The following is a 237,315-nucleotide window of genomic DNA, read 5'->3' on the forward strand; positions in this document are numbered from 1 at the left end:
AGTATCGCTCTATCGAGAGACATTTGAGCAATGCAGGGGTTTATTCATCGACGGCGGCAAAGGGATATTATTTTGTGACCTTTCAATGAACTTTGTGAATGGGTATTTATGTACAATTTTCATGGAGACCGACAGTCCACCAAACCGGTCAGAATGAGTCCATGATTTACAGTAATCATAATAGTAGTATGCTGTTAAAATATTAAGTTATGCTATGCTCACAGAATTCTAGATTCAGGTGTGAAATGCTATGGATAAAGTATCACCAAGGGACATATTCAACCATATCACCGAAGTTTCGCAGAAGATCGGCATTATAACTCCATTGAAATTTAAAGTGCAACTGCACTTCCTGATTTGACCTCGTTTTGATGATTACTCATTAAGAAATGCTAGCGGTGATGACTGAAGCCAAGAGTTGTCTTGGGGGTGTGGTTTGATGTCAATGTGTGTTATGTTCACATATCGAACCCTGGCAGGTACTGTTGTTTGTCCCTTCTGAGTCGCCATTGCAACAACATAGCCACTTCCTTAAAATAGTGAGAATTGATCTAAGATAAATCAAGAAATGTGTAATTAATTTTGACGTTTTTGCAGAGGTCTTAGTCGTGTTATTTAACATTTAGCTAAGGTGTTTGATGCAGTAATTCTCAAGTAAACAAAAATGCATGAAAACTAGTCAGTGTATTCAATAACATGTCTACAACTTCCTCATCTGCAAGCTTTCAAACGATCATAAAGCACAAGCTACAAGCTGTTTATCAGTGCCCAACATCACTTGTTAGCTAGCTCTATTCAATCCGCATCGCGGAAGTTCAGCTTTACAGCATGATTGAAATTTAAAAGGCAATGTTCCGGCTTTAGCAGAGACTGCATTCACTGTAAATGCTGCATATGTCGGTTCAATGGGAAATTACCTTTACATTTATATAGCGGAATCTGTAACACTTCAGCTTTACAGATTGAAAAGAGCCCTTTGTTCCAACTCTTTTTGCCAATGAAGCTAGCAAGTAGTCACAGGCACATAAACTCAGCAAAAAAAGAAACGTCCTCTCACTGTCAACTGCGTTTATGTGTAAATACAGTGGGGCAAAAAAGTATTTAGTCAGCCACCAATTGTGCAAGTTCTCCCACTTAAAAAGATGAGGGATGCCTGTAATTTTCATCATAGGTACACTTCAACTATGACAGACAAAATGAGAAAAAAATATCCAGAAAATCACATTGTAGGATTTTTAATGAATTTATTTGCAAATTATGGTGGAAAATAAGTATTTGGTCAATAACAAAAGTTTATCTCAATACTTTGTTATATACCCTTTGTTGGCAATGACAGAGGTCAAACGTTTTCTGTAAGTCTTCACAAGGTTTTCACACACTGTTGCTGGTATTTTGGTGCCAGCAACAGTTACCCCACTCTTCCACCAAAGCACCTGCAAGTTCCCGGACATTTCTGGGGGGAATGGCCCTAGCCCTCACCCTCCGATCCAACAGGTCCCAGACGTGCTCAATGGGATTGAGATCCGGGCTCTTCGCTGGCCATGGCAGAACACTGACATTCCTGTCTTGCAGGAAATCACTCACAGAACGAGCAGTATGGCTGGTGGCATTGTCATGTCAGAATGAGCCTGCAGGAAGGGTACCACATGAGTGAGGAGGATGTCTTACCTGTAACGCACAGCGTTGAGAATGCCTGCAATGACAACAAGCTCAGTCCGATGATGATGTGACACACCACCCCAGACCATGACGGACCCTCCAAATCGATCCCGCTCCAGAGTACAGGCCTCGGTGTAACGCTCATTCCTTCGACGATGAACGTGAATCCGACCATCACCCCTGGTGAGACAAAACCGCGACTCGTCAGTGAAGAGCACTTTTTGCCAGTCCTATCTGGTCCAGCAACAGTGGGTTTGTGCCCATAGGCGACAATGTTGCCAGTGATGTCTGGTAAGGACCTGCCTTACAACAGCCCTACAAGCCCTCAGTCCAGCCTCTCTCATCCTATTGCGGACAGTCTGAGCACTGATGGAGGGATTGTGCGTTCCTGGTGTAACTCGGGCAGTTGTTGCCATCCTGTACCTGTCCCGCAGGTGTGATGTTCGGATGTACCGATCCTGTGCAGGTGTTGTTACACGTGGTCTGCCACTGCGAGAACGATGTCCGCGAGAACGATGTCCAGCTGTCCGTCCTGTCTCCCTGTAGCGCTGTCTTAGGCGTCTCGCAGTACGGACATTGCAATTTATGTGGCCACATGCCCTGGCCACATCTGCAGTTCTCATGCCTCCTTGCAGCATGCCTAAGGCACAATCATGCAGATGAGCAGGGACCCTGGGCATCTTTCTTTTGGTGTTTTTCAGAGTCAGTAGAAAGGCCTCTTTAGTGTCCTAAGTTTTCATAACTGTGACCTTAATTGCCTACCGTCTGTAAGCTGTTAGTCTCTTAACGACCGTTCCACAGGTGCATGTTCATTAATCGTTTATGGTTTATTGAACAAGTATTGGAAACAGTGTTTAAACCCTTTACAATGAAGATCTGTGAAGTTATTTGGATTTTTACGAATTATCTTTGAAAGACAGGGTCCTGAAAAAGGGACGTTTCTTTTTTTGCTGAGTTTAGAACAGCCAGGCTACAATAAGCTTAAGTGCCGTTTAGTTAGGCTTCCGGGTTAAGTGAGCAGTGTGTCAAGAAGCAGTGCGACTTGGCAGAGTCGTGTTTCGGGGAGAACAAATGGCTCTCAACCGTCGCCTCTCCCTAGTCCGTACGGGAGTTGCAGCGATGGGACAAGACTGTAACTACCAACTGGATATCACGAAATTGGGGAGAAAAAAGGAGCTCTTGGCGGGGAAGTTGGCATTTGAAGAGTGGAGACACTGGCTGGAGAGCGCATTTCTCATCCTCACCAACCTTCGGAACCTGGAGTAAATACAGACAGCGAGGCGGCTGATCCCACAGCAAGCAAGGTGGGCCCTTTTCTTCACAAGATTCGACTTCATCTTGTCATATCGCCCAGGTTCAAAGAACATCAAAGCCGATGCCCTGTCCCGTCTCTACGATTCAGGAGAGGTTCCTGTCTTGAGTGCACCCATCATTCCGTCCTCCCGAGTCGTTGCCCCTGTGCCTTGGGACGTAGATGGGGACCTTCGCCAGGATCTGGAGAGGGAACCCGCGCCTGCTACCTGTCCTCCAGAGCACACCTACGTTCCCACGGTGATAAGGGATCGGCTGTTGAGCTGGGCACACACATCTCTCATCGCTGGACACCCAGGTATCACCCGCACTATTCAATGCATCTCCGGAAAGTACTGCTGGCCCCACCTTGGCGCAGGACGTTGCTCGCTATGTCAACTCCTGCTCGCTATGTGCCCAAACTAAATCTCCTCAGCACACTCCTTCCCCTTCCCGTGTCTCAGCGGCCTTGGTTTCATCTGTTCATTGATTTCATAACTGATATCCCATCTTCTGAGAGTTTCACTACTATTAAGGTTGTTGTTGCCAGATTCTCTAATTTCTTATTTTTTATCCCTATCTCCCATTTCTCCATACCGCTCTCCAGGTCGCTGAGGCACTGTTCCAGTAGGTCTTCCGGCACTATGGCCTTCCAGAGGAAGGACATCGTCTAAAATCATGGCGTCCTATTCACATCATGGGTATGGGTATTCATGGATATTCATGGAGAAGCAGGGGGTCACAGTCAGCCTCACTTCCGTGTCCCAGCCTCAGTCCAACGAGTAGGTGGAGAGGATGAACCAGGAGCTGGGGAGGTTCCTTAGGAGTCACTGCCAGGACCGGCAGGGGGAGCCTGGTTCCTTCCCTGGGTGGAGTGTGCCCAGAATTCACTGCGTCCCTCTTCCACCAGGCTAACCCCCTTCCAGTGTGTCCTGGGGTATTAGCCAGCCCTGGCTCCGTGGACCCCGAGCCAGACCGAAGCTCCTACGGTGGATGAGTGGTTCAGGTGTGCAGAGGAGGTTTGGAACGATTCCTGGCTCTCCACCAGGAACCTTCTGCTTCGCCTGCCCTGTAGGAAGCTGAGCCCCAAGTTTGTGCGACCCTTCAAGGTCCTCCGGAGGGTCAACAAGGTTTCCCTCCTCAGGCCAGTGGTTCCTGGTCCCCTGGCTAGTGCCGTCCCTAGCAACACTCCTCCACCTCCCCAAGACATCGATGGGAGCCCCGCCTATGCCGTCACGTCCCTCCTGGACTCCAAATGTCGTGGGGGTCGGCTCCAGTACCTGGTGGACTGGGAGGGGTATAGTCCAGAGGAGCGCTGTTGAGTCCCGGTGGACGAAATCCTGTTTCCCAACATCATCCGGGATTTCCAACTCCGTCACCAGGACTGGCCCGCTCCTCGCCCTCGGGGCCATCCCCTTACCCGGCGTCATCCTGCGGCTGGAGCTGTGCGCCAGGAGGTGGGTGCTGTCACGCCAACTCCCACTCTCCCACTCTGGCGCTCAACATCGCCGGTCTACTAACCACCAGTCCTGACAACCCACATTACGCACACCTGGCAACCATCATTGCGCACACCTGCTCCCCATCGTTATCACTCTGGCTACCAGTCCCCAGGAACCCCCTCCAGCTCCTCTCTGTGGAGAAAAAGTTTCAGCTGAATGCACGCCAAGATGACTGATACAGTGTTTTAATGTCGATATATACTGCTCATAGCATTTGAATAGTACTAATTTGGACAGAATAATATTAGAATGTGATCCAATAGGGGTGAAAATGCCTTCAAACCATAAACTCAAATAGTTTCTCTTCAGCCCCCCTGCACTACTAGGCCTACCTCTGGTATGGTGTGTAGGGGACCGTCTGGCCGTATCTCCGCTCCCCAGAACCACATTGATTATGCCCAGGTTGGTGTTCCATTTATTCCAGTTGACTTCCTCCACTCTGAGACGACAGGACCAAGTCCAGAGGACACATGCACCAATTACTGTCCCTGAGTGTATGACATCCATCAGCTGTCACAGAAAGCAGATCAATGATGCAGCACACTGTGTACCAGCTGCTGCTGTGCACGACAGCAGTGCAGTCAGTCATTCAATTCTAGACACACACACACAGCTAAAGTTGAATGTGGGGCTTTATATTTTATTTCCCTGATGTGATGGGTTCTTGTTGAAATGGGTTTGTGTTGGGATGATTGTCCTGTTATTGATATTGGATGCAATCAAACTATGCAGTTCATTATTTATTTTGTATGTTATCCAATAGGAGTGTACAGGTACAGTACTAGTCAAAAATTTGGACACACCTACTCATTCCAGGGTTTTTCTTTATTCTTGCTATTTTCTACATTGCAGAATAATAGTGGAGACATCAAAACTATGAAATAACACATATGGAATCATGTAGTAACCAAAAAAGTGTTAAACAAATCAAAATATATTTTATATTTGAGATTCTTCAAAGTAGCCACCCCTTGCGTTGATGACAGCTTTGCACACTCTTGGCATTCTCTCAACTAGCTTCATTAATGGATTTCAACTAACAGGTGTTTCTTGTTGAAAGTTAATTTGTGGATTATTTTCCTTTGAGCCAATCAGTTGTGTTGTGACAAGGTAGGGGTAGTATACAGAAGATAGCCCTATATGGTAAAAGACCAAGTCCATATTATGGCAAGAACATCTCAAATAAGCAAAAAGAAACAACAGGCCATAATTACTTTAATTCAGTCAATCCGGAAAATTTCAAGAACTTTTAAGATTTCTTCAAGTGCAGTCGCAAAAACCATCAAGTGCTATGATGAAACTGGCTCTCATGAGGACTGCCACTGGAAAGGAAGACCCCGATTTACATCTGCTGCAGAGGATAAGTTCATTAGAGTAACCAGCCTCAGAAATTTCAGCCCAAATAAAGGGGCAGAGAAGTGAAAGCCTGTCATTACTATTAATGTTTGAGAAGGTTTTACCTAATAAATTACAGATGGACCTTCTGGCTTTCACTGTTAGAGAGTTTGTTCCAACTCCATTAAGGTGTGTTAAATGCCAAAGAATGGGACATGTAGCGGCTCTGTGCAAAGGAAAGAAAAGATGTGTGAAGGGGAACATGATTATGGTGAATGTGGGAACAATGTCAAGGTTAACTGTTGTAATTGTGGTGGGGAACACAGTGCAGCATTGGTGGATGCCAAGTGCAGAAATAGGCTGCAGAGGCCGAAATATATAAAATCACTCATAATGTCTCTTATGCAGAGGCTGCAAGGCAGACTGGTGCAACAAGCAGAGTGATGGAGATAATAGGGTTACTCCTGGAATAAGTGTACCTACTGTAGGAAATGCTGCTTATTTTGTGGCGGGCCGGCCACCTGCAGGCTGACTTCTGTCTTCAGTTGAAGGGTGTTTCTTCTGACACATTGGTGCAGCTGGCTTCCGGGTTAAGCGGGCGGGTGTTAAGGAGCACGGTTTGGCGGGTCATGTTTTGGAGGACGCATGCTGTCGTAGCAATTTCCTGTATTACCAAATGAGGAGAGTTACAAACCACACACCAGTCAAGAGTTATACTTAAATTTCATCTTTAATAATATTATGAGCTTTACAATAGCCCTTTGACTCTCAGATCAATTCAGTGTCTATAATGAATTCTGAGAGTCCCTACAGTCGAATACAAAGATCTTTTATAGCCAAGATACACCCCTCTCAACTTACATGACGAACCACAGAACTCTTCACAAAGGGTCTTTTACTTGAGAAAGGAGTATCCCATAGCCAGATAGCATTATCTATAAATTATCGTTCAGTTTGGTCTCTAAGACGAGGTTCTAATCTCGTTCCTGGTACTTCATAGTACAAAAACATTACCTCACTATCTAGAATGCTCTTTAGGCTTTATTGGCCAAAGACATCGTAAATCTCCTCTGTCAGTGCTATCTCATAGAGGCCCATCCTCAGTGGAACACACACACACAATAGTTGACAGATTCTATTCTGTCGAATAAAACAACCATTCTAATGCAATACAAAGATTATAATATAATCTTACAAGCACTATAACATAATCTCGCAATTTTCCACGACAATGCCTCGACCTTCGCCTTTCCCGAGCCTGTTGGGGAGTTGCAGAAATTAGACAAGATCGTAATTGAAATTGGCAGAAAATGGGAGTAAAATACACCAAAATATATATATATATATAATAATAATAATTGTTTTCACAAATGTGCCGTGTGAAAGGACACCTTAATAGTTAATCAGATTTACTTTATATCCTTCATTGGAAGGGTTATCAACCTGACTGTGTTTGTGGAAAGAAGAACTGCCAAGTTAAAGATCATTGTGGAAGCAGCAACCGAGTTTTCAGGAGTAACAGATGTTACTGTCGCCATGATTGTTGACATGTTGACTCCTAATAATACTAATGATGTAAAGTCTCAGTATGATGATAATTAGAGTTATGGTTTTTGTTTTTCCTTCAGTGGAATGCCAGAAGCCTTGTTACTAACGGTCAGGAGTTTAAGATGCAGTTGAAGTCGAAAGTTTACATACACGTTTAGTTTACTAAAGTTTACTTACATAGGTTGGAGTCCTTAAAACTCGTTTTTCAACCACTCCACAAATTTATTATATACAAACTATAGTTTTGGCAAGACGGTTAGGACATGTACTTTGTGCATGACACAAGTCATTTTTCCAATAATTGTTTACAGACAGATTATTTCACTTATAATTCACTTTATCACAATTCCAGTGGGTGAGAAGTTTACACACACTAAGTTGACTGTGCCTTTAAACAGCTTGGAAAATTCCAGAAAATTATGTCATGGCTTTAGAAGCTTCTTATAGGCTAATTGACATAATTTGGGTCAATTGGAGGTGGACATGTGGATGTATTTCAAGGCCTACCTTCAAACACAGTGCCTCTTTGCTTGACATTATGGGAAAATCAGAAGAAATCAGCCAAGACCTCAGAAAAAACATTGTAGACCTCCACAAGTCTGGTTCATCCTTGGGAGCAATTTCCAAACACCTGAAGGTACCACATTCATCTGTACAAACAATAGTACTCAAGTATAAACACCATGGGACCACGTAGCCGTTATACCGCTCAGGAAGGAGACGCATTCTGTCTCCTTTAGATGAACGTACTTTGGAGAAAACAGGTACAAAGGTATCTATATCCACAGTAAAACGAGTCCTATATCGACATAACCTGAAAGGCCGCTCAGCAAGGAAGAAGCCACTGCTCCAAATCCGCCATAAAAAAGCCAGACTACGGTTTGCAACTGCACATGGGGACAAAGATCGTACTTTTTGGAGAAATGTCCTGTGGTCTGATGAAACAAAAATAGAACTGTTTGGCCATAATGACCATCGTTATGTTTGGAGGAAAAAGGGGATGGCTTGCAAGCTGAAGAAAACCATCTCAACCGTGAAGCACGGGGGTGGCAGCATCATGTTGTGGGGGTGCTTTGCTGCAAGAATGACTGGTGCACTTCACAAAATAGATGGCATCACGAGGAAGGAAAATTATATGGATATATTGAAGCAACATCTCAAAACATCAGTCAGGAAGTTAAAGCTTGGTCGCAAATGGGTCTTCCAAATGGACAATGACCCCAAGCATACTTCCAAAGCTGTGGCAAAATGGCTTAAGGACAACAAAGGTATTGGAGTGGCCATCACAAAGCCCTGACCTCAATCCTATAGAACATTTGTGGGCAGAACTGAAAAAGCATGTGCGAGCAAGGAGGCCTACAAACCTGACTTAGTTACACCAGCACTGTCAGGAGGAATGGGCCAAAATTCACCCAACTTATTGTGGGAAGCTTGTGGAAGGCTACCCAAAACGTTTGACCCAAGTTAAACAATTTGAAGGCAATGCTACCAAATACTAATTGAGTGTATGTAATATTCTGACCCACTGGGAATGTGATGAAAGAAATAAAAGCTGAAATAAATAATTCTCTCCACTATTATTCTGACATTTCACATTCTTAAAATAAAGTGGTGATCCTAACTGACCTAAGACAGGGAATTTTTACTATGATTAAATGTCAGGAATTGTGAGAAACTGAGTTTTAATGTATTTGGCTAAGGTGTATGTAAACTTCCGACTTCAACTGTATATGAAATTGATTTAGAGATCAAACATGATGTTATATGTGTTCAAGAAACATGACTTGGACCACATCTTGTTTCATTTTTCTGATAGATCAATTGTACAGTGTGGTGGTTGTTTTTAATATACCTGTCCCATCTGAATATGAATGTGTGATGGTGGAAATCTACAGTGCATGTAGTAATATTAAGTTATAAAATTTGTACAACCCTTGTCGTCAACTATCTGTAGAGATGTTTGATGAAATATCAGGAGAATTGAGCTCTAGAGAGATATGGTGCGGCGACTTTAATGCACATAGTAGTTTATGGGGAAGTAGACATACAGATACTAATGGTACTATTGTGGAAGAAATGATGGAAACAAGAGCATTAGCATGTCTTAACGATGGATGTGGTACAAGAGTTGATGTTGTTAGAGGGGTTACATCCTGCCTGGACCTCACAATGGCTTCTAACTCTATTGCATCTATGTGTGAATGTAATGTAATGACACATTCTACTGTTGGAAGTGATCATTTCCTGATTTCGTGTACCATGAACTTTGATGTTGCTATTCCAGACAGGGTACCAATCAGAAGATGGGGCTTTCATAAAGCAGACTGGGAAAAGTCTGGTGATCATTGCTTAAAGTCTGTTGGAGAGTTGTCTTTAGAAAGGCTGGTTGATGTACAGTGGGGAGAACAAGTATTTGATACACTGCCGATTTTGAAGGTTTTCCTACTTACAAAGCATGTAGAGGTCTGTAATTTTTATCATAGGTACACTTCAACTGTGAGAGACGGAATCTAAAACAAAAATCCAGAAAATCACATTGTATGATTTTTAAGTAATTAATTTGCATTTTATTGCATGACATAAGTATTTGATACATCAGAAAAGCAGAACTTAATATTTGGTACAGAAACCTTTGTTTGCAATTACAAAGATCATACGTTTCCTGTAGTTATTGACCAGGTTTGCACACACTGCAGCAGGGATTTTGGCCCACTCCTCCATACATACCATCTCCAGATCCTTCAGGTTTCGGGGCTGTCGCTGGGCAATACGGACGTTCAGCTCCCTCCAAAGATTTTCTATTGGGTTCAGGTCTGGAGACTGGCTAGGCCACTCCAGGACCTTGAGATGCTTCTTACGGAGCCACTCCTTAGTTGCCCTGGCTGTGTGTTTCGGGTCGTTGTCATGCTGGAAGATCCAGCCACGACCCATCTTCAATGCTCTTACTGAGGGAAGGAGGTTTTTGGCCAAGATCTCGCGATACATGGCCCCATCCATCCTCCCCTCAATACGGTGCAGTCGTCCTGTCCCCTTTGCAGAAAAGCATCCCCAAAGAATGATGTTTCCACCTCCATGCTTCACGGTTGGGATGGTGTTCTTGGGGTTGTACTCAACCTTCTTCTTCCTCCAAACACGGCGAGTGGAGTTTAGACCAAAAAGCTCTATTTTTGTCTCATCAGACCACATGACCTTCTCCCATTCCTCCTCTGGATCATCCAGATGGTCATTGGCAAACTTCAGACGGGCCTGGACATGCACTGGCTTGAGCAGGGGGACCTTGCGTGCGCTGCAGGATTTCAATCCATGACAGCGTAGTGTGTTACTAATGGTTTTCTTTGAGACTGTGGTCCCAGCTCTCTTCAGGTCATTGACCAGGTCCTGCCGTGTAGTTCTGGGCTGATCCCTCACCTTCCTTATGATCATTGATGCCCCACGAGGTGAGATCTTGCATGGAGCCCCAGACCGAGGGTGATTGACCGTCATCTTGAACTTCTTCCATTTTCTAATAATTGCGCCAACAGTTGTTGCCTTCTCACCAAGCTGCTTGCCTATTGTCCTGTAGCCCATCCCAGCCTTGTGCAGGTCTACAATTTTATCCCTGATGTCCTTACACAGCTCTCTGGTCTTGGCCATTGTGGAGAGGTTGGAGTCTGTTTGATTGAGTGGGTGGACAGGTGTCTTTTATACAGGTAACGAGTTCAAACAGGTGCAGTTAATACAGGTAATGAGTGGAGAACAGGAGGGCTTCTTAAAGAAAAACTAACAGGTCTGTGAGAGCCGGAATTCTTACTGGTTGGTAGGTGATCAAATACTTATGTCATGCAATAAAATGCAAATTAATTATTTAAAAATCATACAATATGATTTTCTGGATTTTTGTTTTAGATTCCGTCTCTCACAGTTGAAGTGTACCTATGATAAAAATTACAGACCTCTACATGCTTTGTAAGTAGGAAAACCTGCAAAATCGGCAGTGTATCAAATACTTGTTCTCCCCACTGTATGTGCTGCCTCTGTGACCTCTCTGATTTTGAGTGCTGCGAATTTATATGTACCAGTGAGTGAAGTCGGTGAGAAAAGGAAGGTGGTTCCATGGTGGACTGAAGAGTGCACTACGGCTATTCAAGAAAGAAATAGGGCTTACAGAGTGTTGCATAGGAATATGACTACTGAGAATCTAGTTGATTTCCAAAGGAAAGAGCTTTAGTTTGCAGGGTCTTTAAGTCTGTCATAGAGAAATGATGGATACAGTTCTGCTTTACAATAGGCATGGGGTACTGAGCTGGGGGATGTATGGTCTATATTGAAGAAGATGACTGGAAAAAGCAAGTCCACTCGAATTCCAGTTTTGGTTGTGGGTCAAAAATGGCCGTAATTGATCAAGTAAAAGCTGACTTGTTGGGGAAGATATTTGCTAAGGTACATATTGGGGTTACTTTGGATGAAGTATAGTGCATTCGGAAAGGATTCAGACCCCTTTACTTTTTCCAAATTTTCTTACGTTACAGCCCTATTTTAAATAGTTTTTTCCCCTCATAAATCCACACACATAACCCCATAATGACAAAGCAAAAAAAGTTATTTTGACATTTTTGCAAGTTTATCAAAAAAATAATAAATGGAAACATCACATTTAAATAAGTATTCAGACCCTTTACTCAGTACTTTGTTGAAGCACCGTTGGCAGCGATTAGAGCCTTGTGTCTTCCTGGGTATGACGCTACAAGCTTGGCACACCTGTATTTTGGGAGTTTCTCCCATTGTTCTTTGAAGATTCTCTCAAGCTCTGTCAGGTTGGATGGGGAGCGTCACTGCACAGCTATTTCCAGGTCTCTGCAGAGAAGTTCAATTGTGTTCAAGTCCAGGCTCTGGCTGGGCCACTCAATGACATTCAGAGACTTGTCCCGAGGCCAATCCTCCATTGTATTAGCTGTATGCTTAGGGTTGTTGTCCTGTTGGAAGGTGAACATTCGCCCCAGTCTGAGGTCCTGAGCGCTCTGGAGTAGGTTTTCATTAAGGATCTCTCTGTACTTTGCTCCGTTCATCTTTCCCTCGATCCTGACTAGTCTCCCAGTCCCTGCCTCTGAAAACACCTCTACAGCATGATGCTGCCACCACCATGCTTCACCGTAGGGATGGTGCCAAGTTTCCTCCAGACGTGACGCTTGGCATTTAGGCCAAAGAGTTCAATCTTGGTTTCATCAAACCAGAGAATCTTGTTCCTTATGGTCTGAGAGTCCTTTACGTGCCCTTTGTCAAACTCCAAGCGGGCTGTCATGTGCCTTTTACTGAGGAGGGTTTCCGTCTGGCCACTCTACCATAAAGGCCTGATTGGTGGAGTGCTGCAGGGATTGTTGTCCTTCTGGAATGTTCTCCACAGAGGAACTCTGGAGCTCTGTCAGATTGACCACCGGGTTCTTGGTCATCTCCCTGAGTTCTTTCATTTAAGAATGATGGAGGCCACTGTGTTCTTGGTGACCTTCAATGTTGCAGAAATGTTTTAGTACCCTTCCACAGATCTGTGCCTCGACACAATCCTGTCTCAAAGCTCTATGGACATTTCCTTCAACCTCATGGCTTGGTTTTTGCAAAGACATGAACTGTCAACTGTGGGTCCTTATATAGACAGGTGTGTGCCGTTCCAAATCATGTCCAATCAATTGAATTTACCTCAGGTGGACTCCAATCAAGTTGTAGAAACATCTCATGGATGATCAATGGAAACAGGATGCATCTTTTTTATTTTTTATACATTTGCAGAGATGTCTCTGAAGACTGTGGGGGTATGAGTGGCAAGAGACTGACGAGTGAGGATGACATGAGAACAGAAGAGGAAGATGTGGATGAATCATCAGTGTGGTCCGGAACTATCTGCCAGGATTCTGATCAGTCATCTGATGATACAAGTGTCGAGTCTGTCACTGAGAGAGTGATGTCTTCTGAGGTGTCTTCCTGTTGTGGTTCCTAACCTGAGGTTAGACCTCTGAGCACAGTGCCTAGTATTCCTGCCAAGTTTTTAGGTGAGGGTGTTCATACTAGACTGGGTAGGCTTATTAAGCCAGTGAATAGGCTTATTCAAACTACACTACATGAAAAAAAGTATGTGGACGCCTGCTCGTCGAACATCTCATTCCAAAATCATGGGCATTAATATGGAGTTTGTCCCCCTTTTGCTGCTACAACAGCCTCCACTCTTCTGGGAAGTCTTTCCACTAGATGTTGGAACATTGCTGGGTGAACTTCCATTTAGCCATGAGCATTAGTGAGGTCGGGCACTGCTGTTGGGTGATTAGGCCTGGCTTGCAGTTTGCATTCCAATTCCTCCCAAAGGTGCTTGATGGGGTTGAGGTCAGGGCTCTGTGCAGGCCAGTAAAGTTCTCTCGACAAACCATTTCTGTATGGACCTTGCTTTGTGCAAGGGGGCATTATCATGCTGAAACAGGAAAGGGCCTTCCCCGAACTGTTGCGACAAAGTCGGAACCACAGAATTGTCTAGAATGCCATTGCATGCTGTAGCATTAAGATTTCCCTTCACTGGAACTATCCAGGCTGTATCGCATCCGGCCGTGACTGGGATTCCCATAGGGTGGCGCACAATTGGCCCAGCGTTGTCCGGGTTTGGCCGGGATAGGCCGTCATTGTAAATAAGAATTTGTTCTTAACTGACTTGCCTACTTAAATAAAGGTTAAATAAATAAAAAACTAAAGGGCCTAGCCCGAACTATGAAAAACAACCCCATTATTCCTCCTTCACCAAATTTTACAGATGGCACTATGTATTCGGGCAGGTACAGTGCCTTGCAAAAGTATTCATCCCCCTTGGCGTTTTTCCTATTTTGTGACATTACAACCTGTAATTTAAATGGATTTTTATTTGGATTTCATATAATGGACATACACAAAATAGTCAAAATTGGTGAAGTGAAATAAAAATAATTACATTTAAATGTAAAACTGTAAAGTATTCAATCCCTATGCTATGAAGCCCCTAAATAAAATCTAGTGCAACCAATTACCTTCAGAAGTCACAGAATTAGTTAAATAAAGTCCACCTGTGCGCAATCTAAGTGTCACATGATCTATACACCTGTTCTGAAAGGCCCCAGAGTCTGCAACACCACTAAGCAAGGGGCACCACCAAGCAAGCGGCACCATGAAGACCAAGGAGCTCTCCAAACAGGTCAAGGACAAAGTTGTGGAGGAGTACAGATCAGGGTTGGGTTCTAAAAAAATACCTGAAACTTTGAACATCCCACGGAGCACCATTAAATCCATTATTAAAAAATGGAAAGAATATGGCACCACAACAAACCTGCTAAGAGAAAACCAAAACTCAAGGACCAGGCAAGGAGGGCATTAACCAGAGAGGAAACAAGAGACCAAAGATAACCCTGAAGGAGCTGCAAAGCTCCACAGCGGAGATTGGAGTATCTGTCCATAGGACCACTTTATGCCGTACACTCCACCGAGCTGGGCTTTATGGAAGAGTGGCCAGAAAAAAGCCATTGCTTAAAGAAAAAAATAAGCAAACACGTTTGGTGTTCGCCAAAAGGGATGTGGGAGACTCCCCAAATACATGGATTAAGGTACTCTGGTCAGATGAGACTAAAATTAAGCTTTTTTGGTCATCAAGGAAAATGCTATGTCTGGCACAAACCCAACACCTCTCATCACTCCGAGAACACCATTCCCACAGTGAAGCATGGTGGTAGCAGCATCATGCTGTGGGGATGTTTTCATCGACAGGGACTGGGAAACTGGTCAGAATTGAAGGAATGATGGATGGCGCTAAATACAGGGAAATTCTTGAGGGAAACCTGTTTCAGTCTTCCAGAGATTTGAGACTGGGATGGAGGTTCACCTTCCAGCAGGACAATGACCCTAAGCATACTGCTAAAGCAACACTTGAGTGGTTTAAGGGGAAACATTTAAATGTCTTGGAATGTCCTAGTCAAAGCCCAGACCTCAATCCAATTGAGAATCTGAGGTATGGGGGCCTCCCGGGTGGCGCAGTGGTCTAAGGATTCTGGGTTCGAGCCCAGGCTCTGCCGCATCCGGCCGCGATCTGGAGGCCCATGGGGCGGCGCACAATTGGCCCAGCGTCACCCGGGTTAGGGAAGGCAGGGATATCCTTGTCTCATCGCGCAGTAGTGACTCCTGTGGTGGGCCGGGTGCAGTGCACGCTGACCAGGTCGCTAGGTGTATGGTGTTTCCTCCGACACATTGGTGCGGCTGGATTCCGGGTTGGATGTGCGTTGTGTCAAGAAGCAGTGCGTCTTGGTTGGGTTGTGTTTTGGAGGACGCATGGCTCTCGACCTTCGCCTCTCCCGAGTCCGTACGGGAGTTGCAGCGATGAGACAAGACAGTAACTACTACCAATTGGGGAGAAAAAGGGGTTAAAATAATAAAAAATCTAAAAAATAAAAGAGAATCTGTGGTATGACATAAAGATTGCTTTACACCAGTGGAACCCATCCAACTTGAAGGAACTGGAGCAGTTTTGCCTAGAAGAATTGCAAAAATCCCAGTGGCTAGATTTGCCAAGCTAATAGAGTCATACCCCAAAAGACTTGCAGCTGTAATTGCCGCAAAAGTTGGCTCTACAAAGTATTGACTTTGGGGGGGTGAATAGTTATGCACGCTCAAGTTTTCAGTTTTTTTTGTCTTATTTCTTGTTTGTTTCACAATAAAAAATATTTTGCATCTTCAAAGTGGTAGGCATGTTGTGTAAATCAAATGATACAAACCCTCAAAAAAAATCTATTTTAATTCCAGGTTGTAAGGCAACAAAATAGGAAAAATGCCAAGGGGGTGAATACTTTCGCAAGCCACTGTAGCATTCTCCTGGCATCCGCCAATCACAGATTCGTCCGTCAGAATGCCAGATGGTGAAGCGGGACTGTTGCCTTGAGTGAGTGTATAATTGTTTTTCTTTCTTTGCTTTGTTACCTTCAAGGTAATGGTTTTGTTGGTGTCCATAATCTATCGTAAAAAAACAGTGGGGGTGAATGTAGCAGAGTGATGTTGTTACCCTAGATTATGCACAGGCATTTTATTTTGAAGGAGTTGTACAAGGGACTCTTATTTTGATATAGCAGAGAGGACTGGGTCAATGGGTCACCTCGAGGTGATGCATTTATTTTTGTATTAATTTACATTCATTGTATGTGTATTATTTTATCACAGTTTGGTTGCTGTCCTTTTATTTGATGTAAAAGCACTGAACTATTATCATGTTTTAAAAAGTGTGTCATGTCAGGTTTAATAGTTACATTGTTAGGTTGGTTTGGACACGTGTGCGTGAGCTGACATTGCAACTTGTTTTTGTTGATTCTCTGCAGGTATGTTGTAATATAACTGTTGTTTGTGTGTTTTATTTTGTACTGTGGTGTGTGTTGTGCTAGTTGCACGGCATTTGTGCACCACAATATATTTTTGTGACCTCTCTCATTTGCCTATTCTTGGGAGCAGTGGTGACCCATCATCAAATGTGATCCCCACATTTTTAGCAACATTTTTTTGAGGGCATGCCTGTTTTGTATGTTATTTTGGCATTAATGCGTGTCACATATCAGTTTGCAAACAACGTAAAAAAAAAAATATATCATTGAGTTAATAAAGCCACATACAAACATGGTTTCTTTTTTGTTTTCTTGAGTAAGGCAGCGCCAAAATGCAGGTGTTTCAGTCTACCTCAGTGCTTTCTGTGGTGGTGGGGCAAGCCAGCAGAAAATACGGAGCGTTGCCCCTTGATTGGCTCAGTGTTCTGTCACTCATGGGGAAACTACGTCACGCCAAGTCTAAGGGTAGAGCTCTAAAATTCTAGCCCCTTGGGTGCTGCCATAGATTTACCTTAGAAGTGCCCATCTAAGAAGGCTCAAGGTCATTGGCCACAGATAAAATCACGTCAAATCACGTTATATCTACCGTAGCTTTGATTGGACTGAAGCATGATTTGCGCCGCACTCAAAACAAGTGAGTGAGTTGAAGACAACTGGGAACTCGTTTGAACTTTCATCCCAACTCGGAATTATATTATATCCAACTCGGAATTGGGAACATGGGCCTCTTTCTAGAGCTACGATCTGAAGATCACTGACGTCATCATAATTTAAAAAAAATATATATTTGAGTTCCCAGTTCTCATCGGCCATTGGACATAAACATTACACAACAAGTTTGAAATCGCTAATTCAACAATGAGTGGTTAGGAAGGAATCAATGGCTAACTGCAAGTGTTGCAAAGCAATCACTAGCCTGATACTCAGTGGAGAGGGTGTGTGGTCCAAGTCTGGGGTCTCTTTTCCAAACTTAAAAGGATAAACATTCACATGCAACACCATGGGCCAGAAAATGTTGAATACATTGGCTATGCTGTCAATCCAGCATGACTTTTGCCATGCTCAAAACAACTGGAAACTCGGAAATGGGAAATCTCAGACTTCAGTGAGTTCAAGACAACTGGGAACTCGAGAAAAAAAATTAGCTCCTACTGGGAAAATACATTTTGAACGGTAATCCAACTCGGAGTTCCAACTCGGGAACTCTGGCCTCTTTCTATAGATCACTGACGTCATGATTCAAACTTTGATGACAAAGTTTGATGACAAAATTTACACACGAAGGACCGCTGCGCCACCTTCCTGTTCAAGTGAGCACAGCACAACAAGGTGAGTCAAACATGTATTGTATGCTGCTGCATAAGTTATGTAATATGCCAGGGAGATAGTATTACTTTCTTAGCTACAGTATACATTAGTGTATGTTGTGTAGTAAGCTTTTAGTAGCCCATGTGCCTCACCCTAATAATTTGGTCTATTTTCACCACTGTTCTGACTTGGTGGTGCACATGTAGCCTATAATTTGTTTTTGAGAAATGTAATCATTGAATATTGTAAGAGCTTTCATTGTCTGCTTATATGCCCCCTTTATTTATCCTATGGTTCTGACCTGGTGTACAGGGAGAACACTTAGTACGGCCCATGTTCTGAATTCTGTCTCTGTACATTTCAAAAGTGCTTCACAAATAGTTATATTGACTGCGTCCTTCCTAGCTCACTCATTAATGTTTTAATGGAAATTACAGATTGCCTCTTATCCGCTTGTTGTCCCCTTATGTCATAGTTTGTACATCTCAATTGTCAGTAGGTAACACATTTGTTTAAGCAAGTCAGCCATATCAGCTGTTTATGTAAAGGCAGTAAATGAGGCTGAAAGAACTGTTTCGCTGCCAGACAAGGTTCCGCTGATAGCCAGGTGTAGCAGTGGTATAGTGCAATTAATGTATTGTTTAGTGTTGTGCAGTGGCTTTGCTGGCATACATCCCACTTTCTTTTTTTTTACCCCACCAAGATGTACATGCTAAAATTGCCACTGCTTGGGAGAAGGTGCGCAAGAGCTGACACTGCAACCAGTTTGTCAACTCTCTGCAAGTGGCAAATAAATCCCCACAAATGCAGAATTAAGCACGCTACAGAGGCAAACAAAATGAAAAACCTACACCAAACTTAAAGACAGGACACAAACCTAAAGGTGGAGCAAAATGAAAACAGGAGAAATCAGATAAAGGATCGTTTTTCTAGATTGGGTTTCAAATTGGGAGAGCCAACTAAAGGTGTTAACCCTCCACATCTCTTAAGACAAGTGGAGCACTGGGCCAGCCACTCTTAAATATCACATGGGCCAGCACAGGTGAAACACCTTCTGATTAATGAGGTGACACCACATCCAACCTCAAAATATAAATGGAAAAACCAAAGTCTGTAACACCACTGCTGTGGAGGGACCGTTGTTTTTTTAATATAAACCATATTGTTTGTTTATACTGTCTCATTTGTTTTCAGTGTTATAGAAGTGTCATTGTACGAGGGAACTGTCATCTACAATTTTGATAGGTCCTTTGATGGTGTTGGAAGAATAAACGGATTAATTTTTAATTCATGAGTCACTGACGGGCTGTATTTCTGTGTCCCTGCATGCAAAAGTGACAGAAGAGAAATGAAATACCTGCTGAAAACCCAAAGCAGAAGACAACGTAGACAAAGAGAAAGTGCAAGATATCACTTAGGATCATCTGCAAAGGAAAAAAAAGACATAGTAAAAAAGAGAGTATCAAAGGAACTGTGGATTATAACTACAGCTGGGTCACGACACCAATGTTGTGCCAATCATACATTTATTGTAAATACCCTGTGGCAATGAATCCTATAGCTTCTCTATAGGAGTGTGACCAGGACCTGTCCCCCAGAGACTCAGTATAGCACTGCTGATCTAGGATCAGGTCCCCCCTGTCCATATCATTTTATTCAATATGATCTAAAAGGCAAGTGATCCTATATCAGCACTCTTACTCGGAGAGTCTTTGTGAAAACAGGCCCTGGTATCCATTATACCTTCTGTATCATAACACTGTAGATGCCTATGTGTCCGTATCCCCTGGAGAAGTAGAACAGGTTGACCCAGCTGAGAGCCAGACACAGCACAAAGAACCCCAGGTACTCCACCCTCCCACAGCAGTACAGCACCGAGGAGGACAGGAAGATCGTCTGCAGAAAACTACATACAAAGTCAACTTGAACTCAAGTTTTATCACTCACTCCGAAAAATAACCTCTGACACTTACAGTATGAAACACTAATTTCCTACCCACACATGCATAGAGCTGCCAATAAACGTACATGAGCAACATGGCATGGCTTAGGATGGCTTTCACACATACAGTATGTAAAATCACACATGCACACACCTCTCCTGTGAATAAATGACAGGCTTCTACTGCTGTAAAAAGCTGATCCGCTAGACTCAGGAATTACTGTCTGGTATGCTCCAGAGTAAAAGGTGGCTGGATATCAGAGAGTGAGAGAAATTGAGCTGAAGTGAAAATTGTTTCTATGGACAGCACTTTGGCAACACTGATTTGATCTCCTGCATGATGTTTGCCTGGATCCAAACTGAGTTGCTCAGTTTCAGCTAGACTAATGCTAGAATAATGTATCTTATTGTGATCATGCAGAAAGACCTCACCGTTCCCTTCTTCCTCTTGTAGGCGGTTAAGAAAAACATCTGAGCAGCGAACTTGTCCCACTCCTCCAGTTCAGAGGCTCAATCTGGAGCATCGCATGGCGATTCTAAAATAAAATGCTACTACTACCCACTGGGCACACATTGGTTGTTTCCGCGTCATTTCAATTCAATTAAGTTGAACCAATGTGGAATAGATGTTGAATTGACGTCTGTGCCCAGTGGGTAGAATCACACTTTGATGCAAGTAGATCTTACTTTTGGTCTCTCTTTCTCTTGAAATGCATTTCCTTACAGTACACGTACCCCCGAGACACACCGACAGAGAGGTTGGAGCACAGGGTCAACCACCGCGCAGCACCCCTGGAGCAGATAAGGGTTGAGTGCCTTTCTCAAGGGCACAACGACAGGAGATGGCATTTAGAGCCCCATTTAAACCTGGTGCTAACATAAGTCCTTAATCTTGTCCACATTCTGATTCTGCCCACTTTTCTAGACAGGTTTAGACGATTATAAGATGCATTGTGATCTGATCTTCCTGACCACCCCCGAAGGTGTAGACAGAGCTGAACAGTGAAACCATTTAAATAATCATTATCCAGCCCTCTTAAATCATTGACAGGAGGCACCATTGCCTCAGGCCATCAATATGTGTCTTTAAATAAATACATATTATTTTGAAAGAATATTTCTGAAATAATTTGCATACAGGGAGGGATCAGGAAATCTGGTCAAAATGCAGACACAGTGTAGATGCATGTGAACAAGATCAGGACAACGGATGCATTATAGCACCAACTGGGGCTTATGATTTGATCTTATTATATTAACGCTGTAGACAATCTCCAGGACAGAGTTCTTCTCCTAGGAGTCACAGTGAGGCCAAATCGTCCAGGGAGGAATGGACAGGTCTGTACACCCACTCAGTGAATTTACGGGACAGGTGTCTGGTCTCCCTCTTATGGAACTCACGATGCATCATGTTCTCAAACAGCTAGAGGAAGAATACAACAATTGGCCAACACGTAATGGAAGGATGTAGCACATTATCATAAACACAATGTATTTTCTTCTGATGTCTAACATGAACAAAATATTACATTAAAGATCAGATGGCTTCATTTTTAAACAACAAACTGTTGATCTGTTCTCCAGTAGGTCTACATTAAGTAGTGGGCCGAACAACCATACAGCATTACTCCATATCAGACTCCTTCCTTACCCCGATCTTGCCAAACTTGGCAGACAGTTTTATAGGCATCAGGCCCTGGTTGTTGTCCAAGTCCTCCAGCCTCCACCTGGGGTGCAGGCGAGCAGCCGTGGTGAGGATGTAATCGTACATGGAGTTGATGAAGTCCGTGTTCTCTGGTGTGTTATCAGTTGACACCACCACCAGGGCATGCAGCACCATGTTACCCAGGGAGTCCCTCTCTCTCACATCTACCCAATGGTAGGAGTTCTCCAGCAGGAAGTCATCTACCTCAGGCTGGTTGGTGCAAACAGCCAGGGGCAGAGTCAGCTCACCTGGAAACACATTTTCCCTCACTTTAATGTATTTTCCATCACTCTACCCACCACAACAGTGACAATTGTATTTTCTGGATATGCAAACACACTTTCTGTAAGGTTCCACAAAACACTTTCATACAATTCCCTAAGTCATAAACAAGGGAATTATTATTCTCTCAGAGGAATGACTAGAGGTCTGACAAGCAGGAAATGTTGTTGCAAACCTACCAGAGGAGGGCACTGTTCAAGGCTCAGTGATACTGACACACTCACAAAACTACAGTAGAAGCTGAGTAGATCATGAGGCTGGAAGAATTTCCCACAGGCTTCGGCATGGACTTCTGCTCCTTTCTTGATCAATAGCTGAACAGAATAGGTGCTCCTTCTCTCAATGGCAATATGAAGGGCTGTTTGCCCTGAATGATACAGAGATAGAAAGGATAGACTGTCAGAAAATGCATGGCTTTACATATACACTAACATGACTGTATTTTTATATTACATTGGTTGAGGGCTGTGTACATAAAACTGAGTTGTCAGAAGCATGGTGTAGAATAGATGAACAACATCAAGTAATTATAATTCTGGCTATATGAAAGTTCACCTTTGTAATAGCTGGCGGTGTATGCTACATTTATAAATTATTTGATGTCCCCATCTTCTCTGAGATGTCAAGGAGAAATTTAATTGCGCTATTTCTGCCGTCTCTCAGATTCAGTAGAGCCTTCAGTGTTTTTACCATACAATTGATTTAGGAGAGCAGGAGGTGAAAGAATGGAGTATAAAAGAATACACAGACAAAAAATATTATCCATTTACGTTAATTTTCTTTGTCATTTAGCAGACGCTGTTATCCAGAGCGATTAGGGTTAAGTGCCTTACTCAGGGGCACTCCGGCAGATTGTTCACATAGTCGGTTCAGGGAACTTTCAGTTACTGGCCCAACACTCTTAACCACTAGGCTACCTACGTTACATTACAGGGCCCTTATAACTGTGTAATCACAGTGTAACAAATATTGTAATAACTCATTGTTACATTGTACTTACACTGTACTTGGGTTAGGGATAGGGCTAAGGCTAAGGTTACAGCTATAAATACAATTTATAACCACTCTAGGGTTAGGGTTGAGGTTAGGGTTGAACTGGGATGTGGACATGAAGATAGGGTTAGGGTAATGGCTAGGGTTAAGGCTATAGTGTAGCCGGGGTGTGGACATGAAGCTGTAAAGTACTAATATACAATGTAACCCTAAAATGCAAAAATTATACAATACTACAGAATATAATACACAGTCTGCCTAACACTCAGTGTTGGAGAGCTTCTTCATGGACTGATGCAGGTACTGAACCAGACCCTCAAGCTTCATGACATTCCCAGTGGACACGGCCTCAAACAGCTGCCCCCTCCTCTTTGTTCTCCTCCAAACCTTTTATTTTCCAACAAAGAAACATGTTAGACTTTAGTATTGGGAAAGCATTTATTTTTCAATTGGAAAACAAAATACACATGGTCTTGCCCAAAATGGCTTTAAAACAAAAGGCCTTCTTCTAATGATATTGTAAATGAGCTTCTGATGAACAAATCCTTCCCCCTGAGGAAGACAGTTGTGTCCTCTCAAACAGTGTTAAAACTGTTATTAGTGTTACTACAATAAGGCTATAAACACCAATTGTCCCCATACAGCACAGTATGTGTTATTATGTTCAGTGAACGTGCCGTCTCACTTGTCAAAGTTGAGATTGAATCTGATCTTGGGTATGGCCTTCTCCAGTTCCTCCTGGTAGTCTGAGTCCATGGCGGTCAGGCTTCTTCACCTGTCTGCTCTGTGCCCTCTCATCATTCTTCCTGTCAACTGTCTCCAGAGAGAAGGTAGGGTACTCTAGATCCATTGCCTTGCTCATAATGACTCGTCAAACCGATGGTCTGGGAGAGACAATACAATGATAACACTTCACATTCATGTAAAAACAGTATGTTCAGTATGTTATAAACCCCCTGAGAGGATTTACCAAATCTAATTGAATTACATTGTAATGCAGTGAGGGACTGCATTCATGGTTCTCTTCCTAAGTTTTGACCTGGTCAAATATTGTTTGGTCATACACATTTTAATAACTTGACATTGAATTTACATATGACCAAAAATCATTTCTTACATTTATCTAAAAGGTGCCGTAAAATGTTCATAGATCCTCTGAAACATGGTAGGAGAGTTGACCTCTGAATACACCAGCTTTAAGATATGTGATGTTTCACCCCCAGATGGCTAACAAAGCTGGTTATTTATTAGTACTTCCACATTACAACTGTAATAGAAAACTTTAACCAGGCCTTAAACCCATTCTTTACACAAATGACAGAAAAAATATTCCCAGTTCAGTTGAAAATTAGGACAGCCATTATTGAGAAATATGGTTAATAATCTCGTACATCTCCAAATGAAACTGATCAGAATGAATAATTACTTTGGGGTTTTAAATTATTTCTCCCAGGGAGGATGGTGTGAAAAACGACTTGTTTTGTTATTATTTCCCTCAACATGCCTTAGAAAAGAGGAAGGGGTAGACAATGACAAAGTTCTTCTCTGCCCACCATGTGGGGAACATCACATGTGGAAGAACAGAAAGAAGTCAGGGCCATAATTCAACCACGTGTCCATCCCCATTTATAACACAGCACATCTAGATCCATCTCATTCTCATCAAATATTTCAGGTTGATACCCTTGATTAAACCACATAATTGAGACAAATCTACATAACTGTGTTTTAGGGGCTACAGCATTCTGAAAACAAATCATATAATGCACAACATTAGTCACATTAGTTTTTTGAGCAACATATTGCTATTCTGCTGATACATTATTGTAAAACGAATGTGTCCCTTGTGTCCATTTGCATGGCACCACACTCGCTCAGCGTAAAACAGTGTGCACATGAACAAAGACTCTTATCCACTCTATGAGATCATGTCTGTATGCATAATTGATGTGGCCGTTTTGCTGTCACTTGATCTACTTTTCGGATCCTCATCTACTTGTCTCATAATGCTGCTGGACCCATTGGGGCTCAAGATGGCTTCCTCTCAGACCAAAATAAATATGATTACCAACCCCTGCCTACTAATAAAAAGATACACAAAAACAAAACTACAGCTTCTACCAACTGCAGCTTGTCAACAATGAGATCTCCCTCACCACAATGTATATTATGTTTCTCACTTGAAAACATTATTGTTTTTCTCAATCTAATAGACATCACATTAACCGCAGTATAGCTGAAACTCAGGCTAAGTAATCTAGTTGTTGTGCTTGTTTTAATCTGCTCTGATACAGTCTGTCTGTAACTGTGTACATTTGAATTGTCCTCCTGTGCAGGCCTTGTTTAAAAACGACTAGACTTGTAGACAATGACATCATGTATCGTCATGGAAACAATACATTTTAGAATTGCCGTTCCAGACATGTGTAATTAATAACGAGCATGCAATGCCAAACAGTGAGAAATTGTGATTTGGTTATTTTCATGGTGTCTACACAGTAGTTTCTCTCAGTGATCTCATGCACAACATGTTGACCGGAGTGAATGTTTACAGTTTTAAAAACTCTCCTACAATTCAGTTAAAGCAATAGAAGAACTGAAAGCTTCTCACATAAACAAAGCAAATGCAAGCCATCATCAACACCTACTTATGATCCAATCATTCAAACAAGGACATGAAATCTAACTGGGATCTATAACATACTGTGTACTTATACAGAAATTAATTAATTCCTTCCGTGCCAGTATAAAGAGCATTTCACTGAGTGGTCTGTTGGATCATATTTTCTCTTATGTCTCTGTCCATCATATCATCTTTATATTAAATAAAGGTCTTAAATCCACAACTACAAGACAATTCAACCTATACAAGCAGAGGGTGTATGAATCTTACTCACTACAACTGTGAGTAGTAGTGAGATTCATACACACACGCAGAGAGTATCAGAGAGTATAAGAGTACATTACCACCAGAGAGAGCTCTGCTCTGAAAGCTTAAAAGGCTACATGGCTGACCCTTGGTGTTATTGACCCGGCCTCTGTAGCACAGCTGTGACAGCAATGATAGTGACCAGGAGAGGCACAAAGAATCTTAGCTAATTGTTATGAAAGTTGACAAATAACAGATGTATTGTAAAGGTATGTTGTTAACATTATATTCAAAAGTAAATGGACATCAGCTTAGCCATTGGCTCTTGTTTATGCATAAGCACCATATGTATACATACTGTATCCCTATTGATAAAAACATAGAACACCACATCCATAGTTGATAAGGTGTTGGACCAACATCGTTAGTAAATCCTCAAAGTTGGATGGCAAGGTAAAATTAGCAAATTCAGCATTTCACAATCTCTGCTTCAAAAGTTAATTTCAGTGTCCTGATTTGCCCCTTGTTGTACAACATTATGTTGCAAATGCTTAGCCAAAATATCATCCCCTTCTCATTACTTCACACATTTAGTAGCCTTGAACATTTTGCACAACTGACCAGAGGTTTTCTAATGTCCCTATAAGACCTAATGGTACTGTCTAGTTAGTTAGAGGCACAGGCATCTATCTTCTTAAATACTTTGTATACGTCAAAACAATGTAATAACACAAAAGTCGATGATTAATCTACACTGAACCAAAAAATATAAACGCAACATAAAAGTAAAAATGTTTCATGAACTGAAATAAAAAATCCCAGAAATGTTCCATTCGCACAAAAAGCTTATTTCTCTGTTTACATCCGTCAGTGAGCATTTCTTCTTTGAAAAAAGAATCCATCCACCTGACAGGTGTTGCATATCAAGAAGCTTATTAAACAGTATGATCATTGCACAGATGCACCTTGTGCTGGGGACAATAAAAGGCCACTCTAAAATGTGCCACAAGTTTTGAGGGAGCGTGCAATTGACATGCTGACTGCAGGAATGTCCACCAGAACTGTTGCCAGAGAATTTAATGTTCATTTCTCTACCATAAGCCGGCTCCTACGTCGTTTTAGAGAATTTGGCAGTACGTCCAACTGGTCTCACAACCGCAGACCACATGTAACCACACCAACCCAGGACCTCCACATCCGGCTTCTTCACCTGCGCGATCGTCTGAGACCAAAAACCGAAGAATTTCTGCACAAACTGTCAGAAACTGTCTCAGGGAAGCTCGTCTGTATGCTCGCTCTCCTCACCAGGGTCTTGACCTGACTGCAGTTCGGTATAGACTTCAGTGGGAAAACGCTCACCTTCAATGGCCACTGGCATGCTGGAGAAGTGTGCTCTTCACGGATGAATCCTCATTTCAACTGTACTGGACAGATGGCAGACAGCATCTATGGTGTCGTGTGGACGAGAGGTTTTCTGATGAGAACCTCATGATGGTGGTGGGGTTAGGGTATGGGCAGGCATAAGCTACGGACAACGAACACAATTTCATTTTATTGATGGCAATTGTAATGCACAAAGACACCATGATGATAATGATTACAACTGGATCCTGAGATCCATTGTCATGCCATTCATCCACCGCCATCATATCATATTTCAGCAAGATAATGCACAGTCCCGTGTCGCAAGGATCTGTACACAATTCCTGTAAGCTTAAAATGTCCCAGTTCTTCCATGGCCTGCATACTGTACGCACCAGACATGTCAACCATTGAGGATGCTCTGGATCAACGTGTACGACAGTGTGTTCCAGTTCCCGCTAATATCCACCAACATGTTGGTAAATGTTGGTCACACCAGATACAGACTGGTTTTCTGATCCACGGCCCTACCTTTTTTTAAGGTATCTGTGACCAACAGCTGCATATCTGTATTCCCAGTCATGTGAAATCCATAGATTAGGGCCTAATAAATGTATTTCCATTGACTGATTTTCTTATATGAACTGTACCTCGGGGGAAGAAAAAAAAATTGTTGCATGTTGCATTTATATTTTTGTTCAGTGTAATTATACATAATTACATATTATCAGATGATTCATTACTTACTTATTGTTTTGATCACAGGGGGTCTCATCACAGGGGGTTTACTTCTCCTTTCATATGACATATAACATTCAGTTCTTCTTTCTTTCAGAACCACTTTGCAGAGCTTCCCGAGAGTCTGCCTTTTCTCAGATCTACCAACATGCTTTGTTGTTGGTGAGTCTCTGTTCCTGTGACTAATATTGTGGTCAGAACACTTCTGCTGATGAGAATAGACTGATATATAGTTAGAGGCATCAACAAGATTTAGGATTTATTTTACATGCCATTATAACATAACAATTGAATCATTAAGTTAAAACAGTTGTAATCATTATCAATACTAAAATCCTACCTAGTAATTATTACTAATAACAATGATATGTAAGCTAGCAGTAGCAGAACAATGTTTTAGTTGAAATTTCAAGTGCACTAATGCAAACATTAATAAAGTACATTTTTTTTACTGTAGTTAACTATACATTACCAATTACCACTTACTATAGGCCTAATTGAACTTTTAGTTCATACTATAAATGTGAGACATCATCTTGATTGGAGATTGCACAATGAATTTCCAATAGTATTCATTAAAAAACATGTCTGAGGATATCACTGGAATGTAAAATAAGCATGATGTTTATTGTAATAGTCTCTGTTAGTAATTCAGAAAAAATACAATTCAAGTATTCAAATATGCAAGTAAACAAATAGTCCCTCTGTGTGTATCATAATTCACATTCTGTCATGTAAGACTATCGCCACACCCACAGCTGAGTCCACATCCTGTCCGTATTCCACAGGCAGAGGAAACGCCCTTTCTGCTTCCTGTCTGAGTACTGCGTTACGGGATAAGGCACTCCCACTGCCCTTGATCCTTTGCACTCCGGCCTCCAGCAGGAAGACCGGGTGCATCATGGAGGTGATATTGTCCAGAACACCACGGCACACCGCTCTGGTCATGTGGCCCAGGGAGAGGTTGGAAGGGTGTATGTTGGACACCTGGCCCAGGCTGAGCGGGTCATGTCTTTCCCCCAGGATGGTAGGACTAACCCTCAGGTCACTACTGTCCACTCCAAGGGCACATCTGATCAGCTTCTCATACAAGCAGGAGTCGCTCACTTCCAGCTCTATTAGGTAAAAATATTAAATAAGTGTAATGACTAAGTAGCTCTCATGGACTTAACATGCCTTCTGCAAGTGACACAAACGTACAGGGTTTGTGACTAAGTCAATGACAGTAGATGAAAGTTTATGGATTAATTTACCTAGCTCGTTCATCCAGCCACTCAGCATGCCTACAAGAGTGGCCATCACGTTCCCTCCGTTGAGTGATGCTGCCACCGCCAAGTAGGAGCCATCGAAGTAAGGGAAGTAGGAGATGGAAGAGGTGGGATCAGGGATATTTGGCGGAGTGAAGTCAAGTGGCATGGCATAGGTCAGCTGGGCTGAGGTGCTTATATTGAGAACTGCAAAGAGGCACAGAAACGGTTACCTTATTATAATCAATGATAAAGTTTAATTTCAAAAGCAAATGCTTAATCAATCCCTAGTTCCTATCATTAGCATTTAGGCACTCCAGTAGATCTGAAAGATGGATAGGTGTAAGCACAGAATTCTGAATTTCCCACCTAGCCTATCGGAAAGTTTAAGGTGGAGCTGTTACCATATATAGCTTACACCTTATTCAATCCTCATTCAGCAATACTATTGACATTCAAAGGTCAAATTGCCCCTCTTCACCTGCATCCGTCCTGTCAATCATGCTGGAGTAGACAGAACACTGGAAGTCTCCCAGGGCTGCCCCTACAGGTGTGCTGGCAGGGACGCCATGCCACTCACAGCACGTCTGACCAGCCATGCAGCCAGACGGCACACACTCAGGGAGCAGGTGCACAGGAAAGCCAGCATCCTTCAGACTAGAGCATGCACACACACACACACACACACACACACACACACACACACACACACACACACACACACACACACACACACACACACACACACACACACACACACACACACACACACACACACACACACACACACACACACACACACACACACACACACACACACACACAGATACAGGTAACTGACAAAATAACGGAAACACTTGAGTAAATGAGGGATACAAAGTATATTGAAGGCAGGTGCTTCCACACAGATGTGGTTCCTGAGTTAATTATAGTCCCTATGCAGACGTTTTTATCTCAATATCAAATAATTTCTTGGTAACAATAAATCATTTCATGTGATTGTTTTCGATCAAAATGGTCAAAAAGAAACAAAAAATTGCTTCTTAGCAAGAGCAAATTCTCAAGCAAGAATTTTGCTTGGACTGTCTGGGAGTGGTCTGAGTGGGAAGGGGAAACTGAAAACTAGCTGCTATTGGCAGAGAGGTTTAGAACGGTCTTTCTTTTTGTTCTATTGACTAATTTACTGCATGGTGATGTCACCAGGCAGGCCAAAACTCCATCCCACCACAGGCTGTCTTTTCAAACAGCTCTTACACTAAAAGGGCATTATCATAATTTTCACAATTTCACAGTATTCTTCCAACATCATAGTGTGGAAGTATATACAAAACACAGAAAAATCTAGTTTTTGATTGCACTGGGTCTTTAAGCAATTAACATCCCATCATGCTTAAGGTCATGTGACCCCGCGCCTCCCGAGTGACGCAGCGGTCTAAGGCACTGCATCTCAGTGCTCGAGGCGTCACTACAGACCCTGGTTCGATTCCAGGCTGTATCACAACCGGATGTGATTGGGAGTCCCATAGGGCGGCGCACAATTGGCCCAGCATCGTCCGGGTTTGGCGGTCATTGTAAATAAGAATTTGTTCTTAACTGACTTGCCTAGTTAAATAAAATGCTGGGCAGGCCATTATTTTGGCTACCATGGCTATGACCCCATACAATGACAAAGCCCCCATCCACAGGGCATGAGTGGTCACTGAATTGTTTGATGAACATGAAAACGATGTAAACCCAATTGAACACTTATGGGAGATTCTGGAGCGGCACCTAAGACAAGGTTTTCCACCACCATCAACAAAACAGCAAATTATGGATTTGTCGTAGAAGAATGGTGTCCTCTCCAATAGAGTTCCAGACACTTAGAATCTATGCCAAGGTGCATTGAAGCTGTTCTGGGTCGTGATGGCCCAACGCCCTATTAAGACACTTTATGCTTGTGTTTCCTCTATTTTGGCAGTTACCTGTACATGTTAGCTAACACACAACACAACACATGCATTCATATTATGTTCAGTATGTAGTATGTTAGTAATAACATATTTTGTACTAAAAAGCAAACAATTGGTGCTAGAAGCGGAAGAAGGCCAGGATATTGTGTTCACATGTCTATGTTCCACTGGTTAGTGGCAGTGTTGAAGTAGCCCCAGCTGGCTGCATTCTGGCCAGTCATGACACAGCTCTCCAAGCCACACAGCATGGACACCACATAGTCATGGATGGTTCCTGCCACCATGAAGTCAGACAGGAACCCCGGCCTGCATTCAAACACACAGTGAAAAGAATAATGACAAGCTTTCTGAATCTATTAGTCTATAGAGTAAACTCCTGATAAGTGCACATAGGATAATGGTAAACTGGGTGTAATAGACATACACTTATCCTACATGTGTACTTATCAGGAGTCAACTGGCCTTATATGAAGTAAACCTATTCCTCAAAATCAGCCAAGTCGTGTAGGCATGATATTATAGGCCTATGTACCTGTGTTTCATGTACCAGAAGATAGTGGCACAACCAAAGCCTGTGGCTATGCTGAGATGTGAGTCTGGGTTTGGAAGAGTAGACAGGAAATCACTGTTGCAGCGCCCATCCTGCCAGGTGATTAGATGACTGGTGTCTCTAGGGCTGAAGAGGTGACGGCTGCCTCCACCTGACCAATCACAGCCTGAGGGTAGACAGTGATGGTACAGGACTTGTTTGAATAAAGAGTGTTGTGATTTCTACATAAAAAATGTATACCACATAATAGTGGATGACACACTTTATGGTTTTACCTGTTTGTGCTTTCCAGAATACAACCCCATGCATTTGTCCAGACACCCCAATTCTACTGACATTCTGGAGCTTGTCTATGGGCAGAGAGGCAATGCACTCATTCAGAGTCGTTATGATTTGTACAGAGTCCTGCTCTTTGGCCTGCAAAGGAAAACCAATCATATAATATATAGTTAAGAAGAGGTCTATAAATCAACAGGATTATGACCAATTTGAGATAAAATGCACACCAGCTTGAAAGGCTTAAAAGGCTGTACAATTGAAAGAGTGAAAGCTCATTATGTACGGTGATTCAGAGAGGTGCCTGTCACCTGTCACATACATGCGTTTCGTCGCTGACGATATATGCCTTGGTTGGCAGAGAGAAGCTATCCGTTACTGTTTTTGAGTTAATATCAAGTAACACGACCTTGATTGAAGTAGTTCCTATGTCTATGCCGAGTACATATTTCGCCATGGTTGCTCCCCGGATAGCATTAGACTCCTTAGCCAATTAATAACTGTACATTTTATCCAGAGCGCAGTGTTTATAAACAGTGCTCTACTATTTTGATCTCAGGCAGACACCGTAGAGACCAAAGTTCATTACAAAGGTCATAGGTCACAACAAATACATCTTTAAAATATCACAAAATATGAAAGTAATTTAATTAAATCAAATATTTGAGTGATTAAAATAAGATAACTGAACACATTCATCCACTGACTTCATAAAAAGCGAGCAGTTAATACAAAAACAAATGTCCCAGAATGCATTTAACAAGAAAATGGCCGATTCAGAATGACGGGTCGCGTCTGCTGTGCTAGCTAGCTTGAATTTGCTTTATTTCTGTAATTACATTCCAGCAGCTAGTAAATACATTGTGTAGGAATATTACGTGACACACGATGTCCATTTGATGTGTTTGTGAAGTAAACGAAGCACTGTATATTCTTTTTTCATTCGGTGAGTTACCAGCTAGCTGCAGTCCAGATGTCAATTTAGCTAGCACTTTCGTTAGTAATAAAATAGGCTAGATTGACAAATGATTCACAATTTGTTCAAGATCATGAATGTATTATGTAAAACATGTAATCAATCATGCATTTTTTTTGCAGCAGCTTTTATCGTTGGAAATCAAATCAAGTGCAGACATGTCCTCAATCATCGTAGCAAAACGAGAGGGACCACAGTTCATCAGCGAGGTCGCTGTGAGGGGCAACGCTGCCATGCTGGACTACTGTCGGACGTCTGTGTCGGCTCTGTCCGGGGCAACAGCGGGCATCCTTGGACTCACAGGACTGTACGGATTTATATTCTATTTCCTCGCCTCGTTTCTCCTCTCCCTTCTTCTAATCCTCAAGGCCAGTCGCAGGTGGAACAAGTGCTTCAAGTCTCGGAGGATGCTCTTCACAGGAGGGCTCGTTGGAGGTCTTTTTACCTACGTCCTGTTCTGGACCTTCCTCTACGGAATGGTGCATGTGTACTAATATAGTTGACCAGAATGATTTTGGTTTTAACCCTAATGTCAGAGAAATTAATATTGTTTAACTGCCCACACACTGTTTGTAGATATAGGTGATTGATGAAAGATGTTAGATTAACTGTTTATACAGCTATGTGAAGTACACTATATATGCAAAAGTATGTGGACACCCCTTCAAATTAGTGGATTTGGCAATTTCAGCCACACCCGTTGCTGACAGATGTATACAACTGAGCACACCGCCATGGAATCTCCATAGACAAACATTGGCAGTAGAATAGCCTTACTGAAGAGCTCAGTGACTTTAAATGTGGCACCGTCATAGGATGCCTCCTTTCCAACAAGTCAGTTCGTCAAATTTCTGCCCTGCTAGAGCTGCCCCGGTCAACTGTAAGTGCTGTTATTTTGAAGTGGAAACGTCTAGGAGCAACAACCGCTCAGCTGTGAGTGGTAGGCCACACAAGCTCACAGAACGGGACTGTCGAGTGCTGTAGCATGTAGAAATCGTCTGCCCTCAGTTGCAACACTCACTACAGAGTTCCAGACTGCCTCCGGAAGCAACATCAGCACAAACTGTTCGTCGGGAGCTTCATGAAATGGGTTTCCATGGCCGAGCAGCTGCACACAAGCATATTGCCAACTGTAAAGTTTGGTGGAGGAGTAATAATAGTTTGGGGTTCGGGCTAGGCCCTAGTTCCAGTGGAGGGGAATCTTAACGATTCTGTTCTTTGAACTTTGTGGCAACAGTTTGGGGAAAGACCCTTTCCTGTTTCAGCTTTACAATGCCCCTGTGCACGGTCCAAACAGAAATTGTTTGTTGAGATTGGTGTGGATTGAATTTGACTGCCCTGCACAGAGCCCTGACCTCAACCAAATCGAACACCTTTGGGATGAATTGGAATGCCGACTGCGAGTCAAATCTAATCATCCGACATCGGTGCCTGACCTTACTAATGCTCTTGTGGCTGAATGGAAGCAGGTCCCCGCAGCAATGTTCCAACGTCTAGTGGAAAGCCTTCCCAGGAGAGTGGAGGCTGTTATAGAAGCAAAGGGGGGACCAACTCCATATTAATGCCCATGATTTTGGAATGAGATGTTGGCCGAGCAGCTGTCCACATAAGTTTGGTCATGTAGTGTATGTCTAAGTCAGCAACTCTATTTGTATACTAATAAAATATTTCTCTCATGCACTAAACTGACTGCTGCAGTATGTTATTGTTTCTCTGCTCTATTACATCTATAGGATAACTGAATTTTCCAAGTTCTCATCTAGCAGTTGACACGTTTTATAATAAGCATAGATAAACAGAGTGATAAGTAGTAGGCTACAGGGTGATGTGCCTGATACTAAATATTTGTATGGCTATTACCCATAAAAATGCATTACCAATACAAAAATGTTTTGAATATCAAGCCAATACATTACAAACCACTCCTTTAGTCACAGGACATTTATATTAACAGGGAAGACATAATGAGATCTAGGTCTCTTTTTCAAATGCACTCTGTATAGTACAACATTGATATGCACTAATATATATATCTTTTTTTTTATACAAAAACACAGTCATGGGAAGCACACAAAAAAATCACTCAGAAAAACAGTTACATTCCTTCACAAATAAGTCCCCAGTCAATACATGATGGACATTACAAGTAATCACATTAAATGCAAAGTATTTATGATAGACAACCTCACACCCAGTGTATTTTCCAATGACGTGAGAAAGCAATTGTAGGCCTAATCTCACGATATGTGGAATTCCATAATATGACTCACAAGGATTTAATTATACTACAAAAGCTGTCTCTTTAGGTGTGAAGAAACACCACAGCCAGCATAACCTAGTTCAGTCCTCTACCATGGTTTGATTGCATGGCCTATTTGACACCAGATGCATTATGCTTCCATCTTAAACAAATAAATATGATACCACAGAAATGCAATGGTGCTTTTTCTCTTTGATAAATATCTCGCTTCGTAGAGCGTCTGCATTGTCATTGCACCAGTAAAGTGTAAGGAGATGAGAGCATTGCCATTTCTCTTTGCTAGCCTATCAGTCACCATCATTCCAATCAGCACACACATCACTCTTGAGACATTGGAAAACCAGAGCCAAGTGTCAGCATCAGCAACCTCCGCTGGTAGAGAAGGAGGGTGGGCATCAGGATCACCACCTCACCCACCCTCGTTTCCCTTTCCACCTGCTAGAGGACCCAGTCTAGCCGTCTTGACGATAGCAGCACCTCTTTGTCTCACGTCTTTCTTGAGAAACAAGTCTTCTGACCTCAATCGGCCAACCTGTGTTAATAAAGGGTAAATAAAAATGTGTTTCACTCTGAATTAATTGGTTAGTGTCGTGGTCGTGGAGGGTGAGTATTATACCGTTGCCCCACAGTTCGCGGAGAGAGAATATGAACCTCATTTTTCTCCCCAGTTTTAAGGTCCTGTTTCTCCGCGTCCTGAGTGGTGGGCTCTGGTTTCTCCTCTTTTTTCGTAGAGAGTGTGGTGAGCTCATGTTGTTCCCCAGCATGTGTCCTGTGTTTTCTTGTGTCTCGGTTCACCACTGTCTTCGCACTCTCTTTGTGCTTCTTAATCCGTTCTTTCCTGTTAAAGGGATGTTTTACAGAGCAAGCAATCCCAGACTTCAAATACATACTTTAATTGATTAAACTACAAAGTGTAAAATCTGTATTTAGTAGTAATACCATGTCATAGTGTCTTACTTGAGAATCTCAAATTTCCTGTCTCGGAAGTAGGAACTCGTGCTCATCATGTAGATGAATATCATATCGCACGCAAATTTTCCCTGAAACGAAAAACAAACACAAAGCCCAGGTTTAGGTCTAGACATACAATAGATCACAGTATTCAGTATGATATAAATAAAACCAAAAACCCCAATAAAGCTTGAGGTAACTTCTTAGGCCATAGCAAAAACAAAAAACACTAAGTGTCCTGTGAATGTAAACAGCAGACTTCAAAGAGCTGTCTTCTCTGATAAATAATATGACTAAAATAGGGCACTAAAATCTTATACAAGGGGGCAGAGGGTTGCTGAATCCCAAATTAACCCCTATACACCCAAGGTACTCCAGTAGATCTGACAGAATTAGATAGGCAAAATAAAATGTAGTCATCTTGCCAGTGTTGGAGAAGCTACTCTGAAAGTATATTTTAACAACATAATAAACTACCAATTACTTCACACTGGATGAAGTTAAGATACAATAAAGCTACCCTTAAGAAAAATATAGTTTACTTAACTAAGATCATTTTTAAAAGTAGTTCACTTCATCCAAACTACTTGGTGAAAAATGTTCATATAAATCTTACATTTCATAGACCACAAATTGCAAGAACAGATCACTTTGTTAACATGTGTTATTTAGCCTATTAAACAAAAAAACATGTTTCAAGTGAGAATTAGACAGGACTAATGCCAAAAACAAGAGGATATTATTCCCTACTTCACCCATTTTTTGGTTTGTAGTTCCAATAACAAAAGTAAATAACTACTGAAAACACTACTTAGATTTGACTTTAGTCAGAGAGGAAAAGGCAAAGCGAGAGGTTTTATATATCGGAGTTGTGCCTGTTATGGAAATAGAGGACTCATCATGGATATAACCCATTTTAGCATGGACATTGCCATTGAGGCCTTCCATTTTAAAGTAGACAACTGGGTGGGGATTCTTATGAGTTGGGAGCGAGCAGCCAATGAAGAAGAAAATTGACTACTTTAAAACGGAGCTTCAATGGCGCTGCCCATGCTGTCACGCTATAATGGCACAGATACAAAGATGAGTCCTCTATCTAGCTCTATGGCCTGTTGTTCACACATATCTGCCCTATAATTGGCTAGAAAGGTCCCACCTGATCTCTCATCCTCCCGCATAACTTCCATCTTTGAGGAGTATTTCCATTGTTAGAGCGGTCACCGAATATCTTGTCAATATAATAGGCAATCTTTGATTTAGTTCAACGACCACCAAGGTACTGCAAAATGTAGTTAAATTACTAGTTGATTTACATGTAGTTCATTACTCCCCAACACTGCATATTGCTTAGACCTACCCAATTGTTTCAGATCTACAGGAGTGCCTAAGCAAGGGGATAGGAGCTAGGGATCGATTTGGAATTAAGAAGATTACTCTTTCATTGAACAATGATAGGGGAGTGCTCTCTTGTGGTGATATATCAAAATAGTTTGATAACATCCAATCTGGCCATGCTACATGACATAGAATCACAGAGGAATATATTTTGGGGGACCAGTATGTCTATTGGAAACAAATGAATACACAAATCTATTAAATTACTTACCATGCCCATAATAGCGAGCCCAGACCCAATAGCTATTACTGTGGGAATGATGTTGAATTTTCCAGCCTGAAAAACACAATAAAGAACATTTGATCTGACAGACTGTAATATGAATACTATCAACACATTCAAGTAGGTGTAGCAAGAATCACTGTCATACCCGTCCATTCACCATGATATCAAAGCGAATCCCATAGACTTTATATAAAGTCCGGAAGCTCTCTCCAGCTTCGTCTTTGTAATACCGGGCATATCTGGGGAAAAAACGAATCAGCTGTTTGGAACAGAAATGTCAACAACTGCCTGGTAGAGATAGATCTGAGATTAAATGCAGTAGTTGGAGAGAGCTCAAGCCTTATTAGTTGAAGCTAATACCTTTTCAGAATGAGGGCATGGATTATTATATCTGCTTGAAGTACAATCTGCTTATTAATGCATGTCAAGATGTACCTGAAGTTGTAGCCTGACGTGACAGTGCTGTTTAAGTTGATATCCAAACGAGTAAAGCTGTACTTTGGGTTACACTGTGAGTAGTCCTTATCCAAATCACAGTTCCACTCAATCAGAATTCCAACTGACCCACCCTGAGAGAAAGAGAGAGGGTTAGAGATAGAGAGAGAGAGTTAGAGATAGAGAGAGAGACAGAGAGAGATTAGCGTTGCTCTAAATATGGAGGATGACTCTATTGCAGTGCTATTCAAGATGTACTTTCTTAACCTTGACTATGAACTGTGGTCGCATTTACATCAACTCCTCATTAAACATTAACAACTAGGAACATAATTATACTGTACTTTAAAATGTTAAAACCTCAAGTACAAACTGGCAACTCTAACAATAACACAGTAGCAAACACATTGCTGATCATCTTTGCCATAATTCCATCCTCCTGATTCCTGCTTACAAGCAAAACAAAAACTATTACGGACTACAAAGGGAAACCCAGATGCAAGCTGCCCAGTGGCACGAGCCTACCAGACGAGCTAAATGCCTTTTATGCTCGCTTGGAGGCAAGCAACACTGAAGCATACACGAGAGCACCTGCTGTTCTGGTTGTGTGATAACGCTCTCGGTAGCCGATTTGAGCAAGACCTTTAAACAGGTCAATTTTCACAAAACCGCAGGGCCAGATGGATTACCAGAACGTGTATTCAAAGCATGCACGGACCAACTGGCAAGTGTCTTCACTGACATTTTCAACCTCTCCCTTACTGAGTCTGTAATACCTACATGTTTCAAGCAGACCACCATAGTCCCTGTGCCCAAGGAAGCGAAGGTAACCTGCCTAAATGATTAGTGCCTACGTCGGTAGCCGTGATGTGCTTTGAAAGGCTGGTCATGGCTCACATGCAGACGTGGTTTGTCGTCCTCTCGTTTACTTTATGTATTTTTCATATTTTTTTGTATATATTTCAATGTATTTTTCAATCTCTTTTCCATTTTTAAATTAAATATACCTTCCGGTAACCTGCCTCACTCAATGTGACACGGATCCGCAATTATTTTAAGACCTTATAGCCAGAACCTCCATCAGAAGCTAGCCATCAGAAGCTAACCAGCAAATAACCTCAGGCAACAGACGTTTTTTTAGCCTGGATAATACCTGTCAGCCTTGGACTGTTTTTCTCCACTACAATGCCCGATTCCTGCCGTAAACCCTGGACCATTACTCCTGATCATCACAGCTAGCTAGCTGCCACCAAGTGACCCAGCCCCTAAGCTAGCTCTGAGCCAGGCCCACCTCCCGGGCCTACTCTATGATCACCCAGCTACTCAGCCGTTGCCTCCCGGACTCTACACCCAACACGGCTTGAATCCACTACTCCACCGGATACTTGCCGTAAGCTCTGGACCTTTGCATCGGATCATCGCTGCTAGCTAGCTGCTACCGAGTGGCTATAGTGGCTAACGCTCCTGCCCCGAAGCTAGCACCAGTTAGCCGCGAGCCAGGCGCATCTCCCGGCTAGCTACGAAATTACTACAACTACAATACCTCTTTCGCCATCTGGCCCGGATCCTTTGTCGACACGGCGCCCCGCCGTTATCTGTCGGCCCTAGCCCCGAACTCAGGCCCTATGTGTAGTTAACCTTCCCTCTCTGCCCATTCATCGCCATTTTACCTGTTGTTGTTGTCTTAGCTGATTAGCTGTTGTTGTCTTACCCGTTGATGTCTTAGCTAGCTCTCCCAATCAACACCTGTGATTGCTTTATGTCTCTCTCAAATGTCAATATGCCTTGAATACTGTTGTTTAGGATAGTTATCATGTTTTAGTTTACTGCGGAGCCCCTAGTCCCACTCTACATGCCTCAGATACCTCCTTTGTCCCATCTCCCACACATGCGGTGACCTCACCCAGTATAACCAGCATGTCCAGAGATGCAACCTCTCTTATCATTACTCAGTGCCTGGGCTTACCTCCACTGTACCCGCACCCCAACATACCCCTGTTTGCACATTATGCCCTGAATCTATTCTACCACGCCCAGAAATCTGCTCCTTTTATTCTCTGTCACCAACGCACTAGACGGCCAGTTTTGATAGCCTTTAGCCGTACCCTCATCATACTCCTCCACTGTTCCTCGGGTGATGTGGGGGTTAACCCAGGCCCTGCGTTTCCCCAGGCACTCTCATTTGTTGACTTCTGTAATCGAAAAAGCCTTGGTTTCATGCATGTTAACATCAGAAGCCTCCTCCCTAAGTTTGTTTTACTCACTGCTTTAGCACACTCCGCCAACTCTGATGTCCTTGCCGTGTCTGAATCCTGGCTAAGGAAGGCCACCAAAAATTCTGAGATTTCCATACCCAACTACAACATTTTCCGTCAAGATAGAACTGCCAAAGGGGGAGGAGTTGCAATCTACTGCAGAGATAGCTTCCAAAGTTCTGTCATACTTTCTAGGTCTATGCCCAAACAGTTCGAGCTTCTAATTTAAAAAATGAATCTCACCAGAAATAAGTCCCTCACTCTTGCCGCCTGTTATAGACCCCCCTCAGCTCCCAGCTGCGCCCTGGACACCATATGTGAATTGATTGCCCCTCATCTATCTTCAGAGTTCGTTCTGTTAGGTGACCTAAACTAGATGCCCTCAATCTCATACAAATTATCAAGTACAACCCTAAATCCGTAAACATGGGCACCCTCATAGATATCATCCTGACCAACTCGCCCTCCAAATACACCTCTGCTGTTTTCAACCAGGATCTTAGCGATCACTGACTCTTTGACTGCATCCGCTATAGGTCCGCGGTCAAACAACCACCCCTCAAAACTGTCAAACGCTCCCTAAAACACTTCTGCGAGCAGGCCTTTCTAATCTACTTGGCCTTGGTATCCGGGAAGGATATTGACCTCATCCCGTCAGTCGAGGATGCGTCGTTCTTTAAGAGTAATTTCCTCACCATCTTAAATAAGCATGCTCCTTTCAAAAAATGTAGAACTAAGAACAGATATAGCCCTTGGTTCACTCCAGACCTGACTGCCCTTGACCAGCACAAAAACATCCTGCGGCGGACTGCAATAACATCAAATAGTCCCCGTGATATGCAACTGTTCAGGGAAGTCAGGAACCAATACACGCAGTCAGTCAGGAAAACAAAGGCTAGCTTTTTCAAAACAGAAATGTGAATGTCCGATAAATCCATGATAATCGAAGATTTCAATAAGCATTTCTCTACGGCTGGCCATGGTTTACTCCTGGCTACCCCAACCCCGGCCAACAGCGCTTGTTGCAACCCCTATTGCAACCCCTATTACCAGTCTGTTCAACCTCTCTTTCGTATTGTCCGAGATCCCTAAAGATTGGAAAGCTGCTGCGGTCAGCCCCCTCTTCAAAGGGGGTGACACTCTAGACCCAAATTGTTATAGACCTATATCCATCCTGCCCTGCCTTTCTAAAGTCTTCGAAAGCCAAGTTAATACATTTACATTTACATTTAAGTCATTTAGCGACTTACAAGTTGGTGCATTCACCTTATGATATCCAGTGGAACAACCACTTTACAATAGTGCATCTAACTCTTTTCAGGGGGGGGGGGGTTAGAAGGATTACTTTATCCTATCCTAGGTATTCCTTAAAGAGGTGGGGTTTCAGGTGTTTCCGGAAGGTGGTGATTGACTCCGCTGACCTGGCGTCGTGGGGGAGTTTGTTCCACCATTGGGGTGCCAGAGCAGCGAACAGTTTTGACTGGGCTGAGCGGGAGCTGTACTTCCTCAGAGGTAGGGAGGCGAGCAGGCCAGAGGTGGATGAACGCAGTGCCCTTGTTTGGGTGTAGGGCCTGATCAGAGCCTGAAGGTACGGAGGTACCGTTCCCCTCACAGCTCCGTAGGCAAGCACCATGGTCTTGTAGCGGATGCGAGCTTCAACTGGAAGCCAGTGGAGAGAGCGGAGGAGCGGGGTGACGTGAGATAACTTGGGAAGGTTGAACACCAGACGGGCTGCGGCGTTCTGGATGAGTTGTAGGGGTTTAATGGCACAGGCAGGGAGCCCAGCCAACAGCGAGTTGCAGTAATCCAGACGGGAGATGACAAGTGCCTGGATTAGGACCTGCGCCGCTTCCTGTGTGAGGCAGGGTCGTACTCTGCGAATGTTGTAGAGCATGAACCTACAGGAACGGGTCACCGCCTTGATGTTAGTTAATAAACAGATCACTGACCATTTCGAATCCCACCGTACCTTCTCCGCTGTGCAATCCGGTTTCCGAGCTGGTCACCGGTGCACCTCAGCCACGCTCAAGGTACTAAACGATATCATAACCGCCATCGATAAAAGACAGTACTGTGCAGCCGTCTTCATCAACCTGGCCAAGGCTTTCGACTCTGTCAATCACCGTATTTTTATCGGCAGACTCAATAGCCTTGGTTTCTCAGATGACTGCCCCGCCTGGTTCACCAACTACTTCACAGATAGAGTTCAGAGTGTCAAAACAGATGGCCTGTTGTCCGGACCTCTGGCAGTTTCTATGGGAGTGCCACAGGGTTCAATTCTCGGGCCGACTCTCTTCTCTGTATATATCAACGATGTCGCTCTTGCTGCGGGTGATTCTCTGATCCACCTCTACGCAGACGACACCATTCTGTATACTTCTGGCACTTCTTTGGACACTGTGTTAACTAACCTCCAAACGAGCTTCAATGCTATGCAACATTTACCCTAGTAAAACTGACTCTCCTTCCGATCCTCGACTTCGGCGATATCATCTACAAAATAGCTTCCAATACTCTACTCAGCAAACTGGATGCAGTCTATCACAGTGCCATCCCTTTTGTTACCTAAGCCCCTTATACCACCCACCACTGCGAACTGTATGCTCTAGTCGGCTGGCCCTCGCTACATATTCGTTGCCAGACCCACTGGCTCCAGGTCATCTATAAGTATATGCTAGGTAAAGCTCCGCCTTATCTCAGCTCACTGGTCACGATAACAACACCCACCCGTAGCACGCACTCCAACAGGTATATCTCACGTGTCATCCCCAAAGCCAACACCTACTTTGGCCGCCTTTCCTTCCAGTTCTCTGCTGCCAGTGACTGGAACGAATTGCAAAAATCGCTGATGCTGGAGACTTATATTTCCCTCACTAACTTTAAACATCAGCTATCTGAGCAGCTAACTGATCGTTGCAGCTGTACATAGTCCATCTGTAAATAGCCCACCCAACCTAACTACCTCATCCCCATATTGTTTTTATTTACTTTTCTGCACACCAGTAACTCTACTTGCCCATCATCATCTGCTCATCCATCACTCCAGTGTTAATCTGCTAAATTGTAATTACTTCGTTACTATGGCCTATTTATTGCCTTACCTCCTCACGCCATTTGCACACCCTGTATATAGACTTTATTTTTTTTCTATTGTGTTATTGACTGTACCCTTGTTTATTCCATGTGTAACACTGTGTTGTTGTTTGTGTCGCATTGCTTTGCTTTATCTTGGCCAAAGAAAATAAACATCAACTGCATCCTTCCGGATACCCTAGACCCACTCCAATTCGCATACCGCCCCAACAAATCCACAGATGACGCAATCTCAATCGCACTCCACACTTCCCTTTCCCACCTGGACAGAAGGAACACCTATGTGAGAATGCTGTTCATTGACTACAGCTCAGCATTCAACACCATACTGCCCACTAAGCTCATCACTAAGCTAAGGAACCTAGGACTAAACACCTCCCTCTGCAACTGAATCCTGGACCCCCTGACGGGCCACCCCCAGGTGTAAAGGGTAGGCAACAACACGTATGCCATGCTGATCCTCAACTCTGGGGCACCTCAGGGGTTTGTACTTAGTACACTCTTGTACTCCCTGTTCACCCACGACTGCGTGGCCAAACACGACTCCAACACTATCGTTAAGTTTTCTGATGACACAACGATGAGACAGCCTATAGGGAGGAGGTCATAGAACTGGCAGTGTGGTGCTAGGACAACAAGCTCTCCCTCAATGTGAGCAAGACAAAGGAGCTGATCGTGGACCACAGGAAAAGGCGGGCCGAACAGGCCCCCATTATAACATCAAAGGGGCTGTAGTGGAGCGGGTCGAGAGTTTCAAGTTTCAACGAACTATCATGGTCCAAACACACCAAGACAGTCGTTAAGAGGGCACAACAAAACCTTTTCCTTTTCAGGAGACTGAAAAGATTTGGCATGGGTCCCCAGATCCTCAAAAAGTTCTACAACTGCACCATTGAGAGCATCCTGACCGGTTGCATCACCGCCTGGTATGGCAACTGCTCGGCATCTGACCGTAAGGCGCTACAGAGGGTCGTGCGTACGGCCCAGTACATCACTAGGGCCAAGCTTCCTGCCATCCAGGACCTATATAATAGGCGGTGTCAGAGGAAAGCCCATAAAATTGTCAGAGACTCCAGTCACCCAACTCATAGACTGTTTTCTCTGCTACCGTACAGCAAGCGGTACCGGAGTGCCAAGTCTCGGACCAAAAGGCTCCTTAACAGCTTCCACCCCCAAGCCATAAGACTGTTGACAATTAATCAAATGGCCACCGGACTATTACATTGATCCCCCCCCCAATTTGTTTTGTACACTGCTGCTACTCGCTGTTTATTATCTATGCATAGTGTCACGGCTGTCGTTGAAGAAAGACCAAGGTGCAGCGTGGTGAGTGTACATATTCCTTTTATTTAGAAATGACGCCGACAAAAACAATAAACAATACAAAACAACCGTGAATTAAGGGCTATGTGCCACAAACAAAGTTAACTTCCCACAAAGAAAGGAGGGAAAGGGCTACCTAAGTATGGTTCCCAATCAGAGACAACGATAGACAGCTGTCCCTGATTGAGAACCATACCCGGCCAAAACATAGAAATACAAAATCATAGAAAAACAAAACATAGAATGCCCACCCCAAATCACACCCTCGTCGCCGACCCCGGACTGGGGACCCTCGTTGTGGGCTCCGGACTGGGCACCCTCACTGCGGGCCCCGGACTGGGCACCCTCGTTGCGCGCTCCGGACTGGGGACCCTCGCTGGAGGCTCCGGACTGGAAAACGTCGCTGGAGGCTCCGGACTGGGGACCGTCGCTGGAGGCTCCGGACTGGGGACCGTCGCTGGAGGCTCCGGACTGGGGACCGTCGCTGGAGGCTCCGGACTGGGGACCGTCGCTGGAGGCTCCGGACTGGGGACCGTCGCTGGAGGCTCCGGACTGGAGACCTTCGCTGGAGGCTCCGGACTAGAGGCCGTCGTTGGAGGCTTCGTGCCATGACTCCTCACTGGAGGCTTCGTGCCATGGATCATCACTGGAGGCTTCTTGCCATGGATCATCACTGGAGGCTTCGTGCCATGGATCATCACTGGAGGCTTCATGCCATGGATCATCACTGGAGGCTTCTTGCCATGGATCATCACTGGAGGCTTCTTGCCATGGATCATCCCTGGAGGCTTCGTGCCATGGATCATCACTGGAGGCTTCTTGCCATGGATCATCACTGGAGTGAGGAGACGTATGGGCAGTCTGGTACGTGGAGCTGCCACAGGGCTCACCAGGCTGGGGAGACATACAGGAGGCTTAGTTCTGGGTGCAGGCACAGGACTCACCAGGATGGAGAGACATACAGGAGGCTTTGTCCTTGGCAGAGGCACCGGATACACTGGGCCGTGGAGGCGCACTGGAGGTCTCGAGCCTAGAGCCTGCACAACCCGTCCTGGCTGGATGGTTATCTTCGCCCTGCACATGCGGGGCGCTGGCACAGGACGCACTGGGCTGTGCAGACGCAACGGAGACACTGTGCGTAGAGCCGGCGCAGGATATACTGGGCCGAGGAGGCGCACTGGAGGTCTGGAGAGCAAGGCTGGCACAACCTGTCCTGGCTGGATGCTCACCCTAGCCTGGCAGATGCGGGGAGCTGGGATGTAGTGCACCGGGCTGTGAACGCGCACTGGAGACACCGTGCGCTCCACCGCATAACACGGTGCCTGACCAGTACGACGCTCGCCACAGGTCTCCAACCTGACTCAGCCAATCTCCTCGTGTGCCCCCCCCCAAAACATTTTTTGGGGGGGCTGCCTCTCGGGCTTCCTCGCTAACCGTGTACGTCTCGCCGACTCCATTCACCGGTATCCCTCTTCGCACTGCTCAATTGAATCCCAGGCGGGCTCTGGCACTCTCCCTGGGTCGACCGACCACCTCTCTACCTCCTCCCAGGTTTTCTCATACTCCTGGCCACGCTGCTTGGTCCATTGGTGGAGGGTAGTTCTGTCACGGCCGTCGTTGAAGGAAGACCAAGGTGCAGCGTTGTAAGCGTACATATTCCTTTTATTTAGAAATGACGCCGACAAAAACAATAAACAATACAAAACAACCGTGAAGCTTAAGGGCTATGTGCCACAAACAAAGTTAACTTCCCACAAAGAAAGGATGGAAAAGGGCTACCTAAGTATGGTTCCCAATCAGAGACAACGATAGACAGCTGTCCCTGATTGAGAACCATACCCGGCCAAAACATAGAAATACAAAATCATAGAAAAACAAAACATAGAATGCTCACCCCAAATCACACCCTGACCAAACCAAATAGAGACATAAAAAGGCTCACAAAGGTCAGGGCGTGACACATAGTCATTTCACCCCTACCTACATGTAAAAATTACCTCAACTAAACTGTACCCCACGCACACTGACTCGGTACTGGTACCCCCTGTATATAGCCTCGTTATTGTTATGTTATTGTGTTACTTTTTATTATTTTTGTATTTTATTTTTTACTTCAGTTTATTTGGTAAATATTTTCTTTAACTCTTCTTGAACTACACTGTTGGTTAAGGGCTTGTAACTAAGCATTTCACGGTAAGGTCTACACTTGTTGTATTCGGCGCATGTGGCAAATTGATTTAATTTGACATATGGTAAGAATGGCTCTGGTTAACTATTGTTTTCTTCTATGCTGGGTGTCCTGCTACACTAACAACCAGAGGTAGTGTTTACTTGTAAATGTCTAACCTGACCTTGCTGGGAAGTTGAGGTGAGGGCACGTTATACAGGGCTCTGTGTCAAGCCACTTAATAGAGATCTAACAACTGTTATGTTTCATAATGTTGTTATTATGCAACATTAGTTGTTATTCATTTCAATTTCATGCCTAATGACCGCAGCCGACATGGCAAAAGGCAAATTAAATGTCATCAAAATAATGGTAATTACCTAACTGCCTGAAAGCAAGCATCATTATGAAATGGACTGGAGGAAGAGAGACCTACATCCCTCCCACACTGCTTGGATAGCATGACGAAGGCCTGAAAAGCATAATTCGGACTCACTGTTAAACTAGAAACCCAACCCTGATTACTGACTGTTTAATGCACTGTATTGAGTGTCTTTCCTGGGTAGCAACGTACTGTATGCTGATAAACCTTCGTTTTTATACAACATTGCTGCCCCTCTATGCCAGGTCTTCCTCTGCCAGGGAAAAAGTTCACCTAACCTCAATGGGACTACTTGATTAAATAAAGTGTACATTTCAAAACAAAAAGATTGTAAAAATGTACCACTACAGCCATGTCCTGAAAGTCGTGTCCAGTCCTGCTGACCAGGTCTCCCAGACGAAAGATGGGGCAGTAGGGTTGGAGGACGTTGTCATAGGAACATCTCTTTAGATAGGAGTCATTACCGGTGTCCAGAACATTTGACCTGAGGGGAAAGAAGATAGAACAGGACATGTAGCTTTTAGCTATGTGCTTAGTAGTTCAGTATCATACTTTTCCTTGTCTAAATCCCAAAAAGGTCATAGACCTAAAACATAAAAAACTGAGCAGTGAAGTTATCTTATCAACTTCAAATAACAAGCTTTCTCTTTGACCCTTACTTAGATAAGGAATAGCACAGAGCTACATATCATATCAAGTAACTTTATAGATCAATTACTTCATAGTTTAGACATGTTCCATTCAATACACACATCGTAATCAAAAGATCTACAACTGAAATGATCAATTGGCAGAGGTCTGACGTCTCTGTAATTTCCAGGTTAGGCTTGGAAAGACAATACCAATGTTCTAGCTGATTAAACCTTCTACAACAGCCTTATTGGCATGAGAGCCCAGTGAGCCAATCAGATCTGTTCTAACACCTGTCCAGGGCTGGGCCTGCTTTGCTGTCAAGGACGTCTCAGATGACCTCACCACACACACACACACACACACACACACACACACACACACACACACACACACACACACACACACACACACACACACACACACACACACACACACACACACACACACACACACACACACACACACACACACACACACACACACACACACACACACACACACACACACACACGGCCCTGGGCTATATGGCTTTGGGGGTATATAAATAGAAGGGACTGTGCACCCTCATAGCTATTCAAAGCAGTGCTAGGACATGTATTCCCCACTGCCCAACTCACACATACTTACTGATCTATGTCACTGACACTGACTGTGTCTGTAGAGACAGACAGTCTCTCGGGACTACTTTGAGGTCTGTATGAACAAGCACCACTTAGCACCACTCATAACCACTTACTTGGAGAATTCAAACTTCGGAAACCTGACAAAGTTCTTGATGTAAATTGTGAAGTTTTCTGCCTTGCTTAATAAAGCCTCCCTGGAAATGAAGGGGAAAAGTGTTAATCCAGAGTGACTGCTACATAATGGTAATCAGGACAAGGTACTTCATGCTGAAGTACATAATGTACAGATGTAGGATCTTAATCTTTTGTTGCTGAGAATTTTTCTCCAAAGCAGGAAATGCAAACTTGTAGTGTATTTGAGTTTTAAAAAGGCTTCTAAAATTTGTCATTTCTACTTTGAAATGTCAGACTTGATTTGCCCTAACATAAAAATGTATCAACCCCTACAAAAATGTCCATTAGTTATAATCCACATAATAATTCACATGTCCTGTTGCTGCAGGATTATATTCCTGCTGTAGCAAATTGGCTCAAATTAAGATCCTCAATCTGTAGTGGAGTGTCAATGCAAAAGTGAGTTTTTCATTATTTTCCCAGCAAAAGAGGATGAATTCTCACGAGGGTTTCCGGCCCGTCTCGACGGGACACCAGCCATGTATCTCACAGGTCCCTGTAGAGTTTAAACACAGTCCAGTCTTTACCCCTGCAGGGAAAAGCAAAGATCCCTGTCAACATCCTGGAAAGACATAATACTCTGGGTGGAAATTAGGGGGAATGGTAACACGTAGAAGATCCCAGAGTTGAATAATTTTAACATGCAAAATATATATTTTTTAATGTCAATATCAAGGAATTTTTTAAGAGAGACATTTGTCCAATTCCAACCCTGGTGATTCTCATACACTTCCAAAAATGAGTGGTGTACATGTGCATTTAAAAGAAATGTGACCATAACCAGTGTTAATCTGTAAATAAATGTTATCTTGGAAATTGAAATTGAAATGAGATAGACTGCCCCAGTTGATCACATTAGTCCTTACCATTGCCAGCTATTACCACCTCACCCTCGGCACAATCCTCATTGTTTACACATTGGCCATCTGGCACCTTAGGGCTCTGGAGAAAAAAGGACACGTTGCTGTAGTTAAAAATGCAAACCTGTATTCAAAGCTGTGTATTGAAGAGCCTAGAGACGACGGCAACATACAATAGCGTGGTGAACACAATAGGGAGTATCATTTGAATGCTAAAGCAATTTAGGAATAGACAATGTTATTGGACCAGTGAACAGTGACACATTGCCCCCTTCATACTATGAACATTTTTATCATTATTAAATATAATTTATATATTTTTCATAACTTTTCTGAAAATCATCATAACGGCACCGAAAGCCTACTACAATATCAAATAAGCAAGTATTGGAAGACAATGTCAAGGTCAAGCCATCTCTCTCTGGGGAAAAAACTGTTGGGCCTACTAAGGCATCATAATTACCTGCTATAGGCAGTTTGGATTCTGACATCCGCCCCAAATTACCAGTCGATTTTCTGTTTACTTTGCCATATATGGTTAGAATACTTGCATCATCAATGCGGAGTTTAATTTCCTTGTTTGATTGGATCATTAAAGTATTTCTATCTCAGCTGCACAGTCATCCAATCTCTATCTCAGAATTGGGGGATCTTTCAAAATAGAGTCAATTAACAAGATTTTTGTCTCGATTACGGTAGTACAACATTGCTTTTCACTCACCTCAGCACAGAACCCAAGCCTCTGATTTGGGGTCTCGAGGTAGTTTGTAACAATGAAGAAGACTTGTTCACCCTGAAAATCAACAACAAGCTAAAATGTTGGACACTGTACTTTCATCGGTCAGGTTAGTTAGGGAACTGTGTATTAATTGTACAAAATCAAAGCCCTAAATACATATTCATTTATCAAAGCTTATAATGCTGCAAGCTTAAATGTAAATAGCACAGCTTCTCACTCCATATTAATATAGCCTTACAAAATGAAGGAGATCCAGTGGTGGCTGACTGGGCTCACCATGTGGACAAGAGCAGACCTTTCTATTTAATCTGTTTATCATTGAGTCGCTAAAGGTTAAGAGAATTATAGCGATTAGACTTGGGGAACAACCCTCTCTCTTTTATTTAACAGGACAGATGTAATGGTTTGTCCCTTGAGGAGAAAAATGACTCAGTCGTTTATAGCTAAATGTATATAGCGAAAGGTGTGATTGTCCTATTGCTCTATAGCCTGTAAAGTATAATGTCCAATGAACCCAAACATTGCCTTTTCCATGACCTTACAAAATAAACATTATTTAAAGACATCAGACATGTTCTTAAAAAGAATTGAAGAGCACACTAAATGCATGTCAACTTTTCATATTCTAAAATAGATGTTCAAAATAGCTGACAAACATGCTTATGCCAGTGTTTCTAAAAGTGCACTATTCTCATGCCATGGCCAGATATACTGTCTCTATCGATGTGATATAAATCTGCATGTGGTGTCATGTTATTTTAAAAACTATTTGGGTGTGATTGAAAACTGATGAAAGTGAGTTAATGGTGAGACCCCATAAAAATGTGACTCATTGTACTTGAAATATACAATCAATGACTTGCTGTATCACTGATGAGCTTCAGCTTCAACTCAAATAGACTTGAATTAATCATCTAGCAGTAAAGCTATGTACTGTGCCAGCTTTACCTGTGTACATAAAACCTCCCCCAAAGTTCCCGGATCTCACCGTTGGAGGTATGACATAATCCTCAGCCCCCCATAGGTAAAGTCCAAATTCTGTGTTGTTGGTCATGACCACTCCTTTCAGCTTGGTGATGACAGAGCTCTGGACGGTCTCTTCCCTCGATTGGTACCCCTTCTTATACACTAAGACCCACCTGAGAATTTAAATGCACCGGTTATTGATTGATTGATTGATTGGTTGATTGGTTGATTTCTTACATTTAGTCTAAGCCTCAACTTTAAAAATATATATTTTTAAATCATTCTAACTCGGTCACATTTGAAAATGTTGAGCCGTTGTCAGTCACATATAGAAATTACATTGATGGTAATTTGAACAAACTTTGAACAAATTACAGTATGGGCCTAGTGCCCTGGAAATATTAAAGCTTTCATTCATGTGCTGAGTCATAAGACATAGAAATGTCAAGCGCACTCTATAACACTGTCTATATTGTATGATTAAAAATATATATATAAATATATAATTTTATACTAATACAATTGCTCAGAGAAAGGGAATTTGTTTAACAAATAATATAAAAGAAGTCTCACAAAGATAGTATCCCCTGTTTTAAATACTCCAGCAGGGCCCTTGCGATTTCAGTACTTCAGCATACCGTTTTCTGTAAGTTTCCTCATGGTTCTATTTAAAGAAATTTTCTCAGAATATTCAGAGAACGTTAAGAAACAATGTGGGAATTTCAGCACTTCGGCATACCTGCTGGGAACACACTCATTCAACCAAAGTTACATCCACGTAATTTCAATGAAATTACATTGTACCAACGTGAAATAGACGATGAATTGACATCTGTGCCCAGTAGGTAATGTTTTCCGCAGGTTTCCTCATGGTTCTATTTAAAGTCACGTTCCCAGAACATTCAGAGAACATTAAGAAACAACATTCTTCTGTGGGAATTTCAGTACTTCCGCATAACCTTTTCTGCAGGTTTCCTTATGGTTCTATTTAAAGTCATGTTCTCAGAACATTATGAAAATGTTCCATAAAAACCACAATAAAACATTAGTAACGTTCAAAGAACATCCTAAGAATGTTATTTAAAAACATAAACATTCTGTTCTAGCCTAGTGGCTAGAGCATTGGGCCAGTAACCGGAAGGATGCTGGATTGAATCCCCGAGCTGACAAGGTCAAAATCTGTTGTTCTGCCCCTGGGCAAGGCAGTTAACCCACTGTTCCCCAGGCGCTGAAGATGTGAATGTTGATTAAGGCAGCCCCCCGCACCTCTCTGATTCAGAGGGGTTGGGTTAAATGTGGAAAACACATTTCAGTTGAATACATTCAGTTGGACAACTGACTAAGTATCCCCCTTTCTCAGCGTTATAAGAATCTTTTAAAGATAAATACACAACGCAGAGACAGAGTACGAGAGGTCAAGAGGATGAGAAGTCAATAGAATTAACGATCAATGGAAATAGTGGTTTTTCTGCAATATGGAATTATTTATTAATGGGTCAGAGACATAGGAGGAATTTGTCTACACATTGAGCCTGAAATAGGATACTTGTTATTTGGCCATTGGCCCAGTCGTACTGCAAGGACTTCTAATTGGTCAACCACAGGCTAGGGCCGGGTTATAAAACTAGATCCTGTCCCTTTGTTCTGTGGAGATAATCACAGGAAAGAACAACAGGAGAGAATGGCTAGAAAGAAGCTTTTTCATGCCACTTTTCTCTCTGTAATTGATTATGGTGACTTGTTGTATATGCATGCAGCCTCCTCCGTCTTCCAGAGACTGGACTCTGTTTATCATGCATCCTTGTGCTTTATTACAAATGCCAAGTCACTCACCCACCATTGCACATTGTACTAAATGGTAGGTTGGACCTCAATTTATATGCGCAGAAAGATACATTTGTATGTATGTACTGGTGTCCCCCAGGGCTCTGTTCTAGGCCCTCTCCTATTCTCGCTATACACCAAGTCACTTGGCTCTGTCATATCCTCACATGGTCTCTCCTATCATTGCTATGCAGACGACACACAATTAATCTTCTCCTTTCCCCCCTCTGATAACCAGGTGGTGAATCGCATCTCTGCATGTCTGGCAGACATATCAGTGTGGATGACGGATCACCACCTCAAGCTGAACCTCGGCAAGACGGAGCTGCTCTTCCTCCCGGGGAAGGACTGCCCGTTCCATGATCTCGCCATCACGGTTGACAACTCCATTGTGTCCTCCTCCCAGAGTGCTAAGAACCTTGGCGTGATCCTGGACAACACCCTGTCGTTCTCAACTAACATCAAGGCGGTGACCCGTTCCTGTAGGTTCATGCTCTACAACATTCGCAGAGTACGACCCTGCCTCACGCAGGAAGCGGCGCAGGTCCTAATCCAGGCACTTGTCATCTCCCGTCTGGATTACTGCAACTCGCTGTTGGCTGGGCTCCCTGCCTGTGCCATTAAACCCCTACAACTCATCCAGAACGCCGCAGCCCGTCTGGTGTTCAACTTTCCCAAGTTCTCTCACGTCACCCCGCTCCTCCGCTCTCTCCACTGGCTTCCAGTTGAAGCTCGCATCCGCTACAAGACCATGGTGCTTGCCTACGGAGCTGTGAGGGGAACGGCACCTCCGTACCTTCAGGCTCTGATCAGGCCCTACACCCAAACAAGGGCACTGCGTTCATCCACCTCTGGCCTGCTCGCCTCCCTACCTCTGAGGAAGTACAGTTCCCGCTCAGCCCAGTCAAAACTGTTCGCTGCTCTGGCACCCCAATGGTGGAACAAACTCCCTCACGACGCCAGGTCAGCGGAGTCAATCACCACCTTCCGGAGACACCTGAAACCCCACCTCTTTAAGGAATACCTAGGATAGGATAAAGTAATCCTTCTAACCCCCCCCCCTTAAAAGAGTTAGATGCACTATTGTAAAGTGGTTGTTCCACTGGATATCATAAGGTGAATGCACCAATTTGTAAGTCGCTCTGGATAAGAGCGTCTGCTAAATGACTTAAATGTAAAATGTAATGTAAATGTATGTGTTCATCTACAAAGCCCTTTTGGGAAAACTCCCTCTTTACCTCTGTAGTCTGGTCTCCTTCACCACCAGCAGTTACCATACCTGGTCTGCTAGGTGGTTGCTACTTAAAGTCCCCAGGACATTTACAGTATTAGACAAGACTGCCTTCTCTTCTTGTGCACCAGACGCATGGAATAATCTACAATCCATGCTTCATCTAGATATGTTAGTGCCACTGAATGAATTTAAAATATTGATGGGAGACTGTTACAGAGGAGTGTAAATGTTTTATTTAGGCTGGATCATGTTGTTGTATTGTATTGTTGTATGTTTTAATTCTGTAATGTATTGATTGTTGCTGCCTTCTTGGCCAGGTCTCCCTTGAAAAAGAGACTCTGGGTCTCAATGGGCTTTTCCTGGTTAAATAAAGGTTAAATAAAAAAATGTAAAAGGATCACTGGAGAGCATCACTGAGGACAGGGGAGAACGACCATCTACTTCCAATCATGATTTGTCCTATTTGAATAAACCTATTTTCCTCCCCCTGATTTGCTTTGGGGTCTGTGTTATTAAAGAATAACATCAACTGCTAACAGCGTCAACAAAACTCTATCTCAGGGGTTCCCAAACTTTTTCACTCAGCCCCCCCCCCCCCCATTCAGAATTGGGAATCATCAGATTTAAAGTTTATTTCCTGCAATTCTACACATTTTGTTATGGGGGCAGAGACAATTTTGCAGTTTCAAAGCAAATTTTCTTGCATTTGCAATTCTATACATTTGCCATGTCTAACGTGTATTCATGGGATATTTGAGTGACTCAAACACTACAAAAAAATCTATTGGCTAAAAAAAACATTTAAAAAATGTTAGCTGACATGGACTAGCTGATCTGGTATGCAATGACTGACATTACATGAGGAAAACTGATGATGCACTACCCAATTTCGAAATTGCACCTTGTGCAATCTACTATTACAACTTTCAAGAGTCAGTTGAAAGCCGGACTGAGTTCCTTAAAAATTCATAAAAATAAAAAAACACTAATTGGCCACACTTGATCTTAATGAGGGATTGTTTCCTTTGAAGTTTCCATTTGAATAGACTAAAATGAACAGCTTTGTATGAGTTAAAAAAAGATGTCATGCTTGCGCCATCCTGTTGGTGCAGTGGACTAATGCCATGGATAGAAAACAGAAGATCATAGGTTCAAATCTCACTGATGCTGTGCCACAATAAAAAAGAAACATATTTGCATAATTGGTGCCTAAGCAAATGAATTTGTGTCATATCTGTTCAAAACAGTTAACCTAAGCATCCCAGGAAAACTTTCAGGGAATCATAGTAAAACATTCTCAGAACCTCCCTGCTACCTAAAGATGTACATTCCCAGAAGAGGTGTATTTTTCACTTCCATTTAAAAAAAGGTTGAGCTTTACCGGTTTTTTCCAGAACCAATGGGAAACCAAAAATGGACCTTCTGACAACTTCCAAGGAACCAAATGTGCTAGCTGGGGAGACTGAGATGGCCATTTCAAAATGTTGATTTTGTGGTCAATTAACCATTTTTTTGTGGATTTTTGGTGTGTGCAAAAACCCACCACTTGTAAACGTGGTCAAAGATCTCTATTTTCGTGTCATATGACCATAGCACCGGTTCCAACCAAAGTGCCAATGCAGTGGCGGCCTGTCATTTAGGGAGTTTTGAGCCCCACCTGTTTAGCAAAAGAAAACAAATCTGTTTGCAAACAATGTAATAAAAAACTAATTTGAGTCAATAAAGCTGCATTCAAACATGGTCTCTTTTTGCTTTCTTAAGTAAGGCAGCTCCAAAATGCAGGTGTTTCAGCCTAGCTCAGTGCTTTCTGTAGTGGTGGGGCAGCCAGCAGAAAATACAGAGCATAGGGGTTGATAATGTTCTCTAGTTGGGCCGTGATTGGCTCAGTGTTCTGTCACTCATGGGGACACTTCGTCACGGCAAAATCTAGGGGTAGAGCTCGAAAATTCAAGCCCCTTGGGTGCTGCCATAGATTTACATTATAAGTGCCCATCCAAGAAGGCTCAAGGTCATTGGCCACAGATAAAATTATGTCAAATCACGTTATATCTACCGTATCTTTGATTGGACATGTCAACATCATACTTTCAAAATCTTAGCTAGCAAGCTAGACAAGCAGTCATCGTCATGAATCAAGTCGATAATCTACTGGCAAATCCTTTTCAAACCTTGCCATATGAAGAGATATTATAGATAAAACATATCGGTACTCATCGGCCATTGGACATAAACATTACACAACAAGTTTGAAATCGCTAATTCAACAATGAGTAGTTAGGAAGGAATCAGTGGCTAACTGCAAGTGTTGCAAAGCAATCACTAGCCTGCTATTCAGTGGAGAGGGTGTGTGGTCCAAGTCTGGGGTCTCTTTTCCAAGCTAAAAAGGATAAACATTCACATGCAACACCATTGGCCAGAAAATGTTGAATACATTGGCTATGCTGTCAATCCAGCATGACTTCTGCCGTGCCCAAAACAACTGAAACTCAGAAATGGGAAATCTCAGACCAGTGAGTTCAAGACAACTGGGAACTCAAAAAAAGAAACGAGCTCCAAAAGGGAAAATACGTTTTGAACAGTAATCCAAGTCGGGAATTCTGGCCTCTTTCTAGAGATCACTGACGTCATGATTCAACCTTGTTTTTTTCGAGTTCCCAGTTGTCTTAAAAGCACCATAAATCCAAAGAATGACAGACTTTGATGACAAAGTTTGATGACAAAATTTGCCCACAGAAAAACCGCCGCGCCACCTTCCTGTTCAAGTGAGCACAGCACAACAAGGAGATTTCAAAAACATCTTGTACGCTGCTGCATAAATGATGTAATATGCCAGGGAGATATGTATACTGTAGCTAAGAAAGTAATACTAAGTGTATGTTGTATAGTAAGTTGCCCATGTGCCTCACCCTAATAACTTGGTCCCTTTCCCCCTCATAACTTAGCCTACTGTTCTGACTTGGTGGTGCACATGTAGCCTATAGCCTGTTTTAGAGAAATGACATCATCGAATATTGTAAGAGACTGTAAGAACAGCCCAAAGTTCTGAATTCTGTCGCTGTACATTTGAAAAGTGCTGAACAAATAGTTATATTGACTGCGTCCATCTTAGCTTGCTCATTAATGTCTTAATCGAAATTACGGATTGCCTCTTACCTGCTCATCATTCCCTTATGCCATAGTTTGTACATCTAAATTGTCAGTATAAACCACATTGGTTAAAGCAAGTGACCCATATCAGCTATGTTTTTTAAAAAGGCAGTAAAAATAAAAAATACATGTATTTATTTCACCTTTATTTAACCAGGTAGGCTAGTTGAGAACAAAATCTCATTTACAACTGCGACCTGGCCAAGATAAAGCAAAGCAGTGCGACACAAACAGCAACACAGAGTTACACATGGAATAAACAAACATACAGTCAATAATACAATAGAAAAATAAATAAAAATTATAATAATAATAATAAATAAATACATTTAAAAAAGTCTATATACAGTGTGTGCAAATGAGATAAGGGAGCTAAGGCAATAAATAGGCCATAGTGTCAAAATAATGACAATATAGCAATTAAACTCTGGAGTGATAGATGTGCAGAAGATGAATGTGCAAGTAGAGATACTGGGGTGCAAAGGAGCAAAATAAATAAATAACAGTATGGGGATGAGGTAGTTGGATGGGCTATTTACAGATGGGCTATGTACAGGTGCAGTGATCTGTGAGCTGCTCTGACAGCTGGTGCTTAAAGTTAGTGAGGGAGATATGAGTCTCCAGCTTCAGTGATTTTTGCAGTTCATTCCAGTTATTGGCAGCAGAGAACTGTAAGGAAAGGCAGCCAAAGGAGGAATTGGCTTTGGGGGTGACCAGTGAAATATACCTGCTGGAGCGCGTGCTACGGGTGGGTGCTGCTATGGTGACCAGTGAGCTAAGATAAGGCGGGGCTTTACCTAGCAAAGACTTATAGATGACCTGGAGCCAGTGGGTTTGGCGACGAATATGAAGCGAGGGCCAGCCAACGAGAGCATACAGGTCGCAGTGGTGGGTGGTATATGGGGCTTTGGTGACACAACGGATGGCACTGTGACAGACTGCATCCAATTTGCTGAGTAGAGTGTTGGAGGCTATTTTGAAAATGACATCGCCGAAGTCAAGGATCGGTAGCATAGTCAGTTTTACGAGGGTATGTTTGGCAGCATGAGTGAAGGATGCTTTGTTGCGAAATAGGAAGCAGATTCTAGATTTAATTTTGGATTGGAGATGCTTAATGTGAGTCTGGAAGGAGAGTTTACAGTCTAACCAGACACCTAGGTATTTGTAATTGTCCACATATTCTAAGTCAGAACCGTCCAGAGTAGTGATGCTGGACGGGCGGGCAGGTGCGGGCAGCGATCGGTTGAAGAGCATGCATTTAGCTTTACTTGCATTTAAGAGCAGTTGGAGGCCATGGAAGGAGAGTTGTATGGCATTGAAGCTCGTCTGGAGGTTAGTTAACACAGTGTCCAAAGAAGGGCCAGCAGTATACAGAATGGTGTCGTCTGCGTAGAGGTGGATCAGAGAATCACCAGCAGCAAGAGCGACATCATTGATGTATACAGAGAAGAGAGTCGGCCAGAGAATTGAACCCTGTGGCACCTACGGTGAAGCATGGTGGTGGCAGCATCATGCTGTGGGGATGTTTTTCAGCAGCAGGGACTGAGAGACTAGTCAGGATCAAGGGAAAGATGAATGGAGCAAAGTACAGAGAGATCTTTGATGAAAACCTGCTCCAGAGCGCTCAGGACCTGACTGGGGCGATGGTTCACCTTCCAACAGGACAACGACCCTAAGCACACAGCCAAGATAACACAGGAGTGGCTTCAAGACAAGTCTCTGAATGTCCTTGAGTGGCCCAGCCAGAGCCCAGACTTGAACTCAATCGAACATCTCTAGAGAGACCTGAAAATAACTGTGTAGCAACACTCCCCATCCATCTTGACAGAGCTTGAGAGCGTCTGCAGAGAGGAATAGGAGAAACTCCCCAAATACAGGTGTGACATGAGCTTGTAGCATTCAATCTTCAATAGCTCTTACACACTTTGTGTAAGACTTTGAAAATGATATATTCTGAATCGGGGAGGATGGACAAAAATCTACGCCTTTTATTTTTTTAGATTTATTTATGCTTTCAATTTTCAATAGCTCTTACACACTTTGTGTAAGACTATGAAAATGATATATTCTGAATTGGGGGAGGATCGACAAAAACCCACTGCTTTTTTTGTTGAATGTTGTTTTCCTTTTTTTGTTTTTGTATATCGATCTTCAATAGCTCTTACAGAACTCGTGCCATGACTATGAAAATTACAGATTCAGAATCGTCAGTCAGTGGCGCAGCGGTCTAAGCCACTACATCTCAGTGCTAGTCGTCACTACAGACACCCTGGTTCGAATCCAGGCTGTACCACAACCGGCCGTGATTGGGAGTCCCATAGGGCGGCGCACAATCGGCCCAGCGTTGTTCGGCTTTGGACGGTGTAGACTATCATTGTAAATTAGAGTTTGTTCTTAACTGACTTGCCTAGGTAAATAAAATAAAAAAATACTCCTTAGCCCTATGTTCCACGATGACAGTTTGAACGACCTCAAAGACACCCAAAATGTACAATTAAATCTACTGTAGTTGCGACATTGTATGTAAATAATGATTGACACTTTTAATATACGATTTAGTACATTATTTTTACGTCGCGAGCTTGCAATACAATAATATAAAACATGCACCTCACCCGATCACGTATAGCAGCACACAGATCTGAAAAACTCTAAATGAGATTCCCAATTTTCTGTTTTCGGCGATGACATATTTTTCTGTTTTAAAATTAAGGAAACCGAGGAAAAAGATTCTCCAAGTCAATTCGCCCATATTCCTGTCACCAGACTTCGACAGCCGGGTGACTGCGCTTGTGAGACTGACAGCACTGAAGTCAGTGGCAATTGCATGGGCTATCATTAGTCAATTTATAAGAGGCTACTGCCATTCCAATGACCTAGCCCTAGGATAACCTACCATGAAAGCTGTTTAAGTTTCTGCTTTTTCTGCAATAATAATTTATAATTATAATTCCTAGGTCTGATCTCAGATCAGCTAATCATTTAACAGGTTATTCTAGGAATTAATATATTTCATGACTGCCTATCTCAAACATGACCCTCACCCTCTACTATCTCTAGACTTCATCACTAAAACAGTGCTGTTTTAATGCACTTTATTTCTGTCAATAAGCATGTAGAATATCTCTAGGTATAGACTAAAACAACATTAATTCGTACAAGCTATAAAATATTAGCAAGAGCAGCACTCTGCTGGTCTGGGCTGGTAAAATAAAATTGTTAAATGGAGTAGCTAATAAGAGCGAAAGTAAAAATAGATCCTGGGTAGGTTACCCGACACTGGTTAGAGTGGAGTGGGGTTGTGAGAGTTATTTCCTCACAACCTTGGATTGAAATGTGGGCCAGGACAGGGCTGGCTCAGTCTGGGTAATAACCTAAATTATGTACATTCTAACAAGCAATATGGTGTTAGGTCTAATTAATACAAAAACATTGTGCTCATTAGGCCTAGCCCCTGTGTGTGTGTGTGTGTGTGTGTGTGTGTGTGTGTGTGTGTGTGTGTGTGTGTGTGTGTGTGTGTGTGTGTGTGTGTGTGTGTGTGTGTGTGTGTGTGTGTGTGTGTGTGTAATATGATATTGCAGACTGCTGGACTGGGTCACCTGAATTGCAATACTGTCCCATCTCAATCAGTCACATTTTATTTATAGGCAATAATCCTTTTCACAACAATATTTCTCACACAAAATACTATTGTAAATCTCCCAGAAAGTCCCAGACTAATTTCAGAATCAACTACTTCCACAGACTGGGTTGAAAGATACTGTAGACCGTTAGAGATGTTAGGGGTCACAGGCTGCTCTTCTCACGCTCTGTGGGCGACAGTTCTGAGGTCAGGTTCAGTTCATGAGTGTACTACAGACATTTAGGGAGTTCAATTCTCATTCTGTAGTATGTATGGACTATGTGGGCTCCTCCTCAGGTTGCCAACACTGTATTGATTACTTTAGCTGGAAAGGTCACTGCATATGTTGAAAAGCTTTTATACAGGCTGCTTGTGTCAGCTCATTTCTGTGTGGTAGTAATCCTGTTTCATGAGGGGAATGGAAGTTTAGGCAATCCTATTTCAGATTCAAGTGTAAGATAATACAGTCCTACACTACATGGCCAAAATTATGTGGACACCTCTTCAAATTAGTGGATTTGGCTATTTCAGCCACGCCCAAGGCTGACAGGTGTAAAAAATTGAACACACAACCATGCAATCTCCATAGACAAACATTGGCAGTATTATGGCCCGTACTGAAGAGCTCAGTGACTTTAAATGTGGCACCGTCATGGGATGCCACCTTCCCGACAAGTCAGTTAATCAAATGTCTTCCCAGTCAACTGTAACTGCTGTTATTGTGAAGTGGAAACGTCTAGGAGCAACAACGGCTCAGCTGCGAAGTGGTAGGCCACACAAGCTCACAGAACAGGACCACCGAGTGCTTAAGCACATAACGCATAAAATCGTATGTCCTCGCGTGCAACACTCACTACCGAGTTCCAAACTGCCTCTGGAAGCAACATCAGCACAATAACTGTTTGTAGGGAGCTTCATGAAGTGGGTTTCCATTTCAGAGCAGCCGCACACAAGCCTAAGATCACCATGCACAATGCCAAGCGTCGGCTGGAGTGGTATAAAGCTTGCGGAGTAATGGTCTGGGTATCAGGTTTAAGGTAAGACCCAGATGCAGACTGTTTTGAATAAACAATAATTTAATGATCCAATAGGGACAAGGCAAGACAGGTCAAGGCAGGCAGGGATCAGTAACCAGAGGTGAGGCAACGGTACCGGACAGCAGTCAGGCTCAGGTTAAGCAGAGGTCAAAAATCCAGCGGGGGGGCAAAGGTACAGGTCTGTAGGCAGGCTCAGGGACAGGCAGAGTGGTCAGGCAGGCGGGCTCGGAGTCAGGACAGGCAAGGGTCAAAACCAGGAGGGCAAGAAAAGAGAGACTGGGAAAAAACAGGAGCTGAGAAACTAAAGTTGGTTGACTTGACAAACAAGACAAATTGGCAAAGGACAAGCAGAGAATTCAGGAATATATACACAGGGGATAATGGGGAAGATGGGCGACACCTGGAGGGGGGTGGAGACAATCACAAGGACAGGTGAAAAAGATCAGGGTGTGATGCTGGGGCTGTTTTTCATGGTAGGCCCTTACCTGTTTCAGCATGACAATGCCCCCGTGCACAAAGTGAGGTCCATACAGACATGGTTTGTCGAGATAGGTGTGGAAGAACTTGACTGGCCTGCACAGAGCCCTGACCTCAACCGCATGGAACACTTTTGGGATGAATTGGAACACCGACTGCGAGACAGGCCTAATCACCCAACATTAGTGCCCGACCTCACTAATGCTCTTGTGACTGAATGGATGCAAGTCCCCGCAGCAATGCTCCAACATCTAGTGGAAAGCCTTCCCAGAACAGTGGAGTCTGTTAAAGTAGCAAAAGGGGGACCAACTCCATATTAATGCACATGATTTTGAAATGAGATGTTCAACGAACAGGTGTTGACATACTCTTGGTCATGTAGTGCATTTCAAAAAACACCACATAGCCTAGTCTGGTGTAAAGTGACAAAGTAAAAATACTTTTAAGTATTACTTACAGTGGGGAGAACAAGTATTTGATACACTGCCGATTTTGCAGGTTTTCCTACTTACAAAGCATGTAGAGGTCTGTAATTTTTTATCATAGGTACACTTCAACTGTGAGAGACGGAATTTAAAACAAAAATCCAGAAAATCACATTGTATGATTTTTAAGTAATTAATTCGCATTTTATTGCATGACATAAGTATTTGATCACCTACCAACCAGTAAGAATTCCGGCTCTCACAGACCTGTTAGTTTTTCTTTAAGAAGCCCTCCTGTTCTCCACTCATTACCTGTATTAACTGCACCTGTTTGAACTCGTTACCTGTATAAAAGACACCTGTCCACCCACTCAATCAAACAGACTCCAACCTCTCCACAATGGCCAAGACCAGAGAGCTGTGTAAGGACATCAGGGATAAAATTGTAGACCTGCACAAGGCTGGGATGGGCTACAGGACAATAGGCAAGCAGCTTGGTGAGAAGGAAACAACTGTTGGCGCAATTATTAGAAAATGGAAGAAGTTCAAGATGACGGTCAATCACCCTCGGTCTGGGGCTCCATGCAAGATCTCACCTCGTGGGGCATCAATGATCATGAGGAAGGTGAGGGATCAGCCCAGAACTACACGGCAGGACCTGGTTAATGACCTGAAGAGAGCTGGGACCACAGTCTCAAAGAAAACCATTAGTAACACACTACGCCGTCATGGATTAAAATCCTGCAGCGCACGCAAGGTCCCCCTGCTCAAGCCAGCGCATGTCCAGGCCCGTCTGAAGTTTGCCAATGACCATCTGGATGATCCAGAGGAGGAATTGGAGAAGGTCATGTGGTCTGATGAGACAAAAATAGAGCTTTTTGGTCTAAACTCCACTCGCCGTGTTTGGAGGAAGAAGAAGGATTAGTACAACCCCAAGAACACCATCCTAACCGTGAAGCTTGGAGGTGGAAACATCATTCTTTGGGGATGCTTTTCTGCAAAGGGGACAGGATGACTGCACCGTATTGAGGGGAGGATGGATGGGGCCATGCATCGCGAGATCTTGGCCAACAACCTCCTTCCCTCAGTAAGAGCATTGAAGATAGGTCGTGGCTGGGTCTTCCAGCATGACAACGACCCGAAACACACAGCCAGGGCAACTAAGGAGTGGCTCCGTAAGAAGCATCTCAAGGTCCTGGAGTGGCCTAGCCAGTCTCCAGACCTGAACCCAATAGAAAATCTTTGGAGGGAGCTGAAAGTCCGTATTGCCCAGCGACAGCCCCGAAACCTGAAGGATCTGGAGAAGGTCTGTATGGAGGAGTGGGCCAAAATCCCTGCTGCAGTGTGTGCAAACCTGGTCAAGAACTACAGGAAACGTATGATCTCTGTAATTGCAAACAAAGGTTTCTGTACCAAATATTAAGTTCTGCTTTTCTGATGTATCAAATACTTATGTCATGCAATAAAATGCGAATTAATTACTTAAAAATCATACAATGTGATTTTCTGGAATTTTGTTTTAAATTCCGTCTCTCACAGTTGAAGTGTACCTATGATAAAAATTACAGACCTCTACATGCTTTGTAAGTAGGAAAACCTGCAAAATCGGCAGTGTATCAAATACTTGTTCTCCCCACTGTAAGTAGTTTTTTGGGATATCTTTACTTTTACTCCACTACACTCTTAGAAAAAAGGGTGCTATCTAGAACCTAAAAGGGTTATTCATCCGAAGAACACTTTTGGAACCCTTTTTCTAAGAGTGTACATTCCTTAAGAAAATATATACTTTTTACCACAGTTTTCCTGACACCCAAAAGTAGGCTACTCATTACATTTAGAATGCTCAGGCAGGACAGCAATCCTGACCGGTTGCATCACCGCCTGGTATGGCAACTGTTCGGCATCTGACCGTAAGTCACTACAGAGGGTCGTGTGTACGGCCCAGTACATCACTGGGGCCAAGTTTCCTGCCATCCAGGACCTATATAATAGGCGGTGTCAGAGGAAAGCCCATAAAATTGTCAGAGACTCCAGTCACCCAAGTCATAGACTGTTTTCTCTGCTAACGCACGGCAAGGGGTACCGGAGCGCCAAGTCTAGGACCAAAAGGCTCCTTAACAGCTTCCACCCCCAAGCCATAAGACTGCTGAACAATTAACCAAATGGCCACTGGACTATTTACATCGACACCTCCCCATTTGTTTTGTACACTGCTGCTACTCGCTGTTTATTATCTATGCATAATAAACACCCATACCTACATGTACAAATTACCTCAACTAAACTGTACCCCCGCACACTGACTCGGTACCAGTACCCCCTGTATATAACCTCGTTATTGTTATGTTATTGTGTTACTTTTTATTATTTTACTTTAGTTTATTTGGTAAATGTTTTCTTAACTCTTGAACTGCACTGTTGGTTAAGGGCTTGTAAGTAAGCATTTCATGGTAAGGTCTACACTTGTATTCGGCGCATGTGACAAATTAAGTTTGATTTGACTTGATTTGAATATGTTCCAATTCCAAACCTATTAATATAACGCATTGCCTCTGACGTGGCTGACTCACTAAACACAAATACTGCATTTGTAAATTGTGTCTGAGTGTTGGAGTGTGCTAGTTTGGGACAAGTCTTTTTAGCTAACATTCCATTCCTTTCCACTTCTGTCATTTGACAAAGAGACTGGCCTTCCAGCAATCTCAACGTTCAATTTGCAGCTGAATTTACAGTGCATTTGCTGATTGGTAGTTGGAAACAATATTAATATTTTCCATATATAATTTGAAGAACAATAATAAACAATACCTTTACAACCTGCTATGGTCATTCCCTTGTGAGAACACACTGGGCACACACTGGTTGAATCAATGTTATTTCCAAGTAATTTCAATGACTTGTAATGCACATTAAGACCACAAGATGTCACCAAATTATTTCCCCAACACTTTCCCTGGCTGTTACTGCTCTTGCTCAAAAAAAATGTCCTCTGTTTTTGAAAATGTTATTTCACCTTTATTTAACCAGGTAGGCCAGTTGAGAACAAATTCTCATTTACAACTGCGACCTGGCCAAGATAAAGCAAAGCAGTGCGACAATAAGCAACAACACAGAGTTACACATGGGATAAACAAAAGTACAATCAATAACACAATAGAAAAATCTATATACAATGTGTGCAAATGGAGTAAGGAGGTAAGGCAATAACTAGACCATAGTAGCGAAGTAATTACAATTTAGCAAATTAACACTGGAGTGATAGATGTGCAGATGATGATGTGCAAGTAGAAATACTGGTGTGCAAAAGAGCAAAAAAAAGTTAATGAAAACAATATGGGGATGAGGTAGGTAGTTGGATGGGCTATTTACAGATGAGCTGTGTACAGCTGCAGCGATCGGTAAGCTGTTCAGATAGCTGATGCTTAAAGTTAGTGAGGGAGATGTTCCAGTCATTGGCAGCAGAGAACTGGAAGGAAAGGCAGCCAAAGGAGGTGTTGGCTTTGGGGATGACCAGTGAGATATACCTGCTGGAGTACGTGCTACGGGTGGGTGTTGAGATAAGGCGTAGCTTTACCTAGCAAAGACTTAGATGACCTGGAGCCAGTGGGTCTGGCGACGAATATGTAGTGAGGGCCAGCCGACGAGAGCATACAGGTCGCAGTGGTGGGTGGTATATGGGGCTTTGGTGACAAAACGGATGTGTCATCACAACTTTTGGAGATATTTCAACATATCGATTTTGTGGTAAATTGATCAAATTCTTTGAAAATGTGAAAAAGTTGTAAATAAATGAAGTTAGGTCTATAATTATTATTATTTTTTTTTAAATACACAAGTAGGAAAACCTAAAGATCCACTTGTTTAGAGAGAAACATTTTGATATTTTTTTTAGTAATGTTATGTGTTTCTACCTGTCATTTAGACAATGACTATCCCAGTTAGTGCTAGTTTATGCTAACTTGCTAGCTAGCAACTTCACTAGCAAATTGTCTGAGGTAAAATACATTAAAAAGATAATGTAACTTAATTGCAGTTGTAAATGTTTCCACTAGGGACTGATAGCTTTACAGTTAATGTTACTTTATAGCCTTTTAGCTATTTTACACAGCATTTTATGTCATATAGTTTCACCGTAGGGATGGTGCCAGGTTTCCTCCAGATGTGACGCTTGGTATTCAGGCCAATAGTTCAATCTTGGTTTCATCAGACCAGAGAATCTTGTTTCTCATGGTCTGAGAGTCTTTAGGTGCCTTTTGGCAAAGTCCAAGCTGGCTGTCAAGTGTCTTTTACTGAGGAGTAGCTTATGTCTGGCCATACTACCATAAAGGCCTGATTGATGGAGTGCTGCAGAGATGGTTGTCCTGCTGGAAGGTTCTCCCATCTCCACAGAGGAACTCTGGAGCTCTGTCAGAGTGACCATCGGGTTCTTGGTCACTTCCCTGACCAAGGCCCTCCTCTCCCGATTGCTCAGTTTGGCCGAGTGGCCAGCTCTAGGAAGAGACTTGGTGGTTCCAAACTTCTTCCATTTAAGAATGATGGAGGCCACTGGGACCTTCAATGCTGCAGACATTCTTTGGTACCCTTTCCCCTTTGCCTCGACACAATCCTGTCTCGGTGCTCTACGGACAATTCCTTCGATCTCATGGCTTGGTTTTTGCTCTTACACGCACTGTCAACTGTGAGACCTTATATAGACAGGTGTGTGCCTTTCCAAATCATGTCCAATCAATGGAATTTACCACAGGTGGACTCCAATCAAGTTGTAGAAACATCTCAAGAATGATCAATGGAAACAGGATGCATCTGAGCTCAATTTCGAGTCCCATAGCAAAGGGTCTGAATACTTATGTAAATAAGGCATTTCTGTTTTCTTTTTTCTGTTTTGCCTTTATGTTGTTTTGTCATTACTGTTTTCAATTTGTCATTATGGGGTACTGTGTGTAGATTGCTGAGGATTTGTTTTATTTAATCCATTTTAGAATATGGCTGTAATGTAACAAAATCTGAAAAAAAGTCAAGGGGATTGAATATTTTCGAGGCACTGTAGATGTCTGCAGCGCAGCAAAAAAATAAATAATCCAACACCCTCCTGGGACGAACTACTTCCAGCACAGGTGTTGGTCGCCCAAATTCACAAGTAGGTTAGGCCTAATATATAGGCTAGCATACGAATGGTGGATTAATAGCCCCAGCCTATGAACAAAATTCGAATGTACAGTCTTCACTGTTCCCTTCCGCTAGCTTCTCCACTGACCTTTCAGTATAAAAAAAACTGAGGAAAGAAGCACCCTGCTCTTGCTTGCTGGATAAAAACTAGGCTAGTGTTCACAATGAACTGGCGGGAAGTTTGAATGTCGTGAGCTCCTTTGGTGTGATGTGATCACATAGGCTGGTGGTAAAAATGCAATAAACGGGAATAATTTGTTCTCCCCACACCCTACGTTCCTAGCTCACGCCCAATGTTTATGTTTACAATGAAATGTATGTCAGAATGCCTAAGGTTAGAATGTGATTGCTGGTAAAGCGACATAAATTGCAAGGAGTGAAATGTACAGTAATAGTTGAACAGAGACGGCAAGCAGGCTGTGAGCAAATAAAATAAAAATGTAATCGTGCTGCCTGGCAATTATATGTATAGCATTTACTTTTACTCAAGTATGGCAAATGAGTCCTTTTCCCACTATTGTTAGGCTACTTGAGTACATTCAAATTCAGATACTTTTACTCTAGTATTTTACTGGGTGACTTTCAGTTGAGTAATTTTCTATTATGTTAACTTTACTTTTACTTGTTCAACCATCAGTGGACTGAAAACTTTTTCCGTACAACTTTGGTTTTGCTGCCAGTTTTTTTAGCTTTTGTCAACAGGGGGCGGCAAAGGCTCATTAATAGGAATTCAGGAACAAAACTGCCGATGCTTCCTTTATATATTGTGTAACTAGTAATTGAACTACATTTTGCAGTAGCTTGGTAGTTGAACTAAATTAAAATCTAAGAAGTTTTCAGCTAGTTTTTTGCCATGCAGCTAACTACTGGGCCTACACAATCCCATTTTTGTATATTTAAAAAAAATGGTTGTACGCTATCATTCTCTGCCCAATTCTCACTTGAAAGTATTAAATAGCCAAAATGACTAACTGATAGCATACTACCCCAAAGTGATCTGTATTGCCATTGTAGGCAATTACCCTAGCTAGTTGTAGAGGACAATTTGGGAAAAGGGAGGCTAGGAATATGGCAGTTACATTCCCAGCCATTTTATGTAAACAAGCTGTCTCTTCACAGAACTTATTGTAGTAATTAGCCACATATTGCCCTTTGGGGGGCTGAGTATGCTATCAAATGTCAGTAACCATGGTACCCTATATTCAGTGCAATTTATTTACAATGAAACCCATCAAAGCACTTGAATCTCCAGCTTTTAACCAATGGGAAGTAATACAGCAGATTATTTTTTTCTTCACTAAATTAACTTGTCCGCCCTGTGATCTGCCGTAAAAGGCATTGGCAAGTATTAAGAGTGATGTGCTCCCGCCCACCCAACATGCATGGGTATAAGTCATATAAAAAGCTTAAATAAAATAGCATTGTTTCATTACAAGTGTGACAACATACCAAGTTTCTTAAACATCATGAAAGACACCTCATGCAATCAATTTAAGATATACACGTTGCATTGTCTGTATAAGAACATCTCAAAGCTATGAAAGAAAACTGAAGACAAAATAAATGAAATACCTTTATTTTGCCTTTATGGCTTTAAGAATTAAAAAAACTATAAATCAGTAACTTTTGAAAAAAGCAGGGGAAACTTAAGGTCCTCCCCTGAGACGCAGCACAAGATGGAGGGTGGATTCTTTCTGGATGTTGTAGTCTGAGAGGGTGCGGCCATCTTCCAGCTGCTTGCCGGCAAAGATCAGCCTCTGCTGGTCTGGGGGGATGCCCTCCTTGTCCTGGATCTTGGCCTTCACGTTCTCAATGGTGTCGCTTGGCTCAACCTCGAGGGTGATGGTCTTGCCTGTCAGGGTCTTGACGAAGATCTGCATGCCTCCCCTGAGACGCAGCACAAGATGGAGGGTGGATTCTTTCTGGATGTTGTAGTCTGAGAGGGTGCGGCCATCTTCCAGCTGCTTGCCAGCGAAGATCAGCCTCTGCTGGTCTGGGGGGATGCCCTCCTTGTCCTGGATCTTGGCCTTCACGTTCTCAATGGTGTCGCTTGGCTCAACCTCGAGGGTGATGGTCTTGCCTGTCAGGGTCTTGACGAAGATCTGCATGCCTCCCCTGAGACGCAGCACAAGATGGAGGGTGGATTCTTTCTGGATGTTGTAGTCTGAGAGGGTGCGGCCATCTTCCAGCTGCTTGCCGGCGAAGATCAGCCTCTGCTGGTCTGGGGGGATGCCCTCCTTGTCCTGGATCTTGGCCTTCACGTTCTCAATGGTGTCGCTTGGCTCAACCTCGAGGGTGATGGTCTTGCCTGTCAGGGTCTTGACGAAGATCTGCATGCCTCCCCTGAGACGCAGCACAAGATGGAGGGTGGATTCTTTCTGGATGTTGTAGTCTGAGAGGGTGCGGCCATCTTCCAGCTGCTTGCCGGCGAAGATCAGCCTCTGCTGGTCTGGGGGGATGCCCTCCTTGTCCTGGATCTTGGCCTTCACGTTCTCAATGGTGTCGCTTGGCTCAACCTCGAGGGTGATGGTCTTGCCTGTCAGGGTCTTGACGAAGATCTGCATGCCTCCCCTGAGACGCAGCACAAGATGGAGGGTGGATTCTTTCTGGATGTTGTAGTCTGAGAGGGTGCGGCCATCTTCCAGCTGCTTGCCGGCGAAGATCAGCCTCTGCTGGTCTGGGGGGATGCCCTCCTTGTCCTGGATCTTGGCCTTCACGTTCTCAATGGTGTCGCTTGGCTCAACCTCGAGGGTGATGGTCTTGCCTGTCAGGGTCTTGACGAAGATCTGCATGCCTCCCCTGAGACGCAGCACAAGATGGAGGGTGGATTCTTTCTGGATGTTGTAGTCTGAGAGGGTGCGGCCATCTTCCAGCTGCTTGCCGGCGAAGATCAGCCTCTGCTGGTCTGGGGGGATGCCCTCCTTGTCCTGGATCTTGGCCTTCACGTTCTCAATGGTGTCGCTTGGCTCAACCTCGAGGGTGATGGTCTTGCCTGTCAGGGTCTTGACGAAGATCTGCATGCCTCCCCTGAGACGCAGCACAAGATGGAGGGTGGATTCTTTCTGGATGTTGTAGTCTGAGAGGGTGCGGCCATCTTCCAGCTGCTTGCCGGCGAAGATCAGCCTCTGCTGGTCTGGGGGGATGCCCTCCTTGTCCTGGATCTTGGCCTTCACGTTCTCAATGGTGTCGCTTGGCTCAACCTCGAGGGTGATGGTCTTGCCTGTCAGGGTCTTGACGAAGATCTGCATGCCTCCCCTGAGACGCAGCACAAGATGGAGGGTGGATTCTTTCTGGATGTTGTAGTCTGAGAGGGTGCGGCCATCTTCCAGCTGCTTGCCGGCGAAGATCAGCCTCTGCTGGTCTGGGGGGATGCCCTCCTTGTCCTGGATCTTGGCCTTCACGTTCTCAATGGTGTCGCTTGGCTCAACCTCGAGGGTGATGGTCTTGCCTGTCAGGGTCTTGACGAAGATCTGCATGCCTCCCCTGAGACGCAGCACAAGATGGAGGGTGGATTCTTTCTGGATGTTGTAGTCTGAGAGGGTGCGGCCATCTTCCAGCTGCTTGCCGGCGAAGATCAGCCTCTGCTGGTCTGGGGGGATGCCCTCCTTGTCCTGGATCTTGGCCTTCACGTTCTCAATGGTGTCGCTTGGCTCAACCTCGAGGGTGATGGTCTTGCCTGTCAGGGTCTTGACGAAGATCTGCATGCCTCCCCTGAGACGCAGCACAAGATGGAGGGTGGATTCTTTCTGGATGTTGTAGTCTGAGAGGGTGCGGCCATCTTCCAGCTGCTTGCCAGCGAAGATCAGCCTCTGCTGGTCTGGGGGGATGCCCTCCTTGTCCTGGATCTTGGCCTTCACGTTCTCAATGGTGTCGCTTGGCTCAACCTCGAGGGTGATGGTCTTGCCTGTCAGGGTCTTCACGAAGATCTGCATCTTTGCACCTGAAAATATCAAGTGAAAAATCAGTTAATCATAACAATAAACCAAATAATATGTCCCTACTGAATTAGTGTACCACTCGATGCTAACGTCCATTGTTAACGCAAAGTGAAAATATTACTCCGGTGAAGTAACACCTCAAACTTGTTATTCTGATGCCAATAACTTTTAATTTCATGTATTTGCCATTATGCAAGTGTAACAGTATAACTATAAACCGTCCCCTCAAACCAGGGACCTTCTGCACACAACAACAGTCACCCACGAAGCGTTACCCATCGCTCCACAAAAGCCGCGGCCCTTTAAGTAGGGTTTCCCCTTGCTCTGCAAGTCTCAGAGCAAGTGACGTAACCGATTGAAACGCTATTAGCGCGTACCCGCTAACTAGCTTGCCATTTCACATCCGTTACACAAGCTCAAATTTGTTGGACTGTGCAACCGAAGATTTTATTATAACTAAACCAAGATATACCACAGCCTGTAGTTTCAAGTGGGACAAATTAGTCAAGTGGGCAGAGCCAAGCACGAGTTAGCTAGATCCTAAACGTGATTTTTTAAACTTTAAGACGGTAAAGTCTATATAAAAAAAACGTAGTCAACTCTGTTCATAACAGATTTTAGTTTTTGGAACAGAACTTTAAGATAAAATGTTTCGTCGATGAGAAAGTGTAAAATGTCGGCCAAAATAGATCTTCCATCTTCTCCCACTGGGCTTGGATGCTTCACATTTATACATCCGGTCTCTTTGTTCTATCTGTGGCGTAACGTTAACCGTTTTGATTCCGTACGGGCGCCATTTCCCCCCCACTAACTAGTGTGCCCTTTGTTCAGCTGGCTAGCGAAGCAGCATAAAAATGGGGGAGAAAACTAACAACCGTCACTACGGCTAACAAACTTCCAGGGAGACATATTACCCAAAAACGTTCACTTGTACAATTGAGGCTTTTTTAAATGAGTAAGGCACAACAATTTAATATGTTGCGAGGGAAGAGCGAAACACGGTTGTTCAACACCATTCCAGTAACGACCTGACAGTCTAACGTTACTGGAATGGTGTTGAACAACCGTGTTTCGCTCTTTCCTCACAACATATTACATTTTTGTGCCTTACTCATTTTAAAAAAGCAAGTAAATCCAGCCCAGTAGTTAACTAACAAAATACTATCTGTAATTGTTTTTTAAAAGTTAAACTTATACATTTCAAATCATTGTACTTACGATTGACCTCAAAGACAATTTCACGAAATCTTCTTCAATAATTTCTTCTTCCTTCTATGTCCAAGTAGACAATGGACTTGATGATATCTTATGAAGGGAACGCTGACTGTATTTATACAAAGGAAACGTTGTGACGTAGAAAAGCGTCCTGTGACAATATCCATCCGCTATTGAAAACATAGTCCGTTCTGTAACCTGTACATTTACGATTTACATTGCATTAATCAATTTCGGTTGCAATAAATATACATGTTATAACACATATACAAACTCTCGATTAGGACAGGTTGATTTAAAAACATTACTCGTGGCGGAGTCACATTTATCTGCTGTGTGCTGAGATGTCTCTAGAAATTGCTGGAACGATCCATGTGAAGAACCCATCCCCCGAATCTGTGATTGGACGCTTGTTTGTCTGACTAACGATTGGTGGATGCTAATGTATCGCTGCGTTGGAATGTGAACGTCTTGTCTGACAGTACCATGAACTTTCCCAACAACACTGATATGATGTTAAAAAAGACAACTACATAACAAACCAAAATGTTTTGTGTCATTTCCGATCAACTGTAAAAATAGTTTGAGGCTCAAATTATTATTTGCCTTGTTCAGTGTTGGGGGATTATTAATGAAACAATGGAACCTTTTTAGACAATATGTACTGTCTGTCTCATATCCTCCTATTGATATAGGCCTACTCATACTGTATCAATACCAAGACAATCCCTTCGTTAAAGCTATATGGCACAACCTGTCAAATACAATTATTTGTCAGTTGTTCACATTTGTTTCTGTAAACATAATACATAAAGAGCAAATGTCATGGCATTTCCCAATCATAAAAAAGCAACCAGTAGCAGACCTTTTCATCCAACATACTTCTTAATATAGAGCAGAAACGTCCAGCATGAGGTCCAGCCTCCAGCAGATGGGAACGTGTTTCCCAACATATGCTACCAGCTGCTTTGTCTGCACATGTAAAGTAGGCCAGGCTGAAAAAGCTGACACTACTTAGTCCATGAGCCAGACCCCCAAATTTGGGCAGTCGGGCTTACTTGGGCCTACAATGTTTCATAGTGATTTTCTTGAAGGTCTATGTCCCTAGAGTTGGAAAATGTGTGATAGCAGTGCAGCAATGGTAGCTTTCTCTATGTTATCACTCTTTCTTTCATACATTTTTTATTTAACCTTTATTTAACTTGGCAAGTCAGTTAAGAACAAATTCTTATTTACAATGACGGCCTACCATAAGGCAAAAAGCCTCCTGCGGGGATGGGGACTGGGACAAAATATATATATAGGACAAAACACACATCACGACAAGAGAGACACCACAACACTACATAAAGAGAGACCTAAGACAACAACATGGCAGCAACTCATGACAACACAGCACGGTAGCAACACAACATGACAACAACATGGTAGCAACACATGGCAGCAGAACAACATGGTAGCAGCACAAAACATGGTACAAACATTATTGGGCACAGACAACAGCACAAAGGCAAGAAGGTAGAGACAACAATACATCATGGGAAGCAACCACAACTGTCAGTAAGAGTGTCCATGAATGAGTCTTTGAATGAAGAGATGGAGATAAAACTGTCCCGTTTGAGTGTTTTTTGCAGCTCGTTCCAGTCGCTAGTTGCAGCGAACTGAAAAGAGGAGCGACCCAAGGATGTGTGTGCTTTAGTTTCATCCCTCCACCCCATTAATTTTTCCTATAGGGATTTTACCCTATGGCAAGCAATGTCAGTATACAAAGTTATTGCTCACATATACCCTTTAATCATATATCATTGAAAAGCTTAGATTCACAGCTATCCATCAGACACCTTTTTTGGAATGTTCAGGTCAACAGACCCTCTAGGGTACATGTCAGAATGACCTGTATAAATCGCTTAACAAAGGAAACTGATACATTAAAATTTTTGTTTGACAAGTGGTTCTGAAAGGTCGTGAAATTACCTTTCAAATTATATATAATAAAGCCAACTAAGAAAACACCAGCTACAACTATTGTTTCAAAATGGCCCATATTGTGCCATTGACATGAGAATATTGGAAGTTTAGCCATATAATTCCATATAGTTGGGCAGCTATGTTTTTGGATTGTAACTTTGGTGATAGAGGCACCATATTTCACACAGACAGTTAGAACAAGGTTTGAAAAAGATTTGTAGATACAGGGCCATCACAGGATTCACGTATTAACCCCACAAAAGCCTTTTAACAACTCAATGTGTCACGACTTCCACCGAAGGTAGTTCCTCTCCCTGTTCGGGCGGCGCTCGGCGGACAGCGTCGCCGGCCTACTAGCCATCCCCGATCCTTTTTTCCTTTTCTGTTTGTTTTGTCTTTGGTTCTTTCACACCTGGTTTCATTTGCCTTCATTTCTGTGTGTATAATTTACCCTGTTGTCTGCCTAGGTTTGTGCGGGATTATTTTATTGTGATGTTGCTCGGTTAAGGTTGTGCCCATTTTTGTTTCACGCATTTAATAGGAGTGTGTTATTTAGGAGCTTTGTTTGTTCCTCCTGGCTTGAGTAACGAGTTTCTCTGTTGTCGAGGGCGTTTGATTTTTGTATTGTGCCATACCTGTATTTGGTGGACTTGCCTATTAAAAGTACGCATCTCAGACATCTCTGCTCTCCTGCGCCTGATTCCTTCACCTACCTCCGGAGGTGAAGAGGAGCGCACAGGACTTCACCCTAGAGTTCCGGACCTTGGCCACTGGCGCTGGATGGAACGACAGGGCCCTGATCGATCACTATAGGTGCAGTTTGCGCGAGGACGTCTGTAGGGAGCTAGCCTGTAGAGACACACCCTCTCCTTGGACCAGCTGATAGACATGTCCATTCGGTTGGACAACTTGCTGGCGACCCGCGGACGTCCGGATCGGGCCCTGTCAGTTTCATCCCCCAGCCCCTCCACTCCAACGCCCATGGAGCTAGGAGGTGCTGCAGCGAGGGCGACCGGAGGAGGAGCCCTTTCCTGTACCAGCTGTGGTGGTAGAGGGCACACTGCTGACCGGTGCTGGGGACGCCAGGCCGAGCACTGCTCGGACACCCCAGGTGAGTCGGCACCAGGCTCACCCAGAGCCCCCTGTTGGTCACATGTATGTGTTAATTTCTTTTCCTAAATTTTCCCCTCATTCCCAGCATAAGGCGCTAGTAGATTCAAGCGCAGCAGGGAATTTTATTGACTGCGGTTTTGCGCATAGTTTAGGGATCCCCCTTGTTCAGATTGATAAAGCCTTCCGTGCATGCCTTAGATAGCCGACCATTAGGGTCAGGGCTAGTCAGGGAGGCCACGGCTCCACTGGGCATGGTTACGCAGGAGGGTCATGAGGAGAGAATTAGTCTCTTCCTCATTGATTCTCCTGCGTTTCCGGTGGTGCTGGGGATTCCCTGGTTGGCCCGTCACAACCCCAAGATTTCGTGGCAACAGAGAGCTCTAAAGGGGTGGTCAGAGGAGTGCTCAGGCAGGTGTGTAGGGGTTTCCATCGGTGCAACGACAGTGGAAAGTCCAGACCAAATTTCCACCGTGCGCATTCCCTCAGAATATGCCGATTTGGCTATCGCCTTCTGTAAAAAGAAGGCGACCCAATTACCACCTCATCGACGAGGGGATTGTACGATAAATCTCCTGGTAGACGCTACACTTCCCAGGAGTCACGTGTATCCCCTGACACAGGAGGAGATGGTGGCTATGGAGACATATGTCTCTGAATCTCTGGGTCAGGGGTACATTCGGCCTTCCACATCACCTGCCTCCTCAAGTTTATTTTTTGTGAAGAGGGGGGTCTGCGTCAGTGCATTGACTATAGAGGTCTAAATTCCATCACGGTGGGGTACAGTTACCCGCTACCTCTTATTGCCACGCGATTGAGTCATTTCACGGGGCACGCTTTTTCACAAAACTGGATCTCAGGAGCGCGTATAACTTGGTGCGTATCCATTAGGGAGACGAGTGGAAGACAGCGTTTAGTACCATATCCGGCCATTATGAGTACCTCGTCATGCCGTACAGGTTGAAGAATGCTCCAGCAGTCTTCCAATCTTTTGTAGACAAGATTCTCAGGGACCTGCACGGGCAGGGTGTAGTGGTTTATATCGATGACATTCTGGTCTATTCCGCTACACGCGCCGCGCATGTGTCTCTGGTGCGCAAGGTACTTGGGCGACTGTTGGAACATGACCTGTACGTCAAGGCTGAGAAATACTTGTTCTTCAAACAGGCCGTCTCCTTCCTAGGGTACCGCATTTCCACATCAGGGTTGGTGATGGAGTGTGAGCATTGCAGCCGTGAGTAATTGGCCGACTCCAACGACGGTAAAGGAGGTGCAGCGGTTTTTAGTGTTTGCCAACTACTACCGGAGGTTTATTGGGGTTTTGGGCAGGTGGCTGCTCCCATTACGTCACTGCTGAAGGGGGAGCCGGTGCATCTGGGGTGGTCGGCTGAGGCGGACAGAGCATTTGATCGCCTGAAGGCTCTGTTTACCTCGGCTCCCGTGCTGGCGCATCCGGATCCCTCTTTGGTATTCATAGTGGAGGTGGACTCGTCTGAGGCTGGGATTGGAGCCGTGCTCTCACAGCACTCGGGCACGCCACCGAAGCTCTGCCCCTGTGCTTTCTTTTCGAGGAAGCTCAGCCCGGCGGAGCGGAACTATGACGTGGGGGATCGGGAGTTGTTGGCTGTCGTTAGAGCTCTGAAGGTGTGGAGACATTGGCTTGAAAAGGCTCACCATCCTTTTCTCATCTGGACTGAGCCGTAATCTGGAGTACATCCGGGCGGCGAGGAGACTGAACACTCGTCAGGCAAGGTGGGCTATGTTTATCACCGATTTAGGTTTACTATCTCCTATAGACCAGGTTCCCAGAACACTAAGGCAGACGCACTGTCCCGAGGAGGAGGAGCGGTCCATCGATCCTACTCCCATCCTTCCGGCCTCTTGTCTGGTGGCACCGGTGAGGTGGGAGGTGGACGCAGACATCGAGCGAGCATCACGTGTAGAGTCTACTCCACCAGTGTCCAGCTGGATGTTCCGCTGGAGGTTCGTGACAGGCATCCATAAGGATGCCAATAGGTTTTAAACAAATATCTTGATGATGAGAGCAGCAAACTATTACACATAGCTAGGCTTAATTAAGAGATATTCTTACTATGGGCCCATAGCAGATTGGTCTGTTACTAGACTACTAAAAGTTATATAATTGGCCTCAACAGGTTCAACAATTAATTTTACTACATTGTAATGGAATGTAGGGACAGGTTTATAGCCCTTATAATGAAAGGAGTTAAAGGATAACATTGTTTATCATTTTAATCAGCCCACATCCATGACTATTTACATGTATAAATCAATTTTACATGTTTGAAGATTAAGTATTGCAATTATGGTTTGAAACATATTCAGAAATTATTCAATTATATTTCATACAGGTATGGTCATGTGAAATCGATCCAACCATTGAGTTGTTTAGCGGCCATATTGGAAAAAGGCTTCTGTGGGATTAATACATTAATCTTGTGATGGCCACCAAGAGGCAAACCCTGTTCTTGTCACGACTTCCACCGAAGTCGGTCCCTCTCCTTGTTCGGGCGGCGTTCGGTGGTCGACATCACCGGCCTTCTAGCCATCGCCGATCCACTTTTCATTTGTTTTGTCTTACACACCTGGTTTCAATTCCCCAATTACTTTTTCATTATTTAACCCTCTGTTCCCCCATGTTTGTTTGTGAGTAATTGTTTATTGTATTGCGGTCCGTATTTGTGGCCTTGTATTTATACGATGTGTATTGTTTTATTATTGAGTAAAATTGCTTTCATTTCTCATATCTGCTGTCCTGCGCCTGACTCATCTCACTAGCTACACACAGACACATTACAGTTCTAGCTATGTGTGTGAAATGCGGTGCCTCTATCACTAAAGTTACAATTCAAAAACATAGCTTCCCCACTACATGGGAATCTATGGCTAAGCTTCCAACATTCTAATGTCAATGGCACAATATGGGCTATTTTTTAACAATAGTTGTAGCTGGTACTTTCAAAATTGGTGATGTTATATATAATTTGAAAGGTAATTTCATGACCTTTCAGAACCACTTGCAAACAAAGATGAAAATGTATCAGGGTTTCCTTTTTTTGATTAAAGGGTATATGTGAGCAATAACTTGTTGTATACTGACATTGTTTGTCATAGGGTAAAATCCCTATGGGAAAAATGCATTGGATGGAGGGATGGAAGAAAGACTGATAACACATTGCTGCACTGGTATAAAACATTTTCCAACTCTTAGGGACATACTGTAGACCTTCAAGAAAATCACTATGAGACATTGTCAGCCCAAGTGAGCCCAACCAACCCCCCTGGGCCCTGGCTCATGGACTAACTGCCAGTACGGCTCTCTACCTTTCCTGCTCTGCAGAGCGCTACCTAGAGAAATTAATGAGATATTTAGAGACACAGCAGAATGAGTAAAAAAGAAACGTACAGGTTTGAAGGGAATAAGTATTTTCAGAGTAACCAACTTCAGGATTGTAATGGATAGGCTAGTCATAGCGTTGTACAAACTGGCTGAACAACCCTCATGGTAAATACAGGTTTCTTGGTAAGACAACACAAGTAAGTGCTGCCAAATAAATGTACAAAAAAAAACCTTCTACTGTGTCACTCATCATAATGAATTACATTGTTTCATCTTTGAACAACTCCTTTGACTCTTGATTCAGGGTGAGATACATATCAACCCAGTTGTGATCTTTACCATCCTGACACAATGGCAATCAGGTTTGGATTGATATTACACTCTTGATGGAGTTTGAATTATTTTCCATAACCATCACAGACTTTTCTTTGAATACATTATTTAACACATGTTGTTCCTGTAGCGGCTAGATGTCCTTTACTATTCGGCCATCAGATTTGCCACCAATGCTCCTTATAGGACACATCCCTGCACTCTATACTCCTCTGTAAATTGGTAATCTCTGTATACCCATCGCAAGACCCACTGGTTGATGCTTATTTATAAAATCCTCTTAGGCCTCACTCCCCCCTATCTGAGATATCTACTGCAGCCCTCATCCTCCATATAGAACATCCATTCTGCCAGTCACATTCTGTTAAAGGTCCCCAAAGCACACACATCCCCGGGTCGCTCCTCTTTTCAGTTCGCTGCAAATAGCGACTGGAACGAGCTGCAAAAAACACAAACTGGACAGTTTTATCTCCTAATTCAAAGACTCAATCATGGACACTCTTACTGACAGTTGTGGCTGCTTCACTTGATGTATTGTTGTCTCTACCTTCTTGCCTTTGTGTTGTCTGTACCCAATAATGTTTGTATCATGTTTTGTGCTTCTACCATGTTGTGCTGCTGCCATGTTGTGTTGCTACCATGTTGTTGTCATGTTGTGTTGCTACCATGCTGTGTTATGTGTTGCTGCCATGCTATGTTGTTGTCTTAGGTCTCTCTTTATGTAGTGTTGTGGGGTCTCTCTTGTCGTGATGTGTGTTTTGTCCTATATTTTTCTTTTTAATCCCAGCCCCCGTCCCCGCAGGAGGCCTTTTGCCTTTTGGTAGGCCGTTATTGTAAATAAGAATTTGTTCTTAACTGACTTGCCTAGTTAAATAAAGGTTAAATGCTATAGTCCTTCTGTTTTATTTCAAGAAGAGGCACAGACTGGTGTCATAATGACCAAGCAGTTATTATCAGTTATTTTTAGGCACACTGTTTTGGCAGTATGAAAGTATCTGTGACATGTCCATACAGAGCACCGTCCAGACACTTTAGCTAGAATATACAGTACATGTTAACTTATATTTGTGACATAATCAAATTCAAGCATTTTCATTTAATGTGAACAGTCAGTGTTTTGAGCAGCTGAGGGCCAAGTTTGATATTCCTCTGCCTTCCAGGGAATCAATAACTGGCCAACAGTATATTGAGGGTAAGGAGTGGCTTGGTTTGTCTGGTCTGTCATTTAGGTCAGTCACAATATTCTCATACGGATACACAGCAGCACTGTGGACTGTTGGTTCTTCATGTGACTCAATCCCAACGCGTGATCGCCACGTCACTCCTTCCTCAAGACCAGTTGAGCTGAACTGGAATGTGTTTGTGCAAGCCTGCTGTATTTTGCAACCCAGTCTGGCTGTTTGTAATTATGGGAGGGAGGACAACTTTTCATGCAAAACATGTTCCATAAGTCTATGTTGAGTACTGTATGTAAAGAACTGCTTCCTGTAAATGATTGTTTTACAAAATATGAGAAAAGATTGACTAGAGATCTCACAACAGACAGATGTGGATATACTTTTATTGTGTACAATAGTAACCACAGCCCTTTTTGGATAACTTTCTTATAACCCTCTACTCAATTATGTAATCATCCCTATTAATTAGAAATGTATTGTTCTTTATTCATGCGATAATCCAATCAAATGTTGTGGTGAATAGCATATAATATAATTAAATTAAACTTGTTTGAGTGTTTGTCAACTGTTACCAAGCTACTAATGAGCTTTGTATACAGTATCAGTGTTTTGGGACAGCATGATTCAGCATGTAATGTGGGAGGGACATGGATACAGAAGGTGGCAACACTGGCAGACTCGACGTGATTCCACGTAAGCAAGGGAAGTTGTTTCGCAATAATGCCGCGTTCAAAACCGGAAGCTCGGAACTCGGAAATCTTTGACCTCCGACTTCAGTGCGTTAAAAACAACTGTGAACTCGGTAAAAACGAGCGCCTACTGGGAAAAACGATTTGACCGGTCATCCAACTCAGAATTCCAACTCGGGAACTCGGGCCTCTTTCTAGAGCTCTGACTTTCCGACCTGAAGATCACTGACGTCTCGATTTGATCTCATATTTCTCTGAGTTCCCAGTTGTTTTGAACGCGGCGTAACCTTGATAAGCGACGCGTCACTATCTTGGTTGGTGGAATATTTCACGGAATACAATACACTGGAATTTGCTTTCCATTCCATTGAAACGTTGCACGGGAAAACGGTGCGTATACCCCGAAAACAAAGCCTCTGTCAGTTTTGAAAAGAAGCATGAAGTAATGCTTCACGAACAGTCTAAATAGGTTGTGTTGTCTTTACACAGGGTGGGACTGGGAATGGATCACGTGAAGCACACAGGCGCATGCCATTGTGGGGCTGTCAGATTCGAAGTCTGGAATTCCCCAGACCTTCTTGTTTTCGATTGCGAGTATGGCGGTTCTTTATCTCATTCCAGTAGCCTAATACTTGACATACCTAACACAAAGATAATCTAATATTTTCACATTGAGCCACTACAGAATGGTTTAATAAACACTGTACATATAGGCCTTCCTTTTATTATATATGGAATAGATACCCCACTGGGCAAAAACGGTTTAAATCAACGTTGTTTCCAGGTCATTGCAACCACAGAATTCAAGGTGATGACGTTGAATCAATGTGGAAAACTGAGTTGCCTTGTTCACGTGCTAGTCGGAACTAGATACTGAAATGTCCGACTTGCTAACTGGTTGTAGTTAACACATACCGTTTTCAACTAATAGCAAGTTGGACATGTCCTAGTTTCCGACTAGCATGTGAATGCGGCAAGTGGATTTGCAAAATGTCATAAAACTAAGAGAATTTCGTCACCCAACCTTTAAACCTAAATCAAATGAAAGGGTGACCTTTTTGGTTGATTACACGTTGCATTCACGGTAGTTGACAACTCAACCAAATGTAAATAACTAGAAGTTGAACTGACGTCTGTGCCCTGTGGGACAGGTCTGACTGATAATGAGAAGAAACGGCTCAAATCACAAAGATGGGGAACTGACATGACTAGTTTGTTATATTGTTATTAACTGGACATAATATCATCACACTTTGTAATGAATGGGGGGGAAAATGGAGAATGACAAAATTACTCACTCATGTTTCATTATCTAGTTGTAGTATTTGCACCAAGAAGCAGAACCATCATTTCATTGTGCCAAAAAATCAGTTTACCCTTTTACAGGTAGGACAATTTATAGAGGTTTCTAACAGATTCACTCAAAATGTATTTATATATGGTTCAAGTTAATTGCTAGTGAATCCTGCAATGAATGAATGTTTAACTTAGTTGATTTTCTTGTTTTACAGGGTTGGGATCATCTGACCACATATACATTCAATACACACGCTGCCAAGCACACATTCTGTAGGATCTGTGGAGTCCAGAGTTTCTACACCCCACGCTCCAATCCTGATGGATATGGTAAGGACGACCAGTATCAATCATGCATGTTGGCTTTTTCTTTATGCTGACGTACCATGTAATATTTGTGGTTAAACAAGGAGGATGGGCTGTTGGAATGTGTCCCATGCATGAAAGTTAACAGACTGGTTTGTGTATGTGTGTGTTTGTTTTTCCCCAGGCGTTGCTCCTCACTGTCTGGACCCAGGTACTGTACACAGTGTGACAGTAGAGAAGTTCTGTGGAAATAAGTGGGAGGAGAGCATGCAGAACCACCAGACTATCAAAGGCATGTCCAAGCCATAGATCCAAGCCTGTAGCAGACACACACAGCTGAGATAGAAACAAACAGTCCCATATTGTATTACTGAGCCAACTGTTTCTTAAAACAAATCAACTTTCCCCCAAAAATCTGAAATAAAAAGACCAAACCTACTCTGTTTGGTCACAACCAATATCTAAGTGTCTGTGTATTTCTTTCTGCAAGTTCACAATTCATTTCAAGTTTTCATTATGCAAAATGTTTTTTATATTGGTACTCTTTGATAGAGGCAGTGAAACCACAGTAGTTGAATGGGCCTACGGTGACAGAGCATGGCCCTCTGGTGACAAGAATGAAGAGTATCAATATTTTGGGAAAGCATGATTCAGCATGCATGGTGAGAGTGGAGTCGGACATGGTTCCAGCAGAAGTTGGCAATGTAATGCAGAGCCATATTTAGAGCCATCTCATATTGCTCACAGGCAATAAGGGACTTTCTCTCGCAATATCAACCGACAAACTACAGTAGTGCTTGAGGGATTTTAACTTACTTACATTTCTGATAATCGATTTCCAAAATATTTAATGGAATACACTGGAATTTGTTTTCAATTTCATTAAACGTTGCCATGGAAAAACGGTGCGTAGCAAAATGTCTTGTCTATGAACAGAATTAAACTCTTATTGAAGTTATGCCATGCCTCATGAACAGTCTAAATGTGTTGTGTTGCTTCACACAGGGTGGAACGAGTGAAGCACACAGGCGGATGCCATTGTGGGGCTGTCAGATTCGAAGTCTGGAATTCCCCAGACCTTCTGGTTTTCGACTGCGAGTATGATCTGCAACATTTCAACAGTGATCCATTACAGATACGGTTCACTGCTACAGCAATAGAAAGGGCAGGCTATAATCCTGAGAGCTGGAATAAAACATGTTTGGGATTATTTACATTAGTGTTTGGGGTGAAAAAACAAAACTAAAAATGTCTAAAAATATTAATATTTTATTGTAAGTGCAAAATTGCCCTCTGTAGTGGTCATTAGGACATAAATATGAAAACATTTACATGGGTACAGTAGGTGAAATACATAGTTGTGGCATCCGGGTGTCCACTACAGGATATTTCTTAATAAGCTCTTATTTAATGTGAAAAAATGATTACACAGTCTTGACGACTCCCTTCACTATTCCTGAGATATTAATTTCCTAGAAACAATGTGAATTTCCAACTCACAAAAGTTACAATTCATAATTACACTTATTTTCAAATGTGCAATTGTTTTAAAGAACCAGGAATATAGGGTTGTCAAGGTCACACCCCCACACGTGAAATCATTGAAAAGCCCAGAATGTCCTCTCAAAGGGACAACAGTTCTTAATACAGTGGCTTGTACGGCCTCAGAGATACGGACCAAGAACTGATGTCCACTAGAGAGGAAAAAATGAATTGCTGGGTCTTGGGAGGATAACAGAAAGAAAAACAATGCAAATCTGGGACCCCAATTTATAGTGATGGAGAATTAGAGATACAGGTTTGAGAATGAGCAAAAATAAAAGGAAACTATGGGCTGTTCTGGCTCAGACAATGTTTACTTACTTCCTGCCCAAATGACAAAATCTCTGTAGATGAACTGTCTTGATTATTTTACAATCATATTTCTATTACGGAATTATAACTTACTATGTCCATCACAATATGACTCATTCTGGTTTCTTTATCTAGCTGTAGCATCTGCACCAAGAAGCAAAACCATCATTTCATTGTGCCAGAAAATCAGTTTACCCTTTTACAGGTAATACAACATTTTTACAGGGTGAAGTTTGGTAATAGCTCTACCAGGTTGGTCAGTTTGAATGTTAATTTGGTTAATTTCTTGTTTCAGGGTTTGGAGAATATTAACACATATACATTTAATACACATATTGGCAAGCACACATTTTGTAGTACCTGTGGAGTCCAGAGTTTCTTCACCCCACGTTCCAATCCAGATGGATATGGTAAGGACAACCAGTAAGAAACACAGTAGAAGTCATGTATACCTTTGCTTATTATGTAAACCTAAAACATGTCTTGTATTGTTGTTTGTGGTAAAACGGTGACGATAGCAATGGGTTAGAGTGTCTCGCATGCATGAAACTGAACCAAAAGGTTTGTTTGTGTGTTGTTCCCACCCCAGGCATAGCTCCTCACTGTTTGGATCCAGGTACTATACGCAGTGTGACAGTAGAGAAGTTCTGTGGACAGAAGTATGAGGAGACCATGAAGAACCACCCGAATATCAGAGACTTGTCCAAGCCTGCAGCAGAAACACATACAGTTGAAGTCGGAAGTTTACATACACCTTAGCCAAATACATTTAAACTCAGTTTTTCACAATTCCTGACATTTAATCCAAGTAAAAACTCCCTGTTTTAGGTCAGTTAGGATCCTCACTTTATTTTAAGAATGTGAAATGTCAGAACAATAGTAGAGAGAATGATTTATTTCAGCTTTTATTTCTTTCATCACATTCCCAGTGGGTCAGAAGTTTACATACACTCAGTTAGTATTTGGTAGCGTTGCCTTTAAATTGTTTAACTTGGGTCAAATGTTTCGGGTAGCCTTCCACAAGCTTCCCACAATAAGTTGGGTGAATTTTGGCCCATTCCTCCTGACAGAGCTGGTGCAACTGAGTCAGGTTTGTAGGCCTCCTTGCTCGCACACACGTTTTAAATTCTGCCCACACATTTTCTGTAGGATTAAGGTCAGGGATTTCTGATGGCCACTCCAATACCTTGACTTTGTTGTCCTTAAGCCATTTTGCCACAACTTTGGAAGTATGCTTGGTGTCATTGGAAGACCCATTTGCGACCAAGCTTTAACATCCTCACTGATGTCTTGAGATCCTGCTTCAAAAAATCCACAATTTTCCTTCCCCGTGATGCCATCTATTTTGTGACGTGCACCAGTCCCTCCTGCAGCAAAGCACCCCCACAACATGATGCTGTCACCCCCGTGCTTCACGATTGGGATGGTGTTCTTCAGCTTGCAAGCTTCCCCCTTTTTCCTCCAAACATAATGATGGTCATTATGGCCAAACAGTTCTATTTTTGTTTCATCAGACCAGAGGACATTTCTCCAAAAAGTACGATATTTGTCCCCATGTGCAGTTGCAAACCGTAGTCTGTCTTTTTTATGGCGTTTTTTGAGCAGTGGCTTCTTCCTTGCTGAGCGGCCTTTCAGATTATGTCAATATAGGACTCGTTTTACTGTGGATATAGATACCTTTGTACCTGTTTCCCCCAGCATCTTCACAAGGTTGTTTGCTGTTGTTCTGAGATTGATTTGCACTTTTCGCACAAAAGTACATTCATCTCTAGGAGGCAGAACGCGTCGCCTTCCTGAGCGGTATGACGGCCGCGTGGTCCCATGATGTTTATACTTGCGTACTATTGTTTGTACAGATGAACGTGGTACCTTCAGGCATTTGGGAATTGCTCCCAAGGATGAACCAGACTTGTGGAGGTCTACACATTTTTTTTCTGAGGTCTTGGCTGATTTCTTTTGATTTTCCCATAATGTCAAGCAAAGAGGCACTGAGTTTGAAGGTAGGCCTTGAAATACATCCACAGGTACACCTCCAATTGACTCAAATTATGTCAATTAGCCTATCAGAAGCTTCTAAAGCCATGACATAATTTTCTGGAATTTTCCAAGCTGTTCAAAGGCACAGTCAACTTTGTGTATGTAAACTTCTGACCCACTGGAATTGTGAAACAGTGAATTATAAGTGAAATAATCTGTCTTTAAACAATTGTTGGAAAAATGACTTGTGTCATGCACAAAGTAGATGTCCTAACCGACTTGCCAAAACTATAGTTTGTATATAATACATTTGTGGAGTGGTTGAAAAACGAGTTTGAATGACTCCAACCTAAGTGTATGTAAACTTCCGACATCAACTGTAGCTGAGATCAAACACAGTCCTTTATTGTATTATAACTGAGACACATTTTTATTCTAAATTAAATTAACTTTTTTGGTTCATTAACAATTTGAACATTTGTTCTAGCTTTTGTACATCATTTCCAAAAATAAAAAGGACCCTGTTTGGTTACAATCAATGTCTATGTATTCACATTTTACTTACATTTGGCAAATTCACTATTCATTTACAGTGTCAGTATATGTCAACATTTTTACAGTAAACTGAGAATAGTGTATTAACGATCATAAGTAAACTGTTCCCAACTAACAATGTTGGCAATGAGTGGAAGAGAAACTTTAATAATGTATTTCCTTCAACAACAAAGAGTTTGAAAAATATAATATCTACATTCAATCAATAGGTAGCAATAGGTATGTCTGAATATATCAGTGCTATGAGATCAATATGTCAGATGAGGCAAAACATAATAAAAGATGCGCAAACTGATTACAGTAAGATTGACAAACCCAAGTAACAGTGTTCTCAGAAGATTAATCAGGAACCTCATTTTTCACTAATAGATCTTCAGATTCTTTGGTCCTTGATCAATAACTTGGAATGTGTTGATAATCATGTAGCGTGAAAACCAAATGTAGAGGTAACGAAACCACAGGAGCTGAGTACGGTGACAGAGCATGGCCCTCTGGTGAATAAAGAGAGGAGGAGTCTATTAGACTAGAGAAAGATCTATCAGCGTTAGAGAAAATTGTCAGACACCCCTCGCTGGACATCAGTCATTACAGACAGAGTGAGGCATGTATAAAAATAGCATTGGGATTTTCATCCGCAAGTGTATAAGGTGATCCCTAAGTCCTCGCTCTTTCTCAATAAAAGTGAATTGACTGGTACTGGCACTGCGTTCATGTAATGTATTTCCCTATAAATATTGATGCATGGTAAAAACATGAATTTCTCCAGAAGTTCAAATCAATCTGTATGTCTGATGTCCAGCGAGGGGTGTCTGACAATGTTCTCTAACGCTGATATAGCATATTTCACTATAAATATTGATCTATGTACACAGTGCCAGTACCAGTCAATTCAGGTGTTGAGACCTAATTTCACTTTCATAGAGAAAGAGAGAGCGAGGACTTTCACTGTGTGTACACCGAGCTTAGGGATCGTCTTATACACTTGCGGATGTAAATCCCAATGCTGTTTTTATACATGCCTCACCCTAACTGTACATCTACTAGGCTATTACATGTATTAATGACGTTTGTCCCATAATAATAGGGGAAAAGATGTTAGTGGAACTGCCGTAACATTTGTCTATTTCAAGCCTGATAGTATAGGCTGATGAAAGGCTCACCTTAGCTTGAACGTAGCCCTTTGAGCCTATGACGCAGCAGAGATCTGATGGGAGGAGCCAGCTGATAGGCAGCTCCAGGAAGGACAGGTACTTCCTGAGAACACCAATGGTCGACAGAGAGAGGAGACTGCAGTCTGTGGGAGAATGGAGAATCCTAGCCTAGTTAGTGTACCTTCTGTGCAATTTACATCTCACCCAGAATGTCAATGAAAAACAGAGATAATTTACAGGGTTACATGACATAAATGTAGTATAATTAGTGTGTTGAAGTCTTGGAGACAAAGATATGGAAAGACAAGCCATATTTTGAGTGGAGGAAAATATGACCAGACAGGAAATTGAGCTACTAGCAAAGAGTTACTGTGGGTTTGTACAGTCATATTGCCTCATGTTTTTGGGAGACTTGGATATCTACAGTAAATGGTTCATTGGGCAAAAGAGGCTTTGGGTAAGCTGGTGAAAATGAGAGGGGATTATAGTATGCAACTGTGTGAACAGGCTTTAGAATCACATTGAGGTTTATCTCCCTCTCAACACTGAATGCAGAGTACCAATGTGATAGCACACTCATGTACATGAAGATCTTGGTGTGGCATGTTTACAGCTAATCAACTATTGTGATAGAAACCACCCCTCTCTCAACAATGCTCATCACTGTCATGTTTTGTCTTTGATCTTCATGTCTTGTCCCTGTGCTTCCCTCTGCTGGTCTTATTAGGTTCTTTCCCTCTTTCTCTCTCTCTCTCTCCTCCTCCCTCTCTCCCTCTCCCGCTCTCTCTCTCTATCGTTCCGTTCCTGCTCCCAGCTGTTTCTCATTCTCCTAACGACCTCATTTACTCTTTCACACCTGTCCCCTATTTTGCCCTCTGATTAGAGTCCCTATTTCTCCCTCTGTTTTCCGCTTCTGTCCTGGTCGGATTCTTGTTTGATGTTTGCTGTTCCTGTGTCCTTGTTCCGCCCTGTCGTGTTTTTGCCTTCTTCAGATGCTGCGTGTGAGCAGGTGTCTGTCAGCTACGGCCTGTGCCTTCCTGAAGCGACCTGCAGTCTGTGGTCGCGTCTCCTGTCGTTCCTCTCTACTGACGAGAGGATTTCAGTTTCCTGTTTTGGATTTACCTTTGATATATCCAGGAGAATCATTGTTTGTTTGATACTGGAATAAAGACTCTGTTACTATTACGTCGCTTTTGGGTCCTCATTCATCAGCATAACAATCACTGGATAAAATGGTCCTGGCTGAAATCTAATCAACAGGTTGATCTCACATCCTACTGTAATCCTACACATCCTACTGATCTCACATCCTCTCGTCTGCTCTAGATCATGGGAAAGGAGGACAGGGTACAGTGTTAAATTGTCTTGTTTGTTTCCTCCTTTTGATCAGGACAGTGACACTCTAAAGGTATCATAACGTCACTTTAAACATGCAATATTTTCTAGTGTGAGCCATGTGGCACAGTAATATCATTATCTAGTATAACAGTAACTTTTTCATTTACAATATCAAGATTTTCTCTTAATTGTAAACAGAGGGCTGATATAAATACTATGTGTGCCAGTCTCTCTTGACTAAGAGTTGAGGAGAGACTGACTGCATCCCTTCTTCTTTTTATAAGAAACATTCTGTTGAAAATCCCAAATTGTTTGCATAGTCAAATTACACACAGTTATCCCACCAGACATGCCCCCAGAGGTCTTTTCACAGTCCCCAAATCCAGAACAAATTCAAGAAAGGGTACAGTATTATATAGAGCCCTAATTGCATGGAACTTCCTTCCATCTCATATTGCTGAAATAAACAGCAAACCTGGTTTCAAAAAATAGATAAAGCAACACCTCGCGGCACAACGAGTCTCCCTTATTTGACCTAGATAGTTTGTGTGTATGCATTGATATGTAGGCTACGTGTGCCTTAATTTAAAAAACAAATGTAGTTCTGTCTTTGAGCTGTTCTTGCCTATTGAAGTTCTGTATTATGTCATTCTGTATTATGTTTCATGTTTTGTGTGGACCCCAGGAAGAGGAACTGCTGCTTTTGCAACAGCAAATGGGGATCCTGATAAAATACCAATAGCAATATAGACAGCAGGGGTCAAGGGTTTGAATATTATGTAAGAGGAAGGTTTAGAGCAGAGTTCAGGGGGGAGGCAGAGGGAGTTAACTAGGGAGAAAAACATGAGAGATGATGGAGAGTGAGAGAGATCTGCCAAGCTGCTACATTAAGAGGGTTTAAAAGTTTGACCCTGGGCTGGCCTGAGGGGTGCAACACTTTAGGAAGAGCTGTGACGATGTGGCTCCACTATCTTACAAAGGCCAAAGCCATGATGAGTTGGAGGAAATAAGTCTAACAAAGGAGGGATGGTGTTGTTAATGGGAATAGATTCACATCCAGCCAGGAGAAAGGAACAAATGGTGACCGTGATAAAGAGGAGTGACTTTCAGTTAAAGCACTGAGTGATAGTTTGTTGTGTTCCTAATGCCTCGAAGCTGACTGAGAAGTGCAAGTGACACACACAAACTTCAACACTAGATGGCGGTCTTTGCCAAGACTCCAGTTCCAACTACACTGCTTTAGGATAACCTCTCTTCTTGTCCTGAGTTTATACCTTACCATGCTGATAATGATTATCCGAATATAGGTATTTGAGAAGTGCTTGGTCAACTAAAAATGTAAAGGTTAAATACTCGCCATCTGGTATGTTGCCAATGGAAGCCAGGTAGCTGTTGGTAGAGACAAGCAAAAAAACAACATCAACACAGTAGTTATTGGAGGCCTAAGCACACACAAACTTTGACTTGCAAGAAAATCCTATAGATAGGCCTACTTGCTTTCCCCCCAGAGACAAATAGTTACGTACAATTTGGAAAGTGAACTAATTACACTGCCAAAGTTCAGGCCAGTGAAAAAGTTTGTGGGTGTGAACCATACACAACCTTATCAGGACAAAGTATGGTCCTTCCAGCCATATTAGACCCAACGGTTCAGTTTCTCTGGCTACAGCTCAAATGGCTAAAAGGTGAACAGCTTAAGCCTTCACAAGGGGAAGCGGCAAGGCAGCAAAGTAACCTGTCAAATGTTAGGAATAGGATTATATGCAATAGGGAATAGTTGTCTCCTCAATTATTGATGATGGTGAGACAGTAATAGCAGCTGCAACAACCTGTTGATGTGTTCTAATGAATTGTCATGTGGTTCATGATAACTTATGAGTGGATTATGGTCTCTGGATCTTCCATGTCACATTCCACATTCGCTACAGTAACTCTCCCTCTCCTCTCATCACAGTCTGAACGCTAGAGGACATTTCACTTCTCCTCTTTCCTGTTCAGTACAAGCTCTCAATGGAGACTTACACCAAGGTAACAAAACACTGATGGCTTTATACATTTACTTGCACAATCTTTTTTTTTATATATAAAATGGTGCGTATCACTTGTGAGTTTAAGTCTAATGGGAATCATGGGATATGATCTGGACAACACAACACACTCATCCTCCCCTACTAGAGATGAGGTCTGGGTGTTGGAGGAGAGCCAGGGAGCCTTAGCTCAGAGGAAGAGACCAAGCAGGCAGCACTAGTCAATGAACACACCTGTTCTGTTCACTCACTGTACTACACTGTAGTGTAGCTACATATCACAATAATCTCAGAAGGAACTCAGAACCAAATATCTTGTGCGCACAGGCCAGCTCCTCGATTTGTAACATTTATTCCAGTCTATCATGAGAGACTGTGATATGACCAAACACAAAAACATGAATTTCATTTTATTTCACAACAGTCTGATGCAACTGTTGGACTGGTGTCCAGAGCGATCCTCCTCTCCTCCCTACTCTTCTCATGTAGTTCTCCACCCTCCTTTCTTCAGGACGTGATTTCCTGTGGGTTTCTGAGAGCAGGGCCATCTGCAGATCCATTGGTGGAGTGTGGGTTTGGACGACCTCTCAACTATGCAACAGAGGAATCATGCAAAACAATGTGTGTGTTTTTGAATGCTTGTGTGTTTGTTTGTTTGTTTGTTTGTTTGTAGGGGAGTGGGGAGGTTGGGATCTTTAGTATGTGGTGTATGTATGTTTTATAATAATGAAGTATAGGAATGTAGCCTACAAGGCTGGTTTCTTGTCCAGGTTCTGGTCCTGGATCTGTGGACAATATGTGTTTCCTAGGGTACATCCCTTGGGACGACGTGCTTTCCACAAACAGATCAAAAACGGCATATTAAAATACAATAAAATCTAAAAGGACACACACGTGTCAGCCTTACAATGATGGACAGTGTTTAAAGTCTTGTTCGTACCTGACAGCCTTGTAGATGGCAGTGTGATTGCTATGGCCACTCACTCCCCTTCCATCGAAGGTCAGCACCTGAAACAACAATAATATTCATTTGAAGATAGTTATTTCATGTTATGGCATAAAGTATCAAATATCAATGTGAAATGTTGGCTATATGCCAAAGAAAGAGATGCATGTTCACTGTCTGGTTAATGGAGGCGTGTCTTGAATGTCGGTGTCTCTGCCTGCCTCCCAAATGGCACTCTATTCCCTATATAGTGCAGAGCCCTATGGGCCCTGGTCAAAAGTCGTGCGCTAGAATAGGGTGCCATCTGGGACTCACACTGACAGCAGAATGCAGCTTGGCAGGAGACAACTGATATTTAAGAGCCCTTTTCTGCCTGCATGCCTGTTCACCAGAGAACCAAGGGAAGATGGGGAAAGGGAAAGGGGGAGCAAGCAGGTCAAAGGGAAAGAAAAACAACTTGACTAAAGACACAGCAGTTTTTGAGTGAGGCAGAGGTTAAATGTACCATGATTGTGCCCCTGAAACCTAACATAAAGGTGGACACCACACACCTTCTAACCTAGAGCAGGGTCATCTCTTGCCATTTACTGGCCTGAGGGAGACATTTTACATCTGCCAGAGTTGACTTGGAGGAGGCAAAAAATGATTACACGTACAAACACCAGTTTCTGGAAATATTAGTTGTTGCCAAACCGAACAGATAATAAAAATGGGTTCCAAGGATATCTGCTTCAACTCTTTTTTTGCTTGTTCTAGGCTTAGACTTACATGCTAAAAACTGTAACAGCAGTAAACCAATAGGAATAGGTTATATTATGGGAAAGGTAGAATACTTTATATTTCTGCAGTCTCTTTTATGATTTAGTTCATCTTTGTGCATAATCCTTAACAGCTGGCAAGTGTCTTCACTGACATTTTCAACCTCTCTCTGACCCAGTCTGTAATACCTACATGTTTCAAGCAGACCACCATAGTCCCTGTGCCCAAGAACGCCAAGGTAACCTGTCTAAATGACTACCGCCCCGTAGCACTCACATCTGTAGCCATGAAATGCTTTGAAAGGCTGGTCATGGCTCACATCAACACCATCATCCCAGACACCCTGGATCCACTCCAACTCGCATACCTCACCAACAGATGCACAGATGACGCAATCTCTATTGCACTCCACACTGCCCTTTCCCACCTGGACAAAGGGAACACCTACCTGAGAATGTTGTTCATTGACCACAGCTCAGTGTTCAACGCCATAGTGCCCTCCAAGCTCATCACTAAGCTAAGGACCCTGGGACTGAACACCTCCCTCTGCAACTAGAACCTTGGACTTCCTGACGGGCCGCACCCCAGGTGGTGAGGGTAGGCAACAACACATCCGCCACGCTGACCCTCAACACAGGGGCCCCTCAGTGGTGCATGCTTAGTCCCCTCCTGTACTCTCTGCTCACCCACGACTGGCCAAACACGACTCCAACACCATCATTAAGTTTGCCAACAACACAGTGGTGGTAGGCCGGATCACCGACAACGATGAGACCTGACAGAGATCTGACAGTGTGGTGCCAGGACAACAACCTCTCCCTCAAAGTGAGCAAGACAAAGGGCAGAGCACACCCCCATTCACATCGAATGGGCTGTAGTGGAGCAAGTCGAGAGCTTCAAGTTCCTTGGTGTCCACATCACTAAGGACCCATCATGGTCCAAACATACCAAGACAGTCGTGAAGAGGGCACGACAACGCCTATTCCCCTTCAGGAAGCTGAAAAGATTTGGCTTGGGTCCTCAGATCCTCCAAAAGTTCTGCGACTGTCCCCATACGAGAACCCTTTTTGGTTCCAAGTAGAACCCGTTTTGGTTCCAGGTAGAATCATTTTGGATTGCATGTAGAACTCCCTGTGGAAAGGGTTCTACCTGGAACCAAAAGGGTTATACATGAAACCAAAATAAGTTCTTCAAAAGGTTTCTGCTATGGGGACAGGAACCCTTTCTGGTTTTAGATAGCACTTTTTCCCCCCTAAGAGTGTATACCAGGCGGTGTCAGAGGAAGGCCCAAAAAACTGTCAAAGACCCCAGCCACCCAAGTCATAGACTGTTCTCTCTGCTACCCCACGGCAAGCGGCACCGGAGCTCCAAGTCTGGGACCAAAAGGTTCCTTAACAGCTTCTACCCCCAAGCCATAAGACTGCTGAACAGTTCCCGGATTATTTACATTGAACCCCTTATTTAATTCTTATTATTTTGCACAGGCTCAATATACACTTACTGGACTCAAACCATACACTCACACAATTAATTGGAGTCTACCTGTGGTAAATTCAATTGATTTGACATGATTTGGAAAGGCACACACCTGTCTATATAAGGTCCCACAGTTGAAATGGAATGTCAGAGCAAAAACCATGAGGTCGAAGGAATTGTCAGTAGAGCTCCGAGACAGGGAATGTCTGCAAAAAAATTCTGCAGCTTTGAAGGTCCCCAAGAACACAGTGGCCTCCATCATTCTTAAATGGAAGAAGTTTGGAACCACAAAGACTCTTCCTAGAGCTGGCCGCCCGGCCAAACTGAGCAATCGGGGGAGAAGGGCCTTGGTCAGGGAAGTGACCAAGAACCTGAAGGTCACTCTGACAGAGCTCTAAAATTCCTCTGTGGAGATGGGAGAACCTTCCAGAAGGACAAACATCTCTGCAGCATTCCACCAATCAGGCCTTTATGGTAGAGTGACCAGATGGAAGCCACTCCTCAGTAAAAGGCAGATGACAGCCTGCTTTGAGTTTGCCAAAAGGCACCTAAGGACGCCCAGACTATGAGAAACAAGATTATCTGGTCTGATGAAACCAAGATTGAACTATTTGGCCTGAATGCCAAGCGTCACGTCTGGAGGAAACCTGGCACCATTCCTACGGTGAAGCATGATGGCAGCACCATGCTGTGGGGATGTTTTTCAGCGGCATCTCTCTGGAGAGACCTGAAAATAGCTGTGCAGCAACGCTCCCCATCCAACCTGACAGAGCTAGAGAGGATCTGCAGAGAAGAATGGGAGAAACTCCCCAAATACAGGTGTGCCAAGCTTATAGCATCATACCCAAGAAGACTTGTGGCTGTAATCACTGCCAAAGTTGCTTCAACAAAGTACTGAGTAAAGGGTCTGAATACTTATGTAAATGTGATATTTCAGTTTAATTTTTATACATTTGCAAAAATGTTTTAAAAAAAAACAGTTTTTGCTTTGTCATTATGGAGATATTGTGTGTAGATTGATTAGGGAAAAAACTATTTAACGTAACAAAATGTGGAAAAAGTCAAGGGGTCTGAATACTTAGCCTCGCTATTGTTATTTTATTGTGTTACTATTTTTCCTTTAGTTTATTTAGCAAAATGTTCTTACTTTTGAAAACTGCATTGTTGGTTAAGGGCTTGTAAGTAAGCATTTCACAGTAAGGTCTGTTGTATTCGGTGCATGTGACAAATACAATTTGATGGGGAAGAAATATCCATCCAACTGTTTGGTAGTCTGATCAAAATAAAAAACAGATCAGTAGGATAAACTACACTGAACTGTTTGGTTTTGAGGGAAATCGCTAGCATCCTGCTGTGCACTCTCCTGCTTAATTATTTATCTGGAGAAAGCAGACAGACTGGGTTCAGCTTTTGTCAGAATACTAATGGTTGCGGACGGACAAAAAAAAAAAAAAAAAAAAGCGTTAAGATCTCAATTCTCAAATTCCTTTTGGTAAATTTCCTGGAACGTTGATTGAAATCTGGGAGTAAACATGCCGACAGTGACCTGAGCTCCAACCACCACAACCATATTCTGCTAAATACAAAGAAAGGAAGACATGACCCTCTTTCAGTTCATTATCAGTGGAGCTTGGGAAGCCTGTGAGAGACATTCACAGATACAAAAGACTATTGACAATGGCCAGAAGACTGTGGTGCCAAAACTGCCTATACAAATAATCTAGCATTTTCAGGATGGTTTTGTTAGAAAAACACGCACAGGAGAAAAAAGTCATTAAATCAATCAGATACAGTACTGTATAGAATTGGCTACTTGATAAATGATAGTGAGATTCAGTGGTGAGTTGGTCATCATACCAGGTTGATGGAGTGGGCTCTTATGTGCTTCAGGATTAGAGAGGAGGCCATTGAGATGCTCCATTCTACGTTGGGATTGTCTGGCAGTTCTCTGAAAGATGAAGAGGGGCATACGTTAGAGATTATTTAACCTTTATTTAACTAGGCAAGTCAGTTAAGAAAAAATTCATATTTACAATGGTGGCCTAGGAACAGTGAGTTAACTGCCTTGTTCAGGGGCAGAACGACAGATTTGTACCTTTTCAGCTCGGGGATTCGATCTAGCAACCTTTCGGTTACTGGCCTAATGTTCTAACCTCTAACCTGCCGCCCCAAAGAGTTACAGTGGGGCTCTGGTTGAAAGTAGTAAACTATATAGGGAATAGGGTGCCATTTGGGACATTGATAAAACTGGCTGAGGCCTATGCAGGTACGTCACCCTTCTCTAACTGGCTAGACTACTGTAGCACACCAACCAACCAAAACAGTAGCCTGACTTCAACTCAACAAAATGGTGGGCCAGTTTTAGATTGAAAAACCACACTGCTGCATTTAGGATATGTAGCCTACTTCTTACAATGCACAAGATTCACATACGGAGAACACTGGACCCAACCATTGAAAAGGTTCTCTTTCTTTTAGAATGTATGCCAGCCAGGGTACACTATAGCTGGCCGTTAGGGGTCAGTGGGGCCTTAGTATCCTGTTCAACTGAATCTACAGCCTAGGGAGAACAAAGACCATATATATCACACACACCCGTGGGTTCAGAAAGTATTCAACATCTTTCAAATACTTTATCTGTGATTGATTGAGTTTTCCTGGCACAATGAAACCAATGGAATAGCCCCAAAAAGTGCAAACCCCACCCATCTCATACTGGAGGCAGACTTAATCAAACAGTCATAGTATTTAAAAGATTTCAAATACTATTTGGATCCAGGTGTACATCCCACACCTCCCTGAGCTACTCTAGTCTGTCCATCAGACAACCTCATCACTCAACACACCAACTATCTATGGGGGGGTCACTCATGCTGATCACTCTCACAGCTTTCTTCGCCTCTCTCCCTCACACTCTTTCACTCTCTCTCGCTCCCTCTTTCATTCTGTCTCGCTTGCTCTCATTCCCTCTCTCCTGCCTCTCTTTCCCTCCAGAGACATCAAACATTCATAAGAGAGAGAGAGGGAGAGAGAGCGAGCCAGTGGAGCATGTTGAGAGTGATTCAGACACACTCGGGTCGGGGCAGTTCAGATGAAAACAAAGTTCTGAGGGCTTCATTAGGAAGGCTGGCTAAAGCAGTACAGTGCTCTCGCTCTCACACAGAGATGAACCATTTTCTCTGCTAGTTACATGTTGATTTGACCAACAATAAGAATAGGAGGTTTGACTGTTGCAAAATGGATGCATAGGGCTAATAGAACGCATGATGACATTTGACGTACTTGGTTAAAAAAACAACACCACAGCTCAACGCCAGGGAAGCAGATGAATGGGAGAGAAACAGGGGAGAAAGAAAAGGGTAGACACTGGACAGAGAGCAATGACCTGATGTCTTGTACATTTTGAGATGGGGTGGGTGGCGGAGGTGATGGGGTAGAGGGTGAATAGAGGTTATCCCACCTCCCCCTTGGTTCATAACAATGGGGCAGGACAGTTGTGCCTGTGGAGGGACGTGATGGATCAGGACACAAATCAAACGCCTGCCAGGGCTATGGGGGTCAGGCCTGAAGGGTGCTGTATCATGGGGGGGGGGGTGTATTAGGGTTGAAGTAGTCTGCCCTCCTACTGCATTAGTAGGATTCCTAATTATGTTCATATGCGCCATGTTCTCTTTTGTTTTGGATGACAAATGTTGTTGGACTTTGGTTCAAAGCATTGGTCATTAGCTAAGTATGCATGAAAGGCACAATGTAGAAAAAGTAAAGCGTGACACAAAATGAGACATTTTCTCTGGTTGCAAAGGCGTGAGACGTTAAACAAGAATATTCGGCTTCACAACTTCATCTCTGTTAACAAGACATGTAAACAACACCAAAACACATCAACTTTAAACCTCACACACCCTTCACAGCAAACAGCTATTGTATATATTATTTGTTGTCAAATTTAGCTTTGAAGTGCAACTGTAATTTACTGTTCTTCTTCCACAAGCCTGGTTGAAAAAAAAATAAGATTCAGTTTTTACCCTGGCAACCGTAGCTAAGCAAAAGAGGACAAAGAGAGGAAAAAAAATTGAAGAAAAATGTACAAAAGACAGATGATCTACCTGACCTTTCCTCAAAGCAGGATGAGGCAGCAGAGTGAGCTTCGCTATGGCAACAGTGCCAAATGCCCTAGAGTAACCTCCCCGTTCCTAGCCCCCCTCCTGCAGCTTTGCATGTGGATGTCTAATTGCTTGCAGGCATCTGGATGCAGTGGTTGAACTTTGGCCCAGTAGACAAGAGGGGCAGTGCTATGCTGTAGGACAGACTGACTGACAGACAGCACTTTCCTTGTTTAGTCTGGTCACATGGGCCAGCCAGAGGCCTAGGATACTGCCAGGCAAGCTCAGGCTCCTGTCCCCACTGTCAGGTTTATAGGGCATGCTGGGAAAACGCTGAGACACACCGCTGGTTGGTTAACTCCTTCACGGCACACTTACATGAAACACAAAATGTCTTATGTAAAAGAAAACACTGCAATATTTAATTTACTTCGGAACGGTGGGAAGTTTAGCATATTCTAAATGGACTATTACACAATAGGCCCATGTGTTTTGTTACATTTGATCTTTTTACAGAGGGTTTGATAGGCTGTGATTTTACTTTCAATATGTCTACAATGTTTATTTGTACTCTTATAGGCCTACATGTATTTAAGCTTAAAATAGCTCTAGCAAATACAGTGTTCAGTCAGATAAGGGCTGCTATGCAAAGAAATTCTCTCAATATACACACACATTATTTAGTATAAGCTCCATCATATCACTTTATCTCCCCCGTCCAAAATAGAGTGTGCCCTTAAGACGATGGAGTGTTTCAACCATCAACAGACTATTTTGGACTAATATTCTCCCCCATACGTGGTGACTGTGATTGCATTAACAGTTGGCCAGGACAGGGCAGTGTGTTGAGTGGCTGACATGGGAACACAGTGAGAGGTTGGCACCACTCAACACAAGATTCTCTGTCAGTCCTCAGTGCGTGTATGTGTATGTCTGTGTGTGTGGTGGTGTGTGTGCGCGTTTCTCTTAGTCCTCAGCTCTGCCCTGCCAGCAGCTAGTAAATCAGCCAGAGCTATTTTTTACCACCAGATCGATGTATAATTAAACACAGTGGGGGAGGATGATGCTCCGACTCTACTCTGACATGCCTCCTGCACTCTCTTAACTCTTACTGGATACCAAAACAACAAGTTGGCTAGGACACTTGAAAGTTTATATCCTACCGAACTATAAAAGGTCAGGTTCATCTTCCTTAGGAAATACAGTATCTACTTGGTGGAGGGACGCCTCAGGGGCAAATGACGCTGTGATGAGGCAGGCCACTGAAGTTAGTCACCTCTGCAGAAGTTAGAAGACTGAATTGGGCTGTGTCTCAAATGGCTCTCTATTCCCTATAAAAAAGTGCACTACTTTTGACCGAGGCCGATTGGTATCTTGTCAAAAGTAGTGCACTTTATTGGGAATAGGGTACAATTTGGGATGCATGTATAGAGTCACTGCTGTAGTCAGTCAGAGGGAAGACTACAGTACAGTGTGCTCCAGGCCAATGAATAATGGGTTGTGTGGGAGTGGATGAACTTTTGCTGGGACCGACAAGCTCTCTCTCTCTCACACGTTGTGCAGGGAGCGGGCAGAGTGAATGGAGGTCGCGCCAGTGCAAGTGGAGAGGCAGCGCAGCAGATCGGGCTCAGATCAGGGCTGATCAACAAAAGCCATGCCCCATGATGCACTGGGGCCCAGCCCAGAGACTGTCAACACAGCTGTCCTATTCATTAAGGTCTGACGAGGATGAGGGCCAGCCAGTCAGCCAGACAGACATCATCTGATCATATCACAGCACCACTGAACGACTGACTAGAAGAGAGGGAGAACACTGTCTGACTGGGGGGGGGGGAGGAGAAAGCGAGAGAGAGTACAGGGGAAAATTTGATGATTTTTGGGGGATAATGCATTTATGAATTCTTCATAAACTTGTAGATATGTTATCAATGTTCACACATGTCAAACAAACAGGACACTCTTGATTGATAAAGATGAACAATTCTGATTTAGATGCATGGGCTATTTTTCACCTTGGCAAAAGGCTTCCCATTTCATGGCTGCCTGCAAAAGGAGAATTGGCCTTTATGGCATGTGCCCTAATATCCAGTGTTAACCAGTGTTAGCACTGAGGCAATAAAACAACAAGAACACTAAAAGGAGGAGCTACTCCATTGAATAAAGCCTACAACAGAGCAAAATGTTACAATAATCGGACTAAACAAGTAAGAGGTAGAGTATAAAGACAATGATGAAACCCTAGTTTATGATGAATGTGTGAACTCAGTGTTATGGGAAAGATGGGGGTTGGAGGTGTGGCACTGGGCCTAAAACATTAGTGATGGCATCACTGGTTGGACGGCAGTTACTAATCCAACAGTCACCTCATACTGAATCTGAGGTGCACAAATGCACACACGCACGTAGTAAGAGGGTTGTAGGGTTAATTTAGGGCAGGGCACTGCTGTGTGTAGACTCCCTCAGTGACACCAGTGTTCCACCTCTCTGTGTTAGTCAGCTAACAGACCAGCTCCTCGGGAATGACGTCTCACTTTATTAGTTCACGTCAACATGACAACTGAGACGACCCAGAGGAAGTACATGTACATCTACACACACTTGTCTCAAGATAGTGATAATGTACTGTAGCCAAGCTGCGGCCAAACATTTACAGACAGAAAAAAGAAAAACAGATCAGTGACCTAGATTGGGAGGCTGAAATGTGAAGGGCTCAGAGCCGTTCCAAAATCCACTCCATGGTCCTTAGCAGTTGGCTTCAGCAGACAAGGGAGGGGGGAGAGAGAGAAAAAAAAATATTGTGTGATAGAGAGAGGGGGAAGAGGGCAAGAGAAAAAGGTGTGAGAGAGAGCAAGAGAAGGTGGGGGTAGGGGTCTTACAGAGTAGTTTAGGGGGTGTGTCTTTTAGGCAAACACCAAAAACACAGGAAGGAGAGTGGGCTGTCAGCCACTAGTACAAGGTGAGGGTCATAGCTCACACCAACACACACGCACTTACATCCTGATTCAGATCAAAGTTGATACATCTATCTGTGTGCACAATCTTTTTTTTATTTAACCAGGCAAGTCAGTTAAGAACAAATGATTACTTACAATGACGGCCTACTCGTCAAGATGATAAAATGGAAAGGGAGGTAGTGAGGTTATGAAATGCCAACAATGTACTGCGGGGCAGACAATCTGGGCATGCTGCCATCTAAATAATGCCAGTTCCAGGTCAAGCTCGCATGCCACTCCTGTCCTGGTGAACTGCGGTGCATAATCTCAAGCGGCAGACAGACCTGTTCTGAGAACCTCCACAATTTCCTGGTACAGCCACTGGGGTTTGTCCACAGAAAGGTCTCCTACTATTTATTTCCACCCTCCACTTTTTTCCTGTAATGTGAGCACTTTTGAACACAACCCCTACCCGCTGACTCTGTCTGGGCTGAGAAGTCAGTGATTATAGCCAGCGGTCTGTTCCAGAGGATTGTAAACCTTGCAGACGCATCAACAATACTCGTAAAAACATGAAATAGCAAAACACAGAAGATTTTACAGAGCAGTACAGTACATACCTGAAAAAGACAGTTCAAAGTTATGAGGGATAGGGGTCAAATTTAATTTCAACACATATCCTCCTAGTTTAAAATGATCTAGCAATCAGAATTCAAATCCCTCTCACAGCTTTACGCAACATTATCTACAATGGTATTTTTCCCTTTCCAAGTTTCCAGGAAGTATTTCCATCACACAGTGAATATTCTATGCAGACTCTAGCCAATGAAGCTAAGACCTGGCCAGGCCCTTTTGTTTGTGTCTGAAAGGGGGTGTCCAGTGGTATGTGCTGAGCCCAGGGGTGGTCTGGACTCTGGACCAATACCAGCCATGGGTTGCGTCCCAAATGGCACCCTATTCCCTATACTGTGCACTACTTTGAGGTTTGACCAGAGCTGTATGGGCTCTGGTCAAAAGTAGTGCACTAAATAGGGAATATGGTGTCATTAGGGATACAACCATGGCCTCCTTTACTAGGATGCTGTAAGTAAAAATACACAGCCATCTTATCCATCCCGCTGAACCCCAGCCATGACGCCATTGATGTTCTCATTCTCTCTGAACCACCAGAGGATTTGTCCAATGAACTCCTCGTCTACCAATTACTGTACAAAATGACCACTATTAGGGAAAAATACATTACCTGCTTAGGCCTATTTATTGTTAATTACCAGTGAACACTATTTATCTGACGAAAAAAACGTATCAGATACGCCACCTTTGGATGCATGTCTGGATATGCGCAGCTAGTCAGTCTACTAGCTAAAAAAGTATTCTGGTTAAAGGTCTACAGACAATAGCAATTGTCTATTCTAGTAACAGAATGGGGATTCCTTCTGATATACAATGGGAGGCGTACATTGATTAGCACAGAGTAATTAGTACTTCAAAGTTATAAAGCTAATTCATGAGAGTTAATATGAGCTTTAATATACAGTGCATTCGGAAAGTATTCAGACCCCTTGACTTTTTCGACATTGTTACGTTATCCTCATCAATCTACACACATTACCCCATAATGTCAAACGAAACAGCTTTTTATCATTTTTTTGCACATTTATAACAGGTTCATCCTGTTTCCATTGATCGTCCTTGAGATGTTTCTAAAACTTGGGAGCCCACCGGTGGTAAATTCAATTGATTGGACATGATTTGGAAAGGCACACATCTGTCTATATACTGTAAGGTCCCACAGTTAACAGTGTATGTCAGAAGAAAAACCAAGTTATGAGGTTGAAGTAATTGTCCGTAGAGCTCAGAGACAGGGTTGTGTCGATGCAGAGATCTGGGGAAGGGTACCAAAAAAATGTCTGCAGCATCGAAGGTCCCCAAGAACACAGTGGCCTCCATCATTCTTAAATGGAAGAAGTTTGGAACCACCAATACTCTTCCTAGAGCTGGCCGCCTGGCCAAACTGAGCAATCAGGGGAGAAGGGCCTTGGTCAGGGAGGTGACCAATAACCCGATGGTCACTCTGACAGGGCTCCAGAGTTCCTCTGTGGAGATGGGAATACCTTCCAGAAGGACAACCATCGCTGCAGCACTCTTCCAATCAGAACTTTATGGTAGAGTGGCCAGACTGGGACTGGGAGACTAGTCAGGATTGAGGGAAAGATGAACAGAGCAAAGTGCAGAGAGATCCTTGCTGAAAACCTGCTCCAGAGCACTCAGGACCTCAGAGTGGGGTGAAGGTTCACCTTCCAACAGGACAATGACCATAACCACACAGCCAAGGTTCACCATCCAACAGGACAACAACCCTAACCACACAGCCAAAACAATGCAGGAGTGGCTTTGGGATAAGTCTCTGAATGCCCTTGAGTGGCCCAGCCAGAGCCTGGACTTGAACCCGATCAAACATCTCTGGAGTGACCTGGAAATAGCTGTGCAGTGACGCTCCCCATCCAACCTGACAGAGCTTGAGAGGATCCGCAGAGAAGAATGGGAGAAACTCCCCAAATACAGGTGTGCCAAGCTTGTAGCGTCATACCCAAGAAGACTCGTGGCTGTAATCGCTGCCAAAGGTGCTTCAACAATGTACTGAGTAAAGGGTCTGAATGCTTATGTAAATGTGATATTTCAGTTTTTTATAAATTTGCAAAAATGTCTAAAAAGCCGTTTTTGCTTTGTCATTTTGGGGTATTGTGTGTAGGTTGATGAGGGGGGCTGTAATGTAACACAATGTGGAAAAAGTCAAGGGGTCTGAAAATTTTCCAAATGCACTGTATATGACATAAATGATAAGAATATAGCAGCGACTACATCTCAAATCCTTATGACATTTTCATATCAAGAAGCACTGACTTTTAATGAGCACTAAACAGTAAAATTTGTTTATCACTTAGGTCTAAGTCACTCACAACATAAGTCTTAATATTCACCAATTAGTCACATAACTAATTGCTGAAAAGAAATGGTGGCCAAAATATCATATTACATTGCAGGCCTGGTAAGATTTCAGAGGGCAGAGAGAGAGCATGTCCAACAGGGGCCGACCTCTCAATGCCTCTGGGGCCTAATAGTTTATGGCCCCTAATGACAGAGTACGCCAATACATCAGGCCAGGCTGACTAGGCTCTGTCGTGGTAAGAAAGGAGGAGTTTGATTTGTGACTGGTTCACTGTTTGTTCTGACAGACACTGGGGGGTGCTCAGCTTGATGTGCTGCTAATGGGCAGGCATGCTGGGTTCAGAGTCCTGGGCTGGCTGGAGGTCGTGCACTGCACCACACACTGCTTCTTCATGTTTGTTTTCACTTTTCACCATCAGCCCATCATTTCAAAAATCACATTATGTGTCAGGCTTAATAAATTGACCATCGGTTGACTGTTCTGACAGGGTTGCTTATAGACAGGTTGGTTGTTTAGCACCAAAATTGGCGTGTGCGCAACAATGGGGCAAAAAATACAGGGTTGGCTTAGATTGTTGACAAGATATAAACTATATTTAGTCTCCAATGTTTATTGAAAACATAAATACATTTGCACAATGAGTACTTGTCTCTCAAATACATCATTACAGTTGTTGGTTAGTTGGCTAGCGAATTCTTGCCATATTAGCATAGACGTGACATCAATCAAAACACCTCAAAACATTAGGGGTGTAACAGTGCACCAACCCCACGGTTGGGTACGTATTGTGGTTTTGGGGTCACGGTTGGGTTCGGTTTTGGTACATCGGGAAAATTAAAATGGCAAAAGTTTTGTTTATTTAAGAAAATACAAAGTGTTGGTATTCCTGATGGTATTCCATGATCATATAATGCCTGATGAGAGCACAAATCAGGAATAACAACCTTTGTATTTCTTAAAATGAAGATGCATGATTACTCAACAACACTAAAATAAAGTGCAATATGCATGTGAAATCAATATAGAAACATGGCTCAGACATTGCTATGCTTTTTTACAAAGAGAAAAAGATGCACAATTGTGTGACTCTCATAAAGGGGGCGTGTCTGTAGCACATTACTTCTCATCTCCCACTCAGGAATAATGTGATGGGCTGCCACTAAGTACCTCTGTGTAAGCCCCGAAGGTCCATCCATCTGTAGTAGCCTAAACGCAACACAGGGTGCATTGACAACTTCAGATTTAGTTGGCATATATAGAGTGGGTACTACCCATTTGCTGAAATGGGTGCCGAGAGGGCCAAGTTTGTAATGTGGATCGAGCACTTTTTTGCATTTCCGTCTTGCTCCGGTGGTACGAATACTGGGTTGATTCCGCCGTAAATGTGTCAACACATTTGAGGTGTTGGCAGCTGCATAGACTATTCTCGTTGAGCAGTGGCTACATAGTACTGTTAACTCTCTGTCAATCACTGTTGTAATCTACTGGGAAGCCAAAATGTTCCCAAACTGGAGATTTAAACGTTTGTCGACCCCACCACTTGCCATCGTACAGAAGTAGTTCCTAGCTGCGCCTCACAAAAGGCCAGTTTGAAATGTGCCAATTAAGATTCAAATTTTCATTACAACGTGCGCATAGGCAATAGGTGGACCGAACCGAGGTCCCCATAATTGTACCGATACACCTCTACAAGACATGGTATGAAAAACAAGATAAAACTAGCCAGCTATGATTCCCCACATGGCAGCTTCTTGTCATTGTTGCTTACCTTTATTTAACTAGGTAAGGCAGTTAAGAACAAATTCTTATTTTCAATGACGGCCTAGGAACAGTGGGTTAACTGCCTTGTTCAGGGCAGAACGACAGATTTTAACCTTGTCAGCTCGAGTATTCGATCTTGCAACCTTTCGGTTACTAGTCCAACGCTCTAACCACTAGGCTACCTGTCGCCCCGAATCACAACACACAGCCTTTTGCCCCATTGAATCGTGTACATTGTTTTAGTGGCGTTGTCAGCTAACCGGTCTAACTACACAGAACAAAAATAAAAAACACAACATGCAACAATTTCAAAGATTTTACAGAGTTACAGTTCATATAAGGAAATCAATTCATTTAAATAAATAAATTAGGCCCTAATCTATGGATTTCACAACAGGGAATATAGATATGCATCTGTTGGTCACAGATACCTTTTAAAAAAAGGTAGAGGCGTGGATCAGAAAATCAGTCAGTATCTGGTGTGACCACCATTTGCCTCATACAGCATGACACATCTCCTTCGCATAGAGTTGATCAGGCTGTTGATTGTGGCTTGTAGAATGTTGTCCCACTCCTCCTTCAATGGCTGTGCGAAGTTGCTGGATATTGGGGGAAACTGGAACACTCTGTTGATCCAGAGCATCCCAAACATGCTCAATGGGTGATAGGTCTGGTGAGTATGCAGGCCATGGAAGAACAGGGACATTTTCAGCTCCTGGAATTGTGTACAGATCCTTGCAACGTGGGGCTGTGTATTATCATGCTGAAACATGAGGTGACGGCGGCCGATGAATGGCACAACAATGGGCCTCAGGATCTCGTCACAGTATCTCTGTGCGTTCAAATTGCCATCGATAAAATGCAATTGTGTTCTTTGTCCTTAGCTTTTGCCTTCCCATACCCTAACCCCACCGCAACCATGGGGCACTCTGTTCACAACGCTGAAGTCAGCAAACCCGCTCGCCCACATGCCGCCATACACGCTGCCATCTGCCTGGTAAAGTTGAAACTGGGATTAATCCGTAAAGAGCACACTTCTCCAGCGTGCCAGTGGCCATCGAAGGTGAGCAATTGCTCACTGAAGTTGGTTACGTCTCAGAAATAGTCAAGTCAAGACCCTGGTGAGGATGACAAGCACACATGAGTTTTCCTGAGACGGTTTTTGACAGTTTGTGCATAAATTCTTCAGTTGTGCAAACCCAGTTTTATCAGCTGTCTGCGTGGCTGGTCTCAGACGATCCCGCAGGTGAAGAAGCTGGATTTGGAGATCCTGAGCTGTTGTGGTTTCACGTGGTCTGCGATTGTGAGGCCGGCTGGACGTACTGCCAAACATTCTAAAATGACTTTGGAGGCAGTTTATGGTAGAGAAATTAACATTAAATTCTCTGGAAAAAGCTCTGGTGGACATTTCTGCAGTCAGCATGCCAATTGCACACTCCCTCAAAACTTGAGACATCTGTGGCATTGTGTTGTGTGACAAAACTGCACATTTTAGAGTGCCATTTTATTGTCCCCAGGTGAACCTGTGTAATGATCATGCTGTTTAATCAGCTTCTTTATATGCCACACCTGTTAGGTGGTTGGATTATCTTGGCAAAGGAAATGCAAACAAATTTGTGCACAATGTTAGAGAAATACGCTTTTTGTGTGTATGCAAAATGTCTGGTATCTTTTATTTCCTGCTCATGAAACCAACACCTTACATGTTGCGTTTATATTTCTGTTCAGTATACGATTTTACGCTAAGCAGGCACTTCTTATTTAAAACAGCAGATTCCTTTCTGAACCAACATCCCAAACACAACATGGGTAATGTATATCCATGCCATCAATAGTTAAAGAAAATCAATTTTAAGGGCATCATTGCTACTGGAACAACCTAGCAGCACCTAACAGGTGTAGTAAGCCACATCTGGCTGTTTTTAAAAGGAATGTGTGGGATTGGTTGGCCTGTATGTTCTGCTGCAGAATAATTGTGCTGAAGATTGCTTACTTGCTGACAGAGACTACTTACTTGCAGTCGTGTATAGTGACTTGGGAGGCTGGTATTCCCAAAACGGCACAGCTGTCTAGAAGCTCTTCTCGACGCTGGAACCCTTGATTGTAGTAATTGCCTAAGTGATTATTTGGCGAAAAGTAATTACTTTATATGTTGTCATGTAAAGGAATTGCCACATGGCTATAAAACACGAAGTAGTAATTAACACTTCATTTTATAACTATTTACAATACTTGGCTCTTGTAAGCCGTGTCTCTTTTCTTGTGTCAAGCATGAATTAAATAATAGTGCTGAACAAACCATTGTTTTTGAACAAATGATCAAAATAGAAAATGGGAGACCTAGCTATACAGACAAGTTGGTGCTGCAGCGTATTGCTATTTTCCTAGACGACTAAACTCAACTTCACAATGTCGTGTGTAATTGCGGGCTATTCTTTGGGTGCTGAAATCAGTATTTTTTTTAAATAAATAACTTATGTGACGTCGGAGTTCCAGTCCGCCCACAACAGTCGCAGCTCCTCCATCGTAAATAGTTGAGTTTAATCGGCTACTATTTTCCATGGAAAATTATGTAAAGTTAGCCCTGATTGTAGGACGGAATACACAGGCTACGCAAATGACCAATGAAAAGCTAAATCTGTTATTCATTGTAAACCCACCTTGAGATAAACACAATAAATGAACAGAGGCATTGAGTTCCACGAGTCTCAAAATTGCTGGCGCAAAGAACATGCATTCATCATCCGGATGAGCCGTTAAAAAGAGTGCTCGAACATCGCCAGTTAAATCGCTTGTTTTAGACGATTTGATTTGTTTGTCTCTACATAACATAAATCGCAACAAATGTTTACGTGACTTTGCTGAATTCTGCCGATAGTAAATGTATTGTATCCAAAAGAAGTAGGACAAAATTGCTCCAAAAATTATAAGTAAAATATGCATTCTTTTTTTATTTTTACCGTTGTTACAAACATTCCGTATTTTCACAAAGTGTCCTGTATCAAAGGTTCCGCTACAAAAGTAACATATTCTGCTGTATTTCCTGTTTCTGGAACGTAACATTTTAATATCCTGACAATATATCATATCTATCTACAAAAAAACTCACAGAAAATGGCCGTAAATAAACGAATATCCATTTGATATGAAATTCAGAAATGTTCTAATGATAACGTTAAATAAGCATATGAAAGTTGCCCCTTTTCTGTTGTAAGCATTTCTGTTGGATGCATCCGTTTGTTGACAACTCCGTTAAAGGTGCAAGTAAGGTAACGTGAAACAACCAACCGATAATTTATCTTATTCAAATCATGTATTTTGTTTTATCTAAACTGTGGACACATTATTACTTGTATTTTGGGTGTTCAACAAGCAGTTTTTGTCTCAGGAGGGAGCCACGATGGAATTTTGGTTCGCCAGTGGGGATGGTTTGAACGTTACACAACATTATCCTCTTTGGTATAATAAAAATAAATACTTTGAAAAAAATCACGTAGTTTGGAAAACAATGATTTGAATGCTAATCACTATTTTAAAATATATTTAACACGCACAAAAAATATGCTTCATGAAAGTCCTGTATTTTTTTTAAATGTAAGAATTTACACAATCCTGTCAGGACATCGATACTAGACAAATCAAATGTGGTGCAGCCAAACTCTGTGGTGCAGCCTTCTGTCTACAACACTCTTCCACAGTCTGTCAACAGCGGATTTACAAGCATCTGCCCCATAAGACCCCATTTGACTTCTTACAGGGTATTTTTCCGAATGTGAGGTGAGTACCTATCTCTTTATATGTGCACAGAAGTTACATGTTTTGAAAATATAGCAGAACTTTGGGTTACGCTTAGCTGCCACTTTAGCGTACTGTACTAGAGGGTGCGAATTACCCTTTGCAAGATGGCGGCTTGGTTGAGAATTCATAGGTGAAATATTGTAGCCAACAACATAATGTCGTTTTACGGTATGCGATGTTTTTATGTACTTTATTACGGGTTCAAGTATGCTGTATTTACATATTTATGCCAAATGAAGGCTACCGTTACTTCGTTAATTTCAACTAAAATGAAACGCACATATCCTTAAATTCAGCAACAAGCTATCGATATTGTAAGCTAGCTAGCATGTAAGCTAACAAGGCAAAAAGCACCAGGCAGAGACGAAGCATTAGACTGCAGCGAGCATTGCCTATGCCAAGTTGCTACTAAGGTTTGCAGCTGTAATCTTGTGTTGAATATTAACTAGATCATTCGTTTTAGACAATCGTAGTTAATAATTCATTTTCAGAGATGATGTAAAGGTTATATTTCTAGCTAGTAACGTAAACGTTATGCGCAAACTAGCTAGCTAGGCAATCATGTCATGTAAGTTAGCTCGCTAACATGATTACGAACTAGCTAGTTATTGTAAACATATGTATAACCAGCATCACCAACAAACCCAAAAGTAACTATTTGAATCTTTCACGGAGGCAGCATATTTAGTCAATACATTGCTCTAATAATGATATTATAGCAATGTGACTAAACATGCTCAGTGTGGTTTGTTGCAATCAGTGCTTGTTATTTATTCAGCCTGAACAATACGTTTTTTCCTTGCAACTACAATTCAACATCTGGTCCAGTCTGTCAACAAACTGGTACTATTCGATAATAAGAGTCGTATTAGATATCATGTTCTGTATTGATGAGCAACTCACTATTGAGTAGAATGTGAACAAAGTCCTCTAATGTCAGCTGGCCTAAAGATGCAGACTCAGATCATCCAGTTTATTTATGAAGCGCACACTTGACCTGTTTCGTCTCCTATTGGTCCTCATTGGTTGTCAGTTTTACTATTTTATCGATCATTACATATTATGTAAAAAATTATAGGAATGAGGGAAGTGGAAGGGACTCATTCAATATTCTTATTGGTGGTTGTGATGTTGCATTGCCTTAGGTTTTATCTGTTGCTAAATTCTTGGCAGGAAGATGGCATAGCCTGATGGAAGATAATTATTGTGCCATCCTTGTGGACATGAAGAACAACCATCAAAAACTCACTGGGGAAAGCTGCCACCTTACCTTGTGCATGCCGCTAGTGCATTTTGTTTTCTGTAGCCTATATCCAAGTTGTATCAGAGATGGTTCACAGTCATGATAGGGGTGGATTTGAGGCTCCCTGTTTCATCATAGTCTAGGTAGTGTGTCATTTCAACTATGAATTCAGTGTTTCAGCAGGATATTTCATGCCAATTTATTGTTTATACATTTGAAGGAAAAGCTCAAAGGCAAATGCAGCTTTGGAGAGCAACTGTGGCGATTTGGTTCCCTTCAAGAATCACCTCTTTTTTTTTAGGGAAGCAGCATGACATTAGAGATGCACAGCAGTTCAGGATTTTTCTGACAGATTAATCCTGACAACAAAATGTGCCTTGTCATTCTTGTCTTCGCCATGTCTGTCTGGATGAGACCTGTGTAACCGATGTTTTTGACAAATCCTAGATTTCAGAGGACAGGGTGTGCATCAGATTAACATTTAGGCTTTCCCTCTCAAACTGAATCTGTACAGTCTGCTATCTGCATTAGTGTTACTCTGAAAAGGAAGATGGGGACCTTCGGCGTAAGCAGGTCTTCTAAATTACAGTACCGTTCAAAAGTTTGGGGTTACTTAGAAATGTCCTTGTTTTTAAATCAAAAGCACTTTTTTGTCCATTTTTAAAATAATATAAAATTGATCAGAAATACAGTGTAGACATTGTTAATGTTCTAAATGACTATTGTAGCTGGGAATGAGATTTTTTTGTTACTTTTGTTTTGTTAAATGGAATATCTACAGAGGCCCATTATCAGCAACCATCACTCCTGTGTTCCAATGGCACGTTGTGTTAGCTAATCCAAGTTTATCATTTTAAAAGGCTAATTGATCATTAGAAAACCCCTTCGCAATTATGTTAGTACAGCTGAAAACCGTTGTTCTGATTTAAAGAAGCAATAAAACTGGCCTTCTTTAGACAAATTGAGTATCTGGAGCATCAGGATTTGTGGGTTCGATAACAGGCACAAAATGTCCAGAAACAAAGAACGTTCTTCTGAAACTCATCAGTCTATTCTTGTTCTGAGAAATGAAGGCTATTCCAGAAACTGAAGCTCTCGTACAACGCTGTGTACTACTCCCTTCACAGAACAGCGCAAACTGCCTCTAACCAGAATAGAAAGAGGAGTGGGAGGCCGCGGTGCACAACTGAGCAAGAGGACAACTACATTAGTGTCTAGTTTGAGAAACAGACACCTCGCAATTCCTCAACTGGCAGCTTCATTAAATAGTACCCGCAAAACACCAGTCTCAACAGTAAAGGGGCGACTCCAGGATGCTGGCCTGTCCAGGGTCTGTGTTCTTTTGCCCATTAACAATGTCTACACTGTATTTCAGATCAATTTGATGTTATTTTAATGGACGAGAACATTAGCTTTTCTTTCAAAACCAAGGACATTTCTAACTGACCCCAAACTTTTGAACGGTAGTGTACATTAAAGCATTACAATTCAAAATGTTTTGTTTGTAGTGTGCTCTTTTTATTGGACGAGGAGGTTTGCCCTCCACAATGAGGTTTGCTCCAGAGAGCCCCTCTGTTAATACTTACGTTGGCCTCGACCCTTGCAGCAGTCTCCTACAACACTGCTACCCTCCCGTCCAGACAGATATAGGCCATTGATGGATGCTTGTCTATGCCAGTGATTTTCAACCTGTGGTCCACGGGGGTACTGCAGGTGGTCAGCGACATTTTTGTTCACATTTTCTTTCTTCTCACAATAATGTAAGTTGGCAGTTTTATGGGTATTGTAATACATTTGACGTAAGTGCATATTGTTTATAATAATAAGCCTTTAAAGGCCCACCTCAGAAGTTGCCACACCTATTTCAGGTAATTCCTGTCCTAAAGTGGAAATTCTTGTTTAGGTTACAAATCGAAGATTGACGCAGGCTGCTAATACCTATTCAGAAATTGGGTGTGGGAACGTTGTGATTTGCACATGTAGCAGAGAAACACACCGGGCACTGACTGCCAGCTGCCAGTGTAACTAGCTAGCATGCTAACCTTAGCGAGCTAATGAAAGTGCTGACCCCAATTTAATCGATTGCTTGGCCGACAGGCTATTGGTTGACCAAGTTTTTATTTTTTTTGTAGAGCAGTAGCAAATATATATTTAATGGCACACAAGACACATATCTTATTCGCGCCTATCTCAGTGAACTAATCCATTGCAGATGCCGCGAGGATGGCACAGTCCAAGAAGAAAAGGGAGTGTGGTTAAAATGCACAATGCACTTCTCTCAACAGAATGCACTCTCTTCTGGCAATTTGTGCACATTTATTGTTTCATAACATCGTTGTGTGAATTGTTTGCGTTTGATTGTTAGTCTATCAATTCCCCATTTAAATATACAGTTGAAGTCGGAAGTTTACATGCACCTTAGCCAAATATATTTAAATTTTTTCACAATTCCTGACATTTAATCCTAGTAAAATTTTCCTGTTTTAGGTCAGTTAGGATCACCACTTTATTTTAAGAATGTGAAATGTCAGAATAATAGTACAGATTTATTTCTTTCATCACATTCCCAGTGGGTCAGAAGTTTACATATACTAATTGAGTGTATGGTAGCATTGCCTTTAAATTGTTTAACTTGGGTCAAACGTTTCGGGTAGCCTTCCACAAGCTTCCCACAATAAGTTGGGTGAATTTTGGCCCATTGAGCTTGTGTAACTGAGTCAGGTTTGTAGGCCTCCTTTCTCGCACACGCTTTTTCAGTTCTGCCCACACATTTTCTATAGGATTGTGGTCAGGGCTTTGTGATGGCCACTCCAATACCTTGACTTTGTTGACCTTAAGACAACTTTATAAGTATTCTTGGGGTCATTGTCCATTTGGAAGACCCATTTGTGACCAAGCTTTAACTTCCTGACTGATGTCTTGAGATGTTGCTTCAATATATCCACATAATTTTCCTGCCTCATGATGCCATCTATTTTGTTAAGTGCACCAGTCGGTGCACGGTTGGGATGGTGTTCTTCGGCTTGCAAGCGTCCTCCTTTTTCCTCCAAACATAACGATGGTCATTAGGGCCAAACAGTTCTATTTTTGTTTCATCAGACCAGAGGACATTTCTCCAAAAAGTACGATCTTTGTCCGCATGTGCAGTTGCAAACCGTAGTCTGGCGTTTTTTATGTCGGTTTTGGAGCAGTGGCTTCTTCCTTGCTGAGTGGCCTTTCAGGTTATGTCGATATAGGACTCGTTTTACTGTAGATATAGATACTTTTGTACCGGTTTCCTCCAACATCTTCACAAGGTGTTCTGCTGTCTGCTGTTCTGGGATTAATTTTCACTTTTCGCACCAAAGTACGTTCATCTCTAGGAGACAGAATGCTTCTCCTTCCTGACCGGTATGACGGCTGCGTGGTCCCATGGTGTTTATTGTTTGTACAGATGAACGTGGTACCTTCAGGCGTTTGGAAATTGCTCCCAAGGATGAACCAGACTCGTGGAGATCTATAAAAAAAATTCTCTGAGGTCTTGGCTGATTTCTTTTGATTTTCCCATGATGTCAAGCAAAGAGGCACTGAGTTTGAAGGTAGGCCTTGAAATACATCCACAGATCCACCTCCAATTGACTCAAATGATGTCAATTAGCCTATCAGAAGCTTCTAAAGCCATGACATAATTTTCTGGAATTTTCCAAGCTGTTTAAAGGAACAATCAACTTAGTGTATGTAAACTTCTGACCCCACTGAAATTGTGATACGTTGAATTATAAGTGAAATAATCTGTCTAAACAATTGTTGGAAAAATTACTTGTGTCATGAACAAAGTAGATGTCCTAACCGACTTGCCAAAACTATAGTTCGTTAACAAGAAATTTGTGGAGTGATTTAAAAACGAGTTTTAATGATTCCAACCTAAGTGTATGTAGACTTCAACTGTAGTACATTTGCTGTTAATTCCTATAATTTTTAATTTACAATGTTTGTTAGGTTACGGTAATTTCTGTTAATGCATTCAATATATTATTTATTATTATTAGTCTTTTACCATTTTCATTGTCGGACTGGACACATTACTTGCAGAGTGCACAACCTATGCTTCACTTGTGTGAAACAAGTTTTGGTTTATTTCATTGTCTTTTTGTTTGGAGTGCTCCTGTCAATGTTGAGTACACCTGATTTACGCATAGAAGTAGGCCTATAGGCTACCTGGCCTGCGCGCAAATGTAGGCATATAAATGTGCACATTTGGGGATCTGATTGGCTTAACGCACCACCACTAATGAGCTGTGGAGCTTCTGAAAGTCATGTTTTCTTCTCCTCAAACAGCAAGCAAACTAAGTCTGTTTTTACATCCATTGAGAATGACAATAGTTCCTTAATGTATTTGAAAAATCTTTCCAGCTCTTCCCATTTAGATAACCAATCAGCGTGAAAAGGAAAAACGTTATGCTTTGATCCAGTGGAAATGTCAGAAAATAGGCCTACCTGATTACTCGTTATCCCTTGCGCAAATAGCCTACAGCTGTGTCTGTTCTGAGCTCACTGGTGCAGGAAAGTCTGATGGCCCAGAATATTTAATAAAATGTAGCAAGTTTACTAGCACCAGCTTCAGGCTGGACCCAAGTTAATATTTGTTTCAGGTTTGTTGCAGACAGGCCATGCATAGCCAGTGTGATTTATAGGATATCTATTTTTATCAGGATATTTTCTACCTGCAGGCTGCAATGTTTAGATTTGTTGGCTTTATGTAGGTAATTTTTACATAGTTGGCAATATAAGTTACTTTTTAGGTTGGTAGAATGTTGATTAACAACATGACAATGATCTTTGCGCCACAAAGACGTTATAAATGAAATGAAAATGTGCATATGAAAACCATAGAAATGGTAAGATAAATTGGCATTCCACATGAAAGTTTGCAGCCGACTTATGTAGCCTATTACCGGCAACTTCAGGAGAGTAACGGCAGAATCTGCAGGAGGAGAATGGGTGGGTCAGGTTAAGTTTTTTTTAATTTTCTTCTGGTTATCTTGATCTCTGGATCCCTCTTGAGTCATTTGTTTCTTATTTCATCAAACAAAGTGCTTAAAGCATCAGACAAGCTCAATGCATATAGACACAAAAGGTGTGTCTGTATATGAAAAAATACACATTTAAACATTGACCAGACTACTTTAGGTCAACCCAATTTTTTTGTTGTTGTCGGGGACAGCTCTATAAAGTTATGTGAGCGCCATTTCAGTTCGGACAAGCATACTGTAAGTCAAGTTAAAATAATTATTTCAGAAAGACTAGCAGCCTACCTGTCAAGGGATGGGTCTCGGCTAAACCATGCCTATTGTCCAACTGAATGCATTCAACGGAAATGTGTCTTCCGCATTTAACCCAACTCCTCTGAATCAGAGAGGTGCGGGGGCTACCTTAATCGACATCTAAAATGAAATCGTATCACGTAATTCTACCGTTTATTTTTAGACTAGCTCAAAAATAAGTTAAACTTGACAAATTATCCAATGGACGATGAAATTTTGCTGGTAAAAAAGTGGAGGTACAAAAACATAAGTTTGCACCACTTTTAATTTTCACCATGGCTATGCCAGCCATTGAGCCAGAGACAGAAGAAAGTCAATGAACTAAGTAGACCAGACCCAGCTGCTATTGCATTAGTGTCTATGGGAGAGCCACCCCGTTAAGTAGACCGGAACCAACCATTTTTTTCAATGGTAAATGTTCTGAGTGAACTATCGTAATTTATCCACCATCTTTGCTGTATCCAAAGATGATCTGTTATTTTGCTCAGCACAGTCACAACTTGCAAACTTTGCAGGTGTTTATGAATAATTAACAATGCCATGCTGGTGGGTGGTACGGTACCATTCAAATAAAACCCAGCCCTGAAACAAAAAAACATAGGCTAAAAATAATTTACATGCCATTGCATAGGAAAAGACTCATTGGCACAAATTTGCATGTGGTGGGCAGTTTTGTTATTTCATGCCCAAATATATCATACTTTTACTAAAATGACTTATTGATATGAATGAGGGAAGTGGAAGAGACTCATTCAATATTTTTATGGTGGTTGTGATGTTGCATTGGGTAACATCTGGCCATCGTCTTTCTGCTCGAAAAAGTGGATTTCTGTTGGTGTTTTAATCTGTAACATTCCCTGATAAAATTTACTCTCAATTTGAATGTCAAGATATTTTATGTTAAAAAAATCTGTGACTCTGCAAATGGTGGTCTTCACGCTCTTGACAATGATTTGGTGGTCCTCGGAATGGAAAAGGTTGGAACCGCTGATCTATGTTGCATACTGGCAGACAGTATATACAGTCAGGTCCAAAATAATTTGCACCCTTGATAAAGATGAGCAAAATAGACTTTATTTTATACTGAGCTATATTGTATGCTAATTTAAAATATGTATTTTATACTAGGCTAATACAATTTCTCAGAGGAATAGATTTAGTTTAACACGTTTTTTTTTTGTCTCAAAGATGGGGGTCAAAATGATTGGCATCCCTGTTTTCAAGACCTCACCTTGCGAGGATACACTGAGCCTTTTTTCTTAAATGTTTTATGAGATTGTAGAACACATTGGGAGGGTCTTAGACCATCCATCCATCCAGAATCTATCCAGATCCTTGATATCAATGTAGAAAATAGTAAAAATAAATAAACCCTAGAATGAGTAGGTGTGTCCAAACCTTTTGACTGGTACTCTACATCGGTCCTTTATCTATTCTACATACTTTATGGTTTTAGTTGTTTTAAGTTTACACTGACAATGTTTTATAACAGAAAATACCATATTCATATAAGTTGAGACCCTTTGCTATGGGACTCGAAATTGAGCTCCGGTGCATCCTGTTTCCATTGTTCATCTTTGAGATGTTTCTACAACTTGGAGTCCACATGTGATAAATTAAATTGATTGGACATGATTTGGAAAGGCACACACCTTTCTATGTTAAGGTCCCACATCATGGCAAAAACCATGCCATGATGTTAAAGGAATTGTCCGTAGAGCACCGAGACAGGATTGTGTCGAGGCACAGATCTGGGGAAGGGTACCAACAAATGTCTGCAGCATTTAAGGTCCCCAAGAACACAGTGGCCTCTATCATTCATAAATGGAAGAAGTTTGGAACCACCAAGTCTCTTCCTAGAGCTGGCCGCCTGGCCAAACTGAGCGATCGGAGAAGGGCCTTGGTCAGGGCCATGACCAAGAACCCGATGGTCCAAGCAGCGATTACAGCCTAGAGTCTTCTTGGGTATGACAACACAAGCTCGGCACACCTGTATTTGGGGAGTTTCTCCTAGCTATGTCAGCTTGGATGGGGAGCGTTGCTGCACAGCTATTTTCAGGTCTCTCAAGAAATGTTCGATCAGGTTTAAGTCCAGGCTCTGGCTGGGCCACTCAAGGACATCCTGTGTCCCGAAGCCAATCCTGTGTGGTCTTGGCTGTGTGCTTAGGGTCGTTGTCCTGTTGGAAGGTGAACTGTCGCCCCAGTGAGGTCCCGAGAGCCCTGGAGCAGGTTTTCGTCAATGATCCCTGTTCCTTGCTCCATTCATCTTTGCCTCGATCCTGACTAGTCTCCCAGTCCCTGCCACTGAAAAACATCCCCACGGCATGATTCTGCCACCACCATGCTTCACCGTAGGGAAAGTGCAAGGTTTCCTCCAGAGGTGATGCTTGGCATTCAGGCCAAAGAGTTCAATCTTGTTTTCATCAGAACAGAGAATCTTGTTTCTCATGGTCAGAGAGTCTTTAGGTGCCTTTTGGCAAACTCCAAGAGGGCTGTCATGTGCCTTTTACTAAGGAGGGGCTTCCATCTGGCCACTACCATAAAAGGCCTCTGTCAGAGTGACCATCGTGTTCTTGGTTACGTCCCTGCCCGACTGCTCAGTTTGGCCGGGCGGCCAAAAGTCTTGGTGGTTCCAAACTTCTTCCATTTAAGAATGACGGAAGCCACTGTGTTCTTGTGTACATTCAATGCTACATAAATGTTTTGGTACCCTTCCCCAGATCTTTGCCTCGGCACAATCCTGTCTCGGAGCTCTACGGACAATTCCTTCAACCTCATGGCTTGGTTTTTGATCTGACATCTACTGTCAACTGTGGAACCTTATATAGGAAGGTGTGTGCCTTTCCAAATCATGTCCAATTAAACTTGCAAAAGGTGGACTCCAAGTTGTAGAAACATCTCAATGATAATCAATGAAATAGGATGCACCTGAGCTCAATTTTGAGTCTCATAGCAAAGGGTCTGAATACCTATGTAGACAAGGCATTTCTGTTTTTTATTTTTATAAAATGTTTATATATTATTTTTGGGGGGAGTGGATTCAACGATTTAGCAGAGGGAAACTGAGTCTGACTGAGGAGACTAATATTGGTCAATGATAATACTTCACCTAATCCATTACCAATCTACTGACTGACACTGACAAAACTACTAATATAGTGCACAATAATCCATCCTCCCCTATTTGGAGTTGAGATGCAGCTCAGCTTACCCTTAAGACAGAAATACTGCAGCTGCCACAATGCCTCAAAAGCACTGACTCACCTGGGGTGTCCTTCCTTTCCTTGTGTGAGAAAGATGGACACAGATATGAAATCATCCATCTGTCCTTCCTCAGGTGGTTTGGGTCTCCAGCCATGCTCAACCTGAGCCCCTGATCATTGCAGCAAAAGCCTGCCCGGCTCAACCCTGAGCCAGGATGTCCAGTAGCTCGGGCTACCCCCCTACCCAGGGGAGCTTCAGCAGCGAGCAGAGTCGCTACCCACCACACTCTGTCCAGTACACCTTCAGCACCACACGTCACCAACAGGTAAGAAATTGTGCATGAAGTAACATAACTCTCTCGCACTGCATCTCTTGCTATGTTTTTCTTAACACCTACTACCAGCAAGAATGACTTTCTCTCTCTTCATGCAAATGATTAACTATTACAAGGTTCCCCAACTGGCGGCCCGTGGGCTGAATTTGACACGCGGGCAATTTTTATTTGGCCCCCCAAGTTTTCAAATTTTTATTTTATTTATATATATATACAGTGGGGAGAACAAGTATTTGATACACTGCCGATTTTGCAGGTTTTCCTACTTACAAAGCATGTAGAGGTCTGTCATTTTTTATCATAGGTACACTTCAACTGTGAGAGACGGAATCTAAAACAAAAATCCAGAAAATCACATTGTATGATTTTCAAGTAATTAATTTGCATTTTATTGCATGACATAAGTATTTGATCACCTACCAACCAGTAAGAATTCCGGCTCTCACAGACCTGTTAGTTTTTCTTTAAGAAGCCCTCCTGTTCTCCACTCATTACCTGTATTAACTGCACCTGTCCACACACTCAATCAAACAGACTCCAACCTCTCCACAATGACCAAGACCAGAGAGCTGTGTAAGGACATCAGGGATAAAATTGTAGACCTGCACAAGGCTGGGATGGGCTACAGGACAATAGGCAAGCAGCTTGGTGAGAAGGCAACAACTGTTGGCGCAATTGTTAGAAAATGGAAGAAGTTCAAGATGACGGTCAATCACCCTCGTGGGGCATCAATGATCATGAGGAAGGTGAGGGATCAGCCCAGAACTACACGGCAGGACCTGGTCAATGACCTGAAGAGCGCTGGGACCACAGTCTCAAAGAAAACCATTAGTAACACACTACGCCGTCATGGATTAAAATCCTGCAGCGCACGCAAGGTCCCCCTGCTCAAGCCAGTGTATGTCCAGGCCCGTCTGAAGTTTGCCAATGACCATCTGGATGATCCAGAGGAGGAAGGGGAGAAGGTCATGTGGTCTGATGAGACAAAAATAGAGCTTTTTGGTCTAAACTCCACTCGCCGTGTTTGGAGGAAGAAGAAGGATGAGTACAACCCCAAGAACACCATCCCAACCGTGAAGCATGGAGGTGGAAACATCATTCTTTGGGGATGCTTTTCTGCAAAGGGGACAGGACGACTGCACCGTATTGAGGGAAGGATGGATGGGGCCATGTATCGCGAGATCTTGGCCAACAACCTCCTTCCCTCAGTAAGAGCATTGAAGATGGGTCGTGGCTGGGTCTTCCAGCATGACAACGACTCGAAACACACAGCCAGGGCAACTAAGGAGTGGCTCCGTAAGAAGCATCTCAAGGTCCTGGAGTGGCCTAGCCAGTCTCCAGACCTGAACCCAATAGAAAATCTTTGGAGGGAGCTGAAAGTCCGTATTGCCCAGCGACAGCCCCGAAACCTGAAGGATCTGGAGAAGGTCTGTATGGAGGAGTGTGCCAAAATCCCTGCTGCAGTGTGTGCAAACCTGGTCAAGAACTACAGGAAACGTATGATCTCTGTAATTGCAAACAAAGGTTTCTGTACCAAATATTAAGTTCTGCTTTTCTGATGTATCAAATACTTATGTCATGCAATAAAATGCAAATGAATTACTTAAAAATCATACAATGTGATTTTCTGGATTTTTGTTTTAGATTCAGTCTCTCACAGTTGAAGTGTACCTATGATAAAAATTACAGACCTCTACATGCTTTGTAAGTAGGAAACACTGACGATTTTGCAGGTTATCAAATACTTGTTCTCCCCACTGTATGTGTGTATGTATGTATGTATATATATATATTTATTTATTATGATGATGATGATGGTTGGGCGGTAATCAGACTTTCATGTTGTTTCTGTACATCCTGGGGTATACGTAGTACTGTAAGTGCGCACAAGGGGCGCTATAGAAGATTATTATTATTATTTAGGCAACTGGGATGTTGATACAGGAGTGGTTTGAATGTCTGTAGTCGCAAGCGCGTACTGATGGGACGCATGGGTAGATAGTAGCTAGGTTGGGATACACTGGGCCTGGGTGGGTAAGAATGGGAGGGTGGGACAAGCTTGGTTTTGGGGAGTGGGAGGTGGAGTGGTGGTAGGCTGGGGTGGGGCGGATTTGGTTTGGGAGAGAGATGGAAGGATTTAATTCTACTATAATATACACTAATGTTCAAAAGTTTGGGGTCACTTAGAAATGTCCTTGTTTTTGAAAGAAAAGCATTTTTTTGTCCATTTAATATAACACCAAATTGATCAGAAATACAGTGTTAATGTTCTAAATAACTATTGTAGCTGGAAACGGCTCATTTAATTTTTTTATTATTATTTATTTAATTTTATTATGGAATATATACATATGCGTACAGATGCCCATTATCAGCAACCATCACTCCTGTGTTCCTGTAGCACGTTGTGTTAGCTAATCCAAGTTTATCATTTTAAAAGGCTAATTGATCATTAGAAAACTTGGATTAGCTAACACAACGTGCCATTGGAACACAGGAGCAATGGTTGCTGATAATGGACCTCTGTACGCCTATGTAGATATTCCATAAAAATAAGCTGTTTCCATCTACAATAGTCATTTCGAACATTAACAATGTCTACACTCTATTTCTGATCAATTTGATGTTATTTAAATGGACAAAATGTTTGCTTTTCTTTCAAAAACAAGGACATTTCTAAGTGCACCCAAATTTTTGAACAATAGTATAGATGTATTTTTATTATTTTTATGACTTGTAAGCCTGTGGTAAAATGAACAAGTTCTGGACAGATTACGAAAGTGTTTGCCATTTACATCTGAGATTTAATGGTGGTTATTAGTGCGAATGGAAAGGTGCTATATCCGGGGTTTTGGGATGTGGTGACTAGGAGGGCATCAGACACTTCTCTGAGGTGTGCGTCAGGCCTCCACTCAGCCTTTTCTGTCTCTCGGAGGACCCACTTTTCCCAAGTAGACCCCTACCAGCTTTATACTTTAACTTACAAGGTAATACAAACCAACCACAGTACTTAAGTGGCAGTCTTTCTTCAAAAGTAAGTACAATATATGTATGTATCAACATTTTTTGTGGTTAAATTAGGAGAGGAGTCGGAGCTAAAAAGCCCTAAGAAGGCATAGCGCCTCAAGTACAAAGACTTACTTTGCTTAGTTTTTTTTTGGTTAAATGTCTGCTCAGCCCACATGCTCTATATACAGTGGCAAGAAAAAGCATACAAACAGTCTGCTTAAACTAATAACACACAAACAATATGTTTTCATGTCTTTATTGAACACACCGTGTAAACATTTGCGGATCAGACCTGCACAACGGTTAAAAGGAATTTTGGACCATTCCTCTTTAGAAAACTGTTTCATTTCAGCAATATTCTTGTGATGTCTGGTGTGAATTGCTCTCTTGAGGTCATGCCACAGCATCTCAATCGGGTTGAGGTCAGGACTCTGACTGGGCCACTCCAGAAGGTGTATTTTCTTCTGTTGAAGCCATTATGTTGTTGATTTACTTTTGTGTTTTGGGTCGTTGTCCTGTTGCATCACCCAACTTCAGTTGAGCTTCAATTGGCGGACAGATAGCCTAACATTCTTCTGCAAAATGTATTGATAAACTTGGGAATTAATTTTTCTGTCCAGGCCCTGAGGCAGCAAAGCAGCCCCAAACCATGATGCTCCCTCCACTATAGTTACGGTTGGGATGAGGTTTTGATGTTGGTGTGCTGTGCCCTTTTTCCTCCACACATAGTGTTGTGTGTTCCTTCCAAACAACTCAACTGTAGTTTCATCTGTCCACAGGATATTTTGCCAGTAGTGCTGTGGAACATCCAGGTGCAGTTTTGCAAACTTCAAACGTGCAGCAATGTTATTTTTGGACAGCAGTGGCTTCTTCCGTGGTGTCCTCCCATGAACACCATTCTTGTTTAGTGTTTTACGTTTCGTAGACTCGTCAACAGAGATGTTAGCGTGTTCCAGCGATTTCTGTAAGTCTTTAGCTGACACTATAGGATTCGTCTTAAACCTCATTTAGCATTCTGCGCTGTGCTCTTGCAGTCATCTTTGCAGGATGGCCACTCCTAGGGAAAGTAGCAAAAGTTCTGAACTTTCTACATTTTATAGACAATTTGTCTTACCGTGGACTGATGAACATCAAGGCTTTTACAGATCCTTTTGTGACCCTTTCCAGCTTTATGCAATTCAACAATTCTTAATCTTAGGTATTCTGGGATCTCTTTTGTTCGAGGCATGGTTCACACCAGGCAATGCTTCTTGTAAATGGCAATGTGAGTTTTTTTTTTTTATCGGGCAAGGCAGCTCTAACCAACATCTCCAGTCTTGTCTCATTGATTGGACTCTAGGTTAGCTGACTCCTGACTCCAATTAGCTTTTGGAGAAGTCATTAGCCTAGGGGTTCACATACTTTTTCCAACCTACACTGTGACTGTTTAAATTATGTATTCAATATAGACAAGAAAAATACAATAATTTCTGTTATTAGTTTAAGCACACTATGTTTGTCTATTGTTGCGACCTAGATGAAGTTCAGATAAAATTTGATTACCAATTTATGCAGAAATCCAGGTAATTCCAAAGGGTTCACATACTTTTTCTTGACACTGTATGTAATGTATACAATAACTATGTATTTATATGATGATCCTCCCATTCTATGGAATGTCCATCGCTCTCATATGTCATGTCTGCTGAAATCTTTTACTTGGTTCTTCAATGATAGATATCAGATATCGTTAAGTTTGATTCTATACAAGTAAAGACCAACAAAATCCAACTTATCACATGGAATGTCCTTGGGCTCCATGAGGGGGGGGGGGGGGGGGCATATGGTTCTCGAAAACCTAAAGAGATTGTCAGCAGATGTGTGTGTGTGTATGTATATATATATATTTAAAAAAATATATACTTTTTTATAAGAGTTGCATTAAACGTACCTTGCGTGGTGAAAAATACACTGAGTTCATTGTATATCCCACCAGTGTGGGTGTTTTATTTTTTTAATTTATTATTATTTTAGATCAAATCCAGACAGGAACTATTATTTTAGCAAGTGACCTAAATCATATATTCGATAAGATTGACAGACTTAGTAATAAAAAAAGCAAAATAGGGAGCCTTCAAAGAGGCTGAAATAATTTACGGGACACCTGGCGATTTACTATTCCCAACTACAAAAGAGTAAGAAAAGCTATTTTAAGTATTGGCTACATTTTTATTTCCAAAAATGCACTCAATTTACAGGATGAAAAAATTTGTGATATCAGCTCATTCTCTGACGACAGAGAAAAGCCACCCCCGATTATAATTTGGGATGCCTTTAATAACCTCTTGACGCTAGGGGTCATATACACTGCTCAAAAAATAAAGGGAACACTTAAACAACACAATGTAACTCCAAGTCAGTCACACTTCTGTGAAATCAAACTGTCCACTTAGGAAGCAACACTGATTGACAATAAATTTCACATGCAGTTGTGCAAATGGAATAGACAACAGGTGGAAATTATAGGCAATTAGCAAGACACCCCCAATAAAGGAGTGGTTCTGCAGGTGGTGACCACAGACCACTTCTCAGTTCCTATGCTTCCTGGCTGATGTTTTGGTCACTTTTGAATGCTGGCGGTGCTTTCACTCTAGTGGTAGCATGAGACGGAGTCTACAACCCACACAAGTGGCTCAGGTAGTGCAGCTCATCCAGGATGGCACATCAATGCGAGCTGTGGCAAGAAGGTTTGCTGTGTCTGTCAGCGTAGTGTCCAGAGCAGGCCAGTACATCAGGAGACGTGGAGGAGGCCGTAGGAGGGCAACAACCCAGCAGCAGGACCGCTACCTCCGCCTTTGTGCAAGGAGGAGCACTGCCAGAGCCCTGCAAAATGACCTCCAGCAGGCCACAAATGTGCATGTGTCTGCTCAAACGGTCAGAAACAGACTCCATGAGGGTGGTATGAGGGCCCGACGTCCACAGGTGGGGGTTGTGCTTACAGCCCAACACCGTGCAGGACGTTTGGCATTTGCCAGAGAACACCAAGATTGGCAAATTTGCCACTGGCGCCCTGTGCTCTTCACAGATGAAAGCAGGTTCACACTGAGCACATGTGACAGACGTGACAGAGTCTGGAGACGCCGTGGAGAACGTTCTGCTCCCTGCAACATCCTCCAGCATGACCGGTTTGGCGGTGGGTCAGTCATGGTGTGGGGTGGCATTTCTTTGGGGGGCCGCACAGCCCTCCATGTGCTCGCCAGAGGTAGCCTGACTGCCATTAGGTACCGAGATGAAATCCTCAGACCCCTTGTGAGACCATATGCTGGTGCGGTTGGCCCTGGGTTCCTCCTAATGCAAGACAATGCTAGACCTCATGTGGCTGGAGTGTGTCAGCAGTTCCTGCAAGAGGAAGGCATTGATGCTATGGACTGGCCCGCCCGTTCCCCAGACCTGAATCCAATTGAGCACATCTGGGACATCATGTCTCGCTCCATCCACCAACGTCACGTTGCACCACAGACTGTCCAGGAGTTGGCGGATGCTTTAGTCCAGGTCTGGGAGGAGATGCCTCAGGAGACCATCCGCCACCTCATCAGGAGCATGCCCAGGCGTTGTAGGGAGGTCATACAGGCACGTGGAGGCCACACACACTACTGAGCCTCATTTTGACTTGTTTTAAGGACATTACATCAAAGTTGGATCAGCCTGTAGTGTGGTTTTCCACTTTTAATTTTGAGTGTGACTCCAAATCCAGACCTCCATGGGTTCATAAATTTGATTTCCTTTGATATCTTTTGTGTGATTTTGTTGTCAGCACATTCAACTATGTAAAGAAAAAAGTATTTAATAAGAATATTTCATTCATTCAGATCTAGGATGTGTTATTTTAGTGTTCCCTTTATTGTTTTGAGCAGTGTGTATATATATATATATATTTTTTTTAAAGAACGTTCCCAAGGTAAACGGACTATTTCTCAGGTCCAGATCGTGGAATATGCATATAATTTACAGATTAGGATAGAAAACACTCAAGTTTCCAAAACTGTCAAAATATTGTCTGTGAGTATAACAAAACTGATTCTGCAGGCAAAAACCTGAGAATATATAACCCGGAAGTGATATATATATTTTTAAATTCTGTGTTTCCTGGCCAGTCTTTCTTCCATTTAAAGGGGTATCAACCAGATTCCTTTCCCAATGGCTTCCTCAGGCTGTGACCAGGCTTTAGACATAGTTTCAGGCTTTTATTTTGAAAAATGAACGAGATCTTTCAAAACGCGTCAGGTGTCCTCTGAATAGTGCCTGCGCGCCAGAGGGGAGCTCTCCATTTTGCTTTTCTCTCTTATTGAATAGGTTATGGTCCGGTTGAAATATTATCGATTATGTTTGTTAAAAACAACCCGAGGATTGGTTATAAAAAACATTTGACATGTTTCTACGACCATTACGGACACTTTTTGGAATTTGTCGAACGGAACAAGGCTTTGGTTTTCTGAACATAACGCGCAACCCAAATGGCGTTTTTTTGTGATAAAAGTAATATTTATCGAACAAAAATAACATTTGTTGTGTAACTGGGAGTCTTGTGAGTGCAAACATCCGAAGATTATCAAAGGTAAGCGATTAATTTGATTGCATTTCTGACTTTTGTGACCAAGCTAATATAAGGCTAACTGTTCTAGCATTGATTGCTACACTCACAAAAGCTTGGATTTCTTTCGCTGTAAAGTATATTTTCAAAATCTGACACGATAGGTGGATTAACAACAAGCTAAGCTGTGTTTTGGTATATTTCACTTGTGATTGCATGATTATAAATATTTTTAGTAATATTTTTGCATTTGGCGCCCTGTAATTCTAGCGGTTGTTTAGGAAAATGATCCCGTAAAAGGGATCCGTATCGCAGAGATATGGCTAATGGTTATGGAAACATAATCTCTTGGAACATAAATGGTTGTGGTAACCAAGTGAAGAGGAAAGAGATTTTGATATTTAAAATCAAAACAGGTGGATTTTGTGTTAATACAGGAATTACAGATAGAGGCACTGAAAGGCTGGGTTGCAAAAGTTTATCATAGTTCATTTAATTCCAAACAAAATGGGGTGATTTATTCTGATAAGCAAAATACATTTTGTAATGTTGAAGCAACATAGAGTTTGGCAGGCTTATCTGCATTGAGGCTCTTTATAAATAGGATTAAGGTAGTATTATGCAACATGTACAGTTGAAGTCGGAAGTTTACATACACCTTAGCCAAATACATTTGAACTCAGATTTTCACAATTGCTGACATTTAATCCTAGTAAAAATTCATTGTCTTAGGTCATTTAGGATCACCACTTTTATTTGAAGAATGTGAAATGTCAGAATAATAGAGAATTATTTATTTCAGCTTTTATTTCTTTCATCACATTCCCAGTGGGTCAGAAGTTTACATACACTCAGTTAGTATTTGGTAGCATTGCCTTTAAATTGTTTAATTTGGGTCAAACGTTTCGGGTAGCCTTCCACAAGCTTCCCATAATAAGTTGGGTGAATTGTGGCCCATTTCCTCCTGACAGAGCTGGTTTAACCGAGTCAAGTTTGTAGGCCTCCTTGCTCGCACACGCTTTTTCAGTTCTGCCGACACATTTTCTATGGGATTGAGGTCGAAGCTTTGTGATGGCCACTCCAATACCTTGACTTTGTTGTCCTTAAGCCATTTTGCCACAACTTTGGAAGTATGCTTGGGGTCATTGTTCATTTGGAAGACCCATTTGCGACCAAGCTTTAACTTCCTGACTGATGTCTTGAGATGTTGCTTCAATATATCCTCTCTCATGCTGACATCTATTTTGTGAAATGAGCCAGTCCCTCCTGCAGCAAGCATCCCTACAACATGATGCTGCCACCCCCATTCTTCACGGTTGGGATGGTGTTCTTCGGCTTGCAAGCCTCCCCCTTTTCCCTCCAAACATAACGATGGTCATTATGGCCAAACAGTTCTATTTTTGTTTCATCAGACCAGAGGACATTTCTCCAAAAAGTATGATCTTTGTCCCCATGTGCAGTTGCAAACCCTAGTCTGACTTTTTTTATGGCAGTTTTGGAGCAGTGGCTTCTTCCTTACTGAGTGGCCTTTCAGGTTATGTCGATATAGGACTCATTTTACTGTGGCTATAGATTCTTTTGTACCTGTTCCTCCAGCATCTTCACAAGGTCCTTTGTTCTGGGATTGATTTGCATTTTAACGCACCAAAGTACGTTCATCTCTAGGAGACAGAACACGTCTCCTTCCTGAGTGGTATGATGGCTGCGTGGTCCCATGGTGTTTATACTTGCGTACTATTGTTTGTACAGAAGAACGTGGTACCTTCAGGCATTTGGAAATTGCTCCCAAGACTTGTGGAGGTCTTGGCTGATTTCTTTAGATTTTTTCCCATGAAGTCAAGCAAAGAGGCACTGAGTTTGAAGGTAGGCCTTGAAATACATCCACAGGTACACCTCCAATTTGACTCAAATTATGTAAATTAGCCTATCAGAAGCTTCTAAATCCATGACATCATTTTCTGGAATTTTCCAAGCAGTTTAAAGGCACAGTCAACTTAGTCTATGTAAACTTCTGACCCACTGGAATTGTGATACAGTGAAATAATCCGTCTGTAAACAATTGTTGTCAAAATGACTTGTGTCATGCACAAAGTAGATGTCCTAACCGACTTGACAAAACTATAGTTTGTTAACAAGAAATTTGTGGATTGGTTGAAAAACAAGTTTTAATTAAGTTTTTATGTAAAACTTCCGACTTCAACTCTAATCTCCCAATAAGGAGGACCCAGATTTTATTTGTATTATTATTATTTTTTAAATGTAATCACGAGGTTAATGTCAAACTGGGAAATATAGAGGGTCAGATCGTCCTTGCTGGAGACTTTTTAACCAAGTGATGGACAATTTTATTGATAGAAGTAAATTTACAGGTAACTCCACACCAAAGGATAGACTTCCAATACATATGCTTGCAGAAGATATGGGCCTTACAGACATATGGAGATTAGTCATCCTAATGATAGATAATATACTTTTTTCTCCCACTGTCATAAGACAGACTCCAGAATATATTTATTCTTGATATCCAATTTCAAGGTTAATAATGTGATTGATTGCAAGATTGGGCCCATTGCCCTCACAGATCATGCTATAGTAGAGTTACATGTTGATATAAACTCTGAAAATGTGAAGAAGGGTAGATTTAGACTCCACACCATACATTTACAAGATTGGATATTTAGCCAATCACTAGTAGATGATCTTAGATCCTTTTTTTAGATCAACATAGGCTCAACTGAAAAGATTGAAACCTCTAAAGCATATATTAGAGGGAAAATAATAGCTACTAACAAGACAACTAAATATGCAGAACACATCTAATGTAATTCCAGCAATTAAGAAGGGAATAAGATGGTGACCTCATCTAAAGAGATAAACAGTGTGTTTGAATGTTTTTTTAATGAATATTTATATACAACCTCCTGTTCAGCGATGCCTATAGATAGCCAGGTAGAGGAACTGGACTACTGTAACAGAAGAGGAGGTTAGAGCCACCATTTTATCTATGAAAGCAGGGAAATCACCTTGTCTGGATGGCCTTCCTATAGAATATTCTACAACAAGTATGTTGACATTACTGTACCTGTATTGACAGTGGTTTACCAGGAGGCATTTAAAAATGGCTCTTTTCCAGACACCTTTTAATGAGGCTTTGATATTGCTTTTTTCTAAAAAGGATAGAGATACTACAGAACCGGGGAATTTTAGAGCCATCAGCCTCCTTAATGTGGACTGTAAGATTCTTACTAAGACCCTTGCGATATGCTTAGAGAAGGCACTACCTAATATTATACATAGTGACCAAGTAGGATTTACTAAGAACAGTACCTCAACTGATAATATGAGGAGACTCTTAAATCTCATGAGGAAAAACGTCAAGGGGGTTGAATACTTTTGCAAGGAACTGTAAATATACTCAGTTTAGATATTTAACCCTATGTGCTAGAGGTCGACCGATTATGATTTTTCAACGCCGATACCAATTATTGGAGGACCAAAAAAGCCGATACCGATTTAAATCGGCCAATTTTATTTTTTTATTTGTAAAAATGACAATTACAACAATACTGAATGAACACTTATTTTAACTTAATATAATACATCAATAAAATCAATTTAGCCTCAAATAAATAATGAAACATGTTCAATTTGGTTTAAATAATGCTAAAACAAAGTGTTGGAGAAGAAAGTAAAAGTGCAATATTTGCTATGTAAGAAAGCTAACGTTTGAGTTCCTTGCTCAGAACATGAGAACATATGAAAGCTGGTGGTTCCTTTTAACATGAGTCTTCAATATTCCCAGGTAAGAAGTTTTAGGTTGTAGTTATTATAGGAATTATAGGACTATTTCCCTCTATACAATTTGTATTTCATTAACCTTTGACTATTGGATGTTCTTATAGGCACTTTAGTATTTCCAGTGGAACAGTATAGCTTCCGTCCCTCTCCTCGCTCCTCCCTGGGCTCGAACCAGGAACACAACGACAACAGCCACCCTCGAAGCAGCGTTACCAATGCAGAGCAAGGGAAACAACCACAGGCTCAGAGCGAGTGACGTTTGAAACGCTATTAGCGCGCGCTAACTAGCCAGTCATTTCACTTCGGTTACACCAGCCTCATCTTGGGAGTTGATAGGCTTGAAGTCATAAACAGCGCAATGCTTGACGCACAACGAAGAGCTGCTGGCAAAACGCACGAAAGTGCTGTTTGAATGAATGTTTACGCGCCTGCTTCTGCCTACCACCGCTCAGTCAGATACTTAGATACTTGTATGCTTGTATGCTCAGTCAGATTATATGCAACGCAGGACACGCTAGATAATATCTAGTAATATGATCAACCATGTGTAGTTAAGTAGTGCTTATGATTGATTGATTGTTTTTATAAGATAAGTTTAATGCTAGCTAGCAACTTACCTTGGCTTACTGCATTCGCATAACAGGCAGTCTCCTTGTGGAGTCCAACGAGAGAGAGGCAGGTCGTTATTGCGTTGGACTAGTTAACTAGTCTAAGGTTGCAAGATTGGATCCCCCGAGCTGACAATGTGAAAATCTGTCGTTCTGCCCCTGAACAAGGCAGTTAACCCACCGTTCCTAGGCCGTCATTGAAAATAAGAATGTGTTCTTAACTGACTTGCCTAGTTAAATAAAGATTAAATAAAGGTGTCAAAAATAATAAAAATCGGCAAAATCGGTGTCCAAAAATACCCATTTCCGATTGTTATGAAAACTTGAAATCGGCCCTAATTAATCGGCCATTCCGATTAATCGGTCGACCTCTACTATGTGCTCATTAAGGGATGTAGGAGGCTTGGCTTTACCAGATGTCAAATTGTACAATTTATAATTTGAAATGGCTAAATTGGCGAAACATTTGGGCAAAGGGGATGCTGGCTTGGATTGGATAACAATAGAACAGGAACTAAATGATCATTTTACCCCTGTTGATACTCTGTCACATGGTCTGTTGAAACTTTGAACCCAATTGTTTTACACTCAAAAGAGGTGTGGAGAATAGTACACAAGTTGTGTGGAATTTCACATCTGAAACAAGGATACTCATCATTGTGGCACAATCCAAGGCTATGGATAGGTAAGAAGTCTGTGTACTGGAAACAGTGGCTAATGAAAGGAATTCATACTATAGGTGATCTGTACAATGATGTTTTAATGTCATACTCAGATTTTGTACAAAAATGTGATTTGGTAGACCAGGGACATTTCTGGAAATATTTACAATTGAGAGAATGTTAAATAATGTATTCTAGAAGAACCATCATCACTCCCTAAAAACACAACCTTATGGAACAATCCCTGGATAGGTTTTCAGAATTCACATTCAGATTAAAAAAAAATTGGTCCACATGGAAAACTAAAGGCATTGAAACCGTAAATTACATTTTTAACAGGAAATACATTTATTTCCATGACAGAATTAAAAAGTAATTTTGAACTGGCCAATGTAGATAGTTTCAAATACGTGCAACTTAAGTTACATATCACAATTTCATTTTGAAATATTTTGGACATCAGAGCAACCTTGAGGGAATCTTATTTGAGTCAGAAAATTATTTTCATATGATAGGGAAGATATACAAAACATGGCAGAGAGCATATTCAACTGTGAACATCTCTTAGAAAAAAATATAAACTGTTGGAACCAAGGCTTAAAAAGAACTGATGTTGGCACAAGATGGAGGAAAAGTTGGAGCATAACTAATGAAATTACAGTTAACGAAAGTGCTGTAGAATTTGTGAATTTTGTATAATAAATTCTATACATTAGTTTATACTGGAATTAGTGTACACAACGGCAGAGTTATGTTTCAAGTGTAAAACTAATAATGACTCAATAGTCCATGCTTTCTGGGAATGCTATAAAGTCCAGAAGTTGTGAGTGGAGCTAGAAAAACGTCTGTCTACATATTTCAAGACATGGCATATGGGGGTGTACTGACCATACCCAATGGGGTGGACGATTATCTTTTCGTCATGAAAAAACTGATATACAAGAAACTTGGAAGTCAATCAATTCGCCATAAATTTACACAATCGGTAATGATTTGTTGTTGAAATAGCATTATTGACCGAGCATAACAAATTGGTACAATTTTAATACCATGTGGCCAAGAATAATGTAGGCACTAGGGATGGGGGTGTGAGCATGCGGGTCTGGGCAGATGAGATGTAGTCATTGTTTGTGTGTGTCTAAGTTTTTGTTTTTTGGAGTGAATTTTTTTTATTTTAAAATGACGATTAATAAATTAATTCTCTAGTCTGGGTACCTGTCTTTTAGCTAACTTTCCACTCCATGTCATTGCCAAAGAGACTGGCCTTTCTGTAATCTAATCATGTTTATTATGCAGCTGGATTTATGGTGGAGTTGCGTATTGGTTGTTGGAAATGACATTAACATTTTCCATGACAACATGGATTAGTCAAAAACAAAGATTTAGTTGTTCGCTTGGCAAGTTGTGTTTTGAGGCTTTGGATTTGCAGTATGTATTTAGTTTGAGAATTTAGACGTAAACTAGCAACTTTTGACAGACTGGTTTCGTCTGGACAAACATTTTTTTTTCTTAGCAACCAGATACCAATGTGTTCTGTGTAGAGAAAAAAAGTGATAGCATTCCAATATTTGGATAATAGTTGTGATTGGAAGGAAGATAGCTGTGATGGTTATTGAATCAGGATCAACTCCTCTGTTGTCCTCCAACTCATTAATGATAGAATGTTCATATTTTACAGATAGCAGAAAGGCCTGTCTTTTTGGCAATGACAAGGAGTGGAATGTTTGCTAAAGAGACTGGTAGTCGGGCTAGTAACCAAGAAACTTGATATAGACATCTAGTCACTTAGCTAGCAAGTTAGTAATCAAAATACATTGCTGAAGCCCTGAGCTGGATATAATTTGTGACACATCTTAGATTTCTTATAGTTGTAAGCAGTGGCGTAGCACGCAGCCCCCGGTATACGTAGAAACGTTATATCGCCCAAGCCTAATAAATATAGATTAGGGCTGAGCCCATTTTAGTCGATTGTTTGGTCGATAGGCTGTTGGTCAAGCAGTAGCAAATAAAAAAACTAAAAGACATCATGGGTTACAAGACACCTGTCTGATTCGCGCCTCTCTGAGTGGACTGATCCATTGTGGAGGCAGTGGGGAGGGCACAGTCCACCAGTCTAAGACATGTGCTACTGAAATTGTATCTGGTTATATTATGTAAGAACAATTTTTAATAAACAACATTTTATAACATGCGCTTTCTCCCATGTTGGATAGTGGTTGCTGTCTAAGGTTCAGAAACACATCATTGTGCTGTTGAATTGGCGCCTTTTCCTAGACCATGTTGCTATGTGCATAATAGCAGAGTTAACCAGAATATTGGTGTTGAGAACAATGCACGGAGGCAGAATGAGGAGATGAGAAAACAGCCCTTGCCTTATTATCTAAGAAGAGTGATCTAATTAATTAGATCTGTAATCAATAGCCTAACTGTTAAATGTGCCTGACTTTATAAATCCAAATTCGGAAAGTATTCAGACCCCTTGACCTTTTCCACATTTGGTTACATTACAGCCTTGTTCTAAAATTGATAAAAATGTCCCCCCTCATCAATCTAAACACAATACCCCATAATGACAACGCGAAAAAGCTTTTTAGATATTTTTTTGCAAATGTATTTAACAAAAAACATACCTTTTTATTTAAATAAGTATTCAGACCCTTTGCTATGAGACTTGAAATGTAGTTTACGTGCATCCTGTTTCCATTGATCATTCTTGAGATGTTTCTACACCTTGATTGGAGTCTACATGTGGTAAATTAAATTGATTGGACATGATTTGGAAAGGCACACACCAGTCTATATAAGGTCCCACAGTTGACAGTTCATGTCAGAGAAAATACCAAGCCATGAGTGCGAGGCACTGATCTGGGGAAGGGTACCAAAAAATGGTACAAAATAAATTATGCAGCATTGAAGGTCACCAAGAACACAGAGGCCTCCATCATTCTTAAATGGAAGAAGTTTGGAACCACCAAGACTCTTCCTAGAGCTGTCCGCCCGGCCAAACTGAGCAATCGGGGGAGAAGGGCCTTGGTCAGGGAGGTGACCAAGACCCCGACGGTCACTCTGACAGAGCTTTGGAGTTCATCTGTGGAGATGGTTGTCCTTCTGGATGGTTCTCCCATCTCTGTAGCACTCCACCAATCAGGCCTTTATGGTAGAGTGGTCAGACGGAAGCCACTCCTCAATAAAAAGCACATGACCGCCCGCTTGGAGTTTGCCTAAAGGATGAAACCAATATTGAACTCTTTGGCCTAAATGCCAAGCGTCACGTCTGGAGGAAACCTGGCACCATTCCTTTGGTGAAGCATGGTGGTGGCAGCATCGTGCTGTGGTGATGTTTTCAGTGGCAGGGACTGGGAGACTAGTCAGGATCGAGGGCAAGATGAATGGAATGGAGTAAAGTACAGAGATCCTTGATGAAAACCTGCTCCAGAGTGTTCAGGACCTCAGACTTGGGCCAAGGTTCACCTTCCAACAGGACAACGACCCTAAGCACACAGCCAAGAAAAACACAGGAGTGGCTTTGGAACAAGTCTCTGAATGACCTTGAGTGGCCTAGCCAGAGGCCTGACTTGAACCCAATTTAACATCTCTGGAGAGAGCTGAAAATAGTTGTGCAGCGATGCTTCCCATCCAACCTGACAGAGCTTGAGAGGATCTGCAGAAGAATGGGAGAAACTCCCCAAATACAGGTGTTCCAAGCTTGTAGCGTCACACCTAAAAAGACTTGAGGCTGTAATCACTGCCAGAGGTGCTACAACAAAGTACAGAGTAAAGGGTCTAAATACTTATGTAAATGTCATATTTAAGATTTTTATTTTTAATGCATTTGCAAACATTTCTAAACAGTTTTTGCTTTGTCATTATGATTGCCTTGAGAGAGAAGCTGTTTTTCAGTCTCTCGGTCCCAGCTTTGATGCACCTTTACTGACCTCGCCTTCTGGATGATAGCATGATAGCAGAGTGAACAGGCCGTGGCTCGGGTAATTGATATTCTCAATTATCTTTTTTGCCGTGCTGTGACATCGGGTGTGGTAGGTGTCCTGGAGGGCAGGTAGTGTGTGCAGACCTCACCACCCCCTGGAGAGCCCAGTGGTTGCTGGCGGTGCAGTTGCCATACCAGGCGGTGATGCAGCCCAACAGGATGCTCTCAATGGTGCTTCTGTTTGAGTTTGTGAGGGTCTTAGGGGACAAGAGTTTGTGAGGGTCTTAGGGGACAAACCGAATTGTTGAGGGAGAGGTTATTTTCCTGGCACCACTCACCTCCCTATAGGCTGTCTCGTCATTGTTGATAATCCGGCCTACTACTGTTGTGTTGTCTGCAAACTTGATTTCAGTTGGAGACGTTCTTGTCCACGCAGTCATGGGTGAACAGGGAGTACATGAGGGGGCTGAGCACGCATCCTTGTGGGGCCCCTGTGTTGAGGATCAGCGAAGTGGAGGTGTTGTTTCCTACCTTCACCACCTGGGGGGCGGCTCGTCAGGAAGTCCAGGACCCAGTTGCACAGGGTGTGCTTCAGACCCAGGCCCCCGAGCTTAATCATGCGCTTGGAGGGTACTATGGTTTTGAAGACTGAGCTGTAGTCAATGAACAGCATTCTTACATATGTATTTCTCTTGTCCAGATGGGATAGGGCAGTGTGCAGTGCGATGGCGATTGCATCGTCTGTGGATCTATTGGGGCGGTATGCACATTGAAGTGGGTCTAGGGTGTCAAATAAGGTGCAGGTGATATGATCCTTAACTAGCCTCTCAAAGGACTTAATGATGACCGAAGTGAGTGCTACGCTGCGATAGTCAATTAGTTCAGTTACCTTTGCTTTCTTGGTTACAGGAACAATGGTGGACATCTTGAAGCAAGTGGGGATGGCGGACTGGGATAGGGAGAGATTGAATATGTCTGTAAACACTCCAGCCAGCTGGCCTGCGCATAATCATTATAACATAATCATCAATGCTTGATAGTTTTACATGGAAATAAACTCGCCGTATGCGTGTAGGCCTAAGTGTTGGGGTTGGGAAATTGGAGAGTACAGTAAAAGGCCTATGTTTTGAATTTAATTTGCCAGTGATAATAACTGTTTTGAGATTAATTAGCAGTTGGTCTGATAAAGTTTGAGAGAGACAGACCCTAGGTTTTCCTTGCAGTCGTAGCAACATGAAAATTATCCCAAAACACACAATCCACGAAGGTCATTTCATGTTTGTTAGGATTTGATTACAAAATTCTCAGACTCTGACTTACACCGAATGCAGTCAATGGTACATTTCTGGTTATTTACAAACCGTCTGTGGACAAAATGAGGGTTGTTGTTTTCCTCTAGGTAAGCCTCAACTTTCTGTTAAGTGCATTGACATGTCTAGTTTTGTTTGTAGGTCACAGTGTGCTGATAGCATTTCATGCCCTGATAGACGATTTTAGTTTTCTAGTGTGATAGATTAAATAGATGTTAGTGTCACGTTTGACCAAGGTACTAAGATGCTTGATGAAGTGGTTGTGCCAATAACCTCAGTGAAGCTCCACCATAACCTCTGAAGTGTCTTGGTGCTTCTCTGGCTATTTGTACAGTACAGTCGCCTCATTGGTTGCATTTACACAGGCAGCCCAATTCGGATATTTTTTCCCCACTAATTGGTCTTCTGACCAACCACATCAGATCTTTTTCAGATTAGTGGAAATAAGAGTGGAAATAAGATCAGAATTGGGCTGCCTGTGTAAATGCAGCCAAGGAGGCGACTGTACAAATAGTTTTTTATTTACATCGTTAATAATCATCAAGTAGAGTGGTTTCCCCTTTAATAGTGTCGATGTATCATAGACATAAATTTCTCTGCCTGAATATGTCTGGTGCAAGAACACCGATAGCTTTACTGTTCTCTTCACAACAGATCAAAGAGAAAAAATGCCTAATCCCTCCCATACAGCAAATGCATTACCTTGCATTCTAACATGCTGGATTCTGCAATGCTGCCCGTTTTTGTTTTTGCATTATGGAAAGTATAGGGACCTACAAGTCGTTTTATTATCTTAAAAATAAAAGAAAAAAATGCTTTGGCAAAAGCTTTGTTTTGGTGAGATGTGTTCTTGCTATGACTTGCCATGTGTTATCATCAGGCTGTGCAGACCTGCCCTGTTCACTGTGCCCAGACTGGCTGTCACCCACCATGTTATTATGGATAGCTTCCCATGTCATGACCTTGTGTGTGTGTGTGTGTGTGTGTGTGTGTGTAGGAGTTCACTGTCCCGGACTACCGAGGTCACCTGCAGGACCAGCAGGGTCGGCGAAGGCCTTCCTTGCTTTCTGAATTCCACCCTGGAACTGAGAGGTACGTAACCATACCAACAGCCACCTCCAATCTATACTTGACAAAATTATAAATGCAACAATTTAAACGATTTTACTGACTTACAGTTCATATAAGGAAATCAAGTCAATTGAAGTAAATTCATTAGCCCCCAATCTATGGATTTCACATAACTGGGCATAGGCTCACCCACTTGGGAGCAAGGCCCACCCACTGGGGAGCCAGCCCCAGCCAATCAGAAGGAGTTTTTCCCTGCAAAAGGGCTTTATTACAGATAGAAATACTCAATTTCATCAGCTGGTGGTTGGTCTCAAATTCTCTAAAATGATGTTGCAATAATCAATGACCAGCAGCGTACTGGTAGTAATACATCTAATAAATAATCATTTTTAGCAGCATTATGTTGTCATCCAGAGTCACATATAATTATGTATTTATTTATTTATTTTCCAAGCTATAGCACACACTATTTCACATACAGCAGGTTTTTAAAGGACCAACGAGTTTGCTCTGCTTTGTATTTTCATTTTTGCCATGGAAAAAAATATCCAAATATTGGTATCGTCATAGCCCTAGTACACGCCAGAGCCATGTATTTACCATGAACAAAAATATAACACCACATGTAAAGTGTTTCATGAGCTGAAATAAAAGATTACAGAAATGTTCCATACACACAAAAAGCTTTTTTCTTGCAAATTTTGTGCACAAATTTGTTTACATCCCTGTTAGTGAGCATTTCTCCTTTGCCAGTATAATCCATCCACCTGACAGGTGTGGCATATCAAGAAGCTGAGCAAACAGCATGATCATTGTGCTGGGGACAATAAAAGGCCACTCTAAAATGTGCAGTTTTGTCACGCAACACAATCCCACAGATGTTGAGGGAGTGTGCAATTGGCATGCTGACTGCTGGAATGTCCACCAGAGCTATTGTCAGAACATTTTATTTTATTTTCTTTACCATAAGCAGAGTTCCTCTGTCAAGTGTTCTTTTGACCATCTTAATCTTTAATTTTTATTGGCCAGTCTGAGAGATGCTTTTTCTTTGCAACTCTGCCTAGGCCAGAATCCCAGAGTTGCCTCGTCACTGTTGACCTTGAGACTGGTGTTTTGCGGGTACTATTTAATGAAGCTGCCAGTTAAGGACTTGTGAGGCGTCTGTTTCTCAAACTATACACTCCAATGTACTTGTCCTCTTGCTCAGTTGTGCACTGGTGCCTCCCATTCCTCTTTCTATTCTGGTTAGCGCCAGTTTGCGCTGTTCTGCGAAGGGAATAATACACAGCATTGTACCAGATCTTCAGTTTCTTTGCAATTTCTCACATGGAATAGCCTTCATTTCTCAGAACAAGAATAGACTGACAAGTTTCAGAAGAAAGTTCTTTGTTTCTGGCTATTTTGAGCCTGTAATTGAACCCACAAATGCTGATTCTCTAGATACTCAACTAGTCTAAAGAAGGCCAGTTGTATTGCTTCTTTAATCATGGACAACAGTTTTCAGCTGTGCTAACATAATTGCAAAGGGGTTTTCAAATGATCAATTAGCCTTTTTAAAATGATCAACTTGGATTAGGTAACACAACGTGCCATTGGAACACAGGAGTGATGGTTGCTGATAATGGGCCTCTGAACGCCTATGTAGATATTCCATGAAAAATCAGCCATTTCCAGCAACAATAGTCATTTACAACATTAATAATGTCTACACTGTATTTCTGATGAATTTTATGTTATTTTAATGGACAAAAAAGGACATTTCTAAGTGACCCCAAACTTTTGAACAGTTGTGTAAATCTGTGGTTTGTTTCCTTGCCACGTTACTAACGAGAATTGCAATACTGGTATCGTCCCCATCACCCCAGGCCTCCAGAGAGACGTCATGGCTATGAGCAACAGTTCCACAGTGTCACCTCCCAGCACCAGACCGATGGACACGAGGCCCTGGAAGCCAAGCGGCCTCGCATGGAGACCGTCTCTGAGGCCCACTTTTCCCACAATGCCCTGTCCGGAGGCATCGTTCTGCCCCTGCAGTCCCACCAGGTCCAGGACAGCCTCAGAGCCTCCGGAGGGGAGGTCAAGAAGGTGTGTTTCGCCTATCTACCTAGTTCTAATAAAGACATGGAGAACTATTGCTAAAGCAATGTATTAAAACCCTCAGTGACTTTCAGTATGTTTGAGGGCATCGCTTTGTGCAAGGTGAGGTACAGAAGGGCTAATCTTGATCACATAATGAATATTTATATGGAATACAAGTTGATTTGTAGATTCTGTACAGTCTGACTGAGTGATTCTGTGACTACATTGCAGTCAGACTGCAGTTTCAAACATGTACAATCTATTGAACCCTCATTGACTGCAGTGGATTCACTTTCTCTATGTCTGTGTTCCAGGAGACCCAGTTCAGTGGCATGAAAGCCGAGTCCCAGTCCCCAGGAGGGCTGCACCGTGTGGGGGAGGAGCAGGACAGCTCGCCCTCCAAACTGTCCAAGGAGGAACTGATCCAGAGCATGGACCGTGTGGACAGAGAAATCGCTAAAGTGGAGCAGCAGATCTTCAAATTGAAGAAGAAGCAGGTGGGTTAGGCCACTTGTGACGTGACACACTACTTGCCTGCCCCAGACCTGTTGGAAAGATTAATATTCTGTGATTTGTGTCGATTGGAAATCTTTTCTATCTTGGATTTCTAGCTATTAACATAATATTGGAGTAGATCTTAACACTGTCCTTCAACCAAATGCAGCAACATTACATCTAATTGAATGTTGATTGAACCGAACAAATCTATTTTTGCCACTCATTCATACCCTCTAATAACATGTTTCACAAGATGTTATAAACAAGTTAAAAGCCTCTTGTCTCCGTGACAAGGAGGTGGAACTGAGCCAGTCCATTGTGTAAGTGAGCCAGGCAGGGTGAAAGGGCCTCCAGCTAAGCCTACAGGTTAGGTAGTCGTCCCAGCAAGGACCACTCTCCTCCAGGCTGCGCTACAGGTTACCCCCCTGCCTTCACTGCTGCATTTGAAGGCAAATCTCTGGGTCTCTTAAGTTGTTTACCACGGGAGTACAGGTCAGCTAGCTTGTTGCACACCTATGTCTGCTTTGAATTACTTGCTCCCAGAAGACTGTGAATATCTGGAGCTATGGGATTATTCACAATATCAAGCTCTCTTCCTGACCTGGTGAAGGGATAATTAACTCGCTTTTTTGTGGGGATTTGAGTTGGAGAGCAAAAAACAGTTGCTATCTTTTTGGAATCCCTACTCGTTAGACAGGAATGTGAACTGCGCTTGGCTTTGGGAGAAAGTCAATTTTTGTGTTTTCCTAAGGCTTTTCCCAGGATTTTCTGGGAATTATTTATTTATTCAAGGTATTCTAGGAGCTCCTAATCTCGGGTGGCCTTTTGTAACCTAGTTGTTTACATAACCTTTAGCATGTAAACACATGGACACCAGTTCCACCCACACACACACACACACACACACACACACACAAGTTCAACTATCAGTCAGCAGAGTGAGTCTCAGAAAGTGCAGAGACCAGCATATCAGTTAAATTACAGAGCTCTTAAAATAAAAAAACAAGCATGAGCCTCGCATATCAGAGACTGGAATCAGATTAGCACCGTTGAGTTAAAATGGAGCCTTGTTCTCCTGCCCAGCCACCACCATGAGCTGTATAGAGGTGGAATTAGAAAACAAGAACATTTTGTTTGAAAACTCGCAGCAAGAAACCCATGTCTTATTCTTTAAATGTATGATTTATGGAGGAGAGGAAGTTTCCCATATAATTGGTGTGTGTGTGTGTGCGCGCACACTCATTTGTTAACTGTTATGTGTTGTCTTATAGCAACAACTGGAGGAGGAAGCGGCGAAGCCAGTGGAGCCAGAAAAGCCGGCGACCCCTCCCCCCATACCACAGGAACACAACAAACACCGCAGCATCGTCCAGATCATCTATGACGAGAACAGGGTGGGGTTACCGGGGAATCCTGTACACCTACTGTACTTACTCACTCACTCACTCACTCACTCACCTCTACTACACCTGCCACTACTACACAAGACAGCTCTTTCAATGTGTCTGGTGGTCTTACCATGCTTAGGGCTGGGTGATCAAATCCTGATGTTTTCAAATTTATGAGCGATTCACGATTTCTTTGATTGTTTTCTCTAAATAAGTTTTGCTTCTCAATTAAAGGTCAATACACTGCATTTCAAACAGTCAGCAATAATCTAATGAATTCAGGGCTTTTAAAATTATACGTAGGCTAAATATAAGCGTTTCACAAACGTAAGACACCCTAATAATTCAATTATTTTCTCAAAATAGTTTATTCTGCCTTTTTACAATACACTTACAATAATCACTCTGAAACGGCCCTTTTTGTTACAAATTTAACCAGAACCATGCACAATGCATATCCACTAATAATGACCAACTTATTGTAGCAGCACTAATAAATGACTGTTTACAAGACCTGGGTCTCAAAAGTTAATCTCTCAAGCACAAGCCCACGTGATCGTGAGTAGTCAACTAATCTTTATATTTCAAGTCTAGCCAACTTGAATCTATTTGCTAGCTAACAAGGTAGAACAGTTTAACTGTTAGAACAGACCTTCCTGTCCGTCTCCACCTGTTTGAACAGCAAGCTAGCCTGTCCACTTTGTTTTTGATGTTGAAATCAAGTGGCCTACCTGGATAAGAAGATGCTTATTTCTCAGAATGAGAACGAGTTGCCAACTCCTGATACAAATGTGTATTTTTTATGCTCATTGCAAATGTATAAAACAGACGAGACAGCTAGCACATAACTCTGTGGATAAAATGCTGCTAGGGGTACGTGGTATCGCAATGCCGTACGCGACAAACTGAGCATGCATTTCCCAAATCAATGTTTTCTGATACTCTTGTTTTAGTAGGGTCTGCTCTGCGCTCAATTTTTAGAATTGAAACATAAGGGTATCGTTATAAAGGTTAAGTTCTCTATTATAGGAAAATAATGACGATGTGTTTTGGTGTCCATATGACCGATGCATTTGCGATTTGGTCCAACATAAAATAGTGAGTTGAAACTGATTATTTTCAGAGGAAGCTATCTTTCATAATTTTTTCTGTGAGTGGTAGGGGAAGGGGCTTGGGGTGGGGTGGGGGGTGCACAGCACTGAAGGAGAAAAAAGACCAAAAAGACAACATGAGAACAAGCGGACATAAACTCCCTTGCTATACAGGCATTTGGAATTTTGCCCTAAAAGATCAATTAGAATTAACTTTATATTGCCTGGGGCTAACCACACTGTACTTTTATCTAATCAAATTGTTTTGATCACATATACAAATAAAATCAAAATCAAATCAAGTTTATTTTATATAGCCCTTCGTACATCAGCTAATATCTCGAAGTGCTGTACAGAAACCCAGCCTAAAACCCCAAACAGCAAGCAATGCAGGTGTAGAAGCACGGTGGCTAAGAAAAACTCCCTAGAAAGGCCAAAACCTAGGAAGAAACCTAGAGAGGAACCAGGCTATGAGGGGTGGCCAGTCCTCTTCTGGCTGTGCCGGGTGGAGATTATAACAGAACTATGCCAAGATGTTCAAAATGTTCATAAGTGACAAGCATGGTCAAATAATAATCATGAATAATTTTCAGTTGGCTTTTCATAGCCGATCATTAAGAGTTGAAAATAGCAGGTCTGGGACAGGTGGCGGTTCCATAACCGCAGGCAGAACAGTTGAAACTGGAATAGCAGCAAGGCCAGGTGGACTGGGGACAGCAAGGAGTCATCATGCCCGGTAGTCCTGACGTATGGTCCTAGGGCTCAGGTCCTCCGAGAGAGAGAAAGAAAGAGAGAAGGAGAGAATTAGAGAGAGCCAAGATATACATTGTTAGCAGACGTTATTGCGAGTGTAGCGAAATGCTTGTGCTTCTAGTTCCGACAGTGCAGCAATATCTATCTAAAATGTAATCTAACAATCACACAACAACTAACTAATACACACAAGTCTAAGATGAGGAATGGAATAAGAATATATATATATATATATATATATACAGTGGGGAGAACAAGTATTTGATACACTGCTGATTTTGCCATTTTTCCTACTTACAAAGCATGTAGAGGTCTGTAATTTTTATCATAGGTACACTTCAACTGTGAGAGACGGAATCTAAAACAAAAATCCAGAAAATCACATTGTATGATTTTTAAGTAATTAATTTGCATTTTATTGCATGACATAAGTATTTGATACATCAGAAAAGCAGAACTTAATATTTGGTACAGAAACCTTTGTTTGCAATTACAGAGATCATACGTTTCCTGTAGTTCTTGACCAGGTTTGCACACACTGCAGCAGGGATTTTGGCCCACTCCTCCATACAGACCTTCTCCAGATCCTTCAGGTTTTGGGTCTGTCACTGGGCAATATGGACTTTCAGCTCCCTCCAAAGATTTTCTATTGGGTTCAGGTCTGGAGACTTGCTAGGCCACTCCAGGACCTTGAGATGCTTCTTACGGAGCCACTCCTTAGTTGCCCTGGCTGTGTGTTTCGGGTCGTTGTCATGCTGGAAGACCCAGCCACGACCCATCTTCAATGCTCTTACTGAGGGAAGGAGGTTGTTGGCCAAGATCTCGCGATACATGGCCCCATCCATCCTCCCCTCAATACGGTGCAGTCGTCCTGTCCCCTTTGCAGAAAAGCATCCCCAAAGAATGATGTTTCCACCTCCATGCTTCACGGTTGGGATGGTGTTCTTGGGGTTGTACTCATCCTTCTTCTTCCTCCAAACACGGCGAGTGGAGTTTAGACCAAAAAGCTCTATTTTCGTCTCATCAGACCACATGACCTTCTCCCATTCCTCCTCTGGATCATCCAGATGGTCATTGGCAAACTTCAGACGGCCTGGACATGCGCTGGCTTGAGCAGGGGGACCTTGCGTGCGCTGCAGGATTTTAATCCATGACGGCGTAGTGTGTTACTAATGGTTTTCTTTGAGACTGTGGTCCCAGCTCTCTTCAGGTCATTGACCAGGTCCTGCCGTGTAGTTCTGGGCTGATCCCTCACCTTCCTCATGATCATTGATGCCCCACAAGGTGAGATCTTGCATGGAGCCCCAGACCGAGGGTGATTGACCGTCATCTTGAACTTCTTCCATTTTCTAATAATTGCGCCAACAGTTGTTGCCTTCTCACCAAGCTGCTTGCCTATTGTCCTGTAGCCCATCCCAGCCTTGTGCAGGTCTACAATTGTATCCCTGATGTCCTTACACAGCTCTCTGGTCTTGGCCATTGTGGAGAGGTTGGAGTCTGTTTGATTGAGTGTGTGGACAGGTGTCTTTTATACAGGTAACGAGTTCAAACAGGTGCAGTTAATACAGGTAATGAGTGGAGAACAGGAGGGCTTCTTAAAGAAAAACTAACAGGTCTGTGAGAGCCGGAATTCTTACTGGTTGGTAGGTGATCAAATACTTATGTCATGCAATAAAATGCAAATTAATTACTTAAAAATCATACAATGTGATTTTCTGGATTTTTGTTTTAGATTCCGTCTCTCACAGTTGAAGTGTACCTATGATAAAAATTACAGACCTTTACATGCTTTCTAAGTAGGAAAACCTGCAAAATCGGCAGTGTATCAAATACTTGTTCTCCCCACTGTATATATATATATATATATATATATATATATGGATGAGCAATGACACAGTGGCATAGGCAGATGCAATAATGGTATAAAATACAGTATATACATATGAGATGAGTAATGCAAGATATGTAAACATTATTAAAGTGGCCAATGATTTCAAGTCTGTATGTAGGCAGCGTTTAGTGATGGCTGTTTAACAGTCTGATGACTTTGAGATAGAAGCTGTTTTTCAGTCTCTCGGTCCCAGCTTTGATGCACCACTCCATACATGCTCAAATTTATGAAAGTGGAGGGTAAAGATTATGCATAACAGTACTTAAATCTTAAGCATGAAGCACACCCGAGAATCTCCCTGCTGATAGGTACTTAACTTGACTTTGAGCAAATCAAATAGCACGAATATGTTAGCTGACCTTAGCTAGCTAGCTAAACATTTGGCTATGGGCTGGCACTGGGATTATGGAAAGTGAATGAAATAGTTTCTTCGTCATCTTGCTAGGCAGTTATCTAGCTGTGGCCATTTTTTTATTTAGCCTTTTCTTTAACTAGGCAAGTCAGTGAAGAACAAATTCTTATTTACAATGACAGCAAAAGGCCTCCTGCGGGGACGGGGCTGGGATAAAAAAAAAAACATATAGGACAAAACACACACATAAAGAGAGACCTAAGACAACAACACAGCATGGTAGCAACACAACATGGCAGCAGCACAAAACATGGTACAAACATTATTGGGGACAGACAACAGCACAAAGGGCAAGAAGGAAGAGACAACAATGCATCACGCAAAGCAGCCACAACTCAGTAAGAATGTCCATGATTGAGTCTTTGAATGAAGATGGAGATAAAACTGTCCCATATTTAATGAAGCTGACTTGTGAGACTCTAATGTACTTGTCCTCTTGCTCAGTTGTGCACCGGGGCCTCCCACTCATTCTATTCTGGTTTGAGCCAGTTTGCGCTGTTCTGTGAAGGGAGTTGTACACAGCGTTGTACGAGATCTTCAGTTTCTTGGCAATTTCTCGCATAGAATAGCCTTCATTTCTCAGAACAATTATAGACTGACAAGTTTCAGAAGAAAGTTCTTTGTTTCTGGCCATTTTGAGCCTGTAATCAAACCCACAAATGCTTATGCTCTAGATACTCAACTAGTCTAAAGAAGGCCAGTTTTATTGCTTCTTTGATCAGTTCAACAGTTTTCAGTTGTGCCAACATAATTGCAAAAGGGTTTTCTAATGATCAATTAGCCTTTTTAAAATGATCAACTTGGATTAGCTAACATCGTGCCATTGGAACACAGGAGTGATGGTTGCTGATAATGGGCCTCTGTACGCCTATATAGATATTCCATTAAAAATTAGCCATTTCCAGCTACAATAGTCATTTAGAACATTCACAATGTCTGCACTGTATTTCTGTTATTTTAATGGACAAAAAATGTAGCTTTTCTTTCAAAAACAAGGACATTTCTAAGTGACCCCAAACTTTTGAACAATAGTGTATGTGTGTTTTAGCAGAGGGAAAGGGAAGGTGGCACTGTGTGTGTGTGTGTGTGTGTGTGTGGGTAACTAGTTCATGTCTGCGTTCTTCTCAGCCAGCTATTAACCCTTTTAGCGGGAAAGCCTCTCCTCAGCCCAGCCTGTGAGAGCAGAGCCACATAGAACATTCCCCCTGTGGCCTTGGTTATTTTTTATGAAAATATATATATATATATCTAATATATATATCTATCTAAAAATCTATATATTTTTTTATATATGTATATATATATATTTTATATATATATATGTGTATGTATATATAAAATATATATATTTTATATATATGTATATATATGTATATATTATATATATATGTATATATATATGTATATATATGTATACAAGTATTTGATACACTGACGATTTTGCAGGTTTTCCTACTTACAAAGCATGTAGAGGTCTGTAATTTTTTATCATAGGTACACTTCAACTGTGTGAGACGGAATCTAAAACAAAAATCACATTGTATGATTTTTAAGTAATTCATTTGCATTTTATTGCATGACATAAGTATTTGATACATCAGAAAAGCAGAACTTAATATTTGGTACAGAAACCTTTGTTTGCAATTACAGAGATCATATGTTTCCTGTAGTTCTTGACCAGGTTTGCACACACTGCAGCAGGGATTTTGGCCCACTCCCACATACAGACCTTCTCCAGATCCTTCAGGTTTCGGGGCTGTCGCTGGGCAATACGGACTTTCAGCTCCCTCCAAAGATTTTCTATTGGGTTCAGGTCTGGAGACTGGCTAGGCCACTCCAGGACCTTGAGATGCTTCCTACGGAGCCACTCCTTAGTTGCCCTGGCTGTGTGTTTCGGGTCGTTGTCATGCTGGAAGACCCAGCCATGACCCATCTTCAATGCTCTTACTGAGGGAAGGAGGTTGTTGGCCAAGATCTCACGATGCAGTCATTCTGTCCCCTTTGCAGAAATCGTCCCCAAAGAATGATGTTTCCACCTCCATGCTTCACGGTTGGGATGGTGTTCTTGGGGTTGTACTCATCCTTCTTCTTCCTCCAAACACGGCGAGTGGAGTTTAGACCAAAAAGCTCTATTTTTGTCTCATCAGACCACATGACCTTCTCCCATTCCTCCTCTGAATCATCCAGATGGTCATTGGCAAACTTCAGACGGGCCTGGACATGCGCTGGCTTGAGCAGGGGGACCTTGCGTGCGCTGCAGGATTTTAATCCATGACGGCGTAGTGTGTTACTAATGGTTTTCTTTGAGACTGTGGTCCCAGCGCTCTTCAGGTCATTGACCAGGTCCTGCCGTGTAGTTCTGGGCTGATCCCTCACCTTCCTCATGATCATTGATGCCCCACGAGGTGAGATCTTGCATGGAGCCCCAGACCGAGGATGATTGACCGTCATCTTGAACTTCTTCCATTTTCTAATAATTGCGCCAACAGTTGTTGCCTGTTCACCAAGCTGCTTGCCTATTGTCCTGTAGCCCATCCCAGCCTTGTGCAGGTCTACAATTTTATCCCTGATGTCCTTACACAGCTCTTTGGTCTTGGTCATTGTGGAGAGGTTGGAGTCTGTTTGATTGAGTGTGTGGACAGGTGTCTTTTATACAGGTAACGAGTTCAAACAGGTGCAGTTAATACAGGTAATGAGTGGAGAACAGGAGGGCTTCTTAAAGAAAAACTAACAGGTCTGTGAGAGACGGAATTCTTACTGGTTGGTAGGTGATCAAATACTTATGTCATGCAATAAAATGCAAATTAATTACTTAAAAATCATACAATGTGATTTTCTGGATTTTTGTTTTAGATTCCGTCTCTCACAGTTGAAGTGTACCTATGATAAAAATGACAGACCTCTACATGCTTTGTAAGTAGGAAAACCTGCAAAATCGGCAGTGTATCAAATACTTGTTCTCCACACTGTGTGTGTGTGTGTGTATAATTTTGTTTTTATGAATTTTTTAACGGAGTAGATACAAGAGATCTGTCGCTAGTGCCAAGGTCTATTAATTATTCTATACCAGAAGATAATTTTGTCTTTGTATTGTCTCCTCGTCAAACAACTGCAGTTAATACATTTTTCATGCATAATTTGGACAAAAGCTTAAACACAAAAGAATTCAGACGGACACATTACTATTAGTTGTGTAAAATAGTTTGGAAATACATGGAAGGTAACATGCACCAGAGCTTTTGTTTGGTCGCTCTCCCTCATCTGTTTGAGCTTCTTATTGAAACTCTTGTTGGGCGCCAGGTAGCCTAGTGGTTAAGATCTTTGGGCCAGTAACCGAAAGGTTGCTCGTTTGAATCCCAGAGCCGATTAGGTGTAAAATATGTTGATGTGCCATAATTGTTTCTGTATGTCGCTCTGGATAAGAGCGTTTGCTGAATGACTAAAGTGTCAATGTAATAACCTTGCCTGGCAATAATCTCCGTTGGCCTTCCTCTTTTGGGCAGGCAGATTCACCACACAGTGCTGCCTGGGAAAGAGACGCTGTATTTTCAGACTTCAGACACTTAGGGAGACAGAACTGGATTTATTTTTTTCCATAGATCCCTACTTTGTATACATACATACAGTTTAAGTCGAATATTTACGTACACTTAGGTTGGAGTCATTAATTCATTTTTCAATCACTCCACAAATGTATTATATACAAACTATAGTTTTGGCAAGTCAGTTAGGACATCTACTTAGTGCATGACACAAGTAATTTTTCCAAAGATTGTTTACAGACAGATTATTTCACTTATAATTCACTGTATCACAATTCCGTGGGTCAGAAGTTTACATACACTAAGTTGACTATGCCTTTAAACAGCTTGGAAAATTCCAGAAAATAATGTCATGGCTTTAGAAGCTTCTGATAGGCTAATTGACATAATTTGAGTCAATTGGAGGTGTACCTGTGGATGTATTTCAAGGCCTACCTTCAAACTCAGTGCCTCTTTGCTTGACATCATGGGAAAATCTAAAGAAATCAGCCAAGACCGCACTTTGGTGCGAAAAGTGCAAATCAATCCCAGAACAACAGCAAAGGACCTTGTGAAGATGCTGGAGGAAACTGGTACAAAAGTATCTATATCCACAGTAAAATGAGTCCTATATCGACATAACCTGAAAGGCTGCTCAGCAAGGAAGAAGCCACTGCTCCAAACCGCCATAATAAACGCCAGACTACGGTTTGCAACTGTACATGGGGACAAAGATCGTACTTTCTGGAGAAATGTCCTCTGGTCTGATGAAACAAAAATAGAACTGTTTGGCCATAATGACTATCATTATGTTTGGAGGAAAAAGGGGGAGGCTTGCAAGCCAACGAACACCATCCCAACCGCATCATGTTGTGTGGGTGCTTTTCTGCAGGAGGGACTGGTGCACTTCACAAAATTGATGGCATCATAAGAGAGAAATTATGTGGATATATTGAAGCAACATCTCAAGACATCAGTCAGGAAGTTAAAGCTTGGTCACAAATGGGTCTTCCAAATGGACAATGACCTCAAGCATACTTCCAAAGTTGTGGCAAAATGGCTTAAGGACAACAAAGTCAAGGTATTGGAGTGGCCATCACAAAGCCCTGACCTCAATCCTACAGAAAATGTGTGGGCAGAACTTAAAACGTGTGTGCGAGCAAGGAGGCCTACAAACCTGACTCAGTTACACCAGCTCTATCAGGAGGAATGGGACAAAATTCACCCAACTTATTGAGGGAAGCTTGTAGAAGGCTACCCTTAACATTTGACCCAAGTTAAACAATTTAAAGGCAATGATACCAAATACTAACTGAGTGTATGTAAACTTCTGACCCACTGGGAATGTGATGTAAGAAATAAAAGCTGAAATAAATAATTCTCTATACTATTATTCTGACATTTCACATTCTTAAAATAAAAGTGGTGATCCTAACTGCCCTAAGACGGGGGATTTTTACTAGGATTAAATGTCAGGAATTGTGAAAAACTGATTTTAAATGTATTTGGCTAAGGTGTATGTAAACTTCCGACTTTAACTGTACGTACATCAGTGAGGGGAAAAAGTGTTTGATCCTCTGCTGATTTTGTACGTTTGCCCACTGACAAAGAAATGATCAGTCTATAATTTTAATGGTAGGTTTATTTGAACAGTGAGAGACAGAATAACAAAAAAATCCAGAGAAACGCATGTCAAAAATGTTATAAATTGATTTGCATTTTAATGAGGGAAATAAGTATTTGACCCCCTCTGCAAAACATGACTTCGTACTTGGTGGCAAAACCCTTGTTGGCAATCACAGAGGTCAGACGTTTCTTGTAGTTGGCCACCAGGTTTGCACACATCTCAGGAGGGATTTTGTCCCACTCCTCTTTGCAGATCTTCTCCAAGTCATTAAGGTTTCGAGGCTGACGTTTGGCAACTCGAACCTTCAGCTCCCTCCACAGATTTTCTATGGGATTAAGGTCTGGAGACTGGCTAGGCCACTCTAGGACCTTAATGTGCTTCTTCTTGAGCCACTCCTTTGTTGCCTTGGCCGTGTGTTTTGGGTCATTGTCATGCTGGAATACCCATTCACGACCCATTTTCAATGCCCTGGCTGAGGGAAGGAGGTTCTCACCCAAGATTTGACGGTACATTGCACCGTCCATCGTCCCTTTGATGCGGTGAAGTTGTCCTGTCCCCTTAGCAGATAAACACCCCCAAATCATAATGTTTCCACCTCCATGTTTGACGGTGGGGATGGTGTTCTTGGGGTCATAGGCAGCATTCCTCCTCCTCCAAACACGGCGAGTTGAGTTGATGCCAAAGAGCTCCATTTTGGTCTCATCTGACCACAACACTTTCACCCAGTTGTCCTCTGAATCATTCAGATGTTAATTGGCAAGCTTCAGACGGGCATGTATATGTGCTTTCTTGAGCAGGGGGACCTTGCGGGCGCTGCAGGATTTCAGTCCTTCACGGCGTAGTGTGTTACCGATTTGTTTTCTTGGTGACTATGGTCCCAGCTGCCTTGAGAACATTGACAAGATCCTCCTGTGTAGTTCTGGGCTGATTCCTCACCGTTCTCAAGACCATTGCAACTCCACGAGGTGAGATCCTGCATGGTGCCCCAGGCCGAGGAAGATTGAGAGTTCTTTTGTGTTTCTTCCATTTGTGAATAATCGCACCAACTGTTGTCACCTTCTCACCAAGCTGCTTGGTGGTCTTGTAGCCCATTCCAGCCTTGTGTAGGTCTACAATCTTGTCCCTGACATCCTTGGAGAGCTCTTTGGTCCTGGCCATGGAGGAGAGTTTGGAATCTGATTGATTGCTTCTGTGGACAGGTGTCTTTTATACAGGTAACAAGCTGAGATTGGGAGCACTCCCTTTAAGAGTGTGCTCCTAATCTCAGCTCGTTACCTGTATAAAAGACACATGGGAGCCAGAAATCTTTCTGATTTGAGAGGGGGTTAAATACTTATTTCCCTCATTAAAATGCAAATCAATTTATAACATTTTTGACATGCGTTTTTCTGGATTTTTTTGTTATTCTGTCTCTCACTGTTCAAATAAACCTACCATTAAAATTATAGACGGATCATTTCTTTGTCAGTGGGCAAACGTACAAAATCAGCAGGGGATCAAATACTTTTTTCCCTCACTGTACATACATACATACATACATACATGCTGCTTCTTCATGTTTGTGTGTGCTGAGGAAAAAGAAAGGGCAGAAAATTATTGTACTTTTTTTTTCTTCATACATTGTGCATGGTTGGGGGGAAAAATATATATTTTGTGTCTCCAAATAGTTATTGTCCTACGCTATCAATAGATTTTGCAGCTGTAATTGAACAAATGGAGCCACAGAGCCTGCAGCCCACATTGTGTGTTCAGTCACCAAGGACTACTACTTTGAGTAAAAGGTTTATTTTATTTTGATCTATACTAACTATTATTATATATATTATTTTTTTTTTTACAGAAAAAAGCTGAAGAGGCCCATAAAATATTTGAAGGTCTTGGTCCAAAAGTTGAACTGGTAGGTGGTTGAGGGTATTCTGTATAGTTGAATGATTATTGTTTCCTAGATACAGTGCATTCGGGAAGTATTCAGGCCCCTTCACTTTTTCCACATTTTGTTACGTTACAGCCTCATTCTTAAAATGGATGAAATAATTTCCCCCCCTCATCAATCTACACACAATACCTCATAATGACAAGGTGAAAACAGGTTTTTAGAAATGTTTGCTAATTTCAAAAAAATATAAAACAAATACCTTATTTACGTAAGTATTCAGACCCTTTGCTATGAGACTCGAAATTGAGCTCAGGTGCATCCTGTTTCCATTGATCATCCTTGTGATGTTTCTACAACTTGATTGTAGTCCACATGTGGTAAATTCAATTGATTGGACATGATTTGGAAAGGCACACCTGTCTATATAAGGTCCCACAGTTGACCGAGCAAAAACCAATCCATGAGATCGAAGGAATTGTCTTTAGCGCTCCCAGACAGGATTGCGCCTTGGTCATGGAAGTGACCAAGAACCTGATGGTCACTTTGACAGATCTCCAGAGTTCCCCTGTGGAGAACGTTGTCCTTCTGGAATGTTCTCCCATCTCTACAGCACTCTACCAAGCAGGCCTTTTTGGTAGTGGCCAGACGGCTGCCACTCCTCCAGTAAAATGCACATGAAGCCCTCTTGGAGTTTGCCGAAAGGACTCTTAGACCTTGAAAAACAAGTGGTGGCAGGATCATGCTGTGGGGAAGTTTAGGTGGCAGAGACTGGGAGACCAGTCAGGATGGAGAGAAAGATGAACTAAGCAGTACACATGAAAATCTGCTCCAGAGCGCTCAGGACTTCAGATTGGGGCAAAGGTTCACCTTCCAACAGGACAACGACCCTATGCACACAGGCAGGACAACGCAGGAGTGGCTTTGGAACAAGTCTCTGAATGTCCTTGAGTGGCCCAGCCAGAGCCCGTACTTGAACCCGATCTAACGTCTCTGGAGAGACCTGAAAATAGCTGTGCAGTGACGCTCCCAATCCAACCTGACAGTGCTTGAGAGGATCTGCAGAGAAGAATGGGAGAAACTCCCCAAATACAGGTGTGCCAAGCTTGTAGCGTCACACCCAGGAAGACTCGAGACTCGAGGTAATTGCTGGCGAAGGTGCTTCAACAAAGTACTGAGTAAAGGGTCTGAATACTTATGTAAATATTTTATTTCAGTTTTTATTTTTAATACATACAATTTTTTTTCCAAAAAGCAGTTTCTGCTTTGTAATTATGGGGCATTGTGTGTAGATTAAAGGGGGAAAACAATTTAATCCGTTTTAGAATAAGGCTCTAACGTGACAGTGGTAGAAGTGAAGAGGTCTGAATACTTTCCGAATGCAGTGTTAAGGTTCTTCGAAAACTGCATATAGTAGCAATGAATTATTAGCTATTACAATGCTTGTAGCTAATTACTTAAGTCATTACTTATAGACTGATTTCTTTCCCCCCTTTTTTTCTTAGCCCCTTTATAACCAGCCATCGGATACTAAAGTATACCATGACAACATAAAGACGTGAGTATGCACTTTTGTTTCTTGTATGTACAGTATATATAGAAGCATGTGTGTCAGGGTTTCAGATAGCCGGCTTTTGGCCCCCAAAAATAATTATGGAAAGCCGATAAATAAAATTGCCGTCGGCCAAAAAATCCCATTGCGAATACCAGTCGATGTAGCGTGAGAGCTGCTGCTACAGCTCATCAAATGGCTCGTTCGTTGCTGTTGGAGTGAAATATGTACTTTCAGAAGCCTAATTGTTGCACAACAATTCTAAATGCAATCGCGTTTTAAAAACATTTAATGGCCATGATTTTAAAAAGTGTTACTATTTCTCAACTGGTAATTAATGTTTGCTTCCATTCGCCATTCAAGTGCATAGGCAACTAGGCAGGTTGCTGTGCGTCACACACCACTTTGCATTGAGCTGGAGATACTATGCATTTTAAAGCATATAGGCTACTTAATTAGCCTATTTCTATCATGTTCTATTGTTTTTCAACTTTCTTTCATTGTCCAGTAGCCAAAGGCACAATCCTAGTCATATTAGCAACCCATGCTAGTTGTTGTATCTTTGTCTCCCCTCTTTCTTAGAGATGAAAATATCCATTTCAAATTGTCTCCTGAAACTGCTCGCATTGGCCATGCACTTTTGACAAGTGTTTTCCGCCTACTGCCTTATGCGCATTGCTGCACTTATAATGTGAAGAAATAATAGTTTATCAACATTTTAAACTAAATGTTCTGAATTGTTGCATCAGCCTGATTTGCTATTTAACGTTTATGGATTTTGGAACGGTTGTATGAATTTGTGATCTATCGTCCCACAATAGGCTATTTCTTTCTCGCACAGAACGACAAGACCAATAGAATAGGTAAACTTTTCTACTATGGAGGATAGTAAATTGACATAGGTTAGTGATTTTAATGTTCGTTACTTGTTGGCTGAGGAAAATTAAATGTGGACAGTTATTCTAACATCTTCAAATTGCACGTTAGAATTAGGTGAGAAGGACTCATGCCGTTGCTTCCTCGAGTTGCATGTTCTGGTGAGATTAATTACCATAATCTAAATGTGATTTCTGTCATTCTGAGCACCGTGGGTGCACGGCCTAATCAGGTTACGCAAATGTATTAAATATACTGTAAATTTGAAAATGCTCTCGGTGAAATGTCTGGCGCCACATTTTCCTAACGGAAACCCATGTTTGTGTTTGAACCTTTGACCTCTAACCTGACCTAATGCTTTAGTGTTCTCTGCAATGTTAGCTGAGTTCTCAATTATGTGTTTGCTCCATTGACACCAGTGAGAAAGAGGATCCGTCAGTGTAAAGGGAACATATATCTAGGTTAAAAAAAAAAAAACATATTTTTTTTATTTAACCTTTATTTAACTAGGCAAGTCAGTTAAGAACAAATTCTTATTTACAATGACGGCCTAAGAACAGTGGGTTAACTGCCTTGTTCAGGGGCATAACAACAGATTTTTACCTTGTCAGCTCGAGGATTTGATCTCGCAACCTTTCGGTTACTGGGTTTGGCTGGTAGGGTTGAAGGCCAGGCTGTCTGTGTCTAAAGTTCTTATCACCCTGTAACATGAGAAACTGTCCTCGGGTTGTGGTCTTTTATTATGGAGAAAATACCCAACTATCATACTTGAAATACTTTTACTTTAGTAATTTTCTATTAAGGTAAAAGTCACCCAGTAAAATTATACTTGAGTAAAAGTCTAAAAGTATTTGGTTTGAAATGTACTTAAGTATCAAACGTAAATGTAATTGCTAAAATATGCTTATGTATCAAAACATCATTTCTAATTCCTTGTATTAAGCAAACCAGATGGCACCATTTTCTTGTTTTTAAAATGTACAGACCGCCAGTGGCACACCAACATTCAGATTTCATTTACAAACGAATCGTGTTTAGTGAGTCCGCCAGATCAGAGGCAGTAGGGATGACCATGGATGTTCGTGAATTTGACTATTTTCCTGTCCTACTAAGCATTGAAAATGTAACGAGTGCTTTTGGGTGTCAAGGAAAATGTATTAATATAAAGTACAATATTCTAAGGAATGTAGTGAAGTAAAAGTAGTCAAAACCCCCCCAAAACTACTTGAGTAGTAATTTAAAGTATTTTTACTTAAATACTTTACACCACTGACTGAGGGCGGCAAGTCGTCTAGCAGTTAAGAGCGTTGGGCCAGTAACTGAAAGGTTGCTGGTTCAAATCCCCGGCCAACTATGTAAAAAATCTGTAGACGTGCCCTTGAGCAAGGCACTTAACTCTAATTGCTCCTGTAAGTCGCTCTGGATAAGAGCGTCTGCTGAATGACTAAAGTGTAAATATAAAATGTACTGTACTGACTCTCAGGGTCAAGGCATTGAGAGTCCAGGTGTGTGTGTAATATGCTTGTTGTACACACATTGCCCAAGTTACTCACCTATCACATTGCTTTTATTTTTCTCAGATAGCAATTAAATAAAATATAAAAAGAACCAGCCTGCAAACTCAGTAGATGATCGTGTTGACTAATGATAGATAGGGGTTGTGTTTATTTGATTTCTTTTTTGGAACTTTTTACCCCCTTTTCTCCCCAATTTTGTGATATCCAATTGGTAGTTACTTTTGTCGAGAGTCATGCGTCCCCCGAAACATGACCCCACCAAGCCGCACTGCTTCTTGACACACTGCTCGCTTAACCTGGAAGCCAGCCGCACCAATGTGTCGGAGGAAACACCGTAAAGCCACAAGAAGTTGCTAGAGCGCGATGGGACATCCCTGCCGTCCAAACCCTCCCCTAACCCGGACGACAATGGGCCAATTGTGCACCGCCTCATGGGTCTCCCTGTCGCGGCCAGCTGCATCACAGCCCGGGATCGAACCCGGATCTGTAATGACGCCTCTAGCACTGTAATGCAGTTCCTTAGACAGCTGTGCCACTCGGGAGGCCCTAGGGGTTGTTGTTGATACAGGACCCTCCTTCTCTAATTCCTCATATTAATGGGGAGGTGGAAGGCAGAATGTTATGTTGTTTCTTTATGTAGAGTTAAATAGGCATGTGTTGTGCACATATTATCTTGTGTAACTGTTTAGTGCTTCCATGGTATTTCCTACAGGATAATTTTGTTGTAGTGTTAACAGCAATAGTAGTGTCCCTATTAGAGGTCGACCGATTATGATTTTAATGCCGATACAGATTATTGGAGGATCAAAAAAAGCCGATACCGATTAATCGGACGATTTTTATATATTTGTAATAATGACAATTACAACAATACTGAATGAACACTTTTATTTTAACTTAATATAATGCACAAATAAAAATCTATTTAGTCTCAAGTAAATAATGAAACATATTCAATTTGGTTTAAATAATGCAAAAACACAGTGTTGGAGAAGAAAGTAAAAGTGCAATATGTGCCATATAAAAAAGCTAACGTTTAAGTTCCTTGCTCAGAACATGAGAACATATGAAAGCTGGTGGTTCCTTTTAGCATGAGTCTTCAATATTCCCAGGTAAGAAGTTTTAGGTTGTAGTTATTATAGGACTATTTCTCTCTATACCATTTGTATTTCATATACCTTTGACTATTGGATGTTATTATAGGCACTTCAGTATTGCCAGCCTAATCTCGGGAGTTGATAGGCTTGAAGTCACAAACAGCGCTGTGCTTCAAGCATTGCGAAGAGCTGCTGGCAAATGCTGGAAAGTGCTGTTTGAATGAATGCTTACGAGCCTGCTGCTGCCTACCACCGCTCAGACTGCTATATCAAATCATAGACTTAATTATAATATAATAAACACACAAAAATACGAGCCTTAGGTCATGAATCTGGTCAAATCCAGAAACTATAATTTCGAAAACAAAACGTTTATTCTTTATTGAAATACAGAACCGTTCTGTATTTTATCTAACGGGTGGCATCCATAAGTCTAAATATTGATGTTACATTGCACAACCTTCAATGTTATGTCATAATTATGTAAAATTCTGGCAAATTAATTATGGTCTTTGTTAGGAAGAAATGGTGTTCACACAGTTCGCAACGAGCCAGGCGGCCCAAACTGCTGCATATACCCTGACTCTGCTTGCACAGAACGCAAGAGAAATGACACAATTTCCCTAGTTAATATCGCCTGCTAACATGATAAAAAAATATAAAAAAAATATGCAGGTTTAAAAATGTATACTTGTGTATTGAGTTTAAGAAAGGCATTGATGTTTATCGTGATTCAATGATAAATTAACAGGCCCCGCATTGATTATTTGCAGCGCAGGACAAGTTAGTTAAACTTGTAATGTCATCAACCATGTTTAGTTAACTAGTGATTATGTTAAGATCGATTGTTTTTCATAACATAAGTTTAATGCTAGCTAGCAACTTAACTTGGCTCCTTGCAGCACTTGCGTAACAGGTGGTCAGCCTGCCACGCAGTCTCCTCGTGGAGTGCAATGTAATCGGCATCCAAAAACTTGAAATCGGCCCTAATTAATCGGCCGACCTCTAGTCCCTATAGGACCTAGATCGGCGCACACCTCACTGAACAAACCGTTTTTCTCTCTCTGCCAGTAATCAAGTGATGAGGAAGAAGCTGATTCTGTTTTTCAAGAGAAGGAACCATGCTCGTAAACAAAGGGTAAGTCTCTCCCTGCTGTTGAGGGCTGCAAGGGAAGGAAACTTCAAGGCATGTGCTGGATGCTTTGACCAAAATACAGAGACTCATACACACGCGCACGCACACACACACACAGCCTCACGGACAGACTGACTGACATGCTGTGCTCTCATAGAGATGACCCAAACTGACCATGGACAATAATACTTTGATTGTTTACCCCATTGGCAAACTCTTTTACTCTATGCATGTACAGAATGTTAAACTGCATCACATTCCTCAATTTGATGTAATTTTAATGTCTTCTGGCACCAATTGAATTTGAAAGCAATAGGTGGCAACCACGCACACTAGCTTGCATTTATATGCCCACTTATTGGTTTCATAATTTCTTGTTTGACATGTTTGTAATACTTAGGGCTGTCCCCGACAAAAGAAAATCTTGGTCCACCCGAAAGTCGTCTATTCTTTCGACTATTTGATTGATCTAAATATTTGAATGTGTGTTTTTCCATATATAGACACACCTTATGTGTTTGAATAAAATCAACTATATATGCATTGAGGTTCTCTGATGCTTTAAGCACTCTGCTTGATGAAATATGACACAAATGACTCGAGGGAGCCAAAGATCAAGATAACCAGAAGAAAAACAACTTAACCTGACCCAACCATCCTCCACCTGCTCCTACTCTGGGTCCAGCCCGAAGCTTAAGCTAGCAAACTTGCAACATTTTATAAAATATTCTGGGCCCTCAGTTTCCCGCACCGGTCAGCTTGGGACAGACACAGCTGTAGGCTATTTGAGCAAGGGAATAGAAGTAATCAGGTCGGCCTATTTTATGACGTTTCCATTGGATCAGAGCATGACGTTTTTCCCTTTCACACTGAGTAGTTATCGAAAGGGAGAGAGCTGGAAAGATTTTTCAAATACATTAATTAAGGAACTATTGTCATTGTCAATGGATGTAAAAACAGACTTAGTTTGCTTGCTATTTGAGGAGAAGAAAACATTACTTTCAGAAGCTCCACAGCTCATTAGTGGTGGTACATTAAGCCAATCAGAAATACTATCAGATCCCCAAATGTGCACATTTATATGCCTACATTTGCTCGCAGGCCAGGTAGCCTATAGGCCTACTTCTATGCATAAATCAGGTGCGCGTCCTAACTCAATATTGACAGGAGTGATCCAAACAAAAGACAATGACTAAATTGACAAAACTCACATATGGAATTAAATAAACCAAAACGTGTTACTCACAAGTGTAGCATAGGTTGTGCACTCTGCAAATTGTGTCCACTCCAAAAATGAGAACGGTAAAAGACTGGAATAATATATTGAATTAATTAACAGAAATTATCGCAACCAAACAAACATTGTAGATTAGAAATGATAGAAATTAACGGTAAATGTACTACTGGTGATATATGTAATAGGGAATTGATAAACACTAACAATCAAACAATGAATGTGCACAAATTTGCATCGGAGCGCATTCTGGAGAGAGACGTCCATTGTGCATCTTAGCCACACTCCCCTTCTTCTTGGACTGTGCCATCCCCGCGGCCTCCGCAATGGATTAGTTCACTGAGATGGACATGAATAAGACAGGTGTCTTGTGTGCCATTAAAAATAATATATATTTTTATATTTGTTACTACTCAACAACAACAAAAAAATCTCGGTTGACCAAGCAATCGACCAGTCGACTAATTGGCGTCAGCCCTAGTAACATTATCTGTTTGAACAGGCTATCTAATAGGGCTGGGCGATATGCCTTAAAATCATATGGGCGTTTCACATTATATACAGTATCTAAAAAAAATATATATATATGTTCTCTCTAAATAATTTCTCAGAATGAGAACTAGTGGCCAAATCCTTATATACAGTTGAAGTTGGAAGTTTACATACACCTTAGCCAAATACATTTAAACTCAGTTTTTCACAATTCCTGACATTTAATCCTAGTAAAAATTCCCTGTCTTAGGTCAGATAGGATCACCACTTTATTTTAAGAATGTGAAATAGTATAATAGTGGAGAGAATGATTTATTTCAGCTTTTATTTCTTTCATCACATTCCCAGTGGGTCAGAAGTTTACATACACTCAGTTAGTATTTGGTAGCATTGCCTTTAAATTGTTTAACTTGGGTCAAATGTTTCGGGTAGCCTTCCACAAGCTTCCCACAATAAGTTGGGTGAATTTTGGCCCATTCCTCCTGACAGAGCTGGTGCAACCGAGTCAGGTTTGTAGGCCTCCTTGCTCGCACACATGTTTTCTGTAGGATTAAGGTCAGGGCTTTGTGATGGCCACTCCAATACCTTGACTTTGTTGTCCTTAAGCCATTTTGCCACAACTTTGGAAGTATGCTTGGGGTCATTGTCCATTTGGAAGACCCATTTGTGACCAAGCTTTAACTTCCTGACTGATGTCTTGAGATGTTGCTTCAATATATCCACATAATTTTCCTCTCTTATGATGCCATCTATTTTGTGAAGTGCATCAGTCCCTCCTGCAGCAAAGCACCCCCACAACATGATGCTGCCACCCCCGTGCTTCACGGCTGGAATGGTGTTCTTCGGCTTGCAAGCCTCCCCCCTTTTCCTCCAAACATAATTGATGGTCATTATGGCCAAACAGTTCTATTTTTGTTTCATCAGACCAGAGGACATTTCTCCAAAAAGTCCAATCTTTGTGCAGTTAAAAACCGTAGTCAATCAATCAATCAATTTTATTTTATATAGCCCTTCGTACATCAGCTAATATCTCGAAGTGCTGTACAGACACCCAGCCTAAAACCCCAAACAGCTAGTAATGCAGGTGTAGAAGCACGTAGTCTGGCTTTTTTATGGCGGTTTTGGAGCAGTGGCTTCTTCCCTGAGCGGCTACGTTGATATAGGACTCAATTTACTGTGGATATAGATACTTTTATACCTGTTTCCTCCAGCATCTTCACAAGGTCTTTTGCTGCTGTTCTGGGATTGATTTGCACTTTCGCACCAGAGTACGTTCATCTTTAGGAGACAGACGCGTCTCCTTCCTGAGCGGCATGACGACTGCGTGGTCCCACGGTGTTTATACTTGCGTACTATTGTTTGTACAGATGAACGTGGTACCTTCAGGCGTTTGGAAATTGCTCCCAAGGATGAACCAGACTTGTGGAGGTCTACAATTTTTTTTCTGAGGTCTTGGCTGATTTCTTTAGATTTTCCCATAATGTCAAGCAAAGAGGCACTGAGTTTGAAGGTAGGCCTTGAAATACGTCCACAGGTACACCTCCAATTGACTGAAATGATGTCAATTAGCCTATCAGAAGCTTCTAAAGCCATGACGATATTTTCTGGAATTTTCCAAGCTGTTCAAAGGCACAGTCAGCTTAGTGTATGTAAACTTCTGACCCACTGGAATTGTGATACAGTGAATTATAAGTGAAATACTCTGTTTGTAAACAATAGTTGGAAAAATGACTTGTGTCATGCACAAAGTAGATGTCCTAACCGACTTGCCAAAACTCTAGTTTGTTAACAAGAAATTTGTGGAGTGGTTGAGAAACGAGTTTTAATGACTCCAACCTAAGTGTATGTAAACTTCAACTGTAGTTGTGTTTTATGCTCATTGCAGATGTATAAAACTAGACAGCTTCTGTGGCTAATATGCTGCTAGTAGTACGTGGTACCTTAATGCAGCGCACGACAAACTGATCATTACATTTCCAGAATCAATGTTCATTGATAGGCTACTCCTCTAACCTTCTTAACTTCTCCTCTGTTACAGTAAAATAATGTCTCTGTTTCATGGATACCATTTTTATGTCGCTGTTCGAGTTAGCATTGGCTCACGAAACTAACTAGCATTTGCGCAAAGACTGGAAGTATTTGGGATCAGCTAGCATGCTAAATATATTCTAGTCTGATCACCCCATGTGGAAACGTTATACATTTTTGTAAATGATCAAGATAGGTGGTTATGGTTCAGTGAGTGCAGCTTTTAGCAGGCTCCTTCCAGGCAGGGTCAGACAGACCTTTTGGACTCTGAACAATGGCACCAGAGTGCGCAGCATGGCCACCTGCCAAGAGGAAGGTGGATTGTTTGGCCCTTGCTAGTCGAGAGTGGAAACAAGGCTGTATTGTCCTCCCTGTATGAGACTCTCCATATCTTCTAGTCCTCTCTTTTTTTCTCTCTGGTTAATGTCCATAATTTGTAAATGCTGTAATGTTATATCTCAAACATCTCACGTTTTAAGTCCAAGATGGCCAGTGGAACTCTCTGGATTTCACAGTTGTGGCCAGAATTAATTTTGAGAAGCGTGGTGAAATAATGACAAACAGGACAGGGTATCATCAGCACAAGATTTGTGATTTTGGATACATTCTACTTATCCATTTGCTTACAGATGTAGGTCAGGAGAGCCATGGGTAAGGTTTGCTTTAGGTCTTGTCATGTTATACCTCAACATCCAGATCCCCTTTTACAAACCTTTATTGTGTGGTTCAGGAACAGAACATCTGCCAGCGCTACGACCAGCTGATGGAGGCGTGGGAGAAGAAGGTGGAGCGGATGGAGAACAACCCGCGTCGCAAGGCCAAGGATAGCCGCACCAGGGAGTACTACGAGAGACAGTTCCCCGAAATACGCAAGCAGAGAGAGCAGCAGGAGCGCTTCCAGAGGTAAATTGAGGGAATGGGTAACTGGAATTAAACTTTTCTCTTACGCTGCCTGGAGGCTACGATGCAGCAGTAGAGCTGGGATATATCTCGAAAGTCTTCCATCGATTGCTTGCGTCTTCTCTCCTCGCCGCCTCCTCAAAATGCATTGGCAAGGATCCCCTCCTACTGAAAACACAGGACAGGTGAAAGCAATACAATCAATGCCTCGTATTCTAAGAAGTTGCTATCACCTGTCCAGTTTCTTTTAGATCAGTGCAGAATGATGGGGGAAACAAGGAGAGGATGCCTCTTTGCACTATTGAGATGCATGCTAGGTGGTGTGCTGCAGGCAGATCAGCTGGCTGTGTCAGGGGTCAGTCCAGCCAGCGTCTGGCTGTTCCTGGCACACAGGCTTGAGTCTTTCTCTGAAATCTTCTAGCAAGGCAGGTCAGGGATCTTAGATCAGACTGCTAGTACTAGACCAGGCATTGAAAGTAATGATTAGCCAAAAAGGTCTAGCCGATTTCTTACCCATTTATTTGTACCCCAATCAAATCAAATTTCAAATCAAATTTATTTATATAGCCCTTCTTACGTCAGCTGATATCTCAAAGTGCTGTACAGAAACCCAGCCTAAAACCCCAAACAGCAAGCAATGCCGGTGTAGAAGCAACAATGTCCCTGTTGTGTATTTTAGACTATTTCCTTTTGAGGATTGTTCTCATTTTTTGGATGCTATCATTGTAGCTGTAAAGAGTCAACATTAGGGGCAGGATGTGTCATGGAAGGTTGATTCATGATGCCAAACATTCCAGATTTAAAAGTTAATTGTATCCTTTTTAGAAGTATTTTTCTACAGGCGAGAAGAGACATTGACATTCAACTATAAAGTAATTTCCCCCTAGTTTGAATGATTTCAGTCAACTTAGAGCCATTACCTTTAGTCACAACATGTTGACTGTTTAATTTGATTAATGATCGCTTTTTGCCTTTTGTTTAGTGGTAAAAAAAACCAACAAAAAAACAATGGGGGCATTGTTTCCCCAGCAGCACAATTGCAAATTAAGTAATAAACCACCCTTGCAAGTCCTTCTGTACTCGTTTTTGGTCCTTGTGGTTTTCAGTTTCCACTTCAAAGGCTTTAGTAAAACACTTCTTTAAAAAAAAATCATTACATATTTTACAGTGCGTTCATAAAGTATTCACACCACTTTTCCACACAGCCTGAATTAATACTTGATTAAATTAAGATTTTGTTTCACTGGCCTACACACAATATCCCATAATGTCAAAGTGGAATTATGTTTTTAGAAATCTTTATAAATGAATAAAAAATGAAAAGCTGAAATGTCTTGTCAATAAGTATTCAACCACTTTGTTGTGGCAAGCTTGCTTAACAAGTCACATAATAAGTTGCATGTACTCTGTGTGCAATAACACTGTTTAACATGATTTTGAAGGACTACCTCATCTCTGTACCCCACACATACAATTATCTGTAAGGTCCCTCAGTTGAGCAGTGAATTTTAAACACAGAGACCAGGGAGGTTTTCCAATGCAAAGAAGGGAACCTATTGGTAGATGGTTTATATTTTAAAAAGCAGACATTGAATATCCATGCCAAGAGTGTGCAAAGGTGTCATCAAGGCAAAGGGTGACTACTTTGAAGAATCTCAAATATAAAATATGTTAAACACTTTTTTGGTTACTACATGATTCCATGTGTTATTTCATAGTTTTGATGTCTTCACTATTATTTTACACTGTAGAAAATAGTAAAAACTAAGAAAATCCTGGAATGAGTAGGCGTGTCAACTTTTGACTGGTACTGTAAATCGGCTTAAATCTATGGTAACACTTGAAAATGGCTGTCTAGCAATGATCAACAACCAACTTGGCAGAGCTTGAAAGAATTAAAAAAATAATAATGTGCAAATATTGTATAATCCAGGTGTGCAATGCTCTTAAGCATTGTTCACATTGGCAGTTTGAAGTGACTCTAATCCCATTTATTTGCATATCTGATTAGAATCTGTAAATTTTCCTGTAGTCTGAACAGTTAAAAAGCACTTGGAATCAAATAGTTCAATCCTTCGTAGGTGGTTTGACGTCATACAAATACGATTCCTGGTCATGTGACTTGTGTCTGAATGGTCAAATCTGATTTATTTGCCCTCAAGTGGTTTTTAGACTTATTCCGCATATCTTTTTGCTGGCTAGCTACTCTGTTGAAAGTTTGACAAGAACATGTGGTAGCTAACTAGCTTGTTAATTGTTTACAAACAAATTAGCTGTATAGCTTTCTAGCACAATCACTAACTAGCTAGCTAGTTGACTGCTGTAACTAGCCAAAATACTTGTTTTGAAAGTTGGGTCATGTTATCCTTTGAGGTTTTAAGTGTTCTTACCCTACGCCACTCCACACACACCCATCGTTACTATGACAACTAGCGTAGCCTTGTCAGCAAATTACTTCTATCTGAACACACCCAAATCTGATTTGGTCACTTGTAACCGGTTGTTTGGACAGTCGGTAGACCAAAATAAAACTGATTTGAGCATTAAGGCTTGCAATGTGTGCAAGGATTTAGAGACTTACCCAGAAAGACTCACAGCTGGATTCGCTGCCAAAGGTGATTCTAACATGTATTGACTCAAGGGTGTGAATACTTATGCAAATGTATATTTCTAATACATTTGCAAAAATGTCTAAAAACATGATTTCACTTTGCCGTTATAGGGTATTGTGTGTAGATGGGTAAGAGAAAAAACTATTTTAATCCATTTTGAATCAGGCTGTAATACAACAAAATGTGGAATAAGTCAAGGGGTATAAATACTTTCTGAATGCACTGTCAATGGCAGGTGGTTGAGAAGGAAGTTAACTTCCTGAATGCTAAAGCAACTTAATTTGTCAGCAGACCTAATGTTTTCCAAGCTTTGTTTGCAGATTTCTCAGAAAACCGGTTTGATACAGGATTGAGCCTTTTTTCCTTGAAGGGAAAAGGTGACAGAAGGGTCATGAGGGAGGGAGGGAGGGGCACCCTATGTGACAATGTGATGGCACCTACCCAGTATTATGTGGAGGATGCGCAAGAGGGCATAATAATATGGGTTTTGAAACAAGTAGTTTCTTAATTTCCTTGTGTTTTGTTCTCCCACTAGGGTTGGTCAGAGAGGAACTGGAATGTCTGCGACCATCGCCAGAAGCGAGCATGAGATTTCTGAAATCATCGACGGCCTTTCTGAACAGGAGGTGAGTGCTGTTAACTTTGAAACATCTCCGTTTGTCTGTTATAGCTCTTGTGGAAATGAACACACTTCACAAATGTGAACATTCTTCACTGAACCATTGCCAAGTTTGAGTATTATTATGACCAAAGAGGTTGTCACCACCAACTGCCCAAAAGTCCCCTTAAGGCATAGCCCACACTGATGTCATGATGGTCAAGACACTCTACTGATTATGAATAGTTACATTACACCGCTAAACACATTACCACTTCCCCTAGTTCTTAGGAAGTGTAGCAGCGTCATTGGCTACGTCCTGTTCTTCAACCTTCTCCTGTACACTTCCTGTAATGGATTTCACAAGGGTTAGAACTCTCAATGCTTTTAAATTAATAACACTTGGTGAGAAGGGTTGAGAATCAGAATGCAGCCATTGAATCAAGTTGTAACAAGGTTAAAACCTCTCTGGGATATGTGGGACGCTAGCGTCCCTAGTGAAATTGCAGGGCGCCAAATTCAAAACAACAGAAATCTCATAATTAAAATTCCTCAAACATACAAGTATTATACACCATTTTAAAGATAAACTTCTCGTTAATCCAGCCACAGTGTCTGATTTCAAAAAGGCTTTACGGCAAAAGCACACCTTGCGATTATGTTAGGTCAGCGCCTATTCACAGAAAAACATACAGCCATTTTCCAAAGAAGGAGAGGTGTCACAAAAGACAGAAATAGCTTTAAAATTAATCACTAACCTTTGATGATCTTCACCGGAAGGCACTCCCAGGACTCCATGTTAGACAATAAATGTGTGTTTTGTTTGATAAAGTTAATCTTTATGTCCAAAAACCTCATTTGAAACTGGTGTGTTATGTTCAGAAATGCATTGTCTCAAACAAACATCCGGTGAAAGTGCAGAGAGCCACATCAAATTACAGAAATACTCATCATAAACATTGATAAAAGAAACAAGTGTTAAACACACAATTAAAGATAAACTTCTCCTTAATGTAACCGCTGTGTCAGATTTCAAAAAGGCTTTACGGCGAAAGCACACCTTATGTTAGGTCAGCGCCAAGTCACAGAAAAACATGCAGCCATTTTCCAAAGAAGGAGAGGTGTCACAAAACTCAGAAATAGCGTTATAAATATTCACTTTGATGATCTTCATCGGAATGCACTCCTAGGAATCCCAGTTCAACAATAAATGTTTGTTTTGTTCGATAAAGTCCATCATTTATGTCCAAATACCTCCTTTTCCACCTGCGCGTTTAGCCCAGTAATCCAAATGCACAATGCGCAAGCAATTAGTTCAGATGAAAAGTCAAAAAAGTTATATTACAGTTTGTAGAAACATGTCAAATGATGTATAGAATCAATCTTTAGGATGTTTTTTTCATAAATCTTCAATAATGTTTCAACCGGACAATTCCTTTGTCTTTTAGAAATGAAAAGGAACGCAGCTCGCTCTCACGGCCGCACGCATGACTTAGCTCATGGCATTCTGCCAGACCTCTTAGTCAAACAGCTCTTATTCGCTCCCCCTTCATAGTAGAAGCCTGAAACAAGGTTCTAAAGACTGTTGACATCTAATGGAAGCCGTAGGAAGTGCAATATGACCCCATAGACACTGTATATTGGATAGGCAAAGACTTGAAAACCTACAAACCTCAGATTTCCCACTTCCTGGTTGGATTTTTTCTCAGGTTTTTGCCTGCCATATGAGTTCTGTTATACTCACAGACATCATTTAAACAGTTTTAGAAACTTCAGAGTGTTTTCTATCCAAATCTACTAATTATATGCATATTCTAGCTTTTGGGCCTGAGTAGCAGGCAGTTTACTCTGGGCACCTTATTCATCCAAGCTACTCAATACTGCCCCCCAGTCCCAAAGAAGTTAACAAATGTAATCTCTAAACCCCTCCCCTCCCTCTTGTCCAATAGAACAACGAGAAGCAGATGAGACAACTGTCCGTCATCCCGCCCATGATGTACGACACAGAGCAGAGGCGAGTCAGGTTCATCAACATGAACGGCCTGATGGACGACCCAATGAAGGTGTACAAGGCTCGGCAGTTCATGAATGTGTGGACCGAACACGAGAAGGAGATTTTCAAGGAAAAGTGAGTTTGGTTGTCCTTAACAGGTTGTCTATAGAGTTGTCCTTTTTTAGTTACTTGTCATCCTATCTACAGTACCAGTCAAAAGTTTGGACACACCTACTCATTCCAGGGTTTTTCTTAATTTTTACTATTTTCTACATTGTATAATAATGAAGACATCAAAACTATTAAATACAACATATGGAATCATGTAGTAACCAAAAAAGTGTTAAACAAATCAAAATATATTTTCTATTTGAGATTCTTCGAAGTAGCCACCTTTTGCCTTGATGACAGCGTTGCACACTCTTGGCATTCTCTCAACCAGCTTCATGAGGTAGTCACCTGGAATGAATTTCAATTAACACGGTGTGCCTTCTTCCCTCCTTAATGCATTTGAGCCAATCAGTTGTGTTGTGACAAGGTAGGGGTGGTATACAGAAGATAGCCCTATTTGGCAGAAGACCAAGTCCATAATATGTCAAGAACAGCTCAAATAAGCAAAGAGAAACAACAGTCCATCATTACTTTAAGACAATTTCAAGAACTTTGAAAGTCTCTTCAAGTGAAGTCACGTTAACCATCAAGCACTATGATGTAACTGGCTCTCATGAGGACCGCCGCAGGAAAGGAAGACCCAGAGTTACATCTGCTACAGAGGATAAGTTTGTTAAGTTAAATGCACCTCAGATTGCAGCCCAAATAAATGCTTCACAGAGTTCAAGTAACAGACACATCTCAACATCAACTGTTCAGAGGAGACTGTGTGAATCAGGCCTTCATGGTTGAATTGCTGCAAAGAAACCACTACTAAAGGACACCAATAAACATAAGAGACTTGCTTGGGCCAAGAAACACGAGCAATGGACATAAGACCGGTGGAAATCTGTCCTTTGGTCTGATGAGACCAAATTTGAAATTCTTGGTTCCAATCGCCGTGTCTTTGTGAGACGCAGAGTAGATGAACGGATGGTCTCTCCATGTGTGGTTCCCACAGTGAAGCATGGAGGAGGTGGTGTGAAGGTGTGGTGGTGCTTTGCTGGTGACACTGTCAGTGATTTATTTAGAATTCAAGGCACACTTAACCAGCAAGCTACCACAGATTCTGAAGTGATACGCCATCCCATCTGGTTTGCGCTTAGTGGGACTATCATTTGTTTTTCAACAGGACAATGACCCAAAACACACCTCCAGGCTGTGTAAGGGCTATTTGACCAAGGAGAGTGATGGAGTGCTGCATCAGATGATCTGGCCTTCTCAATCACCCAACCTCAACCCAATTGAGATGGTTTGGGATGAGTTGGACCGCAGAGTGAAGGAAAAGCAGCCAACAAGTGAACAGCATATGTGGGAACTCCTTCAAGACTGTTGGAAAAGCATTCCAGGTGAAGCTGGTTGAGAGAATACCAAGAGTTTGCAAACTGTCAACAAGGCAAAGGGTGGCTACTTGAAGAATCTAAAATATATTTTGGTTACTACATGATTCCATATGTGTTATTTCATATTTTTGTTGTCTTCACTATTATTCTGGTAAAAAGAAAAACCTTGAATGAGTAGGTGTGTCCAAACTTTTGACTGGTACTGTAAGTTTTCAGATCCCTCATTCAGTACTTTGTTTGTAGCACCTTTGGCAGTGATTACAGCCTTGAGTGTTCTTGGGTATGACGCTACAAACTTGGCACACCTGTATTTGTGGGGTTTCTCCCATTCTTCTCTACAGATCCTCTCAAGCACTGTCAGGTTGGATTGGGAGCGTCACTGCACAGCTATTTTCAGGTCTTTCCAGAGATGTTCGATCGGGTTCAAGTCAGGGCTCTGGCTGGGCCAGTCAAGGACATTCGGAGACTTGTCCTGAAGCCACTCCTGCGTTGTCTTGGCTGTGTGCTTAGGGTCGTTGTCCTGTTGGAAGGTGAACCTTTGCCCCAGACTGAGGTCCTGAGTGCTCTGCAGCAGGTTTTCATCAAGGATCACTCTCTCTACTTTGCTCCGTTCATCTTTCCGTCGATCCTGACGGCCACTGAAAACATCTCCACAGGCTGCCACCACCATGCTTCACCGTAGGGATGGTACCAGGTTTCTTCCAGACGTGACGCTTGGCATTCAGGCCAAAGAGTTATATCTTGGTTTCATCAGACCAGAAAATCTTGTTTCTCATAATCTGAGAGTCTTTAGGTGCCTTTTGGCAAACTCCAAGCGGGCTTTCATGTGCCTTTTACTGAGGCGTGACTACCGTCTGGGCACTCTACCACAGAGGCCTGATTGGTGGAGTGCTGCAAAGATGGTTGTCCTTCTGGAAGGTTCTCCCATCTCCACAAAGATCTCTTGATCTCTGTCAGGGTGTGACCATTGGGTTCTTGGTCACCTCCCTGACCAAGGTCCTTCTCCCCCGATTGCTCAGTTTGCCCGGCCGGCCAGCTCTAGGAGGAGTCTTGGTGGTTCCATTTAAGAATGATGCTGGCCACTGTCTTCTTGGTGACCTTCAATGCTTCAGAAATTTGGCCTTTGACACAATCCTGTCTCGGAGCTCTACGGACAATTCCTTCGACCTCATGGCTTGGTTTTTGCTCAGACATGCGCTGTCAACAGTGGCTTGGTTTTTGCCATGATGTGGAACCTTATATAGACCGGTGTGTGCCTTTCCAAATCATGTCCATTCAATGGAATTTAACACCGGTTGACTCCAAGTTGTAGAAACATCTCAAGGATGATCAATAGAAACAGGATGCTCCTCAACTCAATTTCGAGTGTCATTACAAAGGGTATGAATACTTACAGTTGAAGTTGAAAGTTTAAATGTATTTGGCTAAGGTGTAAACTGTTTTTCACAATTCTTGACATTTTAATCCTATTAACAATTCCCTGTCTTAGGTCAGTTAGGATCACTACTTTTATTTTAAGAATGTGAAATGTCAGAATAATAGAGAATTATTTATTTCAGCTTTTATTTCTTCACCTCACATTCATCACATTCCCAGTGGGTCAGAAGTTTACATACACTCAATTAGTATTTGGTAGCATTGCCTTTTAAATTGTTTAACTTGGGTCAAACGTTTCGGGTAGTCTTCCACAAGCATCACACAATAACTTGGGTGAATTTTGGCCCATTCCTCCTGACAGAGCTGGTGTAACTGAGTCAGGTTTGTAGGCCTCCTTGCTCGCACACGCTTTTTCATTTCTACCCACAAATCTTCTATAGGATTGAGGTCAGGACTTTGTGATGGCCACTCCAATACCTTGACTTTGTTGTCCTTAAGCCATTTTGCCACAACTTTGGAAGTATGCTTGGGGTCATTGTCCATTTGGAAGACCCATTTGCGACCAAGCTTAACTTCCTGACTGATGTCTTGAGATGTTGCTTCAATATATCCACATAATTTTCCTGCCTGATGATGCCGTCTATTTTGTGAAGTGCACCAGTCCCTCCTGCAGCAAAGCACCCCCACAACAAGATGCTGCCTCCGGGACAAGGGAGTGGTTTTGGGTGGTGAATCTCGGTAACCGTGTTCCAGCCATTCAATCCTTGTGCCCACTCTGGGTGCTGTGCTCCCATGCTCCAACACTGACCTCGAAATGTAGAGTGCGCATTCAATAGTGTGTGTGAATAGAAATAAAAGTCCCATTGTTTCTGTCAGAATCAGAACTGGCAAAAAGCAAGGCGGGGCGAGAGGCCAATGAGACTTTGTTCAATATCCTGTATCCTATCCACAGGTACTTCTCTGACCTCTTTTGGCTAATGCTTTGTGGATAAAGAGAAATTCAAACAAATTAGTCCCTCCATAAAGATTTTCATTTTGTTTCCCATCACGAATTAAGTTCACTTGGAATTCTAGAATGTAAAATGTATTAATTGCCTGCTGGGTATGGAAAAGCGTTTAGCGACTGTAGCCTGCAATTTTTTTTAATGGAGCTCAGTGGCATCATAATTTAACATTGTTTTCTCTGACTTTGCAGAAGCTCTTTGGGTATGATTTTGAGAGGCAGTACTTTTCATTAGCAACATTCCTCGGCTGTATACCAAAACAAATGGCCGGCTGCCTTGAATCCCAGACTGTAGCTTTAACTGTCACTATTTTCTCCTCTTGTTTTTTCTCACAGGTTTGTTCAGCACCCAAAAAATTTTGGCCTCATTGCTTCCTATCTAGAGAGAAAGGTGAGCTACAGTGGATTTAATTCATTCTGTTTTTACTCTGTAGTAACCTCCATTCTCCACTCTCCCCCAAACCCAAAAGCACATGGTTTGTATTTGTTATGTTGTCTGTTGTTAATAAAAATGTTCATGGGCTCATATGTCCCCCTGACTGTCATACCCTTTCTCTTTGCAGTGTGTCTCCGATTGTGTCCTGTACTACTACTTAACCAAGAAGAACCAGAACTACAAGACGCTGGTGAGACGCAACTACGGAAGACGGCGAGGGAGAAACCAGGTGAGTTCTGGAAAGTATCTTCGCTAGGGAATGACTCTAAATGTATTTGTGTGTTCATGAATGGGCTTTGGAAATACCCAGAAAGGCTGTCTGGGTGGGATTTAACAAATTAATAATGCTTGGCATGCCAGAGGGGAAGACCCTTTTTGGTTTCACTCTATATATCATGTTAATGACGTAGCGTTTGTTTATCATCCACACCATGGTTTGTGTTGGGCTCTGGAGCAGGAGGCCCTCTAGTGTACAAATCTTATCTTGGCTTGTATTATTCGATCTTCCTACCACCCCATTTTTAGCCAACAGTGCCTCCCATCTCCTCCCTCCCTCTTTTCTCCCTCCCTCTCTCTGTGTAGAAGAGGGAGGGAGAACCACAGGGAGGAGTGTGAGATTTGGGAGCTGAGCGAGCGGAGGCTCTTGATGTGCTATGTGGGTAAATAAGAACCAGGGCCCAGGCAGAGAGAGGGCAGAACAGAGCTGGGTGAGACTGATTTATCCAATGGCTGGGGAGCAGCAGACATTCCCAGGAATCTGTTCTATCTGGTTGCCATAGTTGGGAGACTCAGTGTTGCTTTCCAGGGCCTGACGGAAGAGCGAGAGAGAGATCGAGAGGGAGGGAGGGAAAAAAGGAAAGTCATACTCCCTCTCTCTCTCTGAACTCACCCAGTTATCCTCTATTTGCCTTCCTTCTAACTGCTGAAATATGTTGATGCACAGCAATAGACTCTTTTTGTTTTGCTTTTTATTTTTCGAAGGGCTTAAGGTAATTTACTCATTTGGTTATGGTGAGAGACTTTTCAGAACCGTTTCTTTCCGCTGAAGGAGTGAGAGAGTTGCTTTTACATTGGGTAAGTTGCAGTCTTCACACAAGGTTATCTGTTGCCATGGAGCTCTGCTTACCAGCAGAGTGCCCGTGCTGTTTTAAACCAGACTTGTTTCATATTGTTTCCTTCTAATCACAAGAACACTGGAGGAGTTTTAATCAAGTAGGTTTATGCACATTTTGTAATTGGTTTGGTAATCGCCTAGTTCGGCGGTATTGTGCTCCTACATTCAAATTCATCAAGGCTCACTGCCTGAAGGGAAGAAAAAAACTAAGCCCTAGTTGGAGACTGCAGTTCAGTTGACAATTGAGTATTTTCCATTGGATTTGAGCAGTTGCCTGACTGTGGTTTAGCGTTACATAAGTGTGGTAGTGGTATACCCTGGGGCTGCTGTTGATACAGGCAGCCAGCCTTCACCCTGGGGCTGCTGTTGATACAGGCAGCCAGCCTTCACCCTGGGGCTGTTCCAGCCTCTCAGAGGTGAGCAGAGGCCAGGCGAGTCTATGGCAGGCTGGGGCATGGCAGCCTAGGGCAAAGGAGGGCACACGGGCATTACTCCTAGATAAGATAGGTGTGTGTGTGTGTGTGAGAGAGGGACTATTGTGTCTGAGACAGAACACCAATACTGCCTTTGTATAGGATTTATGGTATTTTGCCTATTTAAAGTAATTTGACAATGTTTTCATGACCCGCTTACAAACAGGCCTTTTCTTTTTACCACATTCTTGCCTGCATATGGCTTTTATACCTCCCGTGTGCGTGACGCGTGGTAGTAGGGGTGTGCAGATGTGGGTGGGCATCTATTTTTTTTATAAATCCATTGAATATACACCATCAAAAATAAATGTGTTTAGGCAGGTCCTAAGAAACATTGTAAGACTAATACAATTTATTTTCACAACAAACAAGTTTCATTATGTTACATCCAAATGAATGAAATCAATACTTATTTTAAGCAGACCACACACACCTATCACGGTCAACACATATATTTTGTAGTAAGAATATAATGGAATATAACATAATATTTTTCCCACACAACTTGTCCCCGGAACGTGTGGAACTGCTGTCATATTAAAAAAGTGCTCTTTTTTATATGACAGTGGTATCCACGTTTCATCTCTTTCCTACCGTCACTTCACTTTGTTAAGGAGCAGGCATAGGGTCTTACTCTCAATGTATCTTCATCATGATACCGATTTTAGAAATTAAAAGCACTGCTATTTTCAAAAGCATGCGAGTGTCGTGTTCATGTTTTTACATTTACCCCATTTAGTAGACGCTCTTATCCAGAGCGACTTACAGTAGTGAGTGCATTAATTTCATACGTTGTTTTTCTCCGTACTTGTCCCCCGTGGGAATCGAACCCGCAACCCTGGCATTGCAGGTGCCATGCTCTACTAACTGAGCCTCGCAACCTCTGCCGGCTCTTGGAGTTGACAACGCGATAATAGGCTTACACGTGATTTGGGCTACGTTTTTGCTAAATGTTGTCTGATCAGTGATAGAGGAGTTATTTATACCACCTCTACTTATTTGCCCAGCCAGAAACCAATTAACCACATAGCCTATTCAGACGGAGATTCAGTGAAGCTCAATCAATTGATTGAGACAAGTCAGTGACGTCACGGGCTTTTAGTTGGGAGTTGGCCTAGGATACTAAGCGACTGTGAGTGAAGAGAAAAATAATCCACTTGTTAAACTACTTAACATGCTGGCAAAATGTTCTAATAAATGAGCCAACTAGACAAGATGATCATGGGCAGCCCTCACCTCAACTTAGCTAACGTTTCCCCAGCCTAATTGTAGCCTAACCAATGTCCTAACGGAGATTCAGTGAAAACAAAAATCAGACATTGATTTATGGAGATGAGTCCCCACACTTGTCTCAAAGCAGCGTGTTAGCGCTGTCCCAATCAAGGCAGTGCTGAAATTATAATCTAGTTGACCACACACGGGTAGGCTATTGCTTCAAATTTATTACAATGATTGGATGACTTTGAGTTTCAGTAAGCAACAATTTGATATATGCCTTCAATTGCATTTGCATTTTCATCATTCAGTGATATTTATTCCCACAGTAATTCTTTATGGATCCATCCAGTTATGGTTAGGAAAACGGTGCATGGGCCTCCCGAGTGGCACAGCGGTCTAAGGCACTGCAGTGCTTGAGGCGTCACTACAGACCTGGGTTCAATCCCAGGCTGTGTCACAACCAGCCGTGACAGGGAGTCCCATAGGGCGGCACACAATTTGGCCCAGCGTCGTCTGTGTTAGGGGAGGGTTTGGCTGGGGGGGCTTTACTTGGCTCATTGTGCTCTAGCGACTCCTTGTGGCGGCCCGGGCGCCTGCAGGCTGACCTCGGTCGTCAGTTGAACAGTGTTTCCTCCGACACATTGGTGCAGCTGGCTTCCGGGTTAAGCGGGCGGGTGTTAAGAAGCGTAGTTTGGTGGGTTATGTTTTGGAGGATGCATAGCTTTACTTTTGCCACTCCCGAGCCCATTGGTGGAGTTGCAGCGATGAGACAAGATTGTAATAGGATCGCAATTGAAAATCACGAAAAAGGGGTTACATTTTTTTTTTTTAAGTACATGCTTAGTGGTGCGCTATGCGAAGAGATGGGAGAAGTGACATGCCTCGCAAAGTTTAGAACTGACAGGAGGATGGTTAACTGGCGCTGCCTAGCAACCATCGAGTTTAATAGCATAGTGTGTGCCATTTACAGGTACGTTTAATACTAAGCCGTAGGCAGAAGTTAACCAAAATGCTTTGGTCGTTAGGCGGAAATAAACGTTTTGGCTTTGATACCGGCAATACCTTTCAGATATAAGGAAAAGGTGGAAAAATGTTGGCAGTATGGTAAAGTTGGCGGAACAACGTCTTAGTATGAAACTAATACAAGTCCCATCTATTAACTGCCATACTGGATTTTTTTTATCATTGGTACACATTGTTTATGTTTGCAGGGTTATGATAATATGAACAAAATGCAGGTAAAATGTTGTGAATTGTGGTACGCTGAACGCTGTGAGTCGATGATCGATCATCTCCATGACTCATCACCACCTGTGACTGATGTTTCTGACTAACATTTAACCTTGTTATGAAATTCCCAGCATAGATCTAACAGCTGATTACATCATTCATTCCCTATCAGCTCATATGGTGTCTGAGCTCTCCTCTCTCCACTGGCTGTCTACCAGGAGAATAGACTGCCTCGGCTTTCCTTATGGAGATTTTCTACCTCATCGATGCCTCTGGCCCTTCCTCTGGCCCCTGTGTGTGCATCTCATTGACACATTTGGCTCTCTCTGGCCCTGTATGTACAGAACATTCTGTCTATGTATGGACTATGGCCCCAGCCAACCAAACACATAGATCCGGTCACAGAAGCGCAGATCACCAAGAGGGAGTGGGACCACATCAGAGATGTCATAATCGGTTGATCTAGCAGTAGTGGTGCCTGCAGCCTCCAGACCAAATATCGCCCACCACCTGGAGAACATGGTTTGATTCACCGGGCCACCTCTTCTCACCTTCTCCCTCTCTGACATAGCACAGGGACGCAAACACGTCAGTTTTCGGCTAAATTCACCATTTTGATCTCAATAGGTCATCCGCGGGGGGTCTGACGATAAAGTGTGCATATGCAGAGTGCATCACCCATTGAGGTGATAGGCGCGAACAGATCCTCTCCGTGGGATCACTACATTCTCTCAATTAATGACAGAATGCATCCCTACATGTCTTACAAATAGAATATCAAGCAGAGTACAAAGCCTGATGTCAGATATGTCTTATTGGATGAAGCATTCTGATATCATGTGTGACCGCTGTGAGCATCCAGCAGTATTCCCAACCAGCCATTAGCCTACTCCGCTGCTTCTCACCGCACATCTCCATCAGGTTTAAAATGTTATTTAGCCGTAATGGCAAGCTGGGGTGTGCAGGCAGTGGATGGGGTTTCTGTTACATTTGTTTAATTATTGGAGCAGCTCGCAGCGCGAGCTAAGTGGAGACGTATCGTTTCATTTCACCGGTAAGAACAAGCAGGGCCAGTCTGACTAGGCTTCGCTGTCAAGCAGCCTCTGAGTGCCCCTGCCATAGAGGAAAAACAGAGCACAGTGACAGTCATGCTTGCACCTTTATGTCACTGAAAACCACTCAAAGGTTATGCCCCATATTACTGGAGCTACATTCTCCCCTTTCTACCACGAATTGGCATACATTTTATATAATTTTATAAACCATGTCGCTGGCCGTTTTATACTACTCACAGGTTGCAAGTTGTTTGTTTTATAACAAACAACCGTGTTTAGTCATGTTACTTGGCTAGCTAGCTAACAACATGGTACCTTGGCTATGCACAATGGCACAGGAAAAAATTGAAAAAGGGATAGACGGTCTACTCAAAGAGATGCTTCAAAAGGTAGGATGCATATGCCTAATCAATGTTATTCTAAGCAAAATCTGAATTAAAAAAAATATTTTTTATAATGTTCCTTAAATTATTTTTGGGCCTAACTTTTGGGAGCTGTGTGTGAGAGTGGTGTACGTGTGTGAGAGAGAATGATGTTTGTAAAGTGTTCTGAAAAGTAGGCTAAAGATGGTTTCATATAGGCCTAGTGTGTGTTAACCCTTACTGCATCATTATGCATTTATATTCCTGTCCAATCACAGGTAGACCTTTTGGATATGAGCAAATCAGCTATTTTCTGCAGTAACCTGTTCAATTGTACAGTAAATGTGTTGTGTAGAGGACATGTTTTTGTGCAGTGCGTTTAGAAAACGGGAACATGCATCCTGGGAGGGGAGTGACAAACCCTGTGGTATCACCATACTACTCGGTATTGTGGTACTTGGCCTGGTATTACGTCGTTAGTGAAATGTTGGCAACCCCACTCAGTTTACAGATTTTTTTGCATGTTTCAGTGCACATTTTTTTGTCATCTTTTTGGCCACTCACCAGTTTGCATCACTGATAACACTGTTTTATCTGGAAAATATTTAACAATAAATTATGGTGGAGAGAAACGGGGTATATTCGATGTGAGAAATTGTTGGCGTGGCTCAGTTGTATTGGCGGTATCTTAATAGTTATAGTTTGTTACTTCACATTTTATAAGTGACATTGTGGTCCTTTCACTAGTGCGTTTCCCACTGCCTGGTGACCTTCATCAGTCTTACCTCGCCTGGCAGGGTAACAGCGTACAACTACAGGGTGGAGCCCCGAGTGGACTTCCCTACTTCTGAACCACTGTAGATGAATGCCACCAGTCAAGTGGTTAGAATGTGTGCATGAAGTACTTCTACTTGATCAAATAATAAACCAGTGTGTTTGTGTGTCAAGTCAGTGGACATTTCTGCTTTTACTACTTGAGCGCTCATTGAAGGATTGTCTGGCTTCTGTCAACTTCAATAAATAGTTGGAGGAAGCGACTGTCTTACCATATTTCAGTCTATGCAAGCAGCAGCCTCCGCTAACCCTGGATCATCTGATGTATGTATTTTAACAACAACAGAGAAGTCTCTGTTTGTCTGGGAGCCAGGAAGACCGATCACAAGTTTGGCTTTGGGTTCAGTGGAGGCAAGATGTGTCCACTGTCTAGCAGCCCTCAGCATAATCATTCCAATAATCACAACTGTTAGCCTAGCTCTGCCAGAGTACAGAGTCACTATGGCCTTCTATGCAAATGCTTTTAGGAAGTCATTTCTTCTGTAATAGGGCTTCATAAAACTGCAGTGTGAACTTTGTGTTACAGGGCGGTATGTGTTTAAATGCATCATTGTTTATTGACAGGCCGTCTTCGTGAATAATAATTTAACTGACTTGCCTGTTTTTAAATAAAGTTAGATAAAGTAAACGTCTACTCATGTATTGCGGTATGCATTTAAACTGCCCATTGACAGTGAAGTGAAAATGCCACGGCCTCGTCATTTGGTGGAAAGCAGCTCAGCCTGCCTAGGCCGGATGTTGTGCTGATCCAAACAAGCCGTTGGCTGGAGCTTTTGTAAATTCTCTGAAATTCCACAGAGAATGTGTGTAGAGTGACTTGCAAGAGGGAGGGAGGGAGGGAGGGCGAGCAATGGAAAAAGAGTTAGTAAAATAGCTAGAGAGAGAAAAGGAGAAAGAGGAAAACAAACTTGACAGTCTGCATTGGGGGCTGGCTAGCCAGCTTGTATAAACTCATTTTTGCTCAACTTTTTTCCCCCTCTCCATTTCCTTTTTTTCTTTCCTGGCCGGTGAGCGAGAAAGTCAACCCCCCCCCCCCCCCCCTCCCAGGAAAAGCAGAGTGGTACGCCCCAGTGATATGACAGGCCCAAAAAACTTGCTATGCTGCTGCGAGTGCCAATCAAAGAGAAGCGCTTGGCAGGGATTACCTTGAGTAACCCCCCATAGATTAGAGTGTGCATGTGAGATGGGCGATTTTTCAGGCGGCTTAAACGGCCTGATGACATGCTTTCCTGGAATATGTGCGGCAGTGCCGGGGCCAGGCAGCCCTTCTAAGGAGCTCTGCTTTGGTGCTGCTGTCCTGCTGTATCTGTACCGCTGCAATGGAGGTATCACTACCGCCACCGGGGGTCCGGCCAAACTCACACCCGCTACGCCTATAGGCTGTGGCTTGATCAATGGCAACAAGGTTTTTATGAACGACAAATGAGCTTGCAGGTATGTCGCTGCTGACTTTGAAGCTAGTACTGTGGTGTGTTGTCTGTCTGTCTGTCTCTCTCTCTCTGCTTGCTCGACTGATCTCTTTCTCCTCGTGCTCTTTTGCTCTCCCTCCCACTCTCTTTCAGTTGCTTGGACAGCCACAGTTGCTTGCATTTAACCTTACTTATAACACACGTTTAAAGTTACAACAGGAAACACTGTGTGGATTTCAGTACAGTTCCTGTTTTTTCTGTACTGTTGCACAATCACACAGTCTCATGGCTGCAGTGCACGGTGCCTGGTTTTTGCTGTTGTTGATGTAGGCTAGTTGCTTGTACAAATGTGCCTGCTGCCTGCAAATAGAGTTGGAGAGGAACTTCAGCAGCCCCTTTTTAGAGGTTGTGTGAGTCATTTTTTCCCCTTTCTATCATTCATCATGTTCAGGACTGACCCAGTAACCAGCGGAAATGTAGAGCACAGGGACTGCATGCTTCCCCTTTTTACTTAACTCTGTCTCTAGTGAAGATTCAAGAACATTTCAAAGTGGATTCCTTTTTTATTGAAATCTCATATTTTTTTCATGCTAGACATTATGGATGTAGAATGGATCTGTTTTGAAATAGTAGTAGCTCATAGTTATTGCGCTAAAAGTAATTGCCAAACAATTGTACATTGGAGAAAAGCATACACAAAAAGTATTCACATTACACTTGTATTTACAAAATGTCTGTCTCTCCACCAAACCTGTTGTGTGTCCCTCTGCTCGGCTCCCTGCATGGCAATGCGGAATGTTGAAATGGCTCCTGACTGGAATGGCTGTTATTTCATGAGGTGCCAGAGGCTGCTGACCTTCTCCTCCAGCCAAGTCCTCCAGGGCCAAAGAGCGTGTGCGTGTGTGTGTGTGCATGTCATGGAGTCTTAAAGGTGACCTAGACATGAGCTGGAACCAAATCCCTGTGCAGTTTAATGGGAATTACTACCCTCAATAAAAGCCACATGGATGTTACTCTCTCATCTACAGCAAGTGGCAGGCTTTTACACTCACTCATACAGACGGCAGGAGAAGAAGTGGAGAAATATACATTGCGGACCGTTGAAAATCTTAATTGCCACGTCTGTCTTTACAACTACTCTCAACAATGCTTCCTTTTGTTGTAGATGCTATGGCAAGAAGAAGTGGGTTCTCTCCCTTGTTATTTTCTTAATCGCTTGGCAGCAGTCAAGCAGATCCCATTAGCTTTGGATACCAAAGAGAGCCAAGCCTTGCCCTGAACCTAAATTTTCAGGTGCCTACTTGGCACAGTGAACTGGATCATGACATGCAGGTTAAAATTGAATGAGAGTCAGACCTAGGTTCTAGTACTATTCATTTCAGGTACTTTGAGCATTTGCTCTAACCTGCCAGGAGTGCCAGATGGGTGGGTTTTGCAGTTCTGGGACTATTCTATTTGTCCGTGAAACCATGCAAGCGCAATAAAGCATTATAAATTATTTCAAATAGTATTTAAACCCAGGTCTGGAGCGCAGTGCAGTGAAGAACAGACATTCTAGTGCATTTGTTGTGTAATTGGATTAGCCTATTGGCTCATAGGATCGTAAAAGGTCAAACTAAATTGTAGTTAGGTGGGTTAGATGGCTAGCGGTAGATAGTATTTTCTGTAAAGGTTATTCTGTTTGCTCTCTTGGCGAAGAAACCAAATCCGACTGAATTCTAGATGGAGAGTGTTTTCTTAAAGGGTTATTCTGTTTTCCCAGCTCATTTAAGTCAAGGTCATACTGAACTGAATTTAGGTAGACGATTGGATAGCTAGCGGTAGACTGTAAGTAGTTGGGTGTTTTTGAACAGTTTATTTTGTTCCTTTTTTGTGTGGTACTTTTTACCCCTTTTTCTCCCCAATTTCGTGGTATCCAATTGGTAGGTAGTCTTGTCCCATCGCTGCAACTCGGTACAGAATCGGGAGAGGCGAAGGTCGAGAGCCATGCGTCCTCCAAAACACGCCCCCGCCAAACTGCACTGCTTCTTGACACACTGCTCGCTTAACCCTGAAGCTAGCCGCACCAATGTGTTGGAGGAAACATCGTACAGCTGGTGACCGAAGTCAGTGTGCATGCGCCCGGGCCTCCACAAGGAGCTTGCTAGAGTGCGATGCCAAAACCTCCCCTAACCCAGACGATGGTGGGCCTATTTGTGCACCGCCTCATGGGTCTCCCGGTCGCGGCCGGCTGCGACACAGCCCGGTATCGAACACGGATCTGTAGTGATTCCTCTAGCACTGTGATGCAGTGCCTTAGAAGGCTGCGCCACTCAGGAGGCCCCTGTTCTTTTCTTATTACAGTTGGTTGATAAGTGTGTGTGATGCCCCATTTTAAAAACTCCAGGGTAGGAAAAGACTTGGGGTTCAGTCATTTCCTAACTCAAACAGCGCTAGTGAATCAGCTAAAAGCGAGCAGGGGGGAAATTAAAACTCTGAAAATATTCAGACCAGGTCAGGGGGAAAAAAGCTCTGTAAAAACCTGGCGGACCACAGGGCTCCATTGAGTTCTGGAGAACATCTGTAGTGTGGAAGGCAGCACTGAAAGCACTTGAGCAGAATGGGGAGAGAAAGCAGGAAAGCCATTGTGGTGCGCAGATGGCCTCCAAAACAAACGCAGGACCTCCCTGACCCCACCAGGACTGCCCTAGTGTGGAGGAATAACTTTAATAGAGAACTGAAACGTTTTAAATGGAGTGAAACAGGGTGCTAGCCTATAACCTGAACTTGTCCAATAGCAATAGATTTTTCTTGTTGCAAATGTGTTTTGTTTTGCTGAACACAACCCACGTCTACTTGGCCAAGTGGTCTCTATGCTATGTTCTGTCTGTAGAGGGAGCCCACCCCCCAATGTCATCTTTTATGCAGTCAAACTCATCCTTTTCTTGTCCCTCCTTTTTAAATGATCTCTCTCTCTCAATTCAATTTGCTATATTGGCATAACAATGTACATATTGTCAAAGCTTACTTTGGATATTTACAATATGAAAATAATAAGAATCAAAATGGTCAATGGGACAACAGTAACAGCAATAACCAAGGGTCAAAATAACCATACATTGAACAATCACAATAAGCATACAGTAGAGGACATGTGCAGGTTGATTGGTCTGTCAGACACTGTCCCTCATCTTTATGGCAGGCAGCAATGTAGCTTATTCTCATCAGAGAGGTCTCTGAAACTTTGGAAAAGGGTTTCAAATTTGGAGAAATGACACTCTCTAATCTCTATATTTTTTTAAAGATTTTGTCAGGAAATGCAGCTCTGTTTCTGCTGTTGTGCAGTGGTTACACAGCCTTTCCTCTACAGGGAGACAGGTTTTCCTGTGTTCTACCCTTCTCAATGGCAAGGCTGTGCTTACTGAGCCTGTTCTTTGTCAAGGTTTTTTCTAAGGTTTTGATCAGTAAGAATCAGTCTCTCTCTCTCTCTCTCTCTGACTCTCTCTGTCTCTCTCTCTCACTCTGACTCTCTCTCTCTCTTTGACTCTCTCTCTTTGACTCTCTTTCTCTCTCTGACGCTCTCTCTCTTTGACGCTCTCTCTCTTTGACGCTCTCTCTCTCTTTGACGCTCTCTCTCTCTTTGACGCTCTCTCTCTCTTTGACGCTCTCTCTCTCTTTGACTCTCTCTCTCTCACTCTCTAACTCTCTCTCTGATTCTCTTTGACTCTCTCTCTGACTCTCTCTCTCTCTGACTCTCTCTCTGATTCGGACTCTCTCGCTCTCTCTTTGACTCTTGCTCTCTCTTTGACTCTCTCTCTTTGACTCTCTTTCTGACTCTCTCTCTGATTCTCTTTGACTCTCTCTCTGACTCTCTCTCTCTCTGACTCTCTCTCTGATTCGGACTCTCTCGCTCTCTCTTTGACTCTCTCGCTCTCTCTTTGACTCTCTCGCTCTCTCTCTGACTCGGGCTCGCTCGCTGACTCGGGCTCGCTCGCTGACTCGGGCTCGCTCGCTGACTCGGGCTCGCTCGCTGACTCGGGCTCGCTCGCTCGCTCGCTGACTCGGGCTCGCTCGCTCGCTCGCTGACTCGGGCTCGCTCGCTCTCTCGCTGACTCGGGCTCGCTCGCTCTCTCGCTGACTCGGGCTCGCTCGCTCTCTCGCTGACTCGGGCTCGCTCGCTCTCTCTCTGACTCGGGCTCGCTCGCTCTCTCTCTGACTCGGGCTCGCTCGCTCTCTCTCTGACTCGGGCTCGCTCGCTCTCTCTCTGACTCGGGCTCGCTCGCTCTCTCTCTGACTCGGGCTCGCTCGCTCTCTCTCTGACTCGGGCTCGCTCGCTCTCTCTCTGACTCGGGCTCGCTCGCTCTCTCTCTGACTCGGGTTCGCTCTCTCGCTCTCTGACTCGGGCTCTCTCTCTCTCTGACTCTCTCTCGGGCTCGGGCTCTCTCTCTCTCTGACTCTCTCTCGGGCTCGGGCTCTCTCTGACTCGGGCTGACTCTCTTTCTCTGACTCTGGCTCGGAATCTCTCTCTCGGGCTCTCTCTCTTTCTCTGACTCTGGCTCGGAATCTCTCTCTCTCGGGCTCTTTCTCTGACTCTGGCTCGGAATCTCTCTGGCTCGGACTCTCGCTTTCGCTCTCGCTCTGTCTCGCTCTCTCTCTCTCTCACTCTCTGACTCTCACTCTCTGACTCGGACTCTCTCTGACTCGGACTCTCTCTGACTCGGACTCTCTCTGACTCGGACTCTCTCTGACTCGGACTCTCTGACTCGGACTCTCTCTCGGGCTCTCTCTCGGGCTCTTTCTCTCTGGCTCTCTCTCTCTCTCTCTGGCTCTCTGACTCTGGCTCTCCCTCTGGCTCTCTTTCTCTCTGACTCTGGCTCGGACTCTCGTTTTCGCTCTCGTTCTGTCTCGCTCTCTCTGACTCGCTCTCTCTGACTCGCTCTCTCTGACTCGCTCTCTCTGACTCGCTCTCTCTGACTCGCTCTCTCTGACGCTCTCTCTCTGACTCTGACTCTCTCTCTGACTGACTCTCTGACTCTCTCTCTCTCTCTCTGACTCTGGCTCAGACTCTCTCGCTTTCGCTCTCTCTCTCTCTCGCTCTCTCGCTCTCTCTCGCTCTCTCGCTCTCTCTCTCTCTCCCGCTCTCTCTCTCTCCCGCTCGCTCTCTCTCTCCCGCTCGCTCTGACTCTCCCGCTCGCTCGCTTCGACTCTCCCGCTCGCTCTGACTCGCTGATACGCTCTGATTCATTCCCTCTGCTCACCATTGGGTTTTTGACCTTCGTTAGCCCCATCTGGTACCAGCATGGGATGTTTGGTTTGGCATAGCCAGACTTGTTCCAGCACAGCACTTTCGTGGATCAGGCAGAGGGGGAGGGTGTTGCTGGTATCCCTTGCCAGCAATGATGATAAAGAATGTTGCTCCATTCTCAATCACTCTGCTGGACTTGTCTGACCCAGATCTGCGTCTGACCCAGGAGTTCTGTTATCTAGTATCTACTGCTGTTAGTGAATGCATCAAAAAGGATTACCACTAAACTTGTATGCTTATGTGTTATGAACGTTCACTATGTTCACTACTTTTTCACTATGTGAAAAATATATATTTAGACACACCTACTCATTCAAGGGGTTTTCTTTATTTGTACTATTTTCTACATTGTAGAATAATAGTGAAGACATCAAAACTATGAAATAACAGAAATGGAATCATGTAGTAGCCAAAAAAGTGCTAAACAAATCAAAATATGTTATTTGATTTTCTTCAAAGTAGCCACCCTTTGCCTTGATGACAGTTTTGCACAATCTACCAAATACTAATTGAGTGTATGTAAACTTCTGACCCACTGGGAATGTGATGAAAGAAATAAAAGCTGAAAGAAATAATTCGATCTACTATTATTCTGACATTTCACATTCTTAAAATAAAGATGTGATCCTAACTGACCTAAGACAGGGGATTTTTACTAGGATTAAATGTCAGGAATTGTGAAACTGATTTTCAATGTATTTGGCTAAGGTGTATGTAAACTTCCGACTTCAACTGTGTTATAGATAGATGAAGTGGAGGAGACAGGTTAAAGAAGGATTTTTAAGCCTTGGGACATGGGCTCTGTATGTGCTCCATTCAGAGGGTGAATGGGCAAAACATGCCAGGCGTACCGCGCTGTCAAGAACTGCAACGCTGCCGGGTTTTTCACGCTCAACAGTTTCCAGTGGTCCACCACCGTTCCTGGTTTTCCCAGATTGGAGTCAACATGGGAATCACTGTGAATGCTTTAGACACCTTGAGAGTCATTGTCCCGACGAATTGAGGCTGTTCTGAGGGCAAAAAAAGGGGGGGTGCAACTCACTATTGGGATGCTGTGCCTAATGTTTGGTATAGTATTTATAAATACAACATTTAAGATCCTTCTCATCAGTGCATCAGCAGTGTTGACTTTTGTAGCCAAAAGTTATATTAATTGGTGTCTGCAAAAGAAAAGTGTGGTTTGTACAGTATCTGCATTCATACTGTAGGGTAACGTGATTACTAGTTATCATGGGAAATCGTAATGACTTGAATGATTGAGTACATGAACTCGGCTTTCGCTTAGTCGGGTCGTGTTGGGGCGGTTATGGGTTCAGGACCAGGACACCCTCTCACTCACCCAATCTATTTCACTGTAATTCTCTTAATTTAGTCATGTGAGGCTTTTGATTTTCTACACAGGCTGACTGCAGGCGGAACAATGGCCTGTATTGTACTTATGATGTTTGTATGTGTATCATGATCCTGTGGACACCCTCTCCATGTGAAGATCATCAAAGGAGGTCATAGTCATAATCTTATCTACACTGGGTGCATGACCAGGCTGTTAAACTCTACTTTCCCTCTGTCTGGTTCCCTTTCTTCTCTTATCTGGTTAGCTAGCTTTGAGGAAATTGGACTGCCCTGATGCCGGGGGAATAACCCTATGGTAGTTATACTTATCACATTATGTCATTGTACTGTTGTTCACTTAGTGGGGCAGTCCGTCTGCTCTCTTTTTAGTCTGAAGAATTGAGCAGCAGACCACTCCTGCGTCTTTCACAGTGAACTTTTAGCATCAGTGGTAGGCTAGGCAGTTGCTGCAACAGTAAATGTAGGTGAATGGACAGATGGACTTAACTGCTTTTTGATTTGTAGCTTCCCTTGGCTGGAGAGTGCATTAATAGGCCATGAAATGGTATATCATGTCTGAAATGAACCATAGGTCGCTCTAAGATTTATGTTGTGATTTTATAGGACAGTCAGTGTATTGCTTTGATATTTTGTTGACACTGTCAGTGCCTGTTATTTTTCCTTCTGAATCCTTCCTTTCCTACAGGGTATTATTCTAGCACACCACTATTGTGTTGTTGTTGCCTTAAAAGGGATGTGGGTCATGGCGTGCTGTTTTAGCTGTGTGCCTCATTAGCCCCACTAAATAGGAATTCAAACATGGGCAGAGTTTTTTTCAAAACTAGACGTGAATTAGCTATGGGCTGCCTTGAGGTTTTTTTGTAAACTTTCTGGCCCAGATTGAACTCCGGGGTGCTATACGTCATCATGATGACTTTGCATAGACTAGACTGTCTCTGTGACATCATGAGAGTTGAGCAGAGTTATCATATAGGGAGATTCTCTCGAGTTGGGAGGTATATATTTACCAATTGAAAATACGTTTAGCTAAAATGTGTATATCCTTGTGCTCTTTTTTTTTCTTCTTATAGCAAATAACACGACCCTCACAAGAAGACAAGTCAGACGACAAAATCGAAGAGGAGAAATTGGAGAAGTCAGAGAAAAAAGAGGACGAGCAGAATAAGGAAGAGGAAGAGAAAGATGAAAAGGAGGACTCCAGGTAAATTTTGAATAGCTGTGTGTGTGCGTATACACTTGCTCATGGGTTTCCCACAGGTACTGCTGTTAGAGTTCTAGCTAGAGTCAAACTCGGGCCTGACCCCCCCTCTGACACTTTGAGGGAGAATCTGTACCTCCCAGTAAATTGTAGCTTTCAGTTGAGGCAAAATAAATTCTGGAGCCTTGTTGCAGGGATCATCATCCCTCTTAGATGTAATGTAAATCAGGCCAGAGCGAGACGGAGCTAGAGATGGAGAGACTGGGAGAGAGCGAGAGGGAGCGAACCACTGCCCTTCTCTGGCGTGATGGCCAGAGCATAACACCCACCGACGGACTGCTTTCAATGTTCCGCCTATCCTGCAGTTTGAAAAACCATAAAACAAAGGCAGAATGGTATTTGAAATGCTCCCTCAAGGCCTAAATGGAAATCAGACCTTGTCTACTGACTGCTCTTCTAGGAAGGAAGGAAGGTACTCCTCCCTTTGACCGGGCCTGTGTTTACTTCTTGCTTACGAACACTCTGGCCCTTTCTCAATTCGTCTTTCCTTGATTACTTGTGTCCTGCTCTCACTCGGACGTTCTCCTCCAATTAATTTTGAGATGGATAAAGGATGAAAGGAAAGGCGAATTGAGAAAGAGCTGACTCTGAGAGGGGAGGAGAGCGTGGCGGCCATCTTGGCCCCATAACACTAAGCCATTAGCCAGATGACTTCCTGCCTGTTTACCCAGCTGGATCCGTGGGCAGCAGTTAGTCATAACTCGTGTCCTAACCAACCACCAAATGAGAGGCAGCCTCGTTGCAAGTGCCTGTAAAACAAACCTGCTAATGAAAATGGACTTTTAAATCCAGTTGATGGGACTCTGCAAATGGCTTTTTCCTAAGCATTCATCTGTGCAAAACAATAGGCTTGTACAGTTTCTGAAAATGTCCATTGGATAGGAGTTGAGTAGAATATAAAACAAATGAATGTCAAAATGTGCCTAAAAATGTATAACAGTACTGTCATTCATTGTTTTAAACTGCAGAATCCCCTTGACCCACAGTTTTAATTATGTGTTATTGCTGCTATGCTACCAGCCATGCTATGGTGAGGTAAAACCTTTTGCCCCCATCTCATTCAGGGACATCGGCAAAGACAAAGACAAGTGTGACGGTGGGGAAGACGAGGACGGAAAGGAGCAGAGCACGCCGCGCGGCAGAAAGACCGCCAACAGCCAGGGCCGGCGCAAGGGAAGGATCACCACGCGCTCCATGGCCAACGAGGCTGCCTCTGTGGCGACCGAGGAGCCACTACCGCCGGCCTCCGCCCCTGAGCCTGCCCTGCCTACAGAGTCTCCTCAGCCCCCCAAAGCTGAGCCTATTACACAGAAGGCCGTTAGAGAGCCCACCAAAACTGCATCAGGTGGAGCTCCCATGGACCCTAACAGAGGAGGTAAGCACCTCAGCCATTCTACACTTTTTTTACCATCCCCTCTAATTATATATATATTTTTTTACAAAGGTGCATCTCAAACAGCTAACGGAGGAAGAAACCTTTACCCTTACTAGGGTGGTTTACTAGTTTTGTGGTTATGTGTTATTTGCGGCAATGGGACTGAGTAGATAATGATAATACAATTCTACGTGTGTCCACTCGAGGTATAGAACCTCGGCTATGAGGTATGAACAAGTGTGTGTGTGTGTGTGGCGCTTGGCGTCTCCAACAGCTCAATCGCCAGCTACAAGTAGCTCGCAGGCCTCCTATGCATAGCTCGCCAAACAATTCTGAAAGTATGACAGTGCAACTGTCATTAACAAATCTCACAAGTTACCAAGGGGGCCGAGGGGTCGGCAGGGGGGCGCACACGGTAGAATGCACAAGGTGTACATTTCTAAATTGGATAGTGCATCATCAGTTCTTCTTGTCATGTTAGTTGCATATGTTAGAGATCTATTTATAACTTGTCAGAAATGTCCAGAACAACTAGCCCATGTCAGCTAAAGTTTTTCTTTCTTTTTTCCCCCGTTTGTTTTAGCCCATAGATATTGTCATTTTTTTGTCACTGAAATATCACATGAATACATATTAGACATGGTAAAACGTATAGAATTGGAAGAATTTGCTTTAAACATGCTAAATTCTCTCCACCAACAAGAGGTGTGTGAACAGTTCGTCATGAATAGTGCTTGTGCCCATAGAAATAGACATGGGGGGGGGGGGGGGTGCGGGTGCGCAGGATGTTCCACAATGCTGGAAGACGGGCCTGAGTGAAAACGTTTGGGAACCCCTGTGCTAAATGACTAAAATGTAAATGTCATGCCACTGAGCTTCAAGAAAAACACCACCACCCTTTACACACACACACCTGATAGGATATGCACTTGCTTGCCTGGCAAAAACTGGTGTCTGTTCAGATATACATTTTATTGTTTAGAACTACTAAGATGGTCTGGTTGAATAAGGAATCAGCTCTATTCATTACATTTCTATCTGCAATTTCATCTCGCTGAATACATACCAGGTTCAGGTTGTTGTTATTGTTGTTTTTGCTCCTCAACACAATGCCTCCGATCTCTCGCTTGTGTAACCCAGCCAGGGGGCTCAGTCTGAGTCGAGCCTATACCCTAGTCATCATCACCATGACAATAGTGTGGCGTCTAGGATGGACCCGTTGACATGGCTCCTCTCAGCTGTACCTCAGCCTAGTCCTTGTGCTGTTCTGAAAGCTTCTTATGATGTATGTGTGCTGAATGTCAGACAGTCTGTTTTAGCCTCCCACTCTGTATTTATAAATCTATATCTGCGTCTGAAATGGCACCCTTATTCTATACAGTGCACTACTTTTGATCAGAGCCCTATGGGCCCTTATTCCCTATGTCGTGTTCTACTATTGACCATAGCCCTATGGGCCCTTATTCCCTATGTCGTGTTCTACTATTGACCAGAGCCCTATGGGCCCTTATTCCCTATGTCGTGTTCTACTATTGACCAGAGCCCTATGGGCCCTTATTCCCTATGTCGTGTTCTACTATTGACCATAGCCCTATGGGCCCTTATTCCCTATGTCGTGTTCTACTATTGACCAGAGCCCTATGGGCCCTTATTCCCTATGTCGTGTTCTACTATTGACCAGAGCCCTATGGGCCCTTATTCCCTATGTCGTGTTCTACTATTGACCATAGCCCTATGGGCCCTTATTCCCTATGTCGTGTTCTACTATTGACCAGAGCCCTATGGGCCCTTATTCCCTATGTCGTGTTCTACTATTGACCAGAGCCCTATGGGCCCTTATTCCCTATGTCGTGTTCTACTATTGACCATAGCCCTATGGGCCCTTATTCCCTATGTCGTGTTCTACTATTGACCAGAGCCCTATGGGCCCTTATTCCCTATGTCGTGTTCTACTATTGACCATAGCCCTATGGGCCCTTATTCCCTATGTCGTGTTCTACTATTGACCAGAGCCCTATGGGCCCTTATTCCCTATGTCGTGTTCTACTATTGACCAGAGCCCTATGGGCCCTTATTCCCTATGTCGTGTTCTACTATTGACCAGAGCCCTATGGGCCCTTATTCCCTATGTCGTGTTCTACTATTGACCAGAGCCCTATGGGCCCTTATTCCCTATGTCGTGTTCTACTATTGACCAGAGCCCTATGGGCCCTTATTCCCTATGTAGTGTTCTACTATTGACCAGAGCCCTATGGGCCCTTATTCCCTATGTCGTGTTCTACTATTGACCAGAGCCCTATGGGCCCTTATTCCCTATGTAGTGTTCTACTATTGACCAGAGCCCTATGGGCCCTTATTCCCTATGTAGTGTTCTACTATTGACCAGAGCCCTATGGGCCCTTATTCCCTATGTCGTGTTCTACTATTGACCAGAGCCCTATGGGCCCTTATTCCCTATGTCGTGTTCTACTATTGACCAGAGCCCTATGGGCCCTTATTCCCTATGTCGTGTTCTACTATTGACCAGAGCCCTATTGGCCGGATCAAAAGCAGACCATTATATAGGGAATGGGCGGCCATTTCGGTCTCGCCATATCTCTTCCAAGAGCAGAGCAAGATTAATAACCTGACCACCTCCCTGGATCTTAACAGGCATGATGGGGGAACGGGGGAATGCCGGTTGGATTAGGCGAACATGTGAGTTGAGTGTGCCATGGGACGGAAGTAGCGATTCAGCTATCATTCGTTGAGTAGATTTAACAGAGTATGTATGGCCCTAGACCGTTCGCTAGCAGCCGTCTAGGCATGGATCTCCTCGAGAGAAAAAAAGTCCTATAAATGTCGAGTTCATACTGCAGCAACAGTGCCTTCAGATAGTATTCACACCCCTTTTTCAAAATTTTGTTTTTACAAAGTGGAATTAAAATGGATTTAATTGTCATTTTTTGTCAACAATCTAGACAAAATACTCGAATGTCAAAGTGGAAGAGAAATTCTAGCATTTGTAAAACATTTATGAAAAAGAAAACACTATCTTGATTAGATATCTATCAATCTCCTGAGCCAATACATGTTAGAATCACCTTTGGCAAAAATTACAGCAGTGAGTCTGTCTGGGTAAGTCTTTAAGCTCTTTCCACACCTGGATTGTGCAACATTTGCCCATTTATTATTTTCAATTGGTAGTTGACCATTGCTAGACAACCATTTTGCCATAGATTTTCTAGTAGATTGTAAATGTAACTTGGCCACTCAGGAACATTCAGTCTTCTTGGTTAGCAACTCCAGTGAAGATTTGGCCTTGTGTTTTAGGTTATTGTCCTGCTGAAAGGTGAATTCCGGTGTAAAGTGTCTGGTGCAAAGCAGACTGAACCAGGTTTTCCTCTAGGATTTTGCCCATGCTTACTTAGCACAATTCAGTTGTTTTGTTTTTTCCACAAAGACTCCCCAGTCCTTAACGATTACAAGCATGCCCATTACACGATGCAGCCGCCACTATGCTTGAACATTATGGAGAGTGGTACCCAGTAATGTGTTGTAACGTTTGGGGCAAATCCAAAACACTTTGTATTCAGGACTAAAAGGCCAATTGTTTTTGCTGTATTACTTTAGTGCCTTATTGCAAACAGGATGCATGTTTAGGAATATTTGTTCTGTACAGGCATCCTCCTTTTCACCCTGTCAATTAGGTTAGTATTGTGGAGTAACTACGATGTTGTTGATCCATCCTCAGTTTTCTCCTATCACAGCCATTAAACTCTGTAACTGTTTTAAAGTCACCGTTGGCCTCATGGTGATATCCCTGAGCGGTTTCCTTCCTCTCCGGCAACTGAGTTAGGAAGGACGCCTGTATCTTTGTAGCGACTGGGTGTATTGATACACCATCCAAAGTGTAATTAAAAATTTCACCTTTCTCAAAGGGATATTCATAGTCTGCTTTTGAATTTTTACCCGTCTATCAATAGATGCCCTTTGCGAGGAATTAGAAAACCTCCCTGGTCTTTGTGGTTGAATCTGTGTTTGAAATTCACTGCTCGACTGAGGGACCTTAAAGAATTGTATGTGTGGGGTACAGAGATGAGGTAGTAAATCAGAAATCATGTTAAACACTTATTGCACACAGAGTGAGTCCACTTTTTTAGGCTTGCCATGACAAAGGGGATGAATACTTATTGACTCAAGACATCTCAGCTTTTCATTTTGTAATTAATTAGTAAAATTGTGTAAAAACATAATTCTACTTTGACATTATGGGGTATTGTATGTAGGCCAGTGACACAAAATCTTAATTTAATCCATTTTAAATACAAGCTGTAACGCAACAAACACAACAATGTGGAAAAAGTTTACGCAATCTCTATGGGTCGCATGGAGTAGTGGGCCAGGGTTCACTCTCCCTCTCAGCCCCAGCTTCCATCAGCCCATCCTCCCTTATTGAGTGTGTTGTTCTGTGAATTTGGCTGTGGGTGAAGGGGAGGTAGGGGTCAGTGTGGACAGGCTGATACTGAGAGAGACGTGTGTTTGTGGTTAATAGATATGTGGCAGTGTAGCAGTGAGAGGAGTGGTTACTTAGTCAGTCTGTCTGTCTCTGTTGTCGGGATGTTCTCTCCGTCTGTCTGTTTGTCTTTGTCCAAGGCCGTTTCCCAAAGAGGTTGGAGGGTGGGAGGTGTGTCTCTCTACTTCTCCGCTGTCTGGATCCAGATCAGCTGACACGGGGCCCTCCCCTTGTGAGGGAAAGAGGGAGGGACAGGAGGAGGGGATCGCTCTAGTTGTGAGGGAGATAGCGAAAGAGCAAGAGAACACGAGAAAGGGAGAGGGAACGAGAGAGAGTGTGAGGTGCAGGCCTCAGCAGCGAGCCTCTGAATGTAAACAGATTATTTGATTAGCAGGAGTGAGAAGGAGACTGCTGAGAAGCGGACCGAGCTACACTGTACTATCTCTGTGGGCTAATATGGAGCTTTCTGTTCTCTCTCTGTGACTTTAGCACTAGGAACTGCTGCCGCTGCGAACATTGAAACCGGTGAGACTTCTCGCTGGACCGAGGAGGAGATGGAGGTTGCCAAAAAAGGTAGCGTTTCGTTTTTATTTCTTAATTTACTGTTTTTCTCCTTCCCTCGTGCTCTTTCACTCTCAACTCTCTCTCAACTCTCTCTCAACTCTCTCTCAACTCTCTCTCTCTCTCTCTCTCTCTCTCTCTCTCTCTCTCTCTCTCTCTCTCTCTCTCTCTCTCTCTCTCTCTCTCTCTCTCTCTCTCTCTCTCATATCTATATATATATATATATATATATATATATATATATATATATCATTTGCTCCCATACAAGCTCTCACTCTCAGACACTCCCCTGGCTGGTGGAGACTTTAAGGGGGAAGCAGGACGGAGTGGTTTGAGCAAAGATATTTTTTCTGGTATCTAATTGCAGTGGCTCTGCTCTGTGACAGAGCGTGACAGTTTGGGCTTCCTCTAAAGATCATATTATTCACAAAACCACAGTCAGGCTTCTGGATCAGGACTTATTTTGAAGTTGCTCTACATTGAAGCCTTTTTTATCTAAATCAACTCCTTTTGAGATTTGAGTGTTTCATTTCATGCAGTTACTGAATGTGGACGCACCACAGCGTTTCAGCTTTTGCCAGTTGCGTCACACACTCGTCCATGCGTGATTGACCCATAAGCCCAACCCCCATCGGGCCATAGCTACCTTCCAGCCAGGCCAGTACTCTAGCTTTGTCAGTGTAGTCTGTGGTGGAGAGAAAGACTTAAGTCTTCCGCATGCTTCGATTCGGCTGGCGCTTAGCCGAATGAGTATGCTCACATACTCCCTTAACCTCCTATAGTCGATTTCCGTGGCCCCAAAGACATCTAATGAGCATTAAAAAAAATGTAAACATAAAAATCCGTCAATTGTAAGCTAGAGAGATCTTTTTTTTGTTGCATCGGATGCATCTCAATCCACTGCATCTGTCGATGTCGCACTTCCGCATCTGCGGATGAAAGGTGGCAGAGCTAGAGCAGTGTTTGTCAGACCATGAGACATCCCAAAAATTGGTCTTCTCACTAAATCGTCTGTAGCGTTCTAACGGTTTGACCTACAAATATGGATGGATGTGAGACTCATGATTGTGTTCTCCATTTTGCTCTATGACCCCCACAAGCGCCTTCTGAAGCCGGTACAGCTAATCTGCCAACTTCTGTCTGTAGTGTCCAAACAGTTTGGGCCACAGTAATAACAAGCCTCTTATGTAGTAACAAGCCTCTTATGAAGGTCCCCTGGTACCAGTTTTAAAAAATGAATGTAGGAATAATAATGGGGATGGTTTAGTGCCAAAAATGAGGGGTTAAATACATGTATAAAAAAATATATTTTAAAAACAATTCCATATGCTAGCTTAGGTTAAAAGACCTTCGCTTGAAAAACTTGAAAAAAGCGGCAATAGTACCCTTCTTCAGACACTGTGGCCAATATACACTTCCTCAACATAGTCAGAATTAATCTAGGATAACTCAAGAAATATGTCGTTAATTTTGTTGTTTTTTGCCAAGGAGCTGTTAGTCGAGCAATTTTACATCCAACTAAGATGTTTGGGGAAGTATTTCTCAAGTGTTTGTTTTTTTCGTTTTTTTTTCTCATGAAAACGATTAGTCTCTCGTTCAATGACAATCACTTCATTGAAGAATCCGTACTGTTGACTAATCACCGAAGGGTTGTAGACATTGGCTACCGAACTTAGGCTTGCCTTGAGAAAAGATTTTGTGTGCATAAACAGCCGGAAAAGCCCTTGCCAAAGACAAAAAGGAACAAAAACGTCTCAAAATGTTGCCATAATATATGCACAAACTGTTCCGGATGGGAATCATGGGACCGAGGGAGAGCTCTTAAAAGCTGACATATATTTGTTAGGAGCACTTTCATTAATTGGGCTGCCTGACGGAGACATGGTGTACATGACGTCTTTAGATTCTGGCACGGTGTTCTGCTTCATTTTTTTTCTCTTTCATTTTCAGCTTTGTATATGTTGAGTTTACTGCTGGACGGGTCAGAGACGGGCCTTCCCCCTCTTATTCTTAACTTTTTTTCTTAGATGTTTTTTCCGCTCCATCTCCATGTAAGCTGTTACAGGGTTTGGACATGTGAGGAGGGGGTTGGCTGATTTGGTCTTGAGGCCACATGATGAGTACTAGGGATCAATCCAACTGCAACAAGTCATATTTGTGAACAAAACAACTTAAGTTTTTTGAAAGCCTTTTGAGGAAAGACACTTTCTACGATAACTACTGTAAAACTAAGTAAGGGATGTGAACAGGTGTGTTTTAGGGTGGATGGATGATGCCAGTGTTGCATACATGTAGTATAGGTGTATTATACAGTATATTTTCTCAATGGGCTAGTGTAGTTTGTTTATTCCTGAGGGGACTGTGAGGAACTATTACTAAATATCATACCAGATCATGAGACTGTTTTACAGTCACAGAGCCTGAAGTACTCCTCACCCGATACTTCGACACGGAAGTCTCTATACAAGTGACTCCAAACGTTTCAATAAATGTTCTGTCAAGAGTGTCCTCTGTCTCCTCATTCATTTAGATGGTATTGTAATTTGCCTTTGTCCTCTACTGGGCTCCAGTCTGAGGTGATTTGTCAAAGTGCCCGTGTCCTTTAGCTCAACGGTGCAGTGGAGAAAGAGGGAGGGAGGAGAGACACCCGAATGTCAAAGGTAATCCGCTGTCGGTCTTCCAGTCCAATGCACCTCTCTGAAAGCGCAGTCTGTCTTAAACAGTTTATTAAGACTTCATCAAAGCTGATTGTTTGATTAGATTAGTGCTGGTCAAGGTGGGGCAGAATTCCAGGCCATGGCAGCAAGGATCATTGGGGTGACTGTACAACTGGGCGTGTGAACAAGAGATCAGTAGTTAAGGGTTTTACCAGGTGAGGCGGTGTCACTCAGTAGTAGGTTAATGTTCAATGATTAGGCTAAATCTGGGTCAGTTTTAGGTTCAGATCCCAAGCCAGTCTCTCTTCTCTCCTCTGCCAGGCCTTGTGGAGCATGGGCGTAACTGGCCAGCCATTGCCAAGATGGTGGGCACCAAGAGCGAGGCTCAGTGCAAGAACTTCTACTTCAACTACAAGAGACGGCACAACCTGGACAACCTGCTCCAGCAACACAAGCAGGTACAGCAATACTCAACACAATTAAATATCAGGGTTGTTTTAAAACTATTTGCAATGGCAAGCAAAAATAAGCATATCTTGTCGTCAGGACAAGTCCAGGGAGTCCCTCCCTTTTTCTGTACATTTTCTTCAGTTTAGTGCCAAATGAATACACCCGTGTTCAGGTACAATATGAAGTGGTTTGGTTTCTGTAATCTCTATATCAGAACATGTATGTCTGTCACCATCTTTAATCTATAAATGTATGTCTGTCACTATCTTTAATCTATAAATGTTTAATGAATTTTCTGTATTACAAAACGAACGGTGAAGTGGATGTACTCTGTTGTATAACGTTTGTGTGTTTCTTCAGGACATCCGGCGGGCACGGGGTGATCGGGACCCGTCTCAGAGTGAGAGCATGGCCTCAGCTGACGACGATGAAAACCCAGAGGATAGTGACGGTCAGTCAGAGAGATGACACACACATTGACACACACACACACACCAGAATAACATACACAACAGAGTCACTCACACCATCCCTCTGTTTATCCAAACTCACAAACACGTGAATCCTCACATTCAGACAGATACACTGTCAGCACAGCAAAAATATACACACAATCATAGCTAAGAATTAGTTTTGATTGGTTTTGATTTACATTTGATCTGAGAGAATGTTCAATCCAGTAGTGAATGAGAGAAAGAGCAAGGGAAAAAGAGACGGAGTTAGAGAAGCGTCTCTCTATGGAAGAGTGTAGAGATCTGTAAGAGTGAGTCCACTTCAGGAAGAGCCTCTTGAACTTTGTCTTGTGAGAATTACGTTTTAAATTAATGGCAAAGGAGCCCCAGTATTTTCTCGCTACCTACTGTCTGAAGTTTTAATGAGAGAGAAAAAGGGATCAAAAGGAGGAGGGAGAAACGCGAGACATAAAAGATGTGAACTAATTCTGACTGCTGGGCCTGGGTTATGTAACTGTTCCTTGGCTTTAAAGAGTCAAGAAAGTGTGCTGCATGGAGCGCTGAGTGTTGCGCCACTCTTTTGATCTGCAGGGCCTCCCCGTCTCTTTCTCTCCTTTGCTCTCTTATGCTTTCTCTTTACCCCTCTCCCACTCTCTCTCTTCCTATCCCCTCTCCCCGCACTCCATCTCTCCACAACTCTCTGCTCTCTTTCCATCACCCTTTCTCTCTCTTTCCCTCTCCTCTGCCTCTCTTCACTTCCTCTCTCTCTCTCTCTGCACTCCAATCTCTCTCTCACTCTCTCCACTTCTAAAAGTCCTAAAATGCCCTTGTATCGGCTGCCGTAACAGGGCAGAAAGAGCCTGTTTTGAATATTCACATTTCTTGCCCTGCCAATTATGGTGATAGTTTAATGAGTGTGAGTCCAGATTAACTGTGGGACCTTTCTATTTTGTCCTGGCTGTAAATGTGCTCATGACTTCCATTGTTTAGGAGAACCTTCTCTCCCCGGGTTTATCACAGACCTATCACTCACTGACTGTAGCTCTTGGCCATCTCTCTCTCACCCCCTCTTTCTTTCTCTCTCACCCCCCCCCCCTTCTTTCCCTCACCCTCTCCCTCTTTCTCTCTTTTGGAGTGGAGCCCATCTCCCTCCAGGCTTTGTCTGTGATAAAGCGAAGTGGTTTAATTGAGCTTAGCCCCTCACCTGACAGGGAGGTAGGAGAGGCTTTCCCTAACCTTGCAGTCTCTCTCTCTCTCTCTGCCCCTCCGGAGGACGACCAACTATGCATCATGCTCCAAGGCAGGTGGTGTAGTGCTGCGGTGGGCAGGTGGTGGAGGTTGAGGAAGGGTTGCTTGTTGGCTGGTTGGTTGGTGTGGGGGTGTTGCTATCTGTTATGTTTAGTCGTGTCACTGAGTCACTGGATGTCATAATGCTTGGGTCATGTCAGTTTGAGAGATTGCCTTATCTTTTTCCAGTCTACCAGATAGTTGTAAAGTTCTGTCTATGCTACAGGAGGTCACTATATTATGTGTTGTTGTTTCTGAAGCTCTCATTGTCTCCCAAGGAAACCCAAACTGTCCTCAAGGCCTTGGTTAGTTGGTGTAACTGCCTGCAGATTGGAGAGGGTCACTTGGTTGGGCATAGCCAGGAATGCTGGGGGAAGGGGACTGACGCTTTGTCTTTTGTCACCTGACACCCGTGTCAGAGATTTATCTTGGCATTGACACATGTTTTTTTTTACATGAAATGTTTTATTCATACAGGTGGAGAGAACAGCTCAGACACAGAGAGCGCCCCGTCCCCGTCCCAGGCGGACCCCTCCAAGGCCGGAGGAGAGTCCCAGAGGGGAGACATTGCTGGAGGGTCAGAGAGTCAGCGGTCTGATCAGGACCAGGCCAGCGATAGAAAGGGCCAGGATCCGTCCTACGGGGAGCTGAGGGTCAAGCTGGAGAAGAGCCCGGAGGGAGAGGCCAGAGACCCTGACTCTCAGGAGGATCAGGACAGGGAGAGGGCCCGGGCGGCCTACGAGGGCCAGGTACACCCCAAGTGTGAGCCCCAGGAGGTGGACATGAAGCCCGGGGGTACTGAGGTACAGGTGAAGGTGGAGCCTGACTCGGCTAAGGAGAAGGGGGACAATGGGGAGAGAGAGGAGCAGAGAGAGGGGCACCACTCAGACAATGACTCCAGCGCCACCTGCAGTGCAGATGAGGATGTGGACGCTGAGCCCGAGAGACAGAGGTGGGTCAGGGTGGTCATCATGGGGATTAAAGAGTCTTGTTTCAGACTTTAAAAACAAAGCTATTTGGATGAATTATTAAGGTTGTAAATGGTTGATATTATTAGTGGTAATTGAATCGCTTCATACAGGACTCCTTTATCCTAACTCCTGTAATCATTACCTCAACTCTTTCTGATCAGTGTGTCACACCATCTCTCTCTTCTCCTGTTTCCCCCTCTCTCCTGTGTCCTCAGGATTTTCTCTAGTATGGACAAGCCTTCGCTGCTCAGCCCTCCCGGCTCAGTGCTGATGTCCACGGCCAAGCAGGCCCACCTCAACATGCAGCAGCTCCAGCAGCGCGCCGCTGCCATCCCGCCCATGGTCAGTCACTATAGCAACCCACACTTTTCTATGATCAGATATGCCCATTCGGAGAGGCAGGCATACGGAGGCAGGCAACAGGGTGAAAGCATGTCTTGTTTAGACCAACCTACCCGTCAAGTGAGTCCATCATCCCCCGCACTTTTCCAACCAACCTGTAAATCAATCAATTCAATTCATGGATTCTTCTTTTTCCATTGAAATGTTAAATCAATCAGTTGATCAATGTGTTTGCAGGGATCTAAATCAATGAAATTGTGCCCATCTGTTGTCTACCGGTTGTCCAATCATGCTAATGTGCTGACACTGTCAAATAATTTTCTGATGTAATTTTCTTTCCCTCTAATTGCTTCTTCTATGGTGCTTCTGTCTCTCCATTTCTTATGGGATGAAGTCAGACAAACTGGATCGCCTGTTTAAGCACTGGGGCAGAGATATGCATGCAAACACAAAAGCAATCCAATCTAACAACTGTTTGTCATTTTTTACATTTCATTCATCTAATAATGTACTTTACCCTTTCTCCAGGGATTGTTTAAAGGCAGGTGTTAGTACTATTTTTCTCATTCTGAAGTCCAATCAACTTCTAGATTGTAGATAGAAGGACTTCAGGGTTAGAGAACAATGCATCAGCTGCTCACTTGTACAGAGCTTGTCCCCCTCCAGTTTTCCTCACAGGGGCGTCTCTCCTCACCCTCCTCCTGTAGGTGGGTCCTTTCAGCACTGGCGGGATACCCATGGGAGCCCCCCTCAGTGGCTTTGCCATGTTCCAGCACCAGATCAAGGCAGTGCACGAGTCGGCCCACGCGGAGGATAAACAGAGACAGGACCAGGCCGACCCCGAGCACAGCAGACAACCTCCCAACTGCCCACGCTTCACTACCCACAGCCCCACTGTACTGGACAGGGAGGGTAAGAGAGAGGACACACACACATACATACTGGTATCCCCCCTCCAAGCCCCTACCTACCTGAGCCTCTCAACCAACAGCAGCCTATTTATAGCCTATGCATTTTTCAGTCCCATTCGCTTTCATTCAGCGTCAAAAAAGGAAAGAGGAGAGCGAGCCGGTTCAGACTGCTGAACCAGAACAAGAACAAGATGTTAGCTGACCCCCTTTTACTCGTAATGCGAACATGAAAGCTAAAAGCTCTGATAGGGAAAGCTTGTTTTTCCTGAAATGCCTCTGGGAGAAGAGAGGGATTCTGTGGTCGACTTTTAAAAGGAGCATGACTTGAGCGTGTCAGAGCAGGACAGTTAGTTCCCCCAGGCAGACAAAGACAAGTGGGTCCTATTTTTAATGGTAGAAGAGTCATTCAGCCACAAAGGACACATTGGCTTACCCTGTTTCGGAGTCTGAATGGTATATTTTGTGTGAAGGGGGAAACTGCGTGATTAAAGCTTTTATCACCTTTTTTAAGAGTTAAAAAGATTTTTGGGTAGTCCGGCAAAGCGATATTTGAAATCGCAGTTCGTGTTAGAGCAGTAAGGCAGGCTGATGGGCTTTTATTTGTGTGTGAAAACTGTGAATCTATGCCAAGACCCTATTATTTTGTTGATTGAAATGTATAATAAAATCGTCTCGGGTTGTGTTTCATCTTCTGATTGTTCATCCATTTGTGTGCGGCATTTATCTTGCGGCAGTGTTTTCATTCATATGTCTCTGTTCTGTGTTGTGTTCAGGTAAGCCCTTCCCCTACATGCCTTATGATATGAAGATGGCTCTGGAGCAGGAGGCCCAGTCTGGTCGGCCAGGATCTCCCTACAGGCTCTCTCCCAGGGACATGAGCAAGGCCTCTCCTCAGCCCAACGACCCCAACGCCTCCCGCTACAGCGTGCCTCCAGGTAACCGCCCTCTGCTCTGTCCTCCCCCATGTGGCCTCAGCTCTACCGTTTAGCTAGCCTGCTCCCATACTGTTTGTGCTGTAGCCAACTCTTTTTCCATTGGCTAAAGCTCTTACAGTACTGTTGGCCTTATTTTTTCCACCCCCACTTCTCTTTCCCGATTCTCTGTGAGTAGATTAAGCTGTACTGTAACTGGCCTTAAAATACTATCTGTCCCTATCATGAATGAATGTTAATATTACTTACACACACACAGAGCCTGGCTGCAGTAAGGCTTTATCAGTATTCCATCATGGACTAGCTTGTTTCCTTATCTCTGTGTGAGCTGCCAGGATGCTGACGTCTGTGCCTGCTGTAGATACTCTCCCAGACAAATTTAAATGTTTGATTTTGTAAAGTGCAGGGGCACTGAGGGCGGGCAGACTGTCGGGAGGAAGGGAGCGGGGGTTGCTTCCTCAAGGCAGGTCACTCCCGGTCACCGTGACTCACTAACAGGGTAGAACTCAGACGAGCCAGATATCACTCCCTGAGGCTGTTCCCACAGATGTACAGACAGACAGGAGGCAGGGAGGTTACATCAGGTTTAGGTCGGCTTCAGCCTTTTAACTCTAGCTACCAGACTCACTGTGCTGTGTTTACTTCACTGTTTACTTCAGTCTGGGAAATCTGCCTCAATGTTATCACCATGCACTCATAGATGGACGATAGGCTGCTGGTGGAGCCTGTTAGTAAGAGTAGTGAATGATACACTGGCTGAGAATGAGAAACAATTTAGCCTGAATTTAGTTGCAGTAATGTACAGTGACTGATCTGTGGAAACGGCATGAAATGGTACAATCATTTTTCTATGAGAATATCCATAATAGGCATAAATAGATTTTTTGGGGGGTTGCAAAAATGTTCAATGCTTTAACTTTTCAGTGCCTCTGGATTTTCTTTTCCTGACACACTTTTTTGTGTGTTTTCTTTTCCCTTCTTCACCGTATTCTAGACAAGGCTCATGCTAAATAATCATATGATCAATGATGTCACTCCCTAACTTGTATTGTTTTTCTCTCCTAGTGCTCCAGCCAGCTCCCAACCAGGTGGTCCAGAGTCTGCCTGATGGAGTCCGTGTGACGTTCTCCAGACACAGCCGACCCGCCAACATTCCATCTCCTCCTCCACTCATTCCAACCTCCAAACCCACAGACAAGCCTTCCTTTATCCAGGGCGGCTCCATCTCCCAGGTAAGACCCATATCCCTCAGGTGAGGGTTCAGATCCAGCCAGCCCCCTGGTTAGGCCCACACAGGTGGGCACCCAGAGCAGGTGTGGCTGAAGTGTTTTGTATGTTCTATTTGGTGAAATAATAAAACATTTTATTTTCTCTCTTTCTCAATCAGTCATACTCTAACAGTATTTGTTGTGTGATAATTATTTAATAAGAAACCTATAAGGCTATTTGCCTTTGTAGCAGACAGTACTCTGTATTTAGTAATGTTTACTAGCAAATATGCCAAAGAGCAAACTTTGGTACACATCCGTTGGCTCCACCTTTATTTGTGTACATTACACTTTCCCTGTATTTCTCTGCTGTATAATTCCGAGAAAGTTTTAAGGTTTTCAGAAATCTTGGTTGATGGACTCCCAGAATCAGGAGAGAACAAGCAGGGAGGGAATCCTCCAACTGGAATTTTGCAACCCTGACCTGATTCTGACCTGTCTGTTCTTGCCATTTCAGGGAACGCCTGGTACGTACCTGCCATCCCATGCTGTCTACGGTGGCCCAGAGGTTGCAAAGAGCTCAGTGGGCTCCATATCCCTGGGCCTGCCCAGGCAGCAGGACCCCACCAAACCTGGTAAGACAAGCCAGTCTGGATGACACACGCACCCCCGATCCACATTCCGTTGTCCAAACTAGCATACTACTTTCAATACATTTATTCATACTAAGTGGTATGCAAGTGTGGATACTGTCTATCATCATCTAATGTCCTCTCTCTGCTATTAGATTGGCATGAGAGAGAGACAAGCATATTGTCAACGTTTGAGCACATTCAGACCTGATGTCACAGTCCCAATGTCCCACTTCACTTGCCTTCCCTTTTCGTTCGCTCCCTCCCTCTCCCCAGTGTCCTACATTAAGCAGGAGGAGTGTTCTCCGCGTGGCCAGTCGGAGGGCCTCCTCTCCCAGATGCAGTATGAGGGGGTAGTCAGAGGTGTGTGTCTATTTGTCCATCTCACAAAAGTGTCTGTCTGTCATCCTGCCTGTCCTTGCCTCCCAAGTGTTTCTCCTTTCACACTCTCACCAAAACAGTGCTGATACCCACAGTGAATACCCAGAAACCACACCTGTGTTCAAATCATATTTTAAATCTTTCAAATACTCAATGTTTGCCTGCCTAGAATGCCAGATGGGTGGGGTTTGCATTTCTGGGACTAGACTTGAAATACTATTTGAACCCAGGTTTGCAAGATTGATAGAAAATAGCTTTACCGCAGGCGATCGAGAAGAGTAAAGTGGAGGAGTCTGGCCTCCACCCTCCTTCCCTCCCTCCTGCCCTCTGTTTGCACAGACCTGACAGAATGTGGCACGCTGGTGAGGGAGGAAGATGGAGAGAGACCTCACGAGCCCCAGTTCAAAAAGCACCTGCTTTCACTAGAAGTCCTCCTCACACCTTCTCCCACAACTAACCTCTGGGGTGACATTGGGGTGTGGAAACCTCTGTTTCCCTCTTTCAGGCTGCAGCCCATTGCTCTACTATTCTCCCCACCAAGATTTAAAAGCAATGTATTAGTGCAGCCAGAGTGTACCATCTTACACCAATTACTTTAAATCCTTGAGATGAAGTCAACGAGTGCAAACTTCCGGGAGAATGAGGGATAATCGGAATTAGGCTTCAATGATTCTGACCAGGAATATAATGCCTGTACAGGCCCTCATCTATATCCACACATTCCAACCTCTGTCTGTTGTCTTCCTTCAAGGAGGCCCAATGGATGGGGGTATCAGCAGAGGCAACCCAGCCAGAGGATCAATCACACAGGTATTACAGTTACAATAACATTGCTAAGCCATTATGTGTATCCAAGCACCACACTGTCTATGGACATCTAATATCACAATTTTTCTTATGATGATATATGCTGTGAATTAGTCTAATATTTTTGGAGCAGATTTTATTTGAAATGAAAAGTGCTATGTAAGTTAAAATTAACATTATGAAAAAGTTGAGTTGTTCCTGGTTTCTGAACTTAATTGGACCCATTTCTCTCTGTCCATCTTTACTTTTCTCTCTCTACCTCTCTTCTGTGTGACCAGGGCACGCCAGCCCTGTCTGGGTCCAGCATTGCGGCTGACCTGCTGAAGGGCACCATCACCAAGCTGACCACGGAGGACCTGAGCAGCCCAGAGAAGGCCCGGGAACAGCTGGCCAAGGGACACGTCATCTACGAGGGCAAGAGTGGACACATCCTATCCTACGATGGTAATACGAAGCTGTGTTAGTGGTCATTCCACAACTTTTTTTCAGTGTAGTGTGTTACTTATGGGACTTCAGATTTATACTACAGTATAGTAGTTTCTGGAAATGTGCTGCATTGCATTGTGTATGATCCTATTACTTATCCTGGGCATTAGTTTACCCAGGGAGTTAGTCAATTGGGACAATGAAAATGGTACCCGTGTGCATCTGAAGTCAGGCATTCATCAGCATTTATTGGTAGCAAGAATTAGGTCTGTATATCTAAATCTGCCTAAATTAACATATATTGTGTTCCTGTCTCCGTAGCCATTAAGAACCCAAGAGAGGCCACGTGTAGCCCCAGGTCAGGCCATGAGCTCAAACGCTCCCACGATATGATGGAGGCTGCCAGAGGCCACTCCGGGAGAGAAGGAGCCCCCTTCGAGGGTAAGGCGTGTGTGTGCGCACGTACGTACGTAAGAGAGTGAGTTTTGTCTTCTGACTGACTTTGTGTGTGTGTCAGGGTTGATAATCCGAGCCCTGCCCAGAGAAAGTCCCCATGGGGAGTCTAAGGAGAGGCCCATGATGACTGGATCCATCATGCAAGGTAATTAAGTTATCAGGTGACATCATTGCAGCTCCTATGTAAATAATTAAATAGAAAACCACAAATTAAAAACCTCAGTAAATATGATTTTGACTTTTTATGTAACTCACGTTAAGCCAAGTTTTAAAATGTATTTGTATTTTTCTCTTTCCACTCCAGGTACACCCAGAACCTCTGCAGAGGCCTATGAGGAGAGCATGAAGTATGGCAAGCAGATAAAGAGGGAGAGCCCACCCATCCGCTCATTTGAGGGGGGGATAGGTAAGGGTAAGCCCTACGAGGGGGTGAACACCATTAAGGAGATGGGTCGCTCCATCCATGAGATCCCCCGTCAAGAGCAACCTGGACAGGACCCCCGCAAGACCCCCGACATGGCTGCCAACAGCCGAGCCAGCATGGAGGGCTCCATATCCCAGGTAAGTGTGTTTGTGTTCTGCAGCTGTGTGCATGAGGGAAAGAGCATGTTTGTGTGTAGGCGTGCGTGCGTGCGTGTGTGCGCTAGTGATTGAGTGAGTGCTGTCTGTTCATTGTCACCAACAGACAATCCAATCCCTCCTCTCCCTCTACCAGGGCCATCCTCTGAGCCAGTCGGCCATCAAGCATAACGTCAAGTCCCTGATCACCAGTCCTAGTAGGCTGCCCCACGGCCCCACCATGCCCCAGCTGGAGGCCATGGAGCGGGCCAAGTATGAGGAGAGCAAGGCGGCGGCGGAGCAGCAGCAGCGGGCGCGCCACACCTCTGTGGTCAACTCGGCCACCTCCGTGCTGCGCTCCACCCACCAGGAGCAAGGCAAGTCCCAGCTCAGCCCTGGCATGTACCAAGACGCAGATGCCCGCAGGACCCCGGTCAACTACAGCACCAGCTCCATGTCCAGAGGCTCGCCCATGCTGGGCCGAGGACAGGAGGGTACGTCTTGTCTGGCCTTCCCTCTCGAAGTATTCACTTTCAATTCATAGATCTTCTGTCAGATGTATTTTCACGAGGTCATTTCATTGTACAGCAATCACTTCACAAGCAATGATGTGTGGCTTTAGATCTTATCAGTACAATTTGAAAACATTGCAAGCGTTTTTGTTAATCCTTATGTTTACTTTATTGATTTTTGTTTTGATGAAAGCCATTTGTGTTATTGTCATTTCTCTTCCCTGTCCAGGCACTGGGAAGCCTACGTCTCACGATAGGAAGAGTGCCATGACCCCCAATCAGAGGGACAGTGTTCCAGCTAAGTCCCCTGTGTCAGGGGGTGACCCCAACCACCCTATGTCCTCCCACAGCCCCTTTGACCCCCACCACCGCCCCATGGCCCCCGGAGAGCCTCGCTTCCACCTGCCTCCACACCTAGACCCTACCCTCTTCCACCGGGCCGTCCTGGACCCTGGTAGGACACACAACACACCCTGTTACCCTGACCCACCAAGCATGGGTTCAAATGTTTTTTTATTTGTGAGCCTGGCGCAATGTAACCAATGGAATAGTCCCAAAAGTGCCAACCCTGCCCATTTGGCACTCCATGCAGGCTCAGTCAAATGCTCAAAGTATTCAGGGGAAACAATGATATTATATGAACCTGAGCCAACCTCTATGAACAACACAATAATAGACCTGAATCCTGGAATGATAGACTGGGTGAACTGGGGTAGCTTTGTCATTTTTCATTCATAGGCACTGAGTGTCCTGTCCAGTCTCAGGTTGAGTCCATTGACGTCAGTAGAGTAATCACCATCTGTTCGCCTGCTGTTCATATTTTTAGTCTCTATCTGCACCTCTCCTTTCCCCTCCTCCCCATGCAGCTGCATACATGTTCCCGAGGCAGCCGTCCCCGACGGGCTACCACAACACCTACCAGCTGTACACCATGGAGAACACAAGGCAGACCATTCTCAACGATTATATCACCTCACAGCAGATGCAGGTTATACCACGGCCCGACGTTGCCAGGGGCCTGTCGCCACGGGAACAGCAACAGATTGCCATCTCTTATCCTCCCGGAGCGCGAGGTACTTGACTCTGACTGCTGTCTGTTTGTGTGTCCTTCTCTCACCTGAGGGAGGTAGGGAGAGGAGGGAGAGATGTGGGGTGATGGGTAGAACGCAGTCTGTGTTCTTGTGAATTAGTGGTTACCTTTTCCAGAAGCAAATGAACCTGACAAATTGCCTCATATTGATATAGAATTTTCTTTTCGTTTATTATCGCTGAATTGTTGACGTATATTTTGGGCCTGCAGCTAATACTCCGTTTTATAAATTGCGTATTGACAAACATTCAATTCAGACTTTCATTTGCTCAGTGATTGCCTCTTACAAGGTGACCACTCCACGCACCTTTTTGAAAAATAAGCAGCCCTATTACAAAAACATATGTTTTTGAGCACTGTTCAGAGAAAGGTGACTGGTAAAACCAAGGCTACTGTACACAGTGTTCATTCATACCTCTTCAAATTGATCCTATGGATTTGGTTCGTGTTGCTCACCGTTGGCCCTTTGCTTCTGTCTGTAAAAGGGATTATTGATCTAGCCCAGATGCCTCCAACTATCCTGTTGCCTCACCCTGGGGGAACAGGTACTCCCACTATGGACCGCATCACCTACATCCCCGGAGCTCAACCCCCTTTCCCTCCTAGGCCTTTCAACCCAGCCTCCATATCTCCAGGTGAGGACCCCCCTGCCCCAACAACAACCTGACCCTCCTGTTCCCTTACCCCCCTCTTGTTCCTTTTTACCCCCCTCCTACCCTCAACCCCCTGCTGCACTCCCCTGAGCTCTGAGAATCTGAATTGACCTGAACACACCTATGGACCACATCTAAATATACACCTACTGCAGTAACCTCTCTATCCAAAATCAGATGTTCAGTTTGCCTCATTAATTGGGAAATGTAAAAAAAAAAAAAAGCCAAATTGAGTACAAAGCTCCATTTGAGATGGTACCCAGAACATCTCTGCTGTCTATCCTGATCAACATCCGGGCAGGACACTCCTCTCTGTGTCATCAGGCATTCACAACAGCACTGTGTGCTTAAGGCGGCCCAACCACCCTTCTACCCCTCAGCGACTGTACCCGAAGTAGAGACGGTGTGTAAACCTACTGTGTGTGTGTGTGTGTTGTCTGTTTCTTTGTGTCCACAGGCCACCAAGCCCACCTCGCAGCTACAGCAGCGGCCTGTCAGGAGCGAGAACGAGAGAGGGAGCGCGAAAGAGAAAGGGAGCATCGAGAGAAAGAGAGGGAAAAGGAGCGAGAAAGGGAGAACAGGGAGAGGGAAAGGGAGGAGTACAGACAACGAGAGCGTGAGCGAGTGGTGGCTGCAGCGGTTGCCAATGACTACATGCGTGGAGGTGAACCTCAATGCCATTTATATTGTATAGTATTGTACAGTGTCATCAACAATACAGTTCCAAGTAGTTCATAGCAGTTTGATTGAACCTGGCTGAACAAATTCTCTCACAGAGTTAAGGGATTTTTAATGTAGCCTGTTTTTTGGGACAGTGTTGAAAAAGCCATTATAAGCTTTCAACTTTGAATTGCTCTTTTCTGTTATGGAAGTCAGCTCTTGTTTGTCCCCCAGTTCCAGGGCAGCCAGATAGACCAGGAAGCCGTGGTTACCTGCGTAGCCCCTCCCCATCTATGAGGTCACAGGAAGCCCAGCAGCAGCGACCCAGCATCTTCCAAGGAACCAACAGCAAGGGCGTCATCACCCCTCTCATGTGAGTCTAAGCCTGCTCCGCTCTGGCCTTGTAAGCCCTCACCCCACTTACACTCAGAGTGTGTGTGTGTGATGGAAAAACGTTTTCAGTGTAAACCAGATATAAAGTACTGTATGTAGAAAAAATAATGGGCTCATATATTTTTTTAAATAGTATAATCTTTGAGAACTAACAATCACCAAAATAAAAGCTAGACAGGGAGATTTTTAAATTCCAAAAACAATGAATTTAGCAGTGTTGATTTGTATTATTATGTTTAAGCAAAAGAACACAGCATTAGCCGTGGAATGTATAGAATATCAAAAAATGTGCATTAAAACTGCAACATTTTCAATCAGCTCCATGGAGAAATGTGTAGAATTGCAGGTTATTGGCTTAAATATCCCAAAATAATTTCTACACTGCCAAGATGAGGGCCTCTAAAATGTTTTCTAAAATCCAGACGGGTTGATCGCACGCCATGCCCACCACCTATGCCCATTTTCGTTCCAGATAAAAACCTGTACGTGTACTGTTAATCCATTCTTATATGTGCACCCTTTCAGTTGCAAACCGCACCACATGTGCAACAACAACTGCCCGAGTTACACCAGGAACGCACAATCCCTCCATCAGTGCTCAGACTGTCCACAATAGGCTGAGAGAGGCTGGACTGAGGGCTTGCAGGCCTGTTGTAAGGCAGGTTCTCACCAGACATCACCGGCAACAACGTTGCCTTTGGGCACAAACCCACCGTCGCTGGACCAGACAGGACTGGCAAAAAGTGCTATTCACTGACGAGTCGCGGTTTTGTCTCACCAGGGGTGATGGTCGCGTTTATCGTCGAAGGAATGAGCATTACACTGAGGCCTGTATTCTGGATCGATTTGGGGGTGGAGGGTCCGTCATGGTCTGGGGCGGTGTGCCACAGCATCACCGGACTGAGCTTGTTGTCATTGCAGGCAGTCTCAACGCTGTGCGTTACAGGGAAGACATCCTCCTCCCTCATGTGGTACCCTTCCTGTAGGCTCATCCTGACATGACCCTCCAGCATGACAATGCCACCAGCCATACTGCTTGTTCTGTGCGTGATTTCCTGCAAGACAGCAATGTCCGTGTTCTGCCATGGCCAGCGAAGAGCCCGGATCTCAATCCCATTGAGTACGTTTGGGACCTGTTGGATCGGAGGGTGAGGGCTAGGGCTAGGGCCATTCCCCCCCAGAAACATCCAGGAACTTGCAGGTGCCTTGGTGGAAGAGTGGGGTAACATCTCACAGCAAGAACTGGCAAATCTGGTGCAGTCCATGAGGAGATGCACTGCAGTACCTAATGCAGTTGGTGGCCACACCAGATACTGACTGTTACTTTTGATACTGACTGTTACCCACCTTTGTTCAGGGACACATTTATTCAATTTCTGTTAGTCACATGTCTGTGGAACTTGTTCAGTTTGTCTGTTGTTGAATCTTGTTATGTTCATACAAATATTTACACATGTTAAGTTTGTTGAAAATAAACACAGTTGACAGTGAGAGAACGTTTCTTTTTTTGCTGAGTTTATATATACATAATATTAACCCTCAACCTCTCTGCCACCTCCAGGCCATCAGCAGCAGCAGCAGCCCAGGCAGGAGCCCGTTATAGCACTGCAGCCGACGCCCTGGCTGCCCTGGTGGACGCTGCCGCATCCGCCCCTCAGATGGACGTCAACAAGGGCAAGGACTCCTCCAAGCACGATCGAGACGACGACATGTCTTCATCATCCTCTGCGGCCAGGCGGCAGCACGAGCAGCAGCAGCAGGAGGCAGACAGGCGCTCCATGCAGTCTCCCTACATGTCTCTGCCAGGGGGGAAACCCCACCCAGGATACGCTGAGGGGTCTGGTGGTCCCCAGGGGGGCAAGGACAAGGGTCCCCCCACCAAGTCACGCATCGAGGAGGAGCTGAGGACCAGAGGAAAGACCACCATCACGGCCGCCAACTTCATCGACGTCATCATCAAGCGTCAGATCGCCTCGGACAAGGACTCACGGGAGAGAGGCTCCCAGAGCTCCGATTCCTCCAGCAGCTGTGAGTCTTCCACATAGAATAAAATAGAACAGGGAACAGTGTAAAACATGGACACTATATACAGAGACAAATAGTCCTGTAATACAACTGGGTGGGTGGGTGGACACCTGGATATAGATTTGGTTTGCGTTTTAATTCCCAGCATTTCTAACATGTAAGACTTAATTACATAGCAAATCACAAAAAAAGAGAAAATGATCATATGTCAGTGAGAGGGTTGTTTTCAAGGTGTGTGTGTCCCTCCCCTGCAGTGTCATCCAGTCGGTATGAGGTCCCCAGTGGAGCAGCCATCGAGGTGATCAGCCCAGCCAACTCTCCAGCCCAGGCCCAGCAGGAGAAACAGCAGCAGGATGACAGGGAGAGGGCTGACAGGGACAGGGCCGCACAGGCAGCAACACAAGGTAAGAAGAAAGCGTTGTACTGTGAGCCATTCAATAATAAGATGTCTTCTCAGTTCTGGTGTGCCTGACACAGATTAAGCTTGCGGAGTTGAGCGCAGACTAGAGTTTTTTATATTTTATTTTAAATGAACCTCCAACTCCTTCGAGTCGCTATGCGTCGATACTTCAAAAATGTACATTCTTAAACCCTTTACCCTGTATACCTATGTTTGTCCCCTGTTGCGTTCCTTTCTTTGTTTGCTGAAATCCATACTTTTTAATAAAACGTTAATCAAATACAACCACCGACTGTTACCTTGTTGAGGTTCAATTGGCACATGCACATTCACGCTGAGTTGCCATCTTAGTGCAACAGCAACGAGGAAACAGTCAGTGGTATGTCTCCCGAGAACGACCCTGACAAGCCCAGAGCCAGGTACAGATACAGCTCTTGACCAAGCCAGACTGTTTAGTGTAGGGTACACCGTAGCAAACGTAGAACAAAAACCTGTCTTCTTATTTGAGGACCAACATGGGTATACAGTTAGGGTTTACGAATGTACATTTTTGACGTATCGACGCATAGCGAGTCGGAGGTTCATTTAAAAAACTCTAGTCTGCGCTTAACCTATGGAAGCGTTGAGCTACTTGGCAAATATTAAGCCTGCACCTGTACTATTTTTATTTTACCTTTATTTAACCAGGTAGGCCAGTTGAGAACAAGTTCTCATTTACAACTGCGACCTGGCCAAGATAAAGCCAAGCAGTGCGACACAAACAACAACAGAGTTACACATGGAATAAACAAACGTATTGTCAATAACACAATAGAAAAAGTCTATATACAGTGTGTGCAAATGGCGTGAGGAGGTAAGGCAATAAATAGGCCATAGTAGCGAAGTAATTACAATTTAGCGAATTAACACTGGAGTGATAGATGTGCAGATGATGATGTGCAAGTAGAAATACTGGTGTGCAAAAGAGCAAAAAAGTAAATAAAAACAATATGGGGATGAGGTAGGTAGATAGGATGGGCTATTTACAGACGTGCTGTGTGTACAGCTGCAGCGATTAGTAAGCTGCTCAGATAGCTGACACTTAGTTAGTGAGGGAGATATAAGTCTCCAACTTCAGCGATTCTCTTTTTTGCAATTCGTTCCAGTCATTGGCAGCAGAGAACTGGAAGGAAAGGCGGCCAAAGAGGTGTTGGCTTTGGGGATGACCAGTGCGATATACCTGCTGGAGCGCATGTTACGGGTGGGTGTTATGGTGACCAGTGAGCTGAGATAAAGCGGAGCTTTACCTAGCAAAGACTTATAGGTGACCTGGCGACGAATATGTAGCGAGGGCCAGCCGACGAGAGCATACAGGTCGCAGTGGTGGGTGGTATATGAGGCTTTGGTGACAAAACGGATGGCACTGTGATAGACTGCATCCAGTTTGCTGAGTAGAGTGTTGGAGGATATTTTGTAAATGACATCACTGAAGTTGAGGATCGGTAGGATAGTCAGTATTACTAGGGTATGTTTGTCAGCGTGAGTGAAGGTGGCTTTGTTGCAAAATAGGAAGCCGATTTTAGATTTAATTTTGGTTTGGAGATGTTTAAAATTAGTCTGGAAGGAGAGTTTACAGTCTAGCCAGACACCTAGGTATTTGTAGTTGTCCACATATTCTAAGTCAGAACCGTCCAGAGTAGTGATGCTAGTCGGGTGGGCGGGTGCGGGCAGCGATCGGTTGAAAAGCATGCATTTAGTTTTACTAGCGTTTACGAGCAGTTGGAGGCCACGGAAGGAGTGTTGTATGGCATTGAAGCTCGTTTGGAGGTTTGTTAGCACAGTGTCCAAAGAAGGGCCAGATGTATACAGAATGGTGTCGTCTGCGTAGAGGTGGATCAGAGAATCACCTGCAGCAAGAGCGACATCGTTGATATATACAGAGAAAAGAGTCGGCCCGAGAATTGAACCTGTGGTAAACCCATAAAGACTGCCAGAGGTCCGGACAACAGGCCCTCCGATTTGACACACTGAACTCTGTCTGTGAAGTAGTTGGTGAACCAGACAAGGCAGTCATTTGAGAAACCAAGGCTATTGCGTCTGCCGATAAGAATACGGTGATTGACAGAGTCGAAAGCCTTGGCCAGGTCGATGAAGACGGCTGCACAGTACTGTTTTTTATCGGTGGCAGTTATGATATCGTTTAGTACCTTGAGCGTGGCTGAGGTGCACCCGTGACCAGCTCGGAAACCGGATTGAACAGCGGGATTCAAAATGGTCAGTGATCTGTTTGTTAACTTGGCTTTCGAAGACTTTAGAAAGGCAGGGCAGGATGGATATAGGTCTGTAACAGTTTGGGTATAGAGTGTCACCCCCTTTGAAGAGGGGGATGACCGCGGCCGCTTTCCAATCTTTACGGATCTCGGATCATACGAAAGAGAGGTTGAACAGACTGGTAATAGGGGTTGCAACAATGGCAGCGGATAATTTTAGAAAGAGAGGGTCCAGATTGTCTAGCCCAGCTGATTTGTAGGGGTCCAGGTTTTGCAGCTCTTTCAGAACATCTGCTATCTGGATTTGGGTGAAGGAGAAGCTGGGGAGGTTTGGGCTAGTAGCTGCGGGGGGTGCGGAGCTGTTGGCCGGGGTTGGGATAGCCAGGAGGAAAGCTGTAGAGAAATGCTTTTTGAAATTCGCGATTATCGTGGATTTATCGGTGGTGACAGTGTTTCCTAGCCTCAGTGCAGTGGGAGGAGGTGCTCTTATTCTTCATGGACTTTACAGTGTCCCAAAACTTTTTGGAGTTAGAGCTACAGGATGCAAATTTCTGTTTGAAAAAGCTAGCCTTTGCTTTCCTAACTGACTGCGTGTATTGGTTCCTGACTTCCCTGAAAAGTTGCATATCGCCGGGACTATTCGATGCTAGTGCAGTCCGCGACAGGATGTTTTTGTGCTGGTCGGGGGCAGTCAGGTCTGGAGTGAACCAAGGGCTATATCTGTTCTTAGTTCTAAATTTTTTGAAAGGGGCATGCTTATTTAAGATGATGAGGAAATTACTAAAAGGCCTACTCAATGGCGCATCTCCATGGAAAGTGCATTTTAGTCAGACTTAATGTGTCTGGGAAACTGGCCCTTACTGACTGGTAAAGCTCTATAGATTTGAGGTCGACCGATTAATCGGAATGGCCGATTTAATTAGGGCCGGTTTTCATAACAATCGGTAATCTGCATTTTTGGACACCGATTATGGCCGATTACATTGCACTCCACGAGGAGACTGCGTGGCAGGCTGACTACCTGTTATGCGAGTGCAGCAAGGAGCCAAGGTAAGGTGCTAGCTAGCATTAAACTTATCTTATAAAAAACAATCAATCTTAACATAATCACTAGTTAACTACACATGGTTGATGATATTACTAGTTTATCTAGCTTGTCCTGCGTTGCATATAATCGATGCGGTGCCTGTTAATTTGTCATTGTATCTCAGCCTACTTTGCCAAATGGGTGATTTAACAAGCGCATTCGTGAAAAAAGCACTGTCGTTGCACCAATGTACCTAACCATAAACAATGCCTTTCTTAAAATCAATACACAAGTATATATTTTTAAACCTGCATATTTAGTTAATATTGCCTGCTAACATGAATTTCTTTTAACTAGGGAAATTGTGTCACTTTTCTTGTGTTCTGTGCAAGTAGAGTCAGGGTATATGCAGCAGTTTGGGCCGCCTGGCTCGTTGCGAACTGTGTGAAGACCATTTCTTCCTAACAAAGACCGTAATTAATTTGCCAGAATTTTACATAATTATGACATAACATTGAAGGTTGTGCAATGTAACAGCAATATTTAGACTTATGGATGCCACCCGTTAGATAAAATACGGAACGGTTCCGTATTTCACCAGTTTTCTAAATGATAGTTTCCGGTTTTGACCATATTAATGACCTAAGGCTCGTATTTCTGTGTGTTATTATAATTAAGTCTGATTTGATAGAGCAGTCTGACTGAGCGGTGGTAGGCAGCAGCAGGCTCGTAAACATTCATTCAAACAGCACTTTCGTGCATTTGCCAGCAGCTCTTCGCTGTGCTTCAAGCATTGCGCTGTTTATGACTTCAAGCCTATCAACTCCCGAAATTAGGCTGGCAATACTAAATACTAAAATACCTATTAGAACATCCAATAGTCAAAGGTATATGAAATACAAATGGTATAGAGAGAAATAGTCCTATAATAACTACAACCTAAAACTTCTTACCTGGGAATATTGAAGACTCATGTTAAAAGGAACCACCAGCTTTCATATGTTCTCATGTTCTGAGCAAGGAACTTAAACGCTAGCTTTTTTTACATGGCACATATTGCACTTTTACTTTCTTCTCCAACACTTTGTTTTTGCATTACTTAAACCAAGTTGAACATGTTTCATAATTTATTTGAGGCTAAATAGATTTTATTGATGTATTATATTAAGTTAAAATAAGTGTTCATTCAGTATTGTTGTAATTGTCATTATTACAAATATATATATAAAAATCGACCGATTTAATCGGTATCGGCTTTTTTTGGTCCTCCAATAATCTGTATCGGCTTTGAAAAATCATAATTGGTCAACCTCTACTATAGATGTCATATGGGGACTTTAAGTATTCTCTTGAAGGTCTCAAGCTCTCTTTCTCAAGTATTGGTTTCCTTATGGAATGACTCCTTAGCCCAGTAACCTTGTCAGCTAAGTACGACAGAGCAGACGACACCATTCCATTCCCCACAAGCTCCCATCTGGTCACCAGACCACTCCACAAGCTATTTTTGTCCGCTGGAGGCAAATGTATATCAGCTGCCTATTGACATATGGGGAGGGTGGAAGGAGGGGTAGTTCTACCCCTCCCTCCACCCTCCCCGCTCTCCCCCATTTCTCTACCCTCCCCAACTCAGTCTGGTAACTGTGTGTTATCCTCACTCAGCAGCTGGCATGCGTTCCTTTGACATGATCCGCTACCGCCAGTCAGCGGAGTCCCAGCAGCCCCCCTCCTCCCAGGCTGACGGAGGGTACTCCCAGTCCCAGCAGGTCCCCAAGACCCACCGGGTCATGACCCTGGCTGACCACATCTCGGTAAGACACACTAGTAGCTTTCCACGATTGCATGCCATGTCATTGCCTGCGCAGTCGGGCATCAGATTGCTATATCATATTTTGTGGTTAGCTGATATTAAACACCTATCCAGGCATGAGTTCTGTCAGGCAACTGCTATGTAGTCAGCCTGAAGAAGACCCCAATGACTTGTTCCTTCATAGCCCTTTTTAACTGGGTTCCTAAGGCAAACAATCCATGTACTGTGTAACCAATACAAATTACTTTACCAACAATGAATTGTCAGTATGCCTCCTGTACCACTTTTTGTTGAGTGATGATATCTTGAGTGATCCATCGACTGAACTGCAAATGATGATCTCAACAACTCTGACAACAGCCTCTACTAGACAACTTTGGATACAAACATTTAAGTGTAGAGACTGAAAATGGAGGTGTGCCTCCAAGTAATAACATCTCCCTGATCTGTCTGTCCTCTCCTCTTTCTCCTTTTATAGCATATTATCACCCAGGACTTTGCCAGGAACCAGGATCCTCCTCAGTCCTCCACCACCATCTCCTCCTCTGCCACCACCACATTCCAGAGCGCCCAGCTGCCAGTATCTAGCTCGGGCCCCGGGGGCCGTGCCAAGGGCCACAACCGGTACAGCCCAGAAAACCAGACCCAGGCCCCATCACACCATCAGAGACCCACACCCAGCAGAGTGTCTCCTGAGAATGCCCCTGACAAGCCCAGAGCCAGGTACAGTAACAACACCTACCAGTAGCCCAACACAACCTCTTGACCAAGCCAGCCTGTTTAGTAGGGTAAACCGTAGCTAAACGGTTTGCAATAAGTTCAGGTTATACCTCCCATGCAAAACATTTTCTCCCTAATGAACATAACCCTGGTGGTGCACCCCTGTCCATTCCTTCAAATTCTCACTTTTCTCTCTCTTCCTCTGTCCCTTACCCAGACCTGGTAAATCCCCTGATCGGGGTGGCAGGGGGGCAGTGGAGAGTTATGAGCCCATCTCCCCTCCCCAGAGCTACCAGGATAAACAACAGGAGGCCAGAGAGCAGCAGCAGCAACAACCCCAGAGACGAGAGGCTGACCAGCCTGAGATGAGGTGTGTAGGACTGGCATATCTTCTTAAGTAGTGGGCGCTCTCGCATTTCTTTATGTTCACCTAACGCACACTTGTCAAACTCATTCTACAGAGGACCGAGTGTCTGTGGGTTTTCGCTCCTCTCTTGTATTTGATTGATGAATTAAGGCCACTAATTAGTAAGGAACTCCCCTGACCTGGTTGTCTGGGGCTTAATTGAAAAGAAAAACCGGCAGACACTAGGCCCTCCATGGAATGACACCCCTGACCTAATGGAACTTTCAATGATATCACTAGACATATATGTATGTTTCGGGCATTAAGTTGACAAACCAAAAAGTATGACAGCGATTTATTTTGTATGTCTACGTGCATTTGTGCGTGTGGATACTGGATACCTTCAGTGCCCATGGACAGAATGTGCCTTGTGGGCAGCTGTGACCTGTTTGGCATGCTAACAGAGTGGAAACTGGAGGGAGGTGCCAGTGGCACGCTAGCCTAATCAGCCCTCTGCTGCCTGACTCTTAACCCCGTGGTGGCCTTTCTCTGGTTACAGGGGCGACTCTCGCTCCCCTGGCAGTGTCAGCTACCTGCCCTCCTTCTTCACCAAGCTGGAGAACACCTCCCCTATGGTGAAATCCAAGAAGCAGGAGATATTTCGTAAGTTAAACTCCTCTGGTGTCGGGGATTCTGATGTAGGTAAGTCGCCTCTCTTCTTATCTTCCTTGTACGAACATCATTTTAGAAAGCATTCCAAGATAGAAAAAATATAACATTTGATGGAACTCAATTCGCACGGTATTTTATTCATTTAAAGGATATTTTCTGTGCATTGCACTCATTTCTCATTTAACAACAGATAACATTGTAATAGGAAGACATACTGTAAAACGACTAACGATTAACTCTGTCTTTTAGCGTCATTTTAGTTTGCAGTCAGACATTTCGTTTGCTAACTGAACTATGCTATTGTTTCTCCTTTCAGGAAATGCACAACCAGGCACAGAGATCTTCAACTTGCCCGCTGTGACCAGCTCAAGTGAGTATAAACATTTCTAACACCATAGGATCCTATTCTATCACCATATACTCATATTCAAACATACTAGAATCATTTAAACCAGCCAAAAAAATGTATGAAATAAATTGAAACAAACATTTTTTTAAATGTTTGTTTGAATACCCTAATGAACACGACCGTGGTGGCTGTTCCATGTCTTCCCCCTCGTCCTGCGTACGTGTTTGGCCCACCAGGCAGCGTGAACCCCAGGAACCACTCCTTCAGCGACCCGGCCAGTAACCTGGGCCTGGAGGACATCATCCGGAAGGCCCTGATGGGCAACCTGGAAGAAAGGCCAGAGGAGCACCAGGGAGGGCCTCAGCCCAGCTGTAACACCCCTAGCAACGAGGCCCGCCAGGAGGCCAACCCCTCACCTATCATGGGTCAGTGGCAAACAACTACACGCAGCAGACTGAAACCACTATACAGGAGTAAACATTTACGTATTTACATACTCACACACACACCTTTTTAACCCTGTCTGTCTCTAAAGATACATTGGAATAGAGTACTTTGTAGGGTGTCCAATCAAAAATATTTGGACCAATGGGTAAAATTATGTTAATTGTGTAGATACTCAGAAAACCAATGGTCTCTATCATAATCCGTTCAAAGGTTGAGTTTTTCTTACCCTAATATTGGCCATCCTACAAAGCGTGACTAAAGCCTTATTCGCACGTGACTAGTATTACTATAGAACGGCGGTTATGTAATTATTACCCCAACATGTCCGTTTTAACAGTGGACAATTCAGACGGGATTCGTTTTACCGAACTGCCCCTGTAATTATTATTTTTCCCTCATTCACAATTGACCATTATGACGGAAGTCTGGAGGCTCTCCTAGGCGTGAAGATATTTCAAATGTCTTGGAATAGCCTAATATTAGCCTAATGGCCTTCAGTTCAGAGAAAGTCTAAATAATAATGCATATCAATAAGAACCATGAACTGTAACCTATGCAGATATTTAATTACCTGACGTATTTGGCAATTTATTAATTCATTGGTACAATTGTGTCCACTTCATCTTTTAAAAGAGAAGCAAGACACTAGGAAAGTTGATATGACAAAACCGATAATTCATCTGTATGCTACGTGCATAGCACTTTGTTTTAAGCATCAATTTGTTCCCATGTTCTAACCCAAACTGGGTGCAGCACCTGTTAAACTCAGTAATATCCCTCAAAACACAGGGATGACGATTAGCATGGGATATGCATTATCAGAGGACCTTGGAGTTTGCCGAAAAACAGTAGGTTTTTAGGGCTGGGATAATAACCTTCCTGCCAAGTGATAATTACTGACATGGCAGATTTGGACGGGACTAAAATTACAGATGTGGTGATTTGTGCTCGTGCACATAATACCATTACCTGGGGGATGTATCCTGTCCGATTGGGGCTTAAGGTCCCGTGTGGCTCAGTTGGTAGAGCATGGCGCTTGCAACGCCAGGGTTGTGGGTTCAATTCCCACGGGGGGACCAGGATGAATATGTATGAACTTTCCAATTTGTAAGTCGCTCTGGATAAGAGCGTCTGCTAAATGACTTAAATGTAAATGTAAATGCTTAAAATCAATGGAGGCCAGAGGGAAAAAATCTGGAAAATAGTATTTGCGTCAGCTAGCCTGGATGCTGTGCGAGAATTAAGGCAAACTGACAGGCTCACCGTCTTTCTTCTCAAATCCAGAGGACATAAAACAATAGAGGTAAGATCGATTGAGATATGACATATATATACCATTTAAATATTTTAGTATATGAAAATAGTATTTTTTAAAGATCTCAGAAAAACAAGCGTATCGCTGAAATGTCAACGGAGCACAGAGCATACCGTAAGCTTTTTATTTTCAAATAATTTTACATTTAATTGAGCTCGTTATGTTAATTTAGCTTTTTGCGACCTGGGGAAACAACTTTTGCAGAAGACCATCGCAACGTAAAATCCTCAAGTCGCTGCAAGAAGCGGCACCGCTTTGTCAACAGAGCTCGGTGGCTATTGTCGGATGTGTTAGGTTACTGTTCATAATATGTTCGAGAAAGACGCCACTGAACAATTCAGAACATGAATAATCATATCTGTTTTGGTAAAAATTTATTTTAAAACATAAGGAAGTGAATTTATCACGGAAGCACGTTTTCACCCACTCTGGGTAGTGGGTGGACACCCTATACTTTGACATTTTGAGATTTGGAACAAGCTCTCCAGAATAGTCCCAATTCACACTAACACCCACAAACTTACACACACCTACCACCTATGCTGCTATTCCACTATTATTATTATTTATCCTGCTACCAGTCACTTTCTTCTAATCCCTGCCTACATGTACATATCTACCTCAAATACGCCAGTATCCCTGCACATTGTAAATGTGGTACTGGCACTGACCCTGTAAATAGCTTCCTCTTTTAGTTATACTATTTTGATATTGAATACTGCACTGTTGAGTAGGGCTTGCAAGTTAAGCATTTCACTGTACTTGTGCAAATAAAACTTATTGCTAACACAACAGGTAAGCAGAAACTGCAGAGCAAAGCCAACAGCCGGAAGTCCAAGTCGCCCAACCCAGGTCAGGCATACGCAGCAGCAGCCCAGACAGCAGGAGGGGAGCGGCCCTCGTCAGTCTCCTCCGTCCACTCAGAGGGAGACTACCACCAGCAGGCCCCGGGCTGGGCCTGGGAGGACCGGCCCTCGTCCACAGGTAAGACACAAGACCCATTTAAACTCTGGGTCTCTGTCTATTTGTCTGTGTACACAATACCACATTATTAACAGCCACACGGGAGTTCAGAAATCAGGGTTTTCTAATCAGAAAAATCCCTCTAAAGACTATCCTGTCTCACATCTCTCTCCAGGCTCTATGCAGTTCCCCTATAACCCCCTGACCATGCGCATGCTGAGCAGCACGCCCCCCACCTCCATGGCCTCCCCCTCCATGCAGGCCCAGCAGCCCCCACCAGGAGGCCCTCTGGGGTCCCAGCAGCAGCGTGTGTGGGAGCGGGAGCCCCTACTGTCGGAGCAGTATGAGACCTTGTCAGACAGCGATGACTGAGCACTGCCACTAGAGCCCTACCTGCCCCTCATCTCACCCCAGAGGAAGGGCAGGCCTCTCAGTACAGGCCTGCCTGCCCACCCCTCCCCCCAAAACAAGCCTCACTCACTGGTGCTGAATGAGTGTGGGGAGAACAGAGGGTGTGGGGGTATCCTTTTTGGTGCAACAGCACCCTCTGACTGCCAGCAGTAAGAAAGGCAGCGAGTGACTTCTGACAGGCTTTAATCTTCAGGATAGACTGACTCCCTTTATGTTCAGAAGCATTGGCAGACAGCCTGTCAGGACAGAGGAAGCCTGGGTGGAGGATATGATGAAAGATAAAGAACTTGTAATGTATAAATATGAAAAAACAACACAAAATACACATTTCTTTGGGGGGGAAATTGTTTGATTTTTGGAAAGATGCTTTTGTCTATAAGAAAAATAATTGTATGTAAATAGAGTAACTTTCTGCCGTTTTTTTCTTCACTTGATTATTCTTATTTTAATGTTGCTTTTAAATGGATCCACTTTGTTTTTGAATGAATGGGGGAGGAGCAGGGTTTAATCTTGAATATCAGTCTGTCCCTCCCTGTCCATCTCTTACCCCCCCATCACAGTGAAGCTGAGAGACAGAGGCCCCCTATCCACCTGACCACCAAGCACCACCAAAGCCTGAACATTGTTGACATAAGTGAATGAAACAAACACACACGTTAACATTTTAGTTGTGCGTTTGTAATTTGATGCCTGTCTTTGCAACACTGTGGAGAAAGATGATGCATGGATGTAACAATATTTCTGCTGATCTAGAACTTAAAGAAAGCTTTTGTCCGTCACCGCACCATTGAGAAAAACAAAACCAATATCTTTGGAACAAGTTGAGAACACTGGTGTAGGAGCAAGCAGAAAGGTGAAAGAAGACTAATAAGCTTGATGTTGTTCCTTCTCCTCGTGACTACTTTACTTCTGGGCCCCCATGTTGATCTGAACTCTGTCAATGAGCCAATTGTGTTATGATTATGCTGACCACCACCAAGGTGGGTGTACTGTATGGCACACAGTCTGACCCGTAGCTGTCTCTCTAGGGTTTCCAACCAGTGCAGAATGTTCTACTTACAGTACTCTGCAACCCACATTGTCATGGTAACTAAAGTACGTCAGGAACCTTCGCCCAAGATTCGCCCATGCCTTGTGGCTGGAGAAAAAGAAGGCAGCTTTAAAATAATTTTCTCAGAGAAATATTTTGGTGTTTTTTGTTTATTTGTTTTGATTCCGTAGTCCCTATCTTTTTTTTTTATACTGTCCTGACAGTAAACTGATCTGTGTGATTTGTCTTTTATGTTTTTAGACAACAAAAAAATATAAAACTAACCAAACATAAAGAATGGTCTGCACCATTGTTGCACTTTTTGCTTTGTAACCTTTGACAACAAAAGCATACTACCTGTTGTATAACTTATTCAAGCTCCTGCAGAGGATTATACTGAGATGTGCTTTGACTTTGCCCATAATTAATGGAAACCTGGATGTTTATGACCGAGTTCCTGTCTTTTGTAGCTGGTACATGGTTTTGTAGTGTGACACATGCAATTGTTTTACTTTTGTGTATGGTACAGTCAAGTTGTTAAGGAAGAGTTGCTTTTTTGCAGTCATGGTGACTATTCAAGTCCATTGCCTCTTAATCTATTCTCTATTAATATCCAAGATAAATATCAACCGTTTTGTCAAAAGACTAGGTCAACATTGATAATGACAGTAATGTTCCATTGCAAGACCCTTTTTCGGATATGTGAAAGCATACCATGTTTTTTGGTTCTCAGCTTTTGCTTCGCTTAAATAATCCCAATCTGCTCTAAACCTGATATTTCCTTGTTTTTTTTCCCCGTTTCATTTTGCTTTTGAATTGTTTAAAGTCCTAAAGCTGATGTTCAGATTTTTATTTTCTATCTTTTCAACATCAATTTTATTCATCCTATTTTTGATGGGATGTCAAGTGTTTACAGCGGCAATGAGAAAAAGGTTACGAAACTTGAATCTTAAAAAATAAATCGAAATGAAGCCGGAAAAGACTAAGTGCAACTTTTCAGCTGTGTCTTTGTCCAGAATTACACCTTATTCCCTATATAGTGCACTTCTTTTGACCAGAGCCGGTGCACTATATATGGAATAGGTTGCCATTTCGGAGGCACCAACTCTGTCAAACATCGTGGTAACTTTTTTTTATCTGTTTAAAAATTTGAGACTTGAAAACCCGTGTATCCCATGATGTTGAAATGCAATGTTTGTATCGCACAATGTCTCTTAGTAGTATATTACAAGAGTTCAGACCAATCAATAAAGTGGATCAGTTCTCCACCTCTGAAACGGGGATCTTTTGTTTCTTTCTCGGATTGGTCATTGGCTTACAGGTTCTGAGACCTCTATCATGAAGTCTAGGTCAAGAGGCTAATAGCTTCATCAATACAATGCAATGCTCATCTATAATGACTCATAGTATAGTGAAATGACCACAACCAAAAACAATCAACTTTCAGTGCTAAAATGTTTTATTTGGTATGCTGAAAGAACGCTCAACGGAACAGCATTCTTTTGGCTGGAACGTGGGATCTCTGGAATGAGGTACGCCTGAAAGACAAGACAACCTTTTTTTTTAGAGGGTCTGACACACGGGTGTGTCTTGGTGGTGGAAAGGACACACCCAAGAAACACCCATATCAAACCACACCTCCAAGACAACTCGTGTTTGTTTCAATCATGGCTTCTAGCATATCTTTGAGGAGCCGGACAAACAAGGCGAAATCAGTAAGTTAAGCCCTACTTTAAACCAGATGTCTGGCCCCTCCTTTGTCCTCAACATTCTACATCAGCCAAAAGATGAAGCCGGTTTCTTTGGGTCAGGTAGGACTTCAGTACTGAATTGGTGAGAATTAAGGTATTCTTCTGTTGTCATGACTTCAAGGCTAACAGTTAAAGATGACAAGTAGCAAGCCCTTTCATAGTTATATAGGCCTGCTCATTCCAAGAACAGAGATGTCATAAATTTAAGAGAATGTTGTGTCTTTGGTGTTGGTGAGGTAGCACTGGTCACTGTACACCAGCGTTGAGAAATTGGGGTATGTTTATGCAGAGATGGATATTAGTCTGTCCCATATTTGTAGTTTGGTTTGGCAAGTTGAGATCGCAATGTATAGGCTGTTTACTTCACTGTCTAGTCTGTGTCTACATATGACTTGACATGGAACAAGAGCACACACATCTTGGCCTGCACCTCTCTAACTTGGAAAAGAGGAAATATATCACTTAAAGCAGTCCGGTGAATGTTCTCTGCGGATAACACCAGGTTTCCAATAATTATTTTCAATAACTTACTCTGCATTTTCTCCACATGGTCTAGCTTTTTGGTTGAAAGGGGACCTGTAGGGTTTGAAATCAGATCTTTGTAACCTATGAGAAGAGAATAAATTGGACTTGTGTTAATTATTATTTTCTAGGACTTTTGTCTATCCACAAACATATTGGCACCCTTGCACTTTTCTTAATAATTAAATAATTCCCTATTTCTTCTAAAAAAATAAGTTGAAATTGAAAAAACGGTTGTCTCCAAACCTTATTGGATTTTTCAACATTGCAGAACCAATTTGATTTTTGTAAACTTAAGTTTACAATTTTAATTTAGAAAATAAAGACATGGCACGGACAAAATTAACACCCTGGAGCTTAATTCAGCAAAAAAAGAAACGTCCCTTTTTCAGGACGCTGTCTTTCAAAGATAATTTGTCAAAATCCAAATAACTCCACAGATCTTCATTGTAAATGGTTTAAACACTGTTTTCCATGCTTGTTCAATGAACCATAAACAATTAATGAGCATGCACCTGTGGAACGATTGTTAAGACACTAACAGCTTACAGACAGTAGGCAATTAAGGTCACAGTTATGAAAACTTAGAACACTAAAGAGGCCTTTCTACTGACTGAAAAACACCAAAAGAAAGATGCCCAGGGTCCCTGCTCATCTGCGTGAACGTGCCTTACGCATGCTGCAAGGAAGCGTGAGAACTGCAGATGTGGCCAGGGCAATAAATTGCAATGTCTGTACTGTGAGATGCCTAAGACAGCGCTACAGGGAGACAGGACGGACAGCTGATCGTCCTCGCAGTGGCAGACAAAGGGTAACAACACCTGCACAGGATCGGTACATCCGAACATCACACTTGCGGGACAGGTACAGGAAGGAAACCTGTACGTGTACTGTTAATCCATTCTTATATGTGCACCCTTTCAGTTGCAAACCGCACCACATGTGCACATGTGCAACAACAACTGCCCGAGTTACACCAGGAATGCACAATCCCTCCATCAGTGCTCAGACTGTCCACAATAGGCTGAGAGAGGCTGGACTGAGGGCTTGTAGGCCTGTTGTAAGACAGGTTCTCACCAGACATCACAGGCAACAACGTCGCCTATGGGCACAAACCCACCGTCGCTGGACCAGACAGGACTGGCAAAAAGTGCTCTTCACTGACGAGTCATGGTTTTGTCTCACCAGGGGTGATGGTCTGATTCGCGTTTATCGTCGAAGGAATGAGCGTTACACCGAGGCTTGTACTCTGGACCGGGATCGATTTGGAGGTGGAGGGTCACAGCATCATCGGACTGAGCTTGTTGTCATTGCAGGCAACGCTGTGCGTTACAGGGAAGACATCCTCCTTCCTCATGTGGTACCCTTCCTGCAGGGTCATCCTGACATGACCCTCCAGCATGACAATGCCACCAGCCATACAGCTCGTTCTGTGCTTGATTTCCTGCAAGACAGGAATGTCAGTGTTCTGCCATGGCCAGCGAAGAGCCCGGATCTCAATCCCATTGAGCACGTCTGGGACCTGTTGGATCGGAGGTTTACGGATAGGGCCATTCCCCCCAGAAATGTCCGGGAACTTGCAGGTGCCTTGATGGAAGAGTGGGGTAACATCTCACAGCAAGAACTGGCAAATCTGGTGCAGTCCATGAGGAGGAGATGCACTGCAGTACTTAGCGCAGCTGGTGGCCACACCAGATACTGACTGTTAATTTTGATTTTGACCGCCCCTTTGTTCAGGAACACATTATTCCATGTCACATGTCTGTGGAACTTGTTCAGTTTATGTCTGTTGTTGAATCTTGTTATGTTCATACAAATAATTACACATGTTAAGTTTGCTGAAAATAAACGCAGTTGACGTTTCTTTTTTGCTGAGTTTAGTACTTGGTTGTACAGCCTTTGGACAAGATAACTGCCAAGAAATGCTTCTTGAAGTTGTAGCCATCAATGAGCTTTCTACTGGCAATTTGTCCCAGTCTTCAACAGCAATGCTCTAATTCTTTAATGTTAGAAATGCCCTTCACCAACTGCTGTTTTCAGCTCTTGTCATTTCTTGATTATTATGTGTTTGATTTATTTGTGTACATGTTTGACATTTTTCTGCATTGTTAGGACCATAAGCTTTTCACTGCACCCGCTATAACATCTGCTAAACTGTGTATGCGACCAATAAACTTGGATTTGATTTAGGTTATGGATGTGATAAAGATCTGGGCCCAGATTCACAAAACACTTCTTACGCAAAAACTTAAGAAGCTTCTTAAGAAAAATAAGAAGTTCATAAGATAGTTCGTAAGTGCAGTTCCTCAACAATATAAGATTTAATGATTTTCTTACAAACTTCTCAAATATCTTACAAATCTTAAGATTTTAGTGTTAGGGTTCGGCAATCGTTTTAGCTAGCTATCTAGCTAGCAATGGCAATCATGTTAGCATATTTCTTACTAAGATTAATGTTCTAAAACATGTTCTTGGGTTTGTGAGTGAATTAAACTTGTTCAATTGCTTGCATGAGCTTTTTTCTCACTACCCTGAGTTTAAGACAAGGGTTTAGCTATCATGGAATTAAGAACATTTCCAATAACTTTCTTTTCAAGAATCTAATTTCTTCTTAACTTTTTGCTTAAGGAGAAACAAGATACAGCGCAAGAAAATTTCCAATAACCTTTTTGAGGAATAGCAACTTTGCTTAAATGTATTCTTAAATCTATAGTTAAGGAAAAAATGAAATTTCTTCTTAAAACTTCTTAGGTATAGGGGGCGACATTTTCACTTTTGGATGAATTTGGGCCCAAATTAAACGGCCTCGTACTCTGTCCTAGATCATATGATAAGCATATTATTATTACTATTGGATAGAAAACACTCTGAAGTTTCTAAAACTGTTTGAATTATATCTGTGAGTAAAACAGAACTCATATGGCAGGCAAACTTCCAAACAGGAAGTGAAAATTCTGAAATTGGTCGCTGTGAAAGGCATCGCCTATTCAATTGCCTTATATTTATGGATCTGTATGCACTTCAGACGCCTTCCACTAGATGTCAACAGGCAGTAGAACGTGGAATGAAGCATATAGCTTCATGTGGGACCGGATGAGAGCCTTTGGAGTGACAGGTCAGGCAGATTTCCAGTTCTTGGCCACGCACAGAGGGCATGTGATGTCTTTGTCTGCACTGCGTTAGATAGACATGAAGAAATGCTCCGTTTGGGACGTTTTTGGATTTATATGAGAAAAACATCCTGAAGATTGATTCTCAACTAAGTTTGACCAGTTTATTCGACTTGTAATACCACTTTTTGAAGTTTTCGTTCAACGTTTTCGTTCAATTGCACAGGTGTTTGGACACGTGTACTACACATGCTAGCCAAAGTTGCTAATTCGACAGAAGTGATGGACATTATAAAACAAAACAACGATTTATTGTGGAACTAGGATTCCGGGCACTGCATTTTGATGAAAGATCATCAAAGGTAGGGGAATATTTATGATGTAATTTCGTATTTCTGTTGACTCCAACATGGCGGAGAATGGCTGAGTGCTGTCTCAGATTATTGCATGCTGTGCTTTTTACTAAAGTTATTTTTTAAATCTAACACAGCGGTTGCATTAAGAACCAGTGTATCTTTAATTATATGTTAAACATGTATCTTTCATCAAAGTTTATGATGAGTATTTCTGTATTTCACATTGCTATCTGTAATTACTTTCGCTATTTTGGAGCCATTTCTGAACATGGCGCCAATGTAAAACCACGATTTCTGACTATAAATATGCACATAATCGAACAAAACATAAATGTATTGTATAACATGATGTCATATGACTGTCATCTGATGAAGTTGTTCAAAGGTTAGTGATTAATTGTATCTCTATTTGTGGGTTTTGTGAAAGCTATCTTTTCTGTGAAAAAATGCTGGTGTTTTTTGGTGTATTGTGGTGAGCTAACATAAATATATGTTGTGTTTTCGCTGTAAAACATTTTAAAAATCGGACATGTTGGCTGGATTCACAAGATGTTTATCTTTCATTTGCTGTATTGGACTTGTGATTTCATGAAATTATATTATATCCCTGTGGCACTAGGCTAGGCTATGCTAGTCAGCGTTTCTGATGACAGTTATCCCGGATCCGGGATGGGTGGTCCAGAAGAAGGTTTTGTGAATCTGGGCCCTGGACTCTTCTCTGGCCACTTCAGAACAGTATTTCTTCTTGAACCATTCCAGGGTGCTTTTGATCTGTTTGGGGTTGAATGTCCTGATTGAACACCCACAACCTTCAACAGAGAGACAGTTTTTGGACACTTGGTTGAACATTGCACTCCAAAACAGTTTGATGATCTGCTGATTGGGCTCTTTGCTGGGCTTTCCAGCAGGACAATGATGCCAAAAAGCACCCAGGAATGGTTCAAGAAGAGATGCTGGACTGTTCTGGAGTGGCCAGCTAAGAGTCCAGATCTGAATCAAATCCAAAACTTATAGCGAAATCTGAAAACGGCAGTCGGTGGAGGGCACCCATCAAAGATGGAAGAATTAGAACATTTTGCTGCTGAAAAGTGTGCCAAATTGCCAGTAGAAAGGTGCAGCAAGCTCATTGATGGCTACAATAAGCATTTGTCTGCAGTTATCTTGGCCAAAGGGTTTGCAACCAAGTACTAGCTCTGGGCTGCCAATAATTGTATCTTTATTTTCTCAATTTAAAGTGTCAACTTAAGTTTATAAAACTAAAATTGGTTTTGCAATGTTGTAGTGCTCCAGTTCTCCCTGTCAAAATAAGTAACAGAAGACTTAGAAAGCATATCAACTCCTGTAGAACCTAATTCATGTTCCTTTAACTCTGCCTTCTAGGGAGTTTATACAAACTGTCATATCATACCATTCTGATAGATTAGAAAATGTTAGAAAACGTGGTTGTAAAATTAATAATTTGGTTGTTATTGCATTGGTTACCTCGAGGCAGATGCTCCAGGGGCAGAGTGGCCCACACTCATTGAATATGGCGCAATTAAATGTTAGAGCAATCTCAAGTAAAACCTTTCTCGTGAATGATCTCATTACTGAGCGCAAAGTTGATTGCATGTTTCTCACTAAAACATGGCTGTCATCAGACTGTAGTGCCGCTCTTTTTGAAGCCTCCCCCCGGACTACAAATTTTCCTACTCTATTCAGAAAAGGGAAAAAGAGTGGGGGGACAGTCTATTTTTACTAATGCTCTCAGCTGTAAGGACATTTCGTATGGAAGTTTTGGGTCTGTTGAGCATCATGCTATACTGTTTAAATGTCATCCACCAGTGCTGGCCATAACCCTGTAAAGGCCACCAAAGCACTGACCCACTTTCTTTACTGATTTATCTGAACTATTGTCTATTGTCCTTGAGAACTATGATAAAATCATTGTGTTTGGCGGTTTTAATATTCATGTTGACAAAGAGACTGACTCCAAGGCCATTGAATTCATGAATATTTTGATCTCTATGGACTTTATCCAACATGTTACTAGGCCCACCCATAACCACATCCATAGTTTGGACCTAGTTATTAAAGGGTCTTTCTATAGACATATTGTTGATGTTGCTTTATCTGATCTGATCACCACTGTGTATTTTTTACAACCTTGTTGCCCATAGCACAGGGTAATACTGAATGCATTATTAAGAAACGCTATCTCACCTCTGAAGTTGCTACAGGTTTTATTGAGTGTATGAACAATATTCCGCCACATATTCTACCTTCCTGTGATGATTTAGTTGATAACTTTAATAGCAAATTAAGGGCAACCATTGTTGCCATAGCTCCAGTAAAATAGAAAAAGGCCACGTCCAAATGGAGAGCCTGTTGTATGAGTGAGGAAACTAATATATGAGTGAGGAAACTAATAATTTAAAGAGAAATAGCAGAAAGGCAGACCTGATGAGATGTTTGATGATATGTGCCATAGACTAACACGTAAAGGCACTATGGATTTATGTTCCCTGGTTGACACAGACATGCTCAGGAAAGTGATATCACAACATATGCCTTCTACCTGCCTTCTCGATCCTATCCCCACCACCTTCTTCAAAACAGTTTTTAATTGCATATCTGAAGAAGTGCCAGCTATTGTTAATCACTCCCTGTTCACAGGCACTTTCCCCACCGCACTAAAAACTGCTATGGTGAAACCCCTTCTGAAGTAATCTAGATTCTTCAGCACTTAGCAATTTTCACGGCAATCTCCAACCTTCCATTCTTAAGCAAAATTCTGGAGAAATTGGTTTACAAACAGCTAAATTATTTTTTCAAGTGCCAACAGCACAGAGACAGCCTTTGTTAAAGTGTAAATTAGCTCTCTGTCCTTGTACTCTTAGATTTAAATGCTGCATTCGACACTGTTTTAAAAAAATATATATATATTTTTTTTTTATCCCCTTTTCTCCCCAATTTTCGTGGTATCCAATCGCTAGTAATTACTATCTTGTCTCATCGCTACAACTCCCATACGGGCTCGGGAGAGACGAAGGTCGAAAGCCATGTGTCCTCCGAAGCACAACCCAACCAAGCCGCACTGCTTCTTAACACAGCGCGCCTCCAACCCGGAAGCCAGCCGCACCAATGTGTCGGAGGAAACACCGTGCACCCGCCCCCCTCGGTTAGCGCGCACTGCGCCCGGCCCGCCACAGGAGTCGCTGGAGCGCGATGAGACAAGGATATCCCTACCGGCCAAACCCTCCCTAACCCGGACGACGCTAGGCCAATTGTGCGTCGCCCCACGGACCTCCCGGTCGCGGCCGGCTGCGACAGAGCCTGGGCGCGAACCCAGAGACTCTGGTGGCGCAGCTAGCACTGCGATGCAGTGCTCTAGACCACTGCGCCACCCGGGAGGCCCTGCATTCGACACTGTTGACCATGATGTCCTCCTGGACAGACTGGAGAGGCGGGTTTAGGACGTATTTAACCGGTCAAGAGTTTTTTTTGTCACCCTTGGTGAACATACATACCACATGTGGCAATCCACAAGGCTCGATTTTGTGTCCGGGACTGTTCAGTTTATATGTTACCCCTTGGCAGCATTATCAGAAACCACAGCATTGATTTTCACTGCTACGCAGACGATACACAACTTTACATTTCTGTGTCAGCAGAGGATTTTAGCTCCGCAGATCAATTATTAGACTGTATTAGTGATTTAAATACTTGGATGGCTCACAACTTCTTTCAGTTAAATTAAGACAAGACAGAGGTACTTCTTGTTGGAGCCAAAGCACAGAGAGAATCTAGTCGCACATTTTAATTCATGGGCAATAAAGACATAACACCAGGTTAAAAACCTAGGTGTTATTTTAGATTCTGAACTAAACTTCGAATCACACATTAGGAATGTGACCAAAATAGCTTTAGACCACCTGAGTAACATTGCCATGGTGCGGCCGTTTCTCACTCAGGCTGATACAGAGAGACTCATCCATGCTTTTATTACCAGCAGACTTGACTACAGTAATGCCCTCCTGTCTGGTCTACCCAAGAAAGCTATTGGTCAACTGCAAAACTTACAGAATGCTGCAGCACGGTTACTGACCAAGACCAGACGAAGAGCACACATTACACTGTTTTTAATGTCTCTGCACTGGCTGCCTTTGAGTTTTTAAGAATACATTTTAAGATTCTTCTATTGATTTTT

The 237,315-nt window shown here is 42.9% G+C and overlaps 6 protein-coding genes, 1 long non-coding RNA gene, 1 other non-coding gene and 1 pseudogene across 22 annotated transcripts; 4 read left to right on the forward strand and 5 right to left on the reverse strand.

Moving 5' to 3' along the window:
• Positions 1 to 6,391: 6,391 nt before the first annotated feature.
• Positions 6,392 to 23,661, reverse strand: LOC139565118 (transient receptor potential cation channel subfamily V member 1-like; annotated as a pseudogene).
• Positions 23,662 to 28,120: 4,459 nt separating this feature from the next.
• Positions 28,121 to 32,483, reverse strand: shpk (sedoheptulokinase). Of its 5 annotated transcripts, none has more exons than XM_071329365.1 (7): positions 32,222 to 32,483; positions 31,899 to 32,040; positions 31,606 to 31,789; positions 31,227 to 31,379; positions 29,603 to 29,778; positions 29,128 to 29,328; positions 28,121 to 28,989 (listed from the first exon to the last, which is right to left on the reverse strand). In XM_071329365.1, exons 1-7 carry the CDS (start codon positions 32,354 to 32,356, stop codon positions 28,595 to 28,597), a joined length of 1,386 nt encoding a protein of 461 aa, XP_071185466.1. In that variant the 5' UTR covers positions 32,357 to 32,483; the 3' UTR covers positions 28,121 to 28,594. The 5 variants fall into 5 exon arrangements, with proteins under 5 accessions (XP_071185466.1, XP_071185460.1, XP_071185492.1 ...); XM_071329359.1 differs by having other exon boundaries at positions 31,606 to 31,816; positions 32,222 to 32,471; XM_071329391.1 differs by having other exon boundaries at positions 31,899 to 31,973; positions 32,222 to 32,354.
• Positions 32,484 to 32,643: 160 nt separating this feature from the next.
• Positions 32,644 to 34,560, forward strand: emc6 (ER membrane protein complex subunit 6). Of its 2 annotated transcripts, none has more exons than XM_071329403.1 (2): positions 32,644 to 32,845; positions 32,998 to 34,560. In XM_071329403.1, exon 2 carries the CDS (start codon positions 33,034 to 33,036, stop codon positions 33,367 to 33,369), a length of 336 nt encoding a protein of 111 aa, XP_071185504.1. In that variant the 5' UTR covers positions 32,644 to 32,845; positions 32,998 to 33,033; the 3' UTR covers positions 33,370 to 34,560. The 2 variants fall into 2 exon arrangements, with proteins under 2 accessions (XP_071185504.1, XP_071185515.1); XM_071329414.1 differs by having other exon boundaries at positions 33,001 to 34,560.
• A 238-nt stretch (positions 34,561 to 34,798) lies between these two features.
• Positions 34,799 to 60,753, reverse strand: p2rx5 (purinergic receptor P2X, ligand-gated ion channel, 5). Of its 2 annotated transcripts, none has more exons than XM_071329338.1 (13): positions 60,178 to 60,753; positions 51,380 to 51,530; positions 50,374 to 50,445; positions 49,659 to 49,734; positions 49,237 to 49,321; positions 48,732 to 48,812; positions 47,705 to 47,846; positions 38,143 to 38,276; positions 37,853 to 37,946; positions 37,693 to 37,758; positions 36,093 to 36,175; positions 35,787 to 35,973; positions 34,799 to 35,667 (listed from the first exon to the last, which is right to left on the reverse strand). In XM_071329338.1, exons 1-13 carry the CDS (start codon positions 60,399 to 60,401, stop codon positions 35,545 to 35,547), a joined length of 1,518 nt encoding a protein of 505 aa, XP_071185439.1. In that variant the 5' UTR covers positions 60,402 to 60,753; the 3' UTR covers positions 34,799 to 35,544. The 2 variants fall into 2 exon arrangements, with proteins under 2 accessions (XP_071185439.1, XP_071185450.1); XM_071329349.1 differs by having other exon boundaries at positions 35,540 to 35,667; positions 35,752 to 35,973; positions 60,178 to 60,751.
• A 9,096-nt stretch (positions 60,754 to 69,849) lies between these two features.
• ubb (ubiquitin B) lies at positions 69,850 to 73,773 on the reverse strand. The gene is made up of 2 exons (XM_071329428.1): positions 73,446 to 73,773; positions 69,850 to 72,229 (listed from the first exon to the last, which is right to left on the reverse strand). Exon 2 carries the CDS (start codon positions 72,219 to 72,221, stop codon positions 69,936 to 69,938), a length of 2,286 nt encoding a protein of 761 aa, XP_071185529.1. The 5' UTR covers positions 72,222 to 72,229; positions 73,446 to 73,773; the 3' UTR covers positions 69,850 to 69,935.
• An 8,558-nt stretch (positions 73,774 to 82,331) lies between these two features.
• Positions 82,332 to 83,892, forward strand: LOC139532281 (uncharacterized). Its single transcript, XR_011666534.1, has 3 exons — positions 82,332 to 82,471; positions 83,593 to 83,707; positions 83,868 to 83,892. It is a non-coding gene; the product is annotated as an uncharacterized lncRNA (long non-coding RNA).
• Positions 83,893 to 87,898: 4,006 nt separating this feature from the next.
• pigl (phosphatidylinositol glycan anchor biosynthesis, class L) lies at positions 87,899 to 110,501 on the reverse strand. 2 transcript variants are annotated; one of them, XM_071329682.1, is made up of 7 exons: positions 110,174 to 110,501; positions 109,528 to 109,627; positions 97,624 to 97,714; positions 93,526 to 93,593; positions 91,916 to 91,947; positions 89,230 to 89,363; positions 87,899 to 88,560 (listed from the first exon to the last, which is right to left on the reverse strand). In XM_071329682.1, exons 1-7 carry the CDS (start codon positions 110,454 to 110,456, stop codon positions 88,432 to 88,434), a joined length of 837 nt encoding a protein of 278 aa, XP_071185783.1. In that variant the 5' UTR covers positions 110,457 to 110,501; the 3' UTR covers positions 87,899 to 88,431. The 2 variants fall into 2 exon arrangements, with proteins under 2 accessions (XP_071185783.1, XP_071185792.1); XM_071329691.1 differs by lacking the exon at positions 110,174 to 110,501 and adding an exon at positions 109,813 to 109,955.
• A 644-nt stretch (positions 110,502 to 111,145) lies between these two features.
• On the forward strand, positions 111,146 to 228,664 carry ncor1 (nuclear receptor corepressor 1). Of its 8 annotated transcripts, none has more exons than XM_071329737.1 (47): positions 111,146 to 111,290; positions 121,195 to 121,386; positions 140,278 to 140,372; positions 142,217 to 142,436; positions 142,745 to 142,927; positions 144,200 to 144,322; positions 155,452 to 155,508; positions 156,990 to 157,042; positions 161,598 to 161,664; positions 166,146 to 166,318; positions 169,463 to 169,553; positions 171,475 to 171,653; positions 175,728 to 175,782; positions 175,955 to 176,056; positions 191,230 to 191,360; positions 192,482 to 192,792; positions 197,777 to 197,860; positions 200,827 to 200,963; positions 201,316 to 201,406; positions 203,172 to 203,646; positions 203,881 to 204,127; positions 204,715 to 204,919; positions 205,692 to 205,853; positions 206,916 to 207,082; positions 207,576 to 207,693; positions 207,967 to 208,053; positions 208,823 to 208,881; positions 209,157 to 209,322; positions 209,626 to 209,745; positions 209,822 to 209,905; positions 210,065 to 210,321; positions 210,476 to 210,812; positions 211,060 to 211,284; positions 211,697 to 211,903; positions 212,406 to 212,555; positions 213,031 to 213,237; positions 213,468 to 213,606; positions 215,188 to 215,654; positions 215,906 to 216,055; positions 220,987 to 221,135; positions 221,613 to 221,857; positions 222,072 to 222,224; positions 222,760 to 222,902; positions 223,189 to 223,242; positions 223,458 to 223,646; positions 225,779 to 225,967; positions 226,122 to 228,664. In XM_071329737.1, the coding sequence occupies exons 2-47, from the start codon at positions 121,276 to 121,278 to the stop codon at positions 226,316 to 226,318; spliced, it is 7,611 nt and encodes a 2,536-aa protein (XP_071185838.1). In that variant the 5' UTR covers positions 111,146 to 111,290; positions 121,195 to 121,275; the 3' UTR covers positions 226,319 to 228,664. The 8 variants fall into 8 exon arrangements, with proteins under 8 accessions (XP_071185838.1, XP_071185810.1, XP_071185829.1 ...); XM_071329709.1 differs by having other exon boundaries at positions 212,406 to 212,554; positions 213,009 to 213,237; XM_071329728.1 differs by having other exon boundaries at positions 212,406 to 212,554; positions 213,009 to 213,237; positions 220,990 to 221,135.
• Positions 224,671 to 224,747, forward strand: trnaa-ugc (transfer RNA alanine (anticodon UGC)). The gene has a single exon. It is a non-coding gene; the product is annotated as a tRNA-Ala (tRNA).
• Positions 228,665 to 237,315: the final 8,651 nt, after the last annotated feature.

The sequence above is a fragment of the Salvelinus alpinus genome, chromosome 1, assembly GCF_045679555.1.
Source record: "Salvelinus alpinus chromosome 1, SLU_Salpinus.1, whole genome shotgun sequence".
Classification (NCBI taxonomy): Eukaryota; Metazoa; Chordata; class Actinopteri; order Salmoniformes; family Salmonidae; genus Salvelinus; species Salvelinus alpinus.

Bases quoted from the DNA above. Each gene is read 5' to 3' on its own strand.
- shpk (XM_071329359.1), bottom strand. From the start codon at position 32,356: ATGGCGAAATATGTACTCGGCATAGACATAGGAACTACTTCAATCAAG. The intron at 31,817-31,898 runs GTAAAACCATAA...TATTCAAACAAG, and splicing joins ATTCTGGAAAGCACAAACAG to TCCTGTACCATCACTGTCTA. The intron at 31,380-31,605 runs GTACATAGGCCT...GTTTGAATGCAG, and splicing joins TTCTGGTACATGAAACACAG to GCCGGGGTTCCTGTCTGACT.
- emc6 (XM_071329403.1), top strand. From the start codon at position 33,034: ATGTCCTCAATCATCGTAGCAAAACGAGAGGGACCACAGTTCATCAGC.
- p2rx5 (XM_071329338.1), bottom strand. From the start codon at position 60,401: ATGATAGCCCATGCAATTGCCACTGACTTCAGTGCTGTCAGTCTCACA. The intron at 36,176-37,692 runs GTAAGTAATTTA...TTTTCGTTTCAG, and splicing joins GGCTCGCTATTATGGGCATG to GGAAAATTTGCGTGCGATAT. The intron at 35,668-35,786 runs GTTCATATTCTC...TTATTAACACAG, and splicing joins AAACTGGGGAGAAAAATGAG to GTTGGCCGATTGAGGTCAGA.
- ubb (XM_071329428.1), bottom strand. From the start codon at position 72,221: ATGCAGATCTTCGTGAAGACCCTGACAGGCAAGACCATCACCCTCGAG.
- pigl (XM_071329682.1), bottom strand. From the start codon at position 110,456: ATGCATATTTTACTTATAATTTTTGGAGCAATTTTGTCCTACTTCTTT. The intron at 109,628-110,173 runs GTGGGTTTACAA...ATAATCACTTAG, and splicing joins TTTATTGTGTTTATCTCAAG to GCAATTACTACAATCAAGGG. The intron at 91,948-93,525 runs GTACGAACAAGA...CTCTACCAACAG, and splicing joins GCCATCTACAAGGCTGTCAG to CTACCTGGCTTCCATTGGCA.
- ncor1 (XM_071329709.1), top strand. From the start codon at position 121,276: ATGTCCAGTAGCTCGGGCTACCCCCCTACCCAGGGGAGCTTCAGCAGC. The intron at 157,043-161,597 runs GTGAGTATGCAC...TCTCTCTGCCAG, and splicing joins TACCATGACAACATAAAGAC to TAATCAAGTGATGAGGAAGA. The intron at 175,783-175,954 runs GTGAGCTACAGT...TTCTCTTTGCAG, and splicing joins CTTCCTATCTAGAGAGAAAG to TGTGTCTCCGATTGTGTCCT.